General features: G+C 44.4%; 1 protein-coding gene across 5 annotated transcripts; it reads right to left on the reverse strand.

Moving 5' to 3' along the window:
* Positions 1-46,579: 46,579 nt before the first annotated feature.
* KCTD1 (potassium channel tetramerization domain containing 1) lies at positions 46,580-227,558 on the reverse strand. 5 transcript variants are annotated; one of them, XM_045065475.1, is made up of 5 exons: positions 227,447-227,558; positions 94,462-94,640; positions 70,885-71,029; positions 54,905-55,210; positions 46,580-47,541 (listed from the first exon to the last, which is right to left on the reverse strand). In XM_045065475.1, exons 1-5 carry the CDS (start codon positions 227,453-227,455, stop codon positions 47,383-47,385), a joined length of 798 nt encoding a protein of 265 aa, XP_044921410.1. In that variant the 5' UTR covers positions 227,456-227,558; the 3' UTR covers positions 46,580-47,382. The 5 variants fall into 5 exon arrangements, with proteins under 5 accessions (XP_044921410.1, XP_044921411.1, XP_044921408.1 ...); XM_045065476.1 differs by lacking the exon at positions 227,447-227,558 and adding an exon at positions 141,476-141,656; XM_045065473.1 differs by lacking the exon at positions 227,447-227,558 and adding an exon at positions 139,313-141,469.
* Positions 227,559-288,358: the final 60,800 nt, after the last annotated feature.

Genomic DNA, 288,358 nt, shown 5'->3' on the forward strand with positions numbered 1-288,358 from the left:
TGATCTCAGGGTCTGGAGATGGAGCCCTGAGTTGGGCCTGTGCTCAGTGGGGAAATCTTAGATTCCCTCTCTCCCTCTGCTCTCCCCACCCTGCTGGCATGTGTGATTTCAGAATCCTTCTTCTCTACTACATACAAGTTCATAAAGATAGTCGTCTATTTTGTCTTCTGAAAGTTTTATCATTTTGTCTTTGCATTCAGCTGTTTAGCTCACCTGAAAATGATTTTTTTTAAAGACATTATTTCTTTATTTGAGACACAGAGAGAGAGCATGAGCAAGGGGGACTGGCAGGGGTGGGTGGGGGGAAGCAGGCTCCCTGCTGAGTAGAGAGCCCCATGTGGGCCTCCATCTCAGGACCCTGGGATCAGGACCTGAGCTGAAGGCAGATGCTTAACCCACTGAGCCACCCAGGTTCCCATGAAATTGATTTTTTTTTTAATGGTGTGAGTTTACGGTCCAATTTTAATTTTTCCTCCATATGGATAAAGAATTGTTCTACCAATTTACTGAATAATTTGTTTTTTCCCATGATTGGTAATGCTACCAATTTCAGATATGTATTAGTTTCTTTGAGGCTCTCAGTTCTTGAGGTCTCTTTGCCTGCTCTAGTACTGCACTGTTTCATTTACAATGACTTAATTAAGATAGATAATTTTATTTATTTATTTGACAGGCAGAGATCACAAGTAAACCGAGAGGCAGGCAGAGAGAGAGGAGAAAGCAGGCTCCCTGCTGAGCAGAGAGCCCGATTTGGGGCTTGATCCCAGGACACTGAGATCATGATCTGAACTGAAGGCAGAGACTTTAACCCACTGAGCCGCCCAGGCACCCCAAGATAGATCATTTTTAATGCAAGTTCTGCACCCCTCCTCACTGGTCTTCTGCAAGCATATCTTGGCCATTGGGGTGCCTCGGTGGCTCAGTCGGTTAGGCGTCTGCCTTTGGATTAGGTCATGATTCCGGGGTCCTGGGATCAAGTCCTGAGTAGGGTTCTCTGCTCAGTAGGAAGTCTGCTTCTCCTCTCTGCCTGCTGCTCTCCTACTTATGCTCTCTCTCTAATATAAATAAATAAGACCTTAAAAAAAAAAGGAGTGTCTTGGCAATTAAGCTGTTCTTGTCCCTTTGTACTTCCATATAAATTTTAGAACCAGTTCGTTAAGTTCCACAAAAACTCTTGTCAGTATTTTGATTGGAATTGAATGGAATCTGTAGATGAATTTAGGAGAAATCAGTATCTTTGCTGATCAAAAATTTTTGACACTACTTTAAATTATATCTTAATTGTTTTTTTTAAAGATTTTTTATTTTATTTGACACAGAGATCACAAATAGGCAGAGAGGCAAGAGGGGGTGTGGAGCAGGCTCCCTGCTGAGCAGAGAGCCCTATTCCGGGCCTGATCCCAGGGCCCTGGGATCATGACCCGAGCTGAAGGCAGAGGCTTTAATCCACTGAGCCACCCAGGTGCCCCATTTAATTGTATTTTTTTAAAAGAATTTATTTATTTATTTATTTGACAGAGAGAGGTCACAAGTAGGCAGAGAGACAGGTAGAGAGAGAGAGAGAGAGAGAGAGGAGGAAGCAGTCTCCCCGCTGAGCAGAGACCTGATGCGGGACTCGATCCCAGGACCCTGAGATCATGACCTAAGCCGAAGGCAGAGGTTTAACTGAGCCACCCAGGAGCCCCATTTAATATTTTTGAAATGAATTTTCTAGCATTTGTTTTTGACAGATGAAAATACAACTGAGCTTTATTTTATATTAGCACCCTACTAGAATCCCATCAGTACTAATATTACTTTCTGTAGGTTTTTTAGGATTGGGTTTGAAACAATTGTATCATCTGCAAATAACAACAGTTTGATTTTTTTCCTTTGCAATCTTTGCACTTTTTCTTTCCTCCCCCACCCCCCGTGTTATTGGTGTGAATCTTCAAAATGGATTGAAATAGTGAGAGTGGATGCATTCACCTTATACCTGATATTAAAGGGAATACATACGATGTTTCACCATTAATGAAGATGTCTGTAGAATGGTGTTGAAGAAAATTCTTTACATCCTTAGGTTGTTATGAGTTGTTTTGTTTGTTTTATTTATTTACTCATTTAAAAATTTTTTATTTTATTTATTTTAGAGAGAGGGCGAGTAACTGAGCAGTGGTGGGGGGGGGCAAGTATCTAACTCTCTCTTAGGGAGAGAGAAACCTAAGCAGACTCTGTGCTGAGTTGGGAGCCTCATGTGGGACTTGATCTCATGACCCTCAGGTCACTGCCTGAGCCTAAACCAAGAGTCAGATGCTTAACCACCTGTCCATCCAGTTGCCCCTATGTATTTATTTTCAAAAGATTTTTAAAGTTATTTTAGAGAGAGACAGAGAGAGCATGAGTGAAGGGACAGGTACTGTTTTTTGCTTTAATTGAGAGGATAATATGACTTTTCTCTATTACATCTCTTAATGGAGTAAATTGCATGAATTGATTTTCTAATGTTTATAACCAAGTAGTTTGTAATGATTTTAAACAATGCTCAAGTTTATTAGTGTCCTTGTTATCTCTCTTTTCAAAATTATTTATTCATTCATTCATTCATTCATTTAAGAGGGAGGGAGAGAGAGAGAGCACCTGGGTGCACTTGGGGGGTACAGAGGTAGAGAGAGTCTCAAGCAGACTCTGCACTCAGCACGAAGCCCAGTGTGGGGTTTGATCTCACCACCCTGTGATCATGACCTGAACCAAAGCCAAGAGTCAGACACGTAACCTACTGTGCCACCCAGGTGCCCCTTCTCTCTTATTGCACAACCAACTACACTCACAACTTGATTAAAACAACATCTATTTTATTTACCTATAATTTTTCAAATCAGGAATCTGGAGAGCACTCCGCTCAGGGCTTTTCCTGCTCCTGAAGGGACTTGCCTTTCTCAAGGGACTCCTTGAAGTCATCTGGTGGAATTAAGTTGGCTTGTGGGTTGGTCTTGCTGGTCTAAGACAGACTCATGCATGTATCGGTCACCTTGGTACAGATGGGTGAAAAAGTGGATTCTCCTGCGATTGTCCACTGCAGTGCCTTCTTGTCGCCTCCATCCCATCTCCCCAGCCCAGGGCAGTCTTCCTTCTCACTTAGCAGCCAGGACTCCTAGAGTGCTCTCAGAGTTTATGGAGGAAACGACAAGCTTCTTCACATTACCCTGGGAAGTCATGCTGTGACACCTCTACCACATACCACATTCTATTCTATTCTAAGAAACATTCTTCTAGAGCCAACCTGGATTCGGGGGGAAGCGATTAGACTCTACCTGTCTGTAGGAGGAGTAGCAAAGAATGTGCAGTCAGTTTTCATCTGCCATCTGTTAGCCAGTAGTTTATGATCTTTATATCTATATTTCCTAAGCGAGATTGAGACTTTCCTTTCTGTCCTGGTTTTGATACCAAAGATATGCTAGCCTCATTAAATAACTTACTGCATCTTACCTGTTTTTCTCTGTTTTAAAATAATTTAAGTCTAGTTTTATTTCTTGAATGTTGGTAGAACTTGCTGGTAAAATCACCGAGTCTCGTATATCCACGGTAGAATGATTTTAAACTATTGTTTCAGTTGAATGGTAAAGACTATTCGAATTTTCTATTTTTTTCTTGAGCCAGTAATGGAAAATTATATTTATCTACATTTCATCTACACTTTCAAACTTATTGGCAAAAGTTTGCTTATAATATGCTCTTACATCTTTGTAGTGTCAATAGCATCTGTAATTATGTCTCTTTTTTCATTTCTGATTTTGTTATTGGTGTCTTCTCTTTTTCTTAATCGATCTTTCCAGAAATTTATCAATTTCATTGATTTTGCCAAAGAAGTAACTTTTAGCTATATTGGTTCTATTTTATTTTTGTCCCCTATTTCATTAATTTCTCCTCTTTCTTTGCATTCATTCTATTTTTTTCGATCTTGTGTTGTATGCTAAGCTCATTATTTCTAGTATAAGTTACATGCTTTCGTTTCTTGACCCTTATGGTTATTAGCATATTTTAAAATTTTCAGTCTTTGGGAAATTATCCTTTTGTTACCGATTTCTTATTTAACTGTAGTGTAGCCAGACAATATAATATGTCTCATACTGATACTTTAAAATCTGTTGGGTCTTTTTAAATTTTTTTGGCTCAGTGTGTTGTTGCTAAAAACAATTTATATTCTGTAGTTGATGGGTACAGTTTTCTATAAAGATTTATTAGATCAGTCTTATGCTGTTAAATCTATATTCATACTTTTTTGTATTTTGGCCTTCTTGATACTTCATTTACTGGGACAGGTAGAATACCATAAGTATATAAGAAAGTATTTATTTATTTACCTTTGTAATTGTGTATATTTTTGCTTTATATATTTAGAGGCTAAATTATTATTACACATATTAAAACTAATGTATTTTCCCAATGAACTCAAACTCTAATTATTGTATAGTAGTTTTATTTATTTCTAGTAGTACTTCTTGCCTTACAGTCTGTTTTGTCTGCTATTAATTTAGGGACATCAGCTTCTTTTATTTTCTTTTTTTAAATTAACATATAATGTATTATTAGCCCCAGGGGTACAGGTCTGTGAATTGTCAGGCTTACACACTTCACAGCACTCACTATAGCACATACCCTCCCCAGTGTCCATAACCCAACCACCCTCTTTTTGTTTTATGAGATTGAGAGTCTCTTATAGTTTGTCTCCCTCCCAATCCCATCTTGTTTGATTTTTTCCTTCCCTGCCCCCCAAACCCCCCACTTTGCCTCTCAAATTCCTCATTTCAGGGAGATCATATGAAAATTGTCTTTCTCTGATTGACTTATTTCGCTCAGCATAACACCCTCTAGTTCCATCCATGTCATTGCAAATGGCAAGATTTCATTTCTTTTGATGGCTGCATAGTATTCCATTGTGTATATATACCACATCTTCTTTATACATTCATCTGTTGATGGACATCTAGGTTTTTTCCATAGTTTTGCTATTGTGGACATTGCTGCTATAAACATTTGGGTGCACGTGCCTCTTTGGATCACTACATTTGTATCTTCAGGTTAAATACCCAGTAGTGCAGTTGTGGGTCATAGGGTAGCTCTATTTTCAACTTTTTGAGGAACCTCCATGGTGTCTTCCAGAGTGGCTGCACCAGCTTGCATTCCCACCAACAGTGTAGGAGGGTTCCCCTTTCTCCGCATCCTCACCTGCATCTGTCATTTCCTGACTTGTTAATTTTAGCCATTCTGACTGGTGTGAGGTGGTATCTCATTGTGGTTTTGATTTGTATTTCCCTGATGCCGAGGGATGTGGAGCACTTTTTCATGTGTCTGTTGGCCATCTGAATGTTTTCTTTGCAGAAATGTCTGTTCATGTCCTCTGTCCATTTCTTGATTGGATTATTTGTTCTTTGGATGTTGAGTTTGATAAGTTCTTTCTAGATTTTGGATATTAGCCCTTTATCTGATATGTCGTTTGCAAATATCTTCTCCCATTCTGTCAGTTGTCTTTTGATTTTGTTAACTGTTTCCTTTGCTGTGCAAAAGCTTTTGATCTTAATGAAGTCCCAATAGTTCATTTTTGCCCTTGCTTCCCTTGTCTTTGGCGGGGACATCAGCTTCTTTAACTAGCATCTGCCTGAAATATCATTTTCAGTTCTTTTTATATTCAACATTTTAAGTTCCTATGTTTTAAACTCGTTATCTATAAGTAGCATATAGATGGACTATTAATTTTTTAAGATTTTTTATTTATTCACTTGAGACAGACAAAGAGAGAGGGAGCATAAGCAGGGAAGAGAGGCAGAGGGAGAGGGAGAAGCAGGCTCCTGCTGAGCCAGGAGCCAGGCTTGGGGCTCCATCCCTGAACCCTGGGATCATGCCCTGAGCAGAAGGCAGATGCTTAACTGACTGAGCCACCCAGGCATACTTGAATGGACTTTTTAAACGGAAACATTCTCAATTTATATTGATGGTAATTACTGATATATTTGTCATTTTATTAAAAGTTTTCTATTTATCTTAGCTTCTCTGTTTCTTTTTCTTTCCGTTCTTGTCTTTTATTTTTTAACATTTATTTTCTTATTTTAATTTTCCATCGCAGAAAATTTTAAACACATGAAAGTAAAGAAATCATCTCTCAGTTTCACCAAAGATCAAAAAAAAGTATCTGCTCTTTACCACAATTTATCTGCTCTCTACCACAATTTACCTATCACAATCCAACACTGGATTGTTTTTAAGCAAAAACCAAGGCATCATCTAACTTCACTCAAAAATTCTTCAGTGTGTATCTATAATTTTAAAAGGTCTTTTACAAAACAAATCAAAATTACCATGATTACATCTTTAAAAAAAAGTAAATGTTTCATATCATTAAATATCCAGTTAGTGTTCAAATTTTCCCAATTATCTCACATGCAAAAAATTCATTTTTACTGTTAATTTGTTTGCATTGTATCCAGTAAGGTGCACCCATTTCTTTCTTCTTTTAGAATAAACACTATTTTTCTTAACTCATTTGTCCTTAACTAGCTTGGAAATTATGCACTTTTTTGCCATTTTTCTTATTATTCTATAAATTCTAACTTACCAAGTCTGAAGTTAATCAGTATTTTTTCCCCTCTTTTTGAACAACAACATATGACCTTTGGCACACTTTAATTCCTACCAACAAACCCCTCCTCTAATCTCAGATTATGGGCTACTGTTGTCTTTTGTTTTGGTTCTAATTTTTAACCCTATAAGGCATTATCAATATCTCGTGCCATCAACATTTGTTTAGATTTACTCACATACTTATCATTCTTTTTGCTCACCATTCCTTGTTGCGTCTTAGATCTTCCATATGAAATCACATTCCTTCAGCCTAAAGTATAATCTTTAGATGTGTGTGTGTGTGTGTGTGTGTGTGTGTGTGTGTATGTGTGTCTTTTGAAGGAAAGTCACTTGGTTTTTCCTTATGTGAAAATGTCTTAGTTTGCTCTCAACCTGGAAACATTTTTCAGTGGATATGCATTATTAACTAGATGATTATTTTCTTTCAGGATGTTAAAGGTATCAGTACAGTTTCCTGGGTTACTGTCAGCTAAGAGTCCAACTAGTCTAAATACTGTTCTTTTAGGAAATTTGTCTTTTCTCTTTTGCTGCTTTTAAGATCATTCCACCACTTTTTTTTGGGGGGGGGGTGTTAAAACAGTTTCATTGTGATGCATCTGGGTGGTGATGACGATAATGATGATTTGATGTTGATGATTTCAACTTTTATTTATACTGGTTGGGATTATTTTGGCTTCCTGAATCTATGAATTGGTGTCTTATATTAGTTCTGGGAATTTTTCATCTCTTCAAATAAAACATTTTTTTCTTCTTTTTCTGGAATGCCAACTAGAAATATATTAAACTTTCTCATGCTCTCTTTCATATCATTTAAACATTCCTTCATATTTCCTATTTCTTTGACCCTCTGTGATACATTATATCTAATTTCTTCAGAACTATCTTATAGGGGTGCCTAAGGTCGCTCAGTCATTTGAGTGTCTGAATCTTGGTTTTGGCTCATGTCCTAGTCACAGGATCGAGCCCCGAGTTGGGCTCTGCACTCAGCATGGAGTCTGCTTCAGATATTCCTTCTCTCTCTCAAATAAATAAATAAATAAATAAATATATTTTAAGTTTCTATCTTCTAGTTCACTAATTCTCTCTTCAACTGTATCTCTAATCTGCTATTAAATTCAACTACTGAGTTTCGATTTTATCATTTAACTTCATGACATTTTATTTGGTTCTTCATGTATGTTCTCTTACTCATATTTAAAATTCCTTATTTTATCTTTTAAAATATATTATGCATTTGTTTCATATTTTGTATCTGACAACTCTATGAGTCTAATTCTTCTGTCTGTGTTTTTCCTCCTGCTTTTACTTACTCATGCATTGTTTCCTTGTGATTTCCTTTATGATTTCTTTATAGTGATCTTATATTTGTGGAAATTATTTGAGGCTTTGTTGTTGAGTTTCTCTTAAGATTTATATTTGCCTCTTTCAGGCATCTGGGAGCACCCTCAGTTCTGGGCATTTTTGAACTAGATAATCAATTTGAAGGTTTTCCTTCCTCGTCAGTTCAAGGCTCAAGGAAGAAAATTCTTTGCATCACTTCCCTCTGCATCCTCAGAGGAGGGAATAGGCAGGTCTATTTCTCAGTTCACTCTTACTTGGAAGATATAACCCCTATCTAGGGTTCTAACTTTATATAAGGGACTCTTTTATTAGACTCCCCACCTTTACTGGGTCCTGTTTCCTTCACCCAACAAGATTATAAAATAAAAATAAAAAATTTTTATTTTTTTATTTTATTTTATTAAAAAAATAAATTTTTTTAATAAAAAATTTTATTTTTGAAAATAAAAATCCAAATTCACTATTTCAGTGAATGTTATCAAGGTGTAAGCTGGCTTTGGAAGTATGCTTATCTCTGGTTTTTTACTTTCACTTAGTTTTCAATCTCTTGCCATTTTTCTGGTCAAACTCAGCAATGCTTTTTATGTATATGTGTCCGTGTGTGTGTATGATTTTAAAAAATATTTGTTATATGTATTATAATAAATTATAACACTATTAAATAAAATTTAAAATATATGATATATGTATCTATCTATATATAATATATATGCCATATATATATATATATATATATATATATATATCTCCCATCCTCCTCTGCTGTACAGTACCTCTTTATCCTATTTATTCTTCCCTTAAGTACCACTTACAGAACTGCCTCTTTCTTTCAAGCCCGACTCTACCCTTGCAGCTGGAATTCCTCCTTTTCCACACTCTTCCACTGCGTCTTTTGCCAATCAATCTTCCAAGACTGAGTTTAGTACTTCTCTTCTGTGATATCTTTTTTTAAGAGAGACAGAGACACAGACATATCAAAAGCAGGGGGGAAGTGTAGAGGGAGAAGCAGACTCCCTGCTGAGCAGATAGACTGATGTGGGGCTCCATCGCAGGACCCTGGGATCATGACCTGAGCCAAAGGCAGATGCTTAATCGACTGAGCTACCCAGGTGCCCTGCAATATTTATTTAGATGTCCCTTTCCCCTTAACCACAAAATTCCTCTCCAATTGCACTTTATTGTTAACATGAACACAGGGCTTACACTGCTGTGAACATTACTATTCACAAAATTCAATTCTCCCGCTAAGTTGTAAGCTACTTAGAGAAGGCACTGGTTTTTGTTTTCTCCTCCTATTTCTTACTGTGCTGAGCACGCTCTTTTGCATATAGTGGCTCACTGTAAATGCTGTTGAGGTAACAACTGAATCCCTTCTTATCTTCTGTTGAAATCACTTTTTCAGTGATCTCTTTTCCATACTCAATCTTCATCTTTACTAGATCTTCCCCCTCCATGGTCAGACACACTCGAGTATTTGACATGGAAGGGAAAGAAAAATATCTTTACTTGGTCCTGCTGTTCCCTTTTTTATCTTTTTTCTTCTAAATATCTTAAACATATGGTATATGACTTCTGTCTTCTCTCTTTGCCCTGAGTCTTTCTTTAGCCATCTGTAGTGTGACCTCCACACTTACAATTTGTTGAGATTCCACTCTTAAAAATGAAAGCTTTCCTTCTATTAACAAGACCTTTCCTCTGCTTTTTGTACATGAATTCGAACATTCCTGCTGGGAAAGTCTTCTCTGCCCCAGGTTACCCTGCGATGCCTATTCCCCCTGCCCTTTGACTGTCTTTCCTGCCCAGCCCCCCATTCAAGCCTGTTCTCATGTCACAGCTTTCCTCTTTGTATGGGGTAAGCCCACTGCGTTTATGACTTCAGGTCTTGTTAACGTGGCTGCTTGTCACATCTTGATTCTCTGTTGTTCATCTCTTTCCAATCTAAAATCCCATGTCCCTGTATTCCTCCCAGACATTTTCACGTAAGTGTCCTGATGCTCAAAATGGCTCTCTTTCCTAAATTATTTTGCATTCACCTCTTCCAACACCTCTTGGGTCGTGTAGGTTCTAAAATCTGTTTAGTTTGGTCCCTCCTACTTTCTTATTCCTCTGTCTCTCACCTCCTATCAAGTGGGTTTAGCCTTCACAGTATCTCTTTCCCTTCTGGTTGCCTTTTCTCTGGATGAGGACCTGATCCTCCGGATGGTTGTGCAGCTCCCTGCTAATGTCAGTCTCTCTCCTTCCTCAGCCACTGTGCACCTCATTGCCTAGTATTCCAAAAACTACCCTCCTCCCCCACATTATGGTGAAGGTCTATAGAAAAAGAATAGTATGCATTTGTTTTGGTTTTCTTTTTTTTTAAGATTTTATTTTTAAGTAATCCTTACAGCCTACATGGGGCTCGAACTTGCGTTCGAGATCAAGAGTTACGTTCTCCACTGACTGAGCCAGCCAGGTGCTCCAAAAAGACTAGTACAGGTTTTAGAATCAGACAAACTCAGGATTGGAATCCTAAGTCGACTCTCTACTGGCTGGGGAGTGTCAGTTCCTCAATTTCTGTGAGGGTAATATCACTCATTGCACAGGATTTTTGTGAGCATTGAGTGAGATGATACAATTAAGTTACATTTCCATATTTTAAAAATTTTTTTAAAAGATTTTATTTATTTATTTATTTGAGAGAGAGAGAGCACGAGAGGGGAGAAGGTCAGAGGAAGAAGCAGACTCTCCACAGAGCTGGGAGCCCGATATGGGACTCGATCCTGGGACTCCAGGATCATGACCTGAGCCGAAGGCAGTGGCTTCAGCTGAGCCACTGAGGCATCCTATTTTAAAAATTTAACCAACTGTTGGGGCGCCTGGGTGGCTCAGTGGGTTAAGCCGCTGCCTTCGGCTCAGGTCATGATCTCAGGGTCCTGGGATCGAGTCCCGCATCGGGCTCTCTGCTCAGCAGGGAGCCTGCTTCCCTCTCTCTCTCTCGCTGCCTGCCTCTCCATCTACTTGTGATTTCTCTCTGTCAAATAAATAAATAAATAAATCTTTAAAAAAAAAATTTAACCAACTGAGCCACCCAGGCATCCTATTTTTTATTTTTTAACAGAGAAATAAACAATTTCAGAGCAATTAAGTACTTTTTCCAAGGTCATAGTCTATGAGGCAGAATGCAGTTTATAAAGAGATTTTTCACACATCTCACAGGTCAAGGTAAATATAGGCTTTTAATTGTTCTATATTAATCAATGAGTTCATATTCCTAATGTCTGGAAACAAATTCTGGATTCACCTGGTTCTTCAGAATCTAAGAAGACACTGGCTCTGACAGGGCTGGGGCAGGTCCAGGTTGACATCAGAGGTTGAGGCCAGGAATGGGAGACTAGGCCACGTGGGGTTAGCGTGGAGGCCAATGCATGTGGATGCTAGGAAGTAGACACGGTGAGGTGAGAGAAGTTCATGTCCAAAGAAGCCTTGCCCAGCATGGCTGTTGCTGGAAAATGAGAAAGGTCATTGTGTATTTTTATGATGTTGTATTTTTATGATGTAAATTCAATCCTTTTCTGCCTAGGGCACTTCACTCTTCATACGGGTCTTGGGGATTTGGCCAATTGTGAGAATGTCTGTGGTAATATTAAAGCTCATTTTATGAGGCTGGTGGCCATTTTATGAGGTTGGTGGCCATTACTTTCAAACCATACATTTCATCTTTAAAACAATGAGAATGACTGCTTTGAAAATGCCATTTGATGATGGAAAGTACAGTCATAGAAAATACCAAAACAAGATGCAGAACCTTACTTCTGCCTCAGTCCTGGTTGTGGGCTGGGGTCAGGCATCTAATGCCTGGAGCTTCCTCCATGGGAGCTTCTCTGATGATACTGTGGTGGAAGAACAAAAGAAGGGAGGGGGAAAAGCAAAAGTAAGGGGAACGCACCTCAGTCCATGACAACCCATCCTTTGCTTGTAGTTTGGGTTGTGCCTCTTGTTTCTTCAATATGGCAGGAGCATGTCCTTGACTTGCTTGCCCTCTCCTTGGGCCCGGATGATGTGTCTTCTCCTTTTGCCTCATTTCTCTAAATCAATGGCTTGAGGGAACTACTCATTCAGAACTCCTCAAATAAAAGTGTTTTGTGGTGAATTCTGTTCGAGAAATGCTGCATGTTATTTTCCTCTCCTGGAGAGCCACAGTGAACATTATCAGTAATAATTAAGACTCTGTTTTTTAGCTGATGGCCCTCAGAGCCAGGGTTATAGGTCTTGGGTTGTTCCCAGGGCCCGAGTCGTGCCCTGTAAGAATGAAGCTTTAGGTATTACAGAAACTCATACCTCCAGAAATCTCCACTGTTTTCTTTATTTTTTGGCAGTGACTCACTAGCCCGCTGGTCAGAACACACTGTAGAAGGGTGAACGGAGTCTCACTTTCCAGCCTGCCCAAGACCAGGAGTTCCTTAAATAATAATTTAAGTAATTTTAAATAATTTTCTTCCCCATCCGTTCCTCTCTCCAGTAGAAAGGGGGGGAAATCCTCTTTTCTGTGCTAATAGGTATTCTGTTGCTAGTTTAAACATATACAGTATGATTTCGGGATGTGAAAACTTGAAGCAGTGTTTTTGGAGAGCAGTTTGCATTGTTACGGAACTAAAGCCATTTGCTGGTGTGCAGCGGCCTTGGAGTAGCGAGGGATGGTAGATAAACTCAGAGTGACCAAGAGTCACGTCCACGGCCATTACTAGAGGCCGAAGCCCACAGATACAACCCAGGAGAGTGGTTCTGCAAGGAAAAACGGGTGCTACCGGGCGGGCATTCCAGAGACGTGGTGGTGAGGGTTGGGGGGGGGGTCAGGTAAAGATAGTAATTTTATGAAAAATCAGCCTACCACCCAGTATTTCTAACCACCTGACTGCTATGACCCTTCCAGATTGAGGATATTTGCCTTAGGGAACTGGACAGAAATCATAACCCCTAGACAACATTTATTAGACTCTCACTGTGTGCCAGACATAGGTTTCAAAACTGTTTCAGGTCCAAGGTCCGTCTTCCCATTTCATGCTTATGGCATTGCCATGATTCGTGGCAACAGACTTTGATTAATTACACCCATTTTATAGAGGAGGGAAGTGAGGTGTAGTGGGGCTAAGTGACCCTCTGTGAGGCTGGGTGGGCAGCCCAGGCTCACCCCTCCACACGTTTTTGCTTCAGGATAGTTTGGAGTCTCCTGTGGACACTTCCTCACATTCCAGGAAGGAATTTAAGCCCCAGAGAAATAAGAGCTTAAGAAGTTGCATCTAGGGGCATCTGGGTGGCTCAGCTGACTAAGCGACTGCCTTCAGCTTGGGTCAGGATCCTGCAGACCCAGGATCTGAGTCCTGCATTGGGCTCCCAGTTCGGCGGGGAGTCTGCTTCTCCTTCTGTCCCTCTCCCTTCTCATGCTCTCACTCTCTCTCAAATAAATAAATAAAATCTTTTTTAAAAAGGAAAGAAATCACATCTTCTAAATGCTGCCTCACACATTGCCCACCTGGAGAGGCCTGGGCTCAGGTCTTGTGGTGGGGCAGCAAGCAGAGCCTTCTCTCTGCAGGGTTCTCTGGGTGGGGAAGGAGAGACTGTCATGGCCTTGGCCCTCCCATGGCTATGGAGTCTGACCTTGAATCCTGATGGAATTCTGCCGATCCGTGGGGCCCCACAGAGCTAGGCAGGCCCACGGCTCAGCGGGAAGGCGAGGTGTGAGTGCATCCAAGAGGAGGCTTCACCTGCTCTTTAAAATGCACTTCCTGTCTTTCTCTCCAATCTGCCTTCTCCTAGGGATGTAGGGAGAGAAATTCTTAGGGAGTTTCAGGATGAATCTGGCTGGCTTATCTGTAAAATATGTAGAGGGCGGGTTTCAAAATTCCGCTGTGGCCTGAAGTTAAACCTCGGTTGTCACTACAGTTAATAAGGCTGCATTGGCTCCTGACCCTAGCAGGGACTTAGGGGCATGGCAGCCGTGGGGTGGGGGTGGGGGAGCACGCAATAATTTTCTTGGGCCTCCACAGTGGGCCTTACTGTTGGAGAAGAGATATTCTGGAAAAGTTGTCTCTGAAATAAGTTTCTATGATTAGAATAATTTATATATGTAATGGTATATAATATTTTAAAACACCATCAATATCCCATAAAGGGTTAAAATAATATGTTTTTAAATCCTGTATTTGAAAGGAAAAGTGAAATAGCAACCATACAAAGAGAAAACAAGTAGAAAGCCTTTCCTGGCAGAGACTGGAAATCTCCTGGGGCTGGATTCCTCCCCCCCAAACCACACCCAGGGCCTGGTTCCCAGGTGTGTGGCCTGGGCGGTCACACAGCCACTCCCCCACCTTCCCTCTCCAAGACCAGACCATGGTTTAAGGTCCTCTTGCCCCTGTCTTGAAATTCTGAGGCCTCTTTGAACAGGAGCGGGGCCCATGTTTTCCTTTTGCACTGGGCCCCGTGAACTATGCAGCCAGTCCTGCCTCACTGGTTCCCCATCCCTGCAGAATGAAGTCGGGGCCTGTTAGAGCCCTCTGGGCCCAGCCCCGGCAGGCAGCCCCTCCCTCCTCTCCTCCCCATCTGAAGCAGCAGGGCTCCGGGACTCTCCCCTGCGCAGCAGCGCTCCCGCTCCCGCTCCCGTGCTCCCTGTGCTGCGGATTCTGGCCTCTGGCTGTGCCGCTGCCACCCCTGGCCCGGGAGCTGCTCTCCTCCTCCTCCTCCTCCTCCTCCTCCTCCCCCTTCCTGGCAGCCTCCTCCCTGCCCCTGGCCGGGCTTCAGCACTCACATCCTTGGGCAACCTCACAGCTCACGGATGGCGCTGCACCAACATGCTCGTGTCTGCCCCCCGCCACTCGGGAAGCCCCTCCAGGCCAGAGCTGCTGCTGGGCCTGGCTGTCTGTCCCCAGCCCAGGGTCAGACACTGGGCCTGGTACACACAGGGAGTCCACCAGCATGGACAGGACAGACTAAGGAAGCTTCGTTCTGTGGGGGGCACTCTTAGGAGACATCACAGAGGGGCCAGCTCTCCAGACAAGAGGGAAGCTCTTTCTATCTGCCCAAATATCCCCTTTTCAAACCAAACTCATTTGCTAGCTGAAAACCTATGTCAAACACTGGGGGCTCACCCATTAGAGGTGTGTGTGTGTGTGTGTGTGTGTGTGTGTGTGTAATAAGGCTACCAATAGATTTAAAACACTTCATTTAAACCTACTTTCTTCTTTCATTTCTTTGGGTATTATTCATACAGTGCAGTTTCTGTTTTTGTTAAAAGGAGCCTGTCTCTAGTTTCTTATTTTAGCACACGTAGTCTTTTACACGGAGGGTTCTTTTATGCAACTCACTTAACCCGCGGGGTGGTTGGCGCAGTGTCAGGAGGGCAGCATCGGGCTGCAGCCCGGGGAGACCAGGCAATTCTCTTGTCCCCTTTCAGGGTCAGCTCCCCCCAGGGTAGCACACTCAGAGCCTGGGACCCACAAAAATGTCCTCGTTTCTTTTAAAATCAGAAGAAATAATAATAATAATAGTAATGATAATAAATACATAATGTGTAACCCATAAATCCGGTCTGGACTATATTTTTCTTCGCACCAGTGCAGTCATAAAATTTAATTTTTGAATTTTTTTTTTTTATGAGGAAGGGGCCCACAGAGGCCAAAGGTGCTTCGGGCCTGCACGTGTTTCATTCCCTGGGTTGCTGGCCACCTCGAAACTTCTGCCTTTGGGTTCTATGAGCAGCAGGCCTGTGAGCCAGGCCCTTCTGAGAGTTTGGTAAGGGTAGGTGGGACAAGTGTGCTGCAGCCCCCCACGGTCCCAGCGCAGCCCTAAGAAAACCTGGCCTGTGATCCTGGCTTTCGGGCTGCCAGGCCTGTCTTTCCTGTCAAGGGCCCCGAGCTGACTCTGCGCCGAGGCCGGGGCTGGCCACCACTTCCTCAGGGTAAACACCCTCCCGGTGAGGTGTGGAGCAGGGCACGCACTGCCAGCTCTCCTTCCGTGGCTCAGTGCCCTCTGGGCTCCTGGGGACCTCGGTGGCCCCCAGGAATCGTTGCTGGAGTAAATGCCCATTATGAAAGCCTCGTTCGTACATTTGTTGTTGTTATTGTTGTTGTTGTTTAAGGAACATTCCTTTTAACTCCTGGATCTGTGGAGTGAAAAGCGTGTGAGGAACAGTGACGGTTCTCCATTAACTCTGCTGTCCTTGGGCAGCAGGAGCCTTGGGGACACGTGCTCACGGGGTAAGTCAGGAAGCTCCCCCAAGGTCAGGTGCACAGAGCTGAGCGTGCAGACAATCTACATCCAGGTGCCAGCTCCAGGGCTGCCCGATGTGGGCAGGGCAGTGCCCTTTTGATGCACTGGCAGAATGCGCAGGCTCTGGGCAAAAGACCACAGTCCTCTCTGGGAAGTGTTATTGTGCCCATTTTACAGATGAGAAAACCAAGAGGGAGATTGGATGCAGAGAGACTGGATGAATGGTTCAATGGCTCACCCTCCAGTTGCTGGCAACAGGGTCTCTGGCACTGAGGTGGAAGGGGTTGTGCTCGGTCTTATCTTGCCCACGGTCTCCAGATGCTGGGCACCGGCCTTCCTAGCACCTCCTTGAACAGCCCCTGTTCGCACTCAGACTTCCTCGTACCCCAGCATGACTTGTCCCTTACCCTCCCAAACTGCCTTCATGCCCGGTAGAAAGGGAGAGTGTCCTCTACCGGTCCACTGTGCTGAGAGAATGCAGCTCCCCTCCTTGGGGACCAGCTGACCCTTTTCCCTGGGAGCTCCAGCCTGCCCCCACCCCGCTCCACAGCACTGTGTGGTTGCCTATGTTCATTAGCATAACTAAAGTCAGGCAGTGTTCCCAAGGTCACATAGGGACAGAGCCATTGACTTAGGTCAGGCCAGGTGATTCTAGAACCTGTGTTCTAAACCACGGCATTCTATGTAAGTGCTGTTTCTTCATCAAAAACAGCCTAAAACAAACAAAAACAAAAATAAGCCTAATTAATCTGTGCCCTGACTTTCCTGCTGGGTTTCTGGGAAGGCCAAATGAGACACCGAATGCAAAAGGCCTTCATAAGCTCAGAATTCTGTGCTTCTTAGTTTAAGGCCCACCCACTCCCTCCAATCCACTTATCCCTCTTGGTCTTCAAATCCCTTAGTCAGCAGTTGATTTTGTTCTTGATTTGGGGCCCTAAGAATTTCTGAAAGGCAAAATTACTGATACGCGTGAGGTCATAACCCTTTAGGTGACTACATTTCACCATCGTGTAGTGATCAGAACATAGAGGGCTGACATCGGGACATCTGACTTCTAGTCCAAGCAATGTCATTGCCCTTATTTTTAACTGGTAAATGTAGGCACACCGTCCAGTATCACCAGATTCTTGCTAGGCAATGGGCATGCAGGAAAAAAAGGTCTCAATTCTTGCCTTCAAGAAGTATAGCCTTGTCTTTCTGGCAATATTTGGAAAAATGTGGTAGCCCATACTTTGCAACTATTTGCTGCGTTTTCTGTGAGAGGATTGCTTTTCTCTCCCTCACTGACACTGGCTTGGGCCATAACTTAACACTGGCCAATGAGTGCACATCCAAGCGATCTATGCCGCTTCTGGCCTGGGGCGCGCCTCTCCCGGCTCTCTTGCTTTTCCTTCCCTGCAACAAGACCAGCTTGCCCCAGAGACAGGCTATACCTCCACCTTTGGTTCTAGAATGAAAGGAAAGCTACACTTGACCCACAGAAGATGTGAAACATGACCAAGTAATAAACCCTTTATTGTTGTGGTTGTAAGATTCAGATTTAGGGGACGCCTGGGGGTTCCCTACTTGGTGAAGGGTCTGCCTTTGGCTCAGGTCATGATCCCAGGGTCCTGGAATCCAGTCCCACATTTGGCTCCCTGCTCAGAGAGGAGCCTGCTTCTCCCTCTGCCTGCTGCTCCCCCTGCTTGTGCGCTCTCTCTCTCTGACAAATAAATAAAATCTTTTTTATAAAAAAGACTCAGATTTGAACAAGATGGGGTTGGGAGGGAGACAAACCATAAGTGACTCTTAATCTCACAAAACAAACTGAGGGTTGCTGGGGGGAGGGGGGTTGGGAGAAGGTGGGTGGGGTTATGGACATTGGGGAGGGTATATGCTTTGGTGAGTGCTGTGAAGTGTGTAAACCTGGCGATTCACAGACCTGTACCCCCGGGGATAAAAATATATTATATGATTATAAAAAATAAAAAAAATTAAAATTAAAAAAAAAGAAAGAAAACACCTTAAAAAAAAAAAAAGACTCAGATTTGGAGGGACAATGGTTATGCAGCCAAACCTAGCAAAAGCTGAGTGCCACAGAAGGGAAAAAGTGGGCTTTGTTTTTCTATTCCTTTGCCTTAGTTTGGAGATAAGAACAGTAATCCTCATGTCAAATTAATAGATTTCAAGTGGCTTAAAAATTCATTTCACTCATTTGTTGTCTTCAGAGCATTTGGTTCTAGGGAGCCAGGACAGCGCCAAATCCACAAAACAAGTTGGCTGCACCCTTGCCTCTGCCTTGGTGGCCCTTGGGTCGCAGGCCTGAATGTTCCTTTGCCACTGTTTCTGGCAAGGGGCTGGTTCATTGTGTCGGAATTTCCCTGAGCTGCTTTTCTACACACATTTGTAAGGTAGGGTCCTGGGGATGTTTGTCACTCCAGTCAGGGGAAGACTTTACATTGGAAAGAAAATTTTTCTGTTACACAATCCTGAATTGGGTGTGTCCGAGCTTTCTGCGTCTGGACTCTTCTCCCCAGTCACCTAGCAGAGTCCTTCTCTGCAGGATACCCCTGAGTCCCTTGGGTCTCATCTTCCAATTTTTTTTTTTTTTCTTTATCCATGGTTACTTTTTCTCTTCCTATTGGAGGAAACTGAATGGGCAGAGTCAGTTCCTTCACAGTGTAAAATCTGGAAGACCAACAAGCCTACTTGGGCTAATAGTGAATGCTTCTTACGGCCTACCTTCCACACATGATTTTACTAGCGCAGGATTAGACGAACCGAGGCCCACTTTGCCTCTCTCCTTGCTTCCCTCCTACCCTCCCTCCCTCCTTTATTCTTCTTTCCTTCCATCCCTTCTTTTTTTTTTTTTTCCCTTCAGACTTTCTTTCATTTCTTTCTTCCAGCAAATATTTATTGAGCCCCTATGACACTCCATGTCACTGTGCTGAGCACTGGAGGGGCGGTGAGGAATAAAACAGATCAAGAAGCTCCTCCCAAAAGCTAGGGGAATGGTATGAGTGGGTAGGGTGGGCCTCCCAACCTATTATTCTTTTATAGAGAAAGCTGAAATATCAGGGCATCTGGGTGGCACACTCGGTTCAGCGTCCGATTCTTGATTTTGGCTCAGGTCGGGATCTCAGGATCGTGAGACGAAGCCCCACGTGGGCTCCACACTCGGCACGGAGTTTGCTTAAGATTCTCTCTCTCTCTCTCTCTCTCTCTCACCCTCTGCCTCTCCCCCCCCACAGACACACACACACCATCTAATAAATAAATAAATCTTTAAAAAAACAAAGGGAAGGGGCGCCTGGGTGGCTCAGTGGGTTAAGCCGCTGCCTTCAGCTCAGGTCATGATCTCAGGGTCCTGGGATCGAGCCCCGCATCGGGCTCTCTGCTCAGCAGGGGGCCTGCTTCCTCCTCTCTCTCTCTGCCTGTCTCTCTGCCTGCTTGTCATCTCTCTCTGTCAAATAAATAAATAAAATCTTTAAAAAAAAAAAAAAACAAAGGGAAGCTGAAATATTGATGTAATCTTGTGATTTTTATTTCAGTCATTCTGAAGGTAAGCCTGTGGCGGAGATGAAGGGAAAAAATGGTGCCAGACGGTCACTACCAGTTTCTCCCGGGAAGTCTCTCTGTAGCTTTATCACGCTGAGCCTTGACATCTTCTACAGGTTGGAGCTGTGGTGGGGACAACGGATCATTAAGTGCAGGACCCCCCAGACTTGTCACAAAGTGGCCGTAGGGGCAGGGCAGCAGGAATCACTGTCCCTGAGAGAGACTTGGGCTCAGCATGGAGCCACCAGACAGGCAGGAAATGTCTTGGAAATATCCTTTGTGATTGAAAAATTAATGTGTTTCTTTCATGCTTCTCATAACATAGCTGTTTATTTTAATATAAAAATTATCCTCGCAAGACCACATACTACATGACTCCCTTTATATGAAATGCCCAGAACAGGCAGATCCATAGAGACAGACAGAAGATTAGCAGTCTCCCAGGGCCGGGAGGGCTGGGGGCCGGGAGAGTGATGCCTCAGGTGCACAGGGTTTGTTTTGGGGGTGATGGGAAGATCTCAAAGTGATTGTGTGATTGTTGTACAATCTGCAAATATACCGAAAAAAACATTGAATTGTATGCTTTAAATCGGTGGATTGTATAGGATGTGACTTTTCTCTCATGAAGCTATTAAAAAAAAAAAAAAATTGTCCCTCCCAGTCTTCCAGTGAAACTGGCTTCCTGGGAAGATGAGTGTGACGTGTGGCTTTTCACCCCCGAGTAAATCGGGGTTAAATGCACCCAGCTGAGCCTGGAGACTCTAGTCTAACCCCATTAATAGAATCGTTTTTTAGAAACCTGAGATAAGATGTGATTTGCCCCAGGCCACCCCAAGTCAGCCGCAGAGCCAGATTTCCTGTGTCCCAGTTTAGGACGACAGGGTCAGCCTCCAAATGTTGCTTTGCACTGAACTCGCATTTGCCTTATTTCGCCTCCTAAATCATTTGCTTACCAAGTTGGCTTAGTCACCCATGTTCCCGGGTCCGCATCATTGTCCCCTTTCCCTTGGCTCTCTCTGGCTTTCCCCACCCTAGATGTCTCCAAAGCAAGGGGCTACGTCTGCGGATACCTCATCCCCACTTTCCACAGGGGCCAGGTGGGAGTGGCGGGAGGGGGAGGGGCTCCACCCCTTCTTGCCTTGAGCCCCACTGAGCTAAAGGCCAGCTCTGCCTTCAAGAGACTGTGGGAGTAGGAGCTGCTATCTGTTTAATCACGGAGGAGCCAGTGGTATCTGGATGGAATCGCAGCCAGCACACTTTCATCCTCCCCTGCCCAGAGTTGGGCAAGCTGTGAAAGTGAACTGCTGGGATCCGACCTGAGGACAGATCGTGTAGTAACCTGCAGGCCCCGTGACCTCGCTTTCTCCAGGTGACCTCATGCCCGGAAATCCGGGAGCGAATGGGGCCCCTCCCTGCCAAGCTGGACCTTTTCAGCCAGGGACAGTCTTAGAGGATCCCTGGTAACCTCGGGGCCTCCCTTCTGTCTGGTTCTAAATGGCTCTTGCCTCTAAATGGTTCTTTCATGGACAAAGTCCTGTGAGGCGGGCAAGCAGAGCATTAGTTACCTTCGTTCTGCAGATGTGGAAAGCAACGCTTCCGAACGCAAGTTACTTGCCCAGGGTTTTTAAGCCAAGCAGTGAAGGAGCTGGCTCTGCTCCACACTTCCAGACCAGGCTATCTCCACCAGGTTCAGAGCTCAGACTGGCAGCGGTGACGGAGAGCAGTGGAAAAGTTGCCCATGGCCTCCAAGGACAGCGTGAGCACACATAGTATTATCCGTTGCACTTGAAGATCACTGCCAGGGTTGCTGTGTTTTAAATCCCTGCCCACCTCTGAAATGACACTGAAAAGCTGTGAGAGATGGCAGTCTGTGTGTGTTCAGAAGTATTCCCTTTAAAAAAAGAAAAAAAGGGGGGGGGGCCTGGGTGGCTCAGTGGTTAAGCCTCTGCCTTTGGTTCAGGTCATGATCCCGGAGTCCTGGGATCGAGCCCCGCATCAGGCTCTCTGCTCAGCGGGAAGCCTGCTTCTCCCACTCCCACTGCTTGTGTTCCGTCTCTCGCTTTCTCTCTCTCTGTCAAGTAAATAAATAATATCTTTAAGAAAAAAAATATTTTATTTATTCAAGAGAGAGCAAGAGAGAAAGCACTAGTGGGGGTGGGAGACGCAGAGGGAGCCCATCTCGGGGCTCAATCCCAGGACCCCGAAATCATGACCTGAGCCGAATTTAGACCCTTAACCGACTGAGCCACCCAGGTGCCCCATCAGAAGTATTTCCTAATAACAAATTCTCTCTCCCCTCCTCCTTACCTTAAATGCGAGAAATTAGGAAATGAGCGGTTGAGGGAAGCCTGGTGGCTCAGGTTAAGTGTCTGCCTTCGGCTCAGGTCATGATCCCACGATCCTGGGATTGAGCCCTGCATTGGGCTCCTTGCTCAGCGGGAAGCCTGCTTCTCCCTCTGCCCCTCACCCTGCTCATGCTTTCTCCCTCTCGCTCTCCCTCTTAAATAAATATATCAAATCTTAAAAAAAAAAAAAAAAAAGATATGGGAAGTCATAGGCGGAGTTATGTCATGGAGGAGGCATCTAGTGGCCCGTCTAGGAGATGTGCAACTTGTCCTAGAGGTTTCTCTAACAGAGAACTAGCCCTTACACAGCCTGGTGAAGGACACTGGGGAGTCTGGGGTCTGGAATTCTGGGTCAAGCTATCCTACTTTTGCTGTCAGGAGAAATCCCCTGCCCTACTCATTGGAGTTCGTGGTCTTACTATCTTTCAGTTAGAGTCATAAGATTAAAAATTGGTGCTCTAGTGTGGTATTTTTTTTAAAAGAACTTTTAAAAAATCTGCAGGCTCCTTTTTTCCGATGAAATAAAATCCTTAAATTGGAGAAAAGCAGAGCTAGAAAAAGGAGGCATCTTGGAGCCTGAACTACCTAGGGCCCCTTGCCGCCATAGCTCTGGCAGCCATTGGAAATTCTGGAATTCTAACCTAGTCTCTTTCTTTACCTAATGGGACACTGGACAGAATGGCAGTCATGGTGACCATATTTTACTGTGGTCCTACATTATTGTCTTTTTATTCTCACAACAGCTCCACAAGAGAGGGGTGTTAATTTCCTGGATTATCAGAACAGAAACTTGAGACACAGGATGATTAAGCCACTTGCCCAAAGTCACGTAAGAAATATGTGGAGGGACGAGGGACTAGCATCCAGGACTGTCTGGTGGCAAAGCCAGCAATGGGCTAAGTCCCCAAAACACAGATTTCCCACTAGACACATACTCTGTAGGAATGAGACCTTATTGGAAACTCGATGTAGATTTGCTATTCTATCCATCCCTCAAAGGGCCACCTTTCTTGATGCCTACTTTGAATGGTGGAAGGGCCCCCACTGACTTGTGGCTTTTGGTGTCCTAGAGGAGGGGTCGGAGGTTTGTCTGCGACTGAGAAAAAAGTGAGGCCACATCTCCAAAGTCGCCCTGAAGCTGGGCCAGTGGAGCTGAAGGGCCTCCATCCCGGACACAGAGTTGCGTGGTCTCTTAGGATGACGTCTACGCGGCATTTGGCACTTGGGCAGGGAACATGGTGTCATAGAAGGCTGAGCGCCTTGGGAGTGTCGGATCTGAAGTCCCCATTTGACAGATGAGACAATGGGAGGAGGGAGTGACCAAAAGGGAGGAAGGGAAGGACACAGGGCAGCGGGCATTTGGGGCCACGCTGGTAAATGCAGCCACGCCCCCCACTCCCCCCTCGCCCCCGCCCGCTGCCCTGAGCCTCATCCAGGGACTATACAATGAGAACTTACCATGTGCCAGGCACTCTCCAGGGGTGCGTGATACGTGCGTGAACCAAACACAAAGACTGCTTCCGTCTTGGAACTCACTTAGCGGGGTGAACCAGAGAATACAAAATAAGTCTGTGTCTTCAAAGTTTGTCGACCATGCAGCCCGGGAGGACAAAATTTTTGATAATATGCCTTCGGTAGAAGTCTATTTATAACTTATAGACCTGGCTTTCAGTACTATTCCATATTATATTGTATGTATGTATGATATTTAAATCTATTCCCAAATTTTAAAAAAAAATTAAAGAATGAAATAAAATATATACAGAGAAATACTAATATTACTTTCCTTCCCCAACTGGATTGTGTTAGGAATAGATTTAGAGAATTCACTTTGGGGAACTCTGGGCCAGCCACCCCATGAGCTGGGAAACTTAGGAACTCTGGGGTCAGATGTTCAGTTACTATAGCCCCCTCCCAATAATATCATTACCTCATTTAATTTTTTTATTATGGTAAAATATACCTAACATAGAACGTACCATCTTAACCATCTTTAAGGGCACACTTCAGTGGTATTAAGAACACTCACCTTGTTGTAGACCATCACCACTGTTCATTTCTAGAGCTTTTTTGTCACCCCCCACTGAAACTCTGTCCCCATTATGGAATAATTCCTATTCCCCAGGCCCTAGACCTAGTTATTGCCATTCTCCATTCTACCTTTATGAATCTGACTACTCCAAGTCATTTTTAAGCTCCTATACTAACTCAGGGGGTTGTCTGGCGTATGGGGCTCAGTGGTAAGTGAGGCAAATGAAGTTCCCAGCCTCCAACCTCCAGGAAAGTCTGCTTTCCTGAACTGAACGAACCTAACCTAGCCCCCATTTCGGTTAGCATCTTTGGAGGGATGGGCTTGTGGGGGGGGGAAGAGGTGGGGGTGGGCTATGTCCAAGCCGGTGGCCTAGTGTAGAAGACCCGGCAGGTGAGACGAGCAGAGACTGGGGTGGTGGTGGTAAGGCTGAAGTTGAGTGACACGTGATGACCGGTGACTATTACTGGCTAGAAGAAGAAACACCTTCCCGCAGAATTCCTAAAGAGCTGGGCGAGAGGTGAGACTTCCTGCATTGTGGAGTTGAAGTTGTATTTATTCTAACCAAATGCTCTAAGAGTCACCCCAAAGGGCTGGTGGACAGACAGATATCAGGATGACCTCGTTAGCAGTAACCCTCCTGTGACCCAGGTTTCGGAGCTTGGGAGGAACAGGTTTCAGGTGCGGAGAGAAGTGATCAGGGTAGAGGCTCCAGGTCCCAGGGTAACGCTCGGCGATGCGGCTGGAAGCCTGCCCACATCTGACTAGACGCCACACTCTGCCCCTCCGTCTGCCTTTGCCTTCGGATAAAATTATACATTTCCAATTACAGGGCTGGCCAAAAATCAATACAAAAGTGGGAGAGAACAGATCATTTTTCTTACAGAAGTAACCATTTCCATTAATTTTTCATGAGTGCTGCCTTTGTCCTGCCATCCATCACCAGGGGAGCCGCAGCCTGCGTCCATGAGTGCGCGCCCTTCTCGGATGCGAGAGTTACCCAGGACTCCTGCCTGTGCCACCGGTTTCGGAGGCTGTTTTATCACCATCCTGTTGCTTAAAATGTGCTTAAAACCATCCTGATTCCTCTCGCCAAAACTCGGTGCTAACTCTGGTGTGGAAGTTGGCATGTGTCACATGAGCCTGTGCTGACCTTTGTTGCGTTTCTTCTCAGGGGTGTGTCGTCTGAGTCCGTTTCTTCTCGGATGCTCAGTGTTGATGGATCGGACGGGTCCGTCCGGCTGGTGCGCGTGGCTGGAGATGGCCGGCTTCACGCCTGTAGGACCTCGGGTCTCCGCCGGAGGGACAGAGGCTTCCTACGTCTTGACGTGTCCATCTCTGTGCTCGTCATAAAGTTGTTTTAGCCTCAGACTCCTTTCCTTGGTTCCCTCCCTTCAGTCTGCCCCATCTCTCCAGGATGCCTTCTCAGCTCCCCATCGCAGCAGAATTGCTTGTGGGGTCCACCTGCCCGCCCCCCACCCCCGTTCTGTGATGCTCTTCACACACGTGTGTTGTCTGCTCACATGCGTCTCCCCTCACCCGCCTTTAGCTCTCTGAGGACAGGGGAAGTGACTTTTTTATTTTTGAATTTTCAGCACCTAACAGCACCTGGCCAGTGGTAGGTGATTAATGAAGGTCATTAGAAAACAAAACAAAAAAACAAAACCCAGCAGCCAGCTGGAAGTCGTTCCTCACCATGTGCAAGCAAGGGCAAAAGCCCTCATTAGCTGTGGGAGGGGACGTGGGCCTGACACTCCGCCCATTGACTTATCCTGTTGATGTCGAAGAACTAAGTGCTCATCCCAGCTCTGGGCTAATTAGCTGTGTCACCACGAAGAAGTCGCCAACACTGAGTCCTTATCTATAAAGGGGGGCTTCTCCTCCAGCCCTCATGTCCTCAACCCCAAGAACCTCTGCCCTTGGGAAGAGAACCCTCCGCACCTTCCCCAGGGCTCTCTGGTCCCACCAAGGGACACACAAGCTTTCTGGTGCCGACTCCCTCCGCGCCCTCCCTGCCCACCCAGATGGCGGGGCTGACTCATCCTCACACCTCAGAGGCTTGTCTGGAGCTCAGCCCGCTCCTCAGCCTTGCTCCAGCAATCATCTCTGGATCCTTCACTGTTTTCTTAAGTATTTAGATAGGACTACTCTTGGGACGGTCACCCTCATAGAAAACATTCTCATACCCACCCCAAAATTCCCTTGATCCCCTTTCCAGGCACTGGCCTCCACTCCCTCACCTCTGCCTTAGAGGTAACCCCGGCTCCAGTTCCACCGGCTCTGGAACGTCCTCTACACGGGAACTATGTAGCAATTATTCTTTTGGTTCCTTGATACTTCATTGCACATAACTTTCTTGAGATTCATTCATGCGTGGAAGGGTCAGTGGTTTATTCTTTTTATCTTTTAAAGATTTTATTAGACAGAGAGAGAGAGAGAGAATGAGAGAGCACCAAGCAGGGGTAGTGGCAGGAAGAGGGAGAGGCAGGCTCCCAGCTGAGCAGGGAGCCCCATGTAGGACTCCAGCCCAGGACATTGGCCACATGACCGGAGACGAAGGCAGATGCTTCACCATCTGAGCCCCCCAGGCTCCCAGTAGTTCATTCTTTTTAATCATTGAGTAATATTTTCTTGTTTGAATAAACCACAATTTGTTTACCAATTCTCTCTTGTTGGAGGATATTTGGATCATTTCTGGTTTTGGTCTTTTTGTGTTTTTAAGTTATTTTATATTTGACCATTTCCCTTTAATTTCTAGATATGGCAAAACCATTTAAAAAAATTTACCTCCCCACTTACCAGCTAGGTGACCTGGATTGGGTTACTTAGATGCTCTGAGTTAGTTTCCTTATCTGTAAGATGGATAATAATAGTATATTTTTCATAAAATTGTTTTGGGTATTTTTTTTTCCTTTCAAGGGTAAAAATTTTATATTTGAAGAACTTCACACTGAGCGTTTTCAAAGACAGTCATGTAAGAAAGCAAAAATGTATCCTTCCTTCGTCCTAGAAATAAAGAAGGACATAACAATTTTTTTTTTTTTTAAAATCATGGTACTTGGAAGTTTAGCACCAGTATCCAAAATGAACAAAAAAGGGAAGAAAAAAGCATTTACTACATATTTCAGATTTCTTTGGTTCGGTTTCTCTGCATGTGGTATTAATATTTCTTCTTTCAATTTCTATTACCAAAACAGTAAAAAAACAACAAGAAGAAAATATTTGATATATTCATATAAATATATAGCCAAATTGCAATGTTTAGGTTCATCTCTAGAAGTACTTTGGATATCTCCTGGAATAGGGTAAACACTGCATAAATGTTTGCCATTATTTGTATTATTATTGAGCTGTCATGAGCATAAATGGGTCCCCCCCACCCTTGGCAACCTATCTGTGATGCCAGCGTTATGTCAGGAGTATGCATTTTGAACCCCATTTTTGTCACTTGCATCCCTCTGTACAAACATCATGTAAGCTCACTTGTAACCCTGGTATTAATTTTTTTTTTATTTTACTACAAGAATATTAGATGACATGACATAGATATGGTTTTCAAATATTCAAACTGAAAAAATACTATCACCCTAACTTGCTGAGCCTGTACCCTTCACAAATTACATTATTAGGAATTGCTGGAGTAGAAAATATTTCGCATTATTCTTGGTTTATAGGATATAGAAGACAATAACTCTATCCAATAATTCAACTTAAGGCATGCCACTTTGATAGAGTAAAAAGTTTTTTTTTGAAGAGGAATTGTGTATTTCCCTCTGCTGTTTCTTTCTAGCTGCTGGCTGGCTCTCTTGTCCTCCACAAGTACTTAAAAGGACCATCTACAATCACTGTCTTTACTTCCTCGTCTCTGATTCCCTTCTGAGCCTGCTGTGGTCTGGCTCTGGACCTGAGCTCTTCACAGTGGCTTCCCCTCGGTCAGCGATGGCCTTGTAATTGCCATACCTGATGAACAGGTTTCGGTCCTGTCCCGGTCTGACCTGTTGTCTCAGGCATCCGTCAGTCTCATGCTCTCTCTGAAACACTCCTCCCCCCCACCCCCCGTTTCCCACCCCATTTTGCTCCTCCCCCAGGGCTGTACATTCTGGGTCTCCACTCACACCTGAGAGTTGGTTGCCTTTCCATGTGCACATCCCTTCCCTCCAATACACTCCCTGAGCTTCAGGGCAATTTCCTGTCAGTCATCATTCCCAAAGCCACATGTGTAAACTCAGCATCCCCGCCACTGTCCACTCTGACTGACCCCTGTCTCTGGACATCTGGTTGCCCACAGCAGCCTCCCCTACCACAGGCTCAAAACCAAACTCTGTTGAGAGTCCTCTTCTTGCACCCCACTGAGGCAAGCTCCCTCCCGGCCCCCATCCCCTCGTTCTCTTAAGGGCTCCCCAACCATCTGGGAGCTTGAGGTAGGAAGTTTAGAATCATTCTTGGTTCTTTTCTCTCCTTCGCCACCCACATCCAACGGCTCATCAAGTTCTGTTGTTTCTACCTTGGAAATATCTCATGAATTCACCCCCACTTCTCCCTCCCAATTGCTTTCATTTATCATAAGAGCTCTGTGAGACAGCTGGAATAATCTCCTGATTTATCTCTTCAGTCTCTGTCTGCTCTGCTTCCTTCTCCATCCTGCCGCAAAAATTCGTAAAAACAAATCTAGTTACATCACCCTTCTGCTTAAAAATATAACGGCTTGTCAGCTATGGCTGGTTCCCTGCACTGGGCCTGCCTGGCCTCAGGGTCAACTTGGAGGCCCCACCTTGAGGATTCCGAATGAGTTTAGGGGCCTCGATTTCTGCAAGAGAAAGAGTTCCCTTCGCTGCCTCTGTGCTATGTGGCCTCTGGCTTTGCCGGGGCTGCTGTCCCTATGCAGAACGCTCCCTGCTTCTCATCCCCTTCCTTTGTCTTCCTGGTGGAGTCACCCTACCAGATTCTTCCCCACTCCCCCCAGCCCTGAGAGGCCTTCTCTGGCTTCCCTAAGATGAGATGAATTTCTTGTTCCTTCCTCCACGTTCCCAGGGCTGTCAGCACAGCCCCGTCAGGGTGTTGCTTGACCCTGCTCACCTAGGACAAGCCTGCCTGCCTCGCCCTTGTTGGGAGCTCCCTCCCAGGCAAGAAGCCATTTCCTCCTGGCCGCATCGTTGGTGGCCAGCACGCCTGGCACTCCAGCCCCACCCGCTGCTTGGCCCATGAGTAAATGGACGAGCCTCTCTTCTTCCTTCCTTTTCTTAATTCAAGCGCCGCTTGTCAGATGGTGCCATCAGCAATGCTAGCCGCTGACAGAAACTGAGTGTGCTTTTGTAGATGTTGCCTCAGGTAGGACTCGGAGTCAGCTTGGGTACATTTATTGCACTGATTCCTTTTGTATCAGAAGAGGGGACAACAGGAAAGAGAACTCGGAGCCTCCCACCGGAGCCTTCTCAACTCTGACGTCTGACAGATTTGGGTATAATAAGAGACTCCTCTCTTTCATTGGAAAGAATTTCCGAGCTGTAGAGCCCCACTGGGGTGGGTTTCCTGCTTCCTGGGAGGTAACATCCATTTCTTTTCTTTTTTTTTTTTTTTTCAGACTTATTGACTTCTTATTTCAAGAGCATCTTATGTAACTACTATTCCAGAATATATACTTTTTTTAAACTTTCAATATTCATTTTATTTTATTTCTTTTTTAATTTTTTAAATTTTATTATTATTTTTATTTCTTATAAACATATAATGTATTTTTATCCCTGGGGTACAGGTCTGTGAATCGCCAGGTTTACACACAACATCCATTTTTTTTTTTTTAAGATATTTATTTATTTGACAGACAGATCACAAGTAGGCAGAGAGGCAGGCAGAGAGAGAGGAGGAGGAGGCAGGCTCCTTGCTGAGCAGAGAGCCCGATGTGAGGCTTGATCCCAGGACCCTGGGATCATGACCTGAGCCGAAGGCAGAGGCTTTAACCACTGAGCCACCCAGGTGCCCCACAACATCCATTTCTTAAAGCAGTAGAGCACTGCCTTGTTTTTCTTTCTCTCTTTCTTCCTTTTTCTCTTTCTTTCTTTCAAGATTTTATTTATTTACTTGAGAGAGAGAGCGCACATAAGCAGGGGGGATGGGCAGACGGAGAGGGAGAAGCAGGCTCCCCACTGGCAGGACCCTGAGATCAGGACCTGAGCTGAGGGCACATAGTGAGCCACCCAGGTGCGCCTGGGGCACTGCCTTCTTGCCTAACTTGTGCAGCCGGGGGAAGCCTCAGAGACTAGGGAAGGCGCAGTGGCTGGGTCTGAGGCTGGTGAGGGTGACATCTGGCAAAGAAGAGCCCCCCACAGAGACAAATGTAGGGCCGAGCACTGGTTGGGAGGGTCCACGGGCACGTTCTGGGAGTGAATTTTTCCTATTGGTAGACTGGGCCCCTTCAATTAGTAGTCAGCCTTGATTTTCTTTTCACAAGAAAACAAGAAAATCCTAAGGAAAAATAAGATCCATGAAAAGCAGGAGTAAACGTGAAGCTTATATGTAGGGACTTTGAATGTACATACAAAAGAAAGCTCTTTGAGTTTTAGTTACAATAAGAGAAAAAAAGGGGCGCCTGGGTGGCTCAGTGGGTTAAGCCGCTGCCTTCGGCTCAGGTCATGATCTCAGGGTCCTGGGATCGAGTCCCACATCGGGCTCTCTGCTCAGCAGGGAGCCTGCTTCCCTCTCTCTCTGCCTGCCTCTCAGTGTACTTGTGATTTCTCTCTGTCAAATAAATAAATAAAAATCTTTATTAAAAAAAAAAAAAAAGACTGGTGAACATGTATTGAGCCTTGTTATAGTCCTCTGTTTATTCATGTATTCAAATTCTAAAAAAAGTCCTATACATAAGCCACTGCCATTGCCCCTAGTTCTTAGATGAGAACTCTGAGACAGAGAGGTTGCCTAATTTTCCCAAGGTCACACAGCCAGTGAGCAGGTTCTGAAGCCACATGGGTGGGTATCCATCATGCCACAGCGTTGCTCAAGGCAGAAAGGAGAGAGAACCTGGTGCCGACTGCGGCCGAGAGAAGGTAGAGCTACTTTGCCGCTATTTTATTTCTGCCTTCCTGATCTCCGAGAATAGACTTTAAATTGCAAGGAGGAAAACAGACCCAATAAGGAAGGAACTAGGCTTCAAAATGAGTGCAGAGTGTGAGCTGGCAGGAACTGAAGTCCCTTGATGAACTACAATCCCAGATAAGGAAAAGACTGGTACATTTCCTAGAGAGAGTGGAGAATGGACAAAAACTGAAAGTACGCGTTGCCGTTATCAAAAAGGCTCCCAAAACAGACTATTAAGGGCATCTTTTCTTTATTCTGTATTATGATTTTAAAATTGCAACCAGCAGGGCTCCTGACTGGCTCAGTCAGTAGAGTATGTACATCTTGATCTTGGGGTTGTGCGTTCGAGCCCTGTGTTGGGTATAGAGATTACTTAAAAATCTTAAAAAAAATTTTTTTTAAATCTTAAAAATATATATATATATATATTTTAAATCTTAAAAAAAAATTTAAAAACAAAGTTGGAAATAACATAAGCCAATGTAAACAGCTTAAATAAAGTAGAGCTTATTGTAAGGACACAGAGCTGTGTTCTAGAAGCCAGGACAGGGAACTGCCAGGCCTCAGCACTGAACCAGAATAGAATCAGATACTTCCACTGTACATTTGCCTCTGAATTTTTCCGTGGCTGTGAACTGGAGTCTAGGTTGATGTGATTCTTGTTCTGAAGAGCCAGCCAGCCTGAGACAGAGTCTCTGCGACCCCGTGATATATTCCCAGGCAAAGGATTCTGGACTGATGGGTGGTGGGGAGGGGGCCTGGGTAAAGAGAGCTGCTCTTTTTTTTTTTTTTTTTAAGATTTTATTTATGTATTTGACAGAGAGAGAGAGAGAGAGATCACAAGTACGCAGAGAGGCAGGTAGAGAGAAAGGGGAAGCTGACTCCCTGCTGAGCAGAGAGCCCGATGTGGGGCTCCATCCCAGGACCCTGAGATTATGACCTAAGCCGAAGGCAGAGGCTTAACCCACTGAGCTACCCAGGTACCCAAGAGCTGCTCTTCTTACAACAATGGCAGAGGGGTTGTGTATGGTGGCCAGTTCACAAAGAGGGGCAGGGAACTGTGTTTAGATAGGAGGGGGTGTCTAAGCTCATACCGAAATTTCTTGCCAAATTCTGGGACTAGGGTTTATAAGTTTTCCAAGGAAGCAGACTCCTCTGAACCCCTTAAAAGATGCCATTTTCCTTTTGATAGACTTAATAGACACAATAATCATGGTGATCTTGGGAAAGCTGTAAGGGCACCACCGTCATCTTCTTTGGCTTTGAGTGGCTGGTGCATAAAGCAGTGCTGGTGCACAGTAGGAGCTCAATAGCTAAATGAATGAATGAAATAATGAATGAACCATGTTTCATGACAGCACAGTTCTATGTTGTCATGGCTGTTGAGAACACCTGCACCCACAGAACACTGATCAATGGACCAGGGTCATCCTGGAGAGAGAGAACTTTGAAGGTGAGCTTCGGTGGGACAATTACATCAGTGATCTGGGGGAAGAGGGACGGGCCATGCTCACAGAACTCTCTGGTGACTTGAAGCCAGGAGAGTGAAATAGCCTCCGGAGGGCAGATGCAGGAGTCCCGAAGCACCAAAGATGCAGGAATGAAGGAAAAATCAAGTCTCTGTCATTTTGCCAGGACTGAGGGCAAGTTCTTCATGTGATTAAAAATGATAGTTACTCAAGAGAGACAGGATACTTGGCTTTGATGGAGGTCAAACTCAGGGTGGTATCTGCTTCTTGGGCTGCACTAAGCTGGGTATAATACCAAGATCAGGGCATTGTGGTTGAAGAGAATGGGGCTGTTTAATCTGGTGAAGAAAGTGTGGAGGGCTGATGCCCTCCAAGGGCATCCTCCTTGATTCCAAGGAGGAAGGTGGACCTTCCTTGGAGGCCAGTGGACCAAGGGGGAAGTCAGAGGGTAACGAAGTCCTCTCGCCGCTGAAGGCAGTGAGCTCCCCGTAATGGTAGTAATGGGCTCCGTCTGTACAGGGCTTTGCCATTCCCCATTCTTTCTTATGGGTTCCCCACACAGCCTTCAGCAGAGGATGACGTGGTTTCATTATAGCTGGAGACACTGTACGGCTAAAGAAAGAATGTTTAAGTGACCAACCCAAGGTTTCCAAATGCCAAAGCTAAGGCTGGCCCCCTGATGTTTTCTGGCTTTCAGCGTGGTAGACTCTTTAAGCTTCTGGTGGCCAGAGTGTTGAAGCAGAAGCCAGAAGATCACAGCAGGGATGCCGCAGAGGTGAACTCTGCCGGAGGAGGGGGAAAGCCTGCCTTTACAACCCCAGTTCTGAGTGTCTGTGACAGCGAGGTTGCCCCGTGAAGGGTGTCAGACTCTGCGGCGTAGTGACTGTGTTTGTCACCGCCGATGAGAGGTTGCAAGCGATCAGCATTCTGGGGCCCCCCCATCAGCCATCAGGCGAACACCAGCGTGGATCGTGAGGGGAGCGCTCAGTGTAAGGGCTGAGACCGTGCTCTACCTGACTTGTGTGCCCTCCACCATTTTAAAATGAGTGACGTCATCTGTGCAAAAGGGTGATTGCAGGAAATAGGTGCTTCTGCCTTTTGGAACCATGTGTCTAGTACTCAGGGCTTTACTCAAGGGTTATGGCTTCTGAATTAATTGCAAAAAATCAAGCTTTTCATTTATCTGAGACTTCCTAGTTGGTGGGAGTGGCAATCAGACAGACACATTCAGTGTGGGTTAAAAAGCGGTGGGCAACCTGACAATTAAATACGAATCTTGAATCATACCAGAATCAGCAAACAAAACTAAACAGTTCTAAAAGGTATTGGGACCGTTGAGCAAATTTTGAATATTGACTGTGTGTGTGTGTGAGAGAGAGAGAGGGAGAGAGGGGGAGGGAGGAAGAGAGGGAGGAGGAGGGAGATTATCGAATCAGTGTTAAATTTCTGGAGAGTCCTGTAGGAGCACGGTGTTTTTCTTCGGGGATTTCATGCCGAAGCCCTTAGGGGTGAACTGCCGTGATGGTCACACTTTGTTTTCAGATGGCTCAGCAAAAACAGCACAGTGTGAGAGCAAATGTGGCAAAAATGTTAACAACTGATGGATCTCTGTGAAGTGTCTCACAGACGGTATTCATACTATTGCTGCAACTTTTCTGAAGGTTTGAATATTTTCAAATGCAATTTGAGCCCAAAGTCGTTAAGCCTGAAATAAAGGCAAATTTCAGGGAATGTTCCTACTGTCCTGTGAGCCTAAAAATGAAAAGCTCCAGTGGGTGGTAAGCAGGCAAGTTGAGGCAAACCAGTTACCTCTTGTCTTTTCTCAGCCGGGTAAAGCCAGTAAGCTACAGAATAAAACAAAGGCTGTTTTGTGTGGTAGATGAACTCATTTATCAGCCGCATTCAGACTGGAGGGGCAGAGGGAAAGATCTGGCTGTTTAAGTTTCTTTTCTCCACCCCTAGTCTGTGGCTCTGGTTAACTCTATACTTACTTCCTGATGTTTATAAGAAGAGGAGGCAGCCCCACCTAAAACTCGAATATAGCCAGGATTCTAGCACGTTGCCACGCATAAAGCATCTCTGAAATATAAGCCTTAATTACTTTTGCTTTTCTGGCAAATACGCTTAATTTGAAGAAAGTACAGAATTAAGAATTTTATTTTTAAAATTAATAATGTTGAAAATCAGATAATTTGCCAAAGGAAGGAAGTGTTTCAAATAAGTCATTACAAATATATTTCAAATAATTCATTACAAATACATTTAGATGCTAACAAAATGTATTTTTTACATAAAAGTGTTGCTGGGAAGTGTCTGCATTGCAAATGTGTCATTTGGAAAGTTATTAAACTTATTGGAGACACTTTGATGGACCCAAGAAAATCTTACACAAGGCAGGCCCAACGTGTTTGTCAATCTGGTATGCGTCTCGGAACCCCAAGGAATCCATGGGGCATGGGCACAATAGTTGACCAGATCTGACTTAGAATTTGGGCTCCTTCATTGATTTACTCTTTGGCTCATCCCTAATATTAACTATTTGTGTCTTCTTGCTTTTTCTCCCCCGATCAGTCGGGCTAGCTTCATCAGTATTATTGATTTTCTCAAAGAGCCACTTTTGATTTCATTCTTTTTCTCTATTGTGTTTTCTGTTTCTGTTTTATTGTCTTCCATCCTGATCTTTATTATTTTTGTTCTTCTGCTTCCTTTAGATTTCATTTGCTCTTCTTTTTTCTAGTTTTTTAAGGTGGAAGTTGGGGTAGTAGACTCGAAAACTTCCTTCTTTTCTCATGTAGATGTTTAGTGTCCTGGTTACCTCCTGAGTACTGTTTTAGCAGAATGCCACACATTTTGATATGTTGTATTTTCATATTAATTCAGTTCAAAATACTTTCGAATTGCCCTTTTGATTTCTTCTTAGGTTCTTGTGATTTTAGATATGTATATTTAGTTTTCAAATATTTGGGGATTTTCTAGAGATCTTTCTCTTGTTGATTTCTAATTTAATTCCATTATGATTAGAGAACATCCTTTGTGTGACCTAACTCATTTCCATTTCATGTTATTAAGTTGTTCGAGTGATCTACGCCTTTACCGATTTTCTATCCACTTTCTCTATCAATTCTTGAGAGAGCCGTGTTGAAATCTCTGACAATAATTGCCATTTGCCTCTCTCTTCTTGCCATTCTATCAGTTCATAGTTCCTCCATTCTAGTCCACTTGATTCTATTCTATACTATTCTATTGCTCTGTTATTATGCACCAAAAAAAAAAAAGCCTAGGAGTATGTCTTCTTGACCCCCTTTATAATGATGAAATCAACTTTTTATCATGGGTGTATTCTTTGCCTCCAAATCTACTTTGCCCAATATTAATATAGCAACTCTATCTATCGGTGTATTAGCTGGATAGGTATTACTATAGTGTATCTTTTTCCATTCTTTTACTTTTGACCTATTTTTCTAATAGAAAGTGGGGTTTTTTGTTTTGTTTTGCAGGCAACAAAGCAAGGTTTATTGAGTGATAGCGAAGTGATAGTTCAAAGCTCCCAAGGAGGGAGAGGACCTGAAGGGGCTGCCCTTAATTTTAAAAAATTTTATTTGTCTGAGAGAGAGCGAGAGAGAGCACAAGCAGGGGGAGCAGTAGGAAGGAGAAGCAGGCTCCCTGCTGAGCAAAGAGCCCAACAAGGGACTTGATCCCTGGACCCTGGGATCATGACTTGAGCCAAAGACAGACGCTTTACTGACTGAGCTACCCAGGTGTCCCAAAAGTAGGTTTTTTGTAGGCAGTATATGTTATAAAGTGTTGCATATTTCTCTGATCTGACATTTGTCTCTTAATTGAGGTGTTAGGCCATTTACATTAAATGTGATTATTGATATGGCTTGGTTTATTTCTAGTTCAGTGCTATTTTTTACTTATTTCATCTACTTTGTTTACTTTTCTTCTTTTTCTGCCTTCATTTGGATCAAATGAGGTTTTTTATGATTTCATTTTATCCCTGATGGCTTTTCAGCTGTAACTCCATCACATTATTTTAGTGGCTGCTTGAGTGGATAGAGTATCATCTTAACATATCACACAGCCTGCCTTCGAGTGACATCGTATCACTTGATGTAGAGTTTGAGAACCTTATGCCTTGGTCTCCCTTCCTTGTGCTATTGTTGTCATACATTTTACTTTACATATACTATAAGCCCGCAATGTAGTGTTATTGGTGGCTTTAAACAATTAATTATCCTTTTAAAATATTTAACTAATAAGGAATAAAGCCTTTTATGTTTACTGGTGTAGTTGTCATTTCCAGGGCTCTTCATTCTTTGTACAGACTCACGTTTCCCTCTGATATCACTTTCTGTCTACCTGAAGGACTTTCTTCAACATTTTCAGAGAGATCTGTGGGTGATGGAATCTTTCAGCCTTGTATGTTGGGAAAAGGCTTTGTTTTGCCATTGTTTTTGAAAGATATTTTTATTGGGTATAGAAATGCAAGTTGAGCTTTTGTCTCTCAGTATTTTAAAGTTGTTGCTTCAGTGCCTTCTGGCTTGTACTGTTTCTGACAAGACATTTTCTAGCATCTTTATCTTTCTTCCTCCGTTTATATCGGCTCTTTCCCCCCAAGGCTACTTTTGAAATGTGTTTTCTCTATCACAGTTTTTAAGCACTTTGATTGTGATGTGCTTTGGTATGTTTTTCTTCAAGTTTCTTCTGCTCAGAGTTCATTGAGCTCCCTGGATGTGTGGGTTGATGGTCATCTTCAAGTTTGGAAAATATTCAACCATTATTTATTCAGATATTTTGTGGTCCCCCTCTCTCCCCCAGCAACACACACACCCCCTCCTTGAGAGAGACGTCAATTACATGTAGTTGTCCCCTAGCTCAGTGATGCTCTCTTCACGTTGTTTCAGCCTTTTAAAGAAATCTGTGTTTCATTTGGGGTAGTTTCTATTGCTATATCTTCAAGTTCACTAATTTTTTCTTCTCTAATGTGTAACCTGCTGTCAATCCTGACAGGAATATTTTTCAGACATTACAATTTTCATTTCTAGAAACTTTATGTTGTTATTTTTCATATTTTTCATGTTGCAAGATAACATGTTCCGTCTTTAGCTCCTTGAATGTATGGGGCAAAGACTGATAACTTTAAAAAAATAAAAATAAATAAATAACTGTTTTCATGTCTTTGTCCACTAATTCTGTAGCCTCTATAATTTCTAGGTTGGTTTAGATTGGTTTATTTTTCTTCTTACTGTGGGTCGTATTTTCCTGCTTCTTTGCATGCCTGGTAATTTTATATTAGATGTCAGATATGGTGAATTTTACCTTGTTGGGTGATGGTTATATTTGTATTTCTATAAATATTCTTGAACTTTATTTTAGCTTGAGGTTGAGTTACTTGGAAATAGTTTGATCCCTTCGGGATTTGCTTTTAAGCTTTGTTAGGTGAGATCAGAGCTATGTTTAGTCTAGGGCTAATATTTCCCTACCACTGAGGCTTTCTCAGTGTTCTAGCCAATGCTCCTTTAATTATAACGTTTTCCATTCTGGCTGATGGGAGCAAGAGTTGTTACTGACTCTGTCTGAGCAACAGTTTTTCTGTCTTTCTCCATAGTTCTTTGCCTAGCCATGGAAATTCCTCAGACACGTGCACTGATCAATACTGAGATGAAGACTCTAGGAGACCCTCTTCAACTCATCGCTCTTCTCCTTGCATATGCAACTCTCTTCTCCATTACCCTCCCCTCGCTGCCTTTGCTTCCACAGACTGTCTGTTAGCTCTGTCTCTCTAACTAAAGGAAGCCCTGGCTTCTGCCTGGATGATTCTTCCCTGCACCATGTCTGGAAACTTCCTCAAGGTAGCTAGCCAGGGCAACTTTACGGATAACTGTTCTCTCTTGCCTGATGTCCAATCTCTTGAAAGCCATTGTTTCATATATATTTTTTTAGTTTTTCAGTTGTTTCAGGTGGGAAAGTAAATCCATCATTCCATATCGGTCAAATGTGGAAGTCCACCAGGACTTTTAATGGAGCAAATAAACATTTAATAACCTCTACTGCTTGAGGGATTTAATATTACTAATATTTAATATTTAATTTCATTTAATATTACTAATAATCAGTTTTCTATCATATGTCAGTTACTTCACATACATTTTCATTTAATCTAGTGTTTATGAGTACTAATAAGCTCTCCAAATGATGGAGTTAGTAACATAAAACCCATACTCTGCCTTGTTCTAGGAATAATAGATTTCATTTGTTTACTTTATCTGCCATCAGCAAGCATTTTTTAATCACCTTCTGGGGGTGACATAAATATAAATAAGTCAGAATTCCCCCCACCAAAGATCTTAAGTTTGCCCATTTGCGGTAGACATGTAAATGGGTTTTTCTTTTTCTTAAGATTTACTTGTTTACTTTAGGGATAGAGTAAGAGCAGGGGGAGAGGCAGAGGAAGAGAGAGAGAGAGAAAGAATTCTCAAACAGACTGTCAGCCGAGCATGGAGCCCAAAGTGGGGCTCAATTGCAGGACCCCGAGATCATGACCTGAGCTGAAATCTAGAGACAGCCACTTAAATGACTGAGTCACCCAGGTGCCCTATAAAATTGATTTTTCAATATCCCATGGTAAGTGCAATAACAAAGGTACAAACAGGGTGCTTTAGGACCACAGAGAAGTTTCATCCAGCTAAGGGATATATGGGAAAGCAGTGATAGATAAAGGGTGTCTTAAAGGATGAGTGGCAGGTCATTATGAAAATAGGAGGACAAATATATTCCAAAGCAGGGAGACTTAAGACAACACGACACATAGGGGAGTTGAGAGCATTATGCAGGAAGCTGGAGACGGTCACAAATGAGGTGGAGAGGTAGGCAGAGTTAGATCAGGGAGAGCCTTGGATGCCACACTTGGGTGGTGAGATGATTCTGAAAGCAATGAGAAATCATGGGAAGGCTTTTAACAGGCGCGTGAGTAGGCTGCACCTGGGCGGGGGAGGGAGGTGCATTGCAGGAACAACACTTCCAATTCCCAGCAGAAAACCCAATTAAGATCTTATGGAAAGAGTCCACATAGGAGGGAAGAGTTCTTAATATGACACTGAGAAGTGGTAGTAGGGATGGAGAGGAAGAGGCTGGGTTGAGAAACATTTAAAATATACTTTATGTCGAATTTGGTAACCAGCCCAAGTGGGGGATAGAGGTGGGAAGTGGATTCCTTGTTTGGACTGGACTGAGATAGGAAATTTAAAGAAAGAAAGGGCTAGAGGTCAAAAAAATAATTCTGTATGGTCCAATGGAAATATTTTGCAGACTATGCATCTATCCTTGCTTATGACCGAATAGACTAAAATAAATCATTTCAGTAAGATTACTTAAAATTAAGATTACATCTTACTTACTTGCTTAACTTCAAGTCAGATGGAAGGATCATGTCTTACTTGTTCCTGTGTCCTCAGAGCTGGCTACCCTGCTTGCGGCTCTGGGAGAAGATGGCCATGAAGGCGATGGGAAAGCCATCAGTGGGCGAGATCACACAGGGAGATACAGCATACACCGAGAACAGTGACACATAAGAAAAAATGTTTACGCTTTGGGGTGAGAATTTGAGAAATGAGTGATCTGGTGGCCTCCGTGGTCATGGGGCTGGTCCACGGGCCCCATGAAAAATACCATCTAGATGCCATCCTACTATTCTGTTGGTGGTTTGGATTTTTGGTAAGTCACTGCCTTTACGTATTTTTCATATTAACACAAATGCTCTTAGTGAGTGTGCCAAAATCATTTTAGTCCATCACATGACTAACTTTGCTGGGAAGTAAAGTTCCAAGAGGTGGGTGTGGGTGTGGGTAGGGGGTGGAGCATGGTTAACACAGAGGCAGAAAGCCATTGGAAGGGTTTGGGGGTGTGGATATAGTACTACCTTCTGGGGCAATGGGAACTAAGTCAGATTTTGAAATAACAGTGACTGTAGGGAAAATATCATATATAGGTCAATGTTCTATTGTAGAAATACATCTACTCTGCTTAAAGTAAGAGCTACAACTGAATTATTTTCATGAATACGCAATCTACTTAACAGAATTTCAGATTTTCTGGTATTCCTATGTATTAAGAGACCACATATTTGAGAATGGCTTTAGGACAGTATTTTAAATAATACAATGTCATTTCAAATAAAAAGCAATAATGGATGAAATATTTAAATTTTAGGGCCACCAGCAACACACCATTTCCTCTTGCCAATCCAGTTGCCCATTACTATTAATAAACAAACCAGATGCATCAAATAGATCACTCAAATTGCAGACCTTTACATGATCCTTTAAGGCCTCTTCAGGCTGGATTTACTTAACTGTACTTACTGGTCTTCCCTCTTTTCCATCTAATGTGAAGTGTTTTTGACAAGTATTTGTTCTTTAAACTTCCAGAACAGGCTTTTTGAGTGAAGTTTCAGGGTTTGAATGGAATGCACAAGCAGTGTTTCTCTGGCTTTTTTCAGTCCCATTGGTTAACAGGATAATTTAATACCTGTACTGTCTGTTCCTTATTCTGACAAGCACAATCTGATAGATGGATTGAGAGGAGTGATGAAATACTGGGTTTCATGCTCAGAGTGAAGGAGAAAGAGAAACCGGGGGTGGGAGAGGGCAGGAGAAAGAGAGGATGAACTTGGAGTCATGTGAACTACAGTGGGATCGAGCCCTCTGAATCTAACATAGGTCAAAGAATGTGCAAAGGAGTTTTGTGGTAAATGGTTGGGGTTGTAGATTTACATACTTTTCAAATTAAAGGCTAAGATCATCATTTCAATTTCGAATAAACTCATTAAAATTTATGGGAAAAAAAGAAAATGTATGGGGAAAAGTAGATTCTTGCACACCTGTAGAAGGCTATTATTACAGGTGGTAGACGCTACTCTAATGATTTCCCGTGTTGTAACTTATCTGTTCATTCAAGCCTCTGATAGCTTTTTAAGAGGCGGTGGAAGAATCTGTCGCTGGTGGACGATTTCCATAGGATCAGGCAGTTCTCTAACTAATTAGGAAAGGATGAGGGCCCTCGGGTTAAATTTCAGCTGGTATTTCTCCGTTCCCTCCCCCTCCATTTGAAGTCTTCAACCTGGCTTTCCAAAGAATAGAAGCCAACTATTGTTTAATAAACATCAGCGAAGTAATGAAAAGGCACATCACAAAAGCACCCCTGGAGGATTCTCGTCTACTAATCTTAGCTTGGATAGAGGGAGCCCAGCGAGTGACATTGCCAAGTAGTTTCCGGACTTGCCTGACCAAGGCGTCACCTGTTAAAATACAAACTCCCAGGCTTTTAGAGATTGAGATTCAGGACATCTGTGGGGACCTGGGGTGAGGCGGGAGGGAGTAGCCTGGAACCTATGACTTGAACAAATGCCTTAAGAATGGGCAAGTTTGGGGGCGCCTGGGTGGCTCAGTCCATGAAACCTCTGCCTCAGGCTCAGGTCATGATCCCAGGGTCCCTGCTCAGCGGTGTGTGTGTTGGGGGGTCCTGCTTCTCCCTCTCCCTTTGCCCCTCCCCTGCTCATGCTCTTTCTCTGCCTCAAGTAAATAAATAAATAAATAAAATCTTTATTAAAAAATGGGCAAGTTTGGGGAACCCTGATATAGCCAATGTAAACTTTTACTGAGAAGAGCAGCTTGGTGGTTACAAAGTCAGAGACAGTGTGTCTTCTGTTTAGTTAATTCCTACTGTATAGGGTTTATCTAGGGTTTAGTAATTCCTAATCGATAACCAGTAAATCACCGCAGCAACATTTTTGTCTCGTGGCTTTATAATGAAGCACACTGAACTTGCCAAGGGCAGAGCAAAATATTTTTTGCATAAGTTAGAAAACCAGAAAGAGTTGAGCCCAAGGCATTAAACGTGGGTGTGTGTGTGTAGGGAACTTTGGCAAAATTTTTTGACATACCAATATTCTCAACTGCAAAATTGGGATAATAATGCCAACTTCATAGGGTTTCTATGAGGATTGAAGGGAAGGGCATTCCTAAAGCCCTAGCACAGAGTAAGCATTTAATGAAAGCTTATTATTGCTACTGTCAGTTGTATGCTAGGATTTCAATCTTTGTGATCAAATGATAGTATGACTACAGGTTTGCCTTAAATCTTCATATGAATGTTACATCTTCAAACAACACGGTTCTGGTGCTATCACATGGTCTTACCCAGATGAAATTTTTCTAGAATGTCTAAAACTGTTTTATTATTTCGTAATTCTCAGAGCTACAAACTCCGCAGATGTCTTATCTGTGCACTTGAAGAAAATGAGTCAGTTCTAACATTCACACATCTAGAGACACAAAAATCTAGATTTCAAGGTTTTCTAGGAAAAATGAGACATTTCAGTATTCAGGACCCTGTTCTCCTGTTGGAGAAGCCTGTTCGCACTGAGGTAGGGGCTGCCCCTTTTGAATGGGGCACACATGCTCCTGCCTGTCTCCTAATTTATGTGACTCACCTGGCCTTTGTAGGCAGCTGAGCTTTTTTTATTTTCCCAAAGATTTTATTTATTTATTTGACAGAGATACAGCAAGAGAGGGAACACAAACAGGGAGAGTGGGAGAGGGAGAAGGAGGCTTCCCATCAAGCAGGGAGCCCGATGTGGGACTCCATCCCAGGACCCTGAGATCATGACCTGAGCTGAAGGCAGACGCTTAATGCTTGAGTCACCCATCTACTTTCTTCCTCATCCTACCACAACACAAAAGCTTATCTTCTCTCAATTGGTTTCGGCCCTCCTTATAAATCTTAACTGGATATTGACGTTTTCGTACCATTTACTTGATGTTTGAGAATATTAATTTCTTTAATGAGAAATGGGGATGCTATAGCCTTTAGTGTGGTCCTAAGGATTCAATGGGTTAAATGCAGAAAAAGTGCTTTGCGCAGGGCCTGGCATCAAGCGCACACTGAAGGCATGGCTGTGATTCTTACTCTGTAGAAACTCACCTAATATTTAAGAGCCAGTTTGGAAGTAGCTCAGTTCATTCCATTTTTCTAGAACACTTCTTAGAAAAGAGCAGGTCTGAGAATAGAGTCCGTGTGCTTGACTAAAGAAATTATTTTGGTCAACAAATATTAAAATGTTATTTAAAATGCCAGCGGATCAGGAAACAAGTCTTTTTGAAATGAATCGTGCCCAATCCCAGGCAGAAGTTTTGAACAAATCCATTCTGGAGAGCTGTTGTGACCCCGGAACCCCAGTCTCGGGCCTCTTCTCAACCAGGCTGGGGGGTTGGGGGGCTGTCAGTAGTCCACGCTGCGCATGGTAGCCACTGTGGCGGCCAGGCGACGCGGCAGGCCTTTGCTGACCTGCCTGTAAAGTTCACTTTTTTTTTTAAAGTTCACTTTTTTTTTCCCCTAAAGATTTTATTTATTTGACAGACAGAGATCACAAATAGGCAGAGAGGCAGGCAGAGAGAGAAGGGGAAGCAGGCTCCCTGCTGAACAGAGAGCCCAATGCGGGGCTCGATCCCAGGACCCACTGAGCCACCCAGGCGCCCCTAAAGTTCACTTTTGTAACCACGAAGATAACGATTGATTTGGGAAAAGATGGCCAATGGGTGTTGAACAGAGTATTTACAGTCTCACAATTTCATTCCATTGATTACTTATTAATCCGAAAGGGAGAAAGCTACTTTCACATTGGAGAAATTTGGTGAATGTCACTTCAATGAATGATCAAAATTATCACTACAAAAGAAAAACCATAACCCACATGCATTAATATTTATAAAAGCCAGAAATAAAAATAAAAACAAGAACTAGAAATTTTAAAAAATTACTGTCTTTATGGGCCAAATGGATCCTTGTAAGGACATAACATAACCTATAGAGTATTCTTTCAAAGAAAAAAAAAAATTAACCTGATGCTACCAGTGAGAGACCAGACAAATCCAGAGACAGTAATAAACAAAGCACATAGGCCTTGATCATGGGCTCTTAGTGGGCTGACAAGTGAAGTTTGAATATGCACTGCATATTGGATTATAAAAACAGGGCAAAATACCATTGTGACTCAATTATATTTTGAATGACCTGGAGCGCCTGGGTGGCTCGGTTGGCTAAGCCTCTGCCTTCTGCTCAGGTCTTAATCTCAGGGTCCTGGGATCGAGCCCAGCATTGGGCTCTCTGCTCAGACCGCTGCGGGGAGCCTGCTTCCCCCTGTCTCTCTGCCTACTTGTGATCTCTCTCTCTCTGTGCCAAATAAATAAAGTCTTTAAAAAAATTTGTATTTTGGATGACCAGCTCTTTCCTGAAGGTTCTGGGAATCTATGCTAGAAGATCTCACAGTGTGAAAATTACATGCGATAAGTTTGCTGCATTTGATCGGATTGGAGGTTTTATACAAAGAACGGGCAATGGGTTGTAGTTATATAAACCCTGTATAAACAGGCATAGAAACTTGAAAAAAAGAGTGGATGCTGATAATGTAGTGTGTGTGTGTGTTGCAGGGGGCAATACCAACTGCCCAGAGACTGCTGAGTAAATGTTAGGATGACAACTACCTGTAAGCCCCCAAGCAGGCTTTCTTTACCTCAAACTTCTAGAAACTTTTGCCTCGTGAGAACGGATTACTAGGAAAGTCGGAGCACAATTTCATTGTCCTCTCAGTCCAGCAGGGATGAGCAGGAAGCCGGTGGGAGCAGATCTGGCTGTCTCCTCTGAGACTATGCTGTATTAGGCTCAACTACGGGGAAATCAAACCACCATGGGTAAGACTGGCTGGCAGTCATTAGAGTCGTTCTGTGTTTGGGCCTCTGTGTTTCAGGGGGTGATAGGAGCCATTAACAGCTTACTTTTAGTTTCAGAAGCCAGAGATATTTTCATTACTAGTGTCCTCAGGCATAGACTTTTTAATTTAAAAAAAGAAAGTAAGCTCGGGATGGAAATCACCTATCACTACAGGAATGTCTCTGCAGCAGAAACACATTGTAGTTTACCTGTCAATCTTACCATCATGTCGGGTTTATTGTGAGTGTCTGGAATGAGGAAGAGGAAGTAGGGAAGGGAAGTGATGGCAGGGTTCAGAGAGGAACCCCTGGAATCACTAATACCTCAGAAAAGCTGAGGGCTTAATTCCAACGTGGTACTGAGACTTCAAGTTTCTTACCTCTGGGGCTAGTTAGAAAGCGACCATTCTGGCTCTTAGATTGTCTCTACTTCTTCCAAAGTCATAATGCCCTACTTTTTGGGTTTTTTGGACAGGTGTCATGGTAGATTCAAGTTGGCTACAAATTCTGTCACTCTCCCCAGCAGGAGGGAGATTTTATTTCCCCTCCCTTTGAGTCTGAGCTGGCTCTGTATCTACTGAGCCAACAGACTGCCCCAGAAGCCCGCTACCAGTTCCCTGCCTGGCCCTTCAGAGCATGGTGGCTTCCACTTCCTACCTCTTGTAACCCTTGTGACAGGGACACTCTCCCTTACAACACAGCTCCGGAGCCGGGACAGGCCTGAGCCACACAGAGAGGCTTGAAGCCAGCATGGACTGGCAGCCCATGGGAAAGCCATGTAGGACATCACAGCCCAACCTCACCACAGAAGCAGGCCTGCAAAGTCCAGGCCACTCAGAAGATGCCACAGAATCACGAGAGAGAATAAAATGGCGTCTGAAGAAGCTAAGTTTTGGCGTGGTTTGCTGGGCAGCCAGAGATAACTACAATTTATAAACAAAACGTTCATGAGGAGGAAGATTATCTTGCTAACCAGCACAAAGTAGCAAACAGGCACGGAACCGTGATCACATCCTTGTCCTTCAGCGGGTTTGACTTCAACACTGGCGTCAGCTTTGAGGGCCTCTTTCTGATGTTTAACACAGAAGATTTAGAAAAAGAAAAAAAAAATCTCATTTTAATACAGCCTCATCCCCACACGGGTGTTTCACACAGACCTTATTTTTTAAACAGAGTTTATTGTATTTAATACATTATAAAATTTGAAAAATTGTAGGAAAGCAGCAGACTCAAACTGGAGCAACTCTAACAAGTAATAATTCTGGCCCCTTTGCAAAACTGATCAGTTTAAAAACAAAGTAATGTTCACATCTGTGAAGGCGGACAAAAAAGTGTGACTTCTGTACAAACTACATTTAAAATTTCATGTCTAATGTCTTTCGGTTGCAGTGTGCTCACGAGAGTTTTTCTGAAGTCCTGCCTGGTGCCGCCTAAAAGAGAGGACATGAAACCTCCATATGCAAATAAACTTGATTCAAGGTGTTTTGGTTTTTTTTGTTTCTTTTTTTTTAAAAAAAAAAAAAAGGAAAAAGAAAGACAGAGGAAAAGGAAACAACGGATGGCTGTTGGCAATGGAAACCGTAAGGAGATGCGTCCTCACTGCTCATGGCTTCTCTATTGGTCGGGGGGCCTCGGGAGGCCCAGGACACCTCACGGCCATTACAGCACCAACTGTAGCTACCACCTTTTAAAACTTTTTTTTTCCTTTTTTTGCATTTCCTACCTTTTGACATATATATATATTTATATATTTTTTTACACCTTGAGGATATCACTATTCCAATTGTTCCCATATGAATACAGGTGTGGTCTCTATTGGATATAAATGTGTCTTTTTATTCAATTTTAGGTCCAGGACTTGGTTTGCTGTCCCAACTGCACATAAATGTCCCTTTTGTTTGTTTGTTTGTTTGTTGTGTACGTTTTTCTTTTTTTCCTCTTTGCATAAGAAATCTGTCCATTTAGTCCAGAGGCTCCTGCTTTATCCGGATGACAGAGGGTACGCGGGGTGTCCGCCTCAGCTCCCGTCGCAGGACGTACTCGCTGAACTGAGACGAGTCCACTCCTCCTCCACAGGAGCCCACGATTTCAAATCCTCTCTGCTGCAACCTCTCGAGGACCTGCACGGGGCCAAGACAAGCATCCGGTTAGCAGGGAGATGAGCACTCTGGCCACACACACAGCCCAAAGAAGTGTCCTAAGTCTGAGCCCCTGTGCAGCCCAGGTCACTCTTACCCAACCCCCAGGTCTCTCAAGTTGCTGCTTTCAGTGGAAGACCCTGGACGGAAGGGCAGGAGGGAGGGAGCATCATTTCTAAGACCTCAGATGTACCCTTCTGTGCCTGCTGCACACGGGCCAGTTCATTTAATGTTTACAACCACCTGGCAGCACGGTTGGTCAGCCCATTTCATACATGGGAAAACTGAGGCTCCCAGCATGTAAGTGATGGGACTGGGTTTCCAACTCAGGTCTGTCTGGCCTCAGATGCCACATTTCTTGGAACATGCAACACTACCTTCTCTGCAGAAAGAGAGAGCTCGCATTTCAAATATCATTTATCACTAAAATATTGTCCAGGAGATGATAGATGATATGGCCAGATGCTGACTTTATCTGAATTTACTCAGCCAGTGATTCACTCTCAACTCATTCACCCTCGGCTCTGTCACTGTTGAAGGCTGCCAGTATGAACTTAATATATTTCAGCTTAGAAGACGGGTATCATTTCAATAGCAGAACAAATGGACTACTGAAGACAGCTGAGGTTTATCTACAGGTTTTCAAGTTTATGGCATCTGAAATAGATTTACTGCCCTGTGTGCATTCAGGGAGGCAATGCAACAGCTGTTGCATTTTAGAAGAGTTGCATATTAGAAGATTTTGCATTTTAGTTATTGCCATTTTAGAAGAGTTGCATATTAGAAGACATATCCAAAATAAATATATTCTAAACTTCTCATGTAATCACTTCTCAGATAATAATCACTTTTAATAATCTCTTCAATTTTGAAATCAAATACTGAACACTAGAAAGATCCCTGGGTTGGTCACCTACATGTCTGACGGCCTTAAATGCAGAAACAACTCCTACATTCTCAGGCGAAAACACAGAAAATTAATACAGAGCATTGTTTCCCTAGAAATCCAACAGACACTGGATGTGCAAATGTTCCCTGGGCTTCTGGTTATGATTAAATTCCTTCTCCACCACTCTAAAGGGAAGACAACTCCATCACAGCTTTAAAATAAAAGTCTGGCTCAAAACTTTACATGGGGAATGAAGTGAAATGTTATTAAATAACTTTCAAAATTTACTCAATGTAAGGTGAACCCTTCCTATTTCTCTTAAATTATTTTTTGGTCCCCTTCTTCTATGTGGAATATAATTTGTAAGTTTGCCAAATGGCTAACTAGAGATTGGAAAACAAAACAGTATGCTTTCTAAAAACTCAAACTTTGCATGTTGGCAAATTAAAAAAAAAAATTCCTTAAGAGAACAAAATGAAAATTCTACCCTAAGGACAGCTCCATTTCTGTAGCTATATTCACCACGCAGACTCATACCAGTCCGCAAAGGGACAGGACGAAGAAAACAATTCCTAAGTTCAAAATCAAGAAGTGCTTTGGTGGCAAGTCAATAAAAAGGTAAAGACCCAAGAGCCCACTCCAAGATGTCCTGGGCAGAGGCAGGGACGTACCCTGTCGGCAAAGCTCCACCAAACCACTGCACTGGAAAGGACTCTTTGTCTTGACTGGGAGAGGAATTACAAAGGTAGAAGAAGCCATGAACAAGGGCACATGTAACTCATACTATTTGTTCTGCAGTACTGTTAGGTTGTTAAACTGTTAAATACGGAAATCCTGAAGGCGTCTGTCTCCCCAACTGATACGATCATCATTCTATAGGCCCAGTGTTATGCTGGATGTGGTCAAAGCTCATTTCAATGTCATCCAAACAACCTATGCTCCCTGGCCATTTCTTTTTATTAAACATCAATTTGTTAAGAGCAAAATCCCTTAAAATTAGTGATCACTTGACAATATTAAATCACTCCAGGGGTGGGTTGGAGTGTCAGGTCTTGTGCATCTTAGCCTAAAACTTCTGGATGCCTAGAGCACAGTGCCTATTTTCTTGGTCGGTGGAGCAGGAAGCTAGAGTCATCAATTGTGTTATGGTCATGTCATGGCTGTGTCACCAACAATGCTAATCCAGATGAAAATGTCCTCATCTGATTAGACTGGGATTCTTGTCAGGCATATGCATTTATTCCCTGGCTTAAGCGGTGGGGCTGGGCTTTCATCTGAGGGATGGAACCCTAGGGAAGCAATGCCATCAGAGCTCTGATTTCCAGCCTCCCTCTGGAGGGAAGCTGGGGCAGCTTGTGTGTGTAGGAGGTGAAAGGCTTTCAGAGTTTTGGAGGCTGTGATAAATAGCAGAGACCCCACTGAGGAACACGAAGTGGTTTGGGGTGCACCTCTGGCCCCATCCAACCCAGCGGCCGCCATGCTGCCTGATAGCACGAGTCTCTGGCAGGTGCTCCTGGGACATTGCTTCTGCCAGTGTCTCCTGCTCTTCTGTTCTCAGACACTGTTCACAAATTTTAAAAATACAAATAGTTGTGGAACAATCTTCAAGAGGAATGGAAGAGTGGGTGCTTCTTGTCTTTGAGCTGTGGATAGGTTTTGTTGGGTCAATCCTGAACAAAGTCATGGGTCCATTCCAATTAGAAAGAGCAAGGGGGGAACATTCTCCAGAATAGATCACATCCTCGGTCCTAAAGCAGGACTCAACCGGTATCAAAAGATTGGGATCATTCCCTGCATATTTTCAGACCACAATGCTCTAAAGCTAGAACTCAACCACAAAAGGAAGTTTGGAAAGAACCCAAATACATGGAGACTAAACAGCATCCTTCTAAAGAATGAATGGGTCAACCGGGAAATTAAAGAAGAATTGAAAAAAATCATGGAAACAAATGATAATGAAAATACAACGGTTCAAAATCTGTGGGATACAACAAAGGCAGTCCTGAGAGGAAAATATATAGTGGTACAAGCCTTTCTCAAGAAACAAGAAAGGTCTCAGGTACACAACTTAACCCTACACCTAAAGGAGCTGGAGAAAGAACAAGAAAGAAACCCTAAGCCCAGCAGGAGAAGAGAAATCATAAAGATCAGAGCAGAAATCAATGAAATAGAAACCAAAAAAACAATAGAACAAATCAACGAAACTAGGAGCTGGTTCTTTGAAAGAATTAATAAAATTGATAAACCCCTGGCCCGACTTATCAAAAAGAAAAGAGAAGGGACCCAAATAAATAAAATCATGAATGAAAGAGGAGAGATCACAACTAACACCAAAGAAATACAAACTATTATAAGAACATACTATGAGCAACTCTATGCCAACAAATTTGACAATCTGGAAGAAATGGATGCTTTCCTAGAAACATATAAACTACCACAACTGAACCAGGAAGAAATAGAAAGCCTGAACAGACCCATAACCAGTAAGGAGATTGAAACAGTCATTAAAAATCTCCAAACAAACAAAAGCCCAGGGCCAGACGGCTTCCCGGGGGAATTCTACTGAACATTTAAAGAAGAACTAATTCCTATTCTCCTGAAACTTTTCCAAAAATAGAAATGGAAGGAAAACTTCCAAACTCATTTTATGAGACCAGCATCACCTTGATCCCAAAACCAGACAAGGATCCCATCAAAAAAGAGAGCTATAGACCAATATCCTTGATGAACACAGATGCGAAAATTCTCACCAAAATACTAGCCAATAGGATTCAACAGTACATTAAAAGGATTATTCACCACGACCAAGTGGGATTTATTCCAGGGCTGCAAGGTTGGTTCAACATCCGCAAATCAGTCAATGTGATACAACACATCAATAAAAGAAAGAACAAGAACCATATGATACTCTCAATAGATGCTGAAAAAGCATTTGACAAAGTACAGCATCCCTTCCTGATCAAAACTCTTCAAAGTGTAGGGATAGAGGGCACATACCTCAATATCATCAAAGCCATCTATGAGAAACCCACCGCAAATATCATTCTCAATGGAGAAAAACTGAAAGCTTTTCCGCTAAGGTCAGGAACACGGCAGGGATGTCCATTATCACCACTGCTATTCAACATAGTACTAGAGGTCCTAGCCTCAGCAATCAGACAACAAAAGGAAATTAAAGGCATCCAAATCGGCAAAGAAGAAGTCAAATTATCACTCTTCGCAGATGATATGATACTATATGTGGAAAACCCAAAAGACTCCTCTCCAAAACTGCTAGAACTTGTACAGGAATTCAGTAAAGTGTCAGGATATAAAATCAATGCACAGAAATCAGTTGCATTTCTCTACACCAACAAGACAGAAGAAAGAGAAATTAAGGAGTCAATCCCATTTACAATTGCACCCCAAACCATAAGATACCTAGGAATAAACCTAACCAAAGAGGCACAGAATCTATACTCAGAAAACTATAAAGTACTCATGAAAGAAATTGAGGAAGACACAAAGAAATGGAAAAATGTTCCATGCTCCTGGATTGGAAGAATAAATATTGTGAAAATGTCTATGCTACCTAAAGCAATCTACACATTTAATGCAATTCCTATCAAAGTACCATCCATCTTTTTCAAAGAAATGGAACAAATAATTCTAAAATTTATATGGAACCGGAAAAGACCTCGAATAGCCAAACGGATATTGAAAAAGAAAGCCAAAGTTGGTTGCATCACAATTCCGGACTTCAAGCTCTATTACAAAGCTGTCATCATCAAGACAGCATGGTACTGGCACAAAAACAGACACATAGATCAATGGAACAGAATCGAGAGCCCAGAAATAGACCCTCAACTCTATGGTTAACTCATCTTCAACAAAGCAGGAAAGAATGTCCAATGGAAAAAAAGACAGCCTCTTCAATAAATGGTGCTGGGAAAATTGGACAGCCGCATGCAGAAAAATGAAATTGGACCATTTCCTTACACCACACACGAAAATAGACTCAAAATGGATGAAGGACCTCAATGTGCGAAAGGAATCCATCAAAATCCTTGAGGAGAACACGGGCAGCAACCTCTTCGACCTCAGCCGCAGCAACATCTTCCTAGGAACATCGCCAAAGGCAAGGGAAGCAAGGGCAAAAATGAACTATTGGGATTTCATCAAGATCAAAAGCTTTTGCACAGCAAAGGAAACAGTTAATAAAATCAAAAGACAACTGACAGAATGGGAGAAGATATTTGCAAACGTCATATCAGATAAAGGACTAGTGTCCAAAATCTATAAAGAACTTAGCAAACTCAACACCCAAAGAACAAATAATCCAATCAAGAAATGGGCAGAGGACATGAACAGACATTTCTGCAAAGAAGACATCCAGATGGCCAACAGACACATGAAAAAGTGCTCCATACCACTGAGCATCAGGGAAATACAAATCAAAACCACAATGAGATATCACCTCACACCAGTCAGAATGGCTAAAATCAACAAGTCAGGAAATGACAGATGCTGGCGAGGATGCGGAGAAAGGGGAACCCTCCTACACTGTTGGTGGGAATGCAAGCTGGTGCAGCCACACTGGAAAACAGCATGGAGGTTCCTCAAAATGTTGAAAATAGAACTGCCCTATGACCCAGCAATAGCACTACTGGGTATTTACCCTAAAGATACAAACGTAGTGATCCAAAGGGGCACATGCACCCGAATGTTTATAGCAGCAATGTCCACAATAGCCAAACTATGGAAAGAACCTAGATGTCCATCAACAGATGAATGGATCAAGAAGATGTGGTACATATATATACACAATGGAATACTATGCAGCCATCAAAAGAAATGAAATCTTGCCATTTGCGACAACATGGATGGAACTAGAGCGTATCATGCTTAGCGAAATAAGTCAAGCGGAGAAAGACAACTATCATATGATCTCCCTGATATGAGGAAGTGGTGATGCAACATGGGGGCTTAAGTGGGTAGAAGAAGAATCAATGAAACAAGATGGAATTGGGAGGGAGACAAACCATAAGTGACTCTTAATCTCACAGAACAAACTGAGGGTTGCTGGGGGGAGGGAAGTTGGGAGAAGGGGGTGGGATTATGGACATTGGGGAGGGTATGTGCTTTGGTGAGTGCTGTGAAGTGTGTAAACCTGGTGATTCACAGACCTGTACCCCTGGGGATAAAAATACATGTTTATAAAAAATAAAAAAAAAATAATAAAAAAAAAGAAAGAGCAAGGGGGGAACCCTAAGCCCTTACTCTGCTGACCTCAAGTCATTTTCAGTTATAGAGACCTGGAGCTGAAGCATAAGTATGCCTCCACCTTCTCCTCAGCAAGATGGGCGATTCACAGTGCTTACCTGTTAGGGTTGTTCTAAGAAGACAAGGCATGTACCACCCTTGGCCCAGAGCTGCTACACATTAGTTAAAATGAAGAACACACTTACCAGCGTCTAAGGGACAGGGCACCCCACACCACATGTGAACCAAACTCCCGAATTCCAACCCCAAGTCTCATTCTCCCATAGACTTCTCTGCCTCATAAAACAGCTATTCCATTCATCCAGTTCCCCTGTCAAAAATCTTAGCCATCCTTGGCTTCTTAGACCCCAAAGCCATTGTCAGAGAACCTTGTTAGCTCTATGACACTCAAGATATTCAGAACCGGACACTTCTCCAACATTGCTAACTGGTTCCCTTGCTTCCACCATTTTCCATCTGCTGCTGGAGTATTCGTTTTCAAATCTGAGCTACATCATGCCACACCTTTGTTAAAATCTTCAAATGGCTTTCCATTTTACTCACACAAGCAAATGATCCCAAACCAAAAGAAACCGAAACAACGACAACAAAAAAATCCCAGAATGCTTACCACCACCTAAGAGATAATCATCGGTGATCTGTCCCTAGCTACCTGCTAGCCTCCTGTCTCAGCACTTCCTATCCCTGACACTTCCTTCAAGCCCCATGGGCTCTCCTGATACGGCTCAACATGCCAAGCAGACTCCTACCTCAGGGTCGTCACAACTTGCCATTCCCTCTGCTTGGGATTATCTCATCCCAGCGGTTCTCTTCTCATCAGCTAACAAACACTTCTTTTTCTTCTCATTACACTTTTGTTTTTAAGGGTCTCAACATTTCTGTTGGTTACGGTTTGCCGCCCCTCCCTGTCCTTCTCAGAATGTAAATTCTGGGAAAACAGAGCTATTGTCTCTTTCTTCCTCTTCTAGATCTTCAGCACTCATACTAGCACCAGGCACATAGTAGATGTTCGACAAATACCCACAGAATGATTGAATGAGTGGGTAGGGGGTGCCTATGCTTACCTACCCAACAGAAGTGATGCCACCTGAGAGTTTCCCAGCTCCCTGGAGGGAAGGCACTGGGTGAAGGCAAGGTTAAGTGACAGCATTAAGAGGGACATTGGATGCCACACAGTGTATGACAAGACTATACCTGGACCGAGTTGAGGTGACAGTAGCCATTCAATGGAAACCTAATGACATGCGTTGAGTCGTGATTCCAGCCTGCGTTTACGGAGTTACACATCACGTCGCCAATCTCTGGAAATACTTCTTCTATCAAAGATTTGTCACCGCTGAGCGTGATCCTTTCTCCAAGGTCTGGGGCGACACGCACCACTAAGCACTCACAGGGCCTTGAAAAGCGACCACTTTCTCTGTCCTGCTTCCACCTTTCCATCTCCAACAACATGGGCTGAAGCTGAAAATATTTTGCTTCTTCATATAACAAAGTATAGTCCTGGGGAAAAAAAGGGGGGAGGGGGTTATTTCACAGTGCAAAATACAAACGGGAAGCACTGAGAATGTCCACAGATAAGGGGTGATTTTCTTCCACCTCTGTTTTTCCAGTCATCAAAACTGCGTGTAGGTTCTTTCCTCGCCACTCATTTGTGCATGCATTCATTCGGCGTAAGGGTATGAAGCACCAGGCACGCCCTCTTCTAAATGCGCCCCCATAAATTAAGTCCTGTAACCTCCACAACTGCCCCGTGATTTTGCAACCATTATTATTCCCATTGTGCAAACAAGATGAGAAAGGCTGAACCCACGACTTTTCTCTTTCAGCAGAAGAGAGCCTCTGGGTATTTAAAATTGGTGCGGTGAGAACCCATTCTAAGCCTGCCTGATGAAGCAGGCACAGGCTGCAGGTGCGGGAGCGGGTGCGGGAAGCGCAGGCGCACTATCCACTGGGAGCCTACGCCCCTGTCCCTTTCGTCCACAGTTCAGAACTCCGGATGGGAGGCAGGGGGCGGCGCCAGCTGGGGGCGGAGCTGCAGATGTTGGCGAGTGGGCGCCTGATGGATGGGCCCGCTGCTGCTACCTAAGCCTGGGTCCCCATCTCTGACGATCTGGGAGAGGCTGACGCACCTGGCCAGCTATCCGCGCTGCCATCCTCCAGTGAGGGAGGCCAACCAGCCCGTGATCCCTGCAGGACGGAGGGGCCAGAAAGGAAACCGGTCCCTTTCTGAAAGCACAGCAATTAACCACCACTCTCTGAGCACGGTTTCTTTTTCTCTTACCTTAAAAACAAATCTACAGAATTAAACCAGCAATCTGGCAAGCAGGTATGAAAACACACAAGTCACTGAATGGAAGGACGAGGGAGGCTGAGGGGGAGGCAGCGACAGAGGAATGATGTTATCAGGCGGCTCAGTATGATGTCTACACGTAGCTATGACCACAACCATTAGTGGGTGTGAGGCAAGTGGACACCTGTCCAGGCATAGACCTGGGTCCTGTGTCTGCAGTCCTTCCCCGCGCCGGAGCTGGCAGGCGGTGCGTGGAGCATGCAGCCAAGCCGACACTGAGAGCCCGGGGCCTGGGAGCTTGACCACAGGAGAGCGGGTTTTATGTGGCACTTTGCTCTTTTTCTTGCAAATTAAGCAGGAAAAGCAGCAGCCAGCAGTTTTTTGGGGTGTCCAGAGAAAAATGTGGGGAGGTGAGAAAAATGCCAGTGGATCTCCAGCTGGACCTTCCACTTTCTGTGTTGAGAGACATTTGGGTGGAGGAGGATGCTGTCTGTCCCAAACTCTTCTCAGCAGAATGGACCGCTCCTGTATTCTGCCTTCTCCTGGCAACCCCATTCTTAGGGGAGTCTTGGTTCCCTGCTGGAAATCATCTTTCTTTCACACTCTGGCACCTGCTTTGCCTCTGGACCCATGGGAGGTACTTTGAGGGGTGAGACCTAAGCTGAGGTGTGGCCACTCTTAACATAGGACAGAACTGAGCGCCCGCCCCCACCAGCTTGAGGGCAGGAGTGGACAGACTGCCGGTTCCTCCAGGGTATCTGGGACCCTGGGGCGGGGCGGGGGGGGGGGCTTGCCAACTAGGAAGTATACTGACTGTGAGACAGTGACCTCGATCTTTACTTATCAAGATGACAGCTCTCAAGGAGACTTAAAAACAGCACTGACGATTACACAAGCAACAGAAGTGAGAATTTGTTACTGCTTTTTATTTTCCTATGAGAATTAAAAATTACAGCACAAGGAAGAACCTGGACTCCAGTGAAAGTATGTCATCAAGTCTACAATCTGAGATTGCTTAGAGCAGTCTTATTGACCAACCTTGTACTTATGGAGGAATTCTTTCAAACACTGCTGAATAGTGGCCATTAGCCTCTGATTAAATGCTTCCAGTGATGGGAAGCTTACTATCTAACAGGGCATAGCATTTACTTTGTTGGCCGCTCTTACTACACTTCTGGAAATTTCTTGGTTAGAATGACCTGAATTCCCCTGTAATTCCAACTTAATTCAAATTCATCAGGGGTTACAGTGATCCTAAATTTTCTTTGACATGTGAACCCTTCACTCATTTGAAGACAACAGTTATGTCTTAATATCATTCAGACTGAAAATACCCAATCTTTTCAGCTCTTTCTTATTTGTTATGACTTAGAGGTCCTCCGACATCTGGAATGTGCCTGACTTTATCAACATACTTCTGAAAACCCAAACTGGAACTGAACCTGACATTTCAGATGTGATCTAATGAGTCCACTGTAAAACCTTTGCTTGGCTGGGAATTCTTTATTCTTGTTGTTGTTATTATTATTTTGGCTGGACATTCTAACAAGTCTTAAAGCAGCCTGCATTCATTTCCTATGGCCGTTGCAACAATTACCACACACCGAGTGGCTTAAAACCACACACATTTATTCTCTTACAGTCCTGGGAGCTGGAAGCCTACAATGGGTCATTAAGGTGGTATCTCTAGAGGGGAATCCACATCCTTGCCTTTTTCAGGTGCACAGACAGCCTGCACTCCTTGGCCTGGAGTCCCGCATCACTCCTGCCTCTACTCTTGTCACATCTTCTCCAACTCTGACCCACCTGCTTCCCCCTTTCACTCAGAAGCACCCTTGGTGAGCACGCTGGGTCCATCTGCATTATCCACAATCATTTCCCCATCTCAAGACCCTTCACTTAATCACATGTGTAAAGTCCCCTCTGCCATGGAAGATGACATATTCCTGGCTTCCTGGAATTACGATGTGGATGTCTTTGGGGGGCCATCATTCTGCAAACCACATGGCATAAGGTTGTATTAATCTTTTTGGTGTCTATTACCTTACTGGTTTATGTTTTGCTTACAGTGAAGTCTCCAGAACTTTCTAGAAGAGCTGCTACTGGGCGAGGTCCTCTTGCAACATTTGTGAAAAAAAATTTTTTTTTAAAGATTTTATTTATTTATTTGACAGAGAGAGATCACAAGTAGGCATAGAGGCGGGGGGGGGGGGGGAAGCAGGCTCCCTGCTGAGCAGAGAGCCCGATGCGGGACTCGATCCCAGGACCCTGAGATCATGACCTGAGCCGAAGGCAGCGGCTTAACCCACTGAGCCACCCAGGCGCCCCCATTTGTGAAAAATTTTAAATCCTCCATTAGTTACCCCTCTTCAGACTGCCTACTGTAGGTTCTGGAATTTGTTCCAACACACTGAGAAATGTCCATTCTTTCATCCAAAGTTCTGCTCCCGCTCTCGTTATTTTGGTCATTCTTTTTTTTTTTTAAGATTTTATTTATTTATTTGACAGAGAGAGATGACAAGCAGGCAGAGAGAGAGGAGGAAGCAGGCTCCCTGCTGAGCAGAGAGCCCGATGTGGGGCTCGATCCCAGAACCCCGAGATCATGACCTGAGCTGAAGGCGGCGGCTTAACCCACTGAGCCACCCAGGCGCTCTCCTATTTCGGTCATTCTGAACCGAGTGTTCTGTTTCTGTATGTGAATCATTTCTTAAAAGCAACGACAGGAGTGAGCTACTTGCAGGCCTTGGTTCAGGCTGATGCTTGGGTAATAAATTAAGACTCTGGACTCTGGTTATTCAAACTGTTATAAAACCTATAATTCTGAGATCAGCCAGCCCCCAGTTGTGGCATTTGCTGGGTGTCTGGTTGAAATACTATGTGTTCAGATGGACCTCCCAGGGGAAGGCTGGACATGTGGGATGGGCCCTAGTCTCCAAACCACCCAGAGATTCTCCTTATCTATAAAATGAGAGGAATAAATCATAGTGAAGGTGCTATCAGGCCTGGTACACTGAGTCTATATCCAGACAGTGTCCTGATCCACCGGTCTGTCCACCATAATCTGAAGGTAATAAGGCTGGCAGGACCTGGGGTGACAAATCCTCTATGCTCACTCTGATTCCTCTCCCCTTTCTTTTTCCCTTTGAATTCAGAAGCCACGTGGGCCATCCACTCCGAGGTCTAGCCGTGGACTGACAGAGTGCTCCCTACACCATGTGGTCCATGTTCATCGTTCTCTGCTCCTGGAAAATGAGGGGAACACTGGCCCTTAGTAGACTTTTGGTCCCACTCAGTGACTTCTCAAGGATTCTGCCAGTAGTTTTTAAAGTGTAGCTTAAAGAGGTCCCCTGAAGGTCACCCTGTACCCTGGGATGCTAACTCATGGGCCTGGCCTTGAGCCATCTCAGGCCACCAGGTGTGCCTGACCACCTCTACTTGACCATCTGGTTCCATCGCTCCCTTTACCACATTGTTCCCTCGGGTCTCTGGGGCAGAGGCCGTCTGCGCTGGGCCAGCAGGTACTAGAAAGCAGCCGAGCACGCAGGCTCTGACCATCAGCCCCACAACGTTCACTTGCCTCCCAGCTCAAGAACTAAAAAGGCCATTCTTGTCGTTACCATTTTCTGCATAGTTAAGCTCACACTGGCCATTTGTTTTCTTGGCAGGCTCCTTTTGATGCGTCTTTCTTTGCTTCCTAACGCACGCTTCCAGCTTCAGCTCATGGGCGAACTCCCTGCAGAGCAGGCTCGGTGTCCACTGTGGCTTTCCTTTCCTTCCTCAGTCAGGATCAGTTAGTTGTATTGTCTATGTCCCATATATTTTATTGTTTTATCAAGCTTCCCTTTGGACTCTCTGACCTCATGCTCATTTCCTTCTGCTCTCTGAATCTTGTGAAATCTTTTTTCCTTACACCTTGGTCCCTATCTGGCAACACCCTCCATTCCCTTCTTTGGCTTTTACAACCTCTAGACAACTCGGTCTTTCATCCTCAAGGTACGAGATGGGATTGAGCAGGATTTTATAGAGCAGTAGCAAGTTTGGCCCCAGATTTCCTTTCTTTTCTTTCTTCCTTCCTTTCTTTTTTTTTTTTTTAAGATTTTGTTTATTTATCTTAGAGAGAGAGTATGAGCAGGGGGAGGAGGGCAGAGCGGGGAGGGAAAGGGAGAGAGAATTTCAAGTGGACTCTAAGTTGAGTACAGAGCCCCATGGAAGGCTCCATCTCATGACCCTGAGATCATGACCTGGGCCAAGACCGAGAGTCGGACGCTCAACCAGCTGAGCCACTCAAGCGCCCCTGAGCCCAGATTTTCTTTTGAGGGAAATGAATCCAAAGCAACCATATCTGCTTTCAACAAAGCAACTCCAGGATGTACTAGTTGCCATCATTCCTCTGCCCTGCTTGTGTGCCAATTTTATCTTCTTTCATTTAGGAAGCGTCATTCAAATTTCTTGCTTAGCCTCATATCCAGATAAAGGAAAACCTATTATCATGTTTAAATAACTTTAAAATCCTAGAATACATGTTTTTAAAATAAATCTTTTTGAGGTTTACAGTGGTTTTTTGAGGCACAGAAAGATCAAGATCCCGGAGCACCTGGGGGGCTCAGTGGGTTAAAGCCTCTACCTTCGGCTCAGGTCATGATCCCAGGGTTCTGGGATTGAGCCCCGCATCTGGCTCTCTGCTCTGCAGGGAGCCTGCTTCCTCCTCTCTCTGCCTGCCTCCCTGTCTACTTGTGATCTCTGTCAAATAAATAAGTAAAATCTTAAAAAAAAAAAAAAAAGAAAAGAAAAGAAAGGAAGAAAGATCAAGATCCCATTTTACAGACAAACAAATTGAGCTTTGCCAAGACCCTGGAGAGAGGTACATGGAACAAGAAGGTAAATACGGGTGGACTCCAAAATGCAAACAGACCAAGTTTTGAAAGCTGATTTCTTGATTAAATATTTGGAATTCAGAAAACATTCTCCCTAGAGGGAGGAAAGGGATATACACCGTGCATTCGTTTCCAACTGCTGCTGTAAGAAATGACCACAAATTTGGTGGTTTAAAACAACACAGATTCACTCTTGCACAGTCCAGGGGGTTCGAAGTCTGAGATGGGGCTTAGGGCTAGTCAGTCGAGCTCCCGGTAGGCAGGACGGCCTTCCTTCAGAAGGCTCTAGGGAACAAAGGCTTTCAGGCCCTTTCCAGCATCCAGGGGCTGCCTGCATTCCTTGGCTCCTGGCCAACAATCACATTTCTTCCTTCATCACCTCTTCTCTGACTCTGACCCTCCTCCCTCCCTCTCTCCCTTGTAAGGACCTTTGTGATTCCACTGGGCCCACCTGGATTATCCAGGATAATCTCCCCATTTCAAGACTCTTAATCACAGCTGCAAAGTCCCTTTGGCCACTTAAGGTCATCCATTCCAGGGATTAGGACCGGGACCCCCTTGGGGGTCATTACTCAGCTTGCCCACACACATTTACTGGTTCCACCCAACAGAGATTTATTTAACTCCTGATGGCCTTGGAAGTTTTACACACAGTAGTTGGCACATCCTTTTACTCAAAAGGCAACTCAGCCACTTGTTCATTTTAAAATCTGTTCGTGTGCCAGATGCCATGCTAGATGCTGGAGGTACGAAAAGGGTCTTCCTCTGGGGAACATGTCCAGTCCATCCCGAGCCTCCCAGGCAGTGCTTGGCTCCCCAGAGGGCAGAAGTGTACATATCAGGGCGCCTGCAAAGCAGGGGCACCAAGAAAATGAGAGAAATGAAGGATTTTATATTTTACATTTCAAAAATAGAATCCAGGTAGTAATCATAGGGAAAAAAAAATCTCTGTGGGACTTAACTTCCTTTAGTTTTAATTTTTTTGGTTGTTATTTTGTTTGTTTGTTTGTTTGTTTTTGTTTTTTGGTGGAAGGTGGGCCACCATAAATTTTTCCAGTATTTCAGATTTGGGGTGTCTAAAATTCTTAATTTCCCTGGCTCTGCAATCTTCCTTCTTTCCTTCCTTCCTTCCCTCTCTCTCTCTCTTTTCTTCCCTTCTTTCTTCCATTTTTCTTTAAAAGGACTTAATATTTTTACAGCAGTTTTAGGTTCACAGTTAAAACTGAGGGGCAATAGGCACCTCATTGGCTCAGTCTGTTAAGCGTCTGACTCCTTGGTTTCTGCTCAGGTCCTGATCTCAGGGTTGTGAGATCGAGCCCTGCTTGGGGTTCCATGTTCAGCACGGAGTCTGCTTCTCTTTTCCTGGTGCCTCTAGCCCTCCCCCTGCTCTCTCCCTCTTTAAAATAAAATCTGTAAATACATACACACATACATAAATAAAACTGAAGGGCAAGTACAGAGATTTCCCATACACCCATCTCCCACCAGAGTGGTGCATTTGTTACAACCAATGAGCCTACATGGTCACCTGAAGTCCACAGTTCATACTAGGACTCACTTTTGCCACTGTTCAGTCTATGGGTTTGGACACACATATAATGGCATGTACCCACCACGAATGGCACCATACAGAGTAGTTGCACCACCCTAACCCTCTCTGTGCTCTACCTGTTTATCCCTCCCACCCCCTGCAACCCCCTTTCCTTTTTTCAAAGCCCTGGAAGCCTGGCCCACTTGATCCTTTTCCCCCTGCTACCAATATGAGACTTCTGGCCAGGAGGCCTCCTTCCCATCCAGCAGCGCCAACTTCCAGCTTCTCCTGACTACTCTTGATTTTCCAGGAGTGGGGGGGCGGGCAGGATATCCAGCCTGACGTTCAGCCTGAATGGATTTCAGCTAGTAAAGGAAACAGAAGCAGTGGCAAGGCGTCCCCTCTCCACCTGACCACTGTCTCCCTCCCCTAGCACCTGTCAATCTCCTAGAGAAAGGCAGGGTAGACACAGGGGATAATGATGGAGTGTTTGTGGTGGGGCTGAGGGCAGATCCATCTGCATTCTCAAGCCACACCCCGGCTTGGCAATTCACCGGGATACTAACTGCAGGGGTGAGACCTGGTGTGTAGGGTGGAGTGAGAGCAGGGGCTAGAGATGCCATCTGAGATGGTGCCGGGGCTGCCAGCTGGCTGTTCTGCCTGCCTCCCAACCCTCCTCTTTGGGTGCTGCAGCTGGTCTTGCCTCTGAGGGAGTGTGCTCGGGAGAGGAAGAGAAGTGGCCCTGGGCAGGGGTCCTACAAGTCATAGTCTCTGCCCCAGGAATGCAAGTACTAGGGGACGGCAGCTGAGACAATGGGCTGGGGCAGCCATCCTAAGGGGGCACTCTCTTAGATACTGGAGAAGAGAATTCTTGGAGGTCTACCCAGCTGACTACTCTGCCTTCTCCAAGAAAGTCTGACCCTCAAGAGTGAGCGCCTAGTAGCCACGTGTGCTTGCCATAGCAGACTGGCCAATGCCTAAGCACTGGAGCCCCTAGAGCCAGTCAGATGGTCTCTGCAGAACCAAGGATGGGGAAAGAAACCCCCCGCCCTGTTGGGGCAGAGCCATGGATGGCCCTCTAGAAGGACTTGATGACCTCCCAAGTCTGAGGGCCTCAGAGTCGCCCTGAGAGAGAATGCTCCCGCTAATTCTATGTGATAAACTTCCCATCAAAACGTCCTTCCTCTCTTTCTTCCTGGTTCTCAGCTGGGGCTGATTTTGACCCTAGAGGACATTTAGCCAAGTCTGGAGATGTTCTGGGTTGTCCTAGCTGGGTATGTGCTGCTGGCATGTGGTGGGTGGAAGCCATGGATCCTGCTCAACATCCTGTAACACAGGACAGCCCCGCCACGGAGAACCATCTGCCTCAAAACGCTAATAGCGCGAGAGGAGAAACTCAGAGCTTGACCGAGATCGTTAACAAATGTGCTAGCCTTCAAACACATATGGTTACTAATGCCATGTAATATGAGGTCCACAATATCATCAGAGATGTATTCTCACCAAAATGTTTACCCTAAACCTGTCAGGCCTTCAGATATAATTTGCAGTTTATAGGGAATCAGAAGTTACAGTAACGAACCAAACTACCTATGACAAGGCAGCCAGACAAATCCAGAAGAGGGGCTCTCTGTGGGGTACCTGACCCGGTTTCTTCAGCGAGTCAGCATCATATAAAAAGTGACAGACTATGCTAGGTAATAAAAGGAAGGAACATAACTGGATTCGATATGCAGTCTCACATCAGACACATCTTGGAGAAACTGCCCACAAAGACAGTCTGGGGTCAAGCTGGGAAATCTGAATATGGTTCCAGTATTAGAGAAAGTCTGATTTCATTGAAAGAGGAAGATAGAGATTACTGTCAGAAGTAAGGACAGGAAAAGAGCAGAAGGCCATGCATGCACTAAGATTTTAATACTGGCAATCTCCGAGAGATGGGAATATGGGGCTTAGACGTTCTTCTAATTTTCTACAATGTGCATATCCTTTTCTATAATACGAACAGCTTATTAGAAAGAACAGATTCATTTTTTTTTTTTTTAAACTTAAGCCAGGGATAGGTAAGTTGTGGACTGTCTATAAGCAAATTTTTCTTTATCTTATCTGTGGACATCCAGCTGTGACCATAAAAGATGCTAGCAATGTGGGGGACACTTAACAAGGATGTTCAGAACACAAGGCTAGAAAGAGGTAATTTTTTGTGATTCCCCATCGAAAAGGGAACCAAAATTCCGGACTCCTGGTGTACTGGGAATCACAAATGTGTGTGTCTGCCTAGACAACACATGTAGGTAAGCAGAAAATGAAGCAACGATGAACAAGTCCTTATCAGTGGGAGGAGGGAAACCAAGGACAGTCACCTTCATACTAAAACAGAGCAGGGAAGTTCTACAATCACTTACTCGAGAAGAGATTCCAGTGCCTTCCAGCGGAAGCAGGGCACGAGCAGCTGCCACTTCAACGATGACCTAAATTGGTAAGTGGGGATCTAGTGCATACAGCATATGTGCACAGTGGCATTTTAGCAGGGAGGTAGGACTCCGTGATGTCAGCGTTGTACACATTCACTCCAATCCACCATTCAAGAGCTGGAGAGGGGAGCCAGAAATCAAGGAATGCTTTCCCTACCAAACCTAGTTAAGACAGATTCTCTCCTCATGCCACGTCCCTTCTCCCAGGTCAGGAAATGGACTCCCGTGAGGAAGAAAGCACCTGTTGTGCTGTTCAGGGACAGGCAGACTGAGAGCTCATTTGTGCGTACGTCTGCGTTTGTGGTCGGCACAAGCTGCTTCAATTTCACCATCAGCCAAGGAGCTGAATGGCCGCCTCAGCTTCCACTCTCCTTCTGCTGCTCCTCCAGGTTCCAGAATGTCCCGTAATTTATAGCCTATCACCTGGAGCTTCCATGGGAAACATTTCAGGGTCCTGGGAGACGTGAGTTCCATTTGACATGCTTTTTGTCTTTTTCCCCAAGCGTGTGCTACAGCTAAATCCTTGGGCAATTAATGGCTATGTTTTGCACTTAGAATTGATGGACAGCAGGGCTCTGGAATCCTCAGGGAGCTCGAAAGGTGCAGAGCCGTCACCTTGCCCATCCTGGCCCACTGGGTGAACCCTCAAGGGACTGTGGTCAGGGATCCGCCGCAGCCTAACTCCCATGAGGAAGTCTGTCTCTTTACATCTAACTTCAATGCTCTCCAAGAACAAAATAACACCCTGAAGGGGTTCACAATACCTAGCTCCATTTCTGGGACACACTGCGACTCCTGACAAATGGCTGTCATCATGTTCTAACTATAATTCCCCATTCGCTGCTCTGTATTTCCTGGAGTCTGCATCTTTCTTAATCATGGAATTATAAATTAATATTTTACCCATGTAAGTTGCTTAGGATGATGGTATTATACACACTTTTTTTTAATCTGCCCTTTCGTCCAATAAATTAGTCCTATAAATTAGTGTGTTGCTTCTGGTCTCCTGAGACTCCTGCTGTATTTAAGTTAATTAATACTAAGTAATTATTATGTGCCCAGCGCACAATGTCCTTTAGAAAACATAAAAAGTCCATGCCTGGGAGACCCTTACAAGGAAGAGAGTCCGGGTATATATATAAGATCTCCAGAGTTTGGATGTAAGAAATTATATGAGCAGGTATGGGGTAGGAACCAAATTTGGTTTGAATGTGGGTCTCATGTCATTTGTTTATGTATCCATCCGTGCATTCATTCACTCATGTCATAAACCTTCACGTGCTTCCTATGTGCCAGGGCTGAGCTAGTGGGACAGTCTATTCCCAGCCCCTAGCCTTTGCTCATTTCTCTGACTACAAAAGCTAAAAAAGAAAAACACCCCTTTCTCAGCCTCCTCTGCCTGTTAGGGAGGCTCAACTCTAGCCACTGACCGATAAAGGGAAAGTCTACTGGGGAATCTTCTGACAAGGACAGAAATTTTGTGAGTTAAAAAGGCTTTTGGCCCATTTTCCTGCCTGGAATGAGGATGTGATGCCTGGAGCTGCGGCAGGCACCTTATGACCTTGAGGTGACAAGTGTGAGGCCAAAATATCAACACTGAAGATGGTAAAACAAAAAGACAGAGTCCTCGTCCCTATGACGCCACTGAGAAGACACCACTGTCAAAACCATGGACCTCTGATTTCTTATGTGAGAAAAAAACAAATCTCCATTAGTTTAAGGCACTGCTGATTGGCTATTCGAACTCCTGTAGCCAAAAGCGTGTATAACTTATAGTTGGGTACACAGAGCCAGACAGTGAAGACAAATAATCACAAATGCACATGTGTGAGCACGGGGAGAATCGCAGGGTATAGGCAAACCTAAGCTGGACCAGGCAGGGATGGCTTAGTGATGAATACAATGAGCCCGGAAAACATAAAGGCGGCCAGGAAAAGGGCATTCAGCAGACAGAATGGTCTCTTTGAAGGGGGCAAGAACAAGGCATCCTTGTGGAACTAAGGAAATTCCTGTAGGGCATATGTGTAGGTAAGAGCTGGGTGCGGGGGGTGCGGGTAGAGAACACGGGCTGGAGTATTCTGGGTCTTGTGGGTTCTGGCAAGGATATGCCGCTTTGCTCCATGAAAAATGAATGGGACGCCTCTGTAGAGTTACAAGCAGGAGCAAGTCATGATAACTCTACTTTTTTCAGAAAGTGTCCCTTGGTGAGGGATGGGGTGGAAGATGGCAGAGGAGGGGGAGAGGGAGAAGGGTGTGGCTATAAAAGGGTAACGGGAGGGATCCCTGCCATGACGGAAATGTTCTGTGCTTTGACTGTATCAAGGTCAACATCCTAGTTGTGCCATTGTACATCATTTTGCAAGCTGTTACTACTGGTGGGAACTGCATAACATAAGATCTACTATTTCTTCTTATACTACATGAGAGTCTACAATGGTCTTGAAATAAAAAGTCTGATGAGGAAATGTCTCCCGGTCTCAACATGGAGAGAAGACGCGAGGGGGAACGGTGGGAGAGGGCAATCGGTGAGGACGCTACTCCAAGTCATCCAGAGAGCTGAGCTTTGGATAGGGAGGAGGGATGAGAAGAAGGAACTGACTCGAGAAGTTTCTGGAAAGTAGTACAGACTGGCTCACTGATGGACTGTGTTTGGGGGGGTGAAGACGGGGACAAAGTGCAGAATGACTTCCAGGTCCCTGCCTAGAGCAGGCAGGTGGATTCCGACATGTTTTACAGAGACGGGACACAAAGAAAGGGAGCAGGTCTCACAGTGGTAGCAGGTGGGGGGGGGGGTCGGACACGGCCAGCTTATGACAGGGCAGCTTGAGGAGCCAATGAACTCTCCACATAGAGATTCTGAGTGGCCATTTGGAAATGCAATCACCCTCACACAAAACTAAAAGTGAAATGTCCTTCCTTCACCCCTTCCCCCAAGTCCACTGCATTCCTTCTAGGAACACAGAAGTGATCAAGAACACACTGGCCCCCCGACTGTTGCCATATGACACTTTCAGCCCTTCCTTTTCTACTTGCTTCCTTGCTCTCCGACGCCAGAAGCCTAGACCTGACTGGCGAACACCTGACATTCGAGGCGCCAGGTCTCATTACTGGCGGGGGCCACTGCTGAGTCCGAGCCCCCGTACAGCAGGCCCCCTGCTCTCCTCCCTCCCCTCACGCCCTGTGTCCAGTGCAGAACTCAGCCCCACTTTCTGTCTCCATGTGGGGCCAGAGCCTGCTTTCTAGAAGCAGTGCTGAGTTCCTTCCCAGCTCTCTGCTCCACCTGCATCTGCTGTGAGGCCCGCACCTACCCCCGGCCAGCTCTCTCTGCTTGTGTCTGTGCAGGTGTGTCCCCAGGCTTCCACTGGGGGCTGCAGGTGGGAAACCTCCCTTTGGCCTCTGCGTGAGATGCTCGCCAGTGAGTGAGGTGGCATGAAGGGAAGGCAGGAAAGAGGTTCAAAAGTCGGCACAGAAAGGGGGGAAAAAAAAAAAAAGACACATTCAAAATTACCCCTGAAAACCCTCCAGGATGGTGCCATCTGAGAAACAGACTCCCAGTATGTTTTCCTTCCGGAATTGGAAGAGATCAGCACTGATAAAGTAGCTTGCTTTCATAAGGAGCCGTGTTGCACAAACCAACTTCGTCTGTCTTTAAAGCCGGAATGGCACTCAGCACCGGCACAGGCGCACTCTGGGAGGCCCCTGGTGGGGGGAGCCGGCCCTGGTGGGGGGAGCCGGCCCTGGTGGGGGAGCCGTGGGGTCACGTGCTGCCTCAGGCTGATTTCACGGCTGCCGGAAGTGCCCCCGCGGGCTAGCTGCAGTTCTGACTCTTTCTCTCCCATTTCCTCACCAAATGTATACTTGGCAGGTGCCCCACGGCTCAAAATCCTGAAGGAGAGGATGGACGGAGGCCCTCCCGAGGCCCTACTATTTGGGATCTAATCTTCTGGATCTTTTTTGTGTATTTACGCACACATATTTTTACATAAACACGAATTGGGCTATGCATCTTTTGAAACTTAGTAGTTTCACTGAATGACAAAAATCTTGGCGATTCCCCCACCCCCCACCCCACATCAGATAACAGAGCTGTTGGTGAGTATGTGCCATTGCTGAACATTTTTTTTCGTTGTATCAAGTTTTTGCTATTACAAATAATATGACCAAAATAAACATCACACATACATGTATCTTTGCATATTTATGCAACTATTTCTAGAAAATAAACTAACAGACTCCAAACTGCTCGATCAAAGAGTATGTATGGTTGAAAACTTAAGAACTGTTGAACTGCCCTCCAAAAATTTTTATTCCCAACCACAATGTATATCCCCAACACTGTATATTAATAATTTTTTACATTTTTGCCAATCCAATAAATAAAAAGGGGTATCTCAATTTTTGTTTCTTTGAGTCTACAGAGATTAAATTATCTTTTCCAATGTTTGTAGGCAATTTCTATTTTTTTTCTTTGGGAGATTTGTTTCTATCTAAAAATGTTCTCCGTTGGATTGTCTATAGGTTTCTTATAAATTTTAGGAACCTCTCTTATTAATGATATTAATCTTTTATAGTAAATATTTCTTGTAGTCTAACACATGTCTTTTATTTGTATGTGGTTTATTTATGTATTATTTTTTATTTTTTTATATGTGGTGTCTTTAATTCTACTTTTTTTTTTAAAGGCTATGTTTTGGGTATTAAGTCTTCCTTGGGTAGGCCCTCTCTGCTTCAAAATTATGCTTTCAGAAGTTCCTTTATTTTTTTCTGGTATTTTTTACAGTTTTAATTTTTATGTTTATTTCTGAAGTATCTGTGAATTTGACATGAGATATGGCTTTGGCTTTACACTTTTTCCAAATATCTCTGTGCTAACTATCTCAGTGCCAATTACTCATTATTCCTTTGTTTTCCCACTGATTGAATTACCACCTTTTCAATATACCAAATTTCTTTATACACACATCTGTCTCCAGACCCTGACATTTTTTAATTACTCTAGCTCTCTAGTATGTTCTGATGTCTGGTAGGATACATCTGCCACAGCCTGCCATGACCACCAATATTATCATCCATAATTATTTATTTAGCTATTCTTAAGCTCTGTTTCTTCTACATACACTTTATAAATGGATCAAATTTCATTTTAAAAAAACCTGCGACTTAAATGGGTGTGTTCTGAATTTATCATCTGGAGACAGGTGACATCTTAAAAATATGGAGGCTTCCCATCCCAGAACACAGAATTTCCCTTAAGTATACAACTTCTCTTTTATATTTTAGGTAGAGATCTGCACTTTTCTTAACCAGACTTTGCCCATTTCTTGTTAGGTTTGTTCCTAGATATTATAAACTTTGTTGTTACTATGAGTGATATATCTTTCTATTACATCTTATGATTGGCTCTTGCTATTCTGTAGGAAAGCTATTGATTGTGATATATTGATCCTGAACATAGATGCCTTAATGAGTTCTTCATTAGTTCTAACAGTATTTAGTTGGTTCTTTAGGATCTACTTAAAGAATATTAACAGCTGCAAAAATTACATTTGTGTATATTTCCTTCTAATATTAACACTTTCTATTTGTTCCTCTTGTCTAACCTTTGTTACTAACTTCAAAGGGAACAATCTAAAATTTTACTGTCAAGTGGAATACTTGCTTTAAATAGCTGGGAGAATAAGTCTATTAAGCTAAGGAGGTCTCCTTGTATTTCCTACCTTACTAAGACTTAGCAGGAGTAAGCTTTGGATTTCATCAACTTATTTTCACTGTGCTCAGATAAATTATAATTCAGTCTTAAAATAAAATCAGTCCTCATCTGGTCACATAAAACATTAAGGACCATATCCTCTATTTCAGGAAGACAGTGCAACCATGTCAGCGACCTCTGATGCCGTGGGAGTTGGTAATACATTAAAAATGTAGAGCTTGAAATGTCTTGGGGGGAGCGCATCAAAACAAATCACATATTTAATGCTATTGGTAATTTAACGTGAATCCCTCACCTTGAAATCATCAGGAATGAGGAGTTTTGATGTTCGTAGAAAATTCAAGATATATCTGAACATCTGTCCATCTCTGTCAATGAAATAATGCTGTTTGAGACTGTCCAAAACAATGGGCTCTGTACCATCAAAAAGTCTTCCGATTCTGTGATAGAAAAGAGGGAACAGTGAAAACAATTAGAAACGACTGGCTGCTAAAACTAAGCGCTACGGCTCTGTGTCACAGTCAAAGGCAGCAGTTTCAAAGATGGCGGTCAGGAAACACCACCTGGTACATAGTTACGCTTCTTGGAGAAGTACTGATACTTGCTTGATAAATATTTCAGGACCAGACAATTCAAAATAGTCTCAGGCTTTTTCAAGCAAATCCTTTCATTCACTGTCTGGAACCTGTAAAGAAAATGTCCCTGACATGGTGATTATGGCTAAATGCTGTCACTGTGATGGACAACCCTTTCCCCTGGGTTACTTAAAACCAACTTCTCCGCTACTTTAAAAAAAAAAAATGTTATTGCCTCAAAGTGTCTTTTTAACAGATTCTACAGAGAAAGCAATTTAGTTTTTAAGAAATCTGTTTTCTGAGCTTTCCCCACCCATGAATCACAAACTTTCCAAAAATAAATCAATGCCTATATGCTAACATCTATATTTAATTATAGAAAGGAATCATTGAAAATATCACTCGTCTAAGAGAATATGTTTTTCCGTTAACAATATACAGTCTAGTTTCTTAGGTCTCAGCAAAAACCATCTGTCACAGCCAGGCATCATTATAAAAAAATAAATACTTGACCACCCCCAAAATATGTTCTAGTACTGGAACACGAGTGGCTACGGGTCATTTTTAAAAACAGGAATCCACGTTATGTTTTTACCATTTATAGAGTTAACAGTTGAACAATGTACTACAGTTAAAGCATTCTGCATTCATTCATTATTATTTATCCCTTTAAGAAGAGCTGAACCTACATATTTCAGTATATATCCAGTTAATACAAAGTACTCACATTGTACCATAAACAAGTAGACAGCCGGCTGACAACAAATACTGTAGATCAGAAAATAGAAATGACACACTAAAAATCACTTCCTTGACCAAAAGGTGCATTGCACTTTTCACTAACAGTGTAGGTGGGCAAATGGCTCTATTTTTTCATGAAAAGCTTTTTTGGAACTCACACAGTCTATCTCTCATTTGCAACATCATTTTATTGCTTTGAAGACAATTTTGAAATCACATGTTGAAATGTGACAGAGGTAAGGATAAATCGATACTTTTACCCCTTCTAAAATACTACAAACCAACCGACAAACAGAGAAGCTGTTTTCCCTCCTTCCCCCAAAAGAAAAGCTTGGGAATTTGTTTCAATAAAAATTTTTCAAGGATAATTAGAAAACTCATGTCCTACCTAAAGGTAGTAAGTGCAAAGAAGAGAGCAACTAATTATAGTCAGGTCATATTTCTTTTTTTTACAGAGAGAGAGAGAGAGAGAGAAAGATCACAAGTAGGCAGAGAGAGAGGGGGAAGCAAGCTCCCTGCTGAGCAGAGAGCCAGATGCTGGGCTTGATCCCAGGTCCCCGAGATCATGACAGTCAGGTCATCTTTCTAAAACTCAGTATTTTTCTCAACTGATGTTTTCATCCAACTTTCCATGAATGGAGGGTGATTCACAATTCCTTCCTTCCAGTTTTATCCAGGGTGTGGCTCCCAACCACCCTAGGACTCCTTCACCGCAAGCAACCTTGTCATTCATTTCCCATTAACACATCAATCAAACAGGCTACAGAAAGAAGCAGTGAAACTAAAACACACTCAGTCACTTATTTATAGTGTTTCCAGCACAGTTTGGTGTAGGATGGGAAAGAACGAGACTTGTTTGCTTATTACTGAGACATTTTACTCTTCATTGTTAACATGATAAACTTACGGTGGACAGGGGAAGAAAAGGGAGTTCTACTTACTAAGTGCTGTCCAGACAACATGCCCTATCCTCAGCACTTCACGGATGTAAAGGATCCATTATCCTCCTTTTTAAAGATGAAGAAACAGGCTCAAAAGGATGAGTAACTTGCCCAACTAGTTAAGTAGCATTGGAGGATTTGTGCACAGTCTGTTTGATCTTAAAGGGGCCTCCCTACAACGAATGGAATGAAAAGAATTGCCACTATCAAAGGAAAGCTTCTGATCTAGAGTTTTTACTTTCTGTCTTCTGTTTGTTTAGCAAGAGCTTTGCCATGAAATCCAAGCGTGTGTATCGATGACTTCTGTGGCCTGTTATATATGAGTACCGGTGACTGCAAGTCACTTTAGTCACGAGATGAAAATCAAGTATTTTATTCTCAAGTAAGTCCTATGCTTATTTTCTTGGAAGCTCAATTTCAAAATCTAGCCCTGGATGCGCTCTAGTACAGCATGAGTGACTGGTGAATCTCTACAGTCAACAAGTAAGGGAGCGACTGAGTGGTGAGGGGAGTTTGGCTGGGCCCTGTCCTAGCTGTGGTCTGGGGCAATGGACTTCTCCGTATCTCCGTCTCTCTTATAAAATGATGTCTTTCTGGATGCCTGGGTGGCTCAGGTCATGACCCCTGCTTCCTGGGATGGAGCCCCACTTTGGGCTCCCTGCTCAGCGGCAAGCCCGCTTCAACATCCCCCCCCCCCCCAGCCTGGCTCATGATCTCTCTCTCTCACAAAGAAGTCAGTAAAATCTTAAAAAAAAAAAAAAAAAAAAAGTTTCTCTTATAAAACTGCCCTTTTCCTCAGGGTCGATGAGAAAAAGCAAAGGGGCTCATGACGAGCTCACAAACAGGGCAACAAGAGAAGGTGTCCCCCGCTCGCGAGCAACGATTTCTGTGGAAGCACGTCTCAGAAGACAGCAGGCACTAGAACTATCTGGGCCTTGGTGTCTTGTGAAAGACCTCAGTGAGGTAGGAGAGACGTGCCATTTAAAGGCTTTTAGGGGGGCGCCTGGGTGGCTCAGTGGGTTAAGGCCTATGCCCTCAGCCCAGGTAGGTCATGGTCCCAGTGTTCTGGGATTGAGACCCACATCAGGCTCTCTGCTCAGCAGGGAGCCTGCGTCCCCCTCTCCCCTCTGCCTGCCTCTTTGCCTACTTGTGAGCTCTATCAGATAAATAAAATCTTAAAATAAAATAAAATAAAATAAAAGGTTTTAGGGTGAAAAAGCCCCCAGCAAACCCCACCTCTGGCAGATTCGGGAAACCAGGCCTCCTTGCAATGAGAAGCACCTTCGCAGCCCACATGGCCGAAAGGGGAGGCCCAAGGGAAGAGCTGGAGGGAAGTCTGAGGGAAGGCCCAGCGAGGGCCTGGGAGGTGGCTTCCGTCCCTGGGTGAGGCACTGGGGGAAAGCTGGGTCTCCAGTCAGAATTGCTCAGGCTGAAAGAGGACGGAAGCTAAGGAGAGAGGGCTGGTGACCACCCCACTGGTGAGGAGCCCCAGCGAGGTGCACAACCAGGCACGGGGCTGTGGACCCGGAACCTTCCTCGCTCCCGGAACCTTCATCTCCAGCTCACACCGGGCCCGGGAGGCTGTGCCTGGAGGACCAGGAAGGGAGAGACCCCCAAGATGGCAGCACTTCCCCCCCATCCGGGCCCAAGCCGAGTGGTCTGGGTCGGAGCTGAGAGGGAAAACGCTGTGGAGAGAAGGGCAAGGCTTGGGCAAGGAGAGCCCGCGGGCCTCGCCAAGGCACATTCCCGTCGGAGGAGGGCCTCTCCGAGGAGGCGGCGGCCCCATATTTGAGACACCAAATGTCAGGAGTAGTGAAGGGCAATGGTAAGCTGCTGGCTTTTTCTACTTTTTAAAAGGAAGCACGTTCCGAGCTGTGAAAACAATGCGGAAGGACAGGGCGGTGCCAGGGATCGTAAAATGGCGTCCTGGGGTCTGTCCTGAATGCGCCGTGGCAAAGTATTGTTCGGCTAAGCAAACAAGGGGGGGAACATCGGCATGGGCCGTATTTCTCCGGGACATATGAATGGAGTTACAAATCACACCGCAGTGATTTGTAAACTCCGGTGCCTGAAAACGATGTGGAACTGATTACAGTTTACTAACCTTGGAGAACATTCCTGTTTTCCAACTGACCAAGACCAAGCTGGCTCCGGATGATGTATGGCCGCCTTGGTTTTTGGTGTGTTGTTTTGTTTTTGACACTCACTGAACCAAACAGCAATGCTGAGAAAAACGTCCTTCCACGGTTGTAATTTTTTACATTGATTTTTTAACGTTTTGGACAATTTCAAAGTTAGACCAAGGCAGAAAAAATGATATAATAAACCCCCAGTTGTCCATCTAGCTTCAAAAGCTGTCAACTCTTGGCCAAGCTTGTTTCACAGATAGTTCTATTGCTCCCTCTCTCCCAGTTGAATTTTTATAGTAAACCCCAAACATCCTGTCATTTTATCTCTAAATATTTCATTAACTAATAAGATTATAACGTTTCACTAAAAATGTGCATTAAAAGATACTGAAATATATTTCTCTGGCTTTTTAATATTAACACTATTGATTATTGTTTATGGAACAAATAATGCAGGATCAAGTCTCCAAGGAAATTAAGCTCCTTCTTGTGGAAAGTTAAGTCTGGTTCCCCACTATGGCTCCCCCTCTCTCTGATATTAAAGAATGGTTTTAAATGAAAAAGAGGATAGGGATAGGGCCTGATATACCTTAGTGTGACTCTGTCATCAAGAATTTATTTTTTCTTGTGCATTCATTCATAGGATCTGGCTTCTTTAATTTACTGTGACTCAGTTCTTTAAGAATTTCGCTTTATTGTGCAGTCATTCAATTATTTATTCTACCCATATTCACTGAGCTTGATCATGTGAAATACAGGGAATGCAGTGGTGAATAAACCACACATTCCTTGCTTTCGTGGAATTTTCCAGTCTGTGGGGTTGGGAACACAGATCAAGTGCAGTGTGTCACTGGGTATGTAGAGTGGGTTATGGGAGTACGTAGGGGGTGCACCCAACTGAACTTGGGTAGGCATGGGAGAAGGAGAAAGTTCAGTGGAGACCTGAAGGACAAGCAGAAGTTGGCAGGTGCCAGGGTGGCAGGTAAGGTCAGGTAAGAAAGGAGAGGGACAGGAAAGATAGAAAGTCTTGAAGCTAGAAGAAACCTGGCATGTGATTACTCACCTCTGGGGCACAGTCAGGCCACCTGAAAAATGAGGCTTGAGCAATAGAGTTAGATCATGAAAGGCTGCATAAGCCACGTCAAGAAGTTTGGATTTGGTTTTGAGGCTGATGGGGGCTGATGTCAGGCTATGCTCTCCAGTCATGTTAAGGAAAAGAGCAATTTAGAAGTGAGACTGAATGAAAACACCAATCTGAAATCACATCTTGAAGATGCAGTTTGTGGCTTATCCACATCCTTTCTCCTCTGCCTTGCTTTTGACTGTGTTATCTGCATACAGCAATGGTTCTTAAACCTGGTGGCACATGGAATCACCAAGGGGCTTTTTAAAAATACCGCCAGATAGTCTGATGTAATTACCGCTTAGGGTTGGGGCCCAGGCATCTCCCCGAGTAAGTCTGATGAACAGCTGAGCTGAGTACCAGTGCGAAGGAGGATGAGCATAGGCTAAAGAAGACGGAGTCAACATCATGGACTTGAGAGGTTTTCAGTCATTCAGTCGCTTTGAACTGTCAGAGCACCTCTTCTGAAACTGCCAACCAAACTTGTAGAAGTCAAAGATCTCCAGAATGACCTAGGTCAACGTACCATTTTACAAATGGAGAAATGGAGTCCCAAACATGTAATGCTCAAGGATGCACAGCTGGCTAGACACAGAGCTGGCCCTGAACCCACCATACTGTCCCTGGGGTAATGGGCAGAGGTCACGTTCAAGCCCATGAAGGCCAACTGCTCTAATGCTAGTTACTATTTATTGAATTGTATTATGTGCCAAAGAGTGAACTGGCTGTTTTATGGGCTTGATCTCATTTGGTTTTACAATGATCCTATGAGGTGGCCATATTATTCTCATTTCACAGATGAGGAATCTGAAGCCCAGAATGGTTGTCGCTTGGCTCAAGTTACAACCTGGGTCTGATTCAAAAGCCTCTGTCCTTGACCATTAATTTACAATGCCTTTTCATGAGCAATTTCCAACAAAGAAAACGACAACTTAACAACTTTCCTTGAGGAATACATAATTTTCATAGTTCACTGGAGTTTGCTAATGTTGAATGTTATCCCATGAAAATTTGATGATTATCAACTTTATAGACAAACTATCTATTTAATATCTGTGAAACAAAAAGTTGAGACTCAGGGGCTGATTGCAGGTATACTGAGTAGGTCCCCTAAACTTAATGGAACCCAATCAAAACACTCGGAGACTTCAGAGGTTACTTCCAAACTGTTGGTACAAGGTGAAGGGGCATAAAATAGGATGGAAAAGTGAGCATTCTTAGGACCATGAAAATTTCTGGGGAGAGGAATGACACATGAGGTTCCAACTCCATTTACCTTGCTGCTCTTGTGTTCCCTTATGTGCTATGACCCTAATTTAATTCTGACACACCCCTGTGGGATTTGTCACTTTACAGCTAAGGAGAGGTTTCCAACACTTCCAAGCCTCCACACACCCCATCCTCCTCCTGCCGCCTGGTGAACACCCACGTGACATCAAGCACCATGGCACGTAATAGGACACTGGGCCCTGTTTTACCAGAGGCAAGCGGGTTAATCCTTTCTGTTCTCCAGAGCCAGAATGCACATGGTGATCATACAGTGAGGGAGGCAGTAGGAGAAATCTGCAGTGGCCCAGGGCTGAGAACCAAGTGCCACAGACAGACCAAGGGGTAAAGCTGGCGAGAAAAGGGCAGGAGGGAGGTGGTTGGGCTGTCACCCACTTAGCTTCCCTTTGCCAAGAAACGCCTTTTCTCCACTCCTGGGCTTCCAAGCCATGGAAAATATGGTTTGGACTCAAAGAAAAGATCTCATTTAGTTTCTGGTCCAGATTTATTTTGCTGGGGAAGAGATTCAGAGGCAACTGACAAATTACCCCTTTTAGCATCTGGGAGATATTTTTAAATTATAAAAGTAAGACCCACTCAATGTTGAAAATTGGAAAAGTGTAGAGTAGAGGACACAGAAGCAGCAGAACAGAAAAACAATCTGCCATTAGTCCCCCCATTAGGACATTACTTTTAAAGAATCCCATCTGAAGAGTGTTTTTCTTTGAATAATTTTGTTTTCAGAAGCACTTGGACCTTCATACTTTATGTCTACTATTCCAAGTTGGTCTGTTATGTTAGTAACTGATGTCTACTGGTCCAAGTTCCATTCCCAACCAAGTTTCTGTCCTAGTATTTGAGACGTGAGAAGGACAGCAAATGGGATACAGAGCTGGGTGAAGGTGCGTGTGTTTGTGCCCGCAGAATCTTGAGGGTGTGGGGGTGTGTCTGCACATGAGAGGGGTGTGGACAGCTGTCACTACAGGAAAACCAGACTCAGGACAGCAGACACGGAGAGAGGAGGCAGTCCTGCAACCAGTGGGGCGCCTCTTCCCCTTTGCTGCTGTGATGGGAAAGGAGGCAGACGGTGGAAGGAGACATGCTAAATTGATAGCTGAAATTTAGATCCTTGGAAGTTCAATATTATAGTCTCTCCATAATAAAAATGTTTTTCTTTAAAAAAAAAGGGGGGGGTGAAGCTGGGTATGATTATAATGTTTAAAAAGAAAGAAATCACCAGTCCACTTACTGTTTTAGAAGCCTGAACTATCATAAACAGTGTTTAATATGCTTCAAGTTGTTGTAACAGAACAATTCTAGGAAGAGTTCTTTATAGTTCTCACACGTGCGAAATTCCCTCTGTATTTCATGAACACAGATACAAATTAATTCAAAGCTTGTTATAGAAATGGACAGAAGTAATTTAAGAGAAGGGGGGGAAATACCTTCTTGGTAAGAACAAACAAAACAAATTGTGTCTACTTATGGGGAAGTAATGTTTCCAGTACTGTTCCCTGAGGCAGCATCATTTTCTTAAATGATACATAGAACTGAAGAAACCGGGGGAAAAGGAAAGGCAAGTCTAAAATATGAGAAGAATTATGAGAGTAAAACAACTCTGGAACTCGGAATTTTGGAGAACCGATCACTGCTGGGACTACTGACGGCTGAGGGGGGAGTTCGGGGCCACTCAGGGGCCTGCTAATCCCCTAGGAATCTCATGAGTGCCCCCAGCTAGGACTCTGATTAGAACCATTTTTTTTTCTAAACTTGAGAGAGTTACATTAACTGTTAACTTTGAAAAATGTATTATTACAATTAATATGATTTTTTTTTAAACCACCAGAATTTATGTTTTTTTTTTTTAAAGATTTTATTTATTTATTTGACAGAGAGAGATCACAAGTAGGCAGAGAGGCAGGCAGAGAGAGAGAGAGAGAGGAGGAAGCAGGCTCCCCGCTGAGCAGAGAGCCCGATGCGGGACTCGATCCCAGGACCCTGAGATCATGACCTGAGCCGAAGGCAGCGGCTTACCACTGAGCCACCCAGGTGCCCCCCACCAGAATTTATGTTAAGCAGGCTTTTTCTTTCTGCATTTACTGAGTGCCAATCGTGTTCCTGGTGCTCTGCCAGGCCTTTTCAAATGAGCATAATGAAGTCCCATTGGGACTCAAGGACGGACAGAGGGGGACCTAGCTAGCACAGGGCAGGCAGGGAAGGCTTCCTGCAGGAGGCAATGTCTGTGCAGGGTTGTAGGGATCATGAAGTATAAGGAGATGGGCACAGGGGCTCAGAAAAGGGATTTCAGGCAAGAAGGAACATGACAGTGGGAACACAGCAAGCGCAGAGCAGCTCTCTCAAAGTGCGGAGCTCGGGGAGCATGTAAGGGCACTGTTATTCCCAAGAGCTTGAGCGTGGTGCTTTCTGGAGTATCTTAGGAGCCCCCAGCACATTCAGCCCGAAAACTCATAGACCTGCGTTTGATTCCTGACTCTATCATCTTTCAGACCAAATCAATGAATTTTGATTTCCTCATCTGAGAAACGGGATACTACTTAACCCGAAGAATCCTTAGGCAAATAAATGGATGTCCAGGAAGAACTACATTTCCTGAGAGTTCACTCTGTGCAGGTCATAGCACCGAGTGCTCACAACACGCCTGTGAGGGGGACACTATCAGCTCCGTTTTGTGGGGTTGCCATGGCCAGCTTCTCAGCCCTGAGGCCAGAACTGACTCTCCGGCAGCTGGACTGTGGACCCTAGCTCTGAGCCGCTCCCTGACCGCCCAGCGCTCACTCTGCTCCTTGGCAGAGCACTGAGCCTGCCTGGCACAGGCTCAGGAGATGCTGACAGATTTTCTTCCTTCGGCGATGGTGGGCTATGCCAAGACGGAATTCTGACTGTATATGAAATCCTTTTATGCATCTGGAATTGAAAGAAAACCTTCACAGTCACGTGGTCCTATTCTCTGGTTTGAGCTGCTTTAAAAATGATTTCTAGAGCTATTTTTCTAAGATCAGTCCAGGATCAGATCATGGTATCCTCCCCTGGGAGCCCACTTGGGTATTTTGGGCTCAAGCAGTTTCTGTTTAGGTTCGCTGTTGCTTTTTATTTGGGCAGGCATGCACGCGTGCACAGGTGCACACGAGCCTGCCCCATCGCCCACCCCGCCCTCCTCCCAACAGTCTGTTCTATATTGGGAGGGATTTCTGACACTCCTTTTTTCTCTTGATTTGAAACTCTAGAATATGTTTTCCATTCTACAATAATAATTACTCTTCAGAGAAAAAAGTTATAATAGCTAACATTTTTTGAGCCTGTTAGACACAATGTTAAAAACTGGGGCGCTTGGGTGGCTCAGTGGGTTAAGCCTCTGCCTTCTGCTCAGGTCATGATCTCAGGGCCCTAGGATCAAGCCCCGCATCGGGCTCTCTGCTCACCAGGGAGCCCGCTTCACCCTCTCTCTCTGACTGCCTTTCTGCCTGCTTGTGATCTCTCTCTCTGTCAAATAAGTAAATAAATAAAATCTTTAAAACAACAACTTTATAGATTATTGGAGTCATACCTCACAACTCCATAAAGTAGTATTTTGCTTCAACTGATGGAGAAACGGAGGCCAGAGCCATCAGATAACTCGCCAAGGGGTGCCGAGCTCTGCAGGCTCTTTTCCCTGTGAAGTGAGGGCCAGCCCACATGTTCCATGCTGTCCCCAGCCCTCAGTGGCTGTCTGTCCCAGAACATTCTGCCCCCCTTCCCCTTCCTGCTCTGGCCCCTCCCGCCAGCCTTCATGCACCTTGCAGTGCCATTCCTGTTTCTAGTTTCTTGTTACACAAGCAAACTCTTCCCAATGTGTTCCCACTGATTTATTTTATTATTATTATTATTATTATTTTTAGATTTTATTTATTTATTTGACAGACAGAGATCACAAGTACGCAGAGAGGCAGGCAGAGAGTGGGGGAAGAAGGCTCTCAGCAGAGCAGAGCCCGATGCAGGGCTCGATCCCAGGACCCTGGGATCATGACCTGAGCCGAAGGCAGAGGCTTTAAACCCACTGAGCCACCCAGCTGCCCCACCCAACTGATTTTAATCCTTTTTTTGAGTGACTGTGCTCCTGGGCTTCTGAATATTAGCAGACTTCACGACTGACCGAGGGCTCTCCTACGTGGACACGGGTCCTGATTCGTCTGTCTGGTTACCAGGCTCCTAAGGAACAGAATGGACTCAGCCCCGCCCCCTGGGATTGTGGTCTGGGTGAAGGGTTGGGGGGGGCTGACGGCCACTCTCTCCGGGGCACTTTGAGATTGTTAGCAACAACAGCCTGTGGAAAGGAACATGTCCTCATCTCCTCTGTTTTACTGTCCCAGACTCTGGGAGCTGGCTCAAAACATATCATCGTAGTCACATCAAATAAAAGCGTTGTATTCATTATATGCCACTAGGAGAGGACTATGGTGAAGCCAGCTGTTTCTATTTTGAACCTGACAATTTTTGCCTGCTTGTCTTGGGGGCCAGCAAAACAGCAGTGTACAATGAAGTACTTCAATATTTTGCTGAGTACCCATAAGTGAAAAACCAGAGACTTAACATGGTGCTTAACAGAAACAGAAAGAATGAGAAAAAAATACAGTTTACCTAAAAATGAGGTAAATGGCTTTTTCAAAACTGAACAGAAGATGTACAGAAGAAAGTGAGTGAATCTACCTAGTGTCCTTTGTAACACCCCCACCCTGCTTCTACACACACACACACCCAGTGCTGATATCATTCAAAAGTCTTACAGGAGCAACAGAGAACAGTTCAAGTGCTCAAGAGTAAGGAGGTGGTTGGATGAATGAAAATTACTGAATTTCTCCATCCCTGCCTCACTTCGGAGTGACTAGAAGTTTGAAAGCATGTTCAGAAACTAGGCTTTCACAGACAAAGCCAAAGGGAGGAGATCTAGCCCCAGGACCGCAAGCTACCCCTCTACAGAAGGAAAGCAAGTTGCAAATTGGGCAAGAGTCCCATTTACACAGCTTTAAAAGTTGATCAACATTGTAAATAACACGTAAGACGTACTGCCATTTTTTTTTTAAAATTCCAACTGCTTCCTCAAATCATGATGGACAATGTGTCTGGTAGACCTTTTATTCTGAGAAGATTAAGATTCTGAAATTATGTCATAAGAGTACTTAAATTAATCACCGTCAAAATGACATATGAAAAATACTAAGTTTCTATCAGCTCCTGATTCAAAGACAACATTCTTGGGTGTGTGTGGTTGGGAAACAGGGAACACAGAGCTGACAGCATCCTGCCTTTGGCTATGCCACGGTCAACAATGCGCCGTTGTAGGTGTGCGTCTTGTGTAACCATCTCCGCCCTTCTGGGGTTTATCACAGTGCAAGAATTTACCCCTGGGCACCAAGCTGGTCCATACACACCTTAGCAGTAGGTGTTAGCTGTCTGAATTTCTCCCTGCCCCTTCCAACAAAACTCAGAACCAAGCCCTAACCTGCAAAACTTTAAAGAAGTGAATGTTCTGGCTAACAACAGGAATTTCTTCTTTTTTCTCTTCCTTTTCAGATGATCATTAGACAGAAGGTGACAAGTTACAGTCATCACTGGACGCCACTGCTTCTCTTACTTGCTGCTCCATTTCAAAGTCCTTTGGGCAAAGCACACTGAAGCCAGAGCTCATTTGACTAGAAGTGCTTTTGTGAAGTTCTGAAATCTACATAAAGGATTACAAATGGGTTCTTTAAGAGCCCCACAGAAGGTGCACTTGGAATATAAACTGTACTGTCACTGTCTGGTGTTTGTAACCAGCCCAGACACATAGCTATGGTGAAGACCAGAGCTTCATCCATATTCAACACGGCTCTCTAGGTTCACTTGGTTGTTCCAACCTTTATTCCAGTCTGTTGTAATGTGTGCTACAATGTTCTCGAATCCCACCCTCAGTGCCGTCTTGTTCCTTCTGCAATGTCTTGTCAAAAGGGTGACATGCTGATAAAGAACCTTCCTTAGGGTCCCTCAGATTACAGATCAGCAGGATACACTCAAAAGATCCTTCTTCTCTGCTTTGCTATTGACTGTTCTCACTGCTTTGAGACTGGAGGAGTTTTCATTTTTTAGGTAAGCTCTCAAGCCCTCAGGGCCTCCTAAACTGTTTCTTAAAAAAAATCAATTTTCGGAGGGATGGCAGCAGCCTTGACAAGTCTAATGAAGCTGGGCAGGAGTTCTGGAACACATCGGGCTCAGAGCACGAAAGCAAGTCTGGGCGCGCTCAGATCCACCTCCCAGTGACGAAGCCCTTGGCTTGGCAAGGTTCGCCGCTGTCTGAAAGCGGTGCTTACTGGAATGCACAGTCGTAATTTATCTTCTGAATATGGGAACACAGTAAGAAAAACAGCGCAGAAGTAGAAATAATCGTTACCACCGAAAAAGATAAGCGGCAATGTCATTACTAAGCAAACTGACACATGGCATTTATGTAGCAGCAGGAAGCCATTACCCAGTGACAGTGTCATTTCCACCGACACGGGATCTTGATTAGATTCAGATGGCCCAGCAAATAACTGATATCACTGGGGGACGGAGACACCGATTTTTTTTTTCCCCTTTAACCATTTCTTCTGCGGGGCGCCTGGGTGGCTCAGCCTTTAAGTGTCTGCCTTCAGCTCAGGTCATGATTCCAGGGTACTGGGATCGAGCCCCACATCAGGCTCCCCACACCGCAGGAAGCCTGCTTCTCCCTCTCCCACTCCCCTTGCTTGTGTTCCCTCTCTCTGTCAAATAAATAAAACTAAAAAAAAAAAAAAAAAAATTCTTTTGCAAATGGGATCGCCACCAGATTGGAGCTTCTGGATGCCTGTCTTTGGAACATGAATACATGTATACAGTTGTAAAGTACAACTCCTTTCTCAACCCCTCTACGTCTCCCACTTCGTTCCTTCTTTCTCCAGGACCAACTGTTTTTAGGAACCAACTGTTGCTTTTTTTTTTTTTAAAGATCTGATTTATTAGAGATAAGCAGACTCCCCACTGAGCACAGAGCCCAACACAGGGCTTGATCCCAGGACCCCAAGATCATGACCTTAGCCGAAGTCAGACACTTAACCGACTGAGCCACCCAGGTGCCCCCAACTGTTCTACTTTCTATCTCTAGGCATCCTGAGAATAATCTTTCAGAGGAAGAATATGAAAAATCAATCTAGTTGAAGACATAAATCCTGCATTTTTATTGAAAAGAAATGGCATTTTAATGGGTTACTTCCATAATGATAATAGAGCAAATGGTCTGGCAGATATTGTGAACTGGATTTTTCTATGAACATACCTCAGCTTTCAGAGAGGGCATCTGTGTGCGCAGTGGGTCCATCAGGGATCCCTCAGTGTGACTTTCTGAGGTTTACTATTATTTATTTATTTTGGGGGAGGTATTTATTTTTATAAAAAAATATTTTATTTATTTATTTGACAGAGCCACAGCGAGAGAGGGAACACAAGCAAGAGGAGTGGGAGAGGGAGAAGCAGGCTTCCCACCGAGCAGAGAGTGACTAAGCCACCCAGGTGCCCCTTTTTTGGCTGTACTATTATTTTTTAAATTCTCAAAATTCAAATGCCAATTACAATGTCATGTGTTTGGGTTTTCTGAACGATAAATGGTTCTGTTTGGAATTTAAGGTGGACGGGAACGTTTATTTTCTGCAATGGCTTAATACAGAAGATTCCCCCAACTTGAGAATAATTTGCATTGTTTTACTGCAGCCACAAACACACACAGCATGGACACCTCACAGTGTCTTCCCTTCTGATACAAAGAGATTTCACGTCTCTTTTTAGAGTGGATCATGGAGGCCTGGGAAGAGGCTAGCCACAATTACATGGCAGAGAGGAGAACACCACTGTGGGGTGTAATACTGCTGCCCACACAACTCTCTCCATGACCAAAAGTGCAGTTCAGTCTTTTGGAAATTTGCCTAAAATGTTTCAGTTTTGGTCCTCGTTTGCGATAAAGTAGGTCTCATAGGAAGCACTTCGCCAGAATCGGTTATGCGGCTGACAGAAGCTACAGTTGGTTTTGTTTTGAAGAAACTACACGATTTGAGGAGCCAAAGTCACATGAGATCCACGAGCTGGGTTGTGTGAAATAACACTGTCAATTCTAAGTCCTTTTAATGGAATTGTGGGCTCAGTGGGTTAAGCCGCTGCCTTCGGCTCAGGTCATGATCTCAGGGTCCTGGGATCGAGTCCCACATCGGGCTCTCTGCTCAGCAGGGAGCCTGCTTCCCTCTCTCTCTCTCTCTCTGCCTGCCTCTCCATCTACTTGTGATTTCTCTCTGTCAAATAAATAAATAAAATCTTTAAAAAAAAAAAAAGTGGATCTTTAAAAAAAAAAAAGACACAATAAAGGGAAGTGTATATTTTACATTATTAACTTTGTGAAAGATTACCAAAATCTTCTATGAATTACCTATAAATTAACTTTTTAAACAAGTAAACAGAACATAGAGTTTATTATTATAAAGTACTTTCTTGTATGATGAGGGGCAACATGAAAATACAATAAAAAACACAGAGTAAAAATGACCTTCGCATTGCTCAATGACACTCTTCATTATGATACATCAAAAGGAGTCCCGTCAGTACTATTGTCCCAAGTGACAGGAATCAAGCCAGAATCAGACAGAAAAGTCTCACTTTAATGACCTGTCTCTTGTCAAGCCACCGTGCACCCACCCTGCTGGGGATGTTGACACGTTTCTCTCCTACACCCTCCTCTGCAGACCTTTGCCCAAACTCTGAGCGTCAGGTGGATGGCCTGATTCTAATGGAGACCACAGACTCGCCTCGGATCCTGACCTGCTGGTCATGCCAACGGTGGGTGTGGCCCAGGGATCTTTTGTCTCTGGTGGAGGAAAACGTTCAGGGAAGACAGGTGTCCCCCTCCGTTCATCTGGTTCACTGGTATCTGGGTTGTTGCCTGGTTGATTGATTCCCTTGTCTTGACTCCTTCCCTTCAGGTAACTAGACTAGGAAATCCCCTTCTGGGCTCTGCCTCGAAGAAAAAAGCAGGTACTTCTTTGCCGCTCCAATCAGATGAGGCCTACCATTAGGTCCTCAACATTAGCCTAGCACCTAAAGAACTAGGTGAAGGCCACCTTAAGAAACAAGTGCCTTGAACTTATTGTGGATAAACAGCCTTCTTGGCTCACGACCACCTTTAGAACATAGTTCCAGAAGGTGGTAAGGAGGACTATGTAGCTGGCCATGAGAAACATGAGAATACTCTGTGCCCTGCTCTAGACCAATGAAACCAGCAGGTGGGGAGGTCCAGGTTGGTGGCCTGCTTTGGGCTCCTACAGATTCTCACCTGACCCCAGGGTTGAGAAGCACAACTAGAGAAGACGAAACCACAGAGGGCCTGGACTGGAGTGGAAGTGGGACTCCTACCCCGTCTCAGAGTGGTGGTGTTTTTAGCTGTGCGCGAGGGTAAATGACAGTCCCCACCTCTAATATCAGCGGCACGTTAGGTAAGAAATACACGTAATGAGCCCAGCCTAGCCTTGGAACACCATTACTCATTACTTGCCTTCCACTGTTTTGAGGACCTGGCCCCCATGCACAGTATTTTACCCAAGAACTAATTCACGTACCAAGCCAACTTCTAAAAGTCTACTCGGCAGCAGGCACAACGCTAAGCACGAAAAATACAGGACAGAGACTGAGGAAGAAAGAGCTCTCCTGGGACAGTGTTTCTACTGAAAATGAGGCAGAGCTCCTGGCAAGGGAGAAGTTTAGAAAGATCGAGAAAACAACCTGCAGTCCAGCCCTGACCTGCTTCACGCTGGACATCCAGTGCTCCTCTCCGCCCGCACGGCTCGGCCATCGGGAGGCCCAGGCCGGCACGTGGCCTTCACCCTGGTCCCAGCTTGAGTCGGGAGCTGGCCACGGGATCAGCCTGCTTCGTTATCTGCCACCAAGGGGCTTCTGCCCACATTTATTTATTTTTTAACTCTTTTGATCAAAACCAAGGATCACTTCCGTGACCAACGAATACAAAAATTACAAGAAAACGGATCAGGAACAGTATTGGGGTCCGTACCCCCAGCAAGGTGACCTGAGGTGTTACACCCAAGTGGCAAAAGTCTGCTTCTAAATCTGCACTAGCACGTCGACCAGATTTTGTCTTGGAAAGTTTAGATGAGCAAATAGGTAGGAATAAAATGATCTTTTGGCTTAATACAAGAGCAAACTCTATCCCAAAGTGGGCGTATTTATTCTCCGTGTTATTCTTACTACTTCACTTGGTCCTAACTCAAATACCATTAACTGACTGTTTACTCATCGTCTGTCCTCCATGCTCCCCACGTCAACCACAGAAGAGCAAGGACTTTGGTTGGCCAGTATCCGCCCTGGCCGTTGGGGAGCACAGAAGAAATCCAGTGGATGGAAGAACAGGACAGGGAAAACTACAGGCTCTAGCATGGGTACATTTTTCTCTGAAGTCCTCTCTAAGACAAGACTTGATGAGTTAAATTACTCTAAAAGTGAGGTCTGCTTTTTCCCAAGGGGCAAAGGGAAGTTTGCTGAATCCACCAGTAGCATAGTGTAAGTTTCTGGCTTTTCAGTACAGAAGAGAAAAGTCCAGTTTCATCATTTAAAAAAAAAAAAAAAACCTTTTTGAAGCTGGTTTCATTTATTCTTTGCCTATATAACTGAGGAGGAGCAATTTTGGAAAAGCAATATTGTAAGATGACAAGAAGAGACAGAGAAGAGGAAAATTGCCCCGATTACCCTGGAGAAACTTTCCATTTTTCATTTGCCAGGTGCTTTACCTCCTTTTCAACTCCCCTCCCCCCCATAAACTAATTTTCTTTTTTAAAAGATCAACCCATCTTAGCAATCAGGACTGTTCACCATTAGGTTAGCTTGTCCTCATTTTATGCATTTCCATGGGCGTTTTCAAAGCAGCAAGGGTATGTGCCTTCCTTCCATCTGAGAGTTCACATCTCAGGATGACTTCTACTTCCCCAATAATCTGTTCTGTGATTAAATATATATATAGAGAGAGAGATAGACATCGCATTGTAAGATTTATTTATTTGAGAGAGAGCGAGAGAGAAAGCAGCACAGCGGGGAGGGACAGAGGGAGAGGAAGAGACAGTTTTAACCAGATTACACATGGAGTGCGAAGCCCCATAAGGGCTCAATCTCACCAGCTCACAACCTGAGCTGAAACCAAGAGTCCGGACACCAATTGCCCCCACAGATGCTGCATTATAACTCATGCCGATCTAAAGAGTAGGTTATAATCAAAAGCCCCCTGCAATAATTCTGCAAGACAACTCAGTGAACTGTGTGGCAAGAAGGATGCATTAATGTTTTGGGACATTTTTGTTGGGATCCTAAAATGCAGGCTTGTGTGCCAACAGGACTGGACCCATGTCTAGGGCCTGTCACATGAAACTGGAACCGTGAAGTCACAGAATCACGGCACAGAATCCCCAGCCCTACCCAGGATTACAGAACACCTCCCGGTCTGGCCTCGCACAATGACAGGGAACTCCAGACAAGTGCGCGCAGTCACCCTGCGAGCATGTGCACCAATCCCTTGAGTGTAAGCTCATCCAACTTCCCTCCCAGGGCAGCTCCCCACGTACCATGCCTTAATGGCTCACGCAGCAGAGAGTGAAGTCACGCCAAGAGTTGGATCTCTGCTGACAAAGGCACACACGTTTGGCATCTCTGTCCTAAAGCTCCAAATACACACAGCCCTTGGGTGGCCATGGGTGTTGACTGCAAAGCTGAAAGCCCAGCGTCTTGAGTTTTGCAATTACCTACGTACGCCAGCGTGCTTCCTGACTCGCCGCTGTTTAGGGGCGATCAATCCAGCATAATCCACTTATGTGGGAGTTAACTCATGTACTGTGTTTAAAATACACAAAAGCTCTGTCAAGCAGTCAGATCGGATGGCTCAGGGGACTGTAATACAAGACCTTCTCTTTCACCTCTAGGTCACTGGCTGACCAGCTCTTTCAGTCAAGAGCCCTGCCTTATGACCGCCCTAGAGGCTTCACTCATTACCCTAACAGCCCACTTGCCCGTTTTAAAAATCCCATGTGTGAATAACCGTCAGTACAGCCGCTAGTAGTGCTGGCTTTGTTCGAGATGGTGGTAAAGGATGAAACGGACCTAACTTTGGATTCAGACACGTGTCTTCTTTTAAAGCACAGAATGTTTTGGTTTTGTCTCAAATAGGCTCTGCGCCCAGCGTGGAGCCCAGTTCAGGGCTTGAACTCATGACCCTGAGATCCAAAACCTGAGTTGACACTGAGCCGGACGCTTAACCGACTGAGCCTCCCAGATGCCCTGAACAGGATGCTGCTTTTACATCACACACACACACACACACACACACACACACACAGGTGTCTAGAGAGATATTTCAGGGGCAACAGTGGGAGACTTTAAAGAGGCCATGCCACTGGTACCAATCTTAATTCCTTATGACAAATGACTTAGCTATCTAGATTTTGTTGTTACCAATGATGTTAATAATGGGGGCCTAAGATTTTTAAATCAGATATAACCAGGTCTGTTGTTTAAATGTGCAGGGCCCTGGGCAAGAGTCCTAGTAAGGCCCACCTCTCATGTCTAGATCCTTACAACTTATCAATCAAGTTGGCAAACCGTCACATAAAAAATGTTCTATCTTCTTGGTAAAGCCATTACAAATCTTTTCATAGTGGTGATATATTTTTCTGACTTTTGTTTTGTTTTACTTATTTAATGGAGAATTACTGCAGACCTGAACTGGCTGTTTTTCTGGGTGATTCCAATTCCGAATGGCAACTGGAATCGGGGACCAGTCAGGAATCTCCTTGATCCCCAAGGTGGTGTCAATCAACTGCGGCCTCAGAAATACCCACTAAGAGCAGTTGTGCATCTTACACAAAACATCAGTAACACGGAGCACATCACTGCTGTACGTGCTACAGCAGTTACTCTGAAACCTGTAGTCCCTTCAGCTAGAAAGCACTTGATGGTGGACATGAATAATGTGAGTGGTGAACCCTGCTGTAAGATGCAGAAGTCAGCATGCTTCTTGAATCCCTACTCAGGGCTTACAAAACCTGCCCCCCCCAATAAAAAACGAGGGGTACCCCACACACAATGGAACCAGGTGATCTTGGTCATCAGGGAAATAAAGATCAAAAGGTATTTTCTCTTGGCAGGATAGCCATTATGATACAGCACGAACCATTCATTGAGGAAGAAGCCTATATTCACTGGGAGGGACCATACGTCTCAGTGTTGTTCAAAGCCAGATGGTGAAAATCAGGATCTCTTGGGCAAATCGAAGAGAATCCTCTTTTATTGGTCTGGGGCAGGACTGTGCATGGCCTTTTAATGCTTCCCAGGTGCTTCTCATGTTCCGCTGTGTGGTCCACTGTACCACTCTCTGGGGTTCTAAGGGTAGTCTTTAGCCAAGAAGGCGATACATAGAGACAGAATAAAAAGTCACCTGAAATATTTCAAAGTGGAATAAAGGCTCTTTGCAGGACCTTTGAAACTGTAGAAAAACATGACATCTTTTATGATCCCTAACTACAAACAAATTAGGACTTTTACACTACAAGTTTCCCCTTGAAATCCTAGAAACGACACCAAGGAAAAAGCCCTCCTCCCCTCTGGGCTACAGCAAGGGAAAGGCAAGTGAGAGAAGAATCCAGTACACTGAGGAGGGGAGGGGGCAGGGAATGGTCCCACAGGGTGGGAAGCGTTCAAAGTGAACTGCAGCTAGAGCTATTTGTAATTCCATGGTCATGGGCAACCTAATCTCCCAGGATTTTTCCCCAAAGAGATTTTCTCAGAAGTTGGAAGGAGCCGCTGACATATATAAGAAAAGCATGAAACTTTCTTCCCTGTATCTTTGACTATGAACATTTATGTATGGGTCCCACTGAACTGACTGTCGCCTTGAAATGAACATCGGGTGACTTACAAAACACACCCTCCCACACACACCCTACCCCCACCCCCACACACAAACCCACCACTCACACACACACACACACACACACACAATCCAAGAGGGAGCAGAATGGTCAATTCAACATCTAAACCACTGTCATCTGCTTTAGGGGAAAGCAAAAGAAAGAGAAGTCACTTTGTAAGGCTTGTTTCAGAGTCTGACACAGGCTTAAAAATATCTCCCTGACAATAAAGATGATCTTGGAACAGCTGAGCAGTTCTGGGACAGGTAGGGTAGGGGCATCAAGATTAAGGACCAGAAGGTGCCAGCTAGGAGTCCCTCGAGCCTACAAGTAATTCAGGCAAGAATCCAAAAGTGAGTCTGTTTTCACGGTCTAGGAAATGAAGGAATGGGATATATTTGGTATTTGGAAGGCAGTCCGAAAAGAAACAATTGCTGGGTTTGGCAGAAGATTAAGCATAAAGGCAATAGTATGTGTTGGGCACAGGGCCATGGCGTGCTTTTCGTAATCACATTTAATCCTCTCAATAACCTTGCGAGAAGACATATCTGTGTCTATTTTACAAGAGAGAAGACAGGGCTTAGAAACTGGACTTGTCCTTGGCCAAACAACCACTAAATGGCAGAGTCAGCATTCAAACGTGGGACTGAAAAACCATGAATTATTTCTGATGTCACTCCCATGATACTGTGGCCCGGTGGTGCCAAGGAAGTGTAGGGAAAGATGGGGAAAGGCAGATAAGCCATTTCATCTTCTCTAATTAAGTTGGTGAAAGAGAAATTTAAGTTATAATGCCCGGAAGTATCAGGTTGGAGGACAAGTAGGTTGGATGAGATTTTTTAAAAAATCTGTGCCTAGATCAGTGCTGCCCAATAGAAAAAAAAAAAAAAAAGCAAGATACGTGTAATTTGGGGTTTTCTGGGAGCCACATTAAAAGAGTAAAAGGAAAAAGGTGAAATTAATTTTAATGACACATTTTATTTAATTCAATCTATTCTTGTTCCAACATGAAATCAATAATAAAAAAAAACATTGAGATACTTTATTTTCGGGAGGTGGGGTCCTAATTCTTTATAATCAAGGACATTTTGATTTGGACCTGCTATGTTTCCAGTGCTCAAAGGCTGCACAGGGCAAGTGGCTGCCATTCGAGACAGTGCAGATATCCAGAGTCCAGAGACCACGTAATGCGATGCATGCCTCAGGGTGTGGAGAATGAGGAACCAAAAGTAGACTCTTAGAAATGCCCATGCACAGGTGGCCAGAGGGAGACTCTCCCAATGAGACACTGTTTGAGGCCTTGAAAAGTGGCAAACTATTTGAGAGAGGAACTGAATAAACAGAGCCTCCAACGAATTGCTAAGTCCTACCACTGCAACAGGCTAAGTGAGACGGGAGCTTCAGAGAAGCCCAAACCCCCATGGCGGGGGGGGGGGTGGAGGGATGGGCGGCTGCAGCGAGGGGCTTCAATCTGTAAGAGGACCCCCCCTAGGTGCAATGAGCATTCAAAGAAAACCTCCTAGTTAACGTCAAATGCACAAGGGGTCATTACTGACTTCCCTCCTGGAGTAGCATTTAAAAATTGGACTGAAGCCAAAGGCCATCAGATCAGATCAGTGAATTTTGCTACAGCTAAAGATTTGGTTTTGGACTCCTGTAAGTTTTGTGGCTTGCCCCCCAGAACTCAGTGCTCATTTGAAAGAGGCACAGTGATTTTCTTTTGTTGATGTTGGTATTAGCTTAGAGAAAATGGAAATAAGTATTTTTTAAAAGAAACGTTACTTACTTATAATATTCTTGGGAAATACAGCCATCACGTAGCATGACTTTGGAGCACCTATTACGATGCACTTAGGGAAAGTGGGGACTCAGTAACAGGAATAACTGACTGACGGGACCATTTCATTTAAAAAGACATAGTTTTTTTGATAATTGAATTAACAGTCATTTGTGTTTTAAAAAATCATTTCACTTTGCGGAAATTGAATCTGGAAATCGAGAGAGAAAATATTTCCTTTTTCTTCTCAACTTTCCCCTTCTTTCATAAAATAATAAGCAGCAGGGTGAGAATTTAAAAAACACAAACAAAAAAATGGGTCTTCACGCAGTGAAGATGAAGATGCCAGCGATTTCTACGTCAGTCCTGCCTGGTAGTGCTGCTATCCGCTATCTGTCACTGTCAGAAGTTCTTGAAAAAGCAACTGGTTCCTTCCCAAAGCCCAAACAGCATGTTTCCAGTTCAGATGATCAACACCATGCAGAAAAACTCCCTTTTTCCTGACTTGAGCCCACACAGGCTCTTGCCTCCTCCTCTACCCACCAGCACAGCTGGGGAAGATCAGCTCCCTTAGAGGATCTGGGCATAGCCCCCAAATCCAGGCAGAGCCAGGCGGGGTGTCCCAGCAACAATAACAAAGCAAACTGTTTCCTTGGAGCTCCTCTAGACGTGGGTGGAGGGGACAGGGGACAGGGTGTCTCATAAGCATCAAGTGTATAATGCCTATTTGTAAAACACTCTCCCCTCTTCAGACACTTTCTATATTTACTTATCTGCCTTGCATGCTCAGAAATCCCACTGCTCTTTTTTTTTTTAAGGCAAAACTATCTTGGCTTCCTGGACTTTTGCATACTGTTCTAAATATACTGCCACACTCACTGATAAGAGTATCTCTCTCTCTTTTTTTTTCTTTTCCTCTAGCTCACAAGTTGGTGGGCCACGTGATCTCCTAGAAAATTCTAAGAACTGATAAGAATGTGTGTTTTAGAAGAAGAGGACAGAAGAAAAGTCTGTGGTAGGTAGAAATCATCCTTCTTTTTGCGCTACATGGAGAAACGCAAAAATCGCAGCAGGACGAAATATCCCAAAACTCCATTCCCCTGTGACAGGTCTACGCGGATGCCACTAAGCTGTGGGTCAGGCCCCCACCGGGCCGAGACTGCCCGCCACATCCCAGAGCAGCCACAGGAGCTGGGCGCTCACGTTCGGACCCGCCCCCACCCGGGGAGGTCATGCTGCTGCTGTGGGGGGTCAAAGGAAAAACATATCATCAAACACAATCACTTCCAAGTGTGACTTTTCCTTTTTTTTTTTTTTTTTTTTTCAGATTACCTTGATTCAGGGTATTTGGTGAGGGTGGCCAGGCTGCTGGTGTACATGTGACCGCCCACATCAATGTGGACGGGCGCATTGGATTTTGTGAGTTGCGCTGGAGTAGGAATGCCTTGGTTGTTCAGTGGAGATGCAGGAGATCTAGTGATCAGAGGTCTTGACATATTGGGTCGACTGTCCTACAGAGAGATAAGCAAGTTTAGACACGTTTTCATCTTTTCAGTGGAGAGAAAGGAAACACATGCATCATCAAGAACAAGCCAGCGACTAGCGCCGACACTCATTCCGCAGTAACATCTCCCCAAACCAGCGGGCTCTCGTTCTTTTTGTAATGAGTATCAGGAAAACAAAATCTGTAACGAAGAAAAGGACAACTTCCCACGCTCAGAGTCAAGGAGGGGAACTAATGTTCATTTCCAATCATCCTGAGCTCTATGATGGCTTATCTCACTAATGAATTCCCGCATTTAACAACTGGTAAATGGCACGTGGAGAGCTACGACTCACTCCAAATGAAAAGACAATCAACGCTGGAAACAACCCACGCCTAAATAAAATACAGATGCTTTATCTTTCTCTCTGGAAACTTACTGCTAGGCAGTTGAGATAAATACAGACCTTTCAGCACTTGTGTTCTGCAAAACATTTTCCTTGATTTCTATTTTTCCAACCAGGAAGAGGAGGCTGGGACTGGCTTGGCCATCAGCACACATTCTGAAAGCAACCTTGTGCACAGGTACCACGAGTTCATCCGTCAAGAGATTAAAAAAAAAACAAAAAACCCCCCCACACGCTACCCATTTGTTCTCTGCTTCTCTCTCTGTGTAACACTGTGGGTCTGGGGACATTCTGGAAAGACTGTACCCTTCAGTGGTTAAATACGTGCTTGGGAGTCACGAGCAAGTTGCTCTTCTCTACGCCCGACTTCTTGAAGAGATCAAGCTCCCGGGGCAGGTGTGGATGGAGCCGTCCCACGGGCAGGGGTGCGGGGTAAGGAGAAGAGCACACAGAGGACATCCCGGGGTAGGTGCAAGAGCATGCCGAAGGAAGCATCCTCTCGAGGAAATAAAATATCACATCCTTTCCATGGATACAATATAAATGTTTCAAATACTATCCAAACATGGTCAATTGCTTTTAAATAAGAGACCAAACCACAGACAAGTCAAGTCCGGTCCCTGGCACTCCAGGAAGGGGTCAAATATTTCCAGCCCGCAATTGAGGAGTAAGCTAAACTAGCATTTACGTCCGAGTTCTGCAAGATGACTGCCACAACAATACTCTCAGATTTATCATTTGGCCCAAAACTGTTTTCCAACATGCAAACAATGCATGACGAAGTCAGTGAGAAGGCATGTTAATGGGGTTTTGAAAAAGGCCTTTGATGGAGATTATAAAAGGGAAGTCATCTAGTTTTTGTGCATAAAACCCAGCACGATAAAATATAAATTTGCAAAACATCAGAGATTTTATGACCTGAAACAGCTCTAGGAGTTACCTGGGGCACAACTGTTAGACTACTTAGCATTAACCACATGTCCAGGCAAGACTGAATGCACGAGCTTCCTGAAACCCTGAGCTACCGTGAATGGGGCGGGACGGGGCCTTCACACACAACTCTGACCATCTGTGTTGTGCTCTGCTCCACGCTGGATTAAACAGGGTCCAGAAACAGTCACAGGACAAGAGTTTATGTTTTATTTCTTAAATGGGGTGGTCGATTTGTGGGTGTTGACTATACTATTCTTTATACGTTCCTACGTATTTTTAATAATGCAAAGGGATATTAAAAAACGCATAAACGGATGTTTGTAGCACACCGAGGAGAGAATGTGAAGAGGCACTGGATGGGGGAAAAAAACAAGAAACAAAAACACGGTTGGTAGAAAATATCAAACAGTTCGGGTTTGAAAATACTAAAAGTTAGCACTTTAGAATTCAAATGACAAAGAGCAACATTCTTCCTTTAAAAATGCAATCCCAAAGCCTCTACTTCTAAGAGCTTCTCCCTACCTGGCTACAGACAGTCCCCCCTCCCCCACTCCATGTCCCCCGCCCCGTTACAATTCATCCCATCACGGCACTGCAGTGTCTGTAATAGTTTTTCAATTGGACACATTCTGTATCCCGCCTGAGGGTGCTCAGGCGAAAACGAACAGATTTGCAGGGTTAATACTGTAGTTAGACTGTGACCTCATTCAGCACAGCTCCAATACTGCCAGGTCTATATAGAAGGAGAAAAAAAATGAAAGCATAACTGATCGGTTGAAGGATTCCAGATTTCCCAGAATATATAGCATTTACATTGTAAATCATGAATGTATGGATATTGCTAAATTTAAAATTAAGCCAGTATTTTCTTCAGCGGCGGGGCAGTGGGGGATTGGGGAGGGGAATGAACCCTGAAGGACCAGGAAGGGGGCTCAGGCCAGACTCTGGCAGGACTGTCTGCCGCTTCGTCCTCCCCTTCGTCCTCTTTCTCACTCTGGGAGCCTTCCCTGGTCTGTGTGTGCCCCCTTAGTTAGATGGCTTCTAAGGCACTTTTCAGTCTAAGGGAGACGGAAAGAACTTGGAAAATCCATAGGCTGGAATGGAGGAAGGATATCTGGGGCACGCCGTCTCAGCCTTTACAGCAGATACCCAGCCTCTACTCCGAGGCTTCATCGTACACATTCTGACAACCCCCTTCCTCGCCTATGGCTTTCTCTTCTTTCTTTCGACCCCGAGCTTCCAGAAGGGGTGCCACCTTCCTAGCAGTCTCGGGAGGAAGCCAGAGCCCAAGCTGAGCTGGAAAAAACCCAGGTTCTCGGGGACGTTGTTGACACACCCACTCGACCAACCCTGAGCCTCTCTCGAGATGTCTCGTTACGTGGGAAAACCGAGTTCCTCATATTTCAAGCTAGAGTTTTCTGTCACCTATCCTGACAGGATACCCTTCCTTTCCTTACACGGCTGCCTCCCCGTGAGATCATCTGGCTTGGAGGGATGTGGCCGGTGATGCCAAGAACAGCTGCCCGCTGACAGATGCAGAATTTTCTACCGTATTATGACCATTTTGCAGCTCCACTTCCCCATCTGCCTTTCTCTCTGATTGCTCACCCAGCATCCTCTCAGTCTGGATGTCTTTTTACTGTGATTTCCGATGAAAGGCAAACCAAACACTTCAACCAGGAAGGGCGCAAATGTGCGTACTGATGCGTATTCTCTAAGAGGCCCGGACAGAAAGCTGTCTCAGAGCAACTCCCATATGGAATAGACCCTTCTCTCTACCTGGGAGAGAGGAACCCTACCATGAAGCTACATGGTTTCAGGCCCTTCGGTGTGCAGCACATTGTTCTCTCCTTCCACAGTATTTGCTACCCTCTCCCAAGAGCCAGGCACTGTACCAGAGACAGATATGCAACACTGAACGTGACAGGATGGTGCCTGACCTCACCGGGCTTGTTCAGTGTGGACAGAAGCCAAGAACCAAGCAGCTGCTACCAGAAGGGGGGTGGGGGGTGGGGCACGGACAGGTCAGTATGCAAGCTGAATTGAAGAGACATGTAACCCAGGCTTGGGGGCTGGGAGGACAGTTGGGGAAGGTCTCCTGAAGCCAAAGCCAGTCTAAGCTAAGATCTGATAGATGAGAAATCAACCCACAGTGGGATGCTAGGAGGAGGTTTTCAAGTGATAATGCCAAGGCCCCAATGTTGGAGCATGGAACCTTCTAGAAATTAAAAGTGCAGCATGTTTAACAATTCTCCCATTTATTTTTCCCCCCAAGGCCTGGAGGGACAATCTAGGAAACAGAAGCTTATAAGATGATGGTCTGAGAACCACAGAATTAAATGTTAACTCAAGTGAGAAAAATTAAAGTCACTACAACATCCTTATGTCTGCAAAGGGGAAAAGGGCAGAGGAAGACCGCTAACAACCAGCTTTCTCAACAGCGCCATCCAACAGGGCTTTCTACCACAATGGAAACATTCTAGATCTGCTCCATTCAGTAAGGTGGCCACTAGTGACATGTGACTATTTTGAGCATTTGAGTGTGGCTAACAGAACTGAAGAACTGAATTTTAAATTGTATTAATTTAAATTGTAATGGATATAGCCACATAGTCACATCCCACCGGACAGCACAGTAAATTTTGCTTGAATTTTTCTTAATATGTGGAAGCCCAAATCACAACAGACTTGAACTTATCAAGTATGTTTATTTACTTAAGAAAGCAAGTCTTTAAAGATTATATTTTTAAGTAATCTCCACACCCAACGTGGGGCTCAAACTTACAACCCCAAGATGGAGTCGCATGTCCCACAGACTTAGCCAGCGTGGCACCCCCCCCCCGCATGTTTACATGGAAAGGCAGTTACTGCAGAAGGGAATATAGTACAGCTTAGGACCTCACAGCACTATTTCTCTCTTTTGACTGATTTTATGAAAATAAATGAAATTAACAGCCGTGCAGTGAGGAAAACGCAACATTTACGGCTCTCACAGAGAGTGCATGGAGAAAAGGCACCAGGGCACGCTCTGTATGATTCCACTCACACGAAGCTACAGACCACAAAATGAATCTGTGAAGATACAGCTCAGAACACTGGCCACCTGGGTGTGCCGGCGGGGCGGGGGGAGGCTTACTGACTGAGAGGGGTAAGAAGGAGCCTTTGGGACTACTAGACAAGTTCTAAATCTGTATCTGGGAGGTCCCATAGTTGTACACATGTGGGCACTTAAGATTTATTCACTTTATTCTCAGTTTCATTCAGAAAGAGAATAAACCAAAAATAATCCTGGAAAAACTTCAATCAAAACAACTTACTGTTCAAATGCTCGTATAAATTTCTGTGAAATACTGCCTTTTTAATTTAATTTTTTTTATTTCAGAGAGAGTGAGAGAGAAAGAGAGTAGGAGAGGGAAGAGGGTCAGAGGGGGAAGCAGACTTCCTGCTGAACAGGGAGCCCAATGTGGGACTTGATACCGGGACTCTGAAATCATGACCTGAGCAGAAGGCAGTCGCTTAACCAACTGAGCCACCCAGTGCCCAATATCGCCTTTTTTTTAAAAGCTAAAAACATGTTCATTATTTCCTCTCACAGGATACATCAGTCTAACTCCAGTACTCAGACATGGAAGAGCCATCTGAAATTTTCTTTCAAATTCCTCTTTCCCCTATTTCTATCCCATACGGATTTTCCAGGTACGTTGATCAGTTTACTATTAAAACTTCCATTTCCTAGCTGCTTTCAGTGTGAGGATTCCTCAGCTTAATCATCCACCTCACCTACCCAGCAGAGCAGCAATGATTTTTCGGTAGGAGAGTCCTTCAAGGGATTTGACTTCAGGCATCTTTCAAAAGAAGCTAATGAAAAATTTGCCTTCTAAATCTAACTTAGCTGAGCACTGTTCAAACAGGAGCCCCAGGGGCACTGCCTAGAACAAATGAGCTGAAGTTTAAACTGGAAGTTTGAATGACTTTATTTGTTAAAAATGTATGCTCCTGTCTTAGGTCACGTTTCACTACCAGGTTGGACTACATTGCCTCTTTCACTGGGGAAAGAAACAGGTTTCTTAGGGGATGTTTCTAGAAAAGCATGTCAATAGTAAAATACTTACTTTTATTATTTGATGTTGTAATTCATAGCATTTAACAGAGGGATGAAGGAATATAAGATAAATCATAGCTTTTCCACAAATTTCGACCTGGGTTTAAAATATATGTATTTGTATCACATACACACACAGACTCAAGGAGCGTCTATACTGTATGGAATTCCCGGAGACTGGAGTGTTCCCATTAATTCTATTTTCTGACAGTTGGCCAACTGTTTAGGGTATGTGAACTGTGATCACAGTATCTTAGGCATGGACCCTGCTAGTTCCTTGGATGGAAATCTATGGTTGCCTTGGGAATGTTACTTTAGAACTGACACAGTCCCATTGGACTCACAGTAAGGGTTCCTGTGGGAAAACATCACTATACTGACCACAGTTACTTAATTGTATAAAAAGACTCCTTCCTAACCGTAATGTCAACATATTTTTTGTGAGAGAGCTCATTGTTTCTTCATTCATTCAGGTAATACTTAACTGGGCTCCGAGCACGTATCAAGCTCGTGGTTTCTACAGACTTTAACTAAATAGCAGAGTGACACTGAAGAGAGAGAAAAAAGTCTTACAATTTCACCTGAGTTTAAGTAAATAAATAAAATTAAAAAGGCCCAGCAGTGCTTTAAAATCAATGAGTATTGTACATATACCTTATGTAGGGGACAGTTTCTGTCAGTCTCTGAAGACACCTGAGAATTAGGCACCAAAGCTTTCAGGACATCCAAATTTGACATCAAATCTTCCATTGACTTTATCGAAGGAGCCCCCTTCACACTCATAGTACCTACTTAAGTCTTAATCCATGTATTTAAAGATTTTATTTATCTGACAGACAGAGATCACAAGTAGGCAGAGAGGCAGGCAGAGAGTGGGGGAAGAAGGCTCCCTGCTAAGCAGAGAGCCTGAAGCGGGGCTCAATCCCAGAACCCTGGGACCATGACCTGAGCTGAAGGCAGAGGCTTTAACCCACTGAGCCACCCAGGCGCCCCTTAATCCATGCATTTAAAACACGTGTGTGTGGTCACTGGTTTTCTAGCCCATGGGACAATATGTACTTATAAAAGTCACCCAAAATTGTATCACCCCCAAATCAAATGCCAAACTAGCTTAGAGTGGAAAGTCTGTATAATATGCTGAAGAAAGATTTCTGCCCAAAAGTAGTAAAGGAAAACATGTTCTTAAGGTAAGACAACTTTCAAAACTTTGTATAGCTGGAAATGTTTCCTCCACAGGACATCCTATGGGTACAGGAGAAAGAGCCCTGGTTTTGGAATCTGAACCTGCTTCGAACTCAGCCTTACCCTTTGTGTGATCTTGGAGAAGTTTCCAAACCTATCAGACGCCAGTTTCCTTATCTCTAAGACAGGGTTGAATCTTCCCACCCTACAGAGAGATCAAGCCTGCAGCACATGAGACTTGTTTGTGAAGGTGTACAATCCAGTGCTTGGTACAGAGAAGGATGAAGGACATTTCTTTCCTTCTGCACATGAAAAATGAAATCTCACAGAGCAGTAAGCCAATGGACAGAGAAGACAGCTACGGACCTACTGAGAACTATGGAGAACTTTAAAAATAGCTGAAGAGGTAAGATCTGTGGGTGAAAAAGACAGCATTTTGCATTGATAGAAGGATTACCTGGTGAGGTGCCGACAAGAAAGAAGGAAAATAGAGAAGGACAAAACAGAAATGCCAGCTATGTGCTTTGGCCAGGTGTGTGAAAGGAAGTAGAGAATGAAATCATTACGACATGTCCATGAAATGAAATGGCACTTGAACTGTATGGATTTTCCTTTTCAGATTAAAATCTTAATTTCACAGATTAAAAACAAAAACAAAAACAGGGGTCCCTGGGTGGCTCAGTGGGTTAAGCCTCTGCCTTCAACTCAGGTCATGGTCTCAGGGTCCTGGGATTGAGCCCCGCATGGGACTCTCCGCTCAGCGGGGAGCCTGCTTCCCCCTTTCTCTCTCTGCCTACTTGTGATTTAAATAAAATCTAAGAAAAGAAAAAACAAACAAACAAAACTTAGAAAGCAAACATAGGAGGCTTCCAAGTTGTTTCAAAATGACTAGCAACTGTGTTAAACTAATCTGCAGTTGCTTCTTAATCTGAAATAGCAAAATGTTACTCTCCTTACTGTTGGCCAAGAGGAGGGGCTATTAATGTTTCTCTATTTCAGTACATCCTGTCGGCCCAAGATGCAGTGTGTACCCTCAAGATGCAGTGTGTACCCTCAATGTGCCTTTTTGTTGTTGTTGTTGTTTTTTTTCAAATGGAATAGGTATCTGAGAAGCTCCCTTATTAGATTACCAAACTGGGACCACGAAAAGAACAACTATTTGCCAAAATTTCCCTACTTCCTTTTCCCCGCGAAAGGAAAGTAACTCGAAAAAAGAGACCATTTTGATAGAATTTTGCTGTGCAAAAAGAGTTGGACTACTTTTTAAATTAGATATCTTGGATTTAAAAAAAAAAAAGAAACATTTTATTTATTTATTTGAGAGAGAGAGATCACAAGAAGGCAGAGAGGCAGGCAGAGAGGGAAGCAGGCTCCCCGCTGAGCAAAGAGTCCTATATGGGGCTCAATCCCAAGACCCTGAGATCATGACCTGAGCTGAAGGCAGAGACTTAACCCACTGAGCCACCCAGGTGCCCTCCCCTTTTAAAAAAAAAAATTTTTTTTACTTATTTATTTGACACAGAGAGAGAGAGAGATCACAAGTAGGCAGAGAAGGCAGGCAGAGAGGATCTCTGAGATATTTTTAAATATACTTAAGACATCAGCGTTATTTTAGAAGACACAGTACAGCTCAACTATGGATGTTACTAATTAAAAAAAAATAAAATACAGCATTAAAGTGAAAAGCAGGTTATGGAACAGTTCTACAGGGAAAGGTTTTTTTTCAAAGATATTTGTATATTCAATTAAAAACTCTGGAATTAAACACATCAAAATATTAGTAGGGGTCAGGACTAGCTGATGTGACAGGCAAATTTTATTTTTGTTTTTATTCTCTTGTGCTTTGTGGCATTGAACATTTATTACTCCTGGCATTTTTTAAAAAGCTATTTTTAAAAAGAAAAAAAAATTCAAATTAAATAAATTAGTACATACTCTTGGCATACTGCTATATTTTACCTTCATAATCAGGATTTTTATTCTTTTGACATTTTTGAAAAACGACTGAATGAAGAAATACAGAAATGGAACTGAAGTTTGGGATAATGCTTCCCTTCCCTTTATTTTCTTGCCAGGGAGGAAATGTGCGGAACAGAAAATTAAATGGGCCTCAGGTCATGGTAAGCTCATATTTAGCTGACACAGAAGTCTATTTAGTTGGATCCTGAAAGAACGGGACAAGAGCGTATGGTTTCCACACTCTGGGGGACTATCGGGTCATCTGTCCCCTTCCCCGGTCCCCTCCATTCCCAGATCTAAAACACAGCAAAGGCAAGACGATAAAAGCTGTCCAGGCACACCTCCCTGTTTCCAGATTGGTGTCCTGCACGCGCTCTCTTGGAAGGAGAACACAGACAGCAGCAGGGGTTGGCAATGACACTGTATCTAATGCTCATGGACGGCCCTCTAGTCCGAAATCAGAAACCTCTGCACAATGTTAAGTATTATCACCATTTCACAAAGAAGGAAGTTGACTGTGGGGTCAAGTGGTTTAGCCTATAATTATCTAGTAATGAATTTACGGCGGTATTTTACACACTAGCCACTGCATAGCAGGATAAGGTTCCCACTCTCTGTTACTAGGCTCTCCACAGTCTGGCGTTCCCGAGCGAAGGGACAGATTTACCCTGCTCCATCCACGTCCTTCCACTTGGTCTGTTCTGAAATGAACACAACTGGCTGGAGGGTTAGGAGGACCGTCAGTGGTCATGCAGAAGGCAGGAGCCAGCTGGCCTGGCGTGTGGACTCCTTCCCCCACCCCCACAGACGCTGTATTTCCCCACCACAGGGAACCGGCATTTTACTCCTCTAACTGCTAGTCCTAGATCTTGACTACGGGACACCTCTGCCTCTAAACAGACAGTAAACTTCACTTACTGACTTCTTGGATATGGTCATAAAAATTCCCTGTCTGGCAGTGTCAAAAGCTAAATGTGTTCCTTCGAACCTTAACTGCATCCCTGAGAACCTCCTCTTAAGATTCTTAGATGGCTATTTGCTTGAGCTCCGTGTGCTAAAAAATAAAAAATTATACACAGCTTTCAAATATACTAGCCTACTCTAACTCTCTAACGTACAAAGCGGATGTTTCAAAAGGTTCATTTGCTCAAACGCTCATTCATACAGAAAATGTTGGGGGGCTGTTCTGTTTGGAGTGTGGCTAGGGCAAGGTGGGACTGAATTTCCCAGGGAGTTGACAATCTTCCTTGGGAACTAGCCATATGCACAGGGAGTTCCTGAAGACAAGAGATCTGCAGGTGAATAAAAAATTTTAAATCAAATCATGCTTTAAATGCTCTCAGAATTGCAGAGGGGGCGAGCAGTGGGCGGAAGTGGGGCGCCTGGGTAGCTCAGTAAGTTAAACATCCAACTCTGGGTTTTGGCTCAGGTCATGATCTCATGGGTTGTGAGATCAAGCCCCCTGTACGGCTGGCTCTACGTGCAGTGTGAAGTCTCTTTAGATTCTACGCCTTTGCCCCTCCCCTCATTCGCCTGCACTCGCTCGCTTGCTCTCTCTCTCTCTCTCTCCAATAAATGGATTATCTTTAAAAAACAGGGGCACCCCAGTGGCTCGGTCAGCTGAGCATCTCCCTTCGGCTCAGGTCATGATCTTGGGGTCCTGGGATCAAACCCCATGTGAGGCTCCATGTTCAGTAGAGAGTCTGCTTCTCCCTCTGCCTCTGCTACTCCTCCTGCTTGTGTTCACTCTCCATCTTCACTCTATCTTTCAATATTTATTTTATTTTATTTTATTTTATTATTTTTCAAGATTTTATGTCTTTATTTGAGGTAGAGAGAGAATGAGTGAGCAAGAGAGCACAAGCAGGGTGCCTGGGTGGCTCAGTGGGTTAAGCCTCTGCCTTCAGCTCAGGTCATGATCCCAGGGTCCTGGGATGGAGCCCCGCATCAGGCTCCCTGCTCGGTGGGGAGTCTGCTTCTTCCCTTGCCATTCCCCCTGCTTGTGCCTGCTCTTTGTTGCTCTCCCTCCCTCTCTCTTTCTGTGTCAAATACATAAATAAATAAATAAAATCTAAAAAAAAAAAAAAAAAAAAAAAGCACAAGCAGGGGGAGTGGCGCAGGAAGAGGGAGAAGCAGGCTGAGCAGGGAACCTGACACGGGGCTTGATTCCAGGACCCTGGAATCATTACCTGAGCAGAAGGCAGACACTTAACTGACTGAACCCCCCAGGCGCCCCTCTCGCTCTATCTTTCAAATAAATAAATAAATATTTTAAAAAACAATAAATCCTCTAAGAACTACTTACTGACACTCTTAAGCAAACCCTTTTAGGGGCAAGTGGTACTTTGGGACAGCAAGGACTGCACTTCTCTTGATATGAATCCAGAATACATTACTGTTAAATAACACATACAAATGCTTAGCCGTGCCACGTGACAAGGATCAGAGCAACTTTTGACCCAATTATTTTTTAAAAGCGGGAACTCCTGTAGGACGTCTGGCAGTACTGACACTGACTGCGGTTTCTAAACCCAGCGTTCTTCAGAAGAGGGGACAAAGGTGTGGCTTAAGCTACAGCCGGAGCCCGTCACTGCCGAGTTTTGAGGCGCTGGCAAGCCGCATCATGTCGCCTCAGTCTTCCCACTGACAATGTACACCGTTGGACCCCTGCTTGTGCCTGCTCTTTGTTGCTCTATAATGTTGGTCTATAATGCTTTTTCCAGTCTTGATTTTTTGACTATTCTGTAACTTAAAAAAATATATATCAACTACAGAGATTCAAATCTCTAATGGAAGCTACTGGCATTTTAGGTCGTCGGAATTGGAATTCCAATCTTTTCTGAAATCAAGAACTGGCCGTCAAATGAAAGGGATTCCAAAGGCATGAATGCAAAAGAAAACAAAAAAAAAAGAAGCCAGCATAGAGAGGTTCCTTCACAGTCACAGCATTTTCTCTAACTGACGAGGAAGATGAAAGCTTATTTTTTAAAATTTATTTATTTTAAAAGATTTTATTTATTTATTTGACAGATAGAACTCACAAGTAGGCAGAGAGAGAGAAGGCCCAGTAGAGAGCCTGATGTGGGACTCAATCCCAGGACCCTGAGATCATGACCTGAGCTGAAGCCAGACACTTAACCCACTGAGCCACCCAGGTGGCCCCGGAAGATTAAATTTTAATCACTACAGTTTTTTATTTGCCTCACCGACAGGAGGAAATAATAAAACAGGGTGCTTAATGAACAGAATGCCGACTTCAGACATTGTTCACTCGACACCATGTAATGGGAATGCTGTTTATTTATTTATATCTTGCATTGTTCTAAATTACGAGAGCTGTCACAAAGCAGCTTGAGATCCCCCTCCAGAATAGAAAAAAACTTGTGTTAGTGATATAAAATGGATGCTTTTTAATAAAGTAACAGCCTCTTAGAGGCAGTATCAGTGTCAACTTTTCAAAAAAGACGTATCGGGTGATTAAAAAAAACGAGTAGGGGGCGATGGAGGGAAGCAGTCTTGGTCTTCCCACGCCGGAACCAACAGGTGGGGTGTGGCGCCGACAGGCGTGCCAGAGACCTAGCCCTTTGCCCAAAAGGCTGCTTCCGGGTGAGATCTGGGGCTGGGTGCAATCTCCGCAGTGAAAAGATGCACAGACTCTCCTGAGGGTGCCTCGGTCGTCCGGGTGCTTATCACATGACTCTGAGCGGCTAGTGGGAGCCGGGGTGACTCGGTGGGGGTACTCTGGTTCTGCTCCTTGGGGACCTGGCTGATGCTGGGTCTGCTGGCAGCCAAGCCCGGGGGGGGGTGGTGGTGGCGAAAGCTCCCACAGCTGACACCAGGCCTGGAATGAGCCCAGCGCACTCCCGTCTCGGGTTATTTCTGAGGGTACCTCGGCTGATGAAACTTCCTGCTCAGGAGCAGATGGGAGAGAAGATAGCATTGAAAACACAGATGAGCAAGGAGGCGAATGAGCAGTAAAGACAGCAGCCAAACAGTCATCCTCCTCGCTACTTTACTGCAATGAGCTATTCTTTACAATCTTCACGCCGTAAAGGAGACATCTGTGTTCTTGGAGAAGTATCTTAAAATAAATACCAACAAGAGTAAAAAAAAAAAAAAAAAAAAAAAAGTAACAACAACAACCACCCAACTTTTTAAAAGATCAACCTGACTGGCAAGAAAAGTTTGGTACAAAAATAGAAATGCATTAGAAAAAAAAAAATCATACCTGGAATTTACATGCTGCCCTATGTATACACAGAAATTACCTACTAGATCCCAGAATTCCGAAGGCCTTTGGGACAATCAAAACTCACAGCCTTCCAAGAGGTCCAGCGACAGAGGAGGGTAAGGCCAATACTGTCTTCTGCAAAGAAGGAAAACTGAGGCAGGGATATGTAGATGAACTGCCCAAGGTTTAAAAAAAAAAAAAAAAGCAGCTGATTTAAAGTTAGAAGCAAAATGTTCTGGGAGCTCAGCCTGCGTTCTCTCGACTCGAATGTGCTGTCTCCCCGTCTGGGGCAATCTGGTAGTGTCTGACCCACCAGGACTTGGATCAGACTCTGAAAACAGGCCCTTCATTTGCCTGTGGCAGCAGACGGCACTCCACCGGGCATATCCGCCAGTGGGAAGGAAACCACGTAGCAGAATGCCTTTGGTATTCTTAAGAGCCCCCGCTTAATTTTATTAGATGCTTATTTAACCACAAGACACAGTACGGAATGCCCGGACAACCATGGAGGTGGCAGAGCAAGGTGGGTAAATGGGAGGTTCATCTAGCAAGAAAAGCAGTCAGGGGTAGAGAAGCCGGGCAGGGACAGAGGACAGACTGAGAAGATACAGGCGAGTAGGAAGGAGCAGAAAAAGGGGCAGAAAGTGAGAAAGGACACAGGGATGCGGGAGGGACATGGGCAAGAGGGGAAAAGCCTGTGTCCTCGGGGGATCAGACTGGACAGGACTGGTTTTCCCTAATTTCCCAACCCCACTCATCCACTCGGGAGATCAGTCTCTGATGCTTGCCCCTCTTGTTTATTCTCTTGTTTATTCCAACTAGGATCTTAACGGGTCCCTCTATGTAGATAGCTGTGAGGGAGGTTTGGGAAGAGGGTTGTTTTTGTTTGTTTGTTTGGGAAGAGGAGTTTAAAGGTTCTCCAGGCTTTGCCATTTGCTTTGCTCTTCTCTAGAACACCCCCGCAGCATCCCTCTCTGTATTGCTTCCTTGCAAAGACTGTGGGGCTGAAGCCCAAGTTTTAGAGAACCATATAGATCCTTCACCTGGAGAGAAAGTGCACGGATATATGGGCTCACAGATAAATAGTTCTGGCCCATACACCCTCTGGAGGATCACAGCTGTCAGCTGAAAGCCTACGGATCTCGTCAAAATGAAATGGGGTAAGCACTACTCGGTTATTTTTCCAATCAACTCCTCACAGTACCAAATGGAATACTTTTTTTTTGCACATAGTAGAAAAGGAATCAACAGTCCTGATGATGACAGCAAGTTGTAATTGAGTGCTCTGATCTTCCAATAAACGACCTCAATGGTTTTTCCTTTGGGGCCGTGGCCCTCAAACACTTTCTGATTTGTGACCTACCCCTCCCACCCCTCCCAGAAAAAATAAACAAAACCCACAATCTCATGGCTTCAGTAGGCACACATTTTCATTAAGGCAACATGGAGCACTAATGAGGTGACAGGAATTTTGTGCAAATAAATGCACATTACTTCCCAATACAGAAGCCTGATGCTGTCACACCATACAGGAACCCCCTCACACACACACCCCACCCACCCACTCCCACCCCACCCCCCACCCAGTGAAGAACAGAGGCAGCTCGGGGTTGGCGGTTGTTTGTCAAGGTTTGCAAAATGGTAAGAAGGTGGCCGGCCACTGGGGCTGGCTGACTCTGGATCAGCTCTGAGGGACACACCGGGGCAGGTGGGGTGGGGCAGACCAGGACCCCAGAGCCAAAGCCCAGCAAGTCCCATCAAGCACTTTCCGCAAATGAAATGTGCTCGGAATCCCCCTTGGGAATCCACCAGATTGCAGGCTGAGGGGACAAGAACTGGCTTGTATGTACTTTATGTCGGTCTCGAGCACAGAGCGGGGCATTCAGCAGGCACTACATAAACATCTGCTGAAGAACAGAATACTGAATTCCAAGGAGAAAATGCAAAAAAAGGTGGGGACACCACAGCCCCCCCCATCTTTCTCCTTTGTTCACACAGACTTTTTTCTCTGTTCTCCTATAACCGTGTCAAGTGTTGGAAACCACTTTCAAAGAGAGAACAGGAGCAGAAAGGGAAACAGAAAATGAACTTGGCATTGGAGGAGGTGGAACGCTTGAAGTAACAGAGCATAGCAACCACACGTCTTTTCGACACAGAGACTACAGAGGCGTTAAGCATAACCTAGGTGGACATTTATTCTGTAATAGAAGCAATAGCGTTTTTAAGTGAAGCAAACTATTTTATGGTATAATCTCAAAAACTGACAGCTAGTGGCGCCTGGGTGGCTCAGTGGGTTAAGCCTCTGCCCTCGGCTCGGGTCATGATCTCAGGATCCTGGGATCGAGCCCTGCATTGGGCTCTCTGCTTGGCGGGGAGCCTGCTTCCCCTTCTCTCTCTGCCTGCCTCTCTGCCTACTTGTGATCTCTCTCTCTCTGTCAAATAAATAAATAAACTCCTAAAAAAAAAGGAACTGACAGCTACTCCTTCTAAATTCTACATAGAAAAACATCACTAACATTTTACCAATGGGATATGGAGGCAGAACAGAGTCATGAGCTCCATGCCTAAGGGCTGGGCTTCAGTCCCGGATATGCCACATGCCTACTGTGTGATTCAGGCCTCGGTGCCTCAGTTTCTCCATCTTTCAGATGGTATTAACATCATCGTTACTGTGAAAAATCCACAATTCACATAAAAAGTAGAATGTTAATGACACGTACTTGCCTAGTTCCTGGAATACAACCAAAAATAATATGTAAGCTATTGTTTTTAAAATAGTTTTAAAGATGTTACAAGTGACAACTGTTCTTTTTAAATGGATCATGTTTAAGGGATACTTACAAAATACACTGCTCCTCTAAGCCTTCTTATTTGCTATTTCCCACTGGTTCTGAACTCACTGTGAAATCGCAGCTGACTTTACACGAGGCAGTGGGCAGTGCCGCACAAATACCCAGAGTCGGAAACTCAGCAAAGATAATACACATCACGTGATATACGTAATGTGCATCAAGGAACTTCTGGTATAACCAAGCATCAAGAATAAGCAGTTATTCCTTTTACTTCTCAAATCTCTTCAAGTACAACGTCTATCTTGATGAAGACACTTGATGAATAAAAATTTTCCTGACAATGATATTGAATCTCAGGAGTACTCCTTTTCCCCCATCTCCAGAAGCTCCTGACTCTGACCATGGCCTTGGAGAGCGACTGCATAAAGATTCCCCCATCTAAGTGTAAGTGCCCTTGGAGACTCCTTCCTGTAGCTCTGATGCACGACAAATAAGCCAGATGAGACTCTGGTACGTGAGTAATTAACATATTACTAATTCCTAATTTCTAGCGCAGTCCAGTATTACTTGGAAAAGTGTTTTTTGAGGAAACAAGTAGAAAGGATTCTGAAACTTTAGTGCTCGTTTCGGCAGCACATATACTAAAATTGGAAGAATTCTGAAACTTTACATTTGAAATCTGCTGGCTTTCTCCTGGAAAGCCTACACTAGAAGGTAAATCAACTGAAGTCAACAAAAACTACCCTTAGCGTCCTGGCCTGACTAGTCCTAGTTAGAGGAGATGACTTAGGTATTAATATTTACTCAACCATTTATATACACAAAGACTCAAAATAAATCTTATCATTGGAATTATTTTATCTGCTAATAATGTACTTGATATCCTGTTTATACAGTTGGTATATGGAAATTAAAATGCTAAACAAATTAAGCATTGACTCCAAAACTGTATTAAGCTATATTCAGTTGCACTAATGTAATTTAGGTGGATGATAATAAAGGAGATAGTAGGTGGCAAGAAATTAGCATACTTGAAGTGTAAAAAATAATCGTGGAAAGGGACTACAGTGGTTCTAGGCAAAAGTCTATAGATTCGGAGTCAACTGCTGTCATTTATTCCTCTTAATTTAAAAATCTGTAAAAAGGCATCAAAATCAATTCAATTCAGTCTTAATGAGACAGCTCCAGCAGCAGCCTATTCACTGTACCTGTTCTAATTAGCATGACTATGTCCTCCATGTCAAATCTGACAATACACTTAACTAAATTAATGTTAATCTCGTAACACAGGATCATATTTGAGTTAGCAGCTCTAAGACAGACCCTGCATATTAATATTTCAATAACAAACTGAACCCAGAGCTGAAAAAGAACTGGACTGTGGTTGTTTCCCCCAAAAGGAAACTGAGGCTCGGGATGAGGGGCTCACAGCTGAGAAACATCTGGAAAGCATGGCTTCAGTGGATGTATGTGCCCAGCTATTTTCTCCCTGCCATCTCCCGAGAGACACCTGGAGTCCTCTGTCACCTTGTAAAAACTAAACGGAAGTCAGACGATATCCCACCTAAATTATTGATGACGAACAGCATTTGTGAAGATTCCCAAACAGAAGACCTCAGGTACCCCTGTGGAGGTTATTAAGTATAATCTCGCTTTTTTAATTGCCACTTAGGCTAAAATTACTACCTCTTCAAGATCTATATGAAGATAACTTGGAGATTCCGTTTGGGGTGGGAGTCAACACAGATGCTCATTGACCTTAATTCACACATATTTTAAAAATGATACGAAGGATAAGGGATGAGAAAAATATGACAAATTAGAACCCAAACAACTGAAAACTAAAAAGTCACTCCCGGAAAGATGGTATCAGCCACTTCCCTATTTTAGCTCTAAAGTGTTTAGTACGTCTCGAACAAGAAACTGTAAGATGATTAACTTTCCACTGATGCCTATAAACATCGACTCCACCCTGGCTGGCACTAAATACTGAGATGGGTGACAACAGTCCCCACTTTGAACTAGCACGACATTTCAACATCTCAGTGTCCGGCTGGCATCGCCCCTGTTTTAATTTCCCAAAGGCTGGCAGTGTGGGCCGCTGCACTAGAGTGTTCCTGCATAGGCCGGCTGCCCCATGTTGCTAAAAACCTTCTTCCACCTTAAAATGAGGAGGATGAACTTTTTCGGGAGAGTGCCCACATCCGGTCACGGGGGATCTTTTTCTTTTCAGAGGAAAGCTTAGCACTTTCACCGCAGTGTGCTGTGGAGGGGGTGAAGGAAGGGGACAGGCCCATTCCCCGCCTAGCGGAGGGTGGGGCCACCCAGGACGCTGAAGGGTAACAAGCTCGGACCTGGATCATCACCCTGGGGCTCTAGCCTCTGAGTCCACTAGTAACAGCAGTGACAGGTAACATTTTGGGGGCCCTTCTGGTGTGCTGGGCCCCAGTCATATTCAACCCTTGAAATGCACCATCTCATTTAATCTTTACAATGACCTGCAAAACACTGCACCAAAAATACTGTTACAGGCACACGCCAATATCCTGAAGCTCTGATCTTGGCAAAAGCTCACCTTCCCTCAACTAAACCCATTTTCCTGGTAGCGGTAATCAATGACTTAAAAACAAAAAACATACAAACAAAAAACAAAACAAAACAAAAAAAACACCTGAAAGAACTTCCTCTAATACAGGTTACTTAATAAATAGGGCCATGGGCATAGTAAGGAAATAATTTTTTAATCCATCATGATTGTGTTCCATCTAGCTACAGAATTTTAAAGGCTGTATAATATTAGTTATTATAATTATATGGATAATATTCCTAATTCTGTAATATTAAACACTTCTATACTAGATTCCTATGGATTAATGGTTCACTTTAAAAGCAGACACAAGCAAAAAGGCAAGCACAGAAGACCACATGTACTATGTATAATGTCATTTCTATGAAATGCTAGCAAAGGCACATTATGACTGATCTACAGGTATAGGAAGCAGGCCAGTACCAGCCAGTGGGCTGGAGGTGAAGACAAGGGTGGTGAATGGGGGGAAGACAGGAGGAAACTTTCCAAAATGATGGAAATAATCTGTATCTTTTTTTTTTTTTAAGATTTTATTTATTAATTTGACAGACAGAGATCACAAGTAGGCAGAGAGGCAGGCAGAGAGAGAGAGGAGGCAGCAGGCTCCCCGCTGAGCAGAGAGCCCGATGCAGGGCTCGATCTCAGGACCCTGGGATCATAACCTGAGCCGAAGGCAGAGGCTTTAACCCACCAAGCCACCCAGGCGCCCCTGTATCTTTTTTTAATATATGTTTATTTACAGAGGGAGCACATGGCAGGGATGGGGGAAGAGCAAAGGGAAAGAGCCAGAGAAATTCAAGCAGATTCCCTGCTGAGTGCGGGAGCCCGGGAATCCGGAAGCCCAGGAGCCCAGGACCCTGAAGTGGGACTGGATGTCATGACCCTGAGATCATGACTGGAGCTGAAACTAACAGTCCATCTCTTAACTGGTGGTACCACCCAAGCCCCCAGGAGATAATCTGTATCTTGACTGAGGGGGTGGATACACAGGTATATAGACTTGTCAAAATTCACTGAATTGTACACATAAAATTGATTCATTTTGTTGTATGTACATAATCTCAATAAAAGTGATTTTTAAAAAAAGATAGTTCCAAGGAGAAAAAAGCAAGAAAAAATTTTACAACTGGATGTTTACAAATCTCTTTTCTCTTGCATGTTCTCCCTGGGACTGACTTTTTCTGTATCATTATTGTGGGTTGAACTGTGTCCCCACAAAACTCATTTGCTGACGTCCTAACCTCTGGTACCTCAGAATGTGACCTTATTTGGAGAAAGGATCATTGCATACGTAATTTGCCATGATGAGGTTATAATGGAGCAGGGTAGGTGGGCCTTAACCCGATATGACTGGTGTCCTTATAAAAAGGAGAAACGTGCAAACAGGGAGAATGTGCTGTGAGCACCAAGGGGCAGAGATCAGGGTGACACACCACAAGCCAAGGAATGCCAGAGATGGCCAGTAGACCAGCAGCAACAAGGACAGGCACGGAACAGATACCCTGCACAGCTCTCAGAGGGAGCCAAATCAGCAGAAACCTTGATCTTGGACCTCTGGCCTCTGGGGTTGTGACCCAATATTATTTCTGTCATTCATGCCACATAGTCTGTGGTACTTTGTTATGGGCAGCCCTAGGAACCTAATCCAATAAGGTTCCACTTTTTTTTCTTTTTAAAGATTTTATTTTTATTTGACAGAGATCACAAGTAGGCAGAGCAGGCAGAGAGAGGGGGAAGCAGGCTCCCTACTGAGCAGACAGCCCAATGTGGGGCTCGATCCCAGGACCCTCGGATCATGACCTGAGCTGAAGGCAGAGGCTTAACCCACTGAGCCACCCAGGTGCACCCCCCGCCATCTTTTTTTCTTCAGTGACATTAGGATCAGACACTTTAGCCCACTCTAATTTTCTCAACTTTCTCATTAATCCATACCTGAGGACATCTATCCCTAAGACAGAGTCCACCAAACCCTGCTGAACAGCAAACCTGCGTCAAGCTCGTGGACGAACCACAGACTGTATTTTCCGAACACTTACTACATGCCAGACACTGTGCCAAGTGCTTTACGTGAGTCAACTCATTTAACCTCTGCCATGACTGTAAAGAATTAATATAACATCATCTTCAGAGAGAGAAACTGAGGTTTATAGAGGTTAACTAATTTGGCCACGTCACAACGCCGCTAAGTTGCCAAGAGCTAACCTAAAGTAGATTTCAAGCATCTCCCAGGGCCATGCATGCAGCTCCATGAATCTGAAAATAGCATTAGTGGCTGATGGCCATGTGGCTAACTTTCGCAGTCTCTGTATTAGAGCTAAAAAGAGAACAAGTCAACTTACGGATATGTATTTCTTTTAAAACGCCTCAAAAATTACATTTTTTTTCCTAGTCGTGTTGGAGTCTTGTGTTTCCTAAAGTATTGTGAGAAATGGTAGTGAGAGACATTATCAGGTGGGAGAAGATGGCAAGTTAATGAGCAAATGAATTTGAGAAACACCAATAAACAGGTTTCTTTATTTGGGCTTCCAAGTTGATGAGACTGTACCCTAAACTTACCTCATTGGGAACCTTAAGTTTTTATATATATATTTTTTTATCTTTTAAGAGATTTATTTATTTTAGAGAGAGAGCATCAGTGAGAGCAAGGGGAGGGGCAGAGGGAGAGAGAGAATCTCAAGCAGATTCTCCACTGAGCACAGAGCCCAACACGAGGCTTGATCCCGCGCCTCTGAGATCATGACCTGGGCCAAAATCAAGAGTCGGATGCTTAACTGACTGAGCCACCCATTGCAACAATGTTTTTATTTTTATTTATTTTTTTAAGAGGGGGGAGGGGCAGAGGGAGAGGGAGAGGGAATCTTAAGCAGGCTCCATGGCCAGCACAGAGCCCAAAGTGAGGCTTGATCTCATGACCCTGAGATCATGCCCTGGGCCAAAGTCAAGAACTAGAACCTTAACTGACTGAGCCACCCAGGCGCCCCACCCTATGTTTTTAGACACATATTACCGTAGGACTTGTGTTTCCTCTCACTTACTTTGGGGCAAGTCAATTGTGCGCAACAACTTACTTTCTGTTTGAATTTGCCATGGATTTGCCTATTACAAGATTCAACCATTTCATCCTAAAATATGGATAAATCATATTTTCATCCTACAATATCCATCCAGCCAGCACCAGTGGTTCCAGCAGAGAACAGACTGCACTCTGCAGTTTAGGAACACCCTGAATTCAGGAGTGGCTCTGGGGTGGGACTGGGAGGTGGTAACCAAGGAGCTTCTCAGCTGTGACCTATGGCTTCTAATGCAAATGTCCTGGGACCACCTGCTTAGGCATCCAGCCCCTGCCCATTCAGGAGGAGCACCCAGGAACCCACCTGGGCGTGAAGTACTCATTTTTAACAACGTTCTCTCTCAAAAAGAAGATCAAGACATTGCGTGGAAGAGGAGTAGAAATGGTGGTTATGACAAATAACCCTGGAAGAGCATATTTGGTTTTGCGCCTTTCAATTTTTTCTGAATTTCCAGAAGATTCCCCTAGAGAGCTCACATCCAGGAGCTGGGGGGAGACGGGGAGGGAGAAGGAGGAGGAGAACCTTGAGCAGCAGGCTCCATGCCCAGCTGGGACCCCATCGGGGGCCTCGAGAGCACGAGCCAAGCCAAAACCAAGAGTTGAACACCCAACAGAATGAGCCACTCAGGCGTTCCAGATCCTGATCTCACCGCCTGGTAAGCAAAGGTCAGAATTACCCAAACACCAAGTTTTGGCTTATTTCTGGGGACACCTGGGTGGCTCAGTTGGTTAAGCGCCTGACACCTGATCTCACTCAGGCCTTGATCTCAAGGTCCTGAGATCCAGCCCCATATGGGCTCACACTAGTGTGAAGCCTGCTCCTCCCCCTTTTCCTACTTATCCAGGTGCATGTGCACACTCTGTCTTGCATGCTCTCTCTGGAATGAATGAATGAATGAATGAATGAATGAAATCAAACTTAAAAAAAAAAAAAAACACTCTTGGCTTATTTCTGGTAATGGAACTCTTTTTCTAGCAGTAAGGACTTCCCAGAAGGCCCAAGGAGCAGAGTGGAAGGCACCTGTCCTGGGTGCTTCGGCACGTCTGTGCCAAGTGTGGTGCACCTGTCCCTCTGTGAGACAGGACGGCCAGTACTGCTGTCTCCCTGATGAAATGTCCTTAACCTGCTTGAGGCCTCGGACAAAGTCTAATGACACCCTTGGTCTGGTTTGCTCTGTAATGTGCTTTGTGTCTGAATTCTGGGGTATGATTCGGTGGCGTGAGCCAATGCACTAAACTCCCCACTGCCCTCAGTGACGTCCGACCGGCTGGTCTACCTCATTCCCTTCTTTGCCGCCCAGAGTTAAACCGAACTGGCTTGGTCTTTCCCAAAGATTTCCCAAAACTTTTGCCTGAGCTTGTCCCTCTGGCTGGACTGCTCTTCCCAGAGGGTAGGACCTGTTATGCCCTAAGACTTCTTTCCAGAAGGCCACATCTCATCAGCAGCCCCACTCCCTCCAAACCATGTGCCATGTCCCTGTGTTTCCATCTCCTGTAGAACACTGACCACTATCCAGAATTTCCTTGTTGACATCATTTCCCTGTTTCGTCCCTCTCATTCATTCTCCCTGGAATGTAAACTCCAGAAGGGCCAGGCCCCGGTCAGTCTGGGAGACAGCAGCAATTTCCAGGGTAGACACAGCACCTGGGGTGGGCGTTTAAGGAAGCATAATGCAAAAATATGCAAATTATTTAGGTAACTCTAAGCCCTCACTCCCAGAGCTCTGGCCTCAGTTTACACAATCCTGCAGGCAGAGCAGGAGACCAGTCTTTACCAGCATTTTGCCCTGAGGATGGGGGTGGGGGAGGACCCGAAAATGCACACTCCTGAGGAGACCAGCAATCGAGCAACTCTGCCTCGATGGTTCCCTGTACCCAGGAAGGAAGGGAATGGTGTCTCAAATGTGCAACAAACCTCCCTAGACCTCAATCCATGAGCTTCAGGAAATGTGGGGTGTCCCTCCAGCTGTGTGAGGCTGTGTTCCAAACAGTGGAACAGATAGCATCACTATGGAGATGCCGGGTTAGTCCACGCGGTACCCAGGGGACTACTTTCTTGTTCCTAAATATTCAGAAGTGTGTTTTATTAAGTATTGGAAAATATAGCTAGCACATCAAACCTGTGAGTTCATGCCTGCTATCACCTGGGATGAGTGTAAAACAGTCAACAGAAAAATACTAGGTAAATATGAATACTGGTGAAAAGAGGGGGAAAAAGTCAGGACAATGGTGCAGGGCAGAATCTGAAAAGGGATGCCTGCTTTACTCCTGTCTCCACCGAGGCACCCAGAAGGACACAGGAAAGGAGGAGACGCTGGTAAAGGCTTGGTAATGGGGAACACTGTGCGTCGGTAAAGCCGAGGTGGAGAGCTGCCCTTCCCTGAAGAACTAGTCTTTTCAGTCCAAACCACCCCGCACATTTGGGGGTCTTTCCCAACGACTTTCACACAGCAGAATTTACAACCGCAGTTTCCCCAGGCTTCAAAGCAACATATTTTCTGCATAAAGTAGCAGTGAGTAAACAGCAGAGCCCAGAATGCTAATGATTTAACCCCTTAATCCGCAAACTACCTTTCCCCCTCTTTCTTTTAAAGTCCCTGATGAGAACACTGTGGTTAGTAACTTGAAGAACCACAGCTTCTCCTTCTAGGCTCTTTAGGAACAGAAATCTACTCCGCAACCCTACAAAGCACACCAGCTCAGCTGACTGCCCTTCGGGATTTGGGAGGCAACAGTCAAGGGCAGGTCTGCCTTCTCCTCCATCCCTCCCCCAAAGGAAAGGAAAAAAAGCTTCCGTTGCAATGTTAACTACCAAGGGAGCGCGGCGGGTAGGAATACTTAGAGAAGAAAAAAGCTGGAATTAGAGATGCCTTATTACTTTAAAGTTATGATTCCAGGTCAATGGCTGAATTCTTCTGTTATGTACAAAAGTACTCAAACCAAAACAAAGCTATGATTAGGGTTCTATCAAGATCGTCAGAAAAGAGACATCTGAAAACTAAATTTGTATGTTTCCATGTTAGAGAATTACTGCAAGCAACCAAGTACAGAAACAAAGCAGAGGGAAAGATGAACAGGTGGGGCACAGAGGATTTTCAGGGCAGTGAAACTACTCTGCGTGATATTGCAATCACTCCTCCAAACCCACAGAACGTGCAGCCCCAAGCAGGAACACAAAGGTAACATAGGGAGGGAATTGGGTGCTAAGGAGGTGTCAGATGGGGGGTCATCAACTATAACAATGTATCACTGGGCCACAGAAGGCTGACAGCGGGGGAAGGGTACACTACTTGGGGACAGACTGTAGTGGCCACTTTCTGGATTTTCCACTTAATTCGGCGGGGAAGCCAAAACTGCTCTTAAAAAATAAAGGTTATTTAGAAAAATAATAAGTTTAAAAATGTGTACTTGCTGAAAAGAACAATAATATTTTCCCCCAGAAAAAGCCAGCAAATAGAAGCATCTACTTCATTCACGCTTCATTCAGACTGGAGTCTAAAAACTGTCTCTCTCTGCATACCTGCAATATACTTACAATCCGGTAAAGTGGTACCAGCAAGAGCTAGCAGAATTCCAGGACACTCAAGACCCAGCAAGCTGGCTATACACAATGTAACTCGTCCATTGCCTCCCTGGTCTGAGAGCTATTTTCATACAATGTTCCTTTTTTTTTTTTTTAAGATTTTTAAAATTTATTTATCTAAGAGACAGAGAGCACAAGAAGGGGGTGTGGCAGAGGGAGGGGAGGAAGCAGACTCCCTGCCGAGCAGGGAGCCCAACATGGGGCTTGGTCCCAGGACCCTGGGATCATGACCCAGCTGAAGACAGATGCATAACGGACTGAGCCACCCAGGCACCCCTACAGTGCTCCTATTTAATCAAGTTTTTCTTTCAATACACTGGGGCTCTATCTTGAACTCCATCCTCTGCTTTGTCAATTACTCCATTCAAATAGGAAGGATAAAGGATATGCATGTTCTCCTCCTAAATGGGGAGGACCCTGTGATGGAGGCCTGTCCTTCAAATGGGGGGCTGGAATCCTTCACTGACCAGGAACTCAGCCTTCCCGGGGAGGCACCCTGGGAGGCTGGCAGGCAAGGGGGTTCTGAGCACTGTGGGAGGGAGGTGAGGCTACAGCGTCCTAGTAGTCTAACCCTAGTCGGTCGGGAATTTGAGAAAAGTACATGAAAATATTAACAAAACAACCCAAAGCCAGTCACTCCACCCATCCTCTGGATCCCGCTAACCCACCATCCCTCTTGCTCTCGATGGACTTTCCTTTCCAGCAACATATAAACACGTCTGGGGCTCTTCTATCTTAAAAACCTACAAAATCCTCTCCCTCATCTCCAGCGCGGACTCTCCTGCTCCCTCCCTCTCCTGCGGTCAAACCTGGAAGCAGCAGCCGTCCCTGCCTCTCAGGGCACCCTCAGATCACTCCAGCATGTCTTCTGCTCACGGTTTACAAAACTACTCTGCAAAGACCACTAACGGCCCCCCTGTAGGCAAGCCAGAGACAAAGACTGAGGTTCCACCCTACTTGAAATCCTAGCTGTATTAACAAAACCACCAGTCCCTTGGCTCCTGATACACCTTACCCCACAAATTCCTTGTGGCTCCATGCCGGCTACCCCTTCTCTGCTCTGCCTGGGAATATTTAAGTGTCTTGGGGCCCTCTTCTCTCACTACCATTTCTTTCTAAGGAAAATAATCCACCCTGAGGGGCTTCAAGTATCATCAATAAGCTGATGAACTCCCAAGCTTTACACTCTAGCCCAGACTTTTGCCAGACCTGCTTATCCAACATTTCCACTTGGCTGTCCCATGAGCCTTTCAACTTCAACATCTCCGAAGCAGAACTTCCCCTATTCCCCAGGGCTCTCCCTCCAGCAGACCCTGTTCTGATACGCAGCACCACTGTTTGCCTTGAACTACTTCTGCGAACCCCCAGCAACCCAGGATTAGTCTCCATGCCCTGTGCATTTTACGTTTCAGATATCTCAAAACCATCCACTGCTTCTCTTCTCCCCCTCGACAACCATCTTACAACCCTTAGGTACCATCACTTCTGTCCACCCTTGTTCTGCTTTCTCTGCAATTCATGGACCACATCTTAATTGAAGAGAACTTGTGGTTTTTTTGTTTTTGTTTTTGTTTTTTAAAAAGTAAGCTGGACCCTGTTCTTTTTTGCTTAAAACCCTTCCATAACTTCCCAGGCCATAGGATGAGGTCTGAAACCTTTAACATGGCCCAGACAGGATAAAGTCCTTGCTGAGAATGAGTCCTTTCTCTCTCATCATCCCCCCATCACTCTCTATGCTCAAAGCTCAGATTTCCTTTCAGTCCTGGGATATTCTAGAATGTTCCATGCTCTTTCCTGCCTTAGGCCTTTGTGCATTCACTTCCCTCTGTCTACCATGTCTCTTAGATCAAAATCCTTCTTCCCTTCTCTGTTCTCTCTGCTTCCCCTTGAAGTGAAAACAAAGAGTAAAGCCCCCCCAAAAAAAACCCAAGAGTAACAGACATGTGGGGAAAAAAGTACCAAGGAAAAGGAAAAATAGGTTTGTATCCTTTTATGAACTGTACTTGATCCTCTTAGACCATCCTTTATATTTAAAAGCAACTATAACCCAAGGAGGTTGTGCCTAAAACCAGAACAGACATAAATTCCCAAATGATATTAAAGAACCTTGAGAGGACTGATTTTATTTTCTGTAGCTGTGGACAATGAAAGGCATCTGGAATCCATGAACATATCTCATAAAAGTAAAATGGGGTTAGCGACAACAGTCATTGAGATTTCCTAACACAGTGTATGTCTGACATCTCTTAATATTAATAGAATTAACACTGGGAAAGCAAAAGGAGACTAAACCACCACAAAACCCAAGGCAGCAAGCCAGCCAGCCAGACACAAAATGAGTGGACTCTTCTCCCTGAATCCAAATTGTAACTCTGACCCCTAAAGTTGGAGTTCCCTGGGAAATTCTCATTTTTATACTCTCAACTCTATCATGTGAGCAAATACTATAGACTGCATGGTTCTGTGACATTAAATGTGTGCCTTCGTAAAAGGGTTTTTCTTAGCTGTTATGAGGTTGGTGGTTGAGACTGGGAGAGACAGAAAGGGAAATGAGGGAGCTGGGGAAAGGAAAAAAGGAAAGAGAAGACAGTGTGACTGGGCCTGCGGTGGAGAGGTGAACACCAGTCCCCACCTACAACACAGAGGAAGAGACTGAAGTCCAGGTTTGGTGACGCTGGCCAAGTCCATCTTACTCCTGTCCCTCCCTCCTCCCCAGAGTGCACAACCTTGCCAACCAGACTCACACATCTATGAGGCCAGCACTGCTCCCATCACCCGTTATCACCAGGTGGTGATTCATTTGGGGGTGTATGTGCTTCCCACGTGTGCTAAGAAATTAAGAGAAGAGGGACGCCTGGGTGGCTCAGTCAGTTAAGCGTCTGCCTTCACCACAGGTCATGATCCCAGGGTTCTGGGATGGAGCCCCACATGGGGCTCTCTCCTCAGTGAGGAACCCGCTTCTCCCTCTGCCTGCCACTCCCCCTGCTTGTGTGCTCTCTCTAAAAAATAAATAAAATAATAACAATCAGAGGAGGAAGAGGAGGAGGAAGAGAGGAAGGAGAAGGAGGAGGGATCAACAGAAGAGAGCAAATTAAATGTGGAACACAGGCAACAGAACTTGACTTAATCTCCAGCGCACAGTCTTAACCATCTGATGCTCAGAGCAGGGAGACACACATAGGTGTGCAACAAAAGTTTAAGGAAAGGAAATGCAAGCTGGTGCAACCACTCTGGAAAACAGCATGGAGGTTCCTCAAAATGTTGAAAATAGAACTGCCCTATGACCCAGCAATTGCACTACTGGGTATTTACCCTAAAGATACAAACGTAGTGATCTGAAGGGGCACGTGCACCCGAATGTTTATAGCAGCAATGTCCACAATAGCCAAACTATGGAAAGAACCTAGATGTCCATCAACAGATGAATGAATAAAGAAGATGTGCAGACACAATGGAATACTATGCAGCCATCAAAAGAAATGAAATCTTGCCATTTGTGACCACATGGATGGAACTAGAGCGTATCATGCTTAGTGAAATAAGTCAAGCAGAGAAAGACAACTATCATATGATCTCCCTGATATGAGGAAGTGGTGATGCAACATGGGGGCTTAAGTGGGTAGGAGAAGAATCAATGAAACAAGATGGGATTGGGAGGGAGACAAACCATAAGTGACTCTTAATCTCACAAAACAAACTGAGGTTTGCTGGGGGAAGGGGGTTTGGGAGAAGGGGGGTGGGGTTATGGACATTGGGGAGGGTGTGTGCTATGGTGAGTGCTGTGAAGTGTGTAAACCTGGCGATTCACAGACCTGTACTCCTGGGGATAAAAATATATGTTTATTAAAAAATTAAAAAATTTAAAAAAAAAGTTTAAGGAAAGTTGGGTCTTTGTTTTGTTTTTAATGTGACTGGAGGAACTTTTTGTTTCCTATCTTCACAGCCAAAGAATTAGTTTCCATTCCTTCAAATGAAGGTGAAACAGCAAAATCCTCTCTGCTCAAAGCTAATAGAGCAAAGATTATCAATTAACCTTAAAATGTTAACATAAAATAGTTTTATTCATGTCTATGACTATTTTTGAGCACCTCGAATGTGCCAGCCACTGTACCAGGCATGGGGAATAAAGGAGCGAGCAAAAGAGGCGATGTCCCAGGCATGGATGTTATTTAAAGAATAAAACAAATAAAAATCATGAAAATATTAATGCTCGCTCTTAAAAATATTCAGCCATTAATTACTTTCTGAAGGGGTACTCTGCCCATGGCAAGTAAGAAATAAAATGACCCTAAATCAGTTAGAAAATTTCAACCCCAGGTTGACATAAATTAAGTCAGACATATGACTTTATACAGCACATTAGGTTGATTTAAAAAAATATAGGTATACACATCCTTAAAACACACGAATGCCCCGAAGAAGAGAAATGGCAGCAGGCTATCAGCATGCCAGCGTGTGGCTCAACAGACCCACGTGACACTGGAATTTACGTCCAGGAGCAGTGAAGGCTCTAAAACAGAATTTTGTTCAGCGTATTTCATGTGATCTAATTTATAAACATTTGATTTGTAAAAATTTGGTGTGCAGACCTTCTTGCCAGGACAGGATCACAGGAAGGGATTACGGAGAAGGAAGCCGGAAAGGTCGCCTGACCAGGTATTCCTGTCATAGCCGTCTTACTGAGAAGGGCTTCTCGGAAATTGGTTTAGGTGAGCTTAGGACTCAGCTGAGTTTAACCAGCCACTGTGCCAGCCCCTCTCTCATTCTCGGGTGCTAATCCCAGGACTCCTCAGCATCACAAACATGGACTAAAGGTTTCCCAAACAAGGGCCCACCTGTGCTAATACTTTCTTTCGAGTCCAACAGTTAACACCTTAGCTGCTTCCTTTCACGGGATGGGGAGAAAAGCAGAATTTCCGACAGACCCATTCAGAGAGGCAGTCCAGGGGTGAGTGGGCACCCCAGAGCAGACAGACCTCAGTCCCTCAGCGGCTCACGGGGGCAGCAGGAGAGAACCGTGCCCAGCACAAGTACTAACTGAGTCAAGGCTGAAGCAATCATATCGTAAAGGTTACGGGTAAGCTAGCAGGTGAGGAGAGGGGGGCTTTGTCGCCCCAGAAAGAGATTCTGAGCCTGTAAATCAGGACTAATTCCTAACTCTAGACCAGATTTTGCTGTTCAAGCTCCCTGAGCCTCCATTTCCTCGTCCCACCTAACAAATTGAGATGGTCAGAGATGTTACGCACTTGAGTTTTTAAGAAAGCCATACTAGGGGCGCCTGGGTGGCTCAGTGGGTTAACACCTCTTCCTTCGGCTCAGGTCATGATCCCGAAGTCCTGGGATTGAGTCCCTTGTTGGGCTCTCTGCTCGGCAGGGCGCCTGCTTCCCCTGCTCTCTCTCTGCCTGCCTCTCTGCCTACTTGTGATCTCTGTCTGTCAAATAAATAAATAAAGTCTAAAAAAAAAAAAATCACACTAACCCCCGTGCTATCCTTTACTGTCCTTCCCTACTATCTTGTCAGGGAAACTTGACGTCCACTGTGGCTCACCCAAGAGTGAGCCTCTTTATCTGGAAGAGTGGACGCAGCCAGCAACAGCTAGCTCCGTCTGCCCTGGGTTCGTGCAGAGCCCGCCTGCGATTAGGATGCACAAGTGGCCAGTGTGTGTGGCCTGCTTCTGTAGGAAGGGGGACCCAAGTGATGGAGGAGGGGTGCGGGAGACAGTGCACATCAGAAGGAGGGCGTGGCCACCCAGTCAATTTAATCTGTTAAAAAATAGTTTCATTAGTTTTAATGTCACGCCTACTGGAAAGTCAAGTCCATGAAAAATGAGACCTTCTGTCTTGCTTTTTACTTGTTGTCACTGACTAGCACATACTAGGTGCTCAATAAATCTATCAAGTAAGAGACCCGGAATCCAGTCCTGAGTTTGCCACGTACTGCCTGTCCTTCTTGGAGCAGGCTATTCATCTCTCTAGACTCAAAGACTGTCATGGAGATTAGATAGAATAATGTGCACTCAGTATTTCCAGGAACATGTTGTTCATGTATGTTAGCAATTCGAATGCCCATGGGGATGAATTCTGCAGGAATGAGCGGTGTGGCCCTACCACCAAACAATGTGCCCAACACTTATGATTAATACATAGTTCATGATGTAGACAATGTTTACCGACTTCATTGCTAAACAAGTTGGTATAAGCTAAATTAAGAGTAAAATGTGAATTATTTCATGATTTATGACAGCTAAGCAAGTATTTTATTTGTCAGGCAGGAAAAGAGAGTTAAGAGAGTGACATAATCTCTCTCAAATTAGCACTTTAACACAGAGTGCCACTGTTCTATGCAATACATTGCCAGAAAGTTTCATATTCTTTATTGCATCTGGATGAGATCCTTTGGGGTTGTAAAGCAGCCATGAGAATGTTTTTTTAAATTAGTAAAAGAAAAAAGATGCTGCAGTTTAGCATCTTGTCATATGTACTGCTTTTAATGATAGCGGTTTAGACGATCCTACTTATATATTCTGTAGGATTAAGATATTTGTTTATTCAAACAAATTTACAATATGCTTTACTGGTATCAGTATGCTCTGATGAAAACTATAAATAAAAAGAGATCAGTTTCTAGAAATTCAATGCTTATGATCAAGAAAAATCAAATGATGTATTTTTCAATGAGATGGATAATTTCACTGAACACTGAAGACTTACTTATACTGACAGTATTTATAAATCATTTCAACTCTGTTGTTTAAAACCTACTTAAAAGTTAGTCCAAAATTGGGGCGCCTGGGTGGCTCAGTGGGTTAGAGCCTCTGCCTTCAGCTCGGGTCATGATCTTGGTGTCCTGGGATCAAGCCCCACGTTGGGGAGCCTGCTCAGTGGGGAGCCTGCTTCCTCCTATCTCTCTCTCTCTCTCTCTGCCTGCCTCTCTGCCTGCTTGTGATTTCTGTCAAATAAATAAATAATATCTTAAAAAAAAATAAAGTTAGTCCAAAATTAATCCTTTAAACATATGATATAAAGTATATTTGCAAGGCTTAGTTGGTAGAGCAGGGGCTCTTGATCTTGGGGTTATAAGTTTGAGCCCCCAAACGGGTATGGAGGTTATGTAAAAAAATAAAATCTTGGGGCACTGGGTGACTCAGTTAAATGTCCTGCTCTTGATTTCAGCTCAGGTCTCAGTCTTAGATTTTGAGTTCAAGTCCCGTGCTGGGCTCCATGCGGAGTGTGGCGCCTACTTAAAAAAAAAAAAAAAAAAATCTTAAAAAATGAAAGAGCTTACTGAGGATCAGCTGTAAATGATAACCATTCCTCTACTTTTCCTCTAGCTTGTCAAGAATCTCTAACCAACAGAATATTTAACAAAGTTACTGTTACTGCGAATCTCTAACCAACAGAATATTTAACAAAGTTACTGTTACTGCGCCTGTCCTCTGGGCTTTCCCATCATCCTCCTCTAACAGATGAGAAACTAAGTAAGCTGCCCGAGGCCATGCACCGTAATAATTCTCCTAACCCTAACTCGGTCTATCCTTCAATAGGTCTAATTGGAACTGGTGGAGAGTGTTGTTTTGCTCCAAACTTTCTGTAAGGCTTTCCTCCCTTTCTTTCCTGCATCTCTTCCTTGTTTTTCCCTTTTGCTCTTGGGTCACCCAAGTGTCCTTTATCCCTCCTGTTATCTGCTGTCACCCACAAAAGGGCCACTTGTCAGTGGCTGTCCCTTCCCTCCGATGGCCTTTCAGGAAGAAAGTCAGGTGACCCGAGGCCAACAGAGTCTTTCTTGCGGGCTGGTTCTGGCGGAGCAGGAACCGCCTTGCCAAGAGCAGCAGCAAGGGAAAGGCCCCTCTGCGGGAAGGTCTGTCATCCCGCGCCAAGAGGTAAACCCTGGCCCCATAAAGCGCCTTGGTATTATTAAACAGTTTCTATTTGTCAGGCACTTTATAGTCATTTTTATTGGTTCTTTTTACTAGTCATAACTCTGCATCAGAACGGGGCTCACTTTTTCTTTTAATTAAGTGCTCTGAGTGAAGTGGGAAAGCGCGGAGGCCTTGGGGAGCACGTCTTCAGCCTCTGCGGCAGCCAACAGCGGCAGCCAACAGCGAGAGGCCGGCAGAGATGGGTGGAGACCCCCGCCCCCATCCCTGCGACCTGCCCCAGCGCGGGACCCCTTGGGGAGCTGCCAGCCCTCAACCACAGCGGAGGCCCCCATGGAAGGTCCCTAAATCAATCCAACTGCAGCTTTCAGCCCCTGTTGTCTTGACTGCATGCTGGCATCTGGAAGACTGGGCCGTTCTATTTCACCCTAAGCCAGATCGTTCCCTTTTGTTTTCCTGCACCTCCAAAAGCACAGGAATCACATTGAGATCATTTTAGTTTTTAAAAAACCCATGGTGGGGTGCCTGGGTGAGTCGTTAAGCATCTGCCTTCCACTCAGGTGAGCCCCACATCAGGCTCCCTGCTCCGCACCTGCTTCTCCCTCTCCAGCTCCCCCTGCTCCCCTGCTTTTATTTCCTCTCTCACTGTATCTCTCTCTGTCAAATGAATGAATGAAATCTTAAAAAAAAAAAAAAAAAAAAAAAAGACACATCCAGGAATGCCTGGGTGGCTCCGTGGGTTAAGTGTCTGGTTTTGGGGCTCAGGTCATGGTCCCAGGATTGAGCCTCGCCCCCTTCTTTCTCTCCTTCCCCTGCCCATGCTCTCTCTCTCAAATTATAATAGTCTTTAAAAAAAAAAAAAACACATCCATGTGGACACTTGTGGTTCAGTGTCCTTTTTCTTTCCTTTAGTGCTATGTAACTGCACTACTTTTTTTTTTTTTAAGTTTTATTTATTTAGTTCACAGACAAAGATTACAAGTAGGCAGAGAGGCAGAAAGAGAGGAGGAAGCAGGCCCCCTGCTGAGCAGAAAGCAGGATGCTGGGCTCGGTCCCAGGACCCTGGGATCATGACCTGAGCTAAAGGCAGAGGCTTAACCCACTGAGCCACCCAGGCGCCCCGTAACTGCACTACTTTTTTAACTTTAGTTATAAATCACAGCCAGAAAAGTACCAGTGTATAAGAGGCCTGGACCTGGGGTTGGAACTGGAACTTTTTAACTTTGATGGTTCCTAGTGAGGTGAAGTTCACCTTTTGGAGGGTCCCTTTTCCTCACCTACAGCATGGGTATGATGACAGTTCCTATCCACCCTGCCCCTCTTTCACTTGTGTGTAGAGACTGTCACAGGACACATCCCACGGCAGGGTTTATTTTCATGTTCCTTGTCTGCCTCCTCCAGGAGACAGTGAGTGAGTCCTCCAAGGACAAGGACTTGATCTGTATCCCCACTGTCTAGCTAACCCAGTACCCGACACTAGAAAGTGCCCTATCTGGCTTCCTTATGATGAAGTCACACACAAGAGAGCCCTTTTCACAATCCACAAAGCACTATTTACAAGTACCTGAGTATAACCAAGGATTCACAGTATGGTCCCACGGTCCCAAGATGGGAAGGAAATAAAGCTGGGCACCAAAGGAGCAGGGCTTTTCGTGGTTGCAGAAATGGTAATTAAAATGTAAACGGTGACAGAGCACTGCGGAGTTTTGGGGTTACTACACAGATATTCCACCTTAAATACATGCTTTGACAACTGGGTGAACATTTGGAGGGGCTGACAGGCAGTGAAACGTGGCACCTCACTTTGTGCTAGGACACTGGAAATAGCCATGTTCTCAATGTGATAGCAAAGAAAAAGCTTAAATTTCGACAAAGGCAAGATTTTATTTTTTCCAAGTTTCCACATTCTCCTTATACACTTTTAAGATTTCAGTGTTTAGTCTTTCAGTTTCGTTAGGCCAGCTTCAGTCCCATTTCTTAGACAGTAATACATACCATTTACTCTCCAAGGTTTACTGGTGAACAGTCATTAAGTGAGGCAGGACCCTCTGCTTTCTCTCCCACCTTCTCCTTCTTTTGACTTTACCTAGGTATTGCTATTCTGTTTTCTCCAGTGTCTTCTCTTTACTATTTCTAAGTTATTCCTTACCTCCAAATTCCCATCTTGTACACAGCAGGTGCTCAATAAATGCGTTTTATGAATAAACCCTATTCTGAGAGTTTTCCTGTATAGCATTCTTCACCTTGACTTTTCTCTTCTTAGACCATCACTCATCTCCCAAGAGGTGGTTCTAAAACATATCACTCGAGATGGTAGTTAAATTCAGGGATAGGAATCTATGATCCCCACGACCATCTCTGTAAGTTAAAATAAAAGCAATTCAAGAGACACACTTAGAACCTCATCACTCCTCCTTCCTCTTATGAAATGATCCAGAGAACAGCAAAATCACCAGCATTATGAATAGCCTATTGTTAATTACAAAAAAAAAATCAGCACATGGACGAACACAGAGTTTTAAGGCAAAGAAAATGAAGCTACCTCCATCAGCTTTCTAATATTCTTGTTATACTTTTATAACAAGAGACACATGTGTCTTTACAGCAACATGATTTTAAACTGCTACCTCAATCCAGTGAAAAATAAACATCCTACAAGTCTTTTCTTTCTTTCTTTTTTTTTTTCTGGAGTTAAAAAAAGGAGGTATTTGTTCACAAAGGAAGAAAAATATCTAAAATCAATTTAGATATAGTTTTGTCAGAAAGAATTATCATAAAATAGAAGCCAACACTCCAAATGAGCTGGCTTAATAAAATTAACAGATACATAATTATATTTATAAACGAACAGAATTAATACAATTCTAAAAGTGCACAAAGTTATCCTTTTAAAAGGACCATGCGGCTGACGGCTGTGAATAACTGAAGGGCAGACTAGATTCGGGGTAATGAATCCCGGCGTCGCCGTGTCAGTCATCTCTATTTTAGAAGAGCACTTTGTCAAACTTAAATCACAAGAGGTCATTAACTGGTCAGCAATACTGCATCAGAACACCACCAAAATTACCCTGATTCTGCAGGCTGTTCAAAACATGTATTATGAGGGGCAACTGGGTGGCTACGTCGTTAGGCCTCTGCCTTCGGCTTCGGTCAGGATCCCAGGGTTCTGGGATCCAGCCATGCATCAGGCTCCCTGCTCAGCGGGAGGCCTGCTTCTCCCTCTCTCACTTCCACCCCTGCCCCCTCTGCTTGTGTTCCCTCTCTTGCTCTCTCTGTCTCTGTCAAATAAATAAATAAATAAAATCTTTTAAAAATATGTATTTGGGGCGCCTGGGTGGCTCAATGGGTTAAAGCCCCTGTCTTTGGCTCAGGCCATGATCCCGGGGTCCTGGGATGGAGTTTCACATGGGCTCTCTGCTCAGCAGGGAGCCTGCTTCCTGCCCCCCCCCCGCCCACCGGCACCACCACTCTTGCCTGCTTCTCTGCCTACTTGTGATCTCTGTCAAATAAATAGATGAAGTCTTAAAAAATAAATAAATAAAAATAAAAAAATATATTTATTATTATACCTCAACTTTAAGTGGAATGTCTATTGATTTATATACCCCCAAGACAGAAGTTGAGTTTTAGAAAATTATCGTCCAATTATGCATTAAGGAAATACAAATACCACAACACAGGATCTAGCCAACCATAGGCCCTACTTCTAGAATACTGAAAGTTATTACCATGATGACCTTCTTAATGCTGTCAAAACTCCAGTGTTATGATCACTCCCAGAATCCCAAACCATTCCAAATAAAATTCCATATATTATATAAGTTGTTGATCTCCTTCTAAGCCAACTTTTGCAAATCTGATGGAGTCAGGGCATATGGCCATCAGGAACTCTCCCTACCCCTTTAGCACTTGAAAACTTCCAAGGTTTTCAAGAGAAAGGGGAGCAGTTTGCAGAATAAACCTACAAGGTATAGAGATCAACCCTGCCTGGGGCCACAGCATGCACAAATCTTAAGGAAAAGCATGGGAGAGAAAAAAATAACAAGCTTTGGGGTGAAGCATCCATGGGGATAAGATGGCTTGCTTTTTCTTTTTTCTTTTTTACAGTCGTATTTATCTAAGTAATCTCTATACCCCATATGGGGCTCGAAAGCATGACCCTAAGATCAAGAGTCATATTCTCTTCCAACTGAACCAGCCAGGCATCCCAAAAGCTTTCTGAGGTAAGGGAGAGACCGGCAGGTCCTGGAGAGCCAGAGTAGAAGGGACGCCTGGAGACTTCCTAGCTGCTAGGAGACAAGAGGAATTGCTACGGGCCCAAGTCTGGGCAGACCCCTGAAGAAGAAACAGCAGAGGCCCGCACAGCTTCCCTACAAGCCATTTACAAGAGAAGACTGAAGACGGAGACTGGATTTAACACCAACATCAGTAGTTTTTCAAATGTTAAGACATTCTGTTCTAAGATAATAAAATGACAGAAAATGTTCCCAGAGTGCTCAGGCTTTCAGGGCTTCTCAAATAGTAGTTCATGCACCCAGGTGACCCTGCCAGGTGGGTGTGACTGCCTTCCCCAGTGACCTAGGAGGAAACTGAACCACGGGCATGGGGGGGGGCGCTGGCACCAGCATCTTCTTACCTGCTGTGTGACAGAGCTTCTCAAGAGGTTGCTGGGTCCCCAGATCCACCCTGGGCTGGGGGACCACACACAGCAACACAGAAGCACAGACTCATGGCAAATACTCTTTTGGGTTCCCTGCTATTTATTTATTTACTTATTTTTGCTTGACAGAAACAAGTTCTCTCTTCTTAGGTTGCTCCGGGAAAGCACCTCGGGTAGTAATATGAATCCAATGTTATATCACCTTCTCTTTATTGGATTTTTCTATCTGAACGCTTGGTAAGAATTTTGGAAAAAAAAAGACTATGATTTAAAAGCAGATGCTCAGAATCAGCCAGGTCTGGATCTGAATCTAGGGACAGCTACTGATTAGCTGTTAGACCTTGTGCTCAGGAGCTGATTCAGGGGCGCGGCAAGGAGATATCTGCATTTCTGACAAGTTCCCCAGGGATGTAGAGGCGGCCAGTCAGAAGACCACAGAAAAAACAAAAAACCACCCTGGAATGTCTTGGTCATTATTAATGATTACATTTCGCTTCCTAACTACAGAATCGGTCAGAGGCTGTGACAGCGGACATCACAGCTCTGCAAGGAGGGGTCTTGTTCATCCCCGAAGACTGCAGCCCAACAGGGTGAGAACTCTGTGGCCAGAGCACACTTCTCTTTCCCTCCTTCCTGGACCGGGGGCCAATGGCTCACCTTGAACAGCTGGGAAGCTGGGAATGCTGAAACAGCTCTCATGTTTAAGCTATATTCCTTCAAACTACTGGGCAAAAAAACCAAAGAGACAAAAAAAAAAAAAAAGAAAAACCAAAAACCAATATAGCAAGTTCAAGTCTCCTCAATTATCTGTAAGCTCAAGACACTTGCCTTCGCAGACCACAATAACAAAATGGAGGATTTTCTCATGCATCAAGTTTATATAACACATATGTGTGCATCTCTATCTGTATGAATGTTATTATCCATGACCATGTTGTCTCAAGTGGGGGGGGCGGTGGTAGAGAAATGACAAATACCAAAAAATACATCTACATATATAGTGTCTCGAACTAGCTTGGTCCCTAGTATGTGGCGGAAAGCACCCACATGGGACAGTTGCTATAAACAACAGTTCTCTTTTTCTAGGGTTGAGAGGAAGGGTAGGGGCTGAATGGTGAAACACCTGACTGAACCGGGAAAACCAGCAGTGGAGATGCAGAGTAAAACTAGAAAATGAAGATTAAAAGCTTCCAAACTAGTCCTGACATTCTAATTTGGTGACCATCATTACTCACAAAGGAAGCACCATTTATCTCTGCCATCCTTCAGCATTCCTCTCTGAATTTCTCCCCTTTTTTCCTAGAAGCCCACAACCTAACGTTCTCTTAAATCTGTCAGCCCTTTCGGGTAGCACATTTTTACCTCCTTCCTCCAGGACGGGATCAACATGCCCATCTTCGAGGGCTCACTGCCAGGTGATCAGGGGCAAGCAGCTGTTCGAGGTGTGCATGCGGCTAGAAAGGTTTGTATGAGAAAGGTGATTTTCAAATGCCTACCTGGAAGGGTGGGAGGCACAGAATGGGCTGGTGACGTGTGAAAAAACGGAGCTGCTCTGGCAGCTGCTCTGGCAGCCTCCCAATCCTCTCCCTTCAAGGCTGCTCTGAGTCCGTTAGCTTTCCTGGGTTGCATACACGGACTCAATCAACACAGGAGCCCTGTGTCATCCTCACACTTCTCTTCCAGTATGAGGAGCGGCTTGTGACTTCCCTGCACCCTGCACAGTCAACACACCCAAACTCCTGCCTGGACAGCCAGCAGGGGCTCAAGTATTCGCAGGCACTCAATAGGAATCACAGCTCTCAGAATGCAGTGGGTTTCCAGAAGAAGCTCCCACGGGGGTCCCCAAAGCAGCCCCAGGGCAAACCTCTGTGACCAAACCACTGTGATCAAAAGGTCAGACACTCCTGACTGTTCACAGTCCCATACGAGATCGCCTGCTTTTTTGTTTCTGAAAAATCCCCTGCATGGGCCAAGTTTAGGATAGGATGTGAATTTAAAAAATGAGTGATGAATAAAAGTTGACGGTCATATATATAAATGTATCTTTTTCAGGAAGAAAGAACAGGCTCTGTTCGTTGTTGAAGTGTATAAGCTGAAACGAAGTCTGGCTGTAAAGAAAGCTGAAGAGGAGGGTGGGGAGAATTACTGAACACCTGAACCACGTCTAACGAGGCTTGGTCTCCTGTAGTAGAGAGGATATACTGTGGTCGGCTGTCTAGTTTAAAGCCACGCACATTTGGAAATGTGAGGTGAGGTATCTCGACCGGCTTAAACACTCATTTATTTCCAGACTATGCAGAAACTCATTGCCCGTTGTAAAGACTTGACACCTTTCTGAGCCCATCCTCGGAGAACAGAAGACAAAGAGACCCTTTTACAAATCTGAAAACCCAACTGGCCTCAAATCTTACAGAACCTAAAACTTTAAAAGTTCATCTGTTTCCATGGTGATGTGTGCATATCAAGTGGACAATCCCTCCAGCTTGAAGCCCACTAACTTGTTCATCCTCTGCGATCCCCCACTGAGGACAAGAGCCAAATCCTGCCCCTTTAGACAAGCACTTAGCAAGCGGACAGAAGCTCAACCAACAACGGTTGACTTGAATTCGGTGTCCTTACACCACCACTAGAACTCAGTAAAAAAAAAAGATGCCCCTGCAAATCTGAAAGCTACGTTTTCTTTCATTTTGGTTCCTCAAGGTCAATCAACAGCCCCCTTTGGACCAACCAATTTCCCCTACCTTCTCCTCTTTCTAAATTGTCCAAAGAAGTCTTTAAAAAGGCTCGTGACTAACTGGTATTATGCAGTGAAGGGTCAATCAAGAGAAGTAAGAACAGGTCCTAGAAATAAAGGTCTAGCAAATGACAGATTCACGTTACATGTTTGTTTCCAAGATTATCAACACGGGCAACTGCACCGCAATTTCTACAACAATTTTGCTTTGCAAATGGCATCTAGGATACCAAAGGTGAACTTTGAAACTGAACTTTTTATTAAATAACTGAAGTGGGGATTTAACTGGCCTAGACCAAGGCCGAACCTGCTTCCACAGTCCCATGTGCAAGGAGCAGTCCTACCTGCAGATGGGCTCTCATGTGCAGTGACAAGAGGACTGTTTTCCAGGTAGCATTTGTTTGGGGGAGCCAGGTTTTAAAATCAGGGGGACACCAAGATTTAAGTGTTCAATGAATGCGAGCCACTTTCTCATTCCGCAGCAAATACTTCTTTCTCTGTTTCCTGGACCAGCTTTAACAGTGAGCTGACATACATACGGGTTCATAGCAATTTAGAATAATTCACTTACATCATGACTGAAGTAATAATATAGGAGTTAAAAATATAGATTTCCTTCCCAAAATGACTGCTGCAAAACAGTAAGTGCTTCACCTTTTAACTTTCTTTATTCTGATCTGGTTTTAATAGTTAATGAGGCCAAAATCCTGCCAATGCTACTACTTGCCAAGTGGAAAATGGATTAATTTATAGAGATTCCTGGTACAAAAGCCACAGTAGGAGATGCTCAATAACTGTTTCCTGCATGAGTGAAAAAAGTTACATAGTTATGTAACTGACACTTAGTTTCTCCACCAATTTGAATGGGAGAGCAAATACTCCTGTAGCAGGAAAAGGAAAATAGCCATAAACTAACAGTAAAAATCAGGAAAATGCCTTTTTAAAATAAGGTAGCTAATCCTAACAGCTCCAGATAACCATCATAAGAAAGTTCTGTTACAATTGCTTTGGCTGTTAAACCCACTACACTCCCTTCACGTTTATATAAGTCTGATTCCCTCTTTAAGAAAAGAGAGTAGCCCTCCCAAATTAAAAACAAGACTTTGGTGACTATTTCAGTAATACATAAAATGCATGTCTGTTTGTTCGGGGTTTTTTCCTATTAAGCAGAGAGACAGATTATTCCTTCCCACACTAAGCACCTGAAGGAAAACTGCTTCCCCAGCACAATCAACATCCAACTCCTCAAAGGCAATGTCACTGAAGACCGCATGTGCCCCACACAGAGGGTGCTCCAATTTTCATTTGGGAAACTGTACAGACCGACTCTGGACCCTAGTGAAGCCAATGAAACAGACACAGACCATGTGTTCCACCAACCCCAGAATCTCCCCACTACTTATTCCCTACCTGCAGAATTCCTTAGAAGTATTTCTGGAAATAATCTGGGTTAAAGTCAAATAAGAACCGAAGACACCTTTGGCACGAGCTTACGAATGTGTCAAAGTCTATTTTAGGGAGCTGATTTTCACATTTTTGTTTGGTGCTGGAGAGAGGCACGGTCTATAAAAGCTTTAGCAACAAAGCTATGATATTTAGAGAATTTAAATTCTTACTATATTCTTTTCATGTAGATGCTAAAGACTAAAGTTAGAAATCTCTGTGCCAGGGTATCTAAGCTGAAGTATTGTTCTCTGAGACAGGAAAAATGCTGTATTTTCGTGCAAGGAGAACAGCTCTGAAAAATGTAGGATGGGCTGTGCTAAACCTTTTTAAATGTACCATGTGATCTCCCAAGATTGCTAGGAAGCCACACTGTAACTGGATCATCTTAGGTCACAACAGCTATGCAGGAGGAGGGGAGACAAGAATTGCCCTTCGCTTTTAACAGCCATTCCAGAGAATTAAAGAGTGAACTCCTTAAAGCAACCATCACAACTATCACAACTCCTCCCTGCCACCCTCTCCCCAAAACCAACAAAAGCCAGGAAATTCACAGGAATAAAAATCACAAATTCCATAATCATTAACCCTTGAATGCATTCATTTTTCAACCAGTCGCACAAATGACACACCTAGTAACCCTCTCAAAAAGTCAAGTCTCAAAACGTAAAGAGTAAATGCACTTAAAGGAATCGGCTCTTCATTTTTTGAGAAACTTGCACTATGAGAAGAGATCAGAGCATCAGGGTGTGAGTATTGTCAAGAAGTCGAGAAAAATAGGGCCAACAGTGGAATTCTGTGCAATGCCACTTGAGGGGCTTAGCTGATACTAAGGTTAGGTGGCCTATGTTTATAATTAAGTAATAATGACTGAAGCTCAAGCTACACACAGCATTTCCTGAAGACTACTGACCGGCAAGAGGAGTTGGCCTCCTGAGGCAGTGCCTTGGGCCAGTAACCCCAGCTGGTCCACAATACCCAGGAAATGCCCTGGACCTCAAATGGTTCTGTGATTTTAATAAATACAAGAGGAAAAGGTTTAATATCGGCTTTCTACATAAACTAAACATTTGTTTCATTCTTAGAATACCCAGACTTTAGAAAGCGAGCTCTGCAGGGGTTAATTAAAGAGTTTCCTTAAAACTTCTTAAAGCTGAGTAAAAAAACTTAAACATAAATAAAAAGCTGACTTAAATATGTGCAAAAAGAACAACTTTTCGTAGTGTTTTAACTACACGAAACTTATGCAAAAATGTTTGCATAATAACAATCTAGCCAACATATGGACACTCAAATCTATATTTACGTTTAATCTATATTTATCTGACTCTAACTCAGAAAAAGAAAAGAATCAGTAGTCAGGTTTAGAGAACTGATTTATCTCACTCAGTGGAAACAAAACTATGACGGGGCAAGTGCATTCCTCAGACCAAAACAAAACCCACTGAGCAACTCCCTCCTCCATCTTCTGTGAATCTTAAGTCATGAATCTATAGGACACTATATACCAGACAGATGCCAGCAGACAAACTGTTTCATTGTTATTCCAACCAGACACAGACTTTAATAAACTTTCTCAGGCGTTTAACTCTTAATCATCAGGTGCTACTCTAAACCAGGAAGTTTTAAGGGTCTTACTTGATCAGAAGAATGTGAACATTTATTTTTGCTTTCAAAGAAAAAGCAAATCCAAATTCTCCAAAGAATAACTCTCCTCTTGAGGCCCTCACAACTGCAGAAAGCCACCTCCCGATCTATCGGAAATGTACCACGCACACTGGAAGTAGAGAAAGACACATAGCCTGCAGGTCTTGTGTATTTTAGAGAACTTTGGTGTTTATATTACCATTCACAGCCCCTTTCTCTGCTGGCCTTGGGGCTTGCTGATTAGCTGGTAAACCTCTGAACGGGTCAGTCTGTCCAGAACTGGAATTTCTACTTCGGAAAAAGCACAGAGGTACCTGACATCTGTTCCTTGAAGGCCTGCACTACAACCTCCAGACTTTAGGGGGAAATTCCTACTTCTGCTTGATGGCAGGGAGGTCAAAGTTGTAAAACCTCCAGGGGCTACGCCTGCCTACAGAATAGAGCACAGTCCCCACAGACCTCTGGTTTCTGGCTCCTAGAGAAGTCTCCAAAAGAGGAACAGAATTTTAAGAATATGAACCTATTCCTCTAAATAATAAGACCAGAAGCATCCAGGGAAGCCCTCAATCTCCACCTAAAATTTGGTACTGCTTAGAATTAAATAATTTGAATATTAAAACAGTTCCCTAATCCTTGATGAGGACTCTGAAGCCCAGAGAAGTGAACTGATTTGCCCAAGGTGGCTCAGCTTCTGGGCTACGTACAGCTTGTCACTGTGGGTGTTCTTGCCACACTACTGTGCTGTTGGGTCTTAATTAAATATCTCCATTCTTGAGTCTTAACTGCCCTCTAGATGGTGAGCCTCATGCGGCAAGACACGGGCAGCAAGGTTTGGTAACCGCGGTACTGGGCACCATAGAGCACAGAGTCTGGCTGGTAGTGCAGATACCTGTTCTATTAACAAGTGACTTCAGTTTCTGGAAACTACACCCCAAACATCACTTTACATTCAGCTACCTGTTACAGCATAAACTGGCACTGGACTGCCAATCTCTCCACTCCCCACCCACATACAGGAAGTGGGCTTGGCATGTTTTCTTTTTCAGTACGGAACCGTTTTTTCTTTTTTTTTAAATCTTCCTAAATTATGGGTAATATGCAAAAGAGTATTTTAATGGTTGCTTTATTCAAATATATTTTAAGTAACTGCTTCCTTTATATGCGTGGTATTCCTCCACCCTGCCTTAGAGAACTCCAGCGTTCAACGGAGAGGCCGGCTGCCTCCAACCCTTTTGTTCTGCAAACTTTGAAGTTTTAGCCTTACTGCGCAGCAGGGATTTAGGGAGCGTGCCTTCTCACATATTTTAAGATTAGATGTAAACTTTCCTGAAAAGCTCCAAGAGTTAAGCTTCTAAGAGTGAGCTCCAATCTGATTCAGTATATTTAGTACTTTTTAAAAGTCCTCCCCGCCCCCAACCCAGACCTGCATTAGCAAAAGTTAGTCCCAAATGGTACCGCAGAAACATTTCATGCATAGAGTTTGGTTTGGTTACCTGGGTGGGGGAAACAAGAGCAGGTGAAACTACTGTAGGAGAATTGGTGCTTCTGTGCCCATTGGCTTCTGGAAGAAGAGGCAGGGGGTCGTGTTTCACGGAAACCACCACCACCGCATCCACAGGCTCCGAGGGGCGGATACAAAGTCTTTTGGGGGAAGAGGGGCCGCAGATATCCCCCGACCCGAACACCGACTCGTACAGAGCGCGCTTGGGCGCAGCCTCAGATTTCACGTCGGGCCCGACCTGGCTGTCTTTGGGGAGGATATAGGTGTTCCCCAGCGAGGGCGGCTGGGGGCGGTGGTGGTGGGAGGGATGGGTGGGGGGGTGGTGGGAGTGGTGCCGAGCCGCCCCGTTCAGAGCCTCCGCGTAGCAGCCCTGCGGGGCGGGCGAGCCCAGTTTGGTGCCGATGCCAGCGATGCTGTTGAGCGTGGCGATGGAGACCGCGCCGATGCAGTGGTTGGTGTAGGTCTTGGAGAGCTTGGCCGCCTTCGAGAGCATCTGCATCCTGGTGCCCAGCAAGTTCTTGCCGATGGCTTTGTTCTCGTACCAGGTCACATCGCCCTCGCTGCAGTGGTCCCGGGGCCGCTGGAAGAACGCCTTGCAGAGTGGGTTGCGCTTCGACAGGTACTTCACGAAGCTGGCGTAGGGGCAGAACTCGGTGCCCGTCTCGTACATGCGGGGCAAGTTCTCCTCGTCGCTGCTCTCTGCACGCTTCTTGCTCCACGACGACGAGCGCGACTTGTGGTAGGGCCCGAGGGACTTAAAGTAGACGAACTTGCGGCCGTCCTCGTCCATAGCCAGCCCAAAGGAGTCCTCCTCCAGCTCGCGCTGGTTCTCGCGGCCGCGCGTGCAGAAGTACATGCACGTCTCGAACCAGACCTTGTTGAGCAGCCCGAAGGGCGTGTTGGTGCTGAAGACGCTGGAGGTGTAGAGCTTGCGCAGGTCGGCACGCGTGATGGCTTGCTTCTGCACCACCGGCCCGGCGCCCTGCTCCTCGAGCTTGCGGATGACCGCGGCCAGCGTCAGGTTGGCGCTGCGCAGCTCGGGGTCCTTGGTGAGGTCGAGCGTGCGGCAGTACGGGGGCTCGTTGAGGTAGCGGTTGAGGGAGCTGCGGATGCTGATGAGCGACGACTTGCTGTAGAGCTGGCCGCTCTTGGAGCGGGCCTCGGCGTAGAAAGAGCGCAGCACGCGGCACAGCGCCCCCTTGTCCATGGTCTCGAAGTCCGGGCTCTGCGCCTTCTCGCTCAGGTACTCCCGGAAGATGCGCACGGCGTAGCGGGTGGCCAGCCGGGTGTTCTCGCTCAGCCGGGCCCGCTCGGGGCGCTGCAGCACGTCGGGGTCCAGCTCGGCGCTGTCCCCGGGCGGCCCGCCGCGGGCCCGGGGCGCCAGCAATCGCGGCGGCGCCTCGGGCTCCAGCGCGGCGCTCTGGTCCATATTGATCATATGGACCGGCTCGGGTTCCAGCTCCTCCCCGGCCGAGTCCTCGGGCTCCAGGGGCTCATCCCAGTCCAGCCCCATCTCCTCCTCCTCCTCTTCCTCCTCCTCGTCCTCCTCCAGCCCCCCACCTCCGTCCTCCTCCTCCTCCTCCTCGTCCCCCGTTATCTGCACCTCCTGGATCTCGTCGTCCTCCTCCTCTTCCTCCTCCTCCTCGCCCGCGCTGCAGTAGTGCGGGCGGCCGTGGCGGCGGCCGCGGCCCCCCGAACCGCGCTCGCCCTCGCCCCGCTCCCCATTGTTCTCGGCGGCGGCGGCGGCGGCGCTGGCGCTGCCGCCCGCGCTGGTGTTACAGTCCCCGCTGCCAGGCATTCTCGCCATATTGCCGTCTCTCTGCCAGTCCTCGGGCAGGGCGCATGCGCTATATTGGACCGCAGAGCCGAGAGCTTTTGTGTTTAATGACCTTCAGCTACCGGGAGGCAAAGCCGGGCTCTTAAAGGAGCCGCGCTCCAATTGTCAGTTTGGAGCGCAGCTCCGGAGGGGCAGCGGCGCGCAGGGGATGGAGGGGAAGGGAGGCGGGGGTAAGTTAGACAGGGAGAGGGTAAGGACGGGGGCTGGCTGGACCCTCTTCCTCCCCAACCCCTCTCCTCACTCCTAAGAAAACTTTGAAGGCGGGGGGAGAAAGAGGAGGGAGAGCTGTCGGTGGGGGGTGAAACACTCCCAACTTACCCTCTGGCGGAGTGGCGCGCGGGCCCGGGCGGGAGAGAGGGAGGGCAGGCGGGAGGGCGGGGCGGTCTCGCTTCTCTAAGTAATGCCCGAGGAGCAGTGCCCCTTCCACCGCCCCCTCATTGCCCCCCAGAGCCGGGGGTTCCGGGAGGCGGCAGCGCCGGGCCGGCCGCGGGTGCTGCTCGGAGAAGCCCGTGTCTGGGGCCGCCCGGAGCGGAGCGGAGCAGGCAGGTTAATGAGCAGGGTGGAGGAGGCACGACGAGGCCCCGCACCCTCTCTGCGCCCGCGGCCAGGGCGCAGCGGGCGAGGCTTGGGAGCGGGATGGGGCTGGCGGCGGCTGCTCCCCCACCTACTTGCTGGCGGCGAGGCGCGGGGGCCTGGGGCCAGCCGCACGGCTCCCAGCTCCCTTTCCGACTCTTGCAAAGGAGCGAAACACGCCCCACGTCAGCCTCATCCCTTTCGACTTTTCCAACAGCCTCTTAAGCTGTCATTAAAGACCTGGGGCGCTCCCCGTAGGTCTAGGGCAAGTCCGCGCCGGTCCCGCCAGCCTGGGGAAGGAGCAAGAAAGACAGACTTGGGAGGGGCGGGTGGGAGGGGAGACACCGGGAGAGGCGCTCCGGACCCGAGGGACCCCTCCCCACTCGCGCTGGCCGCCGCCCTCCGTGCCTCGGAGCACACTGACACAACTCCCTCTGGCGAGGCGCTCCACCTGGTTGGAGCTAGAGCAATGCCCATTCCTAAGGCCCGTCGGCGGGCGAGCGGGCGGAAAAAGTGAACTTGGGTCTCGGCCGCCCCCGCCACCGCCACAATTCCGGCAATTCGGATCCCGGGCGCACTCGTTCCAAGTTTGCCAACCGCCATTCTTTCGCCCTCGGGGCTGCGGTGCCTCCGGCGCACGGGGGCGGATACCTCCGAAACTGGAAAGGCGGCCAAAGAGCTCGCCGGGTCCCGCTTTCCCATAGGAGACACTGTCCCACTTCCAGCCCAACGCCCGCCCCCGGCGCGCCCAGACTCTGGGCGCGTCCTCGCGTCGCCACCTCCCGCGCTCTCCCGACCCAGGGGCAGCGCCCCCAGAGCCGCCCGAGACCTCGTCTGTTTTCTTTGGCGGCACAGCACTGGCCACCTCCGGAGCTCGCGCTGCATCCTAATTTTCTCCTCCTCGGGCAGCCCGAATGTCCCTTGGCGCTCCCGCCAGCTTCGAATCCCAGGGACTGGGGGGAACCAACTTAGCCAAGTCCTAGCCGCGCGACCCCGGGACCTGCCGACCCTGCAGTGAAAACAGCCTCGCCAGCTTCTCCAGGGGGTCCTCGGATTTGCCCCCGAGTCCTAATTCTAGGCACTTCGGTTGTAGAAGTCTTGTCAATTGCCTGTCCCCCGCTCCCTTCCGGATCCCCCGTCTTGCTTTCAGGGCAGTTTATGGTTTTATGCATCAATAGAAACCCATCCGTCAATTTGTAATTTAAAAACAAAAGAAAAAAAAATAAAAAGTAAGGGGCGGGTAGACTAGGGCTCTGGGCCGTGTGGGTGCCTAAGCGGGAGTTGACGGTGTCTTCAACAATCAGTGCTTGCCCTACGCGTGTTTCCTCGGCCCTGGACGCGGTAGAGCGTTGGGGAAACGGTGCCAGGTGTGAACAAGTTGCAGCAAGTCGGTGCCTTCTGGGCCTCCTCCCGCTCCTCGGGCGCGCACGCACACACATACACACACACCGTACACACACGACACACGCTTTCATCCGCCCTGCAGTCCACAGAGGACAGTCCGGGGAGGTGAGAAATTAGGTAGGTTGCACTCTTTCGGAAACATCCCCGAGGTGCTGCAGGCTTTGTCCAAAATGCACTGTACCCCCAGTAATATGTAGGAAGGCGTTTGTTTCTCGGAGCTCAGGGCAATAGCTAAGTTAGTTACACACGCGAACCCGCGCACACCACACCAGTCGCACTGGGCTACTTCCGGAGGGCTGGCCCTTTGTCCCAGGATGCTCCCAGGTTTTCTGGACGCCCCAGTATCCGGGAAGGGAATTGCAGCAATGTTGAACCCTCAGGTGGGCACCCAGAAAGTTACCTACCAGGGGCTGCTCTCCCGCGGGCCTCACGGGCAGCGCAGTGCACCGAGGGGCTGCGCTCCCGGAGGGGCCGGGGGACACCGGCCCACGCTCCAGCCCCGGAGCGGAGCGGCTCCCCAAGTCTCCCAGCTTAAACGGGCGAGCCCCCCTCCCGCCCCCAGCCCAGCTCCCCTCCCTGCTGGGCGAGCTGCTTTGAATTGCTTGCAATTTGCCGGAGGCGGTGTGCTGGGTTGGACGCTCCGGGAAACAAAGCAACCAAAAACAGCTCCCAGTTGACGTCAACTTATTTCCAGAAAAGAAAATAGTTTTGTGCTCCCAGGACAAAATACCCCCCAGGGCAGGTCTCTACCGGCAAAAGCCAAAGGGGAGAGGGGGGTGATGGGCAATGGCAGAACCAAAAAACCCCAAGTGCAAATAAATTTTTAACGGATGTAGCAAAACAACAGCTTCAGATGCTGCCTGGACAGTTGGCAAACAATGGGCAGGACCCTCACAGGCATCAGGAAAAACGCACCTTGGAAAGTACGCCTTGGACTGATTTTCTGGCAGCTATGAATCCCCTTCGTGGCAGCAGCTCCTGAACAGCTACCAAAAGTCTTTGCCCATTAATGATTCTTCATCAAATATGGGAAAAGACCTCTTCAGGTTAGAACCTACAGTAGCTATCAGGAAGAACACCCAGAAAAGCCCTTCCTGACACAACCAAAGACAAATAAATAAGTTGCTTAATTTTTAAAACCGGGTGATGCAAAATTACAGTTGAATTCATAAAGGAGTTAAATCCCAGCTTTAGGAAATGATTCCTTAAAAACATCCTGTGGTACCATACACTTGGTACCAAACTGAGAGCATCATAAAGGCTTTCTTCTTATTATTTGGTAAGGAGGCTGTAGTGGTTGTCTTCTATCAGCCCCGCTGGGATCATCCACTTTGACTCTGCCCTATCATGAAGTCCGCTGAACTCCCCCACCACTTATGACTGATGGCTCTTTTTTAAGGATGATTTCTTTATTTCTTGTGCAGAATGAATAGCTTCTTTAAATAAACTGATTGCAGTCCTGTAGGAAACATTTATAATAATTATTTCACTGTCACAACTCATTATTATAAAAGCTGTCCCGAGATGTTTGTATCTTCAGCAAGATGTTCCCCATTTTTTTAGCTCTTTCCTAATGATTAAAAAGTACCATCGGTGTATTTGTGCTGCTCCATTTCTTAGATTACTTGAAAGTAGAGATATGGTTATTTTGGGAGGAAAAATTCCAAATATCTCCCCCTCATTTTATAACCCTTCTATTCCAGTTTCATATTCACATGTTATGAGAGGTTATACCACACAGATACATATTCAGCTCTTTTCCCTCTTTGCTTCCAATCTACAGAGCAACATCTGTTAGATCATTGGTGTAGTTGCTTTTTATCTGCCCATTTCCTCTGCTACATCAATATACCTTTGTAGTATAGCTTAGAGCCTGGATCATGATGAGCACTCCAGTCATTTACATTAAATGAATGAATGAACAGATCTGTGTTTAGTCAGATCTATATTTAGCAAGAAACTTCTTGGTAAAAAAAAAAAATCGTAAAATATCATGGGTCTGGATTTCTACATTTAAAAATCAGGACAAAAAGCAACTGCAAGACGTTATTGTTTGCAACTTAAAATAACTGAAAAGACTGCTTTGGTTTGCTATTTCCCTACCATAATCGTCTCTCTGGTAGAACATTCTCTAGGAAGTGACAGCAGTAGATTGAGGGACAGAGAAATGGACACATCAGTGTATTAAAAGAGATCGTTTGGGGAGGATTTAAATTGATAAATTCAAGAAATCTTGTGGGCTCTTGGGGCCAGAGACCAGAAAAAGCATTTGGCTCATCACGTTCAAGTCATGCTTTCTTTTTTTACATTATGAAATGTTTTTTAGAAATTTAGAAATAATTTTACATTATTTCTTTTTACATTATGACTAAAAGAGTCATAATGTACAATGGAGGTTAAATCGTATTTCAAATTTAAAATTATTCTGATATATATTTGTTTCCAAGTTTCACTATGAAAGTCTGTTGAATTCACTTGAAGATCATCTTGAGTAGTATGTTTGGAACTCCGATGAAAAACAGAACCCATGTAAAGTGGAAGCAAAGAAAAATAACTCCAGAAGAGCGGAAACTGTGTCTTATATATTACTGCATTTCTGGTTCATTTTCAACAAATTCCTTAGCATATTTTAGCAGAGTGGTTGGCACATAGTAGGCACTCAGTAAACACAAAATATTTGTATGTGGGGAGAGAGCTAACCTCAATAAAAGGATGTGTAGCAAATTGGTTAAAATGTCATCATTGAAAAAGGACTGCATGGGTTTGAATCCTAATTTGGTTTTACCAGTTGCCTTTTTAATTTTTTAATTATTTTTTTTAAGATCTTATCTGTTGACGTAATCGCGGCATGTAACAGGGGGCTCAAACTTACAACCCTGAGACCAAGAGTCATGTCCTCTACCCACTGTGCCAGCCAGGTGCCCCATCTAGTTGCCTTTTTTTAATGTGTTGGTTCTCTCATTATTTTATTATCTGTAGTTAATAGCTCCTACCTCATTGGATTACTTCAAGAATTGAATGAGTTAATAAGAGTAAAGCACTATATAATACAGCGTCTGGAACATTAGTAAACATTCAAACATTCTTTTCTCTCATATGGGTTTATCTTTATTTTTGAAGGCTCTATTTTCCCGGCTTGCTTATAAAAAAGAAAAGCAAGGCCAGGAGGGTTCACAAAGATTAACCCAATGGCCCAAGGTCTCCCAGACCTTGGTAGGGCAGGGAAGTTTGGCTTCATAGGCCACCCCTTAGCCACCTGACTACATACAGCTTTCTGGGAACCAAAGAAGGAAAGAAAAGGAGTCTTCAAGGGAGCAATCACCTACCGTTAAAATACTTCTGTGTGTCATTTGATTTGGGAATCAATTTTTGCCAAGCCAACATAGTACTAAGCTGAGTCCTAAGCTTGGACTGTGAGCTGAGCAGAGATGCCCTAGGAAACTGTTGTCTTTGTCATTCAGTACCTAAAACACTAGTACTATTTTCCTGGGCTGTTAGAAAGAAGGACTCATCTGTGTCTTAGAAGAAATGACAGTCAAGAATGTTTGAGGCCAAAGGAATGCCCACAAACCCAACCAACTAGAATGAGGTGTTTTCTATTGAAATCCTGAGCTGCTCTGCCTAAATCTCCTGGGAACAAGGAGGGTACTACCTATTTTTATCATTGGTGCTTTGTCACAAAACAGGTCAGCGTGAACTTAACATAGTGAGTGACATGAGTAGAATTTTTAGTTTCTAATTGCCACCTGGTAACTACAATTCTTGATCTTTCTACCTAATAATCACCTTCCAGTCCCTGGGCTGTTTGTAAAACAAGCAATGTATGAGGGGAATGTAGTTTTCCATAAGTAAATTATATTTTTTTGTGGAGCTTAAAAGTGTGCTCTTTGTTATAATAATGGGATAATGAAACCACTTGGTTAATAAAAAGTCAAATGTAAAGGCTGTCAAAGTTACACATAAAATCAGTGATATTGTTTCTTCTCTTCTACTCACATCTCTTTAAAGGATAAGTGCGACTGAAGTGGACGTTAGTCCTCCTGTTAATAAAATGTATTTCTACGCCTTGCAATACTAGTGAAGGTAGAAAAAGAAGTAAAGATAGGTGTTAGTGTTATGTCACAAAAACATATACATTAAATAGTGGAGGAGCTATTTACAGTTGTCTTGGAACATAAAATATTCCTGAAACTACTTGCTACCATACAAAATAGTAGCCTATTCAGTAAACGCAAAGCAAAACCAACAACAACAATGTAAAAACCCACTTTATACCGAAATGTTGGTATGAAAATGTTATTCTCATATCTTTAAATTGTTAATATCAAGAAAGATGGCCTTTTAAGAAAGCAATGAGGCAATGTCTCAAAAGCCATAAAAATGTTCATGTTCTATGACCCAGAAATTGCTTCTGGAAATTGTCTTCTTCAGAAATACCTCATTTTCTTTGTATTTTGATGAAGTCTGCTTTCTTGCATGTAGCCCACTTGGACAAATGAATTTTGCGAAAGCTGTCACACAGTTTGCTCTAGAACAACATTTCCTAATGTCCTGGAGGCTGCTTTTGTTTACAAAGTTTAGAGAGTAATTATTTGTTGAATGAAGGAAGGAAAAAGTTCAATTAGGGTAAAAATCACGTCTTCTCAATGTTCTATAGCAATGTCAAGCGCCCTTGGATGAATACGGATAATGATGGTGACGGTAAAGGATATAAGATAGGATAAAGCAAAATAAAATCTAAAGCTCACATTTCAATACCTTCACAACTTTGAGAAGTTTAAGGACTGGATTTTGAAGCTCTAGATACCAGAAATTGGTATCTAGACATATCCTGGCAATTCACAGGATGTGTGGGGGAGTGGGTATATACCTGCCCCGTGGCTATGTTTCTAAATGAACTAAAAAAGAAAAAAAAAATCCCCTTTTAAATACCCAGAAGCACTAACCCACATTTTGAACTAATTGACTTACTTTTTCTTAGGAAAGCTTAATTTAAGTGATGGGGGCATATGGGTTTATCTGAATTTTTAAAGAGGCCCTGGGATGGGGGGGGGGTGTTCTATTTCTTTAATTTGTTGCTGGAGATCCAGGCTTTGCACCTGATGGAAGAGAACAGCCTTGGAGAGGGGTGGGAAAACAGGAAACCTTATGACCGCTCTATTTTGGGAATCTAAGTTTGTAAGGCCCGGACACAGCTGATACCAGTACAGAACTTGTAATTCTTCATGTTTACTCTTCTTACTATCTCCGCTTTGATTAGGATACCCCAAGGGCCACATGTTGTCATTATTCCAAATAAAAGCAGACTCCTCTGTCCATGATTGCATCTGTTTTACCGTCTTTTCTCTCTTTATGGCTCATTCTCTTAAAAAAAAAAAAAAAATTGGGCAAAGCTGGGTCTGTCCTTCTTTTCAGATTATAAAAGCAGTGAGTCTTCATTGGAGAAGATTCAGAAAGTACAGAACTCTGGAAAAATATATATGTGCCATATTTCTTCTTTAACATTTGGTAAATGCTTGCTGCGGGTCTGGTTTTTTGGGTTAGCACTCTCTCGGGTTGTTCTTGTGAATATATGTGAAGGCTGTTCCTATTTTCCAGATGAGTAGGTACCCAGAGGACTTAAATAACCAACATCACATAGCTAATGAGGGTCACTCTGAAGCACCTACACTTTCTTAACAATCCATCAGACTGGAAGTACTACTTCCGGTGCCAAGAGGAAAAACACTCTTTCTACTCGGGTATATTTCCATGAACTCAATATCACTGGTTAACTGTTAAAGTATGACGTAATTCAAAATATTGTAATCAGTAGACTTTTGGCAAAAAATGCAAAGTATGAGTTCATTTGTTGAAAAAATGGAACTAAAATCATATGTGCACATTTTACAAATGAGTCTAGCAAGTCTAAAACCACAACAATGATCCTACCCTCCCCACCCTCCATTCTAGATGTTTCCATCACACTGCCTGGCACACCCCAGATCTTTCTAAGGGATGCTGCCTTGCTCATGAAGGGACAGATTTGCTAAGCCAAGTATTCTATCATATGACCACCAGCCCTGATGGGTTGGATCAAGGATAGGTCCTTGGGACAAGCAATCTCTAGGCTAACTAGAACCCTGGATTAAAACTCTTGAGCCAAACAGTCTCTCTCTCTCTATAGGAAACAGGACAAGAGTGAGAAGAAAAGGCAGCAGAGCCACTGAGTCAGCCCAGACCTGCTCTGAGGGCTTGTTCGGGCTGAGAGCCCTGGGAGTGAGGGGCAGGGAGCTGCCCTGTATCCAGACTTCCCTTCCAGTCTGGCCCCCAAGGGGTCCTACTCTCCTAGAATCCTGACCTTGGTTTCTAGTGAGGTTCCACTTCCATTATAGTCCCCCTCTATCCCTACACTTAACCCCTTGCTTATAACCAGAAAATCCTAACTAAGGCTAAGAGTGCCTTCACTCTTAGCCTGGGTCCATCTCCCAAATCTAAGACTTAGTGACAGTCACCAAAATTCACCCTCTATCCAAAACTGAAACTTGGACAATATCCCTTCTTCTTCCTCCTCTGTCATGCTCTCTCTCATGCTCCATTTCTCCTAAAGCCCAAAAAGCCCTGCCAATTCTCACGAATTGCTTGCATTTATTTATTTATTTATTTAGCTTACTTTACTTACTTTTAAGTAAGTTCAACTTACTTTCAAGCCCAGCGTTGAACTCACAACCATGAGATCAAGACCTGAGCTGAGATCAAGAGCTGAATGTTGGACTGAGTGACCCAGGCGCCCCTCACGATGCCTTTGAATCCATCTATTGTCTTTCATCCAAATGTGGATTAATTGTCTTTCCCTCTGTGTTAGTCATCTTGGGCTGTAGTAGCAAAGTATCACAAACTGGGTGGATGAAACAACAGAAATGTGTTTTCTCACAATTCTGGAAGCTGGAAGTCCAAGACCATGGTGCTGTCAGGGTTCTGGTGAGACTTCTCCTCCTGGCTCGTCGAGAGCTGCCTTTTCCCTGAGTCCTCACACAGCTCCTTCTCTGTGCATGTGCGGAGAGAGACAGATACAGATCTCTGGTGTCTCTCTCTCTCTTCTTGTAAGGACACCAGTCCTACAGGATCAGGACCCCACCCTTTTCAGCTCAACTGATTACCTCCTTCAAGTCCCCATCTTCAAACACAGCTACCTTGGGAGTTAGGGCTTCACATATGAATTTTGGGGGTACACAGTTCAGTCCATAATTCCCTCCAAACCTGCTCATCCTCCCTTATTTCCCGTCTCTGCAGGGTACTCAACCGAGGAGCCCAGGAGTCACCATGGCTGTTACCTCAGGTTCAGGTCCCAACTGTCCCATTCAGCCAGGGCTCTCCAGTCCCAATCCACACCAACCCTGCTGTTCTGTGACTCAGGGAACAGAGGAGAAGCCAAGGCTGAGGCAGTGCCACCCACAGACGAAGGAACAGCCTCCACAGGTATCCTGGCTGTGATTAGTTTCCTGTCCTTGGAGGTCCATGTGATGCCTTCAGGTCCCTTAACTTGGCCTATTAGGTGCAGGCTCCTCTTTCTTGGAAACAACAAACACAGACGAAAACATGCTCCCTGCCGACTCCTTTAGTGGTGCCCATCCCCCCCACCCACCCACCTTATTTTCTAGCTAACAAAGTAATCGCTCTTCCTTAAAAACGCTTTTCTCTCCTCCTGTATACCTTGGCTCGTACACCCTCAGCCTGACATTCTCTTCATCCCCTTGCTTAAATGGTTGAACTTTTTGGAATGATTCCACATGTTACCTCCGTTTGGAAGCCTTCCCCGCCTTCAGCGGACTCACGGGGCTCTTTCTCTGCAATAAGAGAGTCTATCGTAGTGGTGGCAGGAAACCTGGATTCAGATTCTGGTTCTGCCACTTACGTGTTCTTTATTTTAGGCAAAATTCTTTGCCTCTTTATGTTTGTGTCTTTGTTGATAGCATTGGCGGCTGCTGTGAGGATTAAATGAGTTAATACAGAGGAAAAGCTTAGAACAGTGCCTGGCACACTGTAGGTGCTTAATAAATGCTAGCAGTCGTCATGATCCTGTGCAATACGTGTCACACCCACCATTGGATGGTGAGACTTTTGGTCTCAACTCAAGTCCTCTGAGGCACCTTCTAGAACTGATGGTCTCTGGCCAGTCTTCCCTATGCTTCCTGCCATTCTGGGCAGACCCCTGTTTTAGCAGTTGCATGTATTATAATTGCTGGTCTCTCCTTAACCAGACTCCTTGGACTTCATTAAAAGACAGGAAATGATCATGATTATTAGTATTAGTATTAATACTAGTATTAGTACTCACTTTGCCCAGTATAGTTACTGGTACACAGAAGATACTCAGCAGATGTCTGTTGCATGTGCTACAACTTCAAATTTACTTGTCTGTATCATCCATTAGTCAGCAACATCCTTGTATCCATCTTATTCTTTGTATAGGGAGAGGCAGTGGTGCTAAGTTAGACTGAGCATGGGCTCAGAGCCAGACATCCCGCTTTAAATCAAGGCTGTGCCCCTTCCTACCTGTGCAATCATGAGCCAGCCACTTTTCCAGCCTCATTCCGATGAACTTGACCCTTACCCCCAGCGTGGATTCTAGTTCACTGCATCGTGCCTTATGTCTGGACCATCAGTGACCATTCACGCCCCGGGCCTTTGTCTGTGCAGTTTCCCACTGCCTCAGGTGTCTTTCCCTCTATGCATTTGATCCATTCCCGCTTAACTGGTAGGACCCAGCTCACGTGTCTTCGAGGCTTTCATGAAGCCATCCCCGCTCTTTGTCCTATGCTAATACTTCTGTATTTTTTTTTTTTTTAAGGTTTTATTTATTTATTTGACAGAGAGAGAAATCACAAGTAGACAGAGAGGCAGGCAGAGAGAGAGGAGGAAGCAGGCTCCGTGCTGAGCAGAGAGCCCGATGCGGGGCTCGATTCCAGGACCCTGGGACCATGACCTGAGCCGAAGGCAGAGGCTTTAGCGCACTAAGCCACGCAGGTGCCCCATTTCTGTATTCTTTTATTATAATAGTATCTCCACTGAGAGGCTCTGATGTACCTGTATGTGTGCATATGTTCCTAAAGATCAGTTTGCAGGGTTGTAGAACATACAGTATCTATTTAAAACAAGCCAGAGGAAACATTCAAAGGAAAAAGATACTCATGGCTATATTGTAGATTGATATGATAATGGGGGCTCAGTCTTCAAAAAAGCCAGACCAACTTTTCTTTAAAGAGTAGCTATTCTGGGAGTCAATGAGAGGAAAGGAGGCGAAGAATTCATTAATACCGGTAAGGTCCTTTGAAGATGAAGACAGCCGGGCAAGAGTATTAAGTATCAGATTTCTGTGTAATTAGGGATCCGGTCTATTCCAGATCAGCTCCATCTCTGGCACAGCCTCACTTTATTTTTGCAAACAATTGAATTCTTTCATTCATAACCTTTCCCTTCATTTGATTATGGCTCTTAGGGGACACATCAAAGGGCTTGGAGATCATCATTTGAATCAGGTTGTCTTTATATATGAGGTGGTGAAAATGAACTCCTTATCTTCCTTTCTGTTTTCCAAATGGGAGGAAGCCATTCTCTCTTTGAAAACGAAGGGAGGGGCGCCTGGGTGGCTCAGTGGGTTAAAGCCTCTGCCTTCGGCTGGGGTCATGATCCCAGGGTCCTGGGATTGAGCCCCGCATCGGGCTCTCTGCTCAGCAGGGAGCCTGCTCCCTCCTCTCTCTCTGCCTGCTTCTCTGCCTACTTGTGATCTCTGTCTGTCAAATAAGTAAATAATTAAAAATCTAAAAAAAAAAAAAGAAAAAAGAAAACGCAGGGAGCCTTCCCAGAATGGACTCTGCGCCTTAGGTCTCTGAGAGAGAAAGCCCAACAAGAACACCAGAAGGTGCATTCGAGAGTTTTCCCTGCCCACCTGCAAGAAATAAATGCACATGTCTTTATCCGAGGACTTTCATTTTGTGGGCATCGTTTCGATTCTTGTGAGTCCCAATTCACTTTTTTGAATAAATTAAACTGTCTCTAATTTGCTGCTTGATGCTTCTGTGGGGGTGAGCGTACTTCGCTTCCAGAACTTCTTCCCTGTGGGATGTTGAAGTGTTAGTGCCAATTTCTTTTTTCCCCAAAAGGAGATGGAAGAGTCAGGTTTGGTACTAAGCATTAACTCAGCAGTGCTTGCTAAACTCTTTGAAATCATTAGATGAAAGGCAAAAATAAATCTGTACTAAGTATACATATCATCACTGTTTTTGTTATTATTGTGGGAATCTGCCATTCAAAGAGTATTTTTTTACTGAATAATTTTCTCTCTGAATTTATGATCTCTTCAGTTTTATTTAGGAAAAATATGGTTCTTTCATAGGCATTCCTTAGATTTCTCACTGAAAGTAGCTTTTTAGCTTCGTTGAGTCTGAAGCCTATGGGATACCATCCATCTGTTCCTTCACCCTATACCTCATGCCGAACACAAACCCGAGGTCATAGTAGGGACCAACCACCACCGGTTGAATGGAACGGAATCTGATGGCTTGCCATTCTGAAATGGGATCAAATAGCTATAATTAAATACTGTGTCTTCTTCAATAAAGTCAACGCAGGCTTTTTGGCAATTTTAACCACTCTTCTTCTCAAGGATCCGGTTTTCCAGGCTTCGGCGTCTGTCCCAAGATCTGAGTGGTGTGTCTGTGGTCTGAGCAGGGCAGCAGGAAGCCGGATTCCAGAAGGAGAGCTGAGTCCACCGGGGTTCCTCCTGCCCTATGTTTTCCCTGGCTGCGCTTCCTACCCCACCAGGTCCACACCTGCACTGCAGAGGCACCAGACCAGTTCCACCGAGCTCCTTCTGGCTCTCCTAAAACAAACCAACAAGAGCTTGTCACTCCCGGCGTGGGGCACCGCCAGGCTCCGAGGTGCTTAACAATTCACTGAGAAGACAGCTCTGAAATTGCTGCTGCCTACAGAGGGGGAGGGCGGGTATATATAGAGATTTCCAACTTGATGAATCTGTTTGGGAAGTCTGAATTTGCAGTTTGGGGAGCGAGCTTGTTCAGGGACCGTCTGCGTGAACATTCTGCTGGAGCAGCCTGCGTGCTGAATTCACGAGGCCGGCACTTGGCGGTTCAGCTTGACTCTGCAGGCTCTGTGGTCTCATCCCAAAGTCACAGCCCACACAACTGGCATTTCCCCTGGTGGCTTGGAGAACCTCAGACAAGAATCCCCAAGCTCTGTTTCGGAGGCCAGATTTTGAAGGGGAGAGGGAAGGGCAGTCATGAAGCCATCTGTTTCTTTGCACCCAGGAATCTCTGCCCTTATGTCCTCAGGCCACTTCGGGCCTCAACTTCGAGGATGGTGCCACAAAAGGCTGCTTCCTGAGACAAGAGAACAAGGGAAGATTTCCTTCCCTGCTGCAGAAAGCTCTCTGGGAGCTAGGGAAGAAGGGAAAGGACTCTGAGAGTCCCCTGCAGCCCTCTCTCTCCCAGGGGAGCTCAAATACTCATCAGGCTTCCTGTGATACTAGCTGCCTATTATTCCACAAATTACTTTTTTTTTTTTTAAAGATTTTATTTATATATTTGACAGAGAGAGAGATCACAAGTAGGCAGAGAGGCAGACAGAGAGAGAGAGAGAGAGAGAGAGAAAAGGAAGCAGGCTCCCTGCAGAACAGAGAAGCCGATGCGGGGCTCGATCCCAGGACCCTGAGACCATGATCTGAACTGAAGGCAGAGACCCAACCCACTGAGCCACCCCAGGCGCCCCAACACAAATTACTTTTTTAAGAAGATATATCCGCACAACATTGACATCTCTATCTTTGGTACATCTCCCAGGACAGGGCACTGGATGGCTTCTGCTCATCTCTATGTTAGGATAAGAAATCTCCAGGCCTTTGTCAATGTTTCCAGAAATGTGTTACTAATTCTAAGATGTGGATATTGGAAAATTATTTGCATAGAAATTATATGAAAGCATCCTGGAATTTATTTGCAACCCCAACATGCTTTCTTGAGAGTAAACTGTTACGGCTCCAGAGGAAGACGCATCTTAGGGCTGATGTGGGAATGAGAGGGAACTGCTGTTGTTCTGGACACTTGGTCCAGTACTTTTCCTTTTAAAACTCCCACCATAGCAGAATGGAATGGAATACACACTTTGAAGATGATGACTGTGATTTCCTCTAATCCATGTCAAAAAAGCCGTTGTCTCTGAATGTGATCCCATTAGAAGAAAACCAACAAAGAAATGATGTATTTTCAGAAAAATACTGTTTATGAAATCAAAGTCAAGATAATCAAAGCCTTACTTTCTTAAACATCTGTAGGATTTTAAGTTAGGACTTTTTAAGATTATTTTCTTCTGTGACCACTTGAAAATTCATTCCCTGCTTCCTCTCAATTTAAAATAAGACATGATTAACAGAGTCCACAAGGTGATGCTAAGTGAAACCCCAAATACAGCAAAAGTAATGTAAGTGGAATTATCAAGGGGGATTGAGTGAGCGGAGGAGTTCAATATAAATGGAGCAGCTCATGCATTTTTAATGATTTCGTTTCTTCAACATGAAACAAAAACAAGGAGGTAGGTAAGGTGTAAAGGCAGTCATTTATATAATCGTTGCATCTAAAACCGTTACACCATAGAATAAAAGAAGTAAAAAAAAAATAGAGTAATTAGCATGATCCATTGAGAGCTTAATCAAGGCCAACACTGTTTGCTGCCTGTTAATTTGTAACTAATTTGCTGCCGTTGATACACTTTGAGACTGAACAATATAGAATGGAGGTGGATCCTGGAAACTTCAGCACAGAGCCCTGACACCTTCTGGAGCTAAGCTGACCTTCATGTTGGTACTGTTGAAAAAAGCAAAGTTGCATTCCAAATGTATCTTCTTTGGGAAAATGAAATGTCCGTCCTTCTTCTCCTGCTGCCCCACCCCTTTTTCTGTTGAGGTAAAAAATTTGGTTTGGGTTGGGGGAAGGAAGAGAATTAACTATTTAACATTTAATTTTAATTTATTTTTTTTAGATTTTATTTATTTATTTGACAGACAGAGAGCACAAGTAGGCAGAGAGGCAGGCGGAGAGAGAGGGGGTGGGGGAAGCAGGCTCCCCAACTGAGCAGAGGGCTTGATCCATGCACCCTGGGATCAGGACCTGAAGCAAAGCAGAGGCTTTAACCCACTTTAGAAAGACAATCAGCCCATTAACCCCATCTGCATTGCACAGGCAAGGACTGAGTTGAGGCATCTTTCATGCTATGCGCTTTGGATGGTGAGTTAAAGCTTACAAAGCAGGTTTGTCTGTCTCATCTCATCTAAACTTCACGGCCAAGAAGTGCTATGATTATTCCCCACTTGGCAGATGAGAAAATTGAGACAGCGAGCATTTAAACAATTTGCTCCCAAAGTATCTCACCTGGGTCTTAAGATGCGGGGTCAAGAACTGAACCCAGTACTTAGATCCCCAAAGCCTGTATTCCTTCGCTACACTGAGCTACCACCTGAAAGTTGTAGAACCCAAAGGGGGCTCTGAGAAATAAGCTCGGCGCTCTGAGCAGAGCTTCACTCTGTAACTGATAAAAACCCACTCAGATCTCTCCTTTCCTGACAACTCACAGCTCAAATGTCACGGAAAAGAAACACTTCCTACCTCTCTCGCCTTTCTCCCGCCCCCGACAACACTCTTCTCTTCTATTCAGGCTGTCAGATTTTTCTTGCAAGGCATTTGGGACTCAAATCAGGGAAGGGGGGAGGCACCTTGCCTTGATTCTCATGGCAATGACAACCAAACTGTTACATTAATTGTTGAGGGGGAAGTAGGGGCACAGATTATTCACAGAGAACAGATAATTCCCATCTCACCTCTAGTTATGAAATACTTTCTCTAACTTGATCTTAACCTTCTCCTGGCTCAGACCTCAAATCACCGACTGGAACTAAGTTTTAGGCAGAGAGACACATAGCTCATAAAGTTATACACTTCCAGATAATTAAAAGTAATGTATTGTCCGAGGAACAGAATTAATTAGGTATCAGCACTGAATTAACGAAAAGATCATGTAGATTTGGCGCCAAGGCCAAAATCAAGTGCAAGCCAAAGGTACGGGGTAGCCAGGGGCCCAGGATGAGGACAGACAACCCATGTGCAGGAAGAACTTAACTTCTTGGCAACCAAAGATCCTTGGCTACAATATTGAGAGAAGACATATTGGTAAAATCATTGTCCCGCAATACTAATCCTATATAGCAAGGCTATATACTCAGGCTGTCCTCACATGCTAGGTAGTAAAACAACTAAGTTCCAAATGAAGCAAGCTAAATGCACTTTGGAACAACATGGGAGGGCTCCATGGAGGAAGCGGGCCATTGTGTTACCCTTTGGGAAGTGTCTGATCTCCAACTGGGGAGTGACACTGAAAAAGCTGTGATCAGAGTATATTAGTTTTTCAAGAATGTGTAGAGGAATTTGGAGGAAATGGATGCTTAGAAGAACCAGAAAAGAGGAAGGGTAAAATCTGACAAACTTTGCAAGGAACAGTTTCCAGAATGGACAATTAATTGGAAGGAATCCAGTGAGGACATCCTCATCAGGGAACTGGACTCCAGCTTGAGTGTTTCTCCTAATTTATTATGGGACCTCTGACTTGAGGCCAATCACCAAGCCTTTCTGGACTTTAGTTCCTTCTCCTGAAAATGCTGGAGTTGCTTTCTTTCTCTAACATGGAAGAATTCTGCGTCCAGTGATTGTACCTCAGGGAGAGGGGAAAATGGTGCTTCAGTTGACCGAAAAGAGGAAATTCAGATAAAGGCTTCTCATCAGGGGACTGTGTGACTCCGTTCTGAGGCTGCCCCAGTGTAGCCTGAAGATAGCTCCACTACTCTGGGAGAACATCTCAACCACTTCCTGAGTAGAACTCCATCTCCCTGTGAACACGCTAGTTCCATTCCAGGTGTAACACCATCGCTCCTCCCTGAGTGTGCTCCAGGCACGTCCATGGTTCTAAGGATATTTCTGCCAGATGAAATTATGAAATTCTTCACTTCCATTGCTACTAACCATAAAATACTTCTACTGGTAAATAGCCATCGCATCTAAAATTCCTCAGCTTTCTTTTACAGAATATAAGGGCTCAAGAGTCAATTTCTAAGTAAATCACTGAATATGAAAAACATATATACACAATTCTTTCACTAGTTAGAGGGCAGGGACTGAGTGTCATTCATCTTTGCGTAACAGGAACCAGTATTGTTCCTTGTGTACATCTGGCCAGTGAATCTAATACATGTTGCACAAATGAATGAATGAATTAATAATTACAAGAATGACAGAGTTCCAGGCCTTCAAACGGTGGGGAAACTGCCATAACCTTAACCAGAAAAAGAAGCAATAATCAAGAATACTTCCTATCGTAGTTTTTTAAAAAACACCCACATCTGGACGATTAACTATACATAGGTATTCTGGAATCATGTATGGTGATTGTGCATATTAACTGGCAGTCCTGGTGAGACCCGTTTCAAACAGACCTTCCTTAAAAATAATCACAGGGTAGCATATGTAAAGTTTGCTAAAATGTACCTCCTATATACTGTTTCATAACGCCTTTTTAAATGAGGGCAGGAAGTGTTTGGTGTGGCAGCCAAGAAGAACAAATTAACTCACTGAGAGCTGACTCTGAATGCCAAATGGTAGATGGTACTTAATTCTGTATCCGTTTAAAAATGCTGAAACCTCCTGCTAGTGGTAGCACCATTAACGAATGACAAATGAGATCTCTCTTGGTGTGAAAAAATTACCTCAGGTAATTCAAGGAAAGTGAAGTCACAGTCACAAACAAGTACATGCATCAGATTATAGAAAGTTCTTTTTTTATTGGCTTTGGATGGCATTTTACTGGGGCTAGAGTTATGAGAAGGGCTAATGGATGTCAACTCAGGATAACTGTGACAGTACCGTGCTCCTATTAAAACCGGTCAGTATGCGGGGTCATGACACCAGGTGAAGTGCTTGGCTGCTTCCAGAAGCAGGAACTGCAAAGTGGGACACACGGGAGGATCCCGACGAGCCCCTTGGGGTAGGGCTGCCAAACACTCCAGTTTTCTTCTCTTTAAAATGTCTTTCAATCAACTGGCCAGCGCTTATTTATTCAGGAATTGCCAAGCGTGGTGGCAAGCCCTGTCACAGTGGATAAGGTGTATCCCAGTCTAGGCGAGGAGCTTCCATTTCTGTTGACTAGAGTCAATTCAATTTCAAGATGGCTGTCATGTTCCTCAGATCAGGTCAGACTTGTGGAGGAGTCGAAATAATACCAGAGAAACTCAAGTCCACAAAGGCTCTCCTCAGAACAGCTTAGGTTTGAAGGATATGAGTTTATTTATCTTAAATACGTTACTAAATTAAAGGCTGATTTTCTAAGATACAGACCATGCAAACGTAGTCTTAGGCAATTCGTAGATACCAGTAGTCCTGTTAGACTCAGTCCTTTTTTGTAAAAGTAGGAAATACCTCCTTGCTGTCCTGCAATGCAATTTACAGATAATACAGCCTATCCACACACAGATTCTCAAGAATCATTACATTGTGAGTACTAAACTAGTCATAATCAGGGGTGCCTGGGTGGCTCCGTGGGTTAAAGCCTCTGCCTTCAGCTCAGGTCATGATCCCAGGGTCCTGGGATCGAGCCCCGCATCAACCTGCTTCCTCTCTCTCTCTGTCTGCTTCTCTGCCTACTTGTGATCTCTGTCAAATAAATAAATAAAATCTTAAAAAACAAAACAAAACAAAACAAAAAACTAGTCATAACCAGATAGACAGAAAGAACAGTGGTTGTCAAAGGCTAGGGGAAGAAGGAGTGGAGAGTTACTATTTAATGGGGACAGAGTTTCAGTTGTGCAAGATGAAAAGATTTCTATGGATAGACAATGGTACAGGGGCGCCTGAGTGGCTTAGTGGGTTAAGCATCTGCCCTTGGCCCAGGTCATGAGCCCAGGACCCTGGGCTTGAGTCCCGCATCAGGCTCCCTGCTTGGCGAGGAGCCTGCTTCTCCTTCTCCTTCTGCTGCTCCCCCTGCTTGTGCTCTCTCTCTCATCAAATAAATAAGCAAAATCTTTAAAAAAAAAAAATACTAAACTGTACACTTAAAATTGGTTAAGATGGTAAATATTACATGTATCCTGCCACAATTTTAAAAAAATCACTGTATTGGCTTACAGGTGATATGAGAAATAAAGGGAAAGTCATTTATTTTTAAACAAATCGTTAATGCCCGGGCACAATTACACTAGAAGACCTAAGGAATTGGTTAGAAGCCACCTATCTGTGGAATCATCATGAATGGGAGCGAATCGTATGTGGCCTGATATGTGTGTTTCCAGAGCAGTGCTCCTGGGGAGGACGTCTATGGCAAATGGCAAATGACTCTTGCTTGGGAAGTTCTGCACAAAACGAGGCACAGTTTTCTCTCAATGTCTATGGTAGGTGCACAGTGGGAAAATTCAGCATATTTAAAATTGTGCGAAAGATACAGTGAGCTTCTATGTAAAGTAAGCTGGATTCTTAGATAAACAGGAGCAAGTTTTTCACCTATATATTGGGTTGTACTGGAACATCATGAAGAACCCAGGTCAGGTGTTTGCTACTGGAAACTGTTCCTAGCTCTACAGGTCACCTCCCATCCCTGGGCCCTGCCCACCAAATACCAATAGAACCCCCATACAGTCCTTTTGAGCACCAGAAGTTCCCTTCTTGAGATCCACTGATGAAGGCTGCCCACACTTGAGGTGCCGCAGATCCAGCCCCTTTTTCATGGCCCTGTGTCACGCGGGTCACTTCACTATGGTTCCCTTCTTTCTGGAGCTCATGGTTCGATGGTCTTTTATCGATCATAATTAGTAAGTCAAAAAAGGGCTCTTAAGAGTGTTGCCCAATTAGCTGAAAATCAAATTACCAAGAATCTTGAACGCATTTTCCTCTCTACTTTTAGAAAAGATGACAAAGTAGCTTATGTCCAAGGTTGGTTCTAAAAATTGATGCTTGATGGGTACTGCCATGGACTCCACACCACAGCCCTTGAGGCGAGAACAGTGTCCTGAGTTGCCTGCAATCATTAAGGAAGATTAACTCCCGTTCCAAATGGGTCCAAGTTTATAGGTACTTTTACTGTGCTCTTTTCACTAAAAAAATTTGTAATTCTCAAGAAAGCAAGAGCTTTGAAGGCAGGCCTTTTCAGTTTTCCATTTCTCACACACATCTCACGTAGTCTTGAGCAAGCACAGCAGGCCCTCAAATATCTGTCCAAATGAACTGAATGTGTCCGTGTAAGATATTTCTAGTAACTACCCATACCAAATTAATCAAGCGCCCCCCCCCAGCTTCAATCCCTCCAGATACACGAATTTTAATGTTGAGTATTTCACCTTCAACTCTGTCATCATCTCACAATCCATGGAGACACATGTGAGTCAGTCATCGTGAAGATCAAAACTCTCCATGTAGCTTATTCTTCCAGTGATTTCATTGCAGATAAAATGAAATAACCTTAAATCTGCCCGGTAATTATGTCAGATAGCCTCACGTCATCATTTATTCATTCCCAGGATAAAACTGTTTCTCCTGGGCCCTGCAAGAAACAAGTTTGGCTAAGGCAAGCAACCCCCAATTATAATGATAACTTTGCTGTGGAAAAAAAAAAAAAAGAAAGAAAAGAAAAGAAAATAAACGTGTAATTAAATTTTGCAGGTGCAACAATCCTGCTCGGTGAACCACGGAGGAAACCTGTGAAATTATCCTAAGCAATTTTCTCTAGTGTAATTTGGAAATTAGCCCACCTGGAGACATAAACCCACAATTTCCTCTGCCATTGTCTTATCGCCTTTATCTTGTCTTAAACGCTGAGGCCTCTTGTTGCAAACAGCAACAGGCCTGAAACCCGAAATCCAAGCAACAGGGTCACCCTAATTTCAGAAGTGGGAAGGCCGGCTCCATTGACTTTCATGGTGGCTTTAAAGACCATAAAAACCAACCGAAAGTACTGCCGGGCACAACTAACCTACCAGTGAAGTGTTGGTGGCAACTGGGAGACACGTGCAGACTCGAAAACAAGGAGCACGGGGCCAAAACCTGCCGTCCTCGGAAACCACATGCGGTGGCTCACGAAGCACACGGTGGGCGTGCGTGCCTGTGTGTGTGTGTGTGTGTGTGTGTGTGTGTGTGTATGTGTATGTGTGCACAGGCCCAGGAACAAAGCTTGTGAACCCGGAATCCCCAAACCCCGGGGAACAGAACCCTTTTTAAATTTCCTCTCCAGCGTTGGCTTAGCCTCGGTAGGGGTGGAGCTCCCCTCCCCCAAACCCTACACCACCCCCGCCCATCAGGACAAAGGGGCAAAGCCAGGAATGGTGTGTCTGCTTTGTTTCTGCATGTCCCTGTCTGTGGGGCTTGGGAAGTGGCTGTCTTAGCCCCAGGCTCACCCTCTGTAAGGAGAGTCTTTATTTGCAAAAGGGCTTCAGGATCTTCAAAGCTGAGATGTGCACCCATTATTAACCTATTAGCATCTCTTTTAGGCTATGCCCTTCCCACCTTCCTGTGCGTCCCCAACAGCTGGGATCTCGGGAGTGGGAGAGCGTTGCCTTCCTTTACTTCCTGTACCCTCCGCAAAGCCTCATTAATACACCTATTTTTCCCTTATTGGAGCTCCTGAAACAGCGCCAAGGTTGGAGGCTCTCATCAGCTACAGCAAGGTTTGGTGTCGTTTTGTTATTACTGCGGCTTGCTTGCTTTCGCTTCCTACAAATACTCACACCTACGAATGCTTGCAGACACATACATACACCCATCTAGCTGTCCTTCCCTTGCACACCACTGCTTCCTGGAAGCCTTACCAACACTGCCCCCACAAGCCTCATTTGGGGTAGGAGTCTTTTTGTTACCCTTCTCCAGCACTCCAAGCCCACATCTATCAGAGCACTGATGGCCATGTAGTAGAACTGTGTGTTCATTGGCCATTGAGCCATTTGTCTGTGAATTCTTTGAAGGCAGAGGTTAGTGTTTATTGCCCTATGATTAATACCATGCCACGCCATAATAGGAATTCAGGAATATGTTTGTTAAATGGATACCTACGTGTGTAGAACAATTTTAGGATTTTACTGTATTTTCCCCATCCTCTTGATTTCTGTAATTTATTGGTTTTCATAAATTGTTTTTAAGCTTTGGAGAGTCATAGAGGCTGCTGGTGGCCATTTCAAATAATTCAGAAGTACAGAAAGAGGAAAAACATGAATCTTCTTGAATTCTTTCTCATCAATCCTGCTCCACTCCTCCAGACGGAACCGCTGTTAAAGTCTTTTCTTTGCATTTATAAACATATACTTAATACATCAACAAAAATGTTTTGAGAAACACGACAGGCTTATATTTTATTGTTCTGGTCTTGTTTTTTCCCCCCACCTAATATATTAAGTATCTCATTCTTGTTTATAAGTCCAGAATGTTTATTTGTTCCAGCATTCCTCTTCTTATTTACTCGTTATAAAAATGTGCGATGCTCCTCTTGGGCAGTCCGTATCTCAGAGGTAAACAGCTATAATCACACCTAGTTTTACTACTTTAGGTGGTTATCCCAACAATTCCAAATTACTTCTTAATTTCTTAACATGAGATTCTATCTGTCAACTTGATAAGAAAGATGAAGACTTCAGCACTTTTTCTCACTTCCCCTCAGCTCCTGATTTTCTGTCTTTATGTTTAGTTGTTCTAGTGGTTGCACTGATAACCTTGTATCAAGTCCTTACAACTCTGTCTCGCTCTTGGAAAACCTCGGCCTGCTGTGCACTTTGCAGATCCTCTAGCATCTTCCCTTCCCCCATACCCCAACCTTGTCTCAGTTACACTGTCACTCTCTGGGTTTATGATATTGACAGCTGGGCCTTTGCAGTTTCCACTTCTCCCCTGCAAAGCTTCTGCGTTTGGTGTCCAGAAATCAGATGAGATGTCTTGTTGGTCAATAACACCTATCTTGTTATTATAGTTGTTATAAACCAATTCTTTTTAGGATATCTTTTTTATTATCTCAGTGGGATTTGGGGCGGTAGTAGAGATACACACTTAGCCTGTCATCTTGAATTGGGGCTGGGGCTCTCCTGCTTCTTTTGAAGCTGGTTATTTCTTTCCAACAAATGTATTAGCATTTCTTAATTCCGAGAGCCCAGAAGTACAATTGTGACTGTGATTTGGATTGTGTTTGAAGGAATTTAAGGATTTGGGAACATGTCAATCAAGATTGTTATTTCCATGCCTTCACTGTAACTCACTGCGGTTTTTCCTATTCACCACCTCTGCGTGCTTCCTCATATGCAGTAATAGCAAAGTTCTTCTACAAATAGTGATTTATTTTTGCTCTCCCATAATCAAAAAACTGAAATTGCTTGTATCCATCGACGGCTGTCACCATTTGTTCTTGTGTCCTACCTTCCCAAGTAAATAGTAAACTCTTTGAAAAAAATCACCAAGAGTTTCTGAGGCTGCATTTTTTTTTTCTTCTTTTAAAAATTCGTGCCTCGCCAAGTGCATGTCATATAGTTGGCATTTGATTAGGTTCGGTGAATTTAAGTGAACTGACCTCCGCGGCTGTTTCTCCATTGCAGACTTCTGGGCTCCACGCCATGGGAATAGCATGACTTTACCCAGTTCGTCCCTAGGTCATTGTAGGAAGGAGCCCTTGAAATGCCTGAGAAACTCCCTTTTAATCACAATTATACGTGGCTTCTTTTCCCCTTCTTAGGATACCAATATTAAATGCAACAGGGAAACTGATTTCAATTACAGTGGATGCCTTCCCTTCCCTGTGCATCAAATTACACACACACACACACACACCACTTCCGTGGAGGTTATCCAGCGTAATTCTTACTAGTAGGGAGCACGAACAGGGTGCCAATTACTTAAGAAGTGCTCATTAGGAATTAGAAAGCAAATATAATTACCGCATGCCAACTGCATAGGAAATAAGAGTGCTTTTCAACAAAGCCAGGCTTATTTTATATGTCCCATATAGCTCCCGCAGGATCTGTTCTTACCTGTTTTTTTACTCCACCGGATACTGAATACATATGGAAGACAAAGATGTAAAACGTGGTAGATGTACTAGAAGACCAATTCCTTATGTGTCCTACTGCACTGTATCTTCAGGACCCAGCAGTGAGCACAGCAGGTGCTCGAAACACACTTAATGGGTCTTTTCAATACCTGTAGTAGAACGGAAGTTTATTTTTTACAACGAGGGGCTTTTTCTTGCCATCACAGAACAGCCTTTGAAAGGCCTGGAGGTGCTAGGGTGCTGTTTAAGTTTAGAAAATGTGTTAGACCTGGAAATTACTTGAGTGATTAATAATCTCCTCCACCGTTCCCCCCCCCCCCCCCGTCCCCGCCCAGTTTCACAATGGGTATAAATGACACTCCCTGTGACAGGGTGACGGTAAGAACAAAAAACCTTTTTTCCTAGATTCCTACAATCTCTACTTGACTGGAATGCCTCTGCAAGGGAACACTTAGTCAGACATTCCTCTTGTGGGTGCCCCGAACCTGTATGTACCCCCCAGTTAGTGTCTAAAACTGCGGTCTTACACACTGGGCAATCACAACGTATCTGGAGAATGGTATTGTTTTATTTTGTGTGTGACCTTAGGAACTAATTAAATTAGCCGACTATTTTGCAGATGACTATAGAGAAAACAAAACTAGCAGTTTCAGTAACCACCATCTGGAGTTCCCACCTGATACAGATAAAGTTGACTTAGGGTTTTCTGCGCTGCTTCCTTGAGGAGGCTTAATTTTCTTCTTAAATTTTAGTTGTGTCCTATTTAAAATATAAATATTACATAGAAATATCTTTGGGGAAAAAAGTTGGTTTTCCATAAATTACATGCAAAAACCGGAAGTTATTTCCCACCATGAAAATATCATATTCTCATTCTTCATTAGTATGTAGAAACATCCAGAAATAGCCAAACCAGACCCTGAGAACAATAAGTAGGCACCTAAGTGCTTTGTTTTTGACTTTGGGTCAAAGTAAAAAACTTTGCTTTGGGCATGCAAGCAGAGAAATTGCTTCTTTTAGTTTAAGAGTCAAAAGCAAAGCACTTAGGTGCCTACCTATTGTTCTCTGGCTCTGGTTTGGCCATTTCTGGACTAGTTCATCATTGATACTTAGGGGTATTGAACACCCACCCTATGCCAAGCCTGTTCTAGGCTCTGGGAATAAACAATGAGTAGGGCAGACAACGTTCCTACCCCCATTCTGGCGGGGGGGGGACGGACAAGAAACATGTGAATATATAATGTAACGTCAGGTGTCCTGAGTGGATTGCGGAGAAAGGAAACAGCACTGGTGGACAGACGGATGAGTGAAAGGCATCTGGAACACCCAGTGGCGCCAGGGCTCAGGGACCAGGGACCAGCGTTGTGTAATTCCGGCATAAACCTGGCACCTTAGTCATTCAACCAGAGCTCTGCTGTGGTAAGGACACACCGTCAAGCCCAATGCTGGACAAGCAGAGACTGGGATCAGGCCTTTCTTTACTGCAATTGAGGGTGTGATTTATTATTATTGTTATTACCGCTTGGCAGTGAAATTCTCCATTGTTTCATAATCTGAATCTAAAAGAGGCCATTGAAATTCATAGCTCAGAGGACATTTGGGAGGCCATGCAACACAATGGTTTAGAGCAGAGGTCAAGTAAACTGTGGTCCACAGGCCCAATCCAGCCCAGTTTCTGTTTTAATCCAGCCCAGTGTCTGTTTTAGAAGGCTGTGTGTTTGTTCTGTTACTTTTTCTTTTTCTTTTCTTTTCCATTTTTTTTTTAAGATTTTATTTATTTATTTGACAGAGATCACAAGTCGGCAGAGGCAGGCAGAGAGAAAGGACGAAGCAGGCTCCCTGCCGAGCGGAGAGCCTAATGTGGGGCTTGATTCCAGGACCCTGGGATCATGACCTGAGCCAAAGGCAGAGGCTTTAACCCGTTGAGCCACCCAGGCGCCCCTCTTTTCCTTTTTTAAAAACATTTTTAAGTGACTGGTTAAAAAAAGAAAAGTAAATACAATATTTTGTGTGACACGTGCCAATAATATGAGATTCAAATTTTAGTGTCCATAAATAAAGTTTTGCTGGAAGACAGCTCGGCTCACTTTTTTAGGTATTATTGATGGCTGCTTTTGTGTTACAACAGTACGGTTCATGAAGCCTAGAATACTTAAGATTTGGCCCTAAAGAGTCAGCTGACCCTTGATTAGGAGTATGGGCTCTGCAAGGAACTGGCTACAACATTTACTTTTTATTGTTACTGTTTTTTAAAAAAAAGTACTTTAAAAATGTTTACCTATTGATCTATCTATTTGGTAGATATTTATTTATCTATCCATTTGAGAGAGAGATTGGAGAGGGACAGAGGGAGAGGGAGAAAGTGAGTCCATAAGCAAACTCCCCTCCAAGCGTGAGTCTGCCGCAGGGCTCCATCTATGGACCCTGAGATCATGACCTGAGCCCAAATCAAGAGTGGGCTGCTTGACCAACTGAGCCACCCAGGCGCCCTACAACATTGATGATATGTGCTGAGAAAAGAATACTACAGGCATAAAAAAGATTTAGATAAATCTCTGTAATTGCGACAGGAAGATGTTTGCAATGTGTTAAGTAAAACAAACAAAAGCAATGTGAGTGTGATAGATTGAGCTGCTCCAAATATTCCCCAAGGATGTAAGTTCCATTAGTGCAGCCCTTGGTCTGTGTTCTTCACTGTTACACCTAGAACTTTGCGACCCATGATACACTCTTAGTAAATATTTGTCGAATAAATAAGCGAATGACTATCACACAACGTCTAGGGAACGATAAACGAAAAGATTTATAAATCTAGCTACACAGAAACTTAAAAAATAAAAAAACCATTTTTTTTGGCATGCTGAAAATCACCATGAGCAAAGTCAACAGGCTAATGATAAACCTCAAAAAAAAAAAAAAATCAAGAGCCTATTCCTTAATAAGCTCAGATAAATCAAGACTAACAACAGCAATGAAATAGAAAAGAGGGCAAAGGATATCAAAAGGCAGTTCCCAGAAAAGGAATGCAAATGGCCCTTCCCTATGGTTACTTTTTTTAAAAAAAAGATTCTATTTATTTATTTATTTATTTATTTATTTATTTGAGAGAGAGCAAGCGAGCATGGAGGGGCAGAAGAAGAGGGAGAAGCAGGCTCCCCGCTGAGCAGTGATCCTGCCACAGGATCCCAGGATCCCAGGATCACGACCAGAGCTGAAAGCAGATGCTTAACCGACTGAGCCACCAGGCGCCCTAACACTCTTTCCTCTTGATCCAGTCATCGTATGTATCTTTAGCACAACAAAGATACAGCAAGGTCACTATCATTCTGATTACATGATATTTTCTTAACAGTTGTTTTAGGAAATTAAAAATATCTTTTCTGTTTAAGAAAGCTACTTCAACAAGAAATAACAAATATCGGTGAGGATTTGGAGAAAGGGGAACACTTCGGCACAGTTGGTGGGAACGTAAGTTGGTTGCAGCCAACTTATGATGGAAAACAGTATGGAGGCTCCTCAAAAAATTTAAAAGAGAAATCTCAGATGATCCACTACTGGGTATTTATGCAAAGAAAACAAAAATACATATGCACCCCTATATTCATTGTAGCATTATTTACAAAAGCCAAGTTACGGAAACAACCTGTGTCTATTGACAGATGAATGAATAAAGAAGATGTCACACACACACACACACACACACACACACACACTGGATTATTACTTAGCTATAAAAAAAGAATGAAAATTTGTCATTTGTGATAACAAGATGGACCTAGAGCATATTATGTATGCTAAATGAAATAAGTCAGAGAAAGACAAATACCATACGATTTCACTTACATGTGAAATCTTAAAAACAAAATAAAATAAACTTAAAAAACCAAAACAGACTCATAAAGAGCTAGCCAACGATTGCCAGAGGGAAGAGGGGACGGGGAATGAGTGAAATAGGTGAAGGGGATTAGGTGGTGGAAATGTGCAGTTATAAAATAAATAAGTCGTGGGGACGAAAAGTATAGCACCGGGAATATAGTCAATAACATTGTAAATAACATTGTAATAGCTTCGTGTGGTGACAGATGGTAACTACCCACCTTGTTGTGAGCATAGAATATAGAAAATTGTCAGATCAATATGCTCTACACCTACAACTAATATAATATTGTATATCCCCTATACTTCAGTTTAAAAGAAGTTGTTTAAAAAAAAAGTTTTTTAAGAAAAGACTTCTCAGTCTATTAAAATGCAAGATCAGCTCCTCAGGACTCTGGAGGAAGCGTAAGAGAGCTCAGTAATGGCATCTAGTTTCTCGCTGCATAGGACAGCGTCTAGTTTTTCCTCCAAATGAATGCCAGGCTTACCCCAATTTTGAGTTTGGCTTGTGGTTTTAAATCCTCAGTTAACATCAGCCCAAAGGTCAAGGGACAACTGCCCACACAGGGGCCTCTCTATATTTGCCGATGCCCCTCAGGTTTGGTGCCAACCCAGAAATGTTTCATCAAACTCGACGTCATTCCTGGCCTGGAAGACAAGATTCTCAGCAGCCCTGGGATTGGCGAGAGCCTCTGGTGCACCATGGGTGGCTTGGACAAACCCCTCGGGCAGAAAGTTCCTAGAGTGGATCTGTGTATGTTGCCCAGGACAGTAGCACTAGCTTTGAAACGCAGCTAGCACAGCCTGAGATGTATTCTGTGTCTAAAACACACATTGAATTTTGAGGATTGAAGCCATACAAAAAAAGTGAAACATCTCATTAATAATGTTTTATATTGAGTACATGCTGAAAAATAATATTTTGGGTATACTGGGTTACACAAAATGTATTATTAACATTAGTTTCATCGGTTTTTTTACTCTTAAACAATTTCCCCCCCATGGGTCCGCTAGAAGATAAACACCTGTGTAGGCGGCTTGCGTTCTATTCTATCATATCGCACGGGGTTAGAGCGTTCATGACTCAGGCACTTGGCCATTCAGCAATTATTCCCAAAGAGATGACCACAGGCTGGGCATGGTGCTGGGCCCAGGGGACACCATGAGAAATAGGGCACAGCTCCCGGCTTCAAGGAGCTTTAGTGTCAGAACAGAGAAGGTCAGAATGCAGGTGAGAAGTGCCAGGCCCTTAATTCACCAGGGGTTTGGGAGTGCAATGGGCGGGGCGTGCTGGGGAAGCCTGGGGGAGAGAGGGTTCCCAGGGTAGACAAAATATGCATCGAGTGCTGAAGAAGTGGCAGGGCTTAGCCAGATGGGCCAAAGGAGGAGCACGGGTGAAGGGGTTGCAGGCTTGGGCAGCCGCAGGGAGGAGCGAGCCTGGAGGCAGAGAAAGGTGACTTCCTTGGAGGAACAGCAGGGGCCCGGCTAGGGTGTGGGGGTGGAGGGAAGGGGCTGTGGAAGACGCAGGCAGCTTCAGAGGACCAGGACCTCTCCTTCCAAGTGTCTTCTCTTCGGATTTTTGGTGACTCCCTCCTTCCCCTGGTCTGACTCTGTCCCCCATACTAGACTGGAGGATGGCCTTTGGGGAGAACTGGGCGGAAGCCTGTGCAGCTGGGACCTGCCCTGCCCCCAGCTGGAAGATTCACCCTGTGCTCTTGCTGGTTTCTGGCCTGCTTATGGGAAGTGGTACTTTTTAGCAAACACATTTTCAGTGAGGGTAAGATCGCTATTCATCCTGACAACTTTTTAAAGGGCAAGTTTACCGTCCAAATGGAACTCTTTACCTGTACAAAGAATGGAATGTTTGACCAGGGCCCTGCAGTACACACCAGGGCCAGAAGTTGTGCTCTGCTATTTATTGAGTGACCTTCAACGAGTCGGTCAACAGGCGAGGGCCACTGTTCATTGCCTAACGAGGAGTTTCAACTCGATGACCTCTCTTTTCTTTTCTGCTCTAACTTTCATGGAGCCTGGTACATGGTATGCAAACCCACAAAGAATTCTCTAACTAGGAAAAGCCCAGGGATCATGGCAAGAAGACAACAGTGGGATTTCATTCAGTTTAATTATTCGAGTCCGAGAACTAATGACATATTTTACAACTATGATTCGAAGTGTCACATTTGATTGAAAGATGCTAGGGGAGGTATCTGATTATTGCTATTGTTTTTTTTTTTTTAAGACAAAATTGGCAAAACGAGAGCAATAAAAACTTGTTGGACATGGGATTCCTGATAATTTTTAAATCTCCCAAATTTGTTTAACTGTGGTTAAAACTTAAAAAATGTTATAATCCAATAAAAATGTTAAAAAAACATTAAGTAAGTTAAGAAAACTAGCACAGTTTTGACCCAAAAGAGTTTACAGAAGCTGTGGAGGTTTTTGCAGCCCAACTCAATGGTCAGCAGCCACCGTGGACCTCTTGTGTGGAACTTTGCAGATTCCACTGTGGAATAGAGTGCACTGTGCTGGGAAATAACACAGCATAGCGTAGAACAGTAGTTCTTAAACTTTTTTGGGATCAGGATACCTTTATGTTCTCAAAAGTCATTGAAGACCCCCCAAAACTTTTGTCTATGTGAGTTATATCTTCAATGTTGATCATCTAAGAAATGTAAATGGAGAAAACATTTAAACATTTATTATAAACTCATTTTAGGAAACAACGAAATGATTACATGTTATCATATACAGTATTTTTTGGATAATAGCTATATTTTTCAAAACACAAATTTTGTGAGAAATGCGGTATTATGTTACATTTTTGCAAAACTCTTTCATATCTGGCTTCATAAAAGACAGCTGGGTTCTCAGCTCTGCTTCTGTATTCGGTCTGTTGCCATATCCCGTGTCAGGTGGTCTCTGGAACCCCACTCTCAACAAGTGTGGGAGAATAAGAGCAAGAGGCAAATGGTGTCTAGTATGATTGTGAACATAGTTTGACTCACAGGCCCCCTGGATTTTTTTTTTTTGAGGAACACCTGGAATCCCTTGACCACATTTTGAGAACTTCTGGCATGGAGATGAACTCAAAAGAATTTGTACTTTGTGGAAAACTTTTGAACATAGATGAAGCTCATCAATAAGTGTGGGATAAGTAATAAAGAGTGGCTGAGACCTTGGTCCTGGGGGACAGCTGCAGACCAGCTGGGTGCTGCACTGAGGGATGTCCCCAGGGGGCAGCTGACGTTAGAAGCAAGGTAGCAGAGGTTTATAAAACCCATCATCAAAGAGCTGAAAACAGGGGTCTGGGGGCTGTTGCATTTTCTTAACTGGACTGTAGAGAGGTTCTGTAAGGTTCCTGATAGCCTGCTGGAGAGATCATCCATCCAGCGCATTGGTTTTTGGATTTTCTACAAGGAGTGGAACTCCTTTTTTCAGGAAAATCTAACATGAGATTCTAAAACACAAAGTATCGAACAGTCTGGTTGAAGTAGGGGAAGGCATCTATGTGGCCTGGATTACTTATTCCTCTTCTGGCTCTCACAGTCAACCCTGAGACGTGGCCTCTTATCCCCAGACTTCCGGGAAAAGTGGAAAAGAAACCACTCACTGTAGCAGTCAACAATCAGCAGAACAGTGTGTGGACCGAAGTTCCCATCCTGGGCTCATGTGTGGGGAGATGGGGACGGGCAGCCTGGGAAGGGGTGCATGGCTACAGCAGAATTAAAAGCTCAGACTAGACCTGTCGCTGTGGGATTAGAGCTGGGGAAGGACAAGACGGCAACAGAGGAGATGGGACCTGGAGATGGGGAGTTTGAATCTTGGACCCTGGGCCAGCAGCCAGTTATTACTAATGGCCCACCTACTGGCCAGTCTCTTTCTTGCTTGCTAACAGAGTCCCAATTTTGTTCAAATATCTGGTGGCCATGTATATGAAAAGAGGTCGAGTTCCTCCCCAGCCCTAGAACATCAATCTTGATTGGTTTAAGCTCAACAGAATGATTCCATCCCCTAGCTAGGTTAGAGATGGGCACACAAGGCCATTCCACCCAGTGAGAGATAAGAAGTTCACTGGGAAATCGTTATGTGCTCCTGCTGATAAAGATTTGCCTGGGAAGAAAACAGCCCCTTCATATCATCTTTCTACAAGTGATACCTGGATCTGTGGCAGCCATCTTGTGAGCATGAGGGACACCAGTCTGAGAAGGCAGAAATGAAGGGAAGCAAAGCTTTTGCTGTTGACCTGCTGAATTAGCAAGCCCTGGAACAACCCACTCTCTGTACTTCTTAAGTGACAGCATATTTTTCTTATTTATTAGAAATATATTAGACTATTTTTCAGTCTCATTATTTTAGCCCAAGCATCCTAAATGACATAGTGACTTATATTACTCTGCTTAGAAAAGTAGCCAATCAAGCAATACCTTCAAATGTACTAGTTGTTTTGTTTTAACAAGGCTTCACTTACAAACTATAAACTCAATCAGCCCTTCTTTTCTGCTTGCCTGGCACTACTGTACCTGCTGAAGAATGGACAACTATTTGCAGAGCAGATGTTAAAAGGTCTCATGATGCAGTCGCAGATATTCATTTATTCAGGTTATGGCTTGTAGTCCATAATGGGTAGAAATTGCCTATACGCATTTTTGGTATTCCTGATTCCAGAAATCTGGATCTGTTACACACAAGTATAGCATTTTATCATGTGTATAGTCGATTTTGGCTAGGTACCATTTTGTCCCTCTTATGGGAACTAATTTTAAACGAAAGCTATGTAAATAGCTAATTTTAAGCTATTAGCTAATTTAGCTATGTAAATAACTAATTTTAAACGAAAGCTATGTAAATAATGATTTTTTAAAATTCCCATGCCCAACAGTCCCGATGGTAATGTCCAAATCAGTGCTGTTTATTTGACAGAGCAGGGGGACTAATCATTGATGAGCCACACTGAAGGTAATATAAAGATCAGTGGTTCATAGAGAATATATATGAAAATATTTGGAGAAACTAAATTATTTTCAGCCTCTTTTACCCATCTTTGAAGGGTTATTTTAGCCTCTTTCAGAGAAGGTAACAGAAGATGAAAGAGAAGGTTTATTGGCCAAAGTCACCCAGCTAGTAAAAAGGAGACCCTGGACTAGGATTGAATCCCAGGTCCACCTGACTACAGAACTCAGAAGCACCCGAAACTCTGTCCAAGATACGGAATGTCCCCTTTGCTCCACCTGCAGAAACTGTAACAAGTAGGAAACCGATCAGGAGTTACACAGAAGGAGGGATACTAACAAAACACCTTCCTAATCTCCATGCCTGGTCATCAGCTAGCTGTACACATTCTCCAGTAACTCTTAAACCCTATGGAAAGCAATGAAATAAAAATCTCTGGATAATGAATTACTTTAATATTGGAGCCTAAAATCACCCACTAACATATAGTAACCATAACTACTGGTTACCTTGTTACTCTACCAACAAAGGATTAAGCTCTCAGTTTCCATCTATGAAAAGTAGAATTGTCTCCATTCTTAAAACCCATCTTTTAAAAAATCCCTTATATTACAAAAACTTAGAAACTTTTTTTTTTGCCTTTGCTGGAAAAAGAATTGAAATAATCCTTCGAAACTGTTTTATTCTTCTGCCCTGAAGTATAGGAAGATGCTCTGTGCTCCTATTAAACTGTACCATATCCTTTGCAAAGATAAACACAGTGACTTGTCAGTAGTAACTTGAGGAAACTTGCATAGCCATTAAGAGGGAGTCTGGATGCTCTCCCAGGTTCCCCAAATCTGGTCCCCACGGACCAAGACCAGCAGGCACTTGCTCTCACACCACCATGAGCTCTTAAAGAACAGTGACTGTTACTCACCCCCTTTTTTGCCTTCTCGTGAAGGCACTTCTTGATACATTGCCCGTCTCTGATTGCCTCAGACACCCCCCCTCCACCCCCGCCGTGGTCCCCAGGAGCAGCCACAGACAGGCATGCTTAGACACAGTTAAGATTTCAGATGGGTTCCTCTCTTTAGACATTCAAACAAGAACTTTACCCCCTGTAGGCAGTCGCCACCCACCCCACCACCACCAAAAAAAGAGAAACATGAAAAGGATAAAAACAGAATTCTGCAGTTATCTTGGGATTGTGCATTTGCAGTACTTTTTGTCCCCAACCTCCACTCAGGGTTTCTACCTAACCTGCTTACTCTGCCTCGACTCAGACCTAACTTGCTTACTCTGCCTCCACTCAGACAAGCCTTTCGGATAAACTCATTGTCTACACTGATGGTTCATTCAACACGAGTGTCATAGTCTCTTGACCCTCTCTGCTCCAAAGATCTTCACCTGCACACCGTTTCAGCATGCCAACCCCATGGCTACACCCTTGACTGGAAACTGTTCCAGCGTGGCAGGCTTCCACACAATTCGCTTTTCTCTGCAACTTCCCATTTTCCAGTGTTCTCATGTCCCTGGCAGGAGCTGATCTCATGGGCAAATAAAACACAGGTTTTGGAACCTGAGGGTTTAAACAGGGGCTCTGCCACTTAGCTAGTTGAATAATCTCAGGCTAATGACTGTATATCTGAGCCTCATCTGCCTTATCTGTGAAAGAGGGATAACATCACCTATGTTTCAGGATTTCGATGTGGGGTACACACCTGGGACTGAGAGCACAAAACACCCCATTTAGCTGATACTCAGCAAAGCTAGTGTCTCCCCTTCCGTTGGCTCTTCCTGGTTCCCACTCCCACGAACTTCCTTCTTAGGTCTCATAGCAAAGTCTGGTCTTGCGAACCTCCCAGTGTCTCATGCCCTCTGGGCTTCCAGGTCATGCATTGATTCACCCCTACAGCAGCTGTCCCATTTCTGATGTCCCACCCACAGTCCTGGTTCCCACTCAACCCTGGACCAGTAGGACAGTTCTGTGGCTCACCCTGTCTCCCAAACTGCTGACGGCCTTCAGCTTGGCCAGGAGGCTCTGGGCATTTTTATTTTTGAAGTTTCCCATGTATGTATTAAAGGCGAGCGAGGAAGGGAGGGGAAAGAGGTGGCGGGAGAAGGGGAAGGAGAGGAGGAGGAGACAAAATATTAAAAAAAAAAAAAAAAAAGAAAGAAAGAAAACAAAACCAACCCCAAACTGTGGACTATTTAAATATTTATATTTATGGAACATTTTATATTTATATAATGGAAATACCCAATCCCTGGCCATGAAAATCCATTAGCATAACAAGTGGCCATTTATCAGCTTGGTGGATTCTGAGCAGAAAGTGGGCACTGACAGCTCCTGTTCTGTGAATCAGGCATCTATGCTCCCCGTGCTTGTCTACACCACAGTTTCCACGGGGTAGCTTCCTTCCCCTCAGGCTGGGAAGGCTGGGGTCAAGTGCTGCCAGTGACAGGGTGGGGTAAGTTTGCCTAAATCAACTTCAGGAAGCTCATTGACCTGTGGCTGCACACCGCATTCCTCAATAGAATCTCAAGCAGATTCTGCTGAGCACCAAGCCTGACCCCTGACACCTGGCACAGGGCTCTATCTTAGGACCGTGAGATTGTGACCTGAGCCCAAACCAAGAGTCTGACACTTAACCGAGCCACCCAGGTACCCCATGATAGTTACTATAAACATTCTTCTTGCTCCCAGCCTCCAGCTCCATCTCCATCATCCTTACTCTCAGGAGGAAACTCACGAACTAGTTCACAGAGAACAGAGATATTGGTGGGAATACTGACGAAATACCTCTTAAAATCACAAGTGGCTCTTTGCTTTCCTCTTTCTCAGTGATTCTCCTTCCTGAAAAATGTGGTTGTAAAGCCATTAGGGCAGAGTACAGTGGGCATCTGAGCCCACCTGGGGACAGCAATGGTGGCCCGGAGCATGGCACCGGAGCCCCAGGGTTAGAGAGGACAAATGCCTGGGATGGTCGCCTGTCAGAGGAAGTAGAACGCTGGCTGAGCGAGGGAGGCAGACTGGTGCTGGCTGTTGGAACCTAAGCAAGGTTGAGGAGGGCACTCCTGGAGAGAGGAAGCCCGAGATAAAGTCAGAGCCTGGGGTGAGGGCAGGAGAGCAGCCCTGCCAAACAGTGACAGTGTAGGCTGCCAGAGTGGAAGCAAGGGTGGACTGCCTTGGGGTGCTGGAAACCAAGAGAAGGGCATCCATTCAGGGATAGGCAGTAGTGGTGACAGGACATTGATTACATGCAGGGGATGGATCAAAGAAGTAAATATACTGAGGACAATAGGAGCTGATTCTCACTGTCAAAAAAGGGAGTTTATGAATATGGAAAGGGAGAGAAGTACCCTCTAATGGGGGACTGGAATGTAGGTATTGGTATGACCTCAAATTTTTCAATATAGTTAGATCCTAAAATAAATACAGATGCAAACATATGTATACAATGTATAAGCTCCCTATTCTTTTTCTACTGAGAAGGTCTGGGAGTGACACCACCCCAGTAGCAGTGAGCACACCAAGCACTGAAATCTTGGCTTCTAAATACTCCTCAGATGCAAGAAACTAGGACTCACTGGACAAAAGGTTGATTCCAAGACACCATTAGTAGTCACTCCCCATTCTCTATTCCACCCACCAGCTCCAGGCACCCAAGAATCTTCTTTCTGTCTCTGTGGATTTGCCTATCCTGAAAATATATATAATGAAATCACCCGATATATGGCCTTTTGTGTCTGGCTTCTTTCATGTAACGCAATGTTTACAAGGTTCATCCATATTACAGCAAGTATCAGAATTTCACTTATTCTTATGGTGGAGTAATATTCCATTGCATGGATATACCACATTTTGTTGATCTATGCACTAGCTGATGGGCGTTTGCATTGTTTCCACTGTGTTTAGGCACTACGAATGATATTGGTATGATCATTTGTGTACAAGTCTTTGTGTATTTGTTTTCAATTTGGGGGGGGGTAAACACCCAGGAGTGGAATTACAAAGCTGTACATTAATTCTATGTTTAACGTTTTGAGGAACTGTTAAACTCTTTCCAAAGCAGCTACATTATTTAAAATTCCTACCAACAGTGTCTGAGGCTTCCAATTTCTTCACATCCTCATCAACACTTGCTATTGTCTGCAGGGTTTTTTTTTGGTGTGAAATCATATCTCTTTGTATTTCTCACTTGCATTTCCCTAATGACCGATGGCGTTGCACATCTTTCCACATGCTTATTGGCCACTTATATATGTTCTTTGAAGAATGTCTATTAAAATTCTTTGCCCATTTTTTGATTGGTTTGTCTTTATATCATTGAGTTTTAAGGGTTCTTTATATATTCCGAATATAAGTCCCTTATCAGTTCATGATTTATAAACATTTTTTCCTATTTTGTGTGTTGTTTTTTCACTTTCTTGATGATGTCCTTTGAAGCAAAAATGTTTTTCATTTTGATCAAGCCCGATGTATCTGTCTTTTCTTTCGTTTCTTGTGCTTTTGGTGTCATATCAAAAAACCACTGCCAAATTCAAGAACACAAAGATTTACTTTTATATTTTCTTCTTAGAGTTTAACTGTTTTAGTTTTTACATTTTGGTGTCAGGGTTAACTTGTATTTATGGTTCTTTTGTACATGGTATGTGTATAATTTTGTATATGGTATGGGGTAGGATACCTTTTATTTTTTTTAAAGATTTATTTATTTATTTTAGAGAGATAGAGAGAAGACAGGAATGACAGAGGGGGAGAAGCAGGCTCCCTGCTGAGCAGGAAGCCAATGTGAGGCTTGATCCCAGGACTCTGGGATCATGACCTGAGCTAAAGGCAGACATTTAACTGCTTAGCCTACTGAGGCACCCAAGTGCCCCTTTTATTTAATTTTGTCACATTCTTCGCATGTGGGTATCTAGTTGTCCCAGGATCATTTGTGGAGAAGACTATTCTTTTCCTGTTGAATTGTCTTGACTCACTGAAATTCAGCTGACCATAAACGTAAAGGTTTATTTATGAACCCTCAATTCTATTCCATTGATCTTTACCTTATCCTTATGCCAGTACCACACTGTCTTGATTACTGGAGACTTGAATTAAGTTTTGAAATGGAGAAGTGTGTCTTCCAACTTTATTCCTCTCCCCACCCCCCCAAGATTGTTTTCGCTATTCTGAGTTCTTTGCAGTTTCACATGAATTTCAGGATGAACTTGTGAATTTCTGCAACACACACAGCTGTGATTTTGGTGGAGATTGCACTGTGTCTGCAGATCAACTGGGGGAAAAAAATCTCAGTCTTAACAGAATTATGTTTTTCAGTCTATAAACATGAGGTGTTATTACAATGGGAAAAAAAATCTCCTATTTTCTTGTGCAGAAGTGTTTCAATTACAAGTCTTACACTTCCTTTGTTAAGTTTATTCCTAAATATTTTCTTCTTTTCTTCTTCTTCTTCTTCTTTTTTTTTTTTTTTAATAAACTCTACCCCCAACATGGGGCTCAAACTCGTGATCAAGAGTTGCTCTACTGACTGAGGTAGCCGGGTGCCCTCTAAGTATTTTATTCTTTCTGAGGCTATTGTAAATGGAAATTTTCTTAATTTCATTTTCAGATCATTCATTGTTAGTGCATGCAATTGATTTTTGTAATTGTCTTGCAATTTTGCAGAACTTATTTATTTTTAAAAATTTTAGTGGGTTACTTGGTATTTTCTATGTAAAAAATCAAGTCATCTGAGAACAGATCCTTCTTTCCAGTCTGGATGCATTTATTATTTTTTTTCTTGTCTAATTGCCCTTGCTAAAACTTCCAGTATAATATTAAATCAAAGTGGTGAGGACACACACTTCCTGTTTTGTTAATGAGTTTAGTGAGAAAGCATCCAGTGTTTCACCATAAAATATGATGTTAACTGTGGGTGTTTCTTGGATGCTTTTTATCAGGTTGAAGAAGTTTTTTTTTAGTGTTGTCATCATGGAACAGTGTTGAATTTTGTGAAATCATTTTTATGTGCTGATTGAGTTGGTCATGCAAATTTTGTCTTTTATTCTATTAATATGGTATATTACACAATTGATTTTCTTATGTTAAATCCAGCATATTTCATGGGAATAAATCCCACTTAATCATACTTTTATATGTTACTGAATTTGGCTTGCTAGCATTTTGTTGAGGATTTTTGCATTTACATTTATTAGAAATATTGGTATAGTCTTTTCTTATGATGCCTTTGCCTTGTTTTGGTATCAGAATAATACTGGCCTCATTGAATGAGTTAGAAGGATTCTCTCCTCTTTTATTTCTGTGAAGTGTTTGGGAAATATTGGTATTTTTTATGCTTAGGTAAAATAAGCGAATGGTACAAAATACATCTGAAAGACACCAAAATGTTTTAGTATAAGTCTTTCAGTATTCTCCCTGCGGCTCTCATCCTACAATTCCTCCCCCAGAAGTAAAAATCTTTATCTGTTATTTCCCCTAGGCATTACAAATGTATCAGCTCCTGAATTTTCCTAGGAGACTTGCTCTTCCTCCTGGCTTCATGATCCAAACAAATCTTAAATTCTCCTTTCCACATTTGTATCAGTTCAGATTAGGTTCAGTTGTGAGTAACACAGACCCTTAATAACAGAGGCCTAAATGTGATCATGGTTTATTTCTCCTTCATTTAAAAAAACAGGATGTTGTCAGGCTACCAGAGTGGATATGGTGGCTTCATTCTATGAACTCTTCAGGAGCCCAAGTTCCTTTCAGCTGACTCTTCTGCCATCCCCAGGGTACAGTGCTTATCCTCCAGGCCCTAAAATGGATATGTGCATTCCAGCCAATTGGTAGGCCAAGGGCATGCCTCAGCTGGCTTTTAGCAAAGGTTCTGGGAGACTGCAACAGGATGTACCTGGTTCCATCTCCTGGCCAGGAGGTACTCATGTGGTCTTCTTTAGCTGCAAGGGAAGCTGGGGAGTATGGTCTTTACTCTTAAAGTCAACATATGCTTACAAAAATTAAGGGGGTTTATTATCATGGGAAATGAGGAGTGATAATAAGTAGTTACTTCCACGCATTCAATCTGTCAATTCTGTTCTAATAGGTTTCCAAATTTGACACTCCTTTTCCTTCTCCATTCCTCCTTCTCTTGTACAAAGTCTAGTCAATTCTCAACTAAACTACCATACTAGCTTCTTTTTTTTTTTTTAAAGATTTTATTTATTTATTTGACAGACAGAGATCATAAGTAGGCAGAGAGGCAGGCAGAGAGAGAGAGGAGGAAGCAGGCTCCCCGCTGAGCAGAGAGCCCGATGTGGGGCTCGATCCCAGGACCCTGGGATCATGACCTGAGCTGAAGGCAGAGGCTTTAACCCACTGAGCCACCCAGGTGCCCCCCATACTAGCTTCTTAACTGGTTTTTTTTTTTTACCTCCTTTCTCTCCTCCAGGTTATTGTACATATGTTTTTTCCTAAAATACTACAATTAACTACATTGATTGCATAATAGCTTTCTAATTGACTTTAAAAAAATCCAAATTTCTAAATGTGGGTTATTTCTTAATGAAGTCCCTTTATGATCCAACTCCAGCATAACAGCTTTATCTTCTGTTCATCTCATGCTCTCCTGGAGCTGTCTGTTCAAGCCATACCTACCTAAATCCTGGCTTTTTCCTGAATGTACTACATTCTTTTACATCTTATTATAACTGTTCTCACTGATGACAACAAGGTTTTACCCCTCTTTATCTACAATGTGCCTTTGTAGTTCTTCCCATCAAGAGATGAAATCTATTCCTCTAGTCCTTGACTCTGGGCAGCCTTGTGACTTGTGCGGGCCAGTGGGATGTATCTGAAATACGTATGTGAGAGTTTTGAGCCTCGGCCTGCAAAGCTGCCTTGTGTGCTACAGCTGCCTCTTGGATCTCTGTCTCTGCCATTAGAACAAGTCTGACCTAGCCTGGTGTATAATGAGAGACCAAGCTGAGCGGTGCTGAGTCATCCCAGCCAAGGCCAACTGTGCCATCCAGCCCTCAGCTCACGTGTCAGCTGACCTCAGAACTGTGAGCCAGCCCAGCCAAGATCAGCCAAGCCACACGCATATCAGCAGAATGGCTTCACTGATTTGTAGACTCAGGAAAACATAATAAATGGTTCTGTTTTTAGTCACTATGTTTTGGGGAGGCTTGTTCGCAATGTTCATTGTGGTAATAGCTCAAAGATACAGTGCTTTTATGTGTGCTATTCCTTTTCCTTGAAATGCCTTTTTTTTTTTTTAATCTAGTGACTTTCTAAATTTATCTTTCAAGACCCAGATCAAATATAATATTAACTGAGAAAGCTTCTTGTCCTTATCTGGGCAGACCTAGCCACTTTCTTTAATGAGCTTCATGCCTCTGTTATAGCATGCACCATGGGGTTTTTTTCCTCCCACCTCCATTTTTCCCTAAGGCCAAGCTAGTTGAAGCAGGGATAATGCATTATATGAAGTACACCAGCAAAATCTGTTGTAGGAATGAATAAAGGAACCCTGGCTTGTTTACAATATATCATCCTTCTTCTTTTCTGTCTCTTCCAAATTGTAAATATACGTTCACTTATGCCTAGGTCCTCCCTTCTGTAGTGCTCCCCCCAGATTTCAGTCATTTCGCACATACGGGCCATTGTGTTTATGCCTCTTTTCTTTTAAGGCTAGGAAGTGCCGTATTTTCCTTGACTGGTAATTTCCCATAGTGGACAGTCATGTTAGTTGCAAGTACACTTTGAAATTTTCAATTTCTCAAAAGTTGCCCGATTGTTCAATTTAATTTTTTTAAAAATATTTTATTTATTTATTTGACAGACGGAGATCACAAGTAGGCAGAGAAGCAGGCAGAGAGAGAGAGGGGGAAGCAAGCTCCCCGCTGAGCAGAGAGCCCAATGCAGGGCTCGATTCCAGGACCCTAGGATCATGACCTGAGTCGAAGGTAGAGGCTTTAACCCACTGAGCCACCCACGTGCCCCTGTTCAGTTTAATTTTTAATCCCATTCATCACGACCCTTGTACACAGTCAAAAAATCTACCCATTTGCTTTTATAATGTCTTACCATCAGCTTTCTTTAAAGCGATTAAGAGTCATCCTGTCTGTTTGATTTCTCACCTTATTCACCTCACTAGTTTTCCACTTCTACATGAGAGTAGAGTTGCTGGGTAAATCATTCTAATCATGGACTTAGTGGCAACTAGGTAGGATTTTGTGACCTATGGTTAGGTCACGAAATCCTTCTTTCAAAAATGCCCCATTCACTTGGAGCTGCATTTGTCATAGACCAGTTGGGCACAGCTCACTGCCACTCCTTAGTGCAAAATGATAAAGCTGTCACAGAATGGTTCTGGAGAGAGGCACCAATGACACTTCTGATGGCCATGGCATTCCTGGAAGGAGCCTGGGCAATGAAAGCAGTCTACCTACACTCCGGAAGGGTTTTGGGTGCAGTTCCCAATCCTCTGTGCTGCCCCCTGGCCTACTGCCCCTTCATTACCCTTTATTGTATTTTATGTGTCAGTCCCCAAACATCGGAATATATGTAATTAATCATGTCCTACATCTTATTGTGCACAGTAATACTTCATCGGCCTTCTACTTCACAGTATATTTAATTATTTTGGAGAAGAAATTCTATTAGCAAGTGTGTTGTGTCCCTCTTGTGAGATCGGATTTCATCAGAAAGCTTTGCTGTCACAAACCAATTGCTTCTGATGTCAAAGTTAACAATCATTTACATAGCAATACAACAACAATAACATTTAATGCCTTTCATCAACCCGGATTGTAAATACTAATTAGTTATATTTTGCTGCATTCTGGTGGGGCTCAGTAAATTATGATGCTTGTTTTATAGATATTGAAATACAGACAAGAGATGAGTGACTTGCCCAAGGCTGCAGAAGATGATGTCAAAATTGGGGTTATAATTCTTGTGCCCTGACCACGAGACCTCTCTGGATTCACAAGATAAATTTTTAAAGTAGTACCAAGACTTCATATAATGTGATGAAGAAGTCCTGCCCCTTCAGCCATTGAGTTTTTGTATGAGACATTTAAGTAAAAATCCCTAAGCATTAAATATTTAAGAAGAAAAAATTTAATGAAAAGAGTAAACATCTCAAGTGTCTCACACTAACACATCATGGCCTAATTCTCTCTAATGGGCTGAGATTTTAAAATGAATTCAGCTCTCGCCTCTACGGTACAGTACACTGCCATGCTGCGCAAATGAAGCCAGCTGTGTTGAGGCAAAAGCCTTCTTGCTTCAGCACCAAGTTCAGCCCTCAGGAGGTTAATGGGGCCATACTATCGGATGATGAACCACCGTCCCTACAAGTGATATCTTGCTAACGGTTGAAGGAACGGGGATGTCTTCTGTAAAATACTTTGCTCTTTAAAATTCTGGGTACAATTTACTTTTAAAAGTATTAACTGATTTCCCCAACCCCAATTAAGACTGTTTCTCAGAATGGTATGGAAGCTTTGCTTCTGGGGTTGTTTCGATCAACTCCAATGTGTCTGTCAATCTAATAATCAATGGGATTTTCTGTTCTTTCAATGGCTGAAACTAGAGCTTTCAAATTCTTTTTTCTTTTTCTCAATTTTTATTTAAACTCAATTAATTAACATATAGTGTGTTATTGGTTTCAGAGGTAGAGGTCAGTGATTCAGCAGTCTTATATAATACCTGGTGTTCATTATATCACGTGCCCTCCTTAATGTCCATCCCCCAGTTTCCCCATCTCCCCACCCCCTCTCCAGCCTTCAAATTCTAGAAGATGCTTTCACCATGTGCCTTCTACAAACATAAAACCAACTATATTTAATTTGGGATAGTTCTTTTAATTCCAAAGTCTCCAATGATAAACTTCTAAAATGAAATTGCCAAAAGTGAGCTATATTTCCTACCTAAAATATATAAAGTATGTCAACTTGCTGATTTTGGTCTGTGATCTGCAAAATGGGGATATTTGCACTACACTCACATGGTATTTATCCACTGAGCATTGAACAACTCACTCAAAAGTGTTTCATTTAGGGTGATGGCCATTAAGGAGGGCAATGGTTGGACTGAGCTCTGGGTGTTACATGTAAGTGATGAGTCCCTAAATTCTACTCCTTAAATGAAGACTATGCTGTGTGTTGCCTAAATTTAAAAAAAAAAAGCTTCATTTAAAAATTTTGGAGGGGAAGCCAAGAGAGTGAGGTATAATGTAAGACATATGGGGTACCTTTCCATATTGACTTTGTAACCCTATGTATAAGTAAATATAAATGCAAATTGTGTCAGGAAAGGGACAGCCTAGTAGATATAAGATGGTGAGGAGTGCCTTAGCAATCTTCCCATGACAGGTGGGATCTATTTACCTTCTCCTTGAGTCTGGCCTGGGCCCGAGACTAGCTTTGACCAAAAGAACTACAGGACTTCTGAAACTAGATCATAAAAAGCCTTGCTGTTTCTCCCTGCCCTTCTTGACTCTCCTGTTTTTGAGACGCTCCCTTGGAACTCAGCTGCCTTGCTCTGCTAAGCCTAAGCCATATGAAGGTGCTGCAGTAGCCAGCCCTAGCTGAACTCCCGCCAGGTGAAGGAACCATCTTGGATGTTGCAGCCTAAAGGACCCTCCAGCCTTCCCAAAGCTCAGAACACAGGGTAGAAGAAATCACCCACTCAACACACAGAATCATGAACAATCAATAACCAACAGATGTGTTAAGTTTTGGGGTGGGCTGTTACACAGCAATAGATAACCAAAACAGAAGAAAGAACAATCATATTTATATGGGGTATAAATCACCACAAACTGTAGAGCCAGGCTTCATCTTCTATGTGGACATATATATTACATCCTCATTGGAGTCCCTTAAAGAGACAACGAAAAATACTCTTTAATTCCATTCCGCCATCTTTGCTTGTGCTGTGCTCCCCATCTGGAACTCCTTCACTCTTCCTGACCATACAGATCTCACCTACACTGTAAGCATTCGTCTTCAAAGAAGACCTTCCCCATTCACTCTGGTCTTCGGCTCACTCTGGTCCTCGGCATTCTCTCCCCTTCTGACCCTTTCTAAAAGCCATCATCTGGATCATTCACTTGATTTTTTTCTTTAAATCTTTATTCAGGTATGATTGATATACAATAATGGTACATATTTAGAGTATACAATTCAATAAGTTTTTCCATATGTATATGCTTGTGAAACCATCACCACACTCAAGATCATGAAGGTATATCCATCACCTCAGAAAGTTTCCTCCCAATCTCTGTGATCTCTTCATACTCATCTCCCAACCCCTACCCCAGGCAATCACAGAACTGTTTTCTGTCCTGTACATTGATTTGTATTTTCTAGAAATTTATATACATGGACTCATACAGTATGTACCTTTTTGGGTCTGGCTTCTTTCACTCAGCTTAATTATTTTGAAATTGATCAATTTGTTGTATCAGTTGTTTATTTATTTATTTATTTCTCAGTAGTATTCCATTATATAGAAATACCAAAATTTGTTCATCCATTCACGTATTGATGGCCATTGGATAATTTCAGTTTGGGGTTTTAATCAATAAAGCTGCTATCAACATTCATGTGGAAGTCTTTGTATGGATGTATGCTTTATTTTCTCTTTGGTAGTTCTCTAGGGATGGAATGGCTAGATCACTGGTAAGTATGCTTAACATTCTTTCTAAGAAATTGCCAAACCAGGGGCACCTGGGTGGCTCAGTGGGGTAAAGCCTCTGCCTTCAGCTCAGGTCTTGATCTCAGAGTCCTGGGATCGAGCCCTGCATCAGGCTCTGCTCAGCAGGGAGCCTGCTTCCTCCCCTCTCTCTCCCTGCCTGCCTCTCTGTCTACTTGTAATCTCTGTCAAATAAATAAATTAAATTAAATTAAAAAAGAAATTGCCAAACCATTTTCCAAAGTGGCTATACCATTTTACATTTCTATCAACATTGTATGAGTTTCAGTTCCTCCACATCCTTACCAGCACTTGGTGTGATCAATCTTTTAAATTTTAGTCATTATAATAGGTGTGTAGTAGTATCTGATTATGGTTTTAATTTGCATTTCCCTAATGATGAATGACATCGAGTATCTTTTCATGTGCTTATTTGTCATCTAAGTATCTTTTTTGGTGAAGTATTTGTTCAGATCTTCTCCCACTTTATGGGGTTTTTTTTCCCCCTAATATTGAGTTTTGAGAGCTCTTTATACTGACTACAGGTCCTTTAGTAGATATATGCTTCACAAATATGATCTTACAGTCTATGGGTAGTTTTAGAAATATCAAATATTATTTTGAAGATTGGAACTTTACGGTTTTTTTTTTTTCAAGTTCAGTTTATCAGTTTGTTCTTATATGAACTGTTGCTTTGGTGTTGTACTGAAGAAATCTATGCCTGATCCAAGGTCACTATGATTTTCTCCTGTTGTCTTCTAGAAGTTTTATAGTTTTGGGTTTCCAGTTGAGGTGGATAGTCCATTTCAAGTTACTTTTTGTATACAGTGTGAGGTATGGTCAAAGTTCTTTTTTTCCCCTTCCATAAGAATATACAATTTTGTAGCCCTGTTTGTTGAAAAGACTTTTTCCTACTGAATTGCCTTTGTATTTTTGTCAGCTATCAGTGTACATACATATTTGGGTCAATTTCTGGACCCTCTGACAAGAACTCTATGTCATCTTTATCTTTGTTCTTCTGTAAATAACATTTCTTTTTTTTCCCTCTGCTTTTAGGATTTTATAACTGATTCTGAGCAACTTGATTAGGATATATCTTGATATAGTTTTCCTCATGTTTCTTCTGTTTGGGGCTCATTGATCTAATTGGATCTATGAATTCATGGTATTCATCAAGTTTGGAAAGTTTGGGGGCATTATTTCTCCAAATATTTTTGTATCCCCTGGCTCTGTCTCTTCTTTGGATACCTTAATTACAGGTAGATTAGGCTGCTGGAAGTTGTCACATACATCTCATGATGCTCTCCGCATCTTTTGAATCAATTTTCCTTTTTCTGTGTGTTTCATTTTGGGTACGTTCTGTTGTTGTCTTCAAGGTCACTGGCATGGTGCTATAGTCTAGAGATTCTCTCCAGGCAGTGGGCTGGGACAATCACAGGGCTCACTGGGAGTTTGTCTCTCATTGCTCTGGGATCGTTGGTCTTTGTTGTCCGAGAACCAGCGTCTTAAAAACCAGGGTCATTGATTTTTGTGGTTGTTTCAGGTGGAAGGGAGAATCCGGCCCCTGTTCCTCCCTCTTGGCTGGAAGGAAAAGTCCTCATCCATTTGATTTTTAATTGTGCGGTGTCCACTATCACGGTTTAATATTTTATGGTCTTGTGTTGGCCTGCCAATGGGAATATAAACCTTGAGATCAGAGGCCATGTCTAATATGTCTTTGGGCTAACCACAAAACCTGGGCCAGTGCCCCGCACACAATCAGAGGGGACACGTACCAGCAAACCAGCGTATTTTTGGTTCCTCGGACTCAGCACACTGAGGATTGACTCATGATGAAAAATCAATGGATGTGAAATTTCTTATTCAACTTGATATTTTTAGTGTGTGAAAAATAGCCTGAAACTAAAATATTTTTGTTCCTATCTGGTTTTCCAAGAAGTGACACTCTACTACTTCCTTTTGAAATTAACAGCCACAGACGTTATAGCACCAAGCTGCGGAAGAAACTCTTCGGCCCGAACCACTCAGACTGTGAAATAAAATGAACAGCCTGTCACTGCTCATCTAGATTTCCTCCCTGTCATTTCTGCTTGTCTCTCAGCACTTCTCAGAGAGGAATTTAACACTATGTGGGACCTGGGCTTTCCCTGAGAGGGGCATGAAAGGAATAACAGAATCACATTTTTTGGTTTCATTCTGGAGATTGAAATTCACCCAGTTTTTTCTTGTACTGCTAATGGGAAGTGTCCACTGTAAAGGATACAGCAGGAACTCAGGTCTAGGAGTTTTGGGGTATAAGCTCTTTGAGTTGTATAGCTATAGATGTTTGGCTTTACTGCATCATTTACAAGGCAAGCAGGAATTTTTGTCCTGCTCTGAACAACAACAACAATAAAAAAGCACTTTCGATGGTGCCTGGGTGGCTCAGTTGGTTAAGCGTCCGGCTCTTGTTTTCAGCTCAGGTCACGATCTCAGGGTCATGAGATCAAGCTGCGTGTGGGCTCTCTGCTGGGCATGGAGACAGCTTAAGATTCTCTTATTCCCTCTGCCACCACCGCCTCCCCCCACCCGCCCCCGCGCCTTCTGCTTTCTTTTTGTCTCTCAAAAAAAAAGAGGCATTTTCATAGGACCAGACTGCTGATTAAATGTATTAATAACATAATTTTATGCTTTCATTCAACAATGATTTAGCACATCCCCACCTCAGGGCCTTTGCACACACAGTTCCTGCTGGCCTGTTATTCTCTCAGATATCTATCTACGAGGCTCACTCTGTCACTTCATTCAAGCCTATGCTCAAAGGTCACCTTCAGAGACAGACTTTCCCTGAGACCCTATCTAAAAGAGCACTGCAGCCCCCTGCTCTCACTCCATATGACATTCTTTTCACTTACCCTGCTTTATTCATGTCATTTACCACTTGCCATCTGACAGTCAAAAAACACATACCTATACATGCTTTGATACGTACTTATTCAACACATACGAATTTATTTATTGTCTATCCCCTGGCTAGAGTAAATATGCCGTAATATGTATTACTACTATATATATTTTTTCTATATTCTCAGCACCCAGACTGGTATCCAGCATATGGTATACATTCAATTAATATTTGTTGAATGAATGAACAAATATTTACTGATTTTCTACTTGGTGCAAAAGCACCAGAGGGACTATGATATAAATCACCCCAATCCCTCCTTTCAAGGAGCTCTTCTTCTGGAAGGGGGACAGGCACAAGAATCCAGGGCTATGGTACAAAGCAAACGAATGGATGAAACCATGTATTTTGAGTGCCTAAAGGAAGAAGGGGTACAGAGAGGCAGTGTGGACTTTGAGATGACCCTTACCACAGAAGTTTGATGGGTACAGAGGGAAAGACTGGGGAATTGAGTCGGAAGGCTCAGAGTGAGCCCTGCTTGGAGCCCTCGGTGGGGCAAGCCTGTTTTGGACCTAAGAGGAGACCTGTATGGCTGGGTTTGTGAGGATGTAGGAGAAGAGGTGAGAATGTAGGTTTTGGGGTCTGATCCTGGAAAGCCAGTAGAGCTTTTAGAATGATCTTAAAGGAGTTATGTGAGGTAGTATTTTACAACCATCTTTAGCTAGTCCAGCTCCCACCCAGGGAAACCGGGATGTCTATTAGCACACCATTGAACTCATTAATGTGGTGACTACACTTATCTTGTTGCCCTAAATATAGGTACCGACACCTTTTCTCTTAGCAGTTCTACACCATTTAAAGTATGGCACCACTGTAAGGTAATTAAGAACTTTCACTGACAATTTGCTCACTGATTCATTTACTTTTTTTTTTGTCTTAATGATAAACTTACCTTATATGGGATCTTCATTTATGCTCCTGTATAAAAACGAACCCAGCATTTTCTACAAGGAAACCTCTGGATCTGATCCCATGTGACAAATAAATTCTGTGGGATCAATTTAAGAAGGACAGAACAGAGAAGTGGGACATAAATTATTATATTCTCCCCACCTGGGCAGGAAATACCAGGGACTTCTGGGAATCTTAGAGACTATTAAAGCTTTGTAAACAATTTCCTAACCCACACCATCCAGGTAAACCAATCCCACCACTTTATAGGTGAGAAAACGGAGCCCCGGCCCTATGGAATGGCTGGGTCAAGGGGTCAGACCTGAGTTAGGTCAGAACTCCTTCCAACCCCTCTCAGCAATGTGGTCAAAGTGGGTTACATCAGGGCTACTAGAAAGCACAGCAATGATGTGGACACTTTGCTAGTCTGGCAGTTTTACTCGGGACTTTTGGGAAGAGGGCTGTTGGTGGAAGAGGAGAGAGAAGAGTAAAATAATTGAAGACATAAGTCTGGAGCATTTTAATGTTCAAACAAGGATCTAATGTGAGTAGAATGCAAAATTGACTTTGGTTTTAAAGCTGGAACAGGAGATGTCTGGAGAATGTGTCCTCCAGTTGCATACCTGTCCCCATAAAGTACTGGTCACCTAAAAAGTTAGTTACACAGTAGCCTACCCCACTGTGGTTGGAACATGGACATTTACTTATTTCAAAATGGAGGTGTTTTTGTTGGATGGAAACAAAAGAAAATCCCAAAGATATGACCTGGACTCTAGGGAAAATATTACAGAACTAGCTCATTAAAGTGGGAATTGAGATCCTCAGTGCTTTTAATTCTCTTGGAAAACAGTATTTCCTTAATTCTTTTTTTTCTTTTCTTCCCCTTCTTTTCCTAGTTGGACTGCTGGTGCTATGGTCCTCAGTTCACGGCTCTTCATCCCGGATCTGAGCGTGGTCCTCTCTCGACTGAGGGATTAATAGATTGATTGAGGGAATGCCTGAGTGGTTCAGGTGGTTGAGGGGCTGAGTCTCGGTTTCAGCTCAGGTCATGATCTCAGGGTCGGTAGACGGAGCTCCTAGTCGGGCCCCGCACTGAGCAGGTAGTTTGCTCAAGATTCTCTCTCTCCTTCTCCCTCTGCTCCTCTCCACACTCGCATTTGCTCTCTTTATCTTTAAATCTTTTTTAATCTCTAAATCCTTAAAAAATAGATTGATTACTTTTACCCACATGCCCCTCCTCACACCCCATCCTCCACAAGCCCCCTTCTTCTTTGTTGTATGTGTTCTTGCCAGATGTAGACAGCTGTTTCATATGCCTTTTTTTTTTTTTTACTTTGTACTATTTCTTCAGTCCCATCCATTACATTACACTATATGTAACCCATTACTTCCAGTGCAACCTTGAACTCCCCACGTTCTGTTACCCATTCTCCCAGTCATGGCACAGAGATTGCCTGGTGGGGAGGCGACTTCACAGGGGATGGGATACTCAACCCAGTCCAATAGAGTTTATATAGAAATTCTATTCTTTGTGTTTCATCAATGTGAGGAACGAGCAAAACTTGTCCGTGTTATTATTAGACTGCTAAGTGGCCTCTGTCTGACCTAGATCTGGTGGAGTGAGGATGAGGAAGAGGATAAGATTGGCTCAGTTTGTCTTTCTCTGCTCACCTAACACCTTTGAGTGGTGGGCCATGCGTTTTAAACAAACTGGCCATTCCAAGATAAACGTTCAAGGTCATGTCTCTAGGTTGAGCCCATTCCAAAACACTGCTGGAAAAATAGGTTATGTCTTGAGTACTGTTATATTCAGGGTCAAGAAACAGGCATTGGACTAATCCACGACACTAATGATGTCAGCCAAGAGGAATGTATTCTGCCAACCGGCCAAACAAAGATGCGTATCCCAGCTCAAGCTTCTCAGCACACTTCTCTCCCATGCTCTCTTTGGGGAGCAGAGGCTCTCAGTAAGCGGGGTTACCAACAACTTAGCTTATAAAATGCTATATGGGAAAAAACCAGGTTCAGCAAATAAGTCTTCTGTTCCACTGGAAATTTATTGAGCTAAAAGCCGTGAGGAAACCGGAGGGGATGATGTTTTATAGATGACGAGAGGTATTTTAAGTGGCCAACAATATAATTTTAATGCATTTAATTTTTCAAACTATGCCACAGTCTCCTATGTGGTAGAAAGTGGTTTTGGCATTTGGAATGCGGTGTCCGTGTCTCCCATATGTTGGTTATAATTGAACCTAAAATGGGTAAGGCAATAGAGGGTGTGGGTGGAAGAGAGAACTTGGTTTAATGTGTTTGTTTTTATTCCAAACACCGCAGCGAGGCACTTTTTAAGCAATGAGACACAGGTAGGTAGGAGGGAGGGAGAAATGGGAAAAGAAAAAAAAAAAAAAAAAGAACAGGAAGAAAGACAGGAAGTCCATGTGAACTTCTGAAATCTAACCTTTCTCAACACAGTAGAAATACCGAGGGGTGCCTGGGTGGCTCAGTGGGCTAAAGCCTCTGCTTTCGGCTCAGGTCATGATCCCAGGGTCCTGGGATCGAGCCCCGCTTTAGGCTTTCCGCTCAACAGGGAGCCTGCTTCCCTCTCTCTCTCTCTGTACCTGCCTCTCTGCCTACTTGTGATCTCTGTCTGTTGGGTAAATAAATAAAATCTTTAAAAAAAAAAAAAAAAAGGAAAGAAATACCGAATGCTACTTTGTTGACTGGCTCTTCCTCTGCCTGAGCATCAAGACTATGTTCATGAGGAACTTGAATGAGTAAGAAGGCCAAGGTCAAGAAAAAAAAAATAGATTCTGCCACTTAAAGTTGTGTAATCTTGACCAAGTCATTTTATTTTTCTAAATCTTACTTTCTCTCAGTTGTACAATAAGTCGGGCAGCTGTCTTGCAAGGGGTTGTGTAGAGGAGGTGGGAATGCCCTTGGAAATCATCAAGTGTTATACAAATTTAAGAGATTCCCATGGGGCCAAAAGAAGATATATAGGTTCCTCCCACTACCTGAAAGTAGAGCGTTCCTAGGAAACCGCCATGGAGCCGAAATGACCTAAACTAGACCATTTCGTAGAAGCAAACATCCTATTTGGGTTTCCTTCTATTAGGGAACTCAGTTACTAATGTAGGTCCTTTCTCTGTTAGTACAAGTGAGGTGGCTAAAAGCCAACTTCCAGATACTGGAGGAAATCTGTACCTCCAGAGAAGTTTAATGCATGGAGGGGACCAGAGCCCACAGGCCACCCCACACCTCTAAGTCCATCTTTAGAAAACCACAGGTCAAGGACTCAAGGAAACAGGTTATCAGAATAGACAACGCCTTGATCTTCCTCTTTGTCTCAGACACTCAGATCCTGTGACAGAGATAAACACGAATGCGGAAGGACCTGAAGGCAAGAAAGTGTTTCAAGACTGACCCGGTAGCCCATTTTATTTACAGTCCGGTAGAGGACTTGCTGGGCTGCAAATCCAATTAGTGTCCCCTTTCAGCTGTTTCCCAATTCAGGTTGTTAGGATTTAGAACGGAAGGAGTTGTCCTCTATTGACATTTGGGAAGTCACACGTGGAAGAACTGGGGTTTTGCTCAGATGCCTTCCTTCCTGGTGTTTCTTTAGGAAGATGAGGGGCGCCTGGGTGGCTCAGTCATTAAGCATCTGCCCCTCACCCCCTGCTGGGGTCATGAGCATCAGGCTCCCTGCTCAGCGGGAAGCCTGCTTCTCCCCCTCCAACTTCCCCTGCTTCTGTTCCCTCTCTCGCTGTGTCTCTATCAAAAAAATAAATAAAACATTCTTTAAAAAAAAAAAAAAAAAGGAAGATGAGCATTTTAGAGTCCTCCTTGGAAAGTCAGTGCCTATTTCTTCTTGCCTATAGATGGAAACTCCATTTGTCCTCTGTCCTCCTTAAATTCTCACAAAATTACGTCTAATTGGCATAATTAGCATAATTGATACTGTCCTGGTATCTAATTTGCAGTAGTAGGGAAAAAAACCTTAGTCTAGCTATGTTGTGTATCTATGCCTTCGTTGTTGTGGTATTGTGACTTACAAGAAGTAAGTGTTTGGTCTTTGCACCAACCCTGCCCCAGTTTCAGGCACCCAGCTAGAAATCTTGGACTTTCCTCAGAGGAGAACAACGAAGGTGTTGTCTTCTGTTATGTTAATGAGATGGCCTGGGGACTCTATCTAAGGATGGGGGCTGGTTGCCAGGAGAACCAACCACCTATTTAGAGAGTTGGAACTTTCAGCTCCTTACCCTCCCCCAATATAAGGGGCGGAAGTTGAATCTATCACCAGGGGTCAATGATTTAATTATTCTGACCCACATTTTGAAGCCCCCAGAAAACCCCCAAAGGACGTGGTTTGGTGAGCTTCCAAGTAGGGAAGGCATGCAGGTGTTGGGGACAATGGCACATCCCAAGGCATAGGAACTCTGCCCCCCTCTTCCCACATACCTTGCCCTGTGTATCTCTTCTGTCTGACTATTCGTAAGTTGTATCCTTTTACAATAAACTGGCGATCTGTCACGTAAAATGTTCCTCTGAGCTCTGGGAGCTGCTCTAGCAAACTGACTGGACCTGAGGAGGGGGTCATGGGAACCTCCAATTTAGAGCTGAGGGGCAGAAGCACAGGTGACAACCCAGGAAGAGGCGGTCTCATAGGACCAATTTCTTAACCTGTGGGATCTGACACTACCTCTAGGAAGGTAGCTTGAGAATTTTACTGAATTGTAGGACACCCCGCTGGTGTTGCTTGTTGTTGTGGGAAACTCTCCCAAACCCACACACTGGAAGCCTTATACTTGTTTACAGATGGTTTTGTGTGTCTTAAGGAGATGCTAAGCTCATCTGGGGCAGAAGCTCTACCAGATAACTACCTGTGTTCCTGCTCCCATTTTTCCTGGTTGGGTGTTTTCCTAACAACTTTTTCAAAGTAGTGCTTGTTTCTTTACTTCTGATTATAAAAAAGATTATATACTCACTTCTGAAGATTTGGAAATAGAAAATCAAAAAGAAGAAAATGAAAAGAGAAACGAGAAAAACAAAAAATTAAATAGAAAAACAAAAAAAGGAAAATGGAAAGGGAGACACAGATATGTGGTTGATCCTGCAGGTTGTCTAAGAGCAGCCGTATCTCCCCATTTCCGTGGCTCTTAGAAACGGCTTGTGTTCAGGCTTCCCAAACTCTTGCCCCTGAGGGAGGCTGGCTGGAGCCAACTCTCCGGGTGTTGTGTTGCTGGGGCAGTATCCCGGGTATGGCACCCAATTCCGGGTAGCAGGACCAGAGGAGATGGCTGTAGGTGGGTGGGGCTCGTAAAATAGAAGCTTGGGAGGAAATGCCCCTTCCTCATGGCCAAGGCGCTGTCTGGATCATAGGGAAGGCACCACCAAACTCTGAACATGGTGGCGTGGAGAATGGAAGCACACAGCCACTCTCGATGAACCACCCAAGTTCACCGGCTACAGAGTGCATGTCTAGACTTCCTGTCCTATGAGGTAAGGGTGGCCTTCTTGTTGAAGTCACTTTTAGCTGTGTTGCTGTCACTTGTAGTCCAAATCATCTCACCCATCCTGCTTCCATTTCTCTGTGGAATATGGTGTACACTGTCCTTCTCATAAAGTGGTCCTCAAAAGCAACTCCACAAGGTTGTGATGATCTGTTTGCTTATGTCCCTTTGTACACTGAGCTCTCAGCTCTCTGAGGGGAGCCTGGAGTTTCTAGGGACTCTTGTTTGATGAGGTGTTTTTGTTCTGTTTTTCCCTCACGCTCACACCCTGGCACAATATCTGTCACAATGTAGGCACCAAGATTTGAGGGGATGAGGAAACTGATGGTGGGGTTATTGTGGCTCAAAGCCACCCAGTGGCCGGTGGCAATTACTTCTTGAACTCTTTGAAGTCAGGGACAGGGGATGCCCTGACTCCTGAATTCAGCACTTTCTACTGAATTTTTTCCTGAATACTTGTTGAATGAATGGCTAAAAACTGAGGAGGGTCGGGTGGCGGGGATTTCACGGTCACACAAAATCCAAGCCGTCCATGAGCGGATTCTGTCATTTAGACTGTGGGGAGGAAGGAGAGAAGGAAGGGTGATGTGCAGGGAGAGGAAGAAAGGTGAAAGCCAGGGAAGGCTCTGACCTTGACCCCCGCCCCACTCCTGACAGAGTGCACTAATATGAAGTATGCACAAGGGGGCAGGCCAGAGCTGCTGGGAGCACCAACCTGTTGGCTATTGCGATGTTGGGCAATGTCTTTTATTTATTTATTTATCTATTTATTTTTAAAAGACTTTTTAATTATTATTTACTTATTGACAGAGATCACGAGTAGGCAGAGAGGCAGGCAGAGAGAGAGGAGGAAGCAGGCTTCTGCCGAGCAGGGAGCCTGATGTGGGGCTCGATCCCATGACCCTGGAATCATGACCTGAGTTGAAGGCAAAGGCTTTAACCCACTGAGCCACCCCCAGACGCCCTGGGTAACGTCTTTTAAAATAATCACTGTTACTGCAGAGTTGGTGTGTAAGCACACTTTCTCACTGAAAACGCTAAATCCTTCTTTGACAGTGTCATCATGTACTTCCCAAAGCACATGTTTATCCAGGTTAAAAAGGAACCAAATATGCATCCGCGGGTTCTTGTGTACTTTCTGTGGCCTCTTTGTGGAGGAATAAAATCGGTTCCAGAAAGGAATCAAGAAGTTCAGGATTTCAGGCAATCTATTCCCAAGACTGGACTTACGCTTCTGTACTGAACAGGAGCTAATGAACAGCAGTTAAAAAAAAGGCATGGATTCTAGTTCAGGTTTTCTCTCTTCTAGATGTGTAGCTTTGAGTAAGTCACTTAGCATCTCTGGAATACATATATATATATGTATTTAATTTGCAAAATAAAGGGATTGAGCATTTCTCAATCCAATGAAAGTATGAATAGCAAGTCATCTAAAATCTCTACTAGACTCCACAGAAGCAAGAAGAAGAAAGTGAGTGGCCAGGCAGATGAACCATCAGGACCAGTGAAAGGAGTGGAGGCAGAAGTAAGAGAGTTTAAGCCAAGAACATGGGCCTCATTTTGGAAAAACACTAGACTAAGATCTCTAATGCTCTAATTCTTTGTATTTTCACTTGGGTGTCTTCCAGAGACCCAGCCTGACCCACCTCAAAGGCGTTGCCTTTCCCCCATAAACCCTCTCTCTTCCCAGCATCCTTGCCTGCTGACAGGTCATTCAAAAGGACACTTCCTCCAAACCCAGCCCCGGGTGCCCGGCGGGCCATGGATCTCAGGGCCATTCTGGTGGGGAGGGCAAGAAATAAGGAGGTAAGAAATACACAGACCACTCTAAGTGCTGGTGAGTTCTACAGTCAGGAAGAGGGGGAGGGGCGCAGAGCAGGGCTGGGAAGATGCTGGGAGGGGGGTGGGGAGGGCTGTAGTGAGCAAGTGAGAAAGCAAGACGGGCGTGGAGGAGGCACACAGGACCCTCCAGGCCTACCAGGGTTGGTTTTGTTCTAAGGGAGACGACAGGCCACCTTTCCCTCAGCTCTATCCCATCGGTCAGCAAATCTGGCTCATCTCTGCTTTGAACATCTTTTCTGTTGCTGACATTCTTCCATATTTCAAGTCCGACCTGGGCCTTTCCCGAGTGCCTGGACAGTCTCTTCATGGGCCTCCCCACCCCCACGTTTGTCTCGCCGTGTCTGCAGACCGCTGCCTACCAAATCTTCCTCAACCCTCCTCGATGCTGCTACGCCCCTGCTTCAAATCTTCAGTGGCTTCTTGTGGCCTATTGGGATGATGATTACGTTCTTCTCCTTTAAGATCTTCAACGTCACCACCCCATTTTCACCACATTGTCTAAGTGCCTGATGACGCTGCAACCCCCACCCCGCCCCCCAACTCTAAGAAGCCTCCCCTCAGTTCCAGGCATCCTTACGCATGTGCACCTTGGGGGTGATGTACAGGCGCTTTCAAACCCCCCCCTCCATTTCTCCCTCCTGACAGGATCTAGCACATCCTGCTTGGTTTCCACTTCTTCACATAGTGTGTGTGTCTCCCCTCCCCCCCCCCCCCCAGCACGTCTCCATTCCTGCTGCCATCATTGCTTTGGGGAGAACCGGCAGAGTGACCCAGACCAGCCAGTCAGACTGCATTTGGGATCCCTGCCTCCTAGGACAGAGCTGCTGTCTCTCCCGGGGGAGGCAGGCATGAATGTGAAGCCTGGAACTGCAGAGCTCCTTCTGCCGTCGGAACGTCAAGCTGGTACCATGGAAAGCAGGGTGCAGAGACGAGAAAAAGATGAGATCTTTCCTTGATGGCTTGGGACTCTGGACTTTACAGGTACATGAGCCCATGTAACCACTTTCTCACTTACGCTAGTTTGATAGGACTTTCCGTCCCCGGGGGTGGAGAGCATCCTAACACAGAAGTCTGTTACAGACCAGGCACTGTTCCAGCAAAGCCCTGCTCTCAGGAGGCTAGCGGCTGCCTATACCAAAACAACAGCAACAAACCCCAAAACAAACAAACAAAAACCAAGAAGTAAATAAACAAGGTAATTTGATATACTAGCAAGTTCTCTAAAGAAAAGGAAAGGAAAGGATACAGAAAGGCCAGCAGAGGAAGGCTGTTTCAGATCGAGTAGTCAGGAAAGTCTTCTCTGAGGAAGGAACATGTAATATTTAATGAGAAACAGGAGTTAGCCATGGGTAGCCAAAGAGGAAGAAGATTCTGAAGGGAATAGCCAGTGGGAAAGCTTGCCAGAGGGCTGTGGCTCAGCTGGGGTAGAGGAGTACATCCAGATGCTTCTTCCTCTTCCCTTAATTACCTCTCCCTCTTTCTGTGAATCTTTTGAAGATTTCAAGGCCTGTCTTAATGCCCCACCCCCTTCTCGAACTTTCCCTGACTGAACTAAGGACCCCTTCCCCTTTGAGTTCTAATTCTAGAGCACTTGGAAACTAGAACTTGGAGGATAGCTCCATCATACTGTGTTCTGTGACCCTCTGATTTTTTATGATTTTATTGACTTTCCTTAATTTGACTCTAGCCTTTGAGACATCTTATGTTTTTGGTGTGTCACAAAGCTTAATGCTCATCAACTTTAACGGTTAGGCCCTTGGTCTTCTCTCTGGGCCCCAGAACTTGCTGGCAGAATTCTTTTCCTGTGCCCAACTGAAAGAAGATGAAGCAATACCACCCCCTCCCCCCCAGGGATCTGCTTGCTGCCAGGATGACGCCCTTGGCTCTCCCACCAACCTCGTCGCCTGTGCTCTGCCAGGAGTGGTGAGAATTATAACCCTCCTGGGCTACGGGCCCTCCTTTCCCTCTAGAATGGTAAATGGCTGTAGATGTCACTTCTGCTTTATTAGTCTATGTTCTCTGTAATAGGGCATACGTTTCAGGATTATTCGTTTATTTTTCATCTCGGCTAACACATTTTTGTACCTCCCTGGGCCTCAGTCTTCTTACCTGTAAAAAAAAGACTCAGGCCAAATGATCTCTAAGGTCATTTCTAGCAAACACCCCGTGGTTAACCAATGATGTTTCATTGGTAAGATGTTATGTGTCTGTCGTACACACACACACACACGTTTATTCGTAGATTTGATTCTGAACCTAATTCCCCATGTAGCATCTGCATGCAAGTGTCTTCTAAAGAGTGGAAATAAGGGGCGCCTGGGTGGCTCAGTGGGTTAAGCCTCTGCCTTGGGCTCAGGTCATGATCTCAGGGTCCTGGGATCGAGCCCCGCATCGGGCTCTCTGCTCAGCATGGAGTCTGCTTTCCCTTCTCTCTCTGCCCACCTCTCTGCCTACTTGTGATCTATTTCTGTCAAATAAATAAATAAAAATCTTTAAAAAAAATTTTAAAAAAGAGTGGAAACAAATCTTCATAGGAGCAAATACACACTTTGTCAATGACTTCATTACAGCTTAACCAAATTTCTTTGAACAGGACAAAGGCACTATAGAGGACAATTTGAAAGTTCTAAAGAGAGCAGCTTGCATTTGGGGGAAAAAATAGCAAAAAAGTATCTGAGTGATTTCTTAAGTGGTGAAATCCTCCCTTTTGCCCTTTTTCTTGAGTTTTAAAAATAGCCTAAATGGAATCTTACTCAACTTTCTACAAGAAAACATACCTTTAGGCTGAGAGACAGCATTAGAAATTTCATCCTAAAGAATTATTTTGGGGGGGGGGGTGTTCTGGGGTGGAGTTAGCCTCCAGATAGAGGCTTCTAATTAAATTGTCCTCTCAAGCAGAACTGCAGAGTATACGCTATAATCACCACAATTCAGTTTAAATCTGGGACGGAATGATAATTTTGTTAGTTCAGAGGTTTTTAAACTATGGCTCATAACTGCCGGATAGTTTCTGATGACTTTTCAAGGTTCTGCAAGGCGCATGTATTTGCTGGGGGACCAGGGGATTTTCTGTAAATGAACAAATAAGAAAGCTTTTACAGTCTCAGGAAGTTTAAGTAGGTCTCCGATGATCCAGAAGTGCTGGAGTTGTCTTCCTGGCTTCGCAGAAGACAACACATCCACGACAAATGATTCGGGAGGAAGCTTTGAGTGCTTTTCCTATGAATAGGATCCCACTGGCCTTCATTCACCTGCAGCCCTTATCCCAGTTCACCGGCCAGGCAGCCTCAGGAAGTAAAAGCCGATGATGGCTGGAGTGAGGTTGGTCCAACCCGTGACCTTGGCCTCAGCCCTTCAGGGCTTACCACCTGAGCCAGCCAGTCCCAGGAAAGCCAGATCATCCCATCCTGCATTTTTCAATGATACTGCTTGAGGGCACTGTGCTAGGAGAGGGGGACATCGAAAAGGGGCACGGGGATCGGGACGCTTACATTCTTGGGAGAGCAGAGGTTGATGGATCAACCCATGAGTAAAAGGAAATGAAAGCTGGCATAAGAGCTATGCCGGTACAGAACTGCAAGTACAGAACACGGGAACGAAACCTAACCGAGCAGTAGGCAAGAAGTAGCTTCTCTGTGAAAGAGACATTTGGCGCCTGGGTGGCTCAGTGGGTTAAGCCTCTGCCTTTGGCTCAGGTCATGATTTCAGGGTCCTAGGATCAAGCCCCACATCGGGCTCTCTGCTCAGCAGGGACCCTGCTTTCCCCCCCCCCCACTTTCTGCCTGCCTCTCTCCCTACTTGTGATCTCTCTGTCCAATAAATAAATCTTTAAAAAAAAAAAAAAACTAACTAAAGAGACATTTGAACTGGGAGCTCAAGAATGAGGAGGAAAGTGTGCCATCAGCATTCCTGCTGGAGGGACCAGCATGTGTGAAAGTCCCTGAGGTGGGACCGAGTTCGGCTGTCTCCAAAAAACAGAAATGGAGCTCAGTCTGGCTAGAGCAGTGGTTTCTAAAGTATGGTCCACAGGACTCTGGGGGTCCCTGTGACCCTTTCAGGAGTTCTGCAAGGTCAAAACTGTAATCAAAAGAACGCTGAGAGGTTACCGGCTTCTTTCCCTGTGTTGACATTTACACGGACGGTGTAAAAGCAACAATAGGTGACAGAGCCAGAGCCTGACCGAGAAGAAAGGCAATGCCACCAACAGTCTAAGCGGCCACTGCCTCTCACTGCTGCACGCTCAGCTCTACAAAATGTCAGCTCACTGAAGAATGCCCTTGATGAAGCAGTCCAAATCATTAGTTTTATGAAATCTCGACCCTTGAGTACACGTCTCTTTAGTATTCTGTGAGGCTAGCTGCAGAGTGTGTAGAAAGCACTTCTGCCACACACTGAAGAATGAAGGTTGTCCCAAGGAAAAGCTGTGTGACTCAGCTGTGAGATGCACCGGCCACTTTTCCATGGAACGCCACTTTTACGTGAGAGAACGATCGACAGGCACGTTGCGGTTATTAATCCTTGGGTCACTAGCAGACATTTTCTAGAAAATGAATGAAAGATGCCTATCGCTTCAAGGCAAGCAATCCATGCTATTTGTTGCCGATGATAAAAATTCAAGCTTTCAAACAAAAATTTTAGAATTTTGGAGAATTTGTATCTGCTACTTTGATCTGAGTATTTTCTCAATACTTAACAAAGACTCCTAAGATTGATGGTGGTAATATTTGAGGTCGTCGTTGGACAATATATTTCTTCCACAGAAATTTATGAACATCTCCTTGGTGAAAAACTGCATTTTATTTATAAAGGTAGATGCAAAAATTCTAATTAGAATACAATCAAATACCATATCAATAAACCAATTAGAGTTTATTCAGGAATGTAAAAGTATTTTCACATCAGGAAATTGGTTAACATATCATTAGTTAAATTAAGGGAGAGCATTGATATGATCTTATCAATAGATGCTTAAAAGGCATTTAATATAGGAGACATTCCTAATTAAACTCTAAGAAAAGATGACTACAAGGAAAACACTTAAATAGAGTAAAAATATTTCCAAAAAAACTCTCCACTAATTGTCTTCATGGTTACAATAAAACCCTTTTTTCTAAAATCAAGATCTAGACAAGAAAGCCTTTTGTGACCACTGCAGTTTGACTTTGTCTTGGGGGAGCTAGTGAGTGTAATAAAAAAAGAAAACAAGTACCAACAGCAACAGCAACAACAAAAAACACTTGAAAAAAGAAATAAATACTGTGCAGTTTTGCTGATGATATAAAATTCAAGAGATCCTAGTACTTTTCAAAAACATTGTAATTAATATGAGAAGTTAAGAATCTGAGGCTACAGGATGAATATACATAAATTACTAGCTTTTATTTATTCTGATAATAAGGATATAGAAATGGAAAAGGAAAATATTCTATTTACAAAGTAGGGGGCAAAAATATCAAGGAATACGGTTAATAATAACGGCACATTTATATGAATATAACTAATCTTCTTACAGGTCCCCAAACAAAGTCTGCACAAATGGAAAGATAAGACCATATCCTTGGATGGGAATGTGGAATATCACAACACTATTAACTCTCTCCCAAAATACACAAATATGATACCATTACAATTAGAATTGTAGTCTTTTTAGTAAGGGTGGGTGGAGACTGGATAAAATGATTTTAAACTTCATCAGGGAAAATAAATGCTCAAGAACAACTAGGAAAAGAATAAAAAAGAACAGCAAAAGGGGAACTGTCCTACCATACATCAGAGTATATATACTATAAAACCATTACAAAATAAATACGATACGGGGCGCCTGGGTGGCTCAGTGGGTTGAGCCGCTGCCTTCGGCTCAGGTCATGATCTCAGAGTGCTGGGATCGAGTCCCACATCGGGTTCTCTGCTTAGCAGGGAGCCTGCTTTCCTCTCTCTCTCTCTGCCTACCTCTCCATCTACTTGTGATTTCTCTCTGTCAAATAAATAAATAAATAAATAAAATAAAAAAATAAATACGATAGTAGTATGGGAATGAGAAGTGGGTCAATGGCAAAGGAAAGAATCCAGAAGTAATCTTGTGTAGGAGAACTTAATATACATTGTATATCAAATGTGGTAGTTCAATTTAGTGGGGAAATAATAAATTATTTAAAAAATGATTCCAGTATAACCATCTATCCATCTAAAATAAAATAAAATAAAATGCCTATTTTACACCACATACAAAAATACATTCCCCAGAGAGTCAGATCTTAATGGTCAACAACAAAACCAGACAAAATATTGCAGCAATATCCAGGAGACTTTGTGTACAAAATCCGTGGACAGGGAAACCTTAGGAAGATTGGAAAACGCAGAGACTCTAAAAGAAAAGATATCTCTGACCGCATTAAAAATGTGTACGGGTAAAGATATAAACAAAATCAAAATATGAACAACAGATTTGGGGGAAAAAAGACACCGGTAGGGCCAAGTATGTAAGTATTTATATAATATAGGAATTAAGTATATAAGAATATAGGAATTAATTTATATAAATAGATTTTTTAAATTGGCAACTCAGTAGAAAAATGATCAAAGAGCTCAAACAGCAATTTGTAGAAGCATGTATCCAGAATGCCAACAAGTGTCCAAAAAGATGCTTGAATTTACCATAAGGAAATACAAATTAAGTAATAACAAGACATTGCCTCATGATCAGCAGGCCAGTCAAAATCAACACAACTGAAACATACACCATCGGTGGATATGTGAATTTTACAGCATTTAAGGAAAGAAACTGAACATTGTCTATTAAAATTGAAAATATACATATATACTCAGAAGACTACACAGGCAAACTGCGGTATATGCATACAGTGGAATAGTACTCAGAAGTAAAAAAGGAACTGTTTGACATGCTTGGTTTATTTATTTATTTATTTACTTACTTACTTACTTATAGATTTTTATTTATTTATTTGAGAGAGGGTGAGAGAGAGAACACAAACAGGGGGAGTTGGAGAGGGACCAGCAGGCTTCCCGCTGAGCAGGGGAGCAGGGAACCCAATGTAGCACTTGATCCCAGGACCCTGGGATCATGACCTGAGCTGAAGGCAAATGCTTAATGACTGGGCCACCCGTGCGCTCCACCAACATGGTTTAATTTCAAAACCAGTATGCTGACAGAATAATCCAGATATGAAATAGAGTCCAGATCTGTATGTTCCCATTTATGCCAACTTGAGAACAGGGGAAACTAAGCTATGCTATTAGGACATCTGTATCAGGACGTCTATTCATAGCAGGGTTCAGAGAGGCAAAGCCTGGAAACCAGATAAGTGCTCATGAATACAGAATAGGCGATTGTAGTCCATACCAAGGACTATCGTACCGCCAATGAAAAAGGAAGGCACAGAGGTATACCAAACATTATGGAGGGATTTCGTCAATGGATTGTTTATACACGAGGTGCAAAAAAGCATTAATGATGTGATCCCATGTTTGTGAAATGATGACCCCACCCCCATATCCAAATGTCCATACATGTATATGCACGTGTATATTGGGTCTGCAATTCATTATAGGGATATGGAGGCAAACACGGAAACATACATGTTAGGTATGTCAATAGGATTACAAAGGAAGCAGAGTGGAAGGAGAAGATGGGGAAAGGGGCAGCAACCTAAAAGAGATAAGAGGGAGCAAAAAACAATAGTATACGTGGAATGATTACATTTGTGCACTTAAAATTTATGGAGGATCTCTCCAAAAAAATGCTGCCCATCTTATTGATATTTTCTTTTCTTTTTAAAAAAATCTTATTTATTTATTTGACAGACAGAGATCACAAGTAGGCAGAGAGACAGGCAGAGAGAGAGGAGGAAGCAGGCTCCCTGATGAGCAGAGAGCCCGATGCGGGACTGGATCCCAGGACTCTGGGATCATGACCTGAGCCGAAGGCAGAGGTTTTAAACCACTGAGCCACCCAGGTGCCCCTTGTTGATATTTTCAATTTGATCCTTGTGTTAAACTAGATCTTCCAACTATGTATTTGGACTGCATATTTGTCCTTCTTTACTTGTCCAGAATGGAACTTTAAAAGCCCTTTCTATTTTACAGACAAGAAATTAAAGCCGTAAAGCTTAACCGACTTGCCCCAATGAACTCCGCGAGGAAGTGGCAAACCACGGATTTGAAGCAGGTGGTCTAACTCCATGAGCCACACACACCTACTTGCTAAATGCCTTCTCATAGATTAGCAGAGGTAAGTCAGAAACTTGCCTTGGGTTCAAAACTTAAGGAAGTGCTGAGAAACTCGGAAAGCCAGAGAATGCAGCAAAACAAAACACACACACACATACAACCCACACCTGAACAAAAATATCAAAAATTTCAATAAAGATAGGATCTGACCCTGCATGTGCATGGCTAGATCTCACTTGCCTCACCTGAACCCCAAACCCCTTGGATCTGCTCTTCTTGAAAATCTGATATTTTGTTCTTCATAGAGTATTTTACATTAATTTTGATTTCAAAAAAATATTGTATGAAAACATTATTGATCTTGCTTACTGAGTTTTGGGGCACCCCTTTAAAAGTAGTGCCCCTGCTCTCAGCCTCCCCCTCACCTCAGCCGTCTCCATCATTAGGCAACTGTGTGAAACGAAGCCAAGCACCATGTATACGTGAGACTCTGTTTTCTCATCTGTAAAGTGGGGACGATGGTTTCCCTGCCCCACTTCGCAGGGTTGTGGCGAGAAACGAAGAAGACAGGGATAAGCCAGTGCTGGTGAAATGTACCCACTCTTGCTTCTGGAGTGGTTCACGAAGGGATAAGCAAGGTGAATCCCCCAGGCTCGGACAGGCTGCTGTGGGTGTGGCCGGCCTACGCCCATTGCTGGAAAGTCCTCTGTCATTCTAATCTTTGGGTGGCTAGTTGGCAGGCGCAGTAGCCTTCATCCCCCATGTCTGAACAGGTGGCATTAGCACGTTCCTGTTAAGCGACAGCTGTGCTCCTCTACCTTGCATGTGCACACGGATCGCGTGGGGATCTGGTTTTAAAAACCATATGTGCACTTGGTCAACCTGGGGGAGGGGGGATCACCAGAGTGTGCATGTGGAGCAGGCTCGCAAGGGAGGCCCATATGACTGGTCCACAGACGGCACTTGGTTTGAGTAGCAAGCAGCAGTAGCAGAACACGGGGTGAATGGGTCTACAAGGCTGAAGTGCTCTGAAATAACTTAGGGCAGCCCACCCCAGCAATGGTGCGAGCATTTGAATCCTTATAGGAGCCCTGGGAGGTGGGCTGATGCCCACTGGAGACCACCAGGAATACACCTCTAGTCACACAAGCTTGGATTTATTCAGCTTGCATCAGCCCACTGGAGACCACCAGGAATACACCTCTAGTCACACAAGCTTGGATTTATTCAGCTTGCCACCCAGGCACAGGAGGATTGTGATGATTGGACACTTTGGTAATCCATTTCCTCCCTCTCTCCCTCCCCCCCCTCCCTTCTTTCCTTTCTTTTTTTCCTTCAGGAGGATGAAAGGTTAAAGTACATCGAGCTGCCGTCATAGAACAGCAGCAGTCACACAGATCAGTCGGGAGATGGGCACATTAATTACATCTATGGTTGCCGAATGTCCTTCTCTCTGTTCTGGGTCATACATACTCAGACTGGCCTTGTGGCTGATTTGTTTCCACGGAGTTAAAGACTGACCTTTTCTGATTGTTGTTCTAATTCTGTGAGTGATGAACACCGCAGTCAGTGCTATCTAGACCTGGGTGACACTGGGCCCCTGATCCAGGCCCTATGTCTCTGAGGGCCCCTCACCCGGGAGCAACTTGTCTGGAATTTTCTAAGCCCCTCCCCAGTGCCCATGCTGGCTGGTGCTGGCCCTGCAATGAGGCAGGGGCGCCCTGAGCCTGGACAGGAGCACGTGTGGGCTCCGGGTCCTGTTTCTCCCCTTCAGAGCACTCTCTGGGTCTCTACCCTGACCTTGGGGTCACACTGAAGCCCCGAGGAGCCGGAGGACTCAGGTGCGTGTGGTCATCTGCGGCCCCGTGCCTGGGCACCTGTCCCAGGAGGGTGTCCTGACAAGCAACATATCCCCCCAACTAGTGACACAGGGTCTCTTTGGCAGAGCTGGGTGAGACGGGGGTGCTGGAAGGGTGCTGGCTGACCCACAGTGACTCAGATTGGTTTTTGTTTGGTTTTATTCTATATTTCATGTTTTATTTATTGTCTAATGCCTGTTTTTATTTAAGCATTCTTTTCAGCTCTATTGAGGTATCATTGACAAAACTGTAAGACATTGAAAGTGTACGTTATGATTTGATAGATGTGTACATTGTCAACGCATACCCCCCCCCCCCCCCGTCTAGTTAATTACATGTCCATCGCCTGACATACGCATCTCTTTTTGTTTGGTGAGAACCTTTGAGTTCTGCTCCCTTAGCAAATGTCAATGACACAATACAGGGTGTGTTCTATCTTCTGTCTCCAGACCTTACTCATCTTACAGCTGGAGGTTTTCCCCTTCCTCTAATGCCCCCACCCTCCCGAGCCCCTGGCAACCACTTTCAACAATGTTTCTCAGGCTGACTTTTTTTTTTTTTTTTTTTAAAGATTCCACTCAAACTGTTTATCTGTTCAGAACAGATATCTCTGTACAGATATCTCTATACAGAAGATCTTTGCCTGGGGCCCTTCCCATCCAAGGACTGGACCTATCACAGCCTAGCCAGCGGCTGCGGCGGCCATTCTTCACTTTTTCAAGTATTGTCCCCCTCCCTGTAAAGAAGAGGAAGCAGAGGTTCGCAGAGGTCGATCAGCTCGCCCGTGATTCCGCAGCTGCTGGACGGTGGGACAGTGACGCAGACTCCAGTAAGCTGTGTTCTGAGGCTGGGGCTCTAACCCCTGTGCTCCCTTGGCCATGTGGCCAACTCCAAGGGCACCTTGGACTGCAGGGCACCCTCCCCCCCATCATCTGTGCTCCATTCACTGCTGACATTCTGAACACGGCTCTTGCTTTTCAAATGACTTAAATGGTCTTTAATTTTTTTTTTCCCTGCATGGTACTTGTAAATCCGCATGTGCCCCCATATTTTGCACTTTCTCTCCTGCCTCCTCCTGACGCTATGTCCTTTGGACTGATACTGATACCCAGTCCAGATTTGTCACAGGATGATGGAAACACTCCAGAGCATTAACTTTGGCTTTATGTGAACACTAGGGACTGTGAACAACTAAGAATGTTCTCTCAAATGGCACGGGTACTATCCAGATTGCTGGGGGTGGTGCTGAGGTTAGCTGTGAGGAGGAGGCGGCACAGGCATGTGGGCAGGGAAGCAAAATGTGTTAAGTCTTCTATTATGGGGTCAGCCCACCCAGTGTGGTCACCCTCCCCACTGCCGATTTCAAGAACGAGAACCCGAGGGAAGTTGGGCCGTGGCTAAGAGGCTAGTGCCCTCTCCACAAGACCACAGGGAGAGATGGTCTTGTTGCTCCGGTCGGATGAACCTGGTTCATGTCATCAGAGAAGATTCCAGAACACCACAGTGTTAGTGGTGAACTCACACTCCTCTGTGTGAGTTCAGCAGTCAGTCCACCTTGGAGACAGTGTCTATAAAGGAAAGTGCGTTGACTTTGGAGTCTACTTCTGTGGGCTGGAATCCCAGCCTTGCTAGTATAGGAGGAGTGTGACCCTGTAGAAGTTCCCCAAGCCCTCTGTGCCTCGGTTTCCTCATCTGAAGAGCAGAGATAATTTCTTCCTCAGATGACTATCGTGAGGACTGAAGGAGATGATGCCAGGAGAGCGTCTGGTACAGATTATGCCGTGGGTACTTGTATCCTTTCTGTCTGAGACTGGCTTCCTGGGGGTGACTGAGACCATGGGCTGGCTCTCCCCGGTGTCACTTCAAAACTTTAGACAGATCTCTCCCACCTATATGCAGTTTGTTCTTAAAAATCAGTTACAGGGTGTCTGGGTGGCTCAGTAGATTAAGCCTCTGCCTTCGGCTCAGGTCATCATCCCAGAGTCCTGGGATCGAGTCCTGCATGGGCTCTCTGCTCAGCGGGGAGCCTGCTTCCTCCTCTCTCTTCGCCTACTTGTGATCCCTCTCTGTCAAATAAATAAAATCTTTTAAAAAAGATAAAATAAAATAAAAAATAAAAATAAAAATCAGTTACAAATGAAGCCTCCATTAATATGTCCCGAAGCCTTGGCACCCATTTTCCATGTTCAGCCTCTACCATCTCTGCACGTAATGAAGTTCAAAAGCTCGGTGCCGTGGAAGCTTCTTTCTCTCATCCAGAAGGTTCCCTTTCAGATTTCACTCTATGCCGGACCTTCTTAATTTCCTTGACACTTGAACATCTCCCTTCTCCTCTTTAAACATTGTGTTTCTCACTCACCAGAGTGTTTGCGCGGTAACTTCAAGACTTCCTGAAAGCACACCTGTGAGAATATTCCAGGGCTGAGCACGCCCTCCCGTTTTCTTCCCCCTACCTTGGCGTTTCTGTTCGGAAGGCCCTCCACTGTGGGCCATTGAAGGAACAGTCGTTAGCCGCCCTCGCTGTGGGGTCAGACGCATCGAGGCTTGACTCGTGTCTCTACCATGCGGCCGTCAGCTGTGTGACTCCGTCCCGTGTCAGGTGGGTGTGACAGGACCTGCCGCGAGGCTGGAGCAGGTCAGGGGGCCCGGGCGGGGAAGTGCTTGGCCGGAGGGCCAGGCCCGAGAGCCGAGGCAGCCATGGTGGCCGTGTTCACTGGCCAGTCCACTTTGGAACGAGCCTCATTTCTTCTTGCCTAACTCCCGCCAACCTCCTCTTGACCAACTTTCTGGTCTCCCACACTATCCATGTTGCATGCTGTTGCCAACTTCTATTCCTAAAATGTGACTTTTATCATGCTGTCCTTCTACTCAAAAAAAAAAAAAAAAACCTTCAAAAATTTCCCCTTGGCGAGGCTTGCGTTTAGAGCCCTTGCGTGCAATAGCCTCACCGTTCCCTCCCTCTCTTTTCTCAGCCTCCTCTGCCTCCACATCCTTGCACCTGTCTTCAGACATCTGAGGATTCTACAAATATCTGGCGACGCCAACAGGCCCGCCGCCCCGCCCACAGACTTTTGGGGGAGAAATGAACGCCCCCAGGGAAGTGGAGAGCTGAACTGTGCCTCCCGGGGACAGCAGGGGTTTCTTTGGGGGGAGTTCGAGTCAGAGGAGAGGAGAGTCCCTGGCAAGAAAGGACACAAAAGAGAAGATGATGGCAGGACGCACGGTGCGGGGGGCAAAGAGGTCTGGGGAGGCTGAAGTCTGGGGCCCAAGTGTGGTGGTGGGTGGGAGGGCGGGAGGGGCAGGTGGTGCTGGGCCCCCTAGGCCAGCACAAGGCTTTGGGTTGTGGTGGAGTAATATCCGGTCATTTCTAAAGAAAGGAACAGTTGAATGGTCATAAAAGGATTTCATGGTTATTATAGAGAACTGGAAAAACACAGAAAATATTGAAAAAATGGAAAAGTAAAGATTAGAAAATACGGGCGCCTGGGTGGCTCAATGGGTTAAGCCCCTGCCTTCGGCTCCAATCATGGTATCAGGGTTCTGGGATCGAGCCCTGCATCGGGCTCTCTGCTCAGGGGGGAGACTGCTTCCCCCTTCCTCTCTGCCTGCCTCTTTGCCTACTTGTGATCTCTCTCTCTTCCTTTCTCTCTGTCAAATAAATAAATAAAATCTTAAAAAAAAAAAGATTAGAAAATAAAATCTTGTGACCTGGAGATAAACATTGATAACATTATTGTATTTACTTCTTATTCTTTCCTTCCCTCTCTCTCAGTGTGAGTGCCACATAGTGAGTGCTTACTGTGTACAAGGCATTGTTTCTTTTTTTTTATTTTTAAAGGTTTTATTTATTTATTCGACAGATCACAAGTAGGCAGAGAGGCAGACAGAGAGAGAGGAGAAATCAGGCTCTCCGGGGAACAGAGAGCCCGACACGGGGCTCGATCCCAGGACCCTGGGACCATGACCTGAGCCGAAGGCAGAGGCTTCAACCCACTGAGCCACCCAGGTGCTCCGCATTGCTTCTTTTTTTAAGATGTTATTTATTTATTTATTTAACAGCATGAGAGAGAGAGAGAGATCACAAGAGGCAGAGCAGCAGGCAGAGAGAGGAAGGGAACACACCACCTGCCAAGCAGAGAGCCCGATGCAGGGCTCGATCCCAGCACTCTGAGATCATGACCTGAGCTGAAGGCAGAGGCTTAACCCACTGAGCCACCCAGGTGCCCTGTACAAGGCATTGTTACAAGAGCTCTCCTCATTTAATCCTCATGATGGCCCTGTGTTGTAGACAAAACAATTATTTGCATTTACAGATGAGGAAGTGATACGAAGCTTCTCTGGGTCCAGCAAGTGGGAAGTGGCAGAGTTAGGCTTTGGACAAGATAACGGGCTCGGCACCCTTAGGCCACATGGCTGCTTGGCGATCACACGGTGAACACAGATGCACATATACTTAGAGAGATGTAAAGTTTTTGTTTAAAATGGAGTTTTCTGAACTGGGGTTTTAAAAAGAATTTTGAGGGACATCCAGGTCACTCGGTCGGTTAAGCATCTGCCTTCAGCTCAGGTCATGAGCCCACGTTGGGCTCTTTGCTCACCCGGGAGAGCCTGCTTCTCCTCCTGCCTTCTACTCCCGCTGCTTATGCTCGCTCTCTCGCTCTCTCTGACATAAATAAATAAAATCTTTCAAAAGAATTTTGGTGGGTGTATGAAGGAGCTGTATGGGTGGGGAGTCGTTCAGAAAGCGTACTGGGGAAGACAAGGGGGGTGCCCACAGGAAGGAGATGCACGAGGGTCAGCGGCGAGTGCAGGGGTGGGAAGGAGGTGATGAGTCTGGAGGCCTGCACGAGGTGGAAAGAACAGAAGACGACTCAGTGGTGTGCACCTGAGAACATGTGTCCATGAGTGTGTGCATGCATGTGAGTGTGTGTCAAGGAGATAGTTGAGGCAAAAGAAGCGATGAGGGGGGTGCCTGGGTGGCTCAGTGGGTTAAAGCCTCTGCCTTCGGCTCAGGTCCCCAGGGTCCTGGGATCGAGCCCCGCATCGGGCTCTCTGCTGAGCAAGGAACCTGCTTTCCCCTCTCTCTCTCTGCCTGCCTCTCTGCCTACTTGTGATATGTCTCTCAAATAAATAAATAAAATCTTTAAAAAAAAAAAAAAAAAGAAGAAGAGATGAGGGAAATCCTGAGGATTCTTTACTGCGTACCTGAGTAGGTGGCTAAGCTGTCACAGGAGGGAGGAAGGTCAGGAGGACCGGGAAGGGACGAGTTCCTCCGGGACCTCATGAGAGGGTGCTGTCTGAGAGCTGCACACGTTCACTAGGGCAGACAGACAGACACGCACAGGTGGACAGCAGTGGTGTTGGCTGCGTTGCTCATACTGAAGTTTAGGAACATGAGCTTCCCTGGGAAGAACGGATGGAATATTTAAAAGAGGAAACAGCAGAGGAATCTCAGGGACACGTCGGACAGGATGGCGGAGTCAGAGGGCGGGATGTGAGAGTGGCCAACACGCAGAGGTCAGAGAGCCGGAAGGGGTGCGTTCAGGAGGAGGAGGCCAGCAGACGCGATGCTCTCCTCCCCAAACCCCTGTTTCCACGGACTAATCTCTCATTTTCGAACTTTTCAAATTCATTTTTGCATGTCCACCCCGCTTCCCTGGTCCCCTTCATTGTCCTAACCCGGCGTGCTGTACTTCTGGGTCTCTGAGACTGATTTGCACCCCCACCTCCTCCAGCAAGCTTTCCCACCTGCTCACTACTGGGCTTCCAGCCCTCTGTCTACTACCCCCTGCCCACCCCCCCCACCCCCAGTCGCTTATCTTGTTTTCTCCCAAGAGTCCAAGCTTGTGGGGCAGGGGTTGGCCCACCTTGGAGCCCCACAGTGTCTGATATGTTGGTTGCTTATAACCCATAACATAGACTCTTATTATTTTACTTGTATGGTTTGGATTTTTAAAAATATACTTCCCTTACACCAGGATCTCCTCGCCCTTTTCAGCTCAGTCTCAGCTTTATGAATTCTTCCCATGGCATCTTCTTCCCTACTGGCTTTGCATTTTGCTCCTCGAATGCTTGACAGGCAGCCCAGAGCTCTGAGATGCATCTTCTGTTCCCTCGTCTTTTCTCGCTTCCCCACTGGTCTCTAAAGCAGATGTCTCTCACTCTCAGTTTATGGTTCTCATCCTAGAACCTGCGGTGCATTCCTTCTGGAGTCCCATGCTTGCCTCGACACTTAACTGTAAGTCCAACAGGTAAAGTCTGCTCCAAGCCCTTTTTGCAGCATGAATTCGGTGACTCTCCCAGCCCTCTAGGCAGCTCTGACGGCAGGTGTCAGATCTCCACCAAGAGCTGCACAACTTCATCTTGAGTTCTTCCAATCCTTGTGGGTTCCATGTAGAACCAGAAAGAATCCTCACTCATATACTAGTGTATATGCATGTGTGTGTATGTGTGTGTGATGACCGATGGCAGTGATTACGATGACAATGGCGTTGAGGATAATCATTTTTGGAGCACTTACTCCATGGCAGGCCCTGTGCAAAGTGCCTTGTAGACACAGCTTCATTCAGCTCTCCCTTCTCTGCCTGCCTCTCTTCCACGTGCTGTGGAATTTTGGAGTTGTTCTTAGATCACTGAGGTGCTGGCTAGGAATTTTTGGCTTCCCCTGTGCAGGTGGGATGGGGTAGACCCAGAAGTTTTCTATGATCGGCACAGAAGCTTTGGAGGAAATCCATGGCAGCAGTGAAGGGTGTTGACCTGATTTTCTCTCATCTCCAGCCCTTATCACCCCTCCTTCGGCCGAGCCAGATTAGGGTTTGGATGCTATAGTCGATCTGGGGAAGCAGTGACACTTGACCTTCCCCTGGAGATGCTGTGCCTGTGGAGTATGGATGGGTCTGAGGCACAACGCTACTAAATAAGCAATGCTTGATGGGATTCTAATTAAATTAGAGAAGACAAAGTCCAGGCAGGAAAGTTTTCTTAAAAAGAATCGATTTTCCCAGTCTTGCCTTTCAAACTTCCACTCCTGCTTAGGGTGATCAGCATTCTAAGTGGGAAGAGGTAGAAACCAATGGTGTGGATGTAGAGGAATACAAAACAGAACATCTCCCTATTTCTCTAAATTGTTTGAAAAAACATCCAGTTGAAGAAAATAAAAAAAAAAGGAGAGGGGGGCGCCTGGGTGGCTCAGTGGGTTAAAGCCTCTGCCTTCGGCTCAGGTCATGATCCCAGGGTCCTGGGATCGAGTCCCACATCGGGCTCTCTGCTCCGAGTCTGCGTCCTTCTCTCTCTCTGCCTGCCTCTACTTGTGATCTCTGTCTGTCAGATAAATAAATAAAATCTTTAAAAAAAAAAAAAAAGGAGGGGGGGTGACTTCACCGAATGACGTGACTGGATGTGGGGATGAGCAGATACTGAATTCGGCGTTTAAGGTCAGTGAAATGGCATGAAACTATGGGCGACTGCACGGGTCCCGATCCCAAGAGAAGTTAAAAATAAAGGCTTTTAGAGCATCCTAGGTCTTGCAGTGCTGTTCCATTTCGAAAAGGCACTAGAACACACTCTGAAATAACAGGTGACTCGAGGAGGATGACCCATGAAGGAGGGGGGCGGCAGGGGGGAGCGGGACAGCCGACTGTGCTGGCGACGAAAGCCAGCGGGCACGAGGCGGAGGGGTTTTCTGGTTCGTGTCTTAGTCGGCTTGGGCTGCCCTAAGAAAATACCATAGATGGGGTGGTTTTGAAAAAGAGCTAAACTTATTTCTCATAGCTTTGGCTTCTGGGGTAGAGCTCTCTTCCTGGCTCATGGATGGCTTTACGACAGCAAGCTCTCTGGTGTCTCTTCTTCCGAGAAAACGAATCTTGTTGGATCTTCTGGATCAGGGCCTTATCTTTATGACCTCATTTACCCTTAGTTACTTCCATAAAGGCCCTACTCCAAATTCAGTCACACGGGGGGGTTAGTTAGGGCTCAACCCATGAATTCGGGGTGGAGGGGGGACAAACACAGATGGAGTGTTTGGCAAGACTAAGGGGAAGGGGCCAGTGAGAGCAAGAAAGGCAGAGAGGACTCGTGGAGCCGTGGATGGGAATTTTGGTGTCCGGGAAGTGGAGAGAGCGGACGACTTTTCAATAAATCATGAGGCCAGTTTATCTGATAAGTGGGAATGGGTTTGGAATTTGAGAACAGTAAGAAAGATCCAGAAAAGCCTCCAGTCGGCGGGGGGAGGGTGCGGGGGGGGGGGGGGAGGGATGAGATAAGAAATAAACCAGGGGCTGTCATGCAGTATCAGGGTTCCCGACAAGGTGGGCTACCATGATTGCTATGCAGACATCAGGGTCAATGTCATCTCCTTCTGGAGGTCTCATCTGCCTACACTGTTTTAATTTTTTTGCACAGCACTTAACTGTGTCTGATGAAGTTCTCATCCCCCCACTCTAGGGTATAAACTCCAGGAGACCCTGGGTTTTGTTGTTGTTGTTTTTTTTTTTTTGCCTTGCTTGTTGCTGTGTCTAAGGCTTAGGGTAGTGCCTGGCACAGTAAAAACCAAGGAAGTCTCCACAGGCTGCAAAGATGAAATGACTATGCAATGGCACCAGTGAGAAGAATTCTGTGACCTTTCTCCTGTGTCCCTCAGGTCCCAGGATCAGAAGTGTGGAAAGAGGGGCTTGCCCTGGCAAGGTGGGAGTAGCAGAGGGGCTGCACAAAAAAGACATTGAGAGGGCTAGTGAGTGCGCTGTAGAAATGGTGTTCCACGGAGCCCAGGCTGAAGAGAAGAGATGACAAGCAGGCAGGGCGGGAGGGAGGGAGGCTCAGAGCAGTAAGCAGAGAAGAACCAGGGAAGGCTCGAAAAGCAGGTTTGGTAGGACCGAGTAGGAAAGCCAGGGTTTGCTGAGTTGGAAAGGTGCCTTGTGATGAAAATGCCCAGCATGTGTCAAAGAAAGGTACAGTGTTTCCCAAATCTGCTTGACTGATGAATCCTTCTTATTTCTCTTCAGGAACATCCCGAGGGCCTACTCTTCCTGAGAGCAGAGCATCTCAAAGGAGGGTCCCTGGGACAGCAGCATCAGCAACCCCTGGGGACCTGTTAGAAAGGCGAACCCTTAGTTCCCATCCCAGACCAGTCTGATCAGAAAGTTGGGTGGAGGCAGGCCTCTGAACGAGCTCTCCAGGCCATGCTGCTACATACGAACCACCAAACTAGTCAGTGCTTTAGAGAAGACCGATGCACGCTCAAATCTGGGAGGGACTATTCATTAAGGAGTCAGTTGAGTCATTCATGTTAATGCTGAGGTCATACTGTATGACGGCAGACATTGAAACAGAAAGTAATTATGAGGCCAAAAGGCAGAGAGCAATGGAAAGAAGAGAAGGTAGATCATGGAAGCTATACCATCACTCCTTAAGTCACATAAAACTGACCATAAGAGTCTGTATTATATGTCTAGTTATCTAAACTCAATTTTAAAAGTAGTTATTCGGGATGCCTGGGTGGCTCAGTTGGTTAAGCTGCTGTCTTAGGCTCAGGTCATGATCCTGGTGTCCTGGGATTGAGTTCTGCATCGGGGTTGGGGGGTGTGGGGGGGGGTCCCTGCTCAGCAGGGAGCCTGCTTCTCTCTCTGCTTCTGCCTGTTTGTGTGCCCTCTCTGACAAATAAATACATTAAAATAATAATAATAATAAAATAAAAGCAGTTATTCACAAAGAACTTTATAAATCAGTCAGCTTAGGAGCACTTTATCTACTATAATAAACAGTTATGGGGTTAACACAAATTTATCAGAAGGTATAATTTTCAAGTGTTAAAAAGTGTATCTGTTCTATTCCTTATCAGAACAATTTGGGAAGGTGTTTACCATACATTCGTAATTTGCAAAAGAGCTGTCAAAAATAACTCAGGATATATGAATGCTTCAATGATACAATGAAAAAAAAAGTGTGACTCAAAGCAATCTGTGTGCATGTTTTCAAAGTAAAATTTGAATCTGAGTCTACATTTTAAAATGTATTTGACTCGGAATTTTCCGTGAGAGGGAAAAAGAAACAAAGAAGACCCCTTGAACAATTACACAGAACTAAATGATTGAGCTTTTTAAAGCACCTTAGCTGGAAATAGTCTTAGTTTCTAATGCATTTAGACATAAAGAGATATCAGAAATGAAAGAATAACATTGTTCAAAAATCTGCATGAGCACAAAGGCTTAATCGGAAGAAAAAATGGTAAGAAATGTCTCTGATTCTTTTTTTTTTTTTTTAAAGATTTTATTTATTTATTTGACAGAGAGAGATCACAAGTAGGCAGAGAGGCAGGCAGAGAGAGAGAGAGAGGAGGAAGCAGGCTCCCTGCTGAGCAGAGAGCCCGATGCGGGGCTCGATCCCAGGACCCTGAGATCATGACCTGAGCCGAAGGCAGCGGCTTAACCCACTGAGCCACCCAGGCGCCCCAGAAATGTCTCTGATTCTTTAAGGTAGAAGTTTGCAGAACTTCTGTTCTGTCTTCAACTTACTCAGCCATGGTTCACTGCCCTGGCAATATACATGACCGGCAGGGTCCCTGTGACTCCACTGGTTGTGGGCTCCCATGAGCCTTCTACTAAGTGGGGATGAGCTACACTAGAGGTCGGTCGGTCTAAATTAGGATCTGTGTTTCCTACAGAAAACCCCCTACAGCTCTTAGCTGGTTTAATTTGTGCAACCTCAGAATGACCCATTTCTTGATAACTTTAGACCTTTGAACTGTAGTATTGTCCACACTGAGTAAGGCTTCCTTCTGAAATTTTGGCCCTCGTTTAGAGCCGTCTGTTCTCCCAAACTTCATTTGGGCATACTGCTGAGAAGTCGGGTCCAAAGTCATTAGACTGCAGGTTCTAAAACCTGCCTTTTGTTCCCAGAGTTGGAATGGCATTTCTGATCAGCAAGAGGCTGAGTTAGTTCACACAGCTGGTGAATTTCTTTCACTGTTGTGACTTCTTGGAACTCACAGGCAACGGGCGCTGAGCTAGAAGCCTGGCCCTCACGTGCAGAGGAGGGTGATGGCCATCTGGCAAAGCCCCTGGCTCTTCCTACGTCCCCCCAAAAAATAAGGAGCGATGACTCTGGAGAGGAAAGCAGTGCTAAACAGAAATGGGACCAACCCTCATCTTCGTGGGCCACTCACCATTTCTCAAAATGGTTCTGAGTTATAAATATCTAAGAACCCTGATGGAAATTTTGAAGGGTAAAATAAGACATTGAACTTTTTTTGTTTTTTCTTTTTTTTCCCAGGTACCTTCTCTCAAACCACTGAACAAAACCCCGGTGTGTTTTCACTGTTGGTTGAGAGATAAGCTCCAAATCCCTTTAGCCGTTACTGCGGGGCCCACCATCTAGCACTATAGTACTTTACAGTCTCCTCATTTGTTTTCCTGTGCTTCTTACAGAGCAGGACACAGAGTATTTTTTTCTTCACTTGCTAAGATGGGGGAATCAATGACACCCACCTTACAGGTGGCTGAGAAGGTTAGAAGACTAACATACCTGAACGAAGTTTCCAGCACAAGAAAAGTGCTTCATAGTTACCAGCTAGTGGTGGCAGTCGGAAGCATGATTCAAATCCTGACTTTCTCACCTGTATGTGACCCTGGACAAGTTACTTAATCACTCTGGGCCTTGATTTCCTCATTGGAAAGTACCAAAGTGCCACCCACTTGGGTGATGAATGAAGATCTGATCTGACACTATATTACGAAGTCTTTGGAAAACAGCCTGGCGCAGAGAAGGCGGTGTCCTGGTGTTACTTAGTTCTTGCAACAGTCCTCAGAGGTGGTTGTCAGTACCCCCATTTGCACAGATAATGAAGCCAACAGCTAACAGTGGGTTCACAGTTCCAAGCGACCACCCCCCACCCCCGTAAGAGAGGTAGATGTGGGTCTCCAGTTGCATGTGACGGTTCCACTCCCAGGTGGCAATGCCTGCTTCAGATGGCTTGTCATCTTCATTAGTATTCCTGATTACTAATCAGCAACCCAGATGCTCTCGACCCCCAGCATGTGCTAGCATCCTACATGCCAGAGGTTGCCAGCACTTTCTTGTACCGCTTTGCTTAAATGCACAGGCGCACAGACCTTTTCCTGATCCCCGGGAAACTGGCAAAGAGTGGCTTCGAACAGATCACCCTGCCTGCCTTTCTCCCCTCCCGGGACAAAGGCACAGGGGGAAATGGGTGACTCCAAGGCGTGGATTCTTCCACGCACCCCCACGGAGCCTCAGTTGTTCCTGCGAAAGAGCCAAGGGAGGTTTTTCAAGTTGGCTCAGACTTTCTTTGCCACCGAGGGTGGGGCAATGGTGAGAAAGTGAAGAGAAAGACCGGAGGCTAGTCCAAGAATTTGCTTGTGAGTGTGTACCACTGCCATCTGCTGGATGGAATGGGTATCAGACCTGTTCCGATGTTTCTCTGCTATGTAATGAGCAAAGTCACAGATTCCCATTATCGGTTTAGAACCTAGTGGTTTCATCAATTCATAGCGCCAGTTCTAAATATCTGCAGATTTTGGAAATCTCATGACAGCTGTGCACAGGATTATCATGTGAATAATCGAAAGGTAAACCGATGACATCTTTGAAGCAATGCCTAGTTCCCCAGATCAAATTTATTCTCTCCCTAAATGGCTGATTTAATTGGTAGAATCAGCCCATAACTATCCACAGCAAGGGAGCCTGACAGAACTTGGACCCTTGTGTCAATGGCAAAAAGTACTTACAGGGAAGTGAAATCACCATCTGGCTTTATTCTTGTGTACTCTGAAATTCCCTGTTCATGTACCCAACAATGACTTATTGAGCACTTAGCCTGTGTGCCAGGCACATATCCGGAACTAAGGAAGCAAAGTGGAATAAACGTGGTCCCTGTTTAGTTAATGATATTAAATTTATATATTCTGAGTGCTTAGTATGCACTAGGTATATATGCATTCCTTTACATCTTATCCCATCCTCAGAACTACCCTAGGATTTATTACCTCATTGACAATGATCTTATTTCATTTATAAATATCTAATATATTATATTATTAACCCATTTCTAGTGACTACTCGTGTGTCATTTACAGTTGAGAAAATTGAAGCTTAGGGAGATTAAGAAACAATACGGTCACAAAGAGCAGGAGTAAGATTTGGTTGTGGGGAGTGGGAGTGAGTGGGTGGAGAGAAGGACTGACAACATGAAAACAATATAGATTTTTCCCCCCCATGTAGAGAGTCTGGGTCTTGCATTTCACACACATTTTCTGTTCCATTAGCTACAGATTTCCAGCAAAGTTAAAGTGCTACACAACACTCAGTAATGTAGCAGCAGAAGCTTTGGAAAGATTGATCGGGAGGGCTATCCCTTCCTCTAGCAAGCATTTGAAATCTATCCAGTTAACATTCTCTTCAGTTCTTAGCTCTTCTGAAGAGCAGGCTTGGTGTCGGCAGCAAGCTCTGAATTGTAGTTGGTTCTCACCGGTTGGGAAACGAATCCCCATTGTGGTGGGCGTGAAGAATACTCATTTGTTCTCTCTCACATGTAATAGTGGGGTGCAGGGGCAGGTGCTGGTGGGGGATACCAGGGCAGGTGGGGCAGGGAGAAGAAGGGGGGGGGATGGACGGAAGCTGATGGCGGAAAAGAAAAGCACTCTGTGCCAGTGCCTATGAAAAGTGCTCGAACAGCATCTACTGGATGGAAGGCTAGACGTGTAGGTGGGACAGTTGAGTGACACGTGGTGAGTAGGGGTTTGTAATCAGCCTGCTGGGTTAAAATCCCTGCAGCGCCGCTAGACTTAACCTTTGACCTCAGACAGGTCACATCATCTTTCTGTCCCTTAGTTCTTTCCCCTGGAAGGTGGGGTTGCCTCACGGTGTTGTTCTGGAGGTTTAGTGAAGCAGTCCAGACTGCCCTCTGCTCCTTGCAGCAAGGGGCCAGAATTTGGACAGATCCTTCAGAAAAATGTGCCCTTTAGGCTTGCCTGATGCTACTTATTTCCACATCCATTTGCTGTACATACTCATATTTTGTCTCTCCACAATCCTATAAAGCAGGTTGGAGAGTTATTATCATTCCCATATTTATAGAAGAGATGCATCTCCAGGTGTTTGGGTTGAAATGAAGATGTCTTTCCAAGCAGAGCCTGCCCTCAGGACCAACCACATGAGAACTCCCCAATCCCTTCTGCAAAGAGCATCCCATGCAACTGCATTTGTGTATCAAACTCCTATGCTGAGAGTGATTTTCAGATTGTTTCCTGGAAGTAAATGAAAGCTGAATTTCTAGGTAGGAGCTCCAGCCTAGGATGTCCCAGAAGGAAAACCACCAGAAAGGAGAAAAGAAAGCTATTCTAAGCATTCATGGCAGGTTTCTTTTGCTGAAATTTGCTTTCTTGTAAGTTTTGATGTTGAAAGAGAAACGGAATATCTAATTATAAGATTACTTTAAACTTAACTATTCATCAGCTTAACTATTCATTATTTTGGTGGTGAATTCCATACTGGGCGAAACGTTACCTCCTGATTGTTGTACATGCTTGGGAAGTGTGATGTGAGGCCAGGAGCTTTAGAGAAATAAAAACGAATGGAAAGAATGGACAAGGTATTAGAAATACCACAGATCGTGTCCCCTTTCACTATGAAAGTGTTGTATTGGGTCAACGCTAGCCAAGGATCAGGACCAAAAGTTAGGGACGTGGGATGGGGGCACGTGCCCTGAAATCTAAGGGGGAGAAAGCAGAGCAGAGTCAACTCAAAATCAGACCCAACATGCGTCACTGTGTTAAGGTCCTTCAAGGTTGTCAGTGAACGATTTGTGATCCTTCTGGCACTTCTTTGTATGTAAATGGACTTTTACAAAGCAATGCTCAAAGGAGTTTTCTAATCATTTAATACATGCTTATGACATTTTTAACCTAATTCTTTGCACTATAAGGCACAGACTTGATTTTCTTGCAGAAGGTGAAACATAAGCCTATTCCAATGATGAATTCCAACTTAGCTGGCGTCGGATCAAGGGGACATCACCTTGAGAAATGAAAAGGCACCCTGGATAATGAGGTTCAGAGCAGGGAGATCCGTGCCCGCCGCAACAGAGGCTTCGTACGCGGCTGTCCCAACAGGCGGAGTCAGGAGTGACACAGGTTTCCCTCATGAAATCAGATACATGGGATGTGAATGAGGCTCCCCTTTGCACCACCGCTCCTCATCCTGGCTACCGCAAGTGACATGAAAGGTACACAACCTACCCAGTCTTCACAATCCCAGCGTCTTTCCAGTTACCATGTCAGAAACCGAGGCATCCGCTTGCCATCTCGCTCTTTGTGCACCGCTAAACCAATCCTTCTACTACATTCTGTCAAGTTTTATCTTCCACAAACACCTTGAATCCTTCCATCCGTCTGTTTCCCCTGCCACTGCCTGAACCTTGGCTCCGTCTTCTCTTGCCTGGATGATGGTTAGAGCCTCCCAAAGACTATGCCTTGCCCACTCCTGGTGCCACAATTCACTGCCCACAGTGACATCAGAATTATCCTTTTAAGACACAGACCTGATTATGTCCCTTTTCCTTCAAAGCTCTAATTGTTGTTCAACTGTTTGATTAACATCTGTCTCTCTATGTGAATCATAAGCTCGGGGAAATGGGGACTCTGAATGCCTTTTTCTCGCCATCGTGTCTCTGGGCATCCAGCACAGGGTTGCGTATACAGCAGGCACAAAACAATAGCTGTTGAAATCAATGAATGAACTGAATGAATACTTGTTATTCTTAAAGGATAATCTCTCAGTGTTGCTTTCTGCACAGTTATCTCAAATCAAACTCATCAACACGCTTAACATGATTTACATCTAGTACATTCTTATGAATGAAAAGCCAGAGTGCCTAAGAAAATTGAATTCTCACTTCTGCATCAGTAAGCTATTAAAATAAGCAAACGTGCTTGCATCTGAAATTTTCATTTTCATTCCCAAGATGGTTCATCCTAAAGACGGAGAGACTAAGAGCTCTCCTCGCTTGGGAGACTGTAAACTGCAATCCCAAAGAAGGTTCAGAAATACAGTTTAAGATCCAACTAAATAAAAGGCCTGATGAGTTGATGGTTCACAAATAAATATTCTCTGATGTCTCAAATGTGATGTAAATGGAAAAGATCTTAGCAGAAAACATCACATTTCAGAATGAGGAAACAATCATTCTGATTTTGAAATGTGGAGACAAGAAAGCATTTGTGCAAGTAACTTATTGCTAAACCTAGAGCTACATGGAAGTTTAATTTTCAGAAAGTTCTTGGATACAATACATCTTTCGCTAATTACTTTTACATTTAAGAACAAATTGCTTTGGATAAATAATTGTATGCCGAAAGGTCCACAATGCTATTCAACAAATGGAATAATACATTTTCATCATCATCTAGTAGAAGTCCTAATGCATTTACTTTCCTAGTACTTAGGTAGTATAAGTCGTACCATAATTACTGAATATTCTCTGAAATAAATACCTCACATCAGAGTAATGTGGGTGGTCAGTAAATCACTATTACTTAAATAAGGATGAACAGAGCTATCACCAAGCACCCCTACTATGCAAGCCCTGGCAAAGAATTACAAACAAGAACATCTTACAGCTAGAAGAGAGACCTCTAGTGTGTGTTGGAGAACTTTATATTGTGCTTCAGGCATAATTAATACAGCAAAATCACTGCAGTCATTTTGAACACTGTGGTGGGAGAGTTTTTGCCAACTCGCATTCACGCTTAATTCATTTCAACATTTCTTCCCAGCAAATGTATGCTATGTTTGCCTAGCGACTTTCTTTTTTTTTTTATCAACATAGTGCCTAAACCAATGAAGTTTTCTCCGTGATGCAAAGTTTTAAAATTCAGTGGTCACCTTTGCAGCCTCATCAGTAAACATGAAACCTACTGTCATCAGAACAGTCGCTAACAACTCTTTGCAGTCAAGCAGCAGCAGGACTCCTGAGCCAAATCGTGGCCGCCAGTGTGCGGTCTCCTGCACACCAGCCCCTCATGGTAAGCCAAATGCCACACAAAAATAAACACCAGGGATACATCGACACATTGCCCATTATCCAGGAGACAAATTGATCCACTACTATTTCACATTCACCAAGTAGGTTAGCTATTAGTTGCCACAGATTTCCCACATATGCAGGTAAAATTCCTTGATGCAAAATCGGATTTAATGAATCAGGCTAGGGCATCAGCCTCAGCCTTTTAAAAATCCCTTATTTTCTCCTTTTCCACATTAAAAACACATTTGAGATAAACACAGAAGATGTTTCTCTAAAAAACACACATACACACAAAACAGGAGGTCTCTTAAGGAGTCTACTGCTGAGAAGGTAAAAGCATTTTGCTCATTTTTAATTTGCTAAAACAATCCAAGCATGCTTGGTACCCAGAGGGTATTCTCAAATAAACTTGTATCTCTAGCTGCCAGCTTAGTTGATTGAAAACAGAAGGCAAACGTTTCTTAAAGAATGAGTATGTTAAACTGTTATGTCTCTCCCAGTTCCAGCAAGGAGACACACACACACACACACACACACACACACACACACACGTGTCAAGGATTTGCTTGAAAGCAGCCGCCAGTTCTCTATGATCTAAAAGGTAATGCAGCATTTACACCAAATTACTGCTGCCTACCGCGGTGCCCCTCTTAGCGAGGAAGCCCGTGCCAGGCGGACACCGGACAGTTCCTGTGTGCTGTTCGCCACGCACAAAGCCGACGGCCCCATTTGCAACTTGGCTAACTTAGTTGGCGCCCGCCCAGCTAGCCCCCGAAGCGCGGCCACGGTGAAAACGTTCTGATCCCAGAAAATCATTTCCCCGACAGTGCAAGTGTTCGAAAGCACAAAGGCAGACACTGCCGACCCGCTCTAGCTAGGAAGTTTCGGTACTCGGGCGGCTGGGTGGAGCACGCGTCCAGGTAAGGGATTCCGGCATCGCACGTCTGGTGGCCTCTTCCCGGATGTTTTGGGGGCTCGACCTCACTTTTAACGCCAATTCACCAGAACGCACCCCGCTCCTCCCCCCCCCCCCCGCGTTTTTTCCATGAGGCTCGGACTCTTTTATTTTCCAGCCAGGTCCCTCTGGGGGGCGGGAGAGGAAGCACACTTCACATTTCCATAAAGAGGGGCGGCGGGGGTGGGGGGTGCGGGACGGAAAGAGGTCAGAAAGGAGCCATCCCTCCCGCCCACCTCTGTGCCCCAAGCGCTGGTTCGAGCGGCGGAGACCGGAGGCGGCCAGGAAACTCTGTCCCTTTAAGGGAACCTTGGCCGCCAGAAGGGGAGGGAAGGATGCGGGCTCCGGACTCGGACTGGGCGCTGCAGGCACCGCGGAGCAGAGGCGAGCGCAGCAAAACCACAGCCATTACCTGCAGCGCTCACATCCTTCCCCCACCCGAGCGCCCCCTCCCCCGTCCCCGCCTCCCAAGGAGACTTCTAATCCGGAGCATGTGCCGTGCCCTTTATTTGGGAGGAGGTGGGGAGGAAGAGGAATGAGAGCTTTTTAAAAATAAATGAAACGTTTGCACCCGGGGGTGGGGGTGGGGGGCTGGAAAAAGGAGGGGGCGGTGGGAGGGGGCTTTAAAGGCGCCCGGGTGGGCGGAGGCGGCGAATCCGGATCAGCCCGGCCGGAGACGGACGGCGGACTGCGCTGGGCACCGGCCGCGGCTCACAAAGGGGAGCGGCGCGCTCCGGCCCGGGCAAAAGGGGAAGGACAAACCGCCTCGGGGCCCGATCGGCTCCGCAGCCACAATGGCGTCTTTCACGGGGCATCCGGGGGCGCCGCCGAGGCTGCGGGCGAGGAGGGGGCGGCGGGCCCCCACCCCCGGCAGGAGGCAGGACCGGAGCCCCGGGCGCCGCCGCCCCCGCGCACCCCGCAGGGCGCTGCGCTCGGCCGGCGGCGGTGGCGGCGGCGGGTCGGGCCCGCGGCGCCGGGAGGCTCTCGGCGGGGCTGCTGTGCGGGCGCGGAGCTCTGCGCCGGGAAGAAAGGAACGCGCGCGGCTCGGCAGGGAGGGAGGGGTGAGGGGAGGGCGGGGGAGAGCCGCGGCGAAGCGGCCGCCGGGGAGGCTGGCGCGCGAGCGGCGGGCGGGCGGCGCTGGCACGGGCTCCGAGAGCCGCGGCGTCTCCGCGCCCAGATCCGGAACCGGGCCCGGGCGCGCGGGCTCCCGCCGCCCCGGCCCCGGCCCCGCCGGCCGCGCCCGCTCCGCCCCGCTCGCGCCCGCTCCTGCTCGAGGAAGAAAGCCGAGAACCCGCAGCAGCAGCCCCGCCGCCGGCCCGAGCGGATCCAGAGCGGATCGCGAGCCGCCGCGGCGGGCTGTGTGTGTGCGAGTGTGCCGCGCTCTCGCCCCATGCCTGGCACATGCGTAAAAGCGAGTTGCGCCCAAAGTCCCAGCCATACCCTCCTTAGCAAATAATAACAAACCCAAACCGTCAGATCTTACCTGAAACATTGAAGCACAAAGTCTCTCTCCAAGTCCCCTTTTCCTTTTCCTCTCCCCCCTTTTCCGATTTCTCTCCCAGCGATCTGCTCGGCTCGCCACACCAGAGAGAAATGCAATAGCTTGGCTAAGGTAGACAGAACAAAATACAGAGAAGAGTTGCTCCAGGGCTTTGAAACCCCTCAAGGCAAGGATCAGGATACAATTAGCTCATGCCTCTACCTCCAGTCTAAATCAATCTCCAAAATAAAACTTAAATCAAATTAACTGATCACAGGGCAGACAATTGATCTCCTTCAAAAATAAAGCTCTACGTATACGTATAGATAAATATACATATAAGAAATTTTTTTCCAGTTTTTTTTTTGGGTGGAAAAACAATCTTATTCCAGCCTCCAACTTGCTTTTTACCCTCCTCTTGCACAGAAAAGCTGATTTTAATCGTTGTGATTAGTTTTGATGTAACGTTTCCGCGGGCGATTTCTGCAAATGGATGGAGTGTTTCTTTGCCAAAAGAGGGAAAAGCAGCAGATGATGATAATTATAAGGATTGTTGGTTGTTTCTTTTTATTTGTGTTTGGGGCTGTCTCTTCACTTTCTCAAGTTGACCTGACATTGCTATTACGCTAAGGTCGCACAACTTGTTGATGTCTGATCAAAGGATAGGTGATAATTTGGCAACAGAGCCGCACATTTTTGGTTCCTTTGGCGACATAACGTCCCAAATGACGTGGATAAAAATAAGCACATGCAGTCTGCTTTGCCCCAATCAGGTCTGAATCAGCGCCTGGGGGTGATACACAAACTCATTTCAAATGTTCAACCATGCAGAATTGCAAAAAGATTGAAGGAGTTACACCACATTTTTTTTTTTTTAAATAGCAAAATTAAAAGAAAACAAAACCTACATTAGGTGTAGCCAAAGACCTATCACTTAGGTTTTATTTGATCAACATTCTGAACATATCTTGCCTGCTCCCTTTTCTTTGCTTCCCTCCACCTGGTACCTTTTTCGGGGGCGGGGAAGGTTATGGTGGGGGGGAGGTTGTATAATTCCATTATTTGATGGAAGTGCTCAACAGAGCTAAAGAGACTCTAACATAAACACATTTCCCCAGCTTGCGACTGTGGTTCTGACCTCCCCCACTCCTCATCACTTCTCCTTCCTCTCTAGGTCTTTGTTCAAAGACCTGGTGCCTGAGCCAGTCCTAATCTTAATTCTTTGTCGTTAGAGTGGGATATTTGGTTGTAACTCTAGGGTCACCGCTCATTAGTGTTCTGTCCTTGCAGGATACTTTTTGAAATGGTATATTTTTTTGAGCCCTTCACAGTTCATTAATTCAAAGACTTTGCTGACATTTTCTTATGAAAAAGACCAGGCTGTAAGGCCAAGGCTACTAAAAAAAGGAAGGGAGAAAAGAAAAAAAAGAAACTAAATAGAACCAGACGTGTCCTGTGCATACCTGCGATTGGCAGCATTTCCCAGGAAGTCTTTTTTAAACTCTCGTCTTTCTTTTAAGGTAAGCGACTGCTGCAGGACCAGCAGAGAAGGGAAGGGCCAAGCTCTTTAAAAAGATCATCCATCAGATCTGTGTAATAATGACATGAGAGATTATTAACGTCATCATGAGAATCAGGGGTCTTGGTAGGTTTTGTTTGTTTTGTTTTTTTGGTTTTTTACATAACAAGTTCTGGTTTGAGAATATCAGTGACATGCAAGAACAAAAAGTGAATGGCTCACAAAACAACAGGAAACAAAATCGCATCTTTCTTTGCATGTTCTCCTTCTCTCCTGCCCTCCACACAAGGTAGATACATCCTCTGACCTGCAGTGGAGTTGTTTTCAGTATCGGCAAGACTCTAGGTTCAATTGAATAAGAACTTTCTTCTTGCCCCCAAATGGCACATGAAACGTTAATACAGAAGCATGTGGAAAGAAAAGAGACTGATAGGACTTAATACATTGAAGGTGTGGCCTGAAGTGACTTTTATTAAAGTCTGGAGAGCCTCCTGTCATTGTCTTGGGATGCTAGAGCTGGACAGATCATTTGTGGACATCTAGTTCTTGAAATCATTTCACATATGAGGAAGTGGAAGAAGCTTGCCCAAGGTCACACAAGTCAGTGACAGTCAGTGACAAGGCCAAGATGAGGTCTGGAAAGGCAGGACTAGAACCAAGGTGAGTGGTGCCCCTTTGAAGCTTTTTAGGCTGTTTAATTTAATGGCTTAAAATCATACTTTCAGCATTCCCTTTCTGCAGTTTGTCCTAACAACCTGTTAACACCTTCTTTCAAATATCTCTAATGGCAGCAAATCCTTGGCCTTTGACATTTAACTTTTGTAACACCACGCTCCCTCCACCTCCCCCAAATTAGTACCAGGTCTGGGAATGAGTGAATAATGAAGATGGCTTATACTATTTAGATTCCAAAAAAAGAAAATATGACAAAACACAGCGAGGCTAATTTTCTAATTAGTACTTAAATGAACTAAAGACTAGTAGCAAAATATTTTAAGCAGCAGAATTAACTGAGATTTCAGTTTCCAAGATAACTGCTCTGAAGAGGATAATATTCACTAGAGCAAACTGAGTTCTGAAATGTTCATTTGCAAGGTGTTTAAATACCTCAGAATGGCATCACTTAGAGGAAGGACGTTCTTTTGAAGCTGTAAGTGACTGACGTTTTAAAGTGATCCATCCATTCAGCTGATTGCTTAATTTGCCATAATCCCAGTGACAAATGGGCCACAGAGTAAGTTATCGTGGAGAGGATCTTCATTTTCTTGTAGTTTGAAGGGGACTCAAAGTTGAGACTATGAGGATTCAGAGGGAAAATTCATTTTGTATCAGGGAAAACAAAGAGAAGAAACAAAGAAACCAAGGATGGGGGACAACTGACTTTAAATTCTAAGATAGATTTCTTTCTTTCTTTCTTTTTTTAAATGAGATGGCACGTGAAAAGCAGGGTCCATCTCTTGCCTGGTATAAGACACGAATTTACCAACTTTGCTTCAGTCAGCCCCTGCCATCACGAAATTACCCAAAAGTATTTTTTATCCGATTATTATCTGTGCAAGTGAGTGTGTGCATTTTGTGAGCTCTACAGTGCTTTTTTGCCAATCATGAAGAAGTTGGGGGCAAAAGTATATTAAAAATCCTTCGAACCTCCTTTTTCAATAAATAGTTGAAGTGAGAGCAGCAGCCTAAAAACCGTTAGCAACACGGAAGACAATGGCAATAAAATCGTCAGCAAGAAAACAATCAGGAAGAAAACACAGACCTCTGTTTCCATCTTCCTGGGCCTCCCTATCAAAATGAGTTCCGCCAGTTTTTAAGGCATAAAAACGATGACTGGATATTTTGAATTGAAACCAGGAGCTTGGTGGAAAAAAGTTGAGTGCCTGACCGTGGAGCAAGAGAAAACGGGATGCTCTTTAAGGGGCGCAGCAGTCCCTTTTCCTGTTAATGTGGGGACAGCTCATTTGGTCGCATGGTGGTCACTGAACCCTCAAATCACGAGTTGGCACAGAACGTCATGGCTTGGTCCAGGGGTAGCCCTGCAGTACATTCTTGGTGCCGATTTCACAAGATGTGGACATTAGTAGCTGAGATGAAATGTGAAATTGCAAAACCTTCCAGTGAAGCCAGACACCCAGGTCCAAGTTAAAAATCCCACTGCACTTTCCATTAGGAAGAAGAGAGAATTGTCAGCGCCTGCACTCAGCCTGGACATGCGTGGACATCCCTCGCCACCGCAAGGCAGCCACGGCTTCTCCCTCCGTGCCACCAGACAATACTTCCACCAGACCGTCAGCGCCATCCACCTATCCCTACCATGAGAGGCGCTGCTGTGCAGGAAGGCAAATTAGGTTATTTTATCTTCGAGTCAGTGTTTTGGAGGAAATCACCTGTTTTTTATCAATCAACCTGAAACTCCCTATAATACTGTGGAATGTGCACATTTTCCTGGAGTTGAATAGAGGCATTAATAAGCTCAAACAGAATGGGTTTGTGATTCCTGGAGATTTGGCCCCAACCACCACCTGTTTATAATTAGTCTCTGGAAAACATGATAGTTTTCTATATCACTGTCAATGTTAAGAGTCTGTAATATCTCACATTGGGAAGAAGTGGATCTTCTAATGGCAGCAGATTCTGCTGGCAAGCGTCAATTTCTGCTCTCCCATAATTCTGAACAGAAACAGATGCCAAGTCCTTATACTAAAGCCCTTAGACCCTTTTGGTCTTTTTTTTTTTTTTTTTAAGATTTTATTTATTCATTTGACACACAGAGAGAGAGAGAGATCACAAGTACACAGAGAGGCAGGCAGAGAGAGAGGGGGAAGCAGGCTCCCTGCTGAGCAGAGAGCCCGATGGGGGCTCCATCCTAGGACCCTGAGATCATGACCTGAGTCGAAGGCAGAGGCTTAACCCACTGAGCCACCCAGGTGTCCCTCTCTTTTGGTCTTTTAACAAAATTTCTTCTCTGGCTGTGCAGCGTGAATACTGGCCATAACCTCACATTGTGAAGCAACACAGATGAATTCAGAAATAAAACTTGACGGTGGCCAGATACCTCGATTACCATTTTAGACAGAGGAAAACAAAAGAAAGATATTTATGCAATAGGAGATCCCGAATTTAATGATATTTCCATGGATGATCTTTTTTGACGAGAATAGCTTAGCCTCATTTTATTACTTCATCTCGAAATCACATGGACACCTCACCTTTTCATGTCAAATAATGGGGAAAATGAGATTTTCTTCAAGGTAAATCTAGCCGTGAACAATCCTAGGTCTGTCGATGCTGCTTACTAGGGAAAACTCTGTTCCTTTGAGCATCCTTGATTCTGACAAGACTGCCTCACACATATAAAACAATTAATTAAGCATTGTGTATAACTGTTGGTATAAGAAATGGGGCTGGACCACAATTCTGCCACAAATCTCTTTCTTTATAATTATTTATGTTTTCTCTTTCAGGAATTACAAAACAAGTACAAGCAAGTGCTTTAAAAGCAAAAATTTTTTTAAGAAAAGGAAATATGGTTTTGAATATTAGAAGAAATGAATTTCAGGGCTCATTCAAATCTCTAAGAAGTAGTCCAATCAATCAGTCGTATATTGTTGTACTCAATTTCTACATTCTCCAACTTAAGTGTATTCTTCCTTCCCAAGCGTTTGACTTCATCCTTTTCAGCTTGTTCCCTGTCATCTGTGAGGCTATCCATTTTAAAGTGATGCCGTGGTTATTTTAAGGAGGCATTTTTAATAAGGAAAACATTTCATTAGCTATTTTGTTTCCTTTCTTGTTTCAGTGCCTCATCGTGAACTAGCTGGCGTTGAAAGGTACTTCTATTTGCAGGGAAACGCGTCTCATGCACAGCCCATTCGGTAGAGAACCACTTAGCTTTGCTTCACTGTTCTTCTGTCTGAACCAAAGCTGTTCATGAGAAACCCCATAATATAATCAAGGCCCCTCCGGGGCACCATATACATTTATGTAAGTTATCTCTTCGTACATCCTTTGGGTGTCAGAACCTCTCAGCTTTGCTAACCATAAAAAGTCTGCCTTAAGCATATTACTAACTTTAAAACTCTAATGATATGGATGTCATATTTCAATTTTTAAAAAACCTTTCCCTGCTCCACCCTGAAAAAAAAAAACCCTATAAAACTTATTCAATGGGATCATCCTATGGTTAAAAACATAAAATTTATTTAAAAGAAAAAGAATCATGAATACATTCTAGTTTAAAAAAAGCAAATTCAAGAATAAAGAAAAAGAATCTGGCCCAAAAATAATAAAGAGGAGACAAACATATTTGTCTCCAAGTTTTAGTAAGAGCCAGTATTAACAAATTGCTATAGGAATCAAGAATCTGTGTACTTTCTTTAAAGTTATCAAAAGAGAAAGCACTTTCTAGAGTCTTAATGAGTATAAGCCCGATCAGTTAAAATGGGCACTGGGAGGTGGGGAGCAAATCGACAAGACTATTCCACATGGGCGTTTAAATGATTTCCACATTATTCTTAATAATAACGTTAATGATAGTAGTGATAAGAAACTATTATGAATGATGGTGGGGAACTTCCATTGTGTAAAGACCATCTGGCTATGAGAGTCAGACATGAAATTCTAAAATTAAATCCTCAATCTGTCCCTTTAAGGTTGCTTTGTAGATAATGGATATCTTAATTTTTTAAAAAGAAAAAAAAAAAAACCCGTATCCATTGTACCGAACATATAGCAGCTCCTGCTGAGAACACAAAGCCTGTGTGTCTATTTCTTTTCTAATTGCTCATGTCCCTAAACAAAACAAAGGCTCTGTGAAAGAGCTTATAAGATAATGATAGTAACTCCTCAGTCTTTTATTGTTCTCTTCTGACAAATTTTGATAGGTAAAACATTATTATGATCCCACTATTTGTCATTTCCCCAAAGTGGGGGACAAGAATTTCCCTACATTTTCTTCCCTACGGTAAAGCCTACTGAAAGGAATGTTTTTGGGTGGAAGGGGCTAAGTTTTTGGACTGCAACAAATGTATCATTTAAAACTTATCATAATGCAAAATATAAAAGAGAAAGCATGTAACCCAGAACCTGGAAAATGATGTTATTATTTGACACACTGTTTTTGTTTTATTGATTATACCTAGAGTTTAGCTATGACTAATGTTTAGATTCTCTGGCCATATCAAAATGTAGTGGGGACAAAAGGACAAACATGACCCGATCCAACTTACATGGGTACCTGGAAAGAGTCACATTCATAAAGACAGACAGGAGACCAGTAGTTAGTGGGCCTGGGGGAGAGGAGGAAATGGGGAGCTATCTTTTAATGGCTACATTAAAAGATTGATTGGGGAGAATGGAAAGATCCGGAGATGGATGGTGGTGATAGTCATATACCAACATGAATGAGCTTAATGCCGCTAAACTGTATACTTAAACGTGATTAAAATAGCAAATTTCATCTTGCCTCTAGTTTTGTGCATTACAACAACAGAACAGGAAAAACTATACACAGATTATAACCAGTCATTTAGTTCTTGATTTTGTCAGGTCTATACTCACCTTTGGCTTCTTCGATCCCAAACAAATACAAACTGAAATAGTGAATGAACTTTCTGAAAAATCGGTTCTATGCCACAGATAGAGTAAGTAAAGCAAGAGGAATAAAATCAACCGTTTTCCTTATTCATAGGATGTCAAGCTCCCAGATTGAATGATGAACTCCCCCAGGCAGCTCAGTGCTTCCTCCTCTCCTTCCTCCTTCCTCCTTCTCTTTCCTTTTCCTATGAAGACTTTGACTCGTGGAGTTGCTCTCATGTCATGCCCCTTGGAAGGTCCCCTGAGATTCTCTGATGATCTCTTTCTAGACAGAACCGAGTTTCTCGGAGCTGTTGACATACCCTGTGCACTGGTGCCTTAGCCAAGCCCATAACCCAGATATATCAAGCATGTATCTGGGTTATGATACATGTTACAAAGATCATGATACATCTGGGTTATGATACATGATACAAAGATCAAACATCAGTTAGATCTTTCCGTCCTGTGAGTGAGCAGGAAAGGGAGGACTTTGCGTGAAGGAAGAGTACTATTGATGGTGTGGTTGAACCTTTGTGTCGTCCATGTCCACCCTCATTTTTGGAAGCAAGAGGAGGCAGGTAGGCAGGCAAGAAGCAGACAATATCTTTCGCACATTCCCGTGCTGTTGACTACCCATGCCGCCCTGTGCTGGATCATAGTCCCTACACCGTGGCTCAGCTCCCAGGGTCTAATGCTGGACTCCCTGGGGGCTGAATGGACAAAAGAGCATTTGATATGTTCTCCATTTGTTGGTTACGAGTCATCTGTGTCCCTTTAGTTTCATCTCACATCACATCTTCTCTTTCTCAGTCCTTCCCTTATCCTCTGTGGGTGACAAATAAAGGGAAAGGTGTTTCCCAACCAAGGCGAGTTCTAAGGGAACTTCATGGCCTAATTAGTTGGCTCTTAATTTCAGAGAAACTTGACTGTGTATGTTTCCTAATTAGACCAGCAAAACCTAATGCGGGTGCTGACACTGCCTTCCCCAGGCAAGTTGTGTACACAAAACCGCATCATCCCAAGGAAATTTCTCTTTGTAATTACTTTGTCCAACTTAAGCTTCAGTGAAACTTGCACCTTTCACAAGATGAAAGCCTTGCACCCCCTGCCTGGTTATATGCACCGCGTGTCACATCACAGAAAGTCCTTGCAGAAGTCTGTTTTCATATTTTAAAGTAGTTAAGATGCTTCCAGTTTTCTTCTCTTGGCCTGTAGTGTGTCTCTGTGTGCAGGATCATATGAATTATAGGTATAGATACACACATTTCCTTTTGAAGAAAGCAAAGGAAATTGTTCCTGCCCATGAAAGCAAATTCCATTTGTTTTAGTGAAACTAAAAGTTCCCAAACTGAATTGGATCCTGATCTGGGAAGTCAGGTACCTAGCCTCCGGCAGAGGCCATTGTGTAATACATTAGGGCCAGGAAGAGGACACGCCCTCCCCCCAAGGCAGTTGTACCATTTTCTGTAGAGAAGAACTATGTCTCCCAAACCCCATGGGAGGTCTAATAGCCTAAAGCATCAGAATTGATTACCTCTGGCTTGCTTAATACCAAATGTCCTTGGTAGTTAGCAGAAGTTCTGGCTGGTACAGAATTCCAAACTCCACATCCATAGCCATGGTAGTATTTATCCGGACAATAACAGATGTTCCAAAAGAACAAGACTCCAAGTCACCAGCTCCTAATATTGAAGACAAGATGGTTGGCCACTCTGCCCGCAGCCTTCGAGTTATGCAAAGAGCTTGTTTCTCCCCTTCCCGCTCAGGAAAGATGCCTGCCACCGTACAGAGACAGAGATCCTCCTCTTCCTAAACTTCCTGACGACACAGACTTCTCTTGTTGATGGAAAGGGTCTGACCCTCAGCAGGAGATGCTCAGAAAGTAAGTAAATCCCTTCAGCGGTTTCTCCCTGCCTTTGGAATAAAGACCAGAATTTCTTGAGGCCCTACCTGATCTGGCCCATCACCCCTTTGCACCCACATCAAGTGTCCCTCTTCCCAGTCTGGGTTGCCCCAATACCCTGGGGCTCCACTCCTAGCTTTCAGCTCGCTGCTCCAGGATCTTTGCATGGGAGGCACGTTTTATACAAAGAATCTTCTTTCCCTCCTCTAACCTCTGAACGAACTCCTGCTCATCCTTCATCTCGAATATCACTTCCTCGGGGAAGCCTTCCTTTTTCTTAGGACCTGCTCAGTGCTCTTTGTCATAAGGACTCATAGTTTACTGGAATTTTCTTTGGACTACTAGTTGATTTGTGCATTTCTTTGTTATTTGATTACCTTCTGCTTCCACAAGGTAGGAACTTCGTCTGTCTTTTGTGGGTCTCCAGGGCCTCACACAGTTGGTGCCCGATAAATACTAGTTACCAAATGAATAAATGAAAGAGTGAATACGTTAGAAAAACAGCTAAAAGGGGGAGAAAAAGACTAAGATTGTTAATGGGTAGGTAAGGGGAGGAATAAGCACACTTGGGATTTGGTGATTTTATTAGTTTTGCATTAGTGGTTTTTGTTGTAGGTTTTCAAGGCCCTGGAGAACTTATCCTACAATCTATGATCCTACCCAAAAGAACTGAGAGCAGGGACTCCATCAGGAATTTGTACTCCAAGGCTCATGGCAGTCTTCTTCACAAGAGCCAGAAAGTGGAAACACTCAAATGCCCATTGATGGATGAACAGATACACAAAATGTGGCGTATACATAAAATGGAACATGATCCTGCCTTAAAAAGGAATGGCAGTTGGACACAAGCTACACCATGGGTGAAGCTTGAAGATGTGTCAAATGAACAAAAGGGCAAATATTATATGATTCCACTTCTAGGAAATACCCAAAGTTGTCAAATTTTATAGTGACAGAGAATTAAATGATGGCTGCCAGGGACAGGGGGAGGAATAAATGGGGAATTATAACATTTAATGGATACAGAGTTTCAGTTTGGGAAGATGGAAACACTCCAGACGTTTCTATCCAGGTGATAATGGTTGCATAAGGACCTGAATATATTTAATGCCACTGAACACTTAGAAATGGTTACAATGGTAAGTTTTATGTTGTGTATATTTTACCACTATTAAAACTAAAATTTAAACAATTAAAATTAAAACAAGGGAGTGCGAAATACACACACACACACACACACACACATACACACACACACACTCATACCTCTAAGAGTCCTTCAAGTTCAGAGTCCCTTTGCTTATAAGGAAGGGCCATTGTATCTAGATGATTCTGTTTGAAACTCACCTGTTTATTATCTTTCATTTTATAGTTTCTGTTTTCAAATATCCAGTTCTTCCTCTTTGCCCTGACATTGAGTGGTGGCGTATCCTTTTCTTGAGGAGATGCCTTCTCATCTGACGCCAAGTGAACATGGAACATTGTCCCTCACAACAAAATATCAGCTCTTGACTTTGATCCCAGGTAGACATTGTATTTAGCCTGTTTTCATTTGGAAACATCTCTAGGAGAAACCGATACAGCCCTTATTTTTATACTTCCTCCAAATTTTTACGTTTAATTGGCTCTCAGATCCCAGCTACCATTTATCTATAGACATACATTGAAATACAAGACACGATTATCACATACAAGGCCAAATGTCGACTTTCCTAAAGATGATGCACAAAGGAATATGGCCAGGATGGGAATCTCTAAGTGACTCTCAAAGGCAGAATGATCATCTTCAATGCTGGTAAAAATGATCTGTAGGTTTCCAGGACCCCAGCCCTGGAAAGGCTCACCTGACAAGTTTGGTGAAAATCTGCAACCGAAACTGTCACATGAGGGCATTTTAAAAAAGATTTTATTTATTCATTTGACACAGAGAGAGAGAGAGTGAGCACAAACTGGGGGAAAAGCAGAGGGAGAGGGAGAGGGAGAGGCAGGCTCCCCACGGAGCAGGGAGCCTGGAGACTTGGGGCTCCATCCCAGGAACCTGGGATCATGAACTGAGCCCAAGGCAGATGCTTAACCCAGTGAGCCACCCAGGTGCCGCACCTAAGAGCATTTTAATGCAGGTGAGCCCCATTACACTGAAGAAGCAAACAAACAAACAAGCAAACAGCGGACTACCTTGCTTGCCACCTTACAGGACAAAACCCTTAGAAGCTTTAGCAGCCTTTTCAACAGGCTGCCCTTTTTGTCTCAGTATTTTGTATCGTACCATTTGTAAGAGGCAAAAGAGGACCTTGAGATTGCCCTCAGTATGAACACAGCCCTCTGTGGGGGACAGCTCCCCATAACCACTTTTTAGTTCCACAGCCAGTAGCTGGCAAATTCGGGAGGTTACCAATTCCATCGAGAATCCAAAGAAACCTCATATCCTCTCCCTTCCAATATGAACTCACATCATTTTCAGCATTCCCTTCGGACGGTTCTCGTCCCCTCAAAGCGCGTCTGTAGATTCCAGGTAAATTGCACTGTCCTCAACCCTCTTCCTCCCGGACAGGCCCTTTCCTCACTATTAGAGAATCATACAATTTCATATTTAAAGGGGGCTTTAGGGATCATATAATTCAATCAAATAAAAGAAGAAACAGAGGCCCAGGGAGATTAAGTGACTGATGTCACACTGGGTTATTAACCAAGCTACCTAGATGTAATTGAAGGTACTTTTGAAGATGCTTGTTCATAGTTGTCTAGGAGATGTAACTAATGAGAAGGTGATCCAACGGACCCCATTTATATGTGCGGAATTTATTATTTTTTTTCCCACAGAGTTTGTTGGGTATCACTTTGGAATCCATTGAGGCTGAGCATGCTTTTAAGAGTTGATCTGATACCATCCTGTCCTAGAGGAGTGTTTGTTTCAAAACCGGAAGTCCCAGACCCCTGAATCCAAACTGTACCTGCTGCCTCTGCCATCGTGCTTTCGTGTGAGTGGGTTTGATCAGGATACTCGGGGATGGAAGGTGTAGACGTGGGAATGCAGGACGAGATTATCCTGAGCCAGACCATGTGGCCAGGTTTTGGTGGCCGTGGGCTAGGAGTTGGAAGAAGATAAGAGAACAAACTAATGGAGCCCCACGCCCAAGCTACATGGCTCCTTCGTGGACACCTGAGACAGGTCATGCTATATAGGGGAAAGAACATTGGCTTAAGGGCTAGGGTTGGTTCTGCCATTTCCTAGCCAGGTAATTTTGGCCAGATGAACTTGTGAGCATCAGTTAACTTCTGTGTGAAATGACAGTAATGAATACCTCCTGTTCGATAGATAAGAGATGACATGTATAAAGCCACAGGTATATGACACACAAGCAAAAAACTGCTCATGTGTATGTACATACGTATGTGTATGTACCTATGTACACGTATGTATGTGGGGGTGTGTGTGTGTGTGTGTGTGTGTGTGTTGGGTTCCCAAAGAAAAGGCAAGGCTTTATAATATAAAACCTTGCTCAAAACAAAACAAAACAAAACAGTAACACTCTCTGTAACCCAAATTTCTCCCGTAAGAGTGATGTGAGTTTGGGTGTAGCACTGTCCATCTTTCCTTCCTTCTTCACTCGAACATTTTGGAAACAAGCTGAAAGGAAATAGAGTACCTTTAGCTCATCCCCCACCTCTCAGAAAAATAAAAGCAGAATGTGTCAAACTAAAAAAAAATTGTTGTCAGTTTATTACGCCTTTATTAAATGTCTGTTTTCTCTGGGACAACGTGGAGAAAGAACAGATCCAGCCAACAAAGTGTTCACTGTCTGGTTGAGAAGATAATGTTTTATACAGAAAACAATACCAGGTGCTGTGCAAACCATCACTAGCTCTTGTTTCAGAAGAAATGATCTGAGGGTCTGGGGTTGTCTTGGAAAGGCATCTTGGGAGGCTCCCTGGGCTGGTGTTTGGAAGTGGGTTTGGAGGCAGACAGATGGGGATGTGTCTCTGCTCTCTTGCCTGTATTTTAGTCTTGTTACTATATCTCAATGCTTAATTATCTCATTTTGAAAAGGGAGAAACAACATTTGCCTTTTAGGGTGTTGTAAAGATTCAACAAGATAACAGTGACACAACACGAGGCATAGACGCCGCACAGAGGAAAAGATCAAGAAATTGGCTGTCCATTTCCCGTTACAAGTGAATTTTAGTAAGTGTTGAGGGTGCAGAGAAACCGAAGGTGGAAATATACAGCGGTACAGCCATGTTGGAAAGCGGTGTGGTGGTCCCTCCAAATACTAAGGTTACCGTAGGACCCAACTTTAAGAGAATCAGAAACATATACAAACACAAAACTTTTCCACTAATAGTCATAGCGGCTTTATTCATATTAGCCCCAAAGTGGACACAGTCCCCATGTCCATGAATTGATGAATGGATAAACTAATAGATAAACACTGATGCATGGATAAATACTATTCAGCAACACGAAAAAAATGGAAGTACCGATCGAGGCCAAAACATAAGTGAACCTTGGAAGCCAAATGAAAGAAGCCAGTCACAAAAGAACATGTTATATGATCCCATTCGTGTGAATGCCCAGAACAGGCAAATCATCCATGGAGACCAAAAGTGGATTCGTGGTTGCTGGGGTGTGTGGTGAGGAGCTGGGGAGAAGGGAAAGGGGAAAGGGAGGCACTGCTGGTAGATTTGAGGTTTCTTTCTGAGGTGAGGAAATGTTTAGTGATGGTGGCATGAACTTCCAAGTGTACGAAATGCCATTTTACATGAGTTGTACGCTTTAAATGAGTGAACTATGTAGTATGTGAAATATAGCTCGCTAAATCTATTTAAAGAAAAAAAAAGGAGGTGAAGCTTAAAAGAATGTGGCACTTGGGCAGGCAGAAGGAGCAAGAGGGCAGAGCACACAAGAAACGGACGTCATCTGTGCGTGCGAGCATGGGTTTGAGAGAATATTTGCAACCGAAGGATTGCGGGCAGGGACGCACCAAGGTGGGCCCTTTAAGACCAGGTACAGCAGTTCAGAGTCAACCTCAGAGGCAGTGTGAAGGGCTCTGGGGTGGTAGGAAGATCAGGGAAAGTAGAATTTTCCAGATTTCTCAGCGTGTGGTTTGGATAGGGCAGGAAAGAAAAATCAGAGGCAGGCGAACTGGAGTTAGCTTCTGACAGAAAAGGAGACTCTTCAGTGGGTGTTTGTGCTTGCGCTGGGGTTGGGTCTGCCTTCCGTGCCTCCGTCTGGAGGGAGGGACCCCTGAGGGTCATGGCTGTCGGGGGCGGACGTACCTACGAGCAAGGGGCAGGACAGCCCCGTGCGGGCTGCTTGGTGAATGTGAGTGGAGCTCCCCATCCTCCCTCACACAGCAGAATGTGAAAATTGTCCTAGGGGTAGAAAGATCCTCATTTTCGGTACAGAACAAACACAAATACGATATTTCATATCTTCCCTGCCATTTTCACCCTTCCCTGTAATTGGAAACTCTTGCCCCCAGTCTCACCTGTAGGAGTCTGTCTTCCAAGGTAGGATTCTCTTCCCCTCCTCAGCAAACCCTCTCTGACTGCCTTCTTCCTCCCCTACCCCGCCTTCACATGTTCACAGGGTTTTAATTTTATTGGTCAGTCCTTTTGATTAGTGGTGGTAAAGGAGCAGGGCAGAAGAGGGAAAGGGTGCTTCTGTTTCATTAATTTCTGATAAAGTGTGCAATGTTTAAAGGCTCCTTTCATAAATCTACACACTTTTCTGTTTCACGGCCTCCAATTTACCTCCTCTTTTCAGGCTTTGGTTGTGTGCTCAGAGGCTCGAGACCCTGAACATCTCCACACAGTGTCTTCACAGCCTCCAGCAGTTTCAGAGGATTGAGCTTCTCTTTGCCCCTCAGCTTGCTATTAACCATTTTCTCCTTAGTCCTGGATGTTGCCCTTTTCCCTCAAGTTCACTGCTGCAGATTTTCTCCTGGGAGCCACCCTCAATTATAATATCAAACCTAGTTCTTGTGGCGATCTAGCTGCCCACTGTAGCTCCCACGCTCAGACTTCCAGCTGGCTTATGCAACTCGATGGACCCCCTCCTCCTCCCTGGTAGATGCCCACGCAAGGTGCACTGAGGGGAGTCGTTCATAAGACACTGCCTCTTATCTCATCTCCCCTAGCACCCCAGAATGCCCCACAGGAAGAATCCCAGACACTCTTGGTGGTTCTCACTACTATTGTTGTCTTCAACAACTCGAGTTGTTCTCAGTGACCAGGTGTACACATATCCCTTTAAGATATAAAACAAAAGGGTTTGGATGAGTGGGCTTGGAAACCTAAAAGCTTTTCTATTTTGGTAGGTTATTTCCCCCTCTGAGACACATACAACTTGGACTGTTGAGGTTTGGGGAGGAGGTAAGGGGGATTCAGGGTGCTTGCTCTTGGGTAAGGTAGCGAAGTCATAGTAGGTTGCTACCTTGGCTTCTTGGATCGTCTTCTTCAGTCTCGGGGGGGCTCTTCCTCTCTTCCTCCTCCCTTCCCTCCCTCCCCCCCTTTTTTCCTCACCCCTTCCTTCATCCCTCCCTCCCTTTCATTCCTTTTCTTTCTTTTTTTTTTTTTTTAAAGATTTTATTTATTTATTTGACAGAGAGAGATCACAAGTAGGCAGAGAGGCAGGCAGAGAGAGAGGAGGAAGCAGGCCCCCTGCTGAGCAGAGAGCCCGATGCGGGACTCGATCCCAGGACCCTGAGATCATGACCTGAGCCAAAGGCAGAGGCTTTAACCCACTGAGCCACCCAGGCGCCCCCTTTTCATTGATTTTCTTAGTAGTGTGACAATTGCTCCTTTCAACTAGGAAGTAAAAGTGCCTTTATTGTTCTTAGGCAGGTCTTTCTTCTTATCTTCCTAACTGCCCATGCCCATCCAGTAAAATGACTTTTACTCACTCTTTAAGTTGTCAAAGTGAGCTGACAGCCTCTGCCTTTGACTGTGAGCCTTCCCAAATGTCCAGAAATGCCAGTCACTACTTTGTCATTGGGCAGAGTGGCTCAGCCCTAAATCAGCCTGAAGGTTTCTTCCTATCCTTCCGTCTCTTCCAACCATATACAAAAGAATCAGGACTTCCTGGAGTTCTTAGGGCCCTAGAACATTCTGGAGATATTGAACTTCCCAGCTGGGGCCAGTACCTAAACTCTTGTAGTCGGGAGCATGAGCTGGCTCCTCTGGTCGACCAGATATCCAGCCTGGGACTAGTAATGTTCCATGAGCACCTGGTCCAGTATATCTTCTTCAGACCCAGCTCCTGTCCCAGACTCCTGGGGCTCTGGGGGTATTGCTGTTCCCCTCATCTCATTCACCGTCACCCATTGGTTCAGTCTTCTCTCTCTCTCTCTCTCTCTCTCTTTTTAAGATTTTATTTATTTATTTGACAGAGAGATCACAAGTAGGCAGAGAGGCAGGCAGAGAAAGAGGAGGAGGGTGCTCCTATGCTCCCTGCCGAGCATAGAGCCTGATGTGGGGCTTGATCCTAGGACCCTGGGATCATGGTCCTAGCCGAAGGCAGAGGCTCTAACGCACTGAGCCACCTAAGGTAGTTCATTCTTAACAGCTGGTCCCCAGTGACCTGGAGGTCCCCGACTCTGTGAGGCATATAAATAGAAGACCCGAGTTATAGTCTTAGGATGTGGCCTGTTCCAAGTTTGTCTCTCAGGATCTCTGGAAAAGGAAAGATCATAGATTTAGGCTGATTATCATTTCACTATCATAGATTAACAATGGTTCTGTTCCTGTGTCTTACTAAACTTGACCATGTGCCAGTTGCTTAGAGATATGAGTATAAGGAAGCCTGGGTAGCTTGGGCCTCTTTGTAGAAAATGGTCTTTAATTAAAGAGAGTTCCCCCACCCCCACCTACCCTGCCAAGGGATATCCATGGAGGGTTTTTTTTTTTTAAATACATAGACTCTTGCTCTTAATTTGCTTCTGGGCCTTTGTGACTGTGAACTTTGACCAGTCTTTCAACCGCATCTGTGAGAACACACTCAGGAATCCTGAACACCTACACCTTCTGGGTGAGAAGGGAGACAGTTGCCCGGGAGGCAGCTTTGCCCTTCCTCTGCCTCTCCAGGCTCTGGCTCTGCCGCTCAGGCTGTGCGGGAGGGTGGCCCCATCCCCTGGCCCCTTGCTGACAACAGAAGAGTCTCAGACTCTTGCAAAGTCTTGTACTCTGGTTCCTGTCCTTGACTTGGCTCTTCTGGATTGTGAAAGGGCCTCTTGTTTGAAAATTTCAGGAGGAACCTGAGCTTCTCCACATCGCCTCTGTAACAAAGCAGTACCTTCTATTTGAGAGAATCCAAGATGCCATCAACGGTAAAATGTGCCATTATTTTCTGTCTCATCAGAAAGAAGAATGCAGCCAAACTATGGCTATTGTTGATGTTAAGGCCATCCTGTTAAAAAAATGCAGATCTTAAGAATCAATGAAATAAGGAGCACAGTGGTTACATGTACAATCCTTGGAGTCAGACTGCTGAGATTTGAATCTCAACTCTGTTATTTAACGTTTGACCTTGGGCAAACCACCTGACTTCTCCATGTCTCTGTTTCCTCATCTATTGGGATTATAACAATAGTATTTACTTGAGAGGACACTGAGGATTAGATAAGTGACTCCATATAGAACACTTAACCCAATGCCCGGAGTATAATAAAGGCTTAATCAATGTCAACAACTTTCAGCTGAATGCTAATAAAGAATTGTAGTTATTAGCTGACATTATTGAGCAATTACTATAGACCAGGTATGGTGCCAACTACTTTATATGGATTATCTTCTTTTTTTTTTTAAGTTTTTTTTTTTTTTTTGGACAGACTGAGAGATCACAAGCAGGCAGAGAGGCAGGAGAGAGAGAGGGGAGGAAGCAGGCTTCTGGCTAAGCAGACAGCCCGATGTGGGGCTCGATCCCAGGACTCTGGGATCATGACCTGAGCTGAGGGCAGAGACTTAACCACTGAGCCACTCAGGCGCCCCTACATGGACTATCTCGATTGTGAACAGTAACCGTAACCCAAGAAGGAAGAGGCTGTGATGGGGCCTACTTGCCGGAGGAAACGCCGACGCGAAAGGAGGTTGGTTATAGGTGTCTGCGTCTTAAATGAACTCTGTAAACTCCTTCCTCCCTGCCAGCCTCACCCCTGCCCCACCGCCGCCACTTTTATTTATTTATTTATTCGCTTAACATTTTACTTTTAACTTACAGTTTTGTTCTTTTCCTCTTAATCAGAAACATTTACCATGAAGGCAATGAGGCTTGGGCTTCAAGCTCTTCCTCAAGATGTCGAGGTCCAGTGGAGGATTTGCAGAGTGCTCTGAGGGCTGGAGACGGGGCAAAGATCTTCTGTCAGGGCCTGCAGAGGAGTCGGGAGTCCGGCAGAATGGACCGGGGCTGGGGGGATGCCCACATCTAGGCGGGAGCAACCATTGCTGACTTGCCCCTGTAGTCTCGGTGTGAACTTCCTTCTCTCTCTCTGCACAGCCGGCCAACCTTCTGAAAGGGTCGAGCTGCTCATTTGCTACGTCGTGCATTGGCCACCTTGTTCTCTTCCGTAGTATGGCTCCTCCAGCCGCGACCCCGCCAAGTAGAAGAAAATACCTACAGTCCCGTGGTGAGGATGTACACAGGGAAACACTAAGAGGAAAGAACGAAAAAAAAGCACTGGAGGTCCTTAAGTTCTCTGTTTATCCACAGACAAACAACCACTAACAAATGGATTTTCTAAAAGTAAATAAAAGCTCGTTTTAGAAATTTTAATTTAGGTTGGAGATCACTCATTCTCTTTCTCTCTCTGTAAGAGAGACTTAGAATCAGAGAAAAATAACTGTTGCTCAGGGTTTTAATTTAAAAACATGTTAGGGTTTTTAGTTGACTCATTCTCTGATTGTCCTTTTTTATTTAAAAGAATTTTTTATTTTTATTTTTTTAAATTAACATATAATGTAGTATTTGTTTCAGGGAATTAAAATAAATTTTTTAAAAACGATTTTTATTTATTTATTAGAGAGGGAGGGGAAGCAGCAGAGGGAGAGGGAGAAACAGGCTCCCCACTGAGCAGGACCCTCCCCCACCCAACCCAGGGCTTGATCCCAGGACCCGGGATCATGACCTGAACTAAAGGCAGATGCTTAGCCAACAGAGCCACCCAGGCACCCCTGGTAAAAAATTTTTTTAAAACAATTCTCTCCACTGACTTTGAGATTAATATATTCTTTTCTATTCTCCTGGACTGGCATTGAAAAAAAAATGTGATTTGTTTTCACCATCATTCTATCATTAGAATACTGGATCCAAATAACCATTTCATCCATTTCACAAATTGTATCACCAAAAACCACACAGTCATCAAGGCCTTATCCGTGTTTGTTTGTTTGTTTGTTTGTGTCTACCTGTTGCAGAGTTGGCAAGTTTGAGAAACAAAGGAAAGCATGCTGGGAGAGGTAAGTAAGTTTGTTTACTTTGTTTACTTTATTCTATGGGCTGGTTGGAGTAGCTAAGTGGGTGGAGAATGGTACTGACTGCCATTGACTAGAAATAGACGAGGTGCCACATTGAGCTCTGTGGACTCTGCTGGGGTTAGCTTGGTCCCCCATCTCCCCAGGAAGGAGGGGTGGTTACTATTCTCCTTTTTCAGAAGAAAAAGCTGAAGTTCAGAACCGTTAAGTAAACTTTTCCAGGTCATAGAGATTTTGTATTTCATCGCACTTTGGATGTCATCAGTTGTAAAGTCCATCGTGATTTTAGGTCCAACTAAGAAAGCAAGAAATATACTCACAACTGTAGCATAGTGGTTTTTTCTGTCTTCGCATTTTTACTATATTCTTATTGGTAAGGCTCTTGAACTTATGTTGGCATCGATTTCTTTCACAGATGTCTTCTTGCGCATGTGTGAAAAGAAACCTAGAAATGAAAAACAGGTTTTCTTTTTTAAAGAAATGAAGTAAATTGGTGAAGATATTTATAAAACTTCCCATTCAGACTGTGGCTCTTACGAACGATTTTCCAACTAGGATCAGAGATGTTCATGTTCTGCGGAGCAGGCTCATCCTCTGTGTCATCAGAAATATGGGTGATGTCACATTTCCTGACTCTTTGCTCGCTGTCACCTCTGAAGTTCTCTTCGGAGCCATTTCACAAGTTTTATGGCTGTGTACAAGCAGTGATGACTTTCGCTAACGACAGCTGGCCAACGCTGATTATCAGATGTATTCTGATTTCAGAAATACCAAAATGTGAGTAAACATGTGTCTTTAGGTGCAAACTGAGGTCTATGTCTCTTTTAACCGAGACACAAAGGAGGCTTTTGTCCTCTGGTTCCAGAAGTCGAAGCTTCCTAGCAAAGGGTAGGAGCAGGTGCTGAAACTGAGCTACACTCCAACTTCTCTGCTTCTTACCTCTTGCCACCTGCTAATGTTCCTTGTGTTACCTTCCAAACCTCGAACAAAGGCAGATTGGTAGACCCTTGGAGGGGAAAAGGAAAATTCAACCACCCCAGGAAGGACTTGTTCTGGTCTAGTCCCGGTTTCAACCTACTCTGATAATTTTCATGTAAGTTCTCTGGAAGCACGCCACTCCCCAAAGCATGGGAACTGCAGCAGTTCAAAGATATTGCTGTTTGATTCTGTACAGGGAGGTTGGTTACGAAAACTATCACCTGTTCCATGTGTGGATGATGGTCGCTCTGGGGAACTGACTCTCCTGCACCCCCTTGGGGCATTTTTATCATTATGGCCAGAAGCCACCCCTGGTAGCTAGGTGGGGCTTAACACCACCACCATCTGTTGTGGAAAAAAGCCTCACATCTACCGGTTTGGGCAGGGGTGGGGGAGGGGGACGTGGGAGGCGTTGTCGATAGGGGGGAGTCTGCATCACTATCGAGAGAGGACACATAATTCAGTCCGCCTCGAGAGAGGACCGCTTTGTCTACCACCCAGAAAGACAAATCACGTTAAGGAAAGGTCACCCAAGATGCTCCTGTTTTGAGCAGGAAAGTACATCTGTCCGCATTTTCAGTTTTGTTTGAGCACTGGAGTTTGTTTATTTGATTGTTTTATATTATGGCAGCTGGGGACCAAGGTATTTCTTTTCTGTTTGTTTCTCCAACTCTTTTTACAGTTTAACAAGTCAAATACAAAACTCAGGGGAGTTCGTAAGGCTCGTGAGGGTGCAGTGCATAGCATCACATTATTGATTGGAAATACTGCATTGGAATGCAGTGGAAGAGCCCCAAACCAAGAATTTCAGATGCCCGAAGCTTCGAGCTTTCCAATTAGGCTGGAAGTTTCCCTTGATAACCAGTAGGGCTGAAGCTTTTAATATTGTTTAGCTGTATCAGTTATCAGCAGCATTTACTAGCTAGGCAGACCAGCGGCTCGCTTGATGTCAGCGAGGTAGCTCGTCTGACTCCCTTGCACACTTGCTGATCAAATATTCTATCAGAAAAACATAAAATAACATCTTCAGTGTAACATAAACTGATCATAATTGGGAGCAAATGCTTCTTTCCCTTCTTCAATGCTATCTGCTTCCATGCAGCCTACTTTGCATCCAAAGATACATTTGAAAGTCGAAATCCCTTAGAGCTAAATATTCTAAACTGACAGAAGAATTTCTAGTGGCACACCAGCCTAGAGCCATGTTTTTATGAGGACATCACTTTCTATTTCCAAGCTTCAGCATGCACTCTTGCTTCCTTATTGCTGGGAGCCATGCCACATCAACTTGCCTCCCTCGCAGCCTTTAATGTTTTTTTAATGGAGTCCAGTTTTCCACCTAAGTTATGGCTAGCTTTCTGACAAACCATCAGACACCTAAGTAACCATAATAGAGGTGTCCAGCTGTGACGTGGGGAGAAGGCGAGGAGAAACTTTCATGCCTTTAAACAAAACCGTATTACGATCATTCATTTTTCCCCTGGCCTCCGGGTTTGCCAGAAAAGGCTAAAAGGGGCTTAAGAAAACATTTTAAAAATTAATATGTGATATGAAGTCTTTTCTTGTAAGCCACAAGCTAAAGTCATCATTTCTAAATCTGGCTGGCGTGGCAAGTGTGCCGTCGGGAAGGGTGGCCGGGTGGGGTGGGGTGGAGTGGGGGGGTTTGGTAGGGGAAGAGTGGTATTGTTGCATTTTTTTCCTCCAGCATAAAATGGCTTGGGTAGCAATAAAGTTAGTTACCTAATGAATTACAGCAAGCCTATTTTGTAGGCACCTGGTTGTTCAGAAGAACTGAAGGAAATAATTGTAAATGTAAATAAGCGATGAATCACTGCAGATGAAATTTATCAGGGAATATGGGCATTGCTCTGTTCAGGGAAGAAGGAGACGCTCTGGAAAGTCGGCGCTGTGCAAGGCTGTATCTATACCATTTGGAAAGCCTTTGCAGAACACTTGGTAATTAAATCTGCCCTCAGCTGGGAAATGATGCCCCAGGTTGTCTTGCCGGTAGGTAAAAGGTAAGTGCTCTCACCATACCTGTGTTTTAGGATCTCTGCTGTGAAGCAGCTGAGTTATCTGGGACACTAGCCGTGAGGCTGTATAGTCTATACGTTAATATGGGTACGTGTTACAGCTAAGAAACAGGCAGGATTCCTCTTCCTACACTCACCACAACTGGGTCTTGGTTGGCGTTTGGGTCTCCGCTCAGCGGCTTCCCCTCCCTGTCGAGTCCTTCTCTTCCACATAAGCTCACTCTAAATCATCACATTCCCCCCCCCTTTTTTTTTTTAAATTTCACAATCATTGTCTGAAAGGATTATCTTCATCGGTTTGCTGGTTTGTGGATGCCCGTGCCTGGCAGTAAAGAAACTCCTTGAGCGCAGGATGCTATTTGTTCCCTCCACCCCTGATTCTCCAGCTTCTGGAAGCAGTGCCCGGCGCAGTGTAAGTCTTCTGAGAGTGGTGCTTGGTTGGACACCTGAATGTGTGAGCAAACGACTGACTGAATGAACGAAAGAACAAATAAATGAATGCAGGCTGTTGACTACAATATAGTTCCAAAGAGAGTTCTAGAACCCCGGATCCCTCACAGGCTTGGTGTAAGACAGGAACATACGTAGAGTCTAAGGTGTCACCTACGTCTGTCAGCAATCATCTGTACAATTGAAAGAAACCCCCTCACCTTCTGGCACAGCATCTGACATATTACACTGTTGAAGGTTCCTTAAGGGAGAGGTCTTGGGGAGATGACCTGGTGTTCAATTCATTCCAACAAGGAAATGGGGGGATATACTAGCGAGGTCCTCTCAGGGTCCCCTGGGGATAGACCCGCCATCACACATTACCTGGATGGACAGGGCCCCTTCGTCCAGTGTGGGTGTTCTAGTATTAGCTTGAAGTTCCTCCACAAAGACTCTTTCCTTGGACAAAGAAAAGTATTTTACCATGTCATTAGTATTTTGCGTGCTTTCTGTGAAAGCCGTCCTTGATGTCTTTCACGTAGGTTAAAACTCTCCTTGCCGAAAAACCAGTTTCATTTGGCTGATGGAGTTGGGTTCATTAGAAAGATGAGTAACTTAAAAAAATACTCCTTTGAATCGGATGTATTTTACAGGAAGGGGCCTCGCTTGATGTTGCCCATCTTCACTTGTCATCCAAATTGCCTGAGGAGTGGTTTTTAATCTGATACATTTTTACCCATATCTTCTGAAGTGGCTTTTTTTTTTTTTAATTTAAAGATTTTATTTATTTGACAGAGAAAGAGAGATCACAAGTAGGCAGAGAGGCAGGCAGAGAGAGAGAAGGGAGGAAGCAGGCTCCCCGCAGAGCAGAGAGCCCGACTCGGGGCTCGATCCCAGACCCTTGGGACCATGATCCGAGCCGAAGGCAGAGGCTCTAAACCACGGAGCCACCAGGCGCCCCCCCCCACTTTTTTTTTTTTTTTTTTAAACAGGAGGGTGGAGTAACATGGAAAGCAGCTATTATTCACTCCAAGGGCAACTAACTCACATGCAACCAAGGGCAGAATTAGTCTCTAGGTATATTTCATAGCCTAAGGGTGTCCTGGGTGCCTGTGTGTCTCACTCAGGAACCTCTTTAAAAAATAATGACCTTGTGATTAGTATCTGATGGCAATGGTATATTTTCATGTTAAAAGTCTGAGGTCTTTATTTCCTTGAGACAGCCAATGAACTTTTTTTCACTTTGCTCCTGGCTGCGTTTCTTCCATTGCCTAAACAGAGGCACCTAGACCCAGGCATGCGTGCCTGCAGACCCGACCTGGCTAATGGTAAATGTTCCAAGAAAACAGTTTCTCTTCATATTACAGTTTAGTCTGGTCAAATGATGAGAACTATTTACTAAACCATTTTTAAAAAAAAATATTTAAAAAATATTTTAAAAAATATTGAAGATATCTCTTAAAAATATTTAAGATATCTCTTCTCTACCAGGTGCTGTTTCCAAGGCCTTTTCCCATTCTCTTACGGGTTCTGTCTCTTGCTCCGTTGACGATGTTGACTAAAGGAAGGCATCCGGAGCATGACGTTACTACAAGTTTAACTAAATTTGGGAAGCACAGATAAAGACAATAGTGTCCGTCTCAGCCAAAGCTCCTTACTAAAATTTTGGTCATGTTCAAAGACTTTTTCAGAATTGGCTTTTGGGACAATTTGGGGTCCAGTCTTTAATCACTAACCACGGCATCTGCCCGTCATCACTCCAAGAAGCTAGAGTATAGGGTAGGGATAATGGCAGTGACGGTGTGGTCATCCACATATGAAAAAGCCATAATCAGTGGGTTCGATGTCATCATTCATAGCTCACCGGTTTGATGTCAGTGTGCTGGGTTAGGAATGGTCAGGCTACAGTTACTGGCTTTTAAAAAATAAGGAGTCCATGGAATCTGCTTCTGGGGTGGGACATATATGTTTATAGACTTTTGGGGGGAAAAGCATGTAAATCCCCCATTGTTGGCATTATGTTAAGTGTGGTGTACGTGTTTCCTAAAATAAAAATGTGTGGGAAGGAAGGATGGGCTGTAGCAGCGGGTAGGGTCAGTCTCTTGAGTTCTTACGAGGTATGGCCTTCTGGAATTTGTCCTTATGTTTCCACTACCCCCCAAAAGACTGGGGTGAGAGAAGGGAGAACCCGGATCAAGGGAGAAGGGAGGAAGCAGAAAGGTGGGTGGGGAAGGGAGGAATATAGCCAAAGGGGAATCTCATCTGTAAACTGGGGGGGAACGGGCTCCTTTAGGGACTGTGCATGTCGTATTTAACTGGTGCCTTCGTATAACATCTTGACTTAATAAGGAGACCAGCAAAAGGGAAAGAGAAGAAAAAAACGCAGCAAGACAATGAAAAGTATCCTCCTCACACACCCCGCCTTAGGGGTTTTTCCTTTGCGCCTCAGAGCTTACCCCACTGAAACTCATCAATTTTGGCTTTTGTGCTGGAAATGCCCGAAAACCTTTAAGACTTCACAGCCACCCCCTTGGGGTGAGAGGGTTTCACAACGTTCACCGAGCCTCGAGCCTCGTGGTGTGTCCCCAGGGGAGGCCGGGGGGGCCACAGGGTAGGGGAGAGAGGGCTCTTTCTCCTCCGAGTCAGGGACCAAGGGCCCCCTCCTCCCTAGCAGCCAGGGAACAAAGGACGGAACCTCAAAGCTCCTGCCCCAACGCGTGACCTCGGGGCCCAAGGCAAAACATTTTATCTCTGGGTCCTAGTGACATGAGCTCCTCGGGCTTCGCAATTGTGGTTTATGATGTGACTAGAAACCTTTGATGGAATTACTCTTGCCTTCTGTTTCTCAGCCCAGCCATTTATTATTCTGTATATTTTCGAGAGCTGTGGGAAACTTTCATAACCAAGCCTAAGCCAGGCGAAAACTTGTTCTATTTGGAATTTGTAATGAAGTCAAAACATGGCCTGGATTTTCTGAAAGGCTCCTTTGGCTGCCTGCAACAGCCCCAGGGCGCAATCAGACAGGGATGGAGAAGGCCTGGGAGCAGATTTTGTTACCAAGAATAGGACAGAACAATATTTGCCTCCAAAACACTAGGGCTGCTATTTACCTTCTCAGCTGGAAGAAGTGAGAGATAAATGCATATTTCACAGGAAGTGCAAATACCAATTCTTTCATCTGTAATTTTCAGGATACTTTTTTCCCCACCTTAACTCCCTCTCAACAAAAGGCTAAGGAGGTTTTTGTTTTTGTTTTTTGTTTTTTTAGCATATTTGATTTCGTGACCTGAGGGAAGAAATTCTTTATTTCAGAACTTTTGACCCCCAAAGAGCTGTTACTTTGCCTGAAATGAAACTGTGAATAAAAGTTGTGAGACGTTTAAAGTGACTCGGGGTTTGGAGAATGCGTGCTTTTGTGTGCCGTGGACGTTGGGGGGGGTGTAGAGTGGCAAAGAAAAGACAGGAAAACCAAGTTTCGCTCTGCTTGGATGGAAAACTTCCATCCAAGCTTCTGCTTCTCAGAAGCTCTCGAAAATTATTTACTGGCTTAAACCTGTTCCCTCCAAAGGAGCTTCCGTCCCTAACAGAAGTGGGGAGTTTGAGATGGAGTTAGTCCCTAATTTTTATTTAAGTCAAAGGTTAATAGGAAAGAGGGGGGTTTGGTCCCTCACGGGCTCTGAGTTAATGTTTATTTTTCACCGTCAGGTAAAGAATTTCCTAAGGCGTTTATTTCCCCCTGCTCAAAGCGGAGTAAGAGAACTCAGCTTCGTGCCCCCGGGCTTGAATAAAGGAATAAAAACAGCACAACATTTGCATCTACTTAACAGTCTCCTTTTTAAGAGCCCCTCACAGTAAGAGGGGGAAAAGCATATCTGGAGGTTAAATGAAGCTCTTCTGAGATATTTGCCAAATACACAATTCAGAGAGAGATAATCATTGTCAGAAATGACCTAGGCGGTTGAAACCTTGTGATCGAAAGCACAAAGCTCAGAAAGGTGCATTCTCTTGCTTCCCAGCCTGCCCGGATATCAATGAACATCAGCTAAAGGTGGCTGAAGAACCAATTTCATGCATCTACTGTACGAGGAAATGAACTGAGCCAAGGGCAAAAATAAAATTATACAAATGTTATTATAGACTAGCCTGCTTCTGTCCTAGTTTAATTCAAATTTTTGTGCTGTGGGCTTCGCTTCTGGCAGTAGCCTTCCTGAATAAATCAACATTTGCTTACATCTAAATTATTAGGGGAGCATGTGACTTTGTTTATTGTATAAATTATACGCAAGGTTAAAGCATTAACTGTTCAACTGGTTTTGCTCAGTCCCCTCACTTCCTCACCCCAAATCATCTCTCCCCCAAATAGGAAATAAAAGTCTGACACTATTACCTTTTATTATTATTATTATTATTATTATTATTTTTGAAGACAAACCAAATAACAAAGCCGCAAAGCCCCGTGAACCTGGGGTCTTAGGCGGGAGCACTGCTCAAGGTATGATGGGAGAGAGCATTGGCCTTTAGGAAAAAGAAGGAGCTGAGGTCCCAGAAATTGTTCACGTGAGCTCTGGTATGATGTCTGTGCAAAGTGAAACAGTGATCTGGTAAATCACGAGTTAAGTTGATTAAGGCGGTCAACCTAATGGGGCAATTTAATACAGAACTAAAGAATGCCTTTTGGCTAGGAGGATTTCAGTAGGCGAGGAATTTCAAACTCTAGGGCACTGTCCGACCCAAATGTGTTTATTGCCTGATACCCGTTAGAAAGCAAAGTTAAACATAGACCCTCTGGAAAACCCACTTACGGTTGTTTTTGTCTTTGCACTGTGACTGACTCCCGAGAGCCTACCCACAAGTGTTTGGAAAATAAGGATGGGCTTTGGTAACTAGACAATTAGACTTTCCAGGCATTTGGACAAATCAGGTCTCGGATGAGTCCTACTATGAGAAAGTCCAGTTAGGGTGAATATCAAGGTTCAAAGTAGACAATTAGTTGCAATTATTTGCTTCTTAAAGGTTCTTATTTTATCATCCCGTGTAGGCTCCTTTTAAGTCTTTGGCTGTTTTCACCAGTGAGAAGTTAATTTACAAAATTGTAAATTATATTCACTTGAAGACATTAAATTCAATTTTTTTTTCCAAGGGAAAAAAATATATGTATGTTTTTCTTTCTTAAAACTTCTATAAACACCGTAGGTAGGAAGATTTCGTACACAATGATCCTCTCCAATGAATGATTCCAATCTAAGGTGTACTCAAGAGGAGAATCAATTTCCCTTTCAACTGTTTCTGATTCTTTCCATATCCTAAATTGTGCTTTGAGATCTTGGACAGTGACTCTCCAAATGTCTTTAATTTGCTACCTGCAACAGAATCGCCTAAGGGCGGAACCCAGGAACTTGTGTTGTAGCCAACTTCCAAGGGATTGGGTTGTAAAGGAACAAACATGTGGAAGCTTCTTCTGCAGGGTCTGGTATGGAAGCAAACCATGGAGCTCTGTCTACTGTTAATTCGCGGGCTTGCATCATCTTCTACTCATGGTGTCCTGGAGCCTAGGCCAAACTAGAACAGGCCTCCAACCAAAAAGACCTTCTAATCCCTGCCTTGCACTTTTTGGCCAATGGAGAGTATCTTTGGAACATACTCACTGAGTCTGTGGTAAGTACTGATCCGTAGCGAGACTGTGCACGGGTGAGGAATCCCCGCACATATGTACAATTCTATTTAAAATAATTTATGAAATGTAAATGTAAATTGCTTTCCATCCAACTGGTATTTTTAAGAAAGAGCTTTTTGATAGCAGCATATCCAGTGGAAAAGCAGAGACTTTGGAATCAGATAACTCTGGTTTCAAATCAGTTTCATCCTTCATTCTCATGAGGTATTTGGTAAAAGCTTGAATGTCTCTGAGATCCGTTTCCTTGTCTGTGATATGGGAATAATAAATCAGAAACGTGGTGGATTTGAAAGAAAATAACTAATATGCAAGAAACTTTTGGGATATGGTAGATGCTGAATTGGTGATTAATTACTGTTTTTGACTTACAAATAGCTTTTGAATCCACAAATAGTATGTGGAAGGTTAAACCTTAAAGTGCGGGCATGCTGGTGCTGAGCAAAATTGGGGAGTTCCTGGGTGCACGATTAGATTGGCCTGAACCTGAAAACTGCTCACTTCCTGCCCAAACCCAGGGCCTGTACACCTCTCCCAGAGTTCCCTGGGGGAGAAGATGGAGAGAGAGGAGAGAGAGCATGCCTAGGGATTATAGAGGCAAGCCATCCAGAGGACCATTACAGCTGGTATTTCATGGAGACTCTATGTCCAGAGAATAGAAAATTTATCTAGGAAATCATGTGTTGAAGGCTTCACACATGAAATAGGAACCTTGGGCCACTGGAGACGGAGGGACTAATAAGTATCAAAGTTTATCAAAGTTTCCATAAAGCAGATGTAACAGATTAACATACAGAAAAGCCTCTGCAGTGAGACAGACCTCACCTGGTGAGATGAGGATAGAATAAAGGGAAAAGCATCACAGACCTGGCTTAGGGTCACACTTACTCCCCAGCTGAGCACCACTGAATGACAGGACAATAATGGTGTTGAAGACAACAATTTTTCAGTGGTCTAATCTGGCACGGCAGGTAATGATGTCTTCAGTTTCATTCCTGCTTGGAGATCTTGTACTTTAAATTTTCAAGTATCTTATATCATTTGAGGATCATATCAAGCCTATATAGTTGGTTTTATTCTTAGCCTCATGGTCCTGCAAATGTCTTGGGAAATGATTCTATCTTGAGTCATGGAAAATACCAGCTGAATCTTACATTCTGTGTAAAATGTGTCTCCATGGATCTATTGGATCTATTGTTTATCTAGTATTCATTTACTATTTTTAAGCTAAAATAATATCCCAAATCCCCTTTGGGGAACCACCTATTCTTAGGTCACAAGATTTAAAAGCCCTCAAGTCCATCCCTAACATGGGAGGTGGGTGCTGATCGGCCTAAGCACACTGGCATACTACCTTCTTAGAGCGAATGGTTCACTCAAGGACTTTGTAACCCAATGGGAGCCATGCACAGCGAGACTATTGTTCTTTCGCAACAGACTTGAGCCTGGAAGCATGTGGGCTGGTGCTACTATTGCCATCTTGCTACCACATGTAGACCAAGAATTAGGCCAGTGAGTGGAGGAATGCAGAGGTCAGCTGAGAGAGGGACAGAAGATAGATCTTGTTGACATTAGTGGAGCCCAAATCAAACCATTCCGGAAGAGAGTCCCATTCTGGACTCCTTGCTTTAGTGAGCCCATGAACTCCCTTACGGGTTAAACCAATTTTGGTGGAGTGTATTTTCATTTTCAACAGAAGAGAGTACTAATTGAGGAAGGATCACTCATTTCCAGTCTACGCCATGGGGTGTAGGAGATAAGAACTTGTCTATTAGGTGACTGTTATGTAAAACAAAGGCAGAAAGGAAAACTGGCAAGCTATGGGCACTTATATACTCTGAGAAGATAGAAAGACTCTCTCCCCTGTGTAGGGCGTATTCTGTAGGCGTTGCTAGTTACCTACTCTGATATTTGTTCTTTCCTCTTAAACTTTTGATTATAGCTGGACACATGACCAACTTTTTAAAAAATTGAAGTATAGTTGGCAAACAATATTATAGTAGTTTCAGATATACAGCACAGTGCTTCAACTTTTTATTGACATTACCAAGTGACCGCCGTGATAAGTCTAGCTACAGTCTACCACCATACAGAGTTGTTAACCATATTATTAACTATAGTCCCTGTGTGGTACCTTACGCCCCCATGACTTAATTTATTTTATAACTGGAAGTTTGTACATATATCCCCTTCCCTATTTTGCCCTATAGTCCCTGTGTGGTACCTTACGCCCCCATGACTTATTAATTTTTTATAACTGGAAGTTTGTACATATATCCCCTTCCCTATTTTGCCCAGCCCTCACCTTTTCCTCTGGCTATTGCCAAATTGTTCTCGGTATCTGGGGGTCAGTTTCTCTTCTGTTTTGTTTGTTCATTTGTTTTGTCTTATAGATTTCACATAGAAGTGAAATCATGCAGTATTGGTCTTACGCTGTCTGACTTATTTCACTTACTATAATACCCTCTAGGTCCATCCATGTTATTGCAAATGGCAAGATTTTATTCTTTTTTATGGTTGAGTAATCTTCCATTGTATGTACACACCACTTCTTTATCCATTCATCTACTGATGGATGGTGAAGTGGCTTCCATATCTTGGCTATTGTAAATAATACTGCAGTGAACACAGGGGCGCATATATCTTTCTGAATTGGTGTTCTTGTTTTGTTTGGATAAATACTGAGAAGTAGAATTGCTGGATTGTACAGTAGTTCTTTTTTAAATTTTTTGAAGAACCTCCATACTGTTTTCCATAGCGGCTGCACCCTTTTGCATTCCTGCCAACCATGCACAAGGGTCCCTTTTTTTCCACAAGTGTTGTGAAGTGATGTCTCTTTGTGGTTTTGATTTGCATTTCCCTGATGCAGAGTGAAGTTGAGCATCTTTTCTTGTGTCTGTTGGCCGTCTGGATGTCTTCTTTGGAGAAATGTCTATTTCAGGTCCTCTGCCCATTTTTAAGTTGGATTATTTGTTTGTTCGGTTTTTTATATATATATATATATATTGAACTGGGTGAGATCTTTATGTATTTTGTATGTTAACTCCTTATCATTTATATCACTTGCAAATATTTTCTCCCATTCAGTGGGTTGCCTTATTGTTTTGTTGGTGGTTTCCTTTACTGTGCAAAATCTTTTTAGTTTGATGTCGTCCTATTTGTTTATTTTTTCTTTTGTTGCCCTTGCCTAAGGAGACAGATCCAAAAAAATATTGCTAAGACCAATGTCAAAGAGCTTACTGCTAATGTTTTCTTCTAGGAGTTTTATGGTTTCCGGACATGACCAATTAAAAGAAGAAAGCACATTATCAGACACCTTTGTGATTCAGTGTGGACATACCTCGGAACTCTGACCAATGGGGTTTAAGCAAGCTCCTCCAGGTAGTTTTGTCTAAAAAGATAGCTGGCATGCGTCCTTTACCTTTTTTTTTTTTTTTTTTTTGGCTTTTTTTGTCTCTTCCTTCATTCTGCTACCTAAAATCTGCATGGGATAGCTGGGCCTCTAATTAACATCTTGTATCATGAGACCAGGGCTCTATCTTGGACATGGCAGAACTGGGAGCTAAAAGGAGCTCTTAGGGCCTTTGGGGAGGGAGCCATATATAGCCGTGGCTTGCCTACACCTGAATATTCCTTGAGAAAGCAATAAACCCCTTGCTTAGGTCATTATTATTGTGAGTTTTTATTAGTGTCAAGCCTCATCCTAATCATGACTTCCTGATGGCAGCTCTAAGCATATGTTTTACAAGAAATTAAATTATTTTCTTAATCTCTCCTTGACACCATGAAAACTGAAAATAGATACAGTCAATGTATGCAAAGTCCATACGGTGTGGATCTATTCTTTCAATATGTATTGTATAAATAATTACATAAGTTACATGAATGTTAAAGTTAAATTCAAGGCGAGCCAAAATGATTTCATTCTTTCTGCGTGCCCTGTGCTGTTCTAGGCCAATGGGATTTGTCAATGATAAAGGTGTGAATGTGATACACACATTTAGTTTAGAGTCACAAAACCAATTAAATTGCATGTTTGAGGATGGCATTTTGGGGGTATTTTAGGGGAGGAATGAAAAGCAAAGTGTTATGCATATTATAGTTTGAATAAATACTGTTTGTAATGGTACAAACACAGCCTGAAAGCCCCTGTCTCACAATAGCTACGATTCTGATTCTGCAGGTATGTGTCGGGGCTGAAATTAATAAATTACATGGGAATCAATGGATTTGATTCTGTTTGCCTCACAGAGGTACTTTACATTCCTGGGTGAATTTGAAAGAAAACAAGTATTTTTTTTTCAGCTTTAAAATCTGGAAGCTTAATGAATGTCATGTAGTCCATGAAAAATTTTAAAATAGTTTTTTGGGGGTTTGTTTTTGTTTTTTAGTAATTTCTCCCACAGTCGGTAAATAAAATGTTCACACCCATGTGAGAGGAGACTGAGGCCGAAAAGGAAAATGAAAAGAGTCCGTGGGAGGTGGGTGCTGGTAGAAATTGGAAATAGCATCCATGTCCCTTTAGTTTGGTGACTGCCATCTAACCACACATTCATACATGGGAGTTAGGAGTGGACATGATTTGTTTGGTTGGTGAATGTCACCTTCCAGGTGTGGTTGAGTTCCCGGAAGACGTAAGTGTTCTTCAGGTGTGAGCGAGGCCGAGAAGTAGGAGGAAAACAAAGCAGGATGGATATAATCCTTTACTGTGGCGTGTAACCAACCACCCTACAGCTTAGTGGCCGAAACCAATGACCATCTATTTGGCATCCGATTCTGGGGGTCGGAAATTTAGGCGAGGTTCTGTTTTGGGCTGGTCTTCCTCATGTGTCTGTTGTAACCCCTTGGTGACTGAGCGCATCTCGTGGGGGTTGGTGGCTGTGGTTTGGAGTATCCTTTTTTTTTTTTTTTTAAAGATTATTTATTTATTTGGCAGATAGAGATCACAAGTAGGCTGAGAGGCAGGCAGAGAGAGAGAGAGGAGGAAGCAGCTTCCCTGATGAAGAGAGAGCCCCATGTGGGGCTCGGTCCTAGGCCCCTGGGACCATGACTTGAGCTGAAGGCAGAGGCGGCTTTAACCCACTGAGCCACCCAGGCGCCCCTGGTTTGGAGTATCTTGAGGCTCTTCTACATGGTGTCTCATCCTCTACGAGGCTAACAGGGGCTAATTTCCACAGCGACGGGGCAGAGTTTCAAGAGCAAGTGGAAACACCTGAGGCGTCCCGAGGGTGAGTATTGGTCTGCTCTTCTGTGACTTCCACAGCATGCTATTGGGCTAGGCGAACAACCAGGTTGCATGAGAGGGGTGCCAGGTCCCACGTCCAAGGGCATGGATACAGGGAAGGGGAAAGTGTAGACATTTTTCAAGCAGTTCACCAAATGGACAGTTTTGAGAAACTGAGGGGAGATGGGCTTGATTTGTGGTTGAACAAGTGAGCACAAGAGTAGGAAGAAATAAAAAAGGATACAGGCAAGAGAGAAAGAAGGGCATCAAAGAGCAGTGAGAGGTTAGAATGTGATACGAATAGCAATGGGGAACCCCGGAAGAGCCTTGAGCAAGACAGAAATGTGGAGGGAGCGGAGGGCACGTATGAACAGCCGCAGAGTTATAGGGGACTTCTGGCTGAGGGCCTAGCGAGATAAGTAGAGCGTTTGTATCTCTGGGTTTCTGAGTTAATGATGCCAGCAGAGTCCAGACCAGCCAAATTGTAGTGGATTTATTATTTACATTACAACTGCATTTAAAAATGAAAACATATGTCTACGTTTTCAATGCTTTGAAAATACCATTGAACATGCCGTAGAATTTTATATCCAGGAACAGGATGCAATTTCCCTATCAAATAAAATTGCTGTTTGTTTTGTGTACTCTATATGATTATGGAAATTTCACAGTTTATCAGCTACGGTGAAGTCAACTGCCACGAACAGGGCTCTTAATGGGAGCCCTTCTCTCCCGACCCCCAAAATCCTGATTCCCTTTCTGCTTATGTGGAGATGGGTTGATGCTAATCATAGACTTTCTGTTGTTGTTTTGTTTTGATGCAATATAACCCGATTCATAGGAGAAAGCAGCTGTGTTTAAAGCTTTCTGGTGGAATCGATCGTGTGCTAAAAGAACTCTAGCAAGGGAAGCTCTTGGTGGTCTCCTCTGGTCTCCCTTCCCTCCTCCTGCCTCTGCTGATAACACATCATGGAAACCAACAATAAGAAGTTTGCTTAAGGCCCAGTTAATTTTGCTGACTTCTGCAAAGTATGCCTGATTTCGTTCCTAGTGATCGTAAGAGTAATGATAACTTATAGTATGGCTGGGCAATTTTGTAAGAAACCCCTTCTTCCAGGAGCAATTAGAGGTGCTTCTTTCTTCTTCTTCTTCTTCTTTTTATTGCAATGTGACAACAGCAAGTACCCAAATCCTGTTAGCAAATAATGTGATTTCTCAGCTTGGGTTCTGGACTAACAGTGTTACAGGGTGTGTGTCCTGTGCTATGAGATGAAGTTAATAATCGCATGTTTTGAAAAATATACAGTGTTTGAGTCTGGCAGTTCCTATCTTCTCTAAAAGTAGTCATCCAGTCTTGCCCCCTTTGTGGTTTTTTTTTTTTTTTTTTTAATTTATTTATTGGAGAGACAGAGATCACAAGTAGGCAGAGAGAGAGGAGGAAGCAGGCTTCCCGGAGAGCAGAGAGCCCGATGCAGGGCTTGATCCCAGGACCCCTGGGATCTGAGCCAAAGGCAGAGGTTTTAACCCACTGAGCCACCCAGGCGCCCCACCCCCTTTGTTTTAACTTGTGGTCTCAGGCTTGGCTGATTGCAGACTGAGCAGGAGGGTCAGACTGGCTGACAAGGCCAGGAGAAATACAGTGGGAGGGTCCTTCCCTGTGCAGGACCCTGGAGGGTGGAAATTTAACCTGTAGGTCCGAGAGACTTTGTAGGGAAAAATATTCAGAAAATAATCCACATGCGTAAAGTGAGCATTAAAAGAGCACAGGAGTGTTTCCGGTAGCGTGCCTTTGTTGTAAAACCATGTCAATGAACCCCTGTGACTGGGACCGTGACCTTGAAGTTAGTTTCCACTGCTTTTAAGCTGCATGACTGTGGGCAATTCTCTTCATCCTCAGTCTTGGTTTAATAATATCTCATAAGATTGTGGCAAACGTTGAATGGGACAACATATGTGGTGCACAGAGCTCGGTGCATAGCAAGTGCTCAGTCTTGGTGATGGCATCATTGTCATTAACCAGCCTCCTGACATCTGCTTCCTTGTCCTGGCATTCAAGGCCAAAGTCCACGAGCCTGGCTTCCCCTGTTGTCTGATGTGGATTAGTGGTAGGTGCTAGCAACAGAGTAGGCCTCAACAAGTTCCTGAGAAACAAGAGAAAGAATCCATTAATGTTATAATTATAGTGGTGTGTGTGTGTGTTTCCTTAAAAGGAAGATTCAACTCTCAAACTTTTAAGTGTGTATGTGTGTGTGTTTAAGATTTTTATTTATTTACTTGACGGAGAGAGAGAGAGAGACAGCCAGAGAGGGAACACAAGCAGAGGGAGTGGGAGAGGGAGAAGCAGGCTTCCCATTGAGCAGGGAGCCTGATGTGGAACTCAAATCCAGGACTCTGGGATCATGACCTGAGCCAAAGGCAGATGCTTAATGACTGAGCCACTCAGGCACCCCATTTAAGTGTTTTTGATGACACACAACTGGACTGGTCACCAAAGATTTCTTTGCATCAGGAGTTTACTTATGTGTTTGTTTGAAAATCTTAAATGATCCCAATAGCAAGTGGATAAAAGCCTCATCACTCTCAGAGGCACCCAGGCCCTCACTGACTTCTCTGTCTCATTCCCAAGGCCTCCTGGAGTCTCCCTGTGCCTGTGGAATCCCAGGGCTCAGAGGACCCACGGTGAATACTCTTGCCCTAAAGAGTCACGAAAACAAATGTCTCAATTTACTGTATGCTATTCCACTGTCTTAATAATTTTTTTTTTTTTTTAAAGAGGCAAGTTTCAAACTAGAAACTGAACTTCAGGTAATGCGTACATCGCATAATTCCAGACATCCCAGCCACTACGGCGGGCCATAATACGCGCTGTTTTTCAGGGAAGGAATCTATGGGGGAATCTAAAATTATGAAGTACAGAAAACATCAAGCTTATGCTCAATCACACTGAAGTCTCTGACTTCCGGTGCTCTGGTTTCACATCTCCCTACGTCCCAAGGCTTCTGGCGACATTACCTTTTTTCTGATTGGTTACCTTCTTTCCCTTGGTGCCCCTAATTATATGACCTCCCTTAACTTTTAGTGACCTACCTCCTCTCCTTGTTTAAATCCTCTGCATCTTCCGAGTCCTAAGACAAATTCTGTCTCTTCTAGGGTGCAGTTTCCCACCACCGTTTCCATTATTGAGATCCACACAAGTGTAGCATTTAATTGTTTTGTGTTAGCTTTTTCTTCCTAAATAGGTCACATTCTCCTCCAGGGTAAAGAGAATGCTTTAGTCTCCCTTGCTTCTCACTTGGAGCCTCTCCAAGTGATAGATACTTAGTAGGTGCTGATTAAGTATTTGTGGATTGATTTCCTGCAAAGGGGTAGCGCAGACTACCGGGAGATCGCTAAGCCCAACCAAGGCAGTGCCCTGGATCTCCCTGTGGGAAAATGCTCTTAAGGGAATAGGAGAAATCCTTCAGAGAGTCCCTTGAGCTACCGTGCTGTTTTGAGTGTGCTTTTAATGAGGGGCACATGGTGGTGGTGGTGGTGTGGGGCCATGGGAGGGACTCTCCTCCTCTCTGGGGTGGGGCAGGGGGTGGAGTACTCCCCAGGGGCACAGAGACTCTGGGGCAGGGGCATCTGAGTAGGTTGCGGATGGAAGAAGGAATGCTTGCACATTTATGCCCGCATCCAAGTTCGTGTAAATTATGGCTCTCCACAGACCAGGATGGGGATGCCTTACAAGATAGAGAGAGATAGAGAAGAGAGGTCCTTTTTGGAATTGATAATATTCTCTTAAGTTGGAGTGGGGAATGCTGATAGAAGGAGCTTGCTAGAGCAGGGGTGAAGTGTGACTGAGAATTAGCCCCAGCTCCCCAACCCCCTACATCTAGCCTCTTCCCAATGTACCCAGTTTAGAAACTCCTTTCCAGGGAACATGCTGGGCAGGGTGTCCCTAAGCAATTCTTCATTAAGGGTAAAGCTTCAGCTCAGCAATCAGACAACAAAAAGAAATTAAAGGCATCCAAATCAGCAAAGAAGAAGTCAAACTATCACTCTTTGCAGATGATATGATACTTTATATGGGAAACCCAGAACTCCACTCCAAATCTGCTAGAACTTGTGCAGGAATTCAGTGAAGTGTCAGGATATAAAATCAATGCACAGAAATCAGTTGTATTTCTATACACCAACAACAAGACAGAAGAAAGAGAAATTAAGGAGTCCATCCCTTTTACAATTGCACCCCAAACCATAAGATACCTAGGAATAAACCTAACCAAAGAGGCAAAGAATCTGTACTCAGAAACCTATAAAGTACTCATGAAAGAAATTGGGGAAGACACAAAGAAATGGAAAAACATTCCATGCTCATGGATTGGAAGAACAAATATTGTGAAAATGTCTATGCTACCTAAAGCAATCTACAAATTTAATGCAATCTCTACCAAAATGCCATCAACTTTTTTCAAAGAAATGGAACAAATAATCCTAAAATTTATATGGAACCAGAAAAGAGCTTGAATAGCCAGAGGAATGTTGACAAAGAAAGCCAAAGTTGGTGACATCACAATTCCAGACTTTAGGCTCTATTACAAAGCTGTCATCATCAAGACAGTGTGGTACTGGCACAAAAATAGACACATAGATCAATGGAACAGAATAGAGAGCCCAGAAATAGACCCTCAACTCTATGGTCAACTAATCTTTGACAAAGTAGGAAAGAATGTCCAATGGAAAAAAGACAGTCTTTTCAACAAATGGTGTTGGGAAAATTAGACAGCCACATGCAGAAGAATGAGACTGGACCATTTCCTTACCCCACACACAAAAATAGACTCAAAATGGATGAAAGACCTCAATGTGAGGCAGGAATCCATCAAAATCCTTGAGGAGAACAACCTTGAGGCAGCAACCTCTTCGACCTCAGGCATAGTAACTTCTCCCTAGAAACATCGCCAAAGGCAAGGGAAGCAAGGGCAAAAATGAAGTATTGGGACTTCATCAAGATCAAAAGCTTTTGCACAGCAAAAGAAACAGTCAATAAAACCAAAAGACAATGGACAGAATGAGGGAAGATATCCACAAATGACATATCAGATAAAGGGCTAGTATCCAAAATCTATAAAGAACTTATCAAACCCAACACCCAAAGAACAACTAGTCCAATCAAGAAATGGACAGAGGACATGAACAGACATTTCTGCAAAGAAGACATCCAGATGGCCAACAGACACATGAAAAAGTGCTCCACATTACTCGGCATCAGGGAAATACAAATCAAAACCACAATGAGATACCATCTCACACCAGTCAGAATGGCTAAAATTAACAAGTTGGGAAATGACAGATGTTGGAGAGGATGTGGAGAAAGGGGAACCCTCCTACACTATTGGTAGGAATGCAAGCTGGTGCAGCCACTCTGGAAAACACCATGGAAGTTCCTCAAAAAATTGAAAATAGAGCTACCCTACGACCCAGCAATCGTTCTACTGGGTATTTACCCTAAAGATACAAACATAGTGATCCGAAGGGGCCCATGCACCCGAATGTTTATAGCAGCAATGTCCACAATAGCCAAACTATGGAAAGAACCTAGATGTCCATCAACAGATGAATGGATAAAGAAGATGTGAGTTATATATGATGTGTATACACACACACACACACACACACGCACGCACGCACGCACAGAATGGAACACTATGCAGCCATCAAAAGAAATGAAATCTTGCCTTTTGCAACGATGTAGATGGAACTAGAGGATATTATGCTGAGTGAAATAAGTCAATCAGAGAAAGAGAATTATCATATGATCTCCCTGATATGAAGAATTTAAGAGGCAATGTGGGGGGTTTAGGGGGTAGAGAAGGGAAAAATGAAACAAGATGGGATTGGGAGGGAGACAAACCTTAAAAGACTCTTAATCTCACAAAACAAACTGAGGGTTGCTGGGGGAGGGGGGTAGGGAGAGTGTGGTTGGGTTATGGACATTGGGGAGGGTATGTGCTATGGTGAGTGCTGTGAAGTGTGTAAGCCTGATGATTCACAGATCTGTACCCCTGGGGGCTAATAGTACATTATATGTTAATTAAAAATTAAAAATTAAAAAAAAAAAAAGAATAAAGCTTCAGGGTCCTCAAGAGAAGGAGGCAAAGGAAAAGCCCCCTAGCAGAGCTCAATGGGTACAGGAGGAGGACAGCTCCTTCCTCTTCCCTGGGGAGAGAAGGGCTGTGTGGATACAAGCCTCTGTGAGCACATGCTTGAGGCTGTGGTTACTGTGAGCGACCCAGGTGCACGCAGATCCATGGACGTGGGTGAGGCCTCTGTACTTCAGCCATCAGACTCTATAGAGTCTGAAGGGGTAAATGGTATAGGGGGTGAATCGCCCTATTTGAGATATTTGAACAAGTATCGCTTAATTGTTCAGCTAAATATTCAATAAGAAGGGGAGGCGGAGGATTCTTCGGTCTACAGACATCAGTAATAACGTCCAGCAGCAATGGACCCCAATCCTGGGGGCGAGGGGTGGAATGCTGGTGAAACATGTACATGACTTTGTTGTCCGTTGGCCCTAACTCTCAGCAAGGGTCACCTGGAGAGCAAGCACAGACTGCTTCTTTATTAGATGGAATGGCCCCTGATGTGGATAGTTTAGTTCTGAAGTGGAGTTTTTGTTCCTGTGATAGGCCCTAAATATTTCCTTTTAGAAAATTTTTATTTTCAAAGTAATACCTCTGAAATGATCACGGAACCCACGAAAGATTCACACACACAGACCTTTGTTCCTTTACTTCTCGCCTTGGATCCTTGACTTGTGCTTCAGCTTCCTGTCCCTCAGGATCGTTTCTGTTTCTCTTTTTGGGGGAACTTTATATTTTCAGATGGGTCTCACCCAGGGGTTCTTTTTGTTTTTGTTTTTAATTAAGTAAACTCGATGCCCAACTGGGGGCTCAAACTCACGACCCTAGGATCAAGAGTCACAGGCTCTACTCATTGAGTGATCCAGGTGCCCCCAGGGGATATTAAACGTTGTGAAGACTTGGGGGGTCACTGAGGCCCTCTTTTCCCAGCTATCTGGGTGAAGCTGGATGTTCTTCCAATACATCAATTAAAACAACATATTGCAACAGCAGAGAATCTAGTGCTGTTTTACTAAGACAGACGTTAAAGAGATTTACAAAAACATAAAACAGCATTACTTTTCTCTCTAATTTTTGTTTTGCAAAATAGAGGTGATTTTGTAAAATAAAAAATGCTATTTATGTTGTCGAAGTCTTGTTGATATTAACATGTAATGGATTTATTGTTGTTTCTAAATAAATCACTGCATGAACATTGGACAGCTTTCTGTTCTCATTTCTCCTGTGGTCAACACAGAGATAACTCACATGAACGAAAGATCGTTGGGGTTCTCTGATGGTTGAGAATGTAAAGGGGTCCCAAGACCCAAGAGTTTGAGAACAGTTTCTCCAGGGAAGAGCTTTTGTGTTCTGGTACCATGGCAGGAACAGTGATCCTTAGTGAGGGTAAATTAATTTCCTGGACATGCTAACCCCAGAAAGATGGGCTCTTCATCTTGAAACCAACAGTCTGACTTTACTCTGGAACTTGGGCATCGGGCATCCCCGGCGAGGCGCTGCTGTTTCCACGAGTTTTGTTTCTGTATTTTGCAGCGCTGTTTGATCACGTCGCATTTTTCCTTGCTGACTCAAACACGGGGCGCCACCTACTACAGGTCTTTCTTCCTCCCATGGGTGTCTACACGAAGCACTCCGTAGTCCCTTGCACAATAGAAACAAGAGGACGCGTGCTTCTTCCAGAGGTTTCATCAGGAAATGAAAGCGCAGGGACTCGGGTTTTGGTCTGGGGCCTTCTGTTGCCTTCAGAAAGGGCATAATTTTAGATGGATGAATTCATGCCTTAGAAATGGATAATTGTAGTTCATCTTGCCAGGAAGTTATGAAGAAGAAGAACTCTCTCTGTGTGTCGTCTGTACAATCCTGGCCACTCTCCTCAGGAGCTGCCGAAGTCTCTTCTATAGCGGGCTGCCGAGGAAGGGGATTGTGAGGCAGCTACAGCTGAGGCCGAGAACGTGGCTGTCGTCTGTGGCTGAGTGGCGGGCCATCCTACGACTAGGGTTTTGGCAGACTCACCCTCCCAGCGCATCTCTGGGAAAAAGCAGACCCCTTCTCTCAGGTAGATCCTTTTCACCAGAGGGCAGAGACTGAGGAGCTGTGTCCACACCACCCGATGATGGGTCCTGAATTGTCTGGTTAGATGCTTCAGACTTTCTTTCCTGGCGAGGAATGAGCGAGAACATGCAGAGAGGTGAGGCACGCGCGATGTTCCGTCCATGCAGGGGTAGGCACAAGCACAATCCCCAGACATATTCCTTCATTCATCCAAGGGTTCCTGAGGGCCTGCTCTATGGCTGATGCTCTTGCTGCTTCTGAGAGAACCAGCCTTGAGTGGGGAGCTTCCACTGGGCAGTGGGGGAGAAGCTGGGAGGCAAACAGCCAGTCTATTCGCAGCCTAGACACACCCAAGGCTTGCTATCCAAGGATTACACAATAATCCTTCGTGGGGGGGAGGTCATAGGTCTCAGTGAGATCCCGAGTAGATCGTAAAAATCCTCATCACAAGAAAAAGAAAGAGGAAGAGACCTGTAACGGTGTATGGTGCTGGAGGTCAACCGGACTTATCATAGTGATTCATTTTGCAATGTGTACAAGTATCAAATCATTATGTCCCATGCCTGAGACTAACGAAATGCCACATGCCAGTCATACCTTGATCATCACCACTGTCACTGTCATCATCATTGTCCAGCCTCTAGATTCATGAGCTCAAAGCTGGGGCAGTAGGTCAGCCCCTCAGACACATGAAGGATGAGTAAGGGTCGGGTGTGTGCTAGACAGCTGTCTGGCTCCCTGGCTTCCAGATTTGCAGCCTCCCTCTAGGAGCCAGCAGGTGTTCTGTGGACAGGTGACTAATGTTTGCTTCAGGGCCAAGGCCAGAGTGATCGGAGTTGGGTTTCAGAAAGAGAATGTTGTACTTGCTTCTACCTACTATGTGCTAAATGCAGGCACTAGTCCCAGGATGATTGCTGGGCCTCCCAGTCTAAACTGTCAAGACCTCCCCACTTTCTGGAGGATGGAACCAAGGACGCTTGGTCCCCTACCTCAGCATCCGTGGCAGCTTGGCTTCTGCCATCATCTGTCATACCAGCCGTGATGGACCCTGAGCTCCCTCCAACATTCCTGCCCCTGTGTGTGGTGCTCTGCTCCTTCTGCAGGAGGACCCTGCCCTTCCTGGTGGCTCGTCCTCCTCTGAGCACTGTGATACGAGCTCCAATGTTCCTGGAGGGTATCCCTCCTCAGCCCAGGGCATCACCACCCTGTTGGTCTAAGGGTCTTATTCTTTGCATTTTGCAGTGGACTTCACTGAAAAGCTTAGACAAGTCCCCCTCAATGAGAGTGGCAAGTCCTCAATGGTCAACTTTCGGTGATTTATCAGCTGTATTCTTCCCTCTCTCTGAACCAGGGTCTGACGTGGATCACGTGTTGGGTGATCAAACAGTTTGTGGTCCAAAGTGCGACAATTTGAAGCGTGCGTGGCAGTGCTGGGAGTAATGACACACCAGTGGTACATCGGATCAGAAGGAAAGACTTTCTGGTTTTTCCTCCAGCATCCCTCATTTCCTTAGGGCTAGTGGTCAGGTGCCCAATGATTAGTCCGACAGTTTCCTTCTTATTTTTCTCCCAAGAAAGCCTGGGAAGACCTCAGGGATATCATACTTCTGGTGACCGGTTCTGCTAAAATAAAAGTAATAGCTAACATCTATATAGTACTTACCATAAGTTAAGCACTGGTTCTATGTGTTTTTGCATGTGTTAACTTACTCAAGTCTCACCATCTCCCGTGACTGGTGGTCTAGTTTTATTCCCATTTTACAGACGAGACAGCAAGAACACAGAGGTTAAACAGAGCGCTAGTTTGGATGGCTAGGAAGGAGTGGAGCAAGATTGGACCTGGGAGGCTCTAGAACCCACGCATATGAACACCACCCACCCCGCCCCACCTCCTGCAGCTTAATCATTTAGTCCAGCCACATTTATCGAGGACCTTGTATGTGCCCGGGCGTGTTCTGGGTATGGCGGTGCCAACACCAATAGCCACGATGCCTGCCTCCGTTCCCCGAGGAGAGACTGGGTCCGACCCACCCTCTAGGGAAAGTAATGTGTAGGGTCTCCTCTAGGGAGGGTAAACGCTACCCTTGCAGAGAGTGTGTGTTTTTTTAAAATTCCGCTTGCAAATTATCCTGTGTGGATGGCTTCTGCCAGGTTACCGTGGTTCCCATTTCCCAGACTTCCTTATTAGGGGCCATCCTTTGAACCCATAAACAAAATCTTTCAATCAGAGGCAGTGGTCCCAAAGCAAGGGAGTGTTCTCAGCAGGCAGGGAGGGTTAATCAAAGCATTCTGGTGGCTCTCTCTGTGACGGCCAATATCTCATGCTCTCCTGTTTGGGGGTGCTCTGGCTTTGCGGAGGGGAGGAGACTCCAGGCATTTTTGTTTTTAAATATACTCCTCAAAACGTCTGAGATGTATGACAACTGTATACAATTTGGGCAATCCTGGTGGAGTTTTTTTTTTTTTCTAAGAATTCATAATGTCTAAACACAGGCATTCGCATAAAATGAGGGGAAGGTTTTAATCTTGGAGTGGTACAAAGAACTTTTTTTTTTTTTGGCACCAGCACAATTGTAAGAAACAGAGCGCTTATTGTTTGGCTGGTCAGGGCTCTGTGCTGGCCAAGGAAATGCTGATGAAGTAGTTCTTGTGTGGGGGTGTGTGTGTGAGGGGCTGCGGGGTGTGGGGGTCCTTAGGAGAAAATAAGAAAGCCAATGGATAAGTGTGTTTCATTTAGCCCACTCTTCAAGATGTTCTTAGCGGTGTGAGGGCAGTGATGTGCACATGCCTGTGTGTGTTTAAAGTGAGAAAAATTACAAAGATGAACCAGGACCGCTAGTGCCCTGCCCCGGCTCAGGGGTACTGTTTTGTCTACTTTGATCTGTATGGTGCTGTGCTCAGGGCAAAGGACATGGATGTTCCTTCTCATCCGAGTCCCATGCCACCTCCAGATTATGAAATTTGACACACTCTGAAGGAAGTGAGGATGTATGTTTCCAGACAGGGCATTGCTCCAACATAGTTTTCCCTAAATGAAGAACGATCGAGTATGTTCAAGTTAACCTGTTATCAAATGGGGTCGAGGGCTGCTTCTTGAGGGCCCACCTGATGAGACGTCCATCCGCTGACACTTGGTAGTGCTTAGGGGTTGACCGTGACCAACGTCACCTCCAATCCTCATACAGACTTGCAGAGCTAGGTGATGATGGTCCAAGGTACGGATGGGAAGAGCAGGCTCAGAGAGTGTCGATGACTTCTTTTAAGTATTATTATTATTATTGTTTTTAGAGATTTTATTTATTTATTTGACAGAGATCACGAGTAGGCAGAGAGGCAGGCTGGTGGGCTGGAGGAAGCAGGCTCCCTGCCGAGCAGAGAGCCCGATGTGGGGCTCAATCCCAGGACCCTGAGATCATGACCTGAGCTGAAGGCAGAGGCTTAACACATTGAGCCACCCAAGCCACCCCTCTTTTAGGTATTAGATCCCGGATCCAAGCCAAAGGTGGTCAGAAAGCACCAGATTGCTATAGGCCTACCCCATTTCTTCCTGGGAATGCTGGATAGACTCTTAGGGAAAGTTCTTCCTGATGTGTTCACACCAGATTAATGAACTTTACAGTTGGGAATGGAAACTCCTAGAGAACAGGGTGTGTGTGTGTGTGTGTGTGTGTGTGTGTGTGTGTTTGAGAGAGACCGAGACAGAAACAGAGACCCAGAGTCTTGTTCATGTAGATTGAGCACAATCCTAAACCGCAAAGCGGTCCTCCCCCCATTTTATCATGAAACTTTTCATACACACAGCAAAGATGAAAGAATTTTATAGTGAACATATATATACTTACACCTACGTTCTGTCATTAATATTTTACTCTACTCAATTCACCATGCATCTATCTCTCCATCTAATCCTCTGTCTAAACACACCTCCATCATCAGGACTCTATCTTTTCTTGACACATTTCAAGACCTTTAAAAAGGTTTTTATTTATTTATTTGCCAGAGAGAGAGAGAGAGACCGAGAGCACCAGCTCGGGGAGTGGCAGGCACAGGGAGAAGCTGACTTCCCATAGAGCAGAGAGCCTGAAGCGGGCCTCGATCCCAGGGTCCTGGGATCATAACCTGAGCCGAAGGCAGACGCTCCACCAAGTGAGCCACCCAGGCGTCCCTCTTGATGCATTTCAAAGTAAATTGCAGATATCGGTGCACTTCCCACTAAATAATTCATAAAGCACATGTACAAGTTAAGTTCAGTATTTGTTTATAGTTTTCTTTTGATGTGAAATTTACATGCACATTTACTGAGTTTTGCTAAATACCCCAGCCCCCTTCAAGACAAAAAATACTCCCATCTCCTCAGGTCCCTGACACCTCTTCCAGTCCATTCCTGCCCCCCATCCCTCCTTGACAGAGACAGCCGCTGCTCTGAATTTTCCACCACGGGGCTCTCGTGTGAGGCTTCGTTCACTGGGCATCATGTTTTCAGGACACCCAGCCATCCACACTGTTGTTCGCATCAGGAGTGTGTTCCCTTCATTTCATCCTATAGACACGCTGTCGTTTGTTTATGTTTTCTCACAGACAGGCTTTTCTCCGTTTTAGCATTTCATGAATAAAGCTCTTACGAATATTCTCGTACTGGTCATTTTGGGAATATATATTTTATTGCTCTTAGGTAAGTGCCTGGGAGAAGCTTGCTGAGGCTTAGGGTAGATGTGTGTTTAGTTTTATAAGGAACTGGCAGACCCTTTCAAAGTCGTCAGCCCATTTCCTAGTACCGCTAATAACGCCTGTAGTTCGGGCTGCTCCGCATGCTTGCGGGGGCTTGCGGGTGTCTGTCATTTACAATGTAGCCATTCTGGGGGTGTCTAGGTGCTCAGTCGGTGCAGCTCTGATGATAGCCATGAGGATGGCCAGCTCCGATGACAGCCATGATGGAGGGGTAGATGTCTCTCTAGTAGAAAGTACAGTTGGCACTCCTCAGGTTTCACTTGGAAACTCATCACTTTAGCGCTCTCAGTCCCCGCCCCCTGTTTTTTGATTGACAGATGGAAGGGCTTGGGGGCAGTTCTGATTTTCAGGCTAAGGCTCTTTGGACAATAAGGGCACTGAGGGCTTCTTTGTGTAGCCTGGCTGCTTCGCTTGAACCCTGGCGACATTTCGTATCTCGCCTTCTTTGTCAGATCAACTTCTTAGGCTGGATTGCAATTTTTCTTCCTTTTCAGAGTCATCACCCAGCGAAAGGCCGATGATTCAGATGTCAAGAGAGGCAGACTCCAAATAAAATGCAGAATAAACAGTTTTGAAGACTTAGACCTTCCTTTTCTGTCGTTACTTCTCAAGCCTCGTCTGATTCCCACAGAACAGTATGGGGGGAAAAACCCAAACAAACAAGGAGCTTAGAGTTAAGAGAGCTGGCCTTTGAACTTAGCTGTGTGGTTAATGACGCTGGGTCACTTCATCCATCTGGATTGGGTGCCTTGACTTTTTTTTGGACCACGGTTTCCTTGCTGGTAGAACAAGGCTGAAACCAGTGCTATTTAAGGATTTGTCCTTTTTTTGAAATTTCCAAATAACTTTCTACTTTATTGAGAAGGTAAGAAACTTGGTAACGGTTTAACTTAAAGATTCTACTTAAAACAATTTAAGTGATCCTACGATAGTTCCTCCATTCCCTCTGTCACTTTAATGATGCCCCCATATAGTCGTGGAAACAGGTATCTCTTTTATATTTGGACTTAAAGGTTTCCTTAATTAAGCCTTTGAATGTTATCAGAGGCTGCAGTTCACGCTGGTAAAAAGATTTTGCCTTAGTGATGGAAATGCTGGGTGAGCTTGTATTTAATTTAGGTATGCTCTGGGATGGGGGGGCGGTCTAGGTGTTTGCACCTCATTAAGTTTTTCCCACTTATGTTGTTATTCTTTGCTGTCCAGTTGTATTCTATCATTAAGGGGGGATCTGGCGGAGAGAAGAGTGTGTTTCAGTCTGCAGGCAATCATTCTGAGCAGGAAGGGAGGAAGGGGGAAATAGCTAGAGAGGATTGGCTTCAGGGGAAACGGACAGCCCAAATCTCAGTGAAAAAGAGATCGGGGTTGGAGAGATAGAATCTGCCGATAAAGGTGTTTTCCCCAGCACTGCTGCTAATGCCTTGACTGCGAGGGGAGATTTTCCTGGGTTTTTATTCCCTGCAGTCACAGGAAAAGAAGGAAACCTTCAACTAGGGATGAGACACGGGGACCCCCCCCACCCCCGACCCGCTCGAGCTATCAGGTTTCAAGCACAAAATTCTTGAGCAAACACCCCAGGTGGCTCTCTGCATCACTGTGATTTTTGGTGCTAACCAGAGAGTTCTGCAGAGGATGGTGAAGGTCACATGAAGGTAGAGAAACCGCAAAACAGCATGAGGTACCACTCAACTGCAAGCTAATTGGGAAGGAAATGGTTTCAAACCGACAGACTGTGGCCTGATAACCGAAATCTCACAGGGACAAAAGGTTCATGTCATTTAAAGGGGTAGCTTTGCCTTTTCAAATTGTGCAAACAAAAGAAATGAAAACCCCCTCGTGGGATGGGAAGTTCTATTAGCAGATATTACCATCCTTGCTTTTATGCCCTCCTGTGTCACAAACCCCGGAACATGTGCTGCGTGTCCTCAGGCATTCATTGGTTAATTTACTTATTCAAAGTAAGGCAACAACAACAAAAAAGCAACCGAAAAACCCCAAACAAATTACATACTGGGGCACAGACGGCATTAAGATGCAGGGCACAGTTTTGATATGTGGGTTTTTAAAAGAAATGTGTTTGGTCTGAAATGGTGCATATGCTAAACTCTAGAGAAAGGAAGAAGCTTACAACAGCTCTTCTGGGAATTAAAAAAGAAAAAAAGAAAGAAAAGAGAGAAAAGTCTTTAAAGGTATCATTATTTTGAGAACCAGAAGCACTTGATACAATGTCAGGGACAGCTCTGTAACCAACAATAGCCATGTTGGGATCAACTTTAATCAACGTTCCAATAAAGTCCCCTGGAAGAAGCCAATTTCTCTACCGTATGGATGTGGTAAAAGTTAATTACATACTTAATTATAGACCCTGGTTTTGAAGTCTTTATAGAATGCCTATAAGAGTAACCTTGTATATACATCCCCTTATGTTTTAGAGCTGAATTGTAATGAGTGAAATAATACAAAATAATTAATACTTTAAACTTTGATTTTAGTTGGGTCTTCAAAAAGGACCTTTCGGCAAGCTCTCAGGACACTACTTTGTGGCTGATCAGCATTTTGCTAACGGGCAATCACAAAGTCCAAAAAGTTTAAGACTCATTCATATTCCAAAGGAAGCTGAAGAACAGGGTCCCAACCAAACTTTCTCTCTTGTCTCAAAAATGACTTTACGGGTTCTTCTGCCACAGACTCCTGGTCCTGTGTATTTTGTGGGTCATTCATGTATTTACTTCAGAATCGGTGATATCACAAAGTTTAACTTTGGTTTGACAACAAGTACTACCTGAGCTGTTAGGAAACCAGTGTGAGGGAGAGTAGGAAAAATGTAAATACTTCATAGTTACCTCTCATTTTATGTTCTTCCAGGACAGCCGTCCCAGAGTAGTGCTACTACTACACCTCAAAGGAAAAGAAAACCTTGATGTGAAAAGACTTGTTGCTATTTGTAATCTTTTTTAATAATTGAGATTTCCTTTGTGATTTATATTATTATTTAGTCGTTGCTCCACAAGATTTCCCAAACTTGAGAGCATTAAGAATTTAAAAAAAAAAAAAATCCCAACGCAACTGGTTATATTTACAGGGTTTTAAAGACATTCAGGGACCTTCCCATCCTGTCCAGCAAAGACGCCCCCTCCCCAGCACAAAAGACCCCTCTTGCCTGTATAAAGTTATCATTTGACTTTAAATATTTAGAAAATACCAGGGGGTTATGAGCAAACTTTACTCACAGAGCTAGGCTTAAGGTGCATGAGACACGAATACTTGTGTTCCCATGAGAAATGTCTTACCAGACAAACTGAGTTTTATTTAAATGCTGAATTTTGAGATGAGCACCAGCACCATGGTCAAAAAGTGATTCGAGGGGAAAAATGAAAACTTATTTGCCCTATAATTTCTCCTCTACCAACTTACAGTACCAGAGAGGACCAATATTTGTAACCATTACTTGGGTTTAAGGCTCTCTGTCTGGAAGGTCCCTATTAAAATGCAAATATGCTACTCATCAATTGGTTTGCACCTTCCCATGGATTAGTTTATCAGATGGTGGAAAGAGATTAGGGACCCAAGGAATGGGAGATAGGAAGTCTAGTTTGATTGGAAAGGAGCTGGGAGAAGTATTTTCAATAGACTCTCTGCTGTCTTGACCCTGTGCCTTTGTAAATGTATATATACTCTGTTGGTTTTAAATGCACCTTGCTGACATTGAAACTCAACTCTACCTCAATTGGCCGCTTCAATTCTTATCTCTTTCTAAGTTATCAGAGAAGGTTTGAGCCCTCCTCCATTGCTATTCATTACCTGTATCATTCATTTGTCAAATCTTGTCTTTATTTTCAACTCTATGTCTCTGTTTGGTGGCATCAGATCCCAGGGGCTTGGGAACTGGGCTAGTGACTTAGAGGGACAGAGGGAGTCACTTGGGTGGGAGTGAGAAGCAGAGACTGATGCTTGTCCATGTACCATCCTGGGTTCTGTCACGATGCTTCTTGCTTGGATTCTACCCTGTGCCTCTTCTCTGTGGATCGATGACTCACTGGCTTTGGTTCAGGTTTTCTTGTTGGGATGGTCCTCAATCTTTTGATGCTGTGGCTACACAAGGTGTTACCCATCAAGGACTGCGTGCCTCATGGCAGGGCAGTTCCCCCAGGTGGGGTAGGTATTGGCAAGCAGGTCTGAGCAAAGGATAGAGGAGCCAGTTCCACCCGGGAAACCACCATGACTCAGGATCTTTGGTCATTGAAGGATGTGTTCTGGTTCTGGCAGCGGTAGTGGGTGTCAGGTTCTGGACTCTAGACTGAGGCCCTGTTAGAATCAGGACACTGGAGAGTGGTTCAATCTGTGGGTAGCAAGTCTAGCTACTCAACCAGTTCAAGACAGTATGGAGAGTATGGTGAGCAAAATTCTACGATGATCTGCATGACCCATGCCTTTGGAATTTGGAAGGGGACAGGATCTATATGTGTTTCATATAGAGTATGGCAAAAGTGATCGGGGATCACCCAGTGATTATGTTACATTATATGGCAAAGGAGGAAACATTTTGCAGATGTAATTAAGGTCCCTCCTCAGTTGACTTTGAGTTCAGCAGAAGGGAGATTATCATGGATGAGCCTGACCTGATCAGATGAACCCTTTACAAGAGAGAGGGGAGCCTCCCTGAGGTCAGAACAATTCTCATGCGGGGGTCTTGAAAAAGAAGGAAGTGTTGAGTTTTCCAGCTGCGAGGAAATGAACATTTTCAACAATTATGGGAGCTTAGAGGAGGGCCGTGGTGAGGGTTAGAGAAGAGCTCTGAATGAGGCCCATTCTTCACCAGTACCTTGACTGTGCAGAGAGAATGCCACAAAATTAAGCACAAATTCCTGCCATGTGAAGCTGTGAGATTAAAAACTGTATGTTCTTTTAAGTTCCGAGTTTTGTGGTGATTTGTTATACAGCAATAGAAAAAGAATATGCTACTGATAGTTGTCCCACCCTTAGGCCACCCTCTACTGATATTTATGTTGATGACGATGTCAAGAGAACGATGTTCTGGTTCATGACACCATTGAGTGGCACATTGCTGTTAAGAGCTAACACTTGGAAGCTGGATCCACCATGTGACTTTGGTCAAGTTACTTAAAGTCTCAGCCTTGGGTTCCTCAGTACAATAAAATGGGAAGAATCATAGCACCCAGCTCATCAGAAGTGTGAAGATTAAATGAGATGATATGTCTAGGGAATAGAGAAGAGGGAGTGTCTTGTACATAGCAAGCTAACACTTGGAAGCTGGATCCACCATGTGACTTTGGTCAAGTTACTTAAAGTCTCAGCCTCGGGTTCCTCAGTACAATAAAATGGGAAGAATCATAGCACCCAGCTCATTGGAAGTGTGAGGATTAAATGAGATGATATGTCTAGCGAATAGAGAAGAGGGAGTGTCTTGTACATAGCAAGAATCAGTAAATGTTACCTAGTTTTGTTTCTGAGAGAGTTCTCAGAAATTCTTATCTAGCTTGACACTAGCAGGTAGAAGTCTGCAGTTAATGGATTCTTCCCCTCGTTGGTCCTTTATCATTAGCTTAAGTTTATCATTAGCTTGACTCTTTATACTGGTCCAATGTGGTACTAACCCTATTCTTATTAACAATGAGATATACAGGGAAATCCACAGTCGAAAATCCATAGAATGAGTTCGGACGGGAAGTCTTGGTAACATCTCCATGGTCCCTGGAAACCTAGCCTGCAGCGTCAATGATATATATGACATGGAAGGGAAGGCAGACAGGGGTTGGAGAGTGAGGAATACAGCTGGTTTCTGGATTCAGGAATTAGTTCTGTTTCAGGAGGTGTGGCCATTCAGCCTGGCACTCTTTTTGTTGAGTTGGAAAGGTTGTAGTTTTGTTAATCTGGGGCAAGTTGGGATGATTGGTATGAATTGTATAGCACAGTATAAGTGCCCGACAAATAATGGGTAGGTGTGATGGCGGTGATGGTGATTTTGATGAAGATATTGGGTAGAGAAGTCTCGTACATGAGTTCCTTCATGCGTCAGGAGGTTGTTCTGCAAGAGTTCGGACCAGAAATCCGGGGACAGAAACAAGATGGGATGAAATGGGCAGTGATCCGGAAGGGGCACTAACTGTACGGTGATTGAGGTCTGAGTGCATCAGGGCTTGTAGAGGAAGCTTGTGTTAACACTGGAAGGAAAGAAGGAATGCTGAAAATGTGCTGTCCACTAGGAAAAGCCAGGAGCCTTTCAAAATGATGTGGGACAAAGTTTTCAAAGGCAGCTAAGGAATGGAAGAGCAGGTGAGAGGGTGCTGGGTAGTCAGCATGGGGGTCTAAGAGCCAAGAGAGTAGAGAGACCACGCGGCCGCAGGATCAGACAGCTGGTTCCAGGTTTCTAGGAAGCCATGAGCTCTGTGAGGAAGCTGGTGTTGTCGATAGCTCCTTTTAAAATTTCTTACCTGGGTCATATGGCCATGGCCTTCCTTGGCTGATGATGTGCTAGCTTGCTGATTCTTTGCCTGTCTTTATATCTTGTTGTATCAGTTAAGACTCAGATTGAAAACCAGAGAAATGGTGTGAGCAAATCTAACTAAAGAGATCATTTCATGGCTTAGGTCCATGCAAAGCTGAGGGATGAAAGTTTAGGTGCAGATCAGTCCAGTCCTCCCATGATGCTCTAAGGACCATATCTCTCCCATTTTCCATTCTCCTCTCTTCTGGCTTGATTTCCTTCCCAGGCCCAAGGGTGGACCGTCAGTGTCAGGCTTCTGTGATTCTTACAGCATAGGGTCACGTAGCAGAAGAAAATACGCTCTCTGTCTGAGCCTTAATAGCCATCCCTAAGAGAGACCCTGATTGGTCTCATCTGGGTCACATAGTCATCCATCTGTCCCGTCCAGCCTGAGTGACAGGTTCACCCATTTGCTAGGGGAGGTAGTACCCTTTTTTTTTTTTTAAGATTTTTATTTATTTATTTGATAGACAGAGATCACAAGTAGGCCGAGAAGCAGGCAGAGAGAGAGGGGGAAGCAGGCTCTCCGCTGAGCAGAGAGCCCGATGTGGGGCTCGATCCCAGGACCCTGAGATCATGACCTGAGCTGAAGGCAGAGGCTTAAACTACTGAGCCACCCAGGCACCCCAGTACCCTTTGATTGATAGCTTCACACGAATTGCAGAGTAAGGAAGAGTCAGGTCCCCAAGGAAAAAAGTGGCAGATGTCCAACTCACCCCATAAATGCTTTCACATTATAGGTGTTCTACTAATGTTTGTTGATAATGATGACGGAGCATCTCCAGGAGAGGGGAGACCTCTGCTCCAAAGAGGGGGATTCTGGACATCCTGAGTGCAACACGAGGGCACGAGTATGGGTGTGGGAATGGTCAAGGCTACTGAAAGGTGAGAAAAGCTTTGCTCCAAAGGGAGATTGGGGTGAGGAGTGCTGCTAACAGTGAAAATCTAACTTTTCCTACTTCACATTTTGCCTGGGGCCGACCCTGACTCACACAAATGTATTTGCCAAACCAAATGACTCTATAAAAATAACGTGTTTTCCAGCAATTTCCTCTTATTGGAGGGGTTGGTGACACGGCACACTTTCTGGCTTTGATGAATCATCCCAGATAGCAGGAGGCTCTAGTCTGTTTTCATACTAGATCAATTTCAAGGTCTCAAACTGTGTATTATAATTAGCAATTCAAACCTCCAGAGAATAATCTCTTAGTCTAGAGAAAATATTGAGTGGACCTTGAAGATTCTTGTAAGCTTTTTTCCCCCTTAATGTGTTTTTTGTGTCCAAGCTGAGTAAGAAAGCCACTCTTCAAAAGGCGAGGTTTGATGCTGAGATTATCTTTATTAATAAATAAAGGTTAAATGGCAGGAGAACTCTCTTTGGTGTTTAATGACCCTTTATTAATTAGTCTGTAGTATCACAGAGGATGAAAATACAGCAATATTTCTAAGGAAGAAGAGAAAAATCTTTGTCGGGCTAATCTGAGGCATTGAGACAGAATTCCTGGCCTTTTGTTGGAGCTCTCAGGGAGGTGGGTGCTTACTCTTCTGTGCTAGTCTTAAAGAGAAGAGTGTGTAAATTCTGGAATGAGGTGAGTTTCCGTGATCATGGAGCCAAGAGGGAGGAGAGCAGAATCAATAGAGAAAGGGACACCGAATCTTTGGTGACATTTTAGAAACCTAGAGCGAGCCTTGCCTAAAGTCTACCTGTGTGTGCTAATAAATTTCCTTTTTTCATAAACTAGTTTGAGTTGAGTTTTCTGTCACTTTCAGGCAAGAGTTGAGTTTTCTCTCAATTTAAGGTGAAGTCACCTTAATCCATAGACCGGATGCTTGATGGTGAGGAAAATTTCACGAGTTAAGACTCTCACAGTTAAGAATTTTAGGGGTAGTGTTTACTTTCTCCTAAGTGATGCTCGTGGATTTTTCTTGCTTTTCATATAATTAGGGTCCTGCTCTGTTTGGACCCGCAAATAAGCCCCAAATGGATCACATCTAATGTCTGGGCGACAGTGCGTTCAGAGAGCATCGGGCTTGATGCTGGCATTAGGACAAATATTTTGGTCATCTTGGGCCCAGGATTTCAACAGATGAGAGAGGACTCTATAGGAATGGTGTGTTGGGTTAAAAAGAGCCCGGAGCAGGGGGCAGGAGAGAATGGGGTTGTGCCCAGGGCTCAGCTTTCTCATTTATAAAATGAAAAACCTAAACTAAATGAGCTGGAAGACTCTTCCAGCTCCGAAGATCTATGACTTAATGAATTGAAGCACCCAGCCAGCCCTTCCGGGACACTGAGAGTTCCTCAGCCTCCCTGGGAACCCCTGATGGAGGTGTATTTCCTTGGAAGGAGATTTCCAGGGCTGCAGCTGTCCACCTTAGAACGGGCAGGCTAAGTGCTAATTGGTTTTGCATTTACATCTAATGGCTGCTAGCTCGATTTTTAGCATTACCCAAGGTTAAGTAGGCAGCTGCCATCCTATGAGAAGAGAAAAAAATGGATAGGGACGAGCTCTCTCTTCCCCATTCATTTATTTAAGGCAAAAAGTCTGATGAATTAGCCTATTTGAAAGAGCACTAAGGCTTTTCTGAAGTCAGAAAGCAAGTTACTGGCAGGGCTGAGATTAGGGCCTCCTGACTCGAGGCCCAGGGCCAGCCTAGGGAAAGGACAGCTGGGAGCGGGGGAGACACACATCACCTGCCTTCCAGCTCTGCCAAGCGCTGCCCTCCTGGCTTCTCTGCACGGGGGCTGGAGTGTCCTGGACACTCCTGGAGTGTCCAGGAGACTGACTTCTCCCTGCTGTGAGCAGCTGAAGAGGCAGGAACTGGGAAAGGGTCCTTCATTGACACTCTCCTTGGGCCATGAGTTAGAGGGGAGGAGGCTCAGAATCCTCCCTGGCATCTGGGCTCACGGTAGTCCACTCAGCACGCTCTCTTTTCAAACTGAGATATCCTTTGCCTATCATAGAAGTCACCATTTAAAGGGCACAGTGTTCCGTGGCTTTTGGTATCTTCAGGAGGCGGTTATGCCACCATCCACCATGACCATGGTTTAATTCTAGAACGTTGTCATCACCCCCGAAGACAATTGTGCCCTGTTAGCAGTCACTTTCTCTTGCACCTTCCTCCCAGGCCCCCCGCAACGATCGTCTCCTTTCTGTTTCTGTGTATGATTTGTCTATTCTGGACATTTCATGTAAACAGGATCCCACGACACGTGGTCTTTCGTGTCTGGCTTCCTTCACTTAGCAAAGTGTTTTCAAGGTCCATCCACCTTGCAGGATATATCAGGATGCCTTCCCTTTTCATGGTTGAATAATATTTGCCACTTTTTGTTTATTCATTCATCATTTTTAAAAATAATTATTTATTTATTTGAGATAGAGAGAGTGGTGGTAGGGGTACAGGGAGAGAGAGAAGTTTTTTTTTTTTTTGAGAGAATCCTTAAGCAGACTCTCCACTGAGCACAGAGCCCGATGTGGGGCTTGATCCCAGGACCCTGAAATCATGACCTGAGCTGAAATCAAGAGTCAGCTGCTTAAGTGACTGAGCCATCCAGGTGCCCCCTCTGCTGACCATTTGATGAAGATTTGGGTTGCTTTCACTTTGGGGCTTCTATGAATAACTCTGCTATGGACATTCATGTCCATATTTTAGTATAAAGAAATGTTTTCATTACTCTGGGCATCTCCCTATGAGTGGGATTGCTGAGTCATATGGTAATTATGTTTAACTTTTTGAGCAACTACCAAACTCTTTTCCATGTTTCTCATCTCTTTAAACACGGGTGCAAATAAAGAGAAATAGAAATGGCTGTCATCTTTGGATGGAAAGGATGGCGCTATGATGTTTTCCTCTACATCGCATTCTCATAGTGCATCCTTTCCTCTTAGGCTATAGTCATTGGTCAGCTAGAAGGCATTTCAGTTTTGGACTTAGAAAAACCTGTAATAGTGCCTCCAATGTTCTGGGTCCTTAGTTTCCTCCTCTGTAAACTGGGGCCAGCATCGCTGTGAGTCTCGTATGAGGCAATGGCCATAAAGCTCTTGGCAAGGGCTGTGTACTAAGCACCCACTGACTAAGCCCTAATGCCCCCTGACCTTCTAGAGAGGGACAGATGTCTTCGTTCTCTGTATGCCCAGCACCTGGCAAGGCTCCTGGCCCTAAAGAGCTGTTCAGTACTTGGTTGTTCAACGAACCCATACATGGTGAGGGAGTGAGAGAATGCATCCATGTGCACGGAAATGCCTGCACGTAGTAGTTGTTCAATAAATGTCAGGTGATAGAATGAATAAATGGAAAAGGAAAGAACAGAGTGTTAATGCTTCAGGAGATAGGCTCTTCTTGAAACAAGTTCCCTATAGAAATATTTTCCCTGGCATTTGGGAGATTGCCTAGATCAGTCATAGGCAACATATGTGCATCTGTCTTTTCCCCTTTGAAATTAGTAGGTGTGTGCTCAGGCCACTGTCTGTCTGTATACGGGAGGAGCAGCCTTATTATTTTTAGAGCAGTGACCACGTGACATTTTCCTGTCCATCATCACTGGAATCCCAGGAATAGGAGAGCCAGCGAAAGCCTGTCTGTCCTGCTCGAATGCCCCTGTTTGTTGTTTTTATGCTCTGGCATTCCATCCCAGGCGGAGATCTGGCCCTGGCCATGCCAGGAAGAGCCTGGCACACGAGGCAGTAAGACGGTTGAGTTGAACACAAATTGAATGATTCCAGCCTCAAGTCCCAATCAAAGAGATTTACTATGTTTTTAAAAAGGCACTGATGTTGACTTGACTATGGAAGAGATCCATGGAGGACGCACTGGGCAGGAAGCCTTATGTGAACCATGAAATGAACGTGGGTGTCGCCTTGGAGTTGCGAGGGCCTGGGCGTATAAATCAACCTTGTACTCTGAGATTAAGATACGATTTCCAGAGAGCTGCGTGTTTTAAGAATGGTGCAAGTTTTTTTTTTTTTTTAAGATTTTATTTATTTATTTGACAGAGACATCTCCCGTAGGCAGAGAGGCAGACTCCCTGCTGATCAGAGAGCCCAATGCGAGGCTTAATTCCAGGACCCTGGGACCATGACCTGAACTGAAGGTAGAGGCTTAACCCACTGAGCCACCCAGGTGCCCCAAGAATGGTGCAAGTTTTTGTGAAAAGAGTTAAAAATGTGTAGAAGATACATGGATAAGAATCTGAGGAAATTTCTGTTTATGAACCGGAATGACTTTTTTTCCCCTGCGGTATCTACAGAAAGCCAGGCCAAGTGTGGTTATTTAGAGAACTCGGCCAACAAAATCCTGTTGACGGGAGGGTGAGACGAGTAGGGGCTGTATATTCCCACAGATGGTCTGCTCTTATCGATCAGATGCAGATGCCCGCCTCCGCATTTCTTTTTCTCTGGGCAGGTGGGACCTTCTTAGAAAGTTACCACAAGGGGTGCCTGGGTGGCTCAGTGGATTAAGCCTCTGCCTTCGGTTCAGGTCATGATCTCAGGGTTCTGGGATCAAGCCCCGCATCGGGCTCTCTGCTCAGCAGGGAGCCTGCTTCCCCCTCTCTCTCTGCCTGCCTCTCTGCCTACTTGTGATCTCTCTGTCAAATAAATAAAATCTTAAAAAAAAAAAAAAAAAAGAAAGTTACTACAAAATACATAACATGGGCTGCGGGTGGTGTGCTCCCTCCAGTATGGTCCTGGAGGCGAGACTAAGGTGTCTTTGGAGGGGCTTTGCAGGATGTACTGGGTGGTCTATATGTTGTCACCCCTTAGGGGAGCCCATGGTATGTGTCAGTGAACTCAGAGCTAAAGGTGAATCGAGTTGCTTTTTGTCCAGGGAGGCCACTCCACTGAGCTTTTGCTAGAAATGCTTCAGAGTCCATGGGGTCGTCTGGAATGCCGCCTGGCAGCAGGAGAGGGAGAGGAGGATTTTTCCTGGGGACTCTGTCCCTTCTACATAACGAGAGCATGACAAATCAGTGTTTTCCAAACTGTGCCCTGAAGAGACCTGGATTTCCTCAGAGAACTCTCAAGAAAGGGAGACAGGTGGACCAGGCTCTGGGCTCCAGAACTCTCCTTCCCAAGTATTTTGCTTCTCCTGTCCCAAACACTGGCGCTCACTCAAAGGTGTTATTTGCACATGAGCTGTGCTACTTGAACAATGTTTGAGAAACCGCCTGGCTAGTGTGTCCCTGAAGTTCCCTTCTCATTGATAATGTGGAGGGAGACCCGAGTTTCCAGCCATTCCTGGCCACGGGGATCCCTTCTTCACATTGGGGACAGTGAATGGTCAAGTTGAGTCCTAGCTCAGTGTTCTTGTGAGGGTCTGTTTCTACCATTCACAACCTGGTATGGGTTCACACTACCTAAACACAGCGGAACAGGGGCTGAGAAGCCCACCGGTGCCAGTGATAGCTGCCACACACTCTGATGATCTCATTTAGGCACGGGAGAGCTTCTGTGTCTGCCTCTGGCTCTTCAGTTGCACAAACCCAGAAACTCGTCATTCGCTTCTGCCAGTCTCACCAAACTGTTGTCCTTCCAGAGTGGCCTGAGAAGGTTCCTCTTTGCTTAAAATACACCGCCTGAGAGCCCACGGGCTTGTGCGGGAGGAGAGAGGGATAGGCTGCTTGGTGTATATGCTAATGAAATGACCATCTGCGTCCAATAATTATAAGTGGCCTCCCCTGACTGCTCTCCATGTGCTGGCACAGACCGAGGGGAGGCACCCCCTTTGCAGCCGCTGCAGCCCGGGGAGGAGAGGCTGGGGAGGAATCAGGCATATTCCTCCACTTCAAGGCACACGGCCCGCTGAGCGGACAGGTGCTGACAGTGTGATGTCCATGGGCAGTGAAGCTGGCCTGTCCTCGGAGCTGACATCTATATCTCCGTCTCGCTGGTTGTGAAAACTGACACAACATGAGGAATGTCACTCTCCATTACTCGATATTCACAGGCGTCTCTAAGGCATTGGAAGTCCTGTGAGCAAGTGCCTCGGTCACAACCGCCTGCCCCCTCCAGCATGGCCAGCTGACCCACGGCAGGGGTAGGGGTGGGGGGGCGGGGCGGAGTGAGTCAATGACCTTGTCTGGTCTCCTGGCGGGGGTGCGTGACTGCGAGGTGGTTTCCCTGTCTGATGCTTCTGGCCAAGTTCGAGCTTTCCTTTGTTAGCTCAATACGGTTGGCATTTAGACCTGATAGGTGTGTTTGCTTTTGTGCAGAACGGGGTTTACTTGTTAGGGTTTTAAATGCCTAGTGTCACTGTGGAGCCCGGGCTGGAGCAGGAAGCAAGGTTAAGGCAGGTCTGCCCATGCCCGGCCTTGGCCCCTGTGTCTACCACCTCCCCGGCCTGGCTCCCCGCGGGCCAGTTCTTTCCCGTCGGGTACTTCCCGTTGTCCTGACAGAACCTTCAGGCCCCACCGAGCAGACACCATCAGATGTGTTTGTGCGGCAGGTTGGTGCAATTAGGAGCAGAGAACCTGCTTCTATTGGCTGAGAGGAGCGAAGAAGTCTGAGAATTTCAAAGATGTGTTCTAGGGTGGAGAAAAGACAGATGTATTTTCATTGTGTTTGAAGGCAGAATTTCAGAAGACCACTCCAGGGGAAGGTTTTCCTCCGCGTGTGACATCAGCTTTATCATGTTAAAATAAGGATATCTATAAGTATATTTAATATTCTTTTAAGAACATTAGAAAACAAGAAAAAAACTTTTGCC

Source organism: Mustela putorius, unplaced genomic scaffold (genome assembly GCF_011764305.1).
Source record: "Mustela putorius furo isolate JIRA1106 unplaced genomic scaffold, ASM1176430v1.1 tig00003858_pilon_pilon_pilon, whole genome shotgun sequence".
Classification (NCBI taxonomy): Eukaryota; Metazoa; Chordata; class Mammalia; order Carnivora; family Mustelidae; genus Mustela; species Mustela putorius.

What these genes read in the sequence shown, in the direction of transcription:
- KCTD1 (XM_045065473.1), bottom strand. Translation starts at nt 141,127, where the DNA reads ATGGCGAGAATGCCTGGCAGCGGGGACTGTAACACCAGCGCGGGCGGC. An exon ending in ACCAAATACCCTGAATCAAG is followed by an intron (nt 71,030 to 94,461) that starts GTAATCTGAAAA and finishes TTTCTATCACAG; the next exon opens with AATCGGAAGACTTTTTGATG. An exon ending in TCATTCCTGATGATTTCAAG is followed by an intron (nt 55,211 to 70,884) that starts GTGAGGGATTCA and finishes TTTTTTCCCCAG; the next exon opens with GACTATACTTTGTTATATGA.